At 36.9% G+C, this 238756-nt stretch overlaps 6 protein-coding genes across 11 annotated transcripts; 4 read left to right on the top strand and 2 right to left on the bottom strand.

Annotated features, from left to right (window-relative positions):
- Positions 1–26171: 26171 nt before the first annotated feature.
- LOC306849087 (Fanconi anemia group C protein-like) lies at positions 26172–60759 on the top strand (the record flags this gene model as incomplete). The annotated part of the gene is made up of 15 exons (XM_079383943.1): positions 26172–26413; positions 34804–34969; positions 39075–39162; positions 40445–40539; positions 44075–44182; positions 46713–46777; positions 46964–47128; positions 47233–47389; positions 51965–52020; positions 52370–52469; positions 52745–52832; positions 54825–54918; positions 58511–58685; positions 58803–58994; positions 60619–60759. The coding sequence occupies exons 2-15, from the start codon at positions 34814–34816 to the stop codon at positions 60757–60759; spliced, it is 1680 nt and encodes a 559-aa protein (XP_079240069.1). The 5' UTR covers positions 26172–26413; positions 34804–34813.
- Positions 60760–61936: 1177 nt separating this feature from the next.
- On the bottom strand, positions 61937–146110 carry LOC306849444 (aminopeptidase O-like). Of its 2 annotated transcripts, XM_079384470.1 has the most exons (18): positions 146034–146110; positions 145688–145784; positions 143474–144247; positions 142460–142626; positions 142211–142355; positions 141098–141364; positions 128868–129057; positions 123284–123390; positions 119065–119167; positions 118875–118982; positions 117738–117781; positions 112442–112502; positions 107532–107594; positions 106898–106981; positions 81614–81730; positions 70831–70917; positions 69628–69783; positions 61937–62448 (listed from the first exon to the last, which is right to left on the bottom strand). In XM_079384470.1, the coding sequence occupies exons 3-17, from the start codon at positions 144211–144213 to the stop codon at positions 69643–69645; spliced, it is 2424 nt and encodes an 807-aa protein (XP_079240596.1). In that variant the 5' UTR covers positions 144214–144247; positions 145688–145784; positions 146034–146110; the 3' UTR covers positions 61937–62448; positions 69628–69642. The 2 variants fall into 2 exon arrangements, with proteins under 2 accessions (XP_079240596.1, XP_079240597.1); XM_079384471.1 differs by lacking the exon at positions 146034–146110 and having other exon boundaries at positions 62255–62448; positions 143474–144373; positions 145688–145718.
- Positions 145883–194484, bottom strand: LOC306849442 (dedicator of cytokinesis protein 8-like). Of its 2 annotated transcripts, XM_079384465.1 has the most exons (48): positions 194336–194484; positions 187500–187587; positions 181719–181894; positions 181259–181330; positions 181007–181115; positions 179196–179408; positions 178973–179058; positions 178726–178792; positions 177600–177749; positions 176569–176649; positions 176009–176165; positions 175779–175903; positions 174598–174688; positions 174272–174434; positions 173282–173399; positions 171977–172047; positions 171743–171887; positions 170949–171050; positions 170681–170776; positions 169083–169317; positions 168757–168921; positions 168432–168604; positions 165776–165865; positions 165594–165689; positions 165313–165462; positions 165040–165153; positions 164025–164180; positions 163779–163915; positions 163517–163680; positions 163188–163339; positions 162359–162541; positions 162066–162192; positions 158154–158241; positions 157898–157994; positions 157677–157811; positions 155656–155808; positions 153412–153570; positions 153206–153306; positions 152731–152923; positions 152425–152568; positions 151863–151994; positions 151163–151297; positions 150886–150975; positions 150439–150675; positions 150220–150363; positions 148977–149083; positions 148032–148202; positions 145883–146895 (listed from the first exon to the last, which is right to left on the bottom strand). In XM_079384465.1, exons 1-48 carry the CDS (start codon positions 194386–194388, stop codon positions 146844–146846), a joined length of 6243 nt encoding a protein of 2080 aa, XP_079240591.1. In that variant the 5' UTR covers positions 194389–194484; the 3' UTR covers positions 145883–146843. The 2 variants fall into 2 exon arrangements, with proteins under 2 accessions (XP_079240591.1, XP_079240592.1); XM_079384466.1 differs by lacking the exons at positions 187500–187587; positions 194336–194484 and adding an exon at positions 185979–186068.
- Positions 194261–208202, top strand: LOC306849445 (zinc-regulated GTPase metalloprotein activator 1-like). Of its 3 annotated transcripts, none has more exons than XM_079384474.1 (16): positions 194261–194611; positions 195570–195697; positions 195883–195969; positions 196341–196437; positions 197267–197358; positions 198986–199045; positions 199136–199173; positions 201412–201458; positions 202237–202323; positions 203551–203595; positions 204041–204097; positions 204768–204819; positions 205965–206033; positions 206148–206213; positions 206410–206539; positions 206688–207275. In XM_079384474.1, the coding sequence occupies exons 2-16, from the start codon at positions 195598–195600 to the stop codon at positions 206759–206761; spliced, it is 1101 nt and encodes a 366-aa protein (XP_079240600.1). In that variant the 5' UTR covers positions 194261–194611; positions 195570–195597; the 3' UTR covers positions 206762–207275. The 3 variants fall into 3 exon arrangements, with proteins under 3 accessions (XP_079240600.1, XP_079240598.1, XP_079240599.1); XM_079384472.1 differs by lacking the exon at positions 194261–194611 and adding an exon at positions 195318–195410 and having other exon boundaries at positions 206688–208202; XM_079384473.1 differs by lacking the exon at positions 194261–194611 and adding an exon at positions 195320–195493 and having other exon boundaries at positions 206688–208202.
- A 986-nt stretch (positions 208203–209188) lies between these two features.
- On the top strand, positions 209189–210130 carry LOC306849086 (forkhead box protein D5-like; the record flags this gene model as incomplete). Its single annotated transcript, XM_079383942.1, has 1 exon — positions 209189–210130. The coding sequence occupies one exon, from the start codon at positions 209189–209191 to the stop codon at positions 210128–210130; it is 942 nt and encodes a 313-aa protein (XP_079240068.1).
- A 1106-nt stretch (positions 210131–211236) lies between these two features.
- LOC306849500 (phosphoglucomutase-like protein 5) lies at positions 211237–236786 on the top strand. 2 transcript variants are annotated; one of them, XM_079384580.1, is made up of 12 exons: positions 211279–211440; positions 211525–212015; positions 213925–214087; positions 215150–215296; positions 215391–215516; positions 215599–215789; positions 216842–216996; positions 225769–225884; positions 230850–230985; positions 231360–231543; positions 234360–234497; positions 235528–236786. In XM_079384580.1, the coding sequence occupies exons 2-12, from the start codon at positions 211758–211760 to the stop codon at positions 235615–235617; spliced, it is 1704 nt and encodes a 567-aa protein (XP_079240706.1). In that variant the 5' UTR covers positions 211279–211440; positions 211525–211757; the 3' UTR covers positions 235618–236786. The 2 variants fall into 2 exon arrangements, with proteins under 2 accessions (XP_079240705.1, XP_079240706.1); XM_079384579.1 differs by having other exon boundaries at positions 211237–212015.
- Positions 236787–238756: the final 1970 nt, after the last annotated feature.

Here is a 238756-nt window from a genome sequence, read left to right as displayed (position 1 = left end):
CAGATTAGAGGCATCAAGCAACACAGCTGTTTTCTTGAGCAACAAATCAGCATATTAGACTGATTTCTGAAGGATCGTGTGACACTGAAGACTGGATTATTGGTTGCTAAAAATTGAGCTTTGCCATCACAGGAAAAAATACCATTTTAAAATAGAATTATTTTAAATAATATTTCACAATATTACTGTATTTTTGCTCAAATATATGCAGCTTTAGTGAACATAAGAGACTTATTTCAAAAACTTAAACCCAAACTTAGTCCAAATAAAATCGATTGCTAATAATAACACTTTTCTATCTTATTCAGTTATGTGGATTTACTTTGTTATTATTAGTTAATTCTATTCTATTTTTAACTTCGATTAACCCTGTTTCTTCACTACTTTGTGTTAACAGTGGTTGAATGTTGAAGCTCAAACAGCCAAAGATGGGGCATCAGTCTGCCATTGTGGCAGAAACATGGTGATGCATGGCAGGGACATTTTGACCAGCGGTGACTTTTCGGTGCTTGACTCTGTTACGGTATAACCCTGGTGTATTATTGTTAGATATTTCTATAAGTATTTATGTGTACACAAATGTAAATAATGAACGAGAGTAGCTATAATTTGACCGGGGGTCGTCAGACTTGTGTGTTCCAAGTGCCCACCCATCATTTGTGTGTGTATCTGTGCCATAAGGAAACTTCATTCTTGACAAACATTTCAGCATACGGTCGTTGCTGCTTATGATATTGTTGTAATGTTTGTATAATGTTATGCAATTATTTTCTCTAATTTTATAGAACCGTGCGTGTGAGAGTTTGAAAATTTGTTGTTGTATGTGTGAATATTTTTGGTTCACGTCAGACCCCCTAGACCCCTCAGATGCATATTAACTAACAAGAACAAGCTCTAAGTGACCTAACATAATGTTAAATGCTTTTGTGGCAGTTAAATGGATTTCCATTGCACTTACGGTACACTTCTGTTCAAAACACCAGTACAAAACTGCACGGATCCTTTCACTTTCAGAGGACACATTCAGGGAAATATTTGTTCAGACATATGCTAGATATGTAAAATTCACATTAATGTCCAGTTGTTTGTCGACGAGCATCAGATGTTTAAGCGTGCGTGCGGATGTCTGTGTTTTGTGTATATTGAAGTGTTAGAGTTTATGCTTTTTAAATGTTAATTTGCTTATCACAAACCTGTGGTAGTTGAAAAAAACAAATACTGTTTAACAATGAAACACGCTATGCGTGAGAATTTAGCTGTGCAGAAATGAAGAAGGAAACGAGTGATTGTTGGATGACTGTGCCTCTGTTTTTCTGTCCTCTATACTGGGACTCTCTCTGATCTTTTGTACCTTCATACTCCAGTTATTTACTGTAAATCGGCCATTTGTGGCCACCCTGAATTTGCTCATGACTCAAACTTTGCATTACTAAAGTAATGCAATGTGATGGTAATTTCGGGTTTCTCTTGTAGCTTCGTTTTTGTTTTGTTTTGTTTTTTAACATTTATGGCATTATTTCCTGTCGTTCAATCGTGGTTTAAGCTAAAACATTGCAAGTTGCAACAGTATTCACTCTGAATCTGGTGGCGTAACTTTTTTCCTCATTGTCTTTTTGTTTTGTTTGTTAGTTTGTTTATTTTGATAAGCTAAGCTAATGAGCATTTTCAAGGTGTGCGTCGCACAATGGCCGATCACGACGATGGTTTTTGTCGATACGTTGACCTCCTCAATGACAAACCGCAACTACTGGCCCTAATTTAGCAAGAGTTGTTCTTTGCGCTGACCTCACCTCATAAAAATCCACAACATAACGCCGTGACACTAATTGGAAGTTCCCCCTCAACTGCCAAATGGTGCATGCGAGTGCTTTAAGGGTCAAGGGTCGTGGAGCCCCCACTTCTCCATGGCTCTGAAGCTGGCGTGTGTGTCTTTAAGAGTGTGTTTGTGTGTTGGCTGTGACCCCCTCATACAGATTGACTTCCTGTCAAACATATGTTTGTTCTTGACAAAGACTTTGAGAGCTGTTCTGTGTTGTTTGTTTGTTGTGTTTGTGTTCTCCTACATGTCACATTGGCAGAAATGGGAGAAAATCATGGCTGGCAACTATTATAATGTTTATATATATGTATATGTGTGTGTATATATATATGTATATGTGTGCGTGTGTGTGTGTATGTATATATATATATATATATATATATATATATATATATATATATATATATATATATATATTCTATTATTTTTTTACATTTGTTTTCAATATTTATATTTTTGTATAATAAGATGTTGTTTTGTTCAATAATGGTCATAATGCCAGTTCTTAACAATGCAGGGATTTTTACGTCTGTCGGAAAACACTATTATTACAGTTTCTTTGTTACATTAATGGATTTTGATCTGTATAAAGTGCTTACTAATGTTAAATAGGAAAAAAAGAGTATATAACATTTACCTTACAGGTTCATCATAGCTCTTAGAGGATTTTAAAAGGAAAATAATCAATGGGTTTTTTTTACAGACTGACATTTTTTTCCTTGTTTGGTGTGGATGTCGTTTTCAGTTACAAAGATAAATGTATGCCATATAATTTATTTATATGAAAATTTATTTTTGTAGTGTACATAGTAGTTGTCAAGTTATTTGACAGAAGTATATTTTTAAAGAGTTTATATGTAATGCTACCATTGTTTGTGAGAACATAACTGAGAAGACATTAAGATGCACACTTTCATTGCTAACTTGTTCACGGACAACTAAAGTTCCCCTGTTACAGTGTTACAGACAAGACTGAGTCCAATCTGAAGACTGTTTTTGGGTTTTGTGAAAAGCTAGCCATGAAAGTAGAACAAATGTACTAGCTCTCTAAATAATGTTCAAACACTGATAGAATTCTAACAAATAAAAATATTATAATTTATTTGTCTCTTTGCTATACATTTAATAAATGATTCTTCAAATTGTAGCTACCCGTGACTTTTTCTTTAGCGTAACCTTACGACCTGCATGACGTTGAACGTTAGTATTTTCATCACCTAGCACCCAGTCATTAGGAATTTCCTCACATACGGGCCTTAAACTAACTAACCTGATTGATTTAACCAAGCCGTCCAATCCGCTGTTGGTTATGCTATGCGAATTCCCTGGCCTAGCCTGTGTACGTTTCAAACAGATCCATTTGAAGCCTAATCAATTTGCCTGAACTTAACATTAAAGTCACGAAAGTCCAACAACATTATCTCGCACAGGATTTCGACTTGCTGACATCTGGCTACAAATTCAATCTCCCCCCGTTCGGGCAGCAATGCTTTACTCTGCGCTCGGCTCTCTTGTATGATTCTGATTGACAGTTTTATAGACTGCAAGGAAATTGGTTGTAGTTACAATACAGCTGGTGTGCTCTAAGTAATGAAAAGGGGCATATGGCCTTAAAAACAGTGATGGAAACTGATTCAGGCTGCCCCCTTCTAACTCTGCTGCATGGGTGGCAGCCATTTATTATTAATACTCTGGAGTTGCCAAGCTTGTTTCAATCTACTGTAACCTTTGATACACTGCAGCGACTTGCTCTCTGAATACACTGTGGTCAGTGTAATTGCTTTTAGAGCCAACGAGACCACAACCTGTATGAGCCAATCCGGACTGACGTTCTAATCATGTGATGTGATCTAGGCTCAGAAATAGCACTTTGGCGCTGGACTTAGTTGTTTATTAACATTTATTGCATTCATGAGCTTTGTGCTTTTCGGTTCATATAAATGATTCCAAAAAGACCCTTTATTGATGCTAAACTGTAATATCGGCTCATGAAATCTGTGACCTTGTGACATCATCTGACTTTTGCGAAGATGTTGTTATTGAAGGATGGGACATCACAAACTATATTGAATCTGACAGCAAACCTGCAACCTTTTAGTAACATATTCATTCCACATGCATAGAAGGACTTGGCTTTGAATCTTGAAAACCAGAGGCAAAAAAAGAATCATGACTGTTTCTGGTGTAAGAGACCTTCACTAACATTATGCATCTTTAAAAAGAATAAATAAAATGATGTTTAAAATATTTATTTAAACATCTTACATAAGTTTGTTCACACTTTATTTTAAGGTCCAATCATTGCTATTAACAAACCATTAACTACGACTTTTGCCTCAAACTCCTTATTTGCTGCTTATTAATACTGTAGTTTGTAAGGTAGTTGTTAAATTTAGGTATTGGATGGGATTAGGGATATAGAATATGGTCATGCAGAATATGTGCTTTTATAAATATTAATAAACAGCCAAAATGTTAATAATAGGCATGCTAATAAGCAGCTATTTAATAGTGAGACTGGGTCCCTATACTAAATTGTTACTAAATATTTTAACCAATTTGCTCGATCAGATTTGCTGCTTGCAATCAGTTCAAAAAGAGATAAAAAAAACAACAAGTTGGACATTTTCTGCTTCAATACTTTATCATAGATAACATGGATTAAATCTAATATTTGTCAATTACGCAGACAATTTAGACATTTTCATGAAGCGGCAGAAACACTTTTGATTATTTACTGCTAATACTGCACCTTTATGTACAAGAATGAAGTTTAGCATAAGCCTAAAGACCAGTGAAGCGGAGTCTATTTTTTTTTTTTAGGTTTAATTTTGTTGAACAGGACACACCATAACATTAATAATACAATACTTTTTATTGTTATAAAAACATAAGGTAAAGGAAAAGGTGTCAAAATAAACACAAAACACACATTATAGTTGTCAACATGAGAACTTGTGCAGCCACTCTGGAGAAACTACGCAGAAAGAAAATTTTGACATTATGGTGCCAACGGCGTCTCAAGTCCGACAAAATGTATAACCGGCATGCATTCAAGTCAGTCACCAATTGGTTGAATACCTAAAGTAAGTAGTAGTTCAGTTGGTCATGTGATTACAACATGGCTGCCCCATGAGGGGACCCTCTCCATGTGAAATAAAACATTTTATTAGGCCACTGATATGAATGGAATCATCTAATGTGACTGTGCATCATTTTAAATCATTTTGTTTTATCAAAACTCAAACATTTTTTAACATGTAAAACATTTTTTAATGAGTAAAAATGACACTGCATGTTTAAAAAGTGTTACATAAGCAAGCTGTTCCAAGCAGACCTCCATATTGGTTTTCTACTCCAGCAGAGTGTCCGTGTTTGTGTGTGAGAAGCATTTAACAGGTCTATCAGTCCCTCTCTCCAGCCTCTCAGAGCTGGAAAGCTGGGAGTCATTAATGGAGGAATTCAGAGGCCCTGAAATCACACATCTCATCACCCCTCCCACCCCAGGCTAGAAAAAAAAAAAAAAAACAGACAGTAGAAGAAGAAAACGAAAAAGGTGTTTATTTTCCAGTGTTGGAAGCCGTTGAACAACTGATCAGCAATGGCAGGCTGACATTTCAATGGTAACACCCAGAGGAGCGTTACGTTACAGTGACTGCTGCCATCAGCCCGGAGCGAAGTCAAGCCTAACACAGCTTGGAGGCTTAAGTGCAGTTATCCAGTGCCAGAGAGTGATGGAATAACACATATCCTCAAGAATCAGCTAGACTCGAAGAAAAACTGGCAGGGGTGAAGGACAAAACAGCCATTGTAATGTCTAATGATGTATGCTGCTGGCGATTAAAGCAAGTAAATGAATTCATTTGTTTCAGCAACCATATGTGGTAACCATGCCCAAAACATATGGACCATATGGTAGTGAAAGCAGTGATAACAAACTGTAGCATTTCAGCATCTCAAGACTAATGTTTGGAAACATGTCAATCCGTCCCATTTTTTTAAATTTACTAAATGATTTTGAATGTTCTAAAATACTCTAAAAGTGTTCCCTGAATTTACTATTCGGCACAAATATACACCACAAAACCTGTCCGATTCTCTTATGAGCCCTTTCTTAGTGTATCATACATGGTCTAGTACAGTTCGATTCTTGAACGAATGACTCTTATGAGCCTGGTCTTTTTAGTGAATCACAAATACACAGCATGACCAGCACTTGTCCGATTCTCAAGCTCAGATTCTTATGAATCCGTTCTTTTGTGAATCGAAAGCATACAACACTAACAGTGAAGTTTGATTTCCAAGCAAAATTACTCTTAGGTGCTAGTGAAGCCCGATTCCTCTGCAAATGACTCTGAGCCGGTTCTTTTTTAGTGAAACAATAAAATACAGCGTGAACACTGAAGTCAGATTTTTGAGAAAAGGCTCTTATGGGCAGATTCTTTTTAGTGAATCAAAACATACAAATCTGATTCCAAAGCAAATGACTCTTATAAGCCTATTCTTTTTAGTTATTTAAAAGCACACAAGCATGAGCAGTGAAGTCCGATTTTCGAACAAAATATTAGTATGGACCAGTTCTTTTTAGGGAATCAAAACCTACGTGACTATTGAAATCTGATTCCAGAGCAATTGACTCTTATAAGCAGGTTTGCTTTTTAGTGAACAATAACATTCAGCACAAACAGTGAAGTCTGATTTCTGAGCAAAATAACTCTTGTGTACTCATTCTTTTTAGTGAATCAAAGCATATGACATGACCAATTCCTGAGCAAATGACTCTCTGACTCTGAGCCGGTTCTTTTTCAGTGAAACAATAAAATACAGCGTGAACACTGAAGCCAGATTTTCGAAAAAAGGCTCTTATTGGCAGATTCTTTTTAGTGAATCAAAACATACAAATCTGATTCCAAAGCAAATGACTCTTAATTCTTTTTAGTGATTCTAAAGCATACAGCACGAGCAGGGAAGTCTGATTGCGGAGCAAAAGATCAGTATGGGCCAGTTCTTGTTAGTGAATCAAGACACGTGACTTTTGAAATCTAATTCCTGAGCGATTGGCTCTTATAAGCCGGTTTGTTTTTTAATGAACAAAAATATTTAACACAAACAGTGAAGTCTGTTTTCCGAACAAAAGACTCCTATGCGGTTTGTAGTGAATCAAAACATACAGCTTGACTAGAAATACGTTTCCCAGACAAATGGCTCCTGTTATGAGCCTGTACTTTTAGTGAATCAAAAACTATTCTGAATCAGTTGGAACAGTTTATCCATTAATTTGATTTGGGAGTTGCCTTTGTAGGCCGTATCCAGCAAAGCAACTCTCTAGCTTTAGGAACAAAGCTTATGTTTTCATTTAAATATGCTGTATACTGTAAACACCCCTCATCACTTTTGTTATAAGTAAGGCAAACTATTTTGGCAGATATAGGTATACAAAGGGCTCAGCATTTGGGCAGATGGCATGTGAATGATTACTTTGTTTACTTTGATTTAATTTCGCTTCATTTATTTCGGTATTTACATTTCTACCCCAGTGATTGTGAAGCACAAGCCAAGGCCAAGATCTCTCGTAATGCTTATACAGAACTCACTCCGCTCGACCGATTCTCTTTCTCTCTCCCTGCTTTCCAATCCCAACCACATGTTTACACTGCTGTGATGTAGATGTGTTTATTGTAAAGATGACAAACTTACGCTACATTGCCACGCAACATTTTTTCCTCTCTCTCCCAGGTTTCTATAACTCCTGCGGAGCTCTGATGTCCCCTCCCTGAAAATCTTCCCTCTTTTGTTTAACTAGTCTGTCTTTGCCAGCAAATATGCAGCAATCTATGGAAACATATACGTCATCTGAAGGGCGAGGAAGAGAGACGCGAGTGTGAAGGTTTAGGAAAAAAGTTAAATGCTTTCATGTGTATTTGAAAGTGTTGTGTGAACACAATATCCTGCTAATCCAAATAAAATTAGGGCATCTGATTTCACAAGGCTGGGATGGATGGAGGGAAAAACTTGCTTTTTCAGCTTTAGATGCAGAGGGCCCCAAGACTGAACGGGCGGGAGGAAGAGTAATGAGGAGAGGCCCTTGTTTGTAAATAATTTGGAATTCGATAATGCTCTGTCCATTCACAAATGGCAGTCAGATTTTTTCTAGCATCCTGCCGTATTGATTCTGGCACAGGGACAGAGACCTAATGAGGAACAGGTGTTGAGGAGCTCACACGGAGTCAAGGGGAGTGACTCTCCACCTCTTATTTACTCCCACTTTGTCCCCTATATGTGTCTACAGTGGCCCCAAAAAGTATTTAGACACTTCGGTTGCGCTTATAACTTTATGAATGTCGTCGCATTAGAGTTATTGTTAGCTAAAACTAAAACTATTAAAAAGTGTCTTCAGTAACTGAAATCGGAAGAAAACCGAAAGCTGCAGTTTCAAATAAAATATAAATATTAGATTAAATATATTAGATAGTTCCCAAAAATGAAAATTCTGTCATGATTACTCACCCTCATGTTGTTCCAAACTCATAAGACCTTTGTTCATCTTCGGAACACAAATTGAAGATTTTTGGATGAAATCCAAGAGCTTTCTGAGCTTTTCCTCCATAGACCGCAATGCAACTGACACGTTCAAGGCCCAGAAATGTAATAAGGGCATTGTTAAAATACTCCATGTGACATCAGTGGTTCAACCTTAATTTTATGAAGCTATGCCGATATTTTTTTTGCACAAAGAAAAAACAAAACAACTTTATTCAACAATTCTTCTCAGTCTCCACCACATCGAGTACCATGACAAAAATATCAACAAACATTCTACACTCGTGAACGTGCGTTGAATTCTGACATGAAAGAGAAGAAAAATTGAACAAAGTTGTTAGTTTTGTTTTCAAAAAGTATACTCGTAGCTTAAAATTATAGTTGAACCAATGCATGACAATAATTACAAAATTACTATATATACCAGGATAGTTCACCCACATTTATTCACCCTCATGTCATTCCAAACATTTATGACTGTGTTCAGTGGAGCGGCATTGAGACATTTTCACTGAAGAAGGAAAAACAATTCTTACAGATTTGGAATGACATGAGGCATGAGACATGAGAAACAAAATAAATGTTGACAAATACATGACAAAATTACTAAAACGTAACAGTTATAATGAAAACTGAAGGTATAAAAAAAAAGCTAATTCAATATACATTAAACAGGGATACTACACCCAAAATTGCAAATTTGTTATCATTTATTCACCCTTGTGTCATTCCAATTATTTATGACTTTCTTCGTAGTAATTCTTACAGGTTTGGAATGACATGAGGATGAGTACATAACAGAATGTGTTTATTTGTTTTTTTTTGGCATATACCCTTTAAGACAAAATTTAGGCAATTTCTGGTTGTCAGATGTTAGTGGAACATGTGTATAGTTAATGTGATGAACTCCATCTGTGGTGACGCTGCTAGAACACCTGTGTGAACCTGAGGGGAACTGACTTCATCCACTAAAAAGAACCCTGGGACCAGTTGGTTAAAAGTAATTCATTTAATACATTTTTAAGTGTGACTTTAGTGTCCAAATACACTTTGGGGCCACTGTGTATTAGAAGTATATTTAAATTGTTGAATAGTTTGAATCCATATGTTGAAGAGCATATCTTGGTTTGATTGTTCAATATAATGTGAGTAAAATGTAAAGATCATCAAAATACAACCAAATCAAACATACAGCCCCTGAAGTGTCTCAACGATCTTATGTGCTGTTCCTCTGTCGTTCAGTGGAACGATTTGGCTTGATGTGACCTTGAGTGTGCCATGGAAAGGAAACAGCAGCAAGGCCATCACGATCACATGCCAAAAGCTAACAGAGTAATTACTCAGAAATCAGCTTGAAACGCTGGACCTGAGAGACCACACCACACTGAGGCCACAGTGTTCTTCATATACGTGCTGACGTTTACCCACAGTGCACCGTGTGCCAAATATCCAGCATTAGCTTCAAATGATTCAACTTCACTGGGTGGAGGTATGTGAACAGTCTGCCATCTATGTTCTCCATCAGCGACATGGAGCTCGGTGTGGGTGTTAAACACTAGGTACTAATTGAAAACATGTTCAAGTCAAAGTCTTGGTCAGTTATTAAAGGGATGTGCACAGGCGTACAATCTAATGCACAATCTGAAGAGATAGTCATGTGCCTCCCCACACCTTGATTGTGCAGTAAGAGTGATGGTGAATTGTTACATTTATGACAGAGGAACACCAAACTTAAACATACTGTAAGTCTCATAAAGGGTGACAACTAGCGAAGAAATGTACTGTATGTAAATTCATGCAACTAACCAAGCAGCAGTTGCCATTTTCATTAAGAATGTTTAAATCTAAGAAAGAACAGAATATTAGAAAGCAAATATTTATTGTTTGATTTGTTTTTTTTGTTTTTTTTTAATTAATACTTTTGTTCAGCAAGGATCAAAACTGATCAAAAGTAACAGGTAAAGACATTTCTAATATTACAAAAGACACTGAAGACTGGGATAATGAAAATACAGTTTTTACATCACAGGAATAAATTACATTTGAAATTATATTAAAACAGCTTTTTAAAATTGTAATACTGTTTTTACTGTATTTTGATGCAAATAATGCAGCCTTAGTTAACATAGGATACTTCCTTCAAGAACATGAAAACATTTTACTGACTTTTGAACATTAGTGTATATTGTACAAAAACATAAATTGCCATGTGGAGATTTTTTTATTTACAATTTATTTATTTTTGAGTGATGACACTCAAAAATAACTAAATCAGAGTTTTAAACAGTTTAATGGTTTCAGTGAAATGGAAAGTTTATACTCAAACTAACTCCTCAAATTCACATTATGATAAATAGTCCAATATTTAAGTATTTATATTTTTATGACACTTAATCAGGACATTATAACAGAAATATATGGAAAAATGATATGGAGAGATTTGAAGAACACGTTTCTACTGACGAAGCAAATGATTCAAAGGTCCAGTCTGTTGAATTGATTCATTGATATGGACAGTTTGAATATTAATCGAAAAAAAAAAATGACAGCCAGAAACTGTCTAAATACTTTTTGTCTTAAAGGGGCAAAACTCAAAACTCAATTTTAAATCACCAGGAAATTTATTGTGAATATATAATGAATACTTTACAAATCTCTAAGCCCTAGTTATCAGTGGTGTAGTTATCAGCAATTCATGTCATTTTCATAAGCAGCTCTATTCAAAGAAGATAGCATCTCCGTGTGCCGGGTAGGGTTATATTCCCCAGCACTACTTGTCACTGAACTGTTAAGCTATTTGTTTGAAGTGTTTGGAAACTTGTATCAGATTTTGCTAATTTAGTGTGACTGCGCCATGCGAGACAGCTCTACGGAGAGAAGTGGGACCGTGATGTCAAAAGTGTAGCCATGAATCTGGATCTGGTCGTTTTACCACTGCAAGCTGTTTCTCTCCGATTGCTCTGTCAGTCCATCTGTATTTTGGCACAGACTCTCGCTCCATGCTTGTTTGTGTTAGGCCAATACGTTTACTTTAATCAAAGAGAGTGCACCCCAGCTCCGCTGATTGAATCCCCCATAATCCACCCTCATCCAACACACACACAATCAGACACGCAGACAAGTTTAGCCCAAATAGGATATAGACTGATCAGTGCAAGATGTTATAAAACAGCCTTTTTAAGTTGATTCATCTCAGACTTTAATATGAGATGTGACGGTTAACAAACCCCTAACCCTAACTAATAAGTTCTTCAAATTAATATTTAACAAATACTACTGATTTATTTGTAATTATTACATTTATTTTAATACATTATTTGACATTATGTAATTATTTATAATGTAATCTTTGGAAAAAATGTAAAAAAAATACTGTGCAATATCATTTACTTGTATAGTTTAAAAAGACGTCATTTTATTTTTTAAATTTTTTTGTAGTGTTTAATTTTTCATTTACAAAATTCTAAAGAATTGTATTATCATCCATAACATTAAAATAATGGGTAACACATAGAATTGTAATATCATTGCATGCCTAAATCCATAGACTTAAAGAACGTATCTAATGTCACATTAAAGAAATACACTTTAGCATTGTGATGGCAAATTTTGTATGGGCAAACATTGCGAAATAAAAAATTATTATTGTGTTTACTGAGTGAATCTCATTTTAAAACATGATAAACTTTGCAGGAAAGGCCTCACTGGGAATCTCTGTAAAAAACAATTCAGTTTGTAAACAAGAATATAAGCATTCTCTGTTTCAGATTGGTCACAGAGCATTCCCTTCTTCCCCAATGAATCCCTTATTTCCTCAATGAGAAATAAAGGACTACGCTGAAAAAATGCTTGGAATTGCAGTAAAGCGGTTCAGAAGGTGACCATCTCTATATGAAACCTCTCAATAACTTACAATTGGCTGCCATCAACACTGAGAGCATGGAGACTTAACAAACTGCCTCTTTAAAATTTGTAGGTCTACATAAATTCATTTATGAGGGTAGAAATTGTGGAGCTTTCACACTTTTTAACAGTTCAGAGTTTGGCGAAAGGCAAAAACATAAAATGTCAGTGTGAAGATGATTTATGCATCCCTGTGTTTTTTTTTTTTTTTTTTAAGTATTCAATATTTCCTGTTCCGTGTCAAAAAACAAACAACACAAAACATTGGCAAATCATTGCATGTGGAAAGTGAAAAAAAGAAGTGAAGGAATGTTGGCATAAACTTGAGGATGTTTGATTTTACAGGTACTTTTGTTTATTTTACAATAAATAATTTTAGATATTAATATGTGTGTAACCCATCAGCTGAGAACCCTTGAAGAAGAGAATGGAGAGAAAGGAGAAAAGGCAGAGGAATCGCTTCATACGATGCATATTAACCTAAATCTAAAGACTAATAAAGACCTCAGTGGAGATTTAAATTAAGAGCAGATGATCATTATTCATCCTGGTGTGCTAACCATTAGTCCTCAACTAGTACAATCCCCCTCTGATCATTGAGAATGGCAGAATCTTGTCAGGGAGGACAAAGAGCTATGTAAGTGCAATTAACTCCATAGCCAACAACAAAGACAGCAACCAAACCTTTTTAATTTTCACCTCAGATGATACCATTCCATGAGCATGAAAACACACACCATCTCATTTACACATGGCTTAGAGACCTCAGCTCTCATAAACCCAACAAACAGAACAAATAAGATCTAGAGGGAAATTCATTTAAAAAGTGAGCATAACTGTGCCCGGTGCACTCCAAAGAGCAGTGTACGAGAAGTGAGCTTTATGAAGAGTGCACTGCATTACTGTCTTATACAGTATGTGCATGTTTGGCCACGTGGCACTAATAATTAATTTTTTTAATTTTAATATTTCAAAAAGTTGTTACAGCACGGAAATGAATCTTTATACACTTTAAAGGGGTCATCGGATGCCCATTTTCCACAAGTTGACATGATTCTTTAGGGTCTTAATGAAAAGTCTATAACATACGTTGGTTAAAATTTCTCAATGGCAGAGTAAAAAAAAAAACACTCTTTACCCCGTCAAAATCAGCTCTGTTTGTAGCAAGCCATTCTAGTTCATGTTGCTTTAAATACTAATGAGCTGTGCTGACCCCGCCCCTCTCTTCCAGCATGGTTTACTTTAGCCGCGAAACTGGCTAACTAGCACGTTTTTAGGAAAGACAATTTGCAAAGATTCATAAAAAAAAAGTAGGAGTCAGATTTGACTGATAGGCAACAACGCAACTACCATGTCATTACTACCTTTCTGGGCCTTGAACGTCTCAGTTGCATTGCTGTCTATGCAGGGTCAGAAATCTTTTGGATTTAATAAAAAAAAAAAATCTTCATTTGTGTTCCAAAGATGAATGAAGGTTTACGGGTTTGGAACAACACAAGGTGAGTAATTAATGACCGAATTTAAATTTTTGGGTGAACTATCCCTTTAAGAAAAAAATCCGGAAAATGTCCCGGCAGACCTGGAAAATTATTATAATTTCTGTTAAATTGTTGGTGCTGATAGCCTTGTGGGCAGCGCCTGATATACAACGCCATTGCGCTACTGGCTTTCTAAGTTCGAATCCCAGCTCGTGGACCTTTCCCGATCCCATCCCTCCTCTCTCGTTCATTCCTGTCATTACACTGTCCTATCTAAATAATTGCAAAATTTCCCCAAAATATTCATCTTTAATTTATGTACATTTCCTTCAACCCTAAAACACTACAAAGTGCAATGCGTAATTCAAAATACAAGTAAAAAATCAATATAAAAAATTCCTTCATATTAACACAGTACATGCCGTATTTTCACAGAATTAACAGTGTTGCTGTTAAAAAAGCTTTGCATAAAATACAAACTCTTAGAAATAAACCAACACAAAAATCTGTGCAAATTTTCATGGATAGTTCTTGCGTGTATGAGAGATTCCCAGGTAATCATTTTATGAAGTGTCCATTATAAAACATTTTAAAACCATTATTTTTTTTAACTTTTATGCACTAAAGGTGCAAAATGTTATTATGTATACTCTTCAGTACACATCAGAACATTTTCATGTCAGTTTCTGCCTTCATAAATCCCCTTTAGTTCCTAGCTTGAAATCCATTCAATTTATTATAAAATCTAATCAAGTGATGCCCCCGGTTCAAATGTATTTTGAGGACACACCACCCACAATCACATGATTCTCGCCTTCTCGCTGTCCCTTGGTATCGCCTCTCTCCCATGGGTGGCAGATCATTCAGTGTTGTTGCCCCTAAATTATGGAACTCTCTACCAAGATCACTCTGTCTTGCCAATAGCCTGTCGGAATTCAAATCGCTGCTCAAAACTCACTTGTTTTCAGAATGTTATCTTTCTTAGTTAACTTCTGTTTATTTTGTCTTATGTTGTATATTATTTGATGTTCTTTTTTTTTTTTTTACTGTTTGATGTTTACCTCACATTTCTGATGTTTATTGTAAAGTGTCCTTGAGCTCTGGAAAGGCGCTATATAAATAAAACTTATTATTATTATTATACAATTTTTCTTGAGGGACAATGTGTAATTCACATAAGGTTTTGTGCAGGATCGTAAACATTCTTGATATCTTATTCTAGATAATACGAAATAGCTTTTCATAAAACTAGCTACCCTGTTGAAAAATCCAGCATATACTGGTTATGTATGTTTTGAAGCATGGCTGCTGGTTTGAGCTTGTTTAAGCTGGTCATGTGCTGGTTTAAGCTGGTCCTGAGCATGAGCTAGTTTCTTAGGACCAGCTTATGACTGGCTCATGACTAGCTAAGGACCAGCTTAAACCAGCTCAAACCAGCAGCCATGCTTCAAAACATACCTAAATGACCTAACCAGCATATGCTGGATTTTTCAACAGGGTAAGCTGTTAACAAGAAACAAAACAAACAAGGGGGATCACGTGACGCTTTCATGAGCCAAGTCGCACATTAGTTTTGTTGTTTGTCGTTGGTGTGGAGATGTTACACAGTCGGAAACTCGCTTATCTCTCACCATCATCCTCGCCAATTAAGAAGAAAACCAAACATAGCTGCGGCGGGCCAAGCCGACATTGAAGACAACATGGCGATCACTATAAAGCGATTTGAGGACATTTTGAAGGCTGAATTAGCAGCAATGCGCACCGAATTCGCCTCTCATATGACTACAATCCAGAATATATGCTCTAAAGTTGACTTTTTTTAATCGGGGAACAGAGAGAGCAGAAAAAAGTGAACGGCGAACACACTGTGCATCTGGATGCCCTCGAGCAGCAGGTGACTGATTTACAAGACCGCAGCAGACGCAGTAATCTCCGCCTGCTCGGACTGCCTGAAGGGGCCGAGAAGGATAACCCGATCGGCTTTCTGAAACGGTCTCTGCCGATTTGGATCCCATCACTTGCAGGCAAAGATATCGAAATCGAACGCGCGTATCGAGTTTACTCCCTAGCTTCAACGGATCTCTCCAAACCACGAGTGTTTCTCTTCAAACTGTTATGCTACAACGACAGGAATTAATGAAGCAAGACGCCGCGGTCCTGTGAAAGTGGGTGACAGTGCGATGTTGAGCTTCTTCCCCGACTTCTCTCCTGCGACGGCAAAGAAAAGGGAAAGGGGGAAGTGGTGTGTGGCCAAGTATGGTGACCCATACTCGGAATTTGTGCTCTGCATTTAACCCATCCAAGTGTACACACAGTAGTGAACACACACCTGGAGCAGCGGGCAGCCAATGCTGCAGCGCCCGGGGAGCAGTTGGGGGTTCGGTGCCTTGCTCAAGGGTCTCACCTCAGTCGTGGTATTGAGGGTGGAGAGAGTGTTGGTTATTCACTCCCCCCACCTACAATCCCTGACGGACCTGAGACTCGAACCCACAACCTTCGTGTTACAAGTCCAACTCTCTATCCATTATGGCCACGACTGCCCTAAAAGCGGAGCTCCTTCAGTGCAATATGGAAGGAATTGAAAGAGGCAGGTCTGCAGACCTTTCTTCAGTATCCAGCTACTCTGAAGATCGTCATGAAACACGGCGAGACCAAACTAATGCACTCACCGGACGAAGCGCGTCAATTCCCGTTCCTCATTCTCCTGGGATGGACGTGGCATAAGGGTTTGATAATAATACAGACTGACTCGACTTCTGATTTACTGATCTAGAAATTCATGTGTCAATCGCTTCTGGCAGTTCTTCATGTAAGCAAGGAAACTTGGTATCAATAATGTACAGTTTTCAATGTGCATGATACAATTATTTATGTTTATTTCCTCGTTATGGAAAGTATACATACTTTTTTTTTAAACCCCACTTTATCACTCGTGTGAATTCTAATAGGGCTAATGGCGGTGTTCTAAAGAATGGTACTGGCTGTCATGTTAATGTCACTGATTAATACAGGGGAGGGTGGCAGCCTGGGGTTTTTACCCCAGTCTGTAAAAGTTTTATGGGGGGGGGTTTCTTTATGTTAATGAGTTTTTAAAGGCAGACTTGAGTTAATTCATTTGCAGTGGTATAACTTTCTTTCATATGTTCAGTTCACTTATTTGTTTGATAGTAATGACTGAAATTAATATAATAAGTTGTAATATCAATGGTTTAAATGGCCTCCATAAACGGACAAGTTTTTTATAACTACTGCGATGAAAAAAGTTTGACATTGCTTTGATCCAGAAAGCTCATTTGTGGATGGATGATGTTTATAGATGCAATAATAAATATTACGAGGTGGTCTCTTTTGCTGCGACTGATAATAAAACTAAAGGTGTTTTGATAGCTGTTTGAAGAAATGTAAATATTTCCATTTTAGACAGAAATGGTGATAATGCTAACAGAATTGCATGTACATCCCTTTATGAAAAGTAATTCTCCCTGATCCTAACTGATAATTCTGTTGTTTCTGCTTCAGTTGTTTGCTCTTTTCTCCTCGTACAGTCATGCAGTCCATTGTTGTTTTTGTATTCATGTATGTTTGTTTGTTTTTGTTTCTTTTCATGTACAGTTTGCCTTTTAAATAAAATAAAAAAAATAAACATAACAAACAAAAGAAGGAAAATGTTTACTTTAAGCCTTATTAGCTTGGGTAATTTAATGTAAAGTGTAATTTAAAAGACATTAATTAATATTTGTTCATAGTTGTGATTCTCTACCATTTCTAGGCAGTGCATAGAAGAAAACCCACCTCATTCTTCAATCTCCCAGCACCATTATCATCAAGGGATACTGAGCATGGATTTTAACACAAAGCCATTTCCCATGTGATCACACTATTGAGTAATGAGGAGTGAGCCGTAGATCGCTCCCCCAGAAACAGACAGCAGATTCCTCCACACAAGATTTATGAATTCTGAGCAAGACAGGACATCTGTTTTTTCATCTCCCTGCAGAAAGATGTTCCAGTCTCTTGATACCATTTTTTATTGTCTAATTGCTTTTGCTCTCTTCGAGCTGAACTTGGATATTACTTTCTGTGTTTAAAGCCATTAAACATTTGTTTCGCTTCCAATGCTAATTTGTCATCGGATGAACATAGTAGCCTACGCAATTTGACTCCGACGCTCTTCCGACAGAACAGTGGGTTAGTGAGTCATATGTTGCTTCAGTAGCTGCTCTGACAGATTCTGTGATTTCATTCAGTGGAGTATTTGTCAGACTAATTTAAACCGGCAGCTCCTACGTTTGAGATGATTCATTTAAACGACCAAATTGTAGGAGTCATTTGTTTGTGAACCAGACTATGCAGGTCACGCTGTGTTTTGTTCTCTCGTGCAACATGTGAGGTGTGCACACTTTTGGTGCTTCATGTCTTGATTATGTAAATACAAGTTATGCCAAACTATGAACTTGATTGAACAATTTTCTATGTTTGGCATGAACACACTACCATTCTCTCTTTACGCAACCAATTATTCTGTGACACACAAGTTAAAACCATCACTTTACATGTGTGAAGGCACATTCACACCAAGATTGATAACTATAACAATAACTATATTAGCGTCCACAATAACAGTGATGTTGGCAGACAACATCACTGTTATTAAATGCTTAAGGTGGATTCTGATTGGCTACAAATGTTTTTGTCTTTCATTTTTTGAAACAGATTTTTTTAAAAACTGATTCCAGTGATATCCTTCTTCTGTTTTATTAATGTTATGATTGTGGGGTGGACTTCCTTATTCTCACAGAATTACAATGAATGTTTTTTTTTTTTTACTTAAACCCCGTTCACACTAAGAACGATAACTATATTAGTGTCCACAATAACACAATAATGTTCTGTTTATTTTGAGCATGTGTTTCTGATATGTCGTCTGCCACTTTAAATGCTTGAGGTTTTCAAGTTGGGTGGATTCTGAAACTGTGTCATTATCTTATGGTTGTGGCGTGGACTGACGTATAATTACAGAATTACAACGATTATTAAAACTTCACAGTTTTCGTTAATGTTATAGTTAGCATCATTGGCATAAATGAGCCTTAATTTCTTTAATATTAGAATGCTTTCTCATATTCCAATATTCCAATTAATATGCAAAGACAACTGTAAGTAATCCATTCAAAGGCTGGTTTGATTGAAATGTATAAAAAGCGCCATTGCTTCGACCAATGGCATCATTTTTGGGGGCGGGACTATCTGTGCACTACTGACCAATAGAAAACAAGGAGTCTATAAACTTATAAAAGGCCAATTATATTATAATTTTCTAAGAAGAAACATTCTCATTTGTTGTCATTATTCATTTCATATCATATAGCTCTATCTAAGAGCAATCAGAAGCTGCTATCAAAATGAAGGCAATGGGGAGGATAGTGGCAAGAGAAAGTTCGTTCCTAGCCAAAGCATGGTAACCCAAGGAGAGCCAGGTTGGTCTGGCCACACCTTGTCTGTGTGCTTCTGTTCTCTGTGAGTTAGGATCCAGCCTGAAGCCAGCTGGCTTGGATTCTGGTTCATGTGGGCGGCAGTAATGCAGGCAGCCAGCACATTTTCATTCAATATAAATAAAGAGATCGGAGGGAACTCTGCCGTTTTGTATGGGGAGTCATATATTCAACATGTAACTGCATCGCATGTAAAACTACAAACCCAGATTTTGGGACCTGACTTGGAAACAGACCATTCAGCGAAAAAAGTGGAAAGAACGATCATTCCAGCCCCGTCGGGCAAGAAGTGGTTAAGAGACCCGCTGCCATGTACAGAAATGAAACTGGTCTGGATCTGAACTGAACTAATTTGTCAGCACTACCATCTGTGCAGAGCTCGGTCTCTGGCTCGCAGACAGGCTTCAGCGGTTGACATCCTACCCCAGTCAAACTGCTTGGAAGATATGAGTGTTTCACATGATTTGGCCAAAGGGAAGCTCTGCACCTACCACCCACTTAGTGATCTCAGCACTGGACATGGCAGCCTTCTACCAATACCCCTCTCCATCATTTCGGTCCCCTCCGTCCTTGCTATTTTCTCACATTGGCTCCTGTTTTCCCACATTCAACAACTCTCTTATCCCCCTACCTCATGATCGACCATTTTAAGCTCAGGGAAAAACACACATGGTTTCAAGCCTAGGCATTAAACCACATTTTTCTGTTTGTTCTTTATTTCTATTTGGATGACCAAAGAAGTTCCGATCAGACCAGATGTATTTTTATGTAATGACCAAAGGAATCTGGCCCGAACTGACCCAAATTTACTTTCGGGAGAATAAACATACTGTGACTGTGTGTGTCCAGTTAAAGTGTGTATTAGAAACTACTGCCACAGTGACAGTTTTGTACCTTTTTTTTTCTAAGAGTGTACTTTGCAGTTAGACCATCTCTATCGGAGAATCAGTGGCCAGTGTGCATAATTCATAATTAATCCAAGAAAAATGCCCAGAGTAATTGTGTTATTGTTGAACATTTTATATGCATTCACACACGAATGATTAAAATGAATTATTGCAATAAATATTTGTTTGACTTGGTAGTGTGCATAGAGGTTTTTCTGTGCAGCCTTTCCATTTGGTAAGTGAGCCAGAGGCACCACCCAACTCTAAGAAAAACACACACATGCGCACACACACACACACGCACACACGCATACACACACACACACGTACACGCACACGCACGCACAGGGGAAAACCACAGGGGTGGTGAGCGCTAATCTGGAGCCACTAGCCCACTTTAAACACATTCCCCAAGTTATAGCCTCTGCCTCACCAACCTCTCCCAAGAACACATTATTTTTTCCAATATCCCGCTTTGTCCACATTGCATTACGACATACATGTAACATACGTACACATTTGGTACCATTACCTCTATTTAAACAACTGTTGTAATTCGTCTGCTCTGCATCTGCTGGGGTGGCCTTGAGGAAACCTTGTTCCCCTAAACCAGCTCCATGACTTGGAACCTCCGTGCATTTGTTTTTGGTTCCTGGGGGACAGCCGCATGCACAGACCCCTGACTTCTTTCTGCTGGTATGCGGTGGACTCCAGATCTTGCTCTCTGCTGACCTTAAACAGTCCTCCCATTGTATGAGGCTCAGTGTATTTACCTTTACTGTGACTGCCCAGTCACCTCCTAATAGAAATATGTGCATAACATCATCTAACTATCCTGAATGCCTGATAACTTTTCCATGGGTAAGTTATAGGGGAATGAAATGTGGAAGACTTCTGTGTAACAAACACGTTCAACTGTCAGAACAAGAATAATAATAAATCAGAATAAAAATAATAAATAATAATAATATTAATAAAACTACACATACAGTCGTGGTCAGAATTATTGGCACCCTTGGTAAATATGATCAAAGAAGGCTCTGAAGATAAAGCTACATTATTAATCCTTTTGATGTTTTATTTTTAAAAATCACAAAATTCTAACCTATCATTGAACAAAAACAATTGAAAATGGGGGAAAATCTTATTATCAAATAAATGTTTTTCTCAAATACACGTTGGACACAATTATTGGTACCCCTAGAAATTCTTATGAGTAAAATATCTCTGAAGTATATTCCCATTCATATTCACAATTTTGAGCATTCCAAGGTGATTATGAATATGAAATTATCTAGCCATGGCTTCCTGTTTCACAGAAATATAAATAGGAGGGAAAACAAAGTCATCCATCACAATGAAAACAACCAAAGAATATATTTCTGATGTGCAGCAAAAGTTAATTGAGCTTCACAAATTAGTGAAGTGGCTTTCAGAAAAGAGCTAGAGCAGTGAAAATTCCCATTTCCACCATCAGGGCAATAATTAAGAATTTACAATCAACATAAAATGTTACGAATCTGCCTGGAAGAGGACATGTGTCTATATCGTCCTAATGCATGGTGAGGAGGAGAATTTGAGTGGCCAAAGACTCTTCAAGGACCACAGCTGGAGAATTGTAGAGAAAGGTTGAGTTTCGGGGTCAGAAAACCTTTAAAAAAATGTCAAACAGCACCTACATCACCACACGTTGTTCGGGAGGGTTTCAAGAAAAATTCTCCTCACTCATCCAAAAACAATCTCCAGCATATTCAGTTGTCAAGACACGATTGGAACTTCAAATGGAACTAGCTTCTGTGGTCAGATGAAACTAAAAAGCTTTTTAGCAGCAAACACTCAAGATGGGTTTGGTGCACACAGGGATAAAAAGTACCCCATGTGTACAATGAAATATACTGCTGTATTTTTGATGTTGTGGGCCTATATTTCTGCTGGAGGTCCTGGACATCTTGTTTAGACACATGGCATCATGGATTCTATCAAATACCAACAGATAAAAAATCAACAAGTGACTGACTCTGTTAGAAATCTTATAATGGGCTATGTTTGGATCTTCCAACCGGACAATAATCCAAACACAAACCTCAAAAACAACACAAAAATGGGTCACTGGGCATAAAACCAAGCTTCTGCTATGGCCATTCCAGTCCTCTGACCTGAACCCTGTAGAAAATGAGTGAGTTGAACTGAAGAGAAGAAGCACCATCATGGAGCTGGGAATCTAAAGGGCCTGGAGTGATTCTGGATGAAGGAATGGTCTCTGATCTCTTGTCAGGTGTTCTCTAACCTCATCAGGCATTATAGGAGAAAATTTAGAGCTGTTAAACTGACAAATGGAGGTTTCAAAAAGTATTGAATAAAATGGGGCCGTTAATTGTGGCCAATGTGTATTAGAGAAAAACATTTATTTCATAATGATATTTCCCCCCATTTTAAATTCTTATTATCCAATGAAAGGTTAGATTTTTGTGATTTTTTTTAAATAAAAGATCAACAGGATTAACAATGTAGATTAATTTTCACAGCCTTCTTTGATCATATTTACCAAGGGTGCCAATAATTCTGACCACGACTGTATATGCACACTACTGTTCAAAGGTAAGACTTTTTAAAAGTTTTTTTGAAAAAAGTCTTATGCTCACCAAGGCTACACTGATTTAATAAAATACAGTAAAAACAGCAATGCCATGAAAAATTACTTTAATTTAAATATAAAATTTTTAAAATTAATTTAAAATAACTATTTTAATATATTTTGAAGTGTAATTTATTTCTGTCATGGAGAAGATTAATTTTCAGCAGCCATTTACTCCAGTCTTCAGTGTTACACAATCCTTCAGAAATCATTAATTTGCTGATTTGTTGCTCAATAAACATTTATTATTTTGTATCATTTGCTATCATTGTTACAGTTTTTTACAATCGCTATGACAATTTTTTCAATACTTCTCTAACAATTTCCCCAAACTCTTAATGCACCAACACACCTACAACACACAATTGACAAAACAGTTCATTTCATGCTCAGAATCACACATTGCAAACTACAAATTACAATAATACACTAACACAATACACTACATACCAAACATGCAAACATGTCTCAAAATCAAATTATTATTCCAAAACACTAACACATGTTCTCTTCCAACAGGAACATTTACTCAATCATAGCGCAATATCATAAAAACACTAACATCAAATGGAATTACAGAAACTGCATTATTTTAGGTGTCAGGTCTGACCTTAATAGACAATATATTGCATTGATCATAGATTGTGTTTTACACTATAGTTTCTTTTGAAGCCTCTCTACAATTTTGTTTTGATGGGTTTAGTAAATGCATGTACAGTATTTTGGTTACCCATCTCAGAGTAGCTTTATAGAATGAATGGTTTATGGGGGGGTAGGGGAGAGACAGAGACAGAATTGCTGCAGTAAAGGCTTTATTTGCAACAGGACATTAGAAAAACAAGAAAGAAAACAAGAATGCAAGAAAAGAAAATGCAATATAGCTGTAATTTATTATGTGAAAATACAAAATATATGAACAGGAAAAAGCCACAGAAGAATTAAAAAAAAAAAAAAATTATATTCTAATCTGCCTGACCTTCTGTGTTTGGCCACATGTTCTCATCCACATCACACCTGATATATTCTCTGGCAAGGCATCTTGGGAAGAATCTTTTGGTATGCTTTATCTACCGCTGGTATTGTTCAGCTGTGATGTATTGGCATGCTGCATCCAGGAGGGAGGGAGCCTGTGGATGATGGTCAAAAACTTTCCATCTCCAGGCTAAGAAAAACTCCTCAATGGGGTGAGGAAACTGGAGTAAGGCGCAATGAATATATGGAGTATATTTGCAAGTGGTTTACCACCTGTCCCTTTTCTACCTCTGGCACCAGTCTTTCATGCAGGTCTTCTAAAACAGGAGAAGGCAGTCGGTGTTGTAGGGGCCAATCTCACATTTATGCAGGAGTGCACTTTTCCTGACAAGATCAGCTCAAAGAGATCCTCTTTTACTGTATATCATAGGTCATGCGATTGAAAGAACCTCATCACCTGAGTGTGTTTCCTAGATGGTAATCAGCTGTAATTTCTATATTTGCATAGCTTCAATCCGCTGTTTCTCATTAGCAATGGAATAAAATACAAGGGACATATTTGTGTTTCAATTCACAATATGAACAGCTGTTCACTTTGACTTTAGCCTATAAGTTAGTTTTAGAACACAATGTTATCAGTTCTGATATACAGTGTGAAAGCTTTTGAAAAGTTCGCAGTAAAATTACATTGTTTAGGTCTTGGTTGAGATTGTATGTGAACGAAGTTCAGGCATTTTAAATTTGTAAAAATAATTTAACATAATTATAGGAGCCTGAAAGAAAATGCTCATTTTAGAAGAAAATTTCAGATGGCATATATTTGTATGCCACACACACACACACACACACACACACACACATATAAACAATGCTAATAAATATGAATTCATATTTTGCACAAACAGCATTTTTGGACCATTATTAAGAGTTTAGGTAACCTATTCTGAAATACCATTTTCATGAATTATCATAGTGCAAAAAAATAAAAAGTGGAAAAAATACAAATTAATGAAAGTAAATAAAAAAATAAAATTATATATATATATATATATATATACATACACACACACACATATATATATATATATATATATATATATATATATATAATTGGCTTTTAACCCTTAAGATCACATTTTATTTCATGTTTTGTTATAAAGTTACATTTACATATAGCCTATATGTATATTTTTTTTACTATTGTTTGATAATGATTTTTATTTTATTTTTTTGCTATTGTTTGCTCTGTAATCTGATTATAATTTCCTCATACTCAACTTCTATCCTTTTTAAGTCAGAACCTTAAAGATCAGAGATGCTAAATCAGAGTGTTACTCCAGTAAAAATTCTAAGAAGAGTACCATGATAAGGCAACGTGCTTTGAAAGTAGTGGGTTAACAGATGTCCCCATTAAATGCTCAAAATAGATACATCCACCTGCATCCACTGATTTTCCTGCATTGTCTCAAACCGCACGCATGCTCTTGGTGCAGGAGTCCAGCCTGCAGCAGATGCCTCTCAACATCATCCGTCCATCTGACAGATCAGAGAACTGCGAAGTCCTGACAACATGTTTTTCATGAATTACATAGCAAAACTGGAATGTGCTCTTGTTTGTAAAACTTTCCAAACAACAGCGTAATATGAGAATTTGGTGAATAATACATAATAGTCCGCAGGCCGATAGGATTAATCTTCCATCTAAACCACTTTACAGGAGATCTAACTAAATTTGGACAGAGCCCTGAGGTCCTGTAACAGTAGTTTCATGTACTAAGAGTTTGAAACAACTTTAAACAGTGCCACCTAACGGTGTAATGCAAAACAGCTGCAATATTCCTGCAGGAGAATGTGAAGAAGCATCAATCAATACACAGATATTTCAAAATGTGCATTTATTGACGTAATCGAAAACAATTTAAAGCAGCAGAAAGCACATTAATGGGTGGGTTCACGCGCGTATGTGCCGGGAGTCGATTTTAGACATTTGGTTCTGGACATTTTAAACAATTATTATAATAATTATTATTATTATTTGGTTACCATTGTATCACATCTTTAGCCTTAAACAATTGAAATCCATCATAGAAATATAATTTTTTTTAAAAGAAACGTTAAACTGTGGGAATATATGCATATAGTGAAACTAAAATAAACTTTTTAATACTTGTTTTATGTTTATGATGTTACTGAAGAGCAGGACGCTTTCTGTGATTTTATTCCAAAACGTATAAAATGTAATTCCCATCACATATTATCAAACAGTGATGTGGTTGAAAGATTTGGTACATTTAGTGGTTCAGGAAAATGATAATGAAAGAGTGAAAGTGTGCTTTGTGTGTGTGACTTGAAACAGTATTTTCCTGAATAATGTACGCTTCAGTCCAGTTTGCCCCGCCCCTTTTAGAGACGTGCAGCCAATAGCAGATGACAACATCCGGTTTTAGGTGTCTGAGAGGGAAGTTCAGAAAGATTTGTACAGCTTCCTATGCCGCGAAAATCTCTCATTAGATTGAATGCTGTTTATACCGTTATCTTAGATAATTAGGAAAGTATGCCAGTACATGTATGTCAGCAGTTAGCCTGAGCAAAATAAGGACGCCGTGAGAGTCAGTTGTTGTCAAACTGAACAGACTGGCCGTCCTCACCTCACTGGGTCGACACGCTCCAATCTGCGGATTTTATAGGTAATATCTGAGCTTTGTTTGTTCATTCACATGAAAAGCATTTGGCCCAACTGTGTGTAGCTTTATCTTTGACTGTCAGAAGTAGGATGAGAATTTACGAATCATGCTGTGACATTACTCATGAATATTAATTAGATTACGTGATACGCCAGGAATGTTACAATGAAACGTCTGCCAAACCTAATTAATATGCATGACTTTACTCCTTACTGTAATTTTCCTTTAGAGATGTGTATGTGCTCAGACTGAAGTGAAATGCTTATGCTATGTTGCAGCCAGAGAGCGAACAAACAAATGAAATGATGAAATTGAATGAAATTTAGTTGCAGATACCTTGCGCACAATCACAGCAGTGAGTCTGTGACCCGTAGACATCACCAGACTCTTGGTCTCATCCTTTGAAATGCTTTTCCCAGCCTTTAATGCAGCCAATTCCAATTGTTGCTTGTTTTGGGGAGTTTCTGCCTTTACTCTCTTCTTCAGCTGGTGAAATTCATTTTCAATCGGATTTAAATCTGGAGATTGACTTGGGGAATCTAAGACTTTCCATTTCTTTGCCCTTATAAATTCCTTGACTGAACTGGCAGGGTGTTTTGGGTCATTGTCCTGATGCAATATGAAGACTTCCCAATGAATCTGGTGGCATTTTCTTGAATATTGGTAGGTAATCAGAATCAGAATGAGCTTTATTGCCAGGTATGTTTGCACATACGAGGAATTTGTTTTAGTGACAGTAGCTCCACAGTGCGACAGAATGACAGCAACAGGACAGGACCCAATAAAAAATAAAATAATGTATAAATATACAAAAAGGGAAAGGGAAGTGGTGTGTGGCCAGGTATGGTGACCCATTCTCGGAATGTGCTCTGCATTTAACCCATCCAAGTGTACACACAGTAGTGAACACACACCTGGAGCAGTGGGCAGCCATTATGGACAATGTGCCAAATAGCACACACACACAATATACAAAATAGACAATTCAGTATGTACAGGTATGTTAGGTGCAAATTTGAAATGCAATAAGTATGTATGTAAAATAAAAATAAAAAGTATGATAGTGTTGTGTGTTTCATGTTTATTGTTATGAGTTCAAATGTTCATGAGATGGATTGCCTGAGGGAAGAAACTGTTCCTGTGTCTGGTCGTTCTGGTGCTCAGAGCTCTGTAGCGGTAACAGTTCAAAGAGGGAGTGTGCTGGATGTGAGGGGTCCAGAGTGATTTTACTAAGGGTGTATGAAAATATCGACACACGTGAGTATCGCGATATTTTGTTTGGCGATACTGTATCGATTCTCCAAAACGGAATATCGATATTAAAAAAAAAAATAATCATACAGGCTTCATGGCAGTTGTTTCGATTTGAGTTCATATCCCGACCGCTAGAGAGCAGTCTTCATCTCTGAACTTAAACAGTGACAGGAAATACTAGCATCAGGGCACTCCACTAATGTTAGCGTTAATATAGTTCGCTGCCAGTAATGGAGGATGAAAGAATTGTTCCAGCTCTCGTTTCGGTGTACAAAACTGAAGTGTGGCGCCATTTGCGCGTCCCGTGTTGAAGAGCCTTTGCGCGGGGTGCGGCGGGCGGTAGAGTCGCCGTGCAGCTGCAGCTTTTTCTCGTAATTCGGGGGTGTTTTGTGCAGTTGGGGCGGTGCTCGCGTCGCAGTCTCGGCGATTCCACGCGGAACATAAACACAAACTGAAAAACCTGTGAAACCCAAGTTGAAAAGTTCTGAGAAAGTTTAACATCTGTATTTATTTGATTGTTTTACAATTGTTTTGTTTTCTTTAGGAATCCTGCAAGCACTTTATTTTTCATTGATATTAAGCAGATGTCATTTTTTGTTCAGATCAAATGTTATGACATTGCATGTCACAATTGTAAACTTAAACTGTGAAACTTTAAAGCAGAGTCTATAAATATATATTTGTATGTTTTCGTAAAATGCATTTTAAAGAATCATGCAAGCACTTGGCAGTTGTTTCGTTTTGAGTTTCCCCCTTTACTCGTAGTACTGCACAAAAAGTGGTTCAATAATGTTGAATGTTATAGGGACTGATTATTGCAAATGCAGATCCCAGTGTGTTCTGCGGTGTGTTCTGGTTAAACTATTTTTATTTATTTATTTTTTGCTAAGGTTTGCATATGGTGGTGTGTTCTTAATGACAGCTTTCCTAAAAAATATACATCCTATTCCTAAAATAAGAAATATCCCAATATATCGCCTTGCTTACAGAATCGTAATATATCGTATGGCAACCCCTGTATCGTGATACGTATCGTATCGCCAGTTTCTTGCCAATACACAGCCCTAGATTTTACCAGCCCTTTTGCTCACTCTGGATAAGTACAGCTCTTGGAGAGTGGGGAGGGTTGTACCAATGATTCGCTCAGCAGTCCGGACTACTCTCCGTAGTCTTCTGAGGTCAGATTTAGTAGCTGAGCTGAACCAGACAGTTATTGAAGTGCAGAGGATGGATTCAATGATAGCAGAGTAGAACGGTTTCAGCAAGTCCTGTGACAGGTTGAACTTTCTCAGCTGGTGAAGGAAGTACAACCTCTGCTGGGCCTTTTTCACAATAGAGTATGTCCCACTTCAGGTCCTGAGAAATAGTGGTGCCCAGGAACCTGAATGACTACACTGCAGTCACAGTGCTGTTCATGATGGTGAGTGGGGGGAGAGCAGGGGGGTTTCTCCTGAAGTCCACTATCATCTCCACGGTTTTGTACCCTTCCAAATTCATTCTGCTACTGTCATCATACATTAAGTCATTGAGAGTTGAGAGGGCCTGTTCCAGAGGCAGCCATGCATGCCCATGCCATGACACCACCTCCACCATGCTTTACAGATGAGGCTGTATGCTTGGGATTATTGCAGTTCCCTTTTTTTTTTTCCTCCACATTTTTCTTTCCCATTAATTAGATAAAGGTTCATCTTTGTCTCATCGGTCCATAAACACAGTTCCAAAACTCTTCTGGCTCACTTTTGTGCTTTTTTGCAAACTCTAATCATGCTTTTCTATTTTTGGTGCTGGTCAGAGGTTTGCATCTTGCTGTGTAGCATCTGTAATTCTGTGTCAAAGTCTCCTGAGGACAGTCGATTGTCAGAGCATCACCCCAGCTTTCTGGAAGTTGTTGGTGATTTTACAGACACGTCTTTTAGGCTTCATTTTCACAGCTTTTATGATTTGTCTGTCATCAACTAGCCGATCAGGTCATTGTTGGTTGCTGGTGGTTTCCAAACTCTTGATTTCTCCATGCCGTTTGGTTTTGCTAGAGCTCTAACTGACTTCCTCTTTTCTTGTAGCATCCAAATTGCTTGCTTTTCTCTCAAAGTTAGCTCCCTCATCTTCATCCTGGTTTGTGTGTGTCATCATCAATTGTAAGATTCAAATAAAGAAGTAATGGATATAACTGATACGACACATTCCCTGCTTTTAATATCTGAAGAATTAATGCAACAGGACACAGCTGATCACTTAGAAAGACCTGTGAGGCAACTGCTCCAATACTTATGCTCACATCAGATAGAGAGATGAAACTCTAAAAGTGCTGAACTTCTTAGCTGGTAAAACATCTATGTGTTGAATCACCCAATAATAAAATGTGACATTCTGTAGTTTTGTCTCATATTCATCTTTTAATCATATTTGTAAATGTCTTGACTCCACAGACAACAGATAAATTTTGTCTTTACTGTTCCAATACTTTTGGAGGGCACTGTATATAACACATCATGAGTGTCTGCTGCTAAAAAGCTCATTTTATAGTTTCATCTGACAATAGAAGCCAGTCCCATTTGAAGTTCCAGTCGTTTCTGAGAATATGCTGGAGTTTGTTTTTGGATGAGCTAGGAGAATTTTTCTTGAAACCCTCACAAACAACGTGGTAATGTAGGTGCTGTTAGACCATTTTTTTAAAAAAGGTTTTCTGACCCCGAGAATCAACTATTTTCTGCAATTCTCCAGCTGTGGTCCTTGTAGAGTCACTCAAACTCTCCTCTTCACCGCGCATTAGGACGATATAGACACACATCCTCTTCCGGGCAGTTTCATAACATTTTCTGTTGATTGGAAATTCTTGATTATTGCCCTGATGGTGGAAATGGGAATTTTTTCTTATTCTTTTCTTAAAGCCACTTCATGAATTTGTGAAGCTCAGTTATCTTTTGCTGCACATCAGAAATATATTCTTTGTTTTTTCTCATTGTGATGGATAATTTGGTCTTTGTTTTCCCTCCTATTTATATTTCTGTGTAATAGGAAGACATGGCTGGATAATTTCATGTTCATAATCACCCTGGAGTGCTCAAAATTGTGAATATGAATGGGAATCATATTCTTTTATCATTTACCAAGGGTGCCGATATTTTTGGCCATGACTGCACATAAACCCCCTCAATCCTGTCTTCAGGTAAGACACATGAAAACACGCTTGGAATGTGCTAAAAAGCACCTGAAGGACCCTCAGACTCTGAGAAACAAGATTCTCTGGTCTGATGAACTTAAATTCCAAACATCATGTTTGAAGAAAACCAGCTCTGCTCATCACCTGCAGAGTATCATCCCAAAAGTAAAGAGTGCTGGTAGCAGCCTCATGCTGTGGGGCTGTTTTTCAGCGGCAGGGACTGAGAGACTCATCAGAGTAGAAGAAAAGCTTAATGCACCAAAATATTGAGATAGTCTTAATGAAAACCTAGTCCAGAGCATTCAGAACCTCAGACTCACCTTCCATCAGGACAATGACTCTATGCACACAGCAAGAGTCAATTATAGACAACTCTGTGAATGTCCTTGAGTGGCCCAGCCAGAGCCTGAGCTTGAACCCAATTAAATATTTCTGGAGAAACCTGAAAATGTGCATCTGCCCCCATTCAACCTGACAAAGCTTGAGAGGTGAGGTGAAGAATGGCAGATAATTGCCATATGCTGATGATGAAGCTTGTCACATCAAACAAAAAAGACTTGAGACTGTAAAGGTTCTTCAGCTAAATATTTAGTTCAGGGTATGATTACTTATGCAATGTACTTATTTCAGTTTTTTTATATTAAATATATTTACGAATCTGTGACAGTTCTGTTTTTGCTTTGTCAATATGGTGTATGGAGTGTAGATTGATGTGGAAAAAAAGTCATTTAAAGCAGTTTAACATTAGGGCTGCCACTAACAATTTTTATTTAGATTTATCTATCGACTAATTTTTCGAATTTATTTAGGTGAAAAATGTAAATGTGCAGTATTTCTGAAAAAATACTTTTTTAATATAAAATCAATTAATTGGAGATGCTTTTTATTATTAAAATTTAATGGAACAATTCAAATGGAATCCAGAAAATAATGTAAAACAGAATTTGGTACAGATAAAATTGTAAAACTCAATTAATTAGACAGGCTTTTTGATTAATAAAAAAGAAATGAATTTGGAAATAAAACGGATTTCATAGGGCCCTATAATTATAATATATTTTTTTGTGGTAATAAAAATGGATTTAAGTGAACAATAGTTTTTAAAATGACTTAAAGTACATATAATAGCAATGATGCAATAATAATTAGTTCAAATATAGTATCAAAAGCAAGAAATCATATGGTTTTATTGAACAAAACTGTTAAAATGCATAATATATTATAAACAATAGAGCTAATATAGATTACGCATTACAACAAAGACTGCAGGGGCGCCAATAGCCTGATGATTGTTTTTACACATTACTGTTTAATATTGACCAAGCACCATTTAATTCAAACGTACACTTAATCTTTAATATTTGGTCATTTGTTTAGGACAGAAATGCTACAGCCGCTGTAATTAAATGAATATGTGGTCATCTATCCGTGTAAACTCAGAGTGATGGGTTGATCTTTTATTTCGAAATCACGATGTATTCTCCTGTGTGTGAATTTATAAATTATTTGCTTTACACACCTGATGAAATGGCACGCGTTGCGTTCCCAGATGAACGTTATAATAAACACAAACTCACAACAACATGCAGAGATGAGTTTGAGACGCTCCACATGTAAATGATAACAGTTTCTGTGGAGCTACTCTGAGAAGCACGTGCTTAACTACACGCATGGAAATAATTAAAGGGCATATACTGTGTGAACTGCATCTCATATAATTATTTAATTAAATCATAGCTTTTGTGAATTCACAATTATGCTTAATTATGATTTTTAAATTGGTTTAATATATCACACAGCCTTGGAAAATAGTCTAAAAATGTGTTTTATGGATTTTCGTCCTTGAAATGCGCCACTTCCGGTATTTTGCCGGTTAGTCGACGCGAGCAAAATGAAGTCGACGATTTTTAAAAATGGACTAGTCGACTAAAATCAACGAATCACGACAACCCTAATTAACGTAATGCAGCAACATAACAAAATGTGAAAAAACAAAGGGGGTATGAATACTTTTGCAAGGGACTGTAAGTACTGCTTCAAAATGCCAAAAGTAGAAAAAGGAGCAAGAGACAAAAAATATAGAATAGGCAATTTATTGAAAACTGCATTTAAACTCAAACAGGCTGTTCATCAGCTGATCAAAAGTGTAAGACCAGTTAAAGTCTGTGCAAAAATATGGCTTTCATGTCATTGTCCTTCAGGCAGTCACACTGTCATGATGGCGAAGTCAAAACGGTTTTCTGTCTTTGAACGTGGCAGGATTGTTGAGCTGTATGCGCAACGCCTCGTGCGACTCGCCATCGCTGCCGAGGTTAGATGCAGTAAGACAGTCATTTTAAATTTCTTAAAAGATCCATAGAGTTATGGGACAAAAATGTCAAGTGGTAGACCCAAAAAAGATAAGGGAAACACGCAGGACAAAAAGCTTACTTCCGTATTGCAAAATAAGGTGGATAAAGAACTTTTTTATGCAGTGGCAAGGTTCTATCGATGCTAAAGGTTACGGAACCATGAAACAATATATGCCAATTAAAAAAAACATTACTTTTTAATAGTGTAGTGTCATTACTTAAGAATGCAGGAAAATGCAAATAGATATTTTAAGGGGGCACCAGAATGGATAGTATCAGATCTCTGAAAGAGTCACATAGAATTACTGATAAATATGTTCATCATTATCATTAAAGATGAAATGATCTGTTCTGTACAGAATTTATTGTTAGGCCTTCTCAGATGACTTGAGCTCCAGGATGATGACAGATTGTTGAGTGGAGTGTAATAATGTGTTTGCCCTCCGGCTGAGAATGTCAGAACCATTAACACCAAGGTAAATGAAGCTTCACTCAGACACCAGCTGTCTGAACAGACATTTTTGCTTTAAACCAGCCAACCGAACCAAATCAAGCAATTGAAAGGCCAACCTGTTTGACTCTGCTCTTGAATGTTGCTTGTCAAGAGCCTAATTATACATTTGTAGTCACTTCTTTACTACAGGTTTTTTCTATTTGGCATACAGTCAGGACATTAGTATGTGTTGGTACGTGTCAATGTTGACACTGTCCAGCACATAACATAGCCCAAATAATTTGACATTTGCACAGATTCAGCTAGCGCTCTTCTAGTATTCTGTGTTGGAAATTACACCCATCTTGGCCGTGGCAGTTTATTGGCCAGGCGGCTGTGTCCCCCGGAGGACTGGTGAAAGCTGTGTGGGGATGACAAGTCAACAAGGAGCATTTGTTCATAGTTTGGTTTGATGAAAAAAAGGAAAGAAAGGCTAATTATATATTTACATTGTCTCACCCAAGGGATTTTTCCAGCAGGGGTGATGGCAAGACATTAAACGACTCCACTGTTACGAGCAGATCATAAAAACACTCCCTTGTTGTGTCTTTCACAGACCTGTCATTAAGACTAAGAACAACAATTACCCACAAACTCCTGCTCCCGCGCACACAAGCTGTTTGAGCACCTTTTCGTTACGCCGTGGTCACGATGTGAGAACCTCACCTCCCAGCAGGACGCAGATGAAGATGTGTCTCCATTGATGGTTTCAGCCTTGTTCGGGTTTGTTTATTTGTCAAAAATACTTCAGTGCTGAGTTAAGAGCGTTCTGGACGTTTAAAATGAGTCCATGAAGACTTTATTGCACTACCCAGTGCCGCTTTTATCTTTTTTCAGCTTTTTCAAACTGGCCGGCTCATGAAATACAGGCTGATGACAAATTAAGAGCCCTCAATTGGGTAACACATTTTCAACTCCCCATTTCCTGATTACAACCCCTGTCATTTCAGACTCTGTACAAAGGACATCATTATTATGGTCTTAACTCTTCTACTCTTTCAGGAATGAGAAACACACTTTTGAAAAAATGATGCAGAGTGCACATGTAGATCTGCTGGCCTTGAACGGAATAGTTCACTCCCTGAAAGCCTTTTTAACTATGTTTTTTTATTTTTATTTCTGTGTGTCCTCACAGACTTGGGAAAATGGAGGCTGTATCTGAGACAGATGTGCAGTTCTGGATGGCCAAAGCCTTGAACTGGGGGGAGGCTACGTCATGTTCTGCTCTTCTGGACACAAGCAGACACCTTGGCTCTCTGAGGAGCTTTCTCCAGCAAGTTCTGCAGGGGTTGCAACAAATGGTATGAAAATGTTAACATCCTGCTTTATACTTCAAGCTGTACTTTTTGTCTGGAGTTTTGTGAAACATTTTACTAGGCCACAGTTGATCCCTATATTTTGTTAAATGTTAGCATCCAATAAACAATTGTTGATCTTGTTATGCATAACAATATTCTTAATTCTTCACCAGGAAATGTGTTCACATTATCCACAGAGCAGGTATGGACAGGATGGTCAACTAATAACCAACGAATGGTCATTTAATAACCAACTAACTGATTAGTGAGGTCAACTGTGTTAAGATTTTAAATTATATATTTTTTTTAACAGTAAGTTTTTTGCATTGCTTGTCTTTTGAACATTTTCTCTGAACCTATAATATAAATGTTATTCATTTAAATTAATAATTTTATATTTGCATTTATATAATTGCATTATGTAGTATAATATATTAATGTGATTTATATAATAATACAACCCCCCCCCCCCCCCCCCCCCCAGCTGTGAACTGTACAAGGAATGGCATAAATTCAGCTCTTGAAAATGATGGCATGCATAACAAAACCTTACTGATTGGTTTATTTATTGATTTATTTTTTTAAACTAGTAATCAAGAAGTCACTATCATATGTCAACCAAATGCTTAAGCTTGCATAAAAAAAAAAGCATAAAAATACATTTACATGATCATTGGCTCTCACACTGGCCTTGGACCAGTGGGCCATCCATATTGTTGAGCCCTGTAAAACTTTTTAACTGTGGTGCTTACGTAAATTAAGAGATGCAACTTTTTGGAGGGAGTTTTAGCATGCTGACAGCATGCTGTGGTTCAACATGCTAAAAGTCTCACAGTAACTGAGAACTCCACGTTAGTCAGTTTTGAAAATGTGTAGTTTTGCACTCTACTGCAGAGTTCATTAAATTAAGGTCATAGTGCTTTAACTAACTCTTTTAGCACCCATAACAGAAGCCGCTCTGTGCAGATGAAGGCAGGACATTGGCACAGCCATGTGATGATTTAGTGGGCTAATAGCCACCCAGGGACTGCCAGCATTAACCTAATGTATCCCTGCATCAAGTGTTGCAAATATGGACGAGGTAGCATTGGCTAGGACGAATCTGTGAAGAACCAGTGTTAAGAAAAATTCTGCCTCCCACTGACTCTCCTCACCTTGAAAGAAGGCCTCTATTCATCTAGCAGCGCCCTTTCTAACCAGCAGATCTCCCGTTGGCCCTGCAAACCATGCCGCTTGGTGCCTGGTGTGTCGGAAAAGAAAACAATATCTTGCAGGCTTTCTTATTTCAAGTTACAATGGCCCCCCCTGCCAAAATGCAATCACGTCTTCCGTTTCCATCACATTCGGCATGCGTCAGCCCCTCTAACAGCATTCAGCAACGTGAAGGGATCAGGATTTCTTAATTGGCCCTAAACCCTTATTCCCGGCAAAGCCTCGTAAAAAGGCCCGAATGAAGCAAATCTGAACAGCAGCACTTGGATGAGTTAAGGACGTGGCTCACGCCTGGGGATGAAAAAATTTCTCGTTTATATCAATTTCCTCATTTGCATTCCATCAGAACCGGTTTTCCCACTCCCTGCTTGGGACTGCTGGAAAGAGGAGGTTTCACGGTTCCGTAAACGGTTTTCTTCCTAAGCCTGGCGCAGTTGGGTGCCCACTGGCGGTGCGCCCGTGCTTAAGGGGAGGCTGAGAGATGCATGTGTGTGTGAACACATTCAGTATTTGCAGACTTGTGAATGTGTACATAAGACTTTTTGCCCTTTAACTCCCCTGAGAAGACATCTCTGGGATGGTACACGCAATGACAAGCTGTTCATACCCCTGTGCTGGAGCTGGACTTTGTCATGACATTCATGAGAGTCACATGTGAATGAACTTTTCAAACCGTTTTTCAAGAGTCCACACTAGGCCAGCATAATTAGTTGCATTAAAGTTGATATTGTGATATGGCATAGCAAAATAATTTTAAAGGCTGCAATTGAAAGTTAAATTATATTGGAAATTTTGATTTTGTTTTGTATATTTTGTGTAAGTTGTAATTCTAAAATGTAATGAGAAATTTTAATTATAAAATGTAACTTTAATTAAAAATGTTTAAACTGGTGTCTGGGGACCACAGATGGCTTCAGAAGTTTTGAAAAAGTTCAGAAGTCTGAAAGAAATTATGCAGATGATGAATTTTTATGGTTGTCAAAGCTATAAAACTGCTTTGGAGCAATTTTAGGTTTGAAAAGCATTAAATAATTTTCAGGTTTATACATCTAACATTTAAAGTGAGGATAAAAAGAATTTCAACTTTCATTATCATTTTCTAGATAATATTTTGATAATTTGTTTTGGCTTCAATAACAATATAAAAAGCGAATTATTTTGCAATCAAAATATAGTTTTTTATAATGTTTTCTCACACACTGTTTTTTTTAATGTGAAAATGTAGAGCTGCCTTTTACGTTTTAGAAATGGGGTCGTTAGAAAAGAGATTCATCCCATTTGGGGGTTCCTGGCATCAAAAACCCTGTATTAGATGTTATTATTACAAATGGGAGGTCTAGAGATGCATATAATTAGTTAAGTGTGTGCTCTGTATTCGTATCAATAATTTTTTTTTGGCTGCCACAAGGTCTTTTTCCTTTTGTGAGACTTGATGTGTTAAAGTTCCACAGGAATGGTGTCATTCACTTCATGCGTGCACTGAAATCGTTTAGCGTCCAATAATGTATGTGCGTATGGAATGTAAAAAGGCTTAGATCCTTTGTATAGCTTCCAGTTTACAGTAAATTGGCAGGGCACATCTTGAACTGATGCGAAAAGCTGTGATCCTCAACATGCCTTTGCATTAGCGCGCTGGTTTTCATTAATTACGTAACTGACTTTAAAGAAGTGATAAGTGACTCTCTCCGTCTGTCTGCGTGGGAATAGTTTTATAAAATGCCATCAAAAGGTTTTAGTTTTTTTGGCTCAAATAGTTCTTTGGGAAATGATGATTGAATTTTTTCATTTTAGATAATTGTTCATACTTGTGATGTCAGCTAACTCGGCAAGTGGCATACATTTATTTTGTTACTAAAACTGTCAGTGTTACTTAAGAAAAAAATGGACCACAGCTTATGAGCTGAGACAGGATCGGCTGTTGACAGTTCATTTTGTTGGGGAAAAATGCTAAGCAATATAGTTCTGACATGAGAACATTTGTTCCTGCTGAGTTCCTCTCAGCGACTATCAGATCTTCCTTGATGTTCCAAGAACAATCCAAACACACAGTCCTTTAAAACCGCCCTTATTGTGGCACAGTAAGTATCTATTTTAGTAGTATACTGTACATTAAATATGTGTGCAAGGGTAAATCACCCTGATGATCTTTATTAATCCAGTTCTGATGTGGGAAGGAATATTGCAGAGGAAATGAAAAGGGTCCTAGGACGTATCCTTGTGGAATGCCAGACAGTATTTAATAATAATAATAATTTGTTACATTTTATATAGCGCTTTTTTAGGCACTCAAAGCGCTTTACATGGTAATGGGGTATCTCCTCGTCCACCACCAGTGTGCAGCATCCACCTGGATGATTTCCAGTATTTCCAGTTTAATCACTGGAAAAATTCTCTTCTCTTTCTAGCTTGGCTCTCACTGTCAGGTGTGGTTCATATTCAGCCACCTGACTTTTTGTTGTTGTTGTGTGATCTACATCCATGGTGTTGCAGCATCACAGTAACAGATGAATTCTGATTCAGAAGCAAAAAGTTGCTTGAATTTACAAAATGCTAAAAATGGGTGCGTCATTAACAATCTATGAGATGAGTACTATATATTTGGAAAAGTGATGTTAAAATACAAATGAAGTCAAAAAAAATTTCAACTAAGGGTATGTCCTCCTATACATTGATCTTTAGTGCTAGTTTGAGCGAGGTAAGTTTGCAGTTTGGAGTGCTTTACAATGACAAAATAAAAAAAAAAGCCAACAAAATGTTTCATTGGATTATTCACTTGTATTATTTGGTCTGCACTGTGAAACTATAAATGTTTAGTCCAATTGCAGTTTATTTTTCATAATACAGATGCTGGTGTTTGCTATTGATATATCCGGTATGTGTGTTTTCTGTATAACAGAGCTCCACTAGTGAGGCCATGAAGACGTTTCCTTTTGTGGGCCAGTTCCTGGGAAGACTTTGTTGGAACCCATGTGTTATTGCGGATGGTAAATTTACGACTCTTTTACACTCGGGGTGTGTTTCCCATTTGAGACCAAGAAATGTGTCTGCATGGGTTGGGTATTTACACTAATTTTCCAATGAACCCTGTAGCGGCCTGCTGGGCATTTGTTCTGTTGTTTGGCTCACTTTCACTACCTCTCTTTCTCTCTGTCTGATCAAAACTTCCCTTCGCTGAAATGTCATAACAGACCTGTTCTTCACATGCAGTATTAAAAATGGTTTTAAAAACTTGATTTATTGCAATACTTAGTTATACTGCACTTTATACCCCATTATATACAGTGGGGTCCAAAAGTCTGAGACTCAGGAGAATGCTTCTGTTAGTTTACTACAATTTTTTTTTTGTTAAATGATATTATAAATGATTTAGGGTAAACGTACCTATTAAGCTCACCAAAATCTACATTGAAACATTTTTAGTGCACAAGACTAACCAATAAGACAAACCAATAAAACATTGAATTCATTGGGATGGACATAGAAACCAGCCTCATTATGAAACCTCTTTTTAAATGGATGTCAACTTATCTATAGTCTCTTCAGGCTGGAATACACTACATGATTCTTTTGGATATAATGTAATTATTTCCCACATTAGTTCCAGGTTATAAGATGCAAAAGTCTGAACATTTACAATAAGTAGTGAAACTTACCCAAAATAAAGGCTTAAACATCTAAAAACGTACATTTAAGGGGCTCCTCTTTTGGTGAAAGTTTTTTGTCAGCTTTCAAAATAGCCGCCAGACAGTGCCTACACATGGTTAGCCATTATCTCTGTGTGAAATGATCTGATTGACTTGAAATTATAGGAGGTATATAGTAACAAACACATCAATTGGTTAAGACATCAAGTAGGATAATAAATTATTTTTTATTTTTATAATCTGATCTCAAAAATGGAAGTGTGCTAAATGGGTATGTTTACCCTAATTAAAATGTAATGTATGCATATTTTTGTCAGAAATTAATTTGAGTAAAGAGTAAATTCACTGGAAGCAAGGAAATCTGCCTTTTTGTTCAAGATCACGTACTCACAAATGTGTTAATTGACATTCAAATAGTGCAGAATCTATAATATTTTATTTTTGTTTTATATCTTATGGTTTCTTTGTTTCTTTGTTCTCAGTGTAATGTCAGATTAGCCTAGCGTGTGCCTGATTATAAATGCATGCTTGTTTTAGGTTCTCTGTCACAGATGAATAATGTGGCCATTTTCACATTTTATAAATGCCATTTTGTCCTGTGGTCTTGTTTATGTGTGCTCAGAGAGGAGCCAGAGACTCCTGCTGCGGTGTTTGAGCTGTCTGTACAGCGCTGAGCCACTGAATGCTGTCGAACGAAAAGCCAACATGTGGATCAAGGTAAAGCAACAACATTTCACCTCTTTACTAACCCTCAAGTTTATTGAATAGATAAATAAATTGCCAGAGCAGTATTACAAATTGATATCCTGACAGACACAATAAAGATGTGGAATAGAATGGTTGTTTAATTCAAAGTGTGAAGAAGAAACATTAATTATTTTATTAAAGTTGTCATTAAAATGACAATGAAGAGTTTTAAAGCACATGCTTTAAATTTTCAGAGCCCTTTTGTGTTTGCAATGTGCCCAATAAACGTCATACTCTTCCAAACCCCTACTTAAAACAGTTATGAAACTGTCAAGAGGGTTCTAGAAATTCTCAGTGTACACTTTTATATTTAAGGAGATGTAATCAGGGTTAGGAGATGAAAGGTGATGAAAAAGAACTAAAATAATTGTACACTTTCAACTTTTTACAGAGTTCACACAGATGGTTTAACATAAGCAATACAGAACCCCTCGCATTTCTGCCAGATTCAAACGTGTGTGCATTCATTTGATTATTTTTTTCATCTAATAAAACATAGCGCTAATTAAAGCAGGGCTTTTAAAGTAAACTTTTAATTTGCCAGATGTTTTTTGACCTATACAAAGGGAAGTGGAGTCAGAGGGAGGTGTGGGTTCTCTATCAGGGGTTCAGTCACGGTGTTTAATCTTACGTTATTTTATTTTCTTAGCTAACAATCCCTAGTGCAGCAGCAGTGTTTGTTGGGGAAAGATATGGAACAAGAAACAGAGATTAGGAATTGATTTCTGCTATAACACTACAGATTATAGGCACGTGTGTATTTACTCGATCAATGAAACGTGGGAAGAGGAAGACAATCCAAAAGAGTCTGACCTATAGAAGGTCCATAAGCTTGCTGTTTTTGTCTTCTACTTTTGGTAGACTGGCCGGTCTCTTTCTGCTGATTTGTATGTCAGAATTACACATGACACAATGGTAATGCCATGCTTTTTTGGACTTTTGAAGTACCATTTGAATTATCATATAAAACAATTACTAAAGCATGGCACCATTCCTCAGAGTTGATCATGCTGATCTGAAAGTGTGTTCTTTGTTTAATGGCATATCACTTTCTGATTTGTTCTGTCTTGCTGTAACCTAATTACTGTCTTTGGTCTTTTTCTTGTTGTGTTTTGGCAAATTGATTTGGTTTGTGTTAATTTCCCAGGAGTCTTTCTTCTCCTCCCAGCCTGATGTCTTGCTTCTCCCAGAAAGCTGATCTCTTATTTTTCCATTCTCGTGTTTGTTGCGGTTCTAATGGACTGTGCATTTTTCCATTTATCCCATCCTTGTTTGTTTCGAGTACTGTTTACTGTCACTGTCAGCATGTGAAGTCTAACCCATCTGAGAAAGCCTTCATGATGATCAGCATGGGTTACAATGTGAGGTTCATCTGGGATGATTCCAGCTGATTCCCCAGAGCCTGAACTGCAGTGATGGCCTGTGTTCCTTTAGTTGCTCGACATGAGTAAACAAACAGTCCTGCCATTCACAAAGCCAACTTCGTTTTGGTGTTCTTGTGGGTGGTTTAGCCCAGAAGATGAGACGAAGAAGAATGACGATGCTTCTGCAGGGCCACGGAGAGACGTTTTTGTCTGTTATTAAAGGGCTGGTTGCCCATTCATCTGTGATCCTTTGCTCTGGAGCGCCAGCTTGACTCTCTCTCTCCACATCAGAAAGACCAGACCATGCTTGATGGCCCCTCTGTTCCTTCAGGGCTCCTGGGGGTCTGGAAGCAGTCCTCTGGGAGACTTGTGTGGTCTTAAGTATTAAACATTTACCTCTGCAGACGCATTTGAGAACTGCTTTAGGCTGATCAGAATGACCTTATCTTTAATATCTCTGCCACTTTATCATTTGATATTATATATATTTTCTTGAAGCCTCTAACCAGGATTAAATGGCACAAAACGTAGCCCTCATCTGACATGAATAATTCCTTAACTCTCATAATGCATTTAAAATATCATAGATTTTTGTTTTCTATACTCATTTATTAATAAAAATCAAGAAATTCCTTGAAATTTCAGATTTCAAAATAAAGAACAATATTTCTTTAAATATTCATGCATACTGTACACCATTATATGAAATTCCTAAGAACATACAATCTGACAATTACCAGTATTAACATTGAGCTCAATTGATTTAAATTACTTTGAACTGTTGAACCCCCCCCCAGCTAAAACCAGCCTAAGCTGGTTTTAGCTAGTTTAAGCTGGAAGTAACTGGTTTTAGCTGGTCTCCCAGCCTGACCAGCTAAGGAAGTGGCCAAAACGCCTCTAAAACCAGACTGCTGACCAGCTATGGCCAGGCTGGGTTACCAGCTAAAACCAGCCAACCAGCTTAGGCTGGTGTTAGCTATTTTTTCATAACTCATGACTGCTCAAAAACAGTCCAAATTTATGACACTAGCATATTCATTTTCTAATAAAACAACATCAATATTACTGTGGGATGTTTTCAAACAAAATATGTTCATTTTACTTTTATAAACTTTGGCTTTCAGTTAAAAAAGATAAATTTTTCATGCTGCAATGTTTCATCAAAAGGCAATGCATATTCATGTTTATCAACAAAATCCATCCCAAGTATGTGTGTGTGAAATGGGAGGAGGATAAAAATATTTTAAAGTATTTTGAAACAAATCTAACTCAGATAAAAAAAAGACATCCTGGTCAGAATGGATCAAAAGTTTGGTTCCCATGCTAAAAACTATTTATGTTTAAATTATGTTTCTCATTCTCAAAATGTCTCAAAATGGACCTGAATGCACTTAAATTATGTGGCATATCTGTGAGGCATGCAAATTTTTAGCATTAATAGTTTAATAATATATATAGTTTGCTTGTTTGTTTAAAGATCTTTAAGCTACAAGAGTCATGTGAGGCTTGTGATTGTTTTTTTCTTTCCTTTTTTTGTTTTAGGCATGCTGTAAGTTGTTTTGATTTAGCTTGGGCATCCATGTGGTTTAGTACGGTCTAAATTACCACTTTGAAGAACCAAAAAAAAAATCATCATGGCAGATGCCATGTCTCTCAACCTCAAGGTAGAGAAAAAACCCCCGAGAGAATCTGTGAAAAGGCTGTGTTTCATTGGCCTGCACTGTAGCTGCAGCCCAGCTTAGAGTTAAGTGTGAGCAGTGTGTTTTTGCTGTTCAGATGGTAGTAATTGAGCCTCTTTGGGTCTGTGGAGGACATCTTAGCATACTGTAAACTTAAAGAAACCACATGGCCCCTCTGCAACCAGACATGCTTTCTGTCAAGGCTTAAACCCTGTGCTTTCATAAACAGACAGGCCTTGCCACCCGTTTCCATTGTCCTTTTTCCTTTCTTTCTTATTATTTGTGTGCAACATGGAGATGTATTTATGATGTGCAAATAGTTGTCCAATCACATACAAAGCAAAATAATTCAGTTATTGATGTTTATTGGTGTGCGGTGATTAAATTTAGCCATAAACGGAGGCTGTTTTGTTTAGAAGCTGTCGTCGACATTGTTTTATGTTATGTATTTGTTCTGGACAGAATATGTTGTGTCATCTGATCTCGGAGGAGGAGGGCAGTGTAGCTCATGCTACCGTAAAACATGCTGGATTAACCCCGAAGCTATACCACACGGAGGCTCTTCAGAAGGTTAGTTAATAATGACATGGTTAGTGTGATAGAAAGGCTGGACAATATAGCTGAACGAATGATTCTTTTTCAGTCTATTTATGATTTTCGATAGCATTGATTTTCACACACTGTAAAAAAAAAAAAAAAAAGTTGACTTAACTCAGAAAAATAAGGCAACCTATCACAATCAACTTTAACTCAACTAGCAACCAACAACTTAAAAACTTTAGTTCATCTAATGAATAAAAATCAGTCTACTGAGTGTTAAAAGATCTGTTAGAGCAACCAAATTCAATCCTCTTTCTTTTAGATTTATGTTTATTTTCAAAGCCTTCTACATAATATGGGAAGCATTTGCCTCTTAAAACTAAAGGCAAACATTTATGCTAATAGACAAATGTATTAAACAAGTTTCAATGAGATGCACAGTAACTCAGCACACGATTCTCAACCATCGTGAGGATCAACAAATTTTAAATCAGTAAAAATATGTAGCCTACTCTGTCAGTTAGCGGTCATGTTGATCAGTGACAACAGCAGCAGCAACATAAATTAAGTCAGTAAAATAAACAGTGATAATATTTTATTAATAATTAACATAAAATGTTTTCAAGCTGCAATGCATGCTGGGAACTTGTGCAGTGTTGTTCAATGTAAAGTTGTTTGTTCAGATGAGTCAATTTGAAAAGTTGGGAGAACATTTGGATATGTTGTGAACAAATACTTGAGTATTTAAGTAAGGTAAACAAAACGTTTGCTAGCGACATGTTTAGAGTATTTTTGTTCAGTTCACACAAAAAAATTAAACTGACTTCTACTAAAAATTCTTTGTTCAGGCTACTTTTTTTTTAAACTTTTCAAAAGTTAGATTTTCTTCCAGTGCAGGAACTGTTGTTTGAACTAAACCGCCTCTATTGCGAAGCATATTGCAAGAAGTAAAATGTAGTGAACAGTAGAGTTTAAATAATGCATTTTTTATTCACTAAATGAACACCAGGATGTTTCACACTGAATCCTTTTATAAATAAAAAAATTGAGTGATGATGCAAACAAATTGTAAAATTGATTAATTTAAACAAATTTTTAATTCATGAATAGTCATGAAAAGGAACTATACGGAGCCCCTAAGAGCTCATGGTGGTGGAAAGATTTCGGGGTGGGTGAAAAAAATTCGGGGTGGGAGGAAATAATATTTTGCAAATCTTTTGCGTTCCTTCGCAAAACTTTGCGTTCTCTCTCAAAGATGTTTGCGTTTCCTCGCAAAACATTGCGTTCTCTCTCAAAGATGTTTGCGTTTCCTCGCAAAACATTGCGTTCTCTCTCAAAGATGTTTGCGTTCTCTTGCAAAACTTTGCGTTCTCTCTCAAAGATGTTTGCGTTCTCTTGCAAAACTTTGCGTTCTCTCTCAAAGATGTTTGCGTTCCCTCGCAAAACATTGCGTTCTCTCTCAAAGATGTTTGCGTTCTCTTGCAAAACTTTGCGTTCTCTCTCAAAGATGTTTGCGTTCCCTCGCAAAACATTGCGTTCTCTCTCAAAGATGTTTGCGTTCTCTTGCAAAACATTGCGTTCTCTCTCAAAGATGTTTGCGTTCCCTCGCAAAACATTGCGTTCTCTCTCAAAGATGTTTGCGTTCCCTCGCCAAACTTTGCATTCTCTCTCAAAGATGTTTGCGTTCCCTCGCAAAACATTGCGTTCTCTCTCAAAGATGTTTGCGTTCTCTTGCAAAACATTGCGTTCTCTCTCAAAGATGTTTGCGTTCCCTCGCAAAACATTGCGTTCTCTCTCAAAGATGTTTGCGTTCCCTCGCCAAACTTTGCATTCTCTCTCAAAGATGTTTGCGTTCCCTCGCAAAACATTGCGTTCTCTCTCAAAGATGTTTGCGTTCTCTTGCAAAACTTTGCGTTCTCTCTCAAAGATGTTTGCGTTCCCTCGCAAAACATTGCGTTCTCTCTCAAAGATGTTTGCGTTCTCTTGCAAAACTTTGCGTTCTCTCTCAAAGATGTTTGCGTTCCCTCGCAAAACATTGCGTTCTCTCTCAAAGATGTTTGCGTTCTCTTGCAAAACTTTGCGTTCTCTCTCAAAGATGTTTGCGTTCCCTCGCAAAACATTGCGTTCTCTCTCAAAGATGTTTGCGTTCCCTCGCCAAACTTTGCATTCTCTCTCAAAGATGTTTGCTTTTTTTTCACCCATCCTGAAATCTTTCTACCACCATGAGCTCTTAGGGGCTCCGTAGAACTATTTTTGCTTCTGAAGTTTGAAATTTGAGAAGGGTTTGTAAAACTAGTCTAGTGATGGACAAATAAAAAAACCTTTTTAAAAATGCTTTGCTTTGTAATTATACATCACCAACAAAAACGTGCATTGTGAATATTAGATACAGTATATTGCTCAGCCCCAAATGTATTTTTCACTCTCATTTAAATGAGAAATTGGCTGTCCATATGTGACTTCATAATCAGAGACTGAAACCATGTTAAAGTTTGAAGTGATTTTTAAACTGCGTTAAATTGATGAAATTAAAGGCAAACTGTTGTGCTGTCACTTTCAGGTTGTGTCACTGATGACAGAGGAGGTCATTAAAAGCTGTGATGGCTTGCCAAACACATCAGCCAGGTAATAAAACTTTAATATCAATCTGGACAAACATGTAAATTTGTTTGTGTCTTACACACCTGAAAAATATATTTTCTCTGACATTCAAACAGTTTGTTCAGTTAGTATTACTTAGCACTATAAAATTGTTTTGTGACAAATAATCCACTCTCACACTTCAATTATTTATTTGTTTATCCATTGTAGGTGTTCAAATGGGAATATTCATGCCATGTCAACGGCATGCGCTGCCTTGGTCACATGTCCTCAGATGTCTCCTCTCATTGGAGCTCTGTTGAAGCATTCCATGTTGTGTGGCTCTTCCTGTCTGAATCAAGAGCTCATTAAGGAAGTCAGTGAGGCCTTGATCAGGTGAGTGTCATTACAGTGCAGCATTGTCTCTTGTCCAATGTGACCAGCATTTAATGACAGAACATGGATTATGTTTGTGTTTTCTGTCTTTCTCTCCTGCACAGTAAGAGGCTTGTGTTGGAGGATGAGGCCGTAGTGAATCTGTGGTGTTGTAATCCCACCTGTCTGGAGGGGGCAGCAGTGAGCTTACTGGAATCTGTGCTGTCTGACCATGAAACAATGACACAGAGTCTGGACAAACATGTTAATGACTCATTACTGGTGAGCTTGATTTCTTCTATATTAACATTTTTCTTTTCTTGATTCCAAAAGATTGAGACCACATTAAAAGTATGATTTAAATCTTTAAAAAATTTAAACCTGAAAATAAACAAATGTTTGTTCAAATGACCTTCTTTCCTTCTTATTTTTCTTTCTTTCTTTCTTTCTTTCTTTCTTGAATACATAAAAAAAAATTCCCAGCTTTTCACTTTTTAATATGTTATTCTAATATAATATTACTTGAAAAAGAAAAACTTTTTATCATAAAAATACAAAACTGAAGTATTTTCACCAGTGATATCAGACGTTTTGATCTCACATTGCATATTATCAAAATATTAATAGCCATAACTTAAAAACCGTTAAACAAATATTTCAGCACCTTATGGCAACAAACCATCATCATGTTTATTAGCAACAGTTCACACTGTTATGTTTGATGGCAACTAGTACCACATGTCATAATATTTGCTTCGGTTGCTAATTAATTTGGTGCTGCTGTGTTGACAGTAAAACTATGGTAGTAAAGAAGGAATTTGATGGTCTGTTGTTGATACGCTGGCCTCTTTTTGAGAACAGAAACATAGCGTGATATGAAGCAGGCCTGCAGTCCATACACATCTTTATGAGGCTGCTTCATACCTACATGAAAAAAGTTCAAATAACTAAAATCAAGACCTCATTTACATGTCTGTCTAAGGACGTCAAACAGTTGTCATGTATCTTATGTTTGAGGTTCGTTATGATCTGTTTAGCGTCTCATTCTGAGCAGTACAGACAGGTAAAATGAGCCCCAAATGCAGCTGCATACAACTCTTATTTGTATGTGCTTGAGAGCAGATTGAACTCTGCGGTGTGTTTACGTTGCAGGAACAAGTTGTTTAAACTGCAATCAAAAAGGGGAAACCAGAAATTAGTTTCACATTTCTGTTTTCATCCACCTTCCTCAAAGCTAAGATCCAATAACAATAAACAGCATCTTCCAGCATTCCACTGCCAGAAAGAGGATGTTTTTGCCATGCTGTAATTGACCCTCCCTGAAGTGTTAGGAGAAGGTATGGATGAGTGTTCGGAAAGCCCATCTGTTTTCACTAGGGAAAGAAAGCTTCAGCCTTCATAAAAAGTGAATGTCCTGTTATCTCTTATTTGAGTTTTTATAAAAAAAAAAAAAAAAAGATAATTCCTTCATCCTTGTGTTGTTCCAAGCATTTACTATTTTTCTTCTGTAAACACAAAGTTATTTACACCCCCAATTCCAGAGAAGTTGGGACATTTTATAAAATGCAGTAAAATCAAGAATCTGCGATTTGGTTATTCTCTTTAACTTTTATTTAATTGACAAAGGTACAAAGAACAGATTTCCAAAGTTTTCACTGACCAACGTAAATGTATTTTTGTAAATATGAACAAATTTAGATTTTGATGGCTGCAACACACTCCAAAGTTGGGACAGAGGCATGTTTAACACTGTCATGTCAATGGTCCTTTTAATTACAATGTTTAATTGTTTAGAATTGAGGATAGTAATTGTTAATGTTCTGCAAGTAAAAGTTTTGTCCAATCTGGCTTGATACAAGATTTCAGATGCTTAGCAGTCTGTGATCATCATTGTCCAATTTGCCTTTTCATGATGAGCCATACAATTTCAATAGGAGACCGATCTGCTGGCCAGTCTAGCACATTCACTCGGTCTACGAAACCACGCTGTTGTAGCACATGCAGAATGAGAGCTGGCATTGTTTTGATCTAATAACCATGGACTTCCCATGAAAGACATCATCTTGATGGCAGTATATATCTCTGAACAATCCCAATATATGCCTCCTTGTCAATAGTACCTTTGCACACATGCAAGTCACCCACGCTGTTTGCTCTGCTGCACCCCCATACCATGACAGACGTTTGCTTTTGCTTCTGTTGCTAATGAAAGTCTGGATGGTCTTTGGGACTGAGAACTCGAAATCCATTTTTCCCGGAAACAAGTTGAAATGTGGACTCATCTGAGTACAGCACACATTTTCACATTTTCGTCTTTTTGACTTTCTGAGATGAGCTCTGGCCCAGAGAACCCGGCAGCATCGCTGCATAGAATTGATGTGTAGCTTTCTCAGAGAGTAACAGATATTCAAGTTGCATTTCTTGATGCAGCAGCAGACTATGGTAAATGACAGCGGTTTTCTGAAGTACTCCTGAGCCCATGTGGCTATATTTAACACCGCAGCATGACGGTTTCTTATGCAATGCCATCTGAGGGCTCAAAGGTCAAGCACATTCAACTGAGGTTTCCTGCCTTGCCCTACATGTACTGTGATTTCTCTGGATTCCCTGAATCTTTTCACAATATTATGTATGGTATTTGGTGAAAGACCTCAATTCTATGCAATTTTGCATTGCGAAATGTGTGTTTTGATTTGTTTGACACTTCTCTTGTGAAATTTTGCACAAAGTGATGAGCCATGATACAGCTTTGCTTACAAAGACTGAGATGCTCCTAATATACCCAAACATGATACCTTGACCTATTACTAATTCACCTGCTTACTGTGAACTGTTTCAAAACAGTTTAACGTGGATATTCTAACCTTTTCACTTTTATTTTGCCTCTGTTTCAACTTTTTTGGAATGTGTTGCAGCTGTCAAAACCTAAATGTATTAATATTTACAAAATACATTTACGTTGGTCAGTGAAAACTTTCGAAAATTTTCTTTGTACTTTTTATCAATTAAATAAAGTTAAAGAGACTGAACAAATCACAGATTCTTGATTTTATTGCATTTTACAAAATGTCCCAACTTCTCTGGAATTGGGGTTGTAATAAGAATATCATGGCCACTCATTTCCATTTAATAATAGTCAATAAGGACAGTCGGTCAAGCTAAAAAAATAAAACATAGTGTCGTAAAAATCTTAATGTTGGCAAAGTGGGCAAAACTGCTTCTACTCAAAAATAAGCTTGTGTGATAAACAAAAGAAACTAGTTTTTAGATTATATTCCTCTCCACTGTAGCTCTTCACAGCTTCAGTGCCCTTTCACTTTCAATATATGGAAAATAGCAGGCTAGAAGTTATTAAAAATATTCCTTTTTGTCCCACTAAAGAAAAAAAAGTCATACGTTTTTTTGAAACAACATGAGGGTAATCCTAAACAGGAAGGCACCTGTGAACTGGAGAGACCATGCTACCTTTCAAACGTTATTAACAGTAAAAGCAGGAATATTGTGAAACATTATTACAATTAACTGAGAAAATAACTCTCTTTCTATTTTAATGTATTTTAAAACAGAATTTGCTCCAGTGATGGCAAAGCTGAATTTTCATTACTCCAGTCTTTAGTGTCACATGATCCTTCAGAAATCATTCTGCTGATGTGGCACTTAAATGTGCACACAAATTTGATTATTATCATCATTTTGTGTTTCTTGAAACTGATTAAAAAAAAATTCAGGATTCTTTGATGAATTGAAAGGTCAAAAGGTCTTATTCAAAAATTATTTTAAATAGAAATCTTTTGTAACATTATAAATGTCTTAACAGTAAGATTTGATAAATTTAATGCGTTCTTGCTAAATAAAAGTATTAATTTCTTGAAAAACATCTTAATGACCCCAAACTTTTGAATAGTGTAGGATGATTGTGTCTGAATCGGTTATCTATGAAGATCAGACAAAGATTTCAGCTTCAGATGCATTTAAACTTTTGTGCGAAAAATTGCTTGTGATTGCAGTTACAGTCTTTTTCGTTCATTGGTTTATGATATTGGCTGTGAGTTGGTGAGCTCTGTATCCTATGATCTCTCTCTCTCTCATTTATATCGCTCTGTCTTCTGTTTCTGAGACAGGATCATACCATTTAATGTTTGTTGCTGAAATGCGTCTCTTTTTATTGGAGCAGCAAATTGGCGGCTTTTGGCAAGCGTTGAATAGCCGAGGTTACGGGAATATCTGAGATGCTTTGGGGGGCTTCGGAGGGGGGTGTGTGAGGATTGTGTGTATGTGTGCGTGCAGAGGGGAGATGAGGGTGCCTGTGGGCTGGGTGGGGCAGACGTTTTAATGGTCCCAAATGAAGGAGAGAATAATGAGGCTTCTCCCTGTGGCCTGCACGCGCACACACACACACACAAACACATGCACAAACAAAGACAAATGCTCTAAGGATCAAAGACCGCAAGGGCACATGTGGGCTTTCTGGAGCACTGATGTTTTGGGTCTGGATGAAATGTTTTTATGACATTCTTTGCCCGTATGAACTATGGGTATATTAATGAAACCTGTTCTATTAAAATATGAGCATGTAAGTTTACGTGCTGCACCAGACATGCATGTACAGCTGCTTGGATGTAATTTTTTACTCTCTTTCACATTAATTTAAAACAGATGATATTGCTGTATAATAAAGCAATGTGCATTTTGTTGGTAAACTTGGCTGTTAAACTTGCAGCATTGAATTATGGGAGAGGTCTGTAGGAGATGCCAACAGGTCCTCTTTATTATTACAGCATTGCCCCCTAGTGGTCGAGAGAGGAAACGACAAAAATGCATTGTACCTAATGCTTTGCAATGTTCTTCCCCCACCAGCCTCAAGCTTCAGCCGATCACTGTCACATCTTCCTCACAGTCAATGAAATTTTCAGGTGAATATCATATTTTTTTGTGCATTTGATTTCTCTTAGTTAGATCTATGGAGTATCTTCACCACAAAACTTCATAGAAAGTGTTTTAGACTATCTTTAAAACCATTCTTCTTAAATCAGCTCAGAAAGGTAATAAAAAAAAAACTGTGGATTCCATCTTGCCCATTTAATAATGCCAAATAATTGTTGATTTAAAAACTCTGTGTTGCTGCATCCTTAATTATTTCTCATTAGAATTTAAAATGTTAAAGTAAATAAGGCCATTTTACCTACACCACAGCAAATTCATTTCAGAAACAGTGTAAGTTTATATATATGTGTGTGTGTGTGTGTGTGTGTGTGTGTGTAGGAATGTGCTGATAGAGATTGATGAGAACCTGGCCGTGAGAGCCCTCATCCAGGTTTTCACTGTCTGCTTCCTCCAGAGACTGACTGGACAGAAACCCCAGGTACAAACTGACTTCATGAAGATGAATGTGTCATTTCTCTGACACTAGCAGCACCAAACTGAATCGCAAAAATAATGATTGTTTCCAAAAATATTGAGTCCCACAAAGGCCATAAACGAGAGAAAACAAGACTGAGAAATAATAATGCATCGACTCTGTGGAATTTCATATGATTGGCAGGTCTGTTTGGTGCCACTAGTGGCTCTCAAATGACACAAAAGCGGTGTTTCATATTTGGAGTTGTTGTGATATCTGTATGCATTTATGATTTGTAGGATCGTCTACCACTCAGAGCCTTCTTCCTACTCGGACACCAGCCACACCCCCTTATTCAAAACCATTACCTCACTCTGACTGAAATTGGCTAGAGATTCATTTGAATCCTTCATCCTAAACCTCCACCGTCTGAAGTCTCCAAAGCCTGGCCTTATCTCCCTCCCTCCATCAGAGCAGTCCCAAACAAACAGGCTCCTTCCTCCTGTACCCACCCTGCCTGCCTCAGTCCGGTCCTCTGATATCTATCTCTGGCTTGGCTCCCAAAGGACCCGGGCTCTTCAGTGCCTCCTGAACTCTAGAGGTTATCCTCACAATGCTACCTATTCTATAACCAGCACAACAGAAGAATAGCTGCAGACCTCAGGTGTCTGCTGCTCCAGGGACTCTTTTTTAGGATTATTTGTTTGCACTGTTTCAATTGTCATTGTACATGGAATGATTGACGTGAAGGGGGAACTTCGTCTCTGAAAGGAAACTCATGAATGCCGGAGCGTAGTTATTTACCTCATCAAGCTAAAGATAGGCCATGATTCTTCGACTCTGGCATTTCTTAAAGGGACAGTTCATCCAGTGAATATTTTCTCATCAGTTACTCACTTTTAGGTCATTCCAAATCCTGATTTGGCTATTTACCAGAAAGTGAATGGACAAAAACTTTAATTGATAGTTATTGATTTAGGGAAAGGGGAAAAAAAAGGGAAAGGGAAGTGGTGTGTGGCCAAAGTATGGTGACCCATACTCGGAATTTATGGTCTGCATTTAACCCATCCAAGTGTACACACAGTAGTGAACACACACCCAGAGCAGTGGGCAGCCATTTATGCTGCGGCGCCCAGGGAGCAGTTGGGGGTTCGGTCGTGGAACTGAAGGTAGAGAGAGTGTTGGTTATTCACTCCCCCCACCTACAATCCCTGCTGGACCTGAGACTCGAACCCACAACCTTCGGGTTACAAGTCCAACGCTCTATCAATTAGGCCACGACTGTCCATAATTATTAATTGTTAGAGTTAAGTTGGCTGTGTTCGATTTTTGAGAATCACTTTAAGCTGTTTTCATTTTCATTCAGAAATATTCACTATATTTTACAATTTAATTTTTCCTTTGACTCCAGTCTTTACTATCACATGGTTATTCAGAAATCATTGTAATATGCTGATTTGGTGCTCAAGAAACATTTTTTATTGTTATCAATGTTGAAAACAGTTGTGACGTGCAGTATTTTTTGGAAACATTAAACATTAGATGATTTTTGACTGTTGCTTGACTTAAGTTTGGTGGCCCAGTAGTGCACGACACAACGAAATCTCCACAACAGAACAAGCCGCAACACAACAGAATTAGTACAGCACAAGACAACAGAATCAAGCCACATCACAATGGAAACAAACCACAACACAATGAAATTAGCACAACACAATAGAAGCAAACCGCAACACAATGATATTAGCACAACACAACGGAAACAAGCCACAACGCAATGAAATTAGCACAACACAACGGAAACAAGCCGCAACACAATGGAAACAAGCCACAACACAATGAAATTACACAACAAAACGGAAATAAGTTACAACACAACTAATACTAGCCACAACACAACGAAATTAGCACAACACAATTAAATTAGTCCTATGCACTGTATTGTTTAGATTTCGTTGTGTTGTGCACTACTGGACCACCGTACTTAAGGGATATTTTATCCAAAAAAATTTATTTTGTCATGACACTTGTTCTAAACCATTTTTTTTCTTCTGCAGAACACAAAAGAACAAATTTTGTTTTTGTTTTTTGTTTTTTTCCCCATATAATGATAGTCAGTGGGGTCCATTGTTGTATTTAATGAAATTTGGGCCTAAACATAAATGTACAGTGTTAACATTTTTTTTTTTAAGAAATATGGTTATAATAATTTGAATGATAATATGGCAGATGGGAACAGCTCTTAAGGTAAGTTTGGTCAGGAACATTTTGAAGGGTCAAACTTAAGATTTGTTATCAGTTGTTAAGTTCACCTCATCCACCTGGAAATCAATTTCGAAAATGTCTCATTTCTACATTTTTCATTTCACCCCCTTTCAGAGGTTCCAAGGGAAGCCTGGCTGGATCATCTGAGCTGGATCAGAAGTTTACTTCAGAGCGTGACAGAGAATGAGGACGCGGGGGAAGATGTCAGGTGAGATGAGCTCCAAGACACCCTACACTTCATTGCTCTCTTATCGTCAGCAGTGCTGTTACTACAGAGATTTCCCACACAGTAATCCTGTATGTTTCTAGCTCGGACAGGCTTGACACAGGTGGGTATTTGGACACAGATGACCTGATATTCAGTGATAGGTTTTCACCTGAAATACATAGCTGCTTTTCACAAATGCTTGTCCAGGAAAAAGTGTCTGTCCATACCAAGTAGTAGTATCAATGTCTTAAATAACAAAATTGTACTTTATTTTACAGTACATGTACTTCCCTGGTACATACATGGTAAATATCTTGTACCTACAGGCAAATGAGTGGTAACACAAGGTACTTACCCAAAGTGTTTGTACATGGTAACTAATAATAAACACTGCTGTATTTAACAGTCGTACATGCATAGTAATTAGTTTGTACATGCAGACAAGTGTGGATAATAACAGTCACTTACAGGTAGTGCCCGTACATGGTAACTAATTAGATTCTCTACTATACTTACTAATGTATATACATGGTAAATATGTAGTACGTACGGACAAGTGGGTACAAACAGGCACATCCTTACAGTATCCGCATATGGTAACTAATAAGACACATTACTGTATATCAATGGTCGGCAACAGGTGGCCCGCAATAATATCTGGCCTGCGCCCATAGCCAGATTATTTTGATAGCGGCTGGTTATAGATCAATAGATCTGTCATGACAGCAACAGTTACTCACAATCAGAGTATGTGAGCGGAGCGCGAGTGGAGCGGTGTGAATTTGAATGGAGCGAGGAGCGGATTTTTTTTTTAAGTCAGAGCGTCGTGGTTTTCACTCGCTCCAAGAGCGCTCCATCACGAGTACAATTCATGCCAACGACCCGTAATATAACTGCATATTTAGCAAGAATTCACATGTTAAACATACACTGAACAAAAATATAAACGCAACACTTTTGTTTTTGCCCCTATTTTTCATGAGCTGAACTCAAAGATCTAAGACTTTTTCTATGTACACAAAAGGCCTATTTCTCTCAAATATTGTTCACAAATCTGTCTAAATCTGTGTTAGTGAGCACTTCTCCTTTGCCGAGATAATCCATCCACCTCACAGGTGTGGCATATAAAGATGCTGATTAGACAGCATGATTATTGCACAGGTGTGCCTTAGGCTGGCCACAATAAAAGCCCACTCTAAAATGTGCAGTTTTACTGTATTGGGGGGGTCCGAAAACCAGTCTGTATCTGGTGTGACAACCATTTGCCTCACGCAATAAACTCAAGCAATTAAACTGCAATTGCAAGTTAAAAAGTCATAATTCTGAGACATAAACTCGCAATTCTGAGAACATATCAGTCTTTTTCCCCCCTCAAAACTGGATTTTAACTCGCAATTCTTACTTTATAACTCGCAATTGCGAGTTTATATCTCACAATTCTGTGTAAAAAAAAAAAAAATGGTGCACTTTATTTTACAGTCCTGTTTCCATATACTTATTATGTACGTACTGGTGTATGTACCTAATGGTTAATGTACAGAATAAGTTATGTGGTCAAGTTGGGGGTATATACATGGACCAAGGTACTTGTTGAGTAATTGATGGTAGGTGCCATTGCAGTTTGGAACTTTGGAAGTTGGTTGAGAACACGGCAGGGAACTGTGCAGCACTGCATAGTGTTAATACATAGCAGGCACGGCCCTTTTAAATAGGGATTGGAATAGGGAGTGCAAGTGCAAATATGAGTCTGAAAATGATTAGGATTACACTTAATAACACAATTATTAGGAATGTACGTCATCAAAAATCCCTATTGGACCAATTAGTTAAGAGAATCAGTGTCGTTAAGATAAGGCAGTTAACTGCAATGGCACCTACCATCAATTACTCAATAAGTACCTTGGTTCATGTTTACACCCCCCAACTTGAGTACCGCATAACTTATTCTGTCCATTAAGTAATAGGTAAATACACCAGTATGTACATAGTAAGTATATGGAAATAGGACTGTAAAATAAAGTGCACCATTTTACATAAATATTACACAGGAATAACCAGTTCTTAACAGTCCTACACAAGCAATTGAAAAACAGTCCTCTTTTTATTAGGTAAGGTTAGGACTAACCAAGCGTACCGTATATACCAAGTACAGTATGTGTCTTGTTTATCACATAATACCACATTTTTCCTTAGGTGCTACACATTTACCATGTACAGTACATATCATTAGTATATACAGTAATGTGTTTTATTAGTTACTATATACGGATGCTGTAAGGATGTGCCTGTTTGTACCCACTTGTCCATAAGTACTACATATTTACCATGTATAAACATTAGTAAGTACAGTAAAGTATCTAATTAGTTACCATGTACGGGCACTACCTGTAAGTGACTGTTATTATCCACACTTGTCTGTATGTACAAACTAACTACCATGCACTGTTAAGTATGTATTAGCCATGTTTCTTATTTGTTACCATGTACATATACCTCAGGTAAGTACCTTGTGTTACCACTCATTTGCCAGTAGGTACAAGATATTTACCATGTATGTACCAAGGAAGTACACGTACTGTAAAATAAAGTGCTACCCAAAATTGTTGTAATTCATGAAAACTTTGTTTTACAAATCTCTTCACACTCTCTTCAAAGTCCATTTATAATATATGTGCATAAGTATAAAATATATTTTTAATTTAGACAGACATACCATGCATTTGTTTTAGTGTGAATAGACTTACTGACAGCAGTTCTTTTCAAATTTGGTCTGAATAAATCTATTGAGAAACTAATTTGGTGAATTCTTTCTTTCTTTCTTTTTCTTATTACTAGAAATACTCAGGGAAGGATCAAACACAACTTTTCCATACATAGATTAGAGAACACTTTAGAGTAGGGAACACTTATTCTCTATTAACTACGACCTTTCCCTCAATAAATTCCTAATTTGCTGCTTATTAATAGTTAGTAAGGTAGTTGTTAAGTTTAGGTATTAGGGGGTGTAGAATAAGGTCATGTAGCATAAGGCATTAATATGTGCTTAATTAGGACTAATAAATGGCTAATATTCTAGTAATATGCATGGTAAAAAGCAACTAGTTAAGAGACCCTAAAATAAAGTGTTACCGAGAACATAATTATTAATTATTAAATGGCTTTTACCAAAACATAATACTAAATAAAAATATATTGCTTTCAGTTGTAATTGTTTTTCACAGTATTTTTAACAGTTATAATAATAATTGATACATTATCGGCGCAAGCTGCATTTTACAGATTTCTCTGATTATTAACCAATTATATGGCCTGATGCACGTGTGTCGTGTATACAGTTCTAGTAAATTACATGCATTTTAAGCAATAAGAGTTTCAGCTGCAGGTGTCATCAGGATATTATCAGAGAATAAACTAGAACTTGAGAGTTCAAGAAGCTCTTTAATTTGAGCAGCTGTCAGTGCAAATCTCTCTTTCTCTGTCCAAACTCACTCAGCCTTGTTCCTCCATCTCTCTTCGTACTGTAAGCCATATGTATCAGTAAATAATTGTTAGGTTCTTTCTTTGTGTGTTTGGGTGGATGGTGATTTTCCAGGGCGTATCAGGCTGTCTTTGAGGCTTGGTTCCTGCTGGTGCAGTGTGGGTATTGGGTAGACGCAGCTGCTGAGCTGCTTGTTCTGGCAGCGCCTGAGAACGCCGAGCCGCTGCTGTGGCTCCTGATGTTCTTCCACCACCCCACCAACAGAGGGCACCAGAGATCCCAACAAACCGTAAGAGATCTAATTATGGAGCTGAAGTCAGTCAACCTTACGTCACAAGTTAAAAACAGCAAAGTGAAGCAGACTGGAAAATTACTGATGGCTTCCTCCTCTTTGTTTTAATCTCAGGCAGTGGCCAGAGAAGCATGGACTCATCTAAGGATACTGTTTCTCACTCGTCCTCCCCCTCCCAGACACCTCAGTGCTGTGAAAGAGCTCCTGTCCTCCTCCCTTTCAGCAAACCTCATTTTGCATTTGTTTTCAAACTTCACCGTCTTTTCCCACGGACCTGTTAGCATTATCACTGAAATAACTGACAAGGTGAGGGCCTCACTGATTCAGATTCAACACATTGTAAAATAACATTCACCTCCTCAAATGCCAAGGGTTTGTTCATGTGAACCCGGTGGCCTATTCAAGACGAGACGAGGGCTGTGTGCAGCCCAATTAAGTTGTCATCAGTGCCTTTATTGACCCTATGCTAGTTCTTGTGGTATGCAGAGAACAACAGAATAAAATGGGCTGCTGGCTGTTCACAACACATTTAAAATCAAAAGCGTTTCAGTCTCTCTCTCTCACTCACACACACACACACTGTACAAAAACAGGTTTACACCCAACAGCTTTAACGCTGAGAGCTGCTCCCTTATGGCAAGGTAAGGCTGAGTTTTAATAAAGTCACCTCAGCTTTGTTTACATACAGTGATAGTTTATGCAAAAAGCATAATTATTCACCCCCATGTTGTTCTAAAACCATGCGATTTTATTCTGTGGAACACAGAATAAGCTCTGACACTGACAAACAGAAACCAAAAAGCATCATAAAAAGTTAATGTGACTTGTCCAAGTCTTCTGAAATCATATGATAGATTTGTGTGAGGATTAGACTAAGATTTAAATCATTATTCACTATTGGTCATCTTTCCCCCTAAAAACTTTTAACTCAACTGAACGAGTTTGAACTGGTCCAGAAGAATGATTCATTGATTGAAAGAAAAAAGAATGATTCAGTGATCTGATCACAGTGATTCTTGCATTAACAGCTCACTGGAAGGGGATATACATTGAATAGTTTCACTGATACTAGTGAGAAAGTAAAGTAATCGTGCTTTGGTAATCGGGAGTTTAAAAAAGTCGTGATTTAAAAAAAAAAAAAAAAAAAAGTTAAGAATTTTTATCTAATTCTTTTTATCTAAATCTATATTGTGGCTTTTGCTGATATGATTCAGCTTTTCTCAATTGTTTTTTTTTTGTCACAATTTAGATTTTTTTTTTTTTTCGTAATTATGTAAAAAATGTCAAGTTGTATCATCTAATAATTTCAATTTTTTCATAAAATGTGACAATTTAAAATGTATTTATTTTGTCAAACTTTTGCCATAATTTCAACCTCCTAATTTCAATTTTTGATGTAATTCTTATGATTTATTACAGTGATTTGGCTTGCATTTCTTTCACCTTGCTTATGGCATACCAATGTTTGAGCTCATTTTTGGTCTTTGCTTGTCTTTGTCTTTTGGCCTCAGACCTTTTCTGCTTCTTCAGCCATACATGTATTAATTCTCCCTTTGTCTTTGCTGGTAAAGCACAATAATAATTGTTACATTGTCGAATTTTTGATTTTTGCACCAAACTACATATGCTTCTAGTGTACAGAGTGTGAGAATTTTCTCCGATGTTTAGTCAAACACAATGGGTCACATCATTAAAGCTTTTATGAGAATTGTAAGAAAAAGTTTTTAAATTGGCACCAAACTATTGCATCTTTTGAAAATTCTTCTCTGTGTTCCACTGGAAAAATAACAGGGTTTGCAATATGAGAGTGAATAATGAATATTACTTTACTACACATTTCATGGGCTCATCTCAATAACTTCAGTGGTCCTGTGGAAATTGTGAGGGCTGGTTACCCAAATGTATGTGTTTTTTTTTTTTATGCTGGCAGGTGCTGACTGAGGCCGTTGTGAAGCGCAGGGCACTGTGGATCCTCGCCTCAATACGCTGTAGACTAAACAGTGCTGCTACGCGGGACGACAGGGTTCATTCCAGGCTGAGGACTCTTCAGGACACCCTCCTCCAAACCTGAGAGCCTCACATAAAAAGTCCTAGCTTCGAGCACTCGCCGAAACTATTTATTAGGACAAGGAATCCTGGCGTGGCTCAGTTACGCACCGAAAAGCTGGGTGGGACGATATGGCATTTATAGAAGAGAAGCCCAGCTGCCGTTTTTAACTTTAAAAGCAGTGGGTGTTCTCCCCCTAAACCCAAGAGGGGCCTCCGCACTTGATGTATTGAGCCAAATAAAAGGAACACATGTATTTCTATCTGTGTGTTTGGATGACATCAAATGCGAATGGGAGAAAGTATATGTCCAGGGATGTGACTGCTGTCAGATCTGCGGTTGTATTTCCTGAGTGTTTGGACTCGGAGTCTTTGTTGTTTGACTGCGGAGCTCCGTCTAGCTAACACGCCGTTTGTCTTCGCTCACTGTCCTCCCACACACTCTTCTGACAGGAGAGCATGCCGGAGTCCTTCTCACCACATGAACGCTCACATCTGTGTGTGTGTGTGTATACTCCCAGCGCAGGGCCTCTTAAATAGTTTAGTCTCTGTGTACTGTACTTTCTAGACTCCATCATCACTAGTGCTTCTCCGTGGGTCTCTGTCTCCCTGTAGGGCCATTTCCTCTGAGCGTTTTCCCTATTCAGACCGCTCAAGCATGTGTTTATAACTCAAACCTGGATCATACTCAATTTACGGCCTTGCTAAACTATATACGAATGTCACTGTTGTCTTTCATTTGGATGCTGTTAAATTACATTTTAAAGGAATAGTTCACCCCAAAATTTAAATTTGTTGAATTTACTCAACTTCAGGCCTTCCAAGATTTTAATTAATAATATTTGTTGTCAATTTTGTTTTATATCACTTCCTCCAGTGAAAAAGCCCATCACATCTAAATCCACAAATCCTTTTGTTTAGAAGATTTGTGGACTGTTTTGCCATGTGAATGGTGTTTCTCTTTTCCAGTATCATGGATAGAGGACTCATATTTTAGCTAGAAGCAACAGTTGAAAGTTAAAAACATGAATTTCTCCAAATCTGAACTCTTTTCTGATCAAGAAACAAACTCATCCACTTTTTGGATGGCCTGAGGGTGAGTACATTTTCAGTGGTTTTTCATTTTTTGGTGAACTGTTCCTTTAATACTAGTATAACTGCAACTAGTTATGTCCATAGTTATTTAATATTGAGTATTTGTTGAACAAATAGCTTTTATATGGGACCATAATTATAAGAAAATGTGATGTTAACCACAGAAATGTTCCTGAATGTGTGTTGTAGAAACACTAACAGTGAGGATAAGGTGACATGTTGAGCATATACACATCAGCACATATATCTACCCCAAACATTTCTTGCTATCTGATCGAGACTCTGGAACTTGACATGGTGTGCACGGGGTGAACGAGTTCAGAAAATGCTGACGTTGACTTCAGCATGCATGAAAACAAGATGTACCTTGGTGTGGAAGTCCAGGTAACCCAGCCCTTTAAGACTTCAGAATGACACATACATTTGTGTACAGTATTTGTTTTTTATTTCTGACAATACTAAATATGACATGTTAGTCTTTATTTGATGTATTCTAGCTTAAATGTGCAATGATTTTCTTGAATAGTCCATTCATTGTTCTCTGTGAGCAGCAGACAGTCAGATCCTGCTTGATTTCCCGGAGATGAACATGTGACTGAAGACCAGACAGATCTGAAACCTGCAAAAGAGAAGAGCCACAATCAGTACAACAGGAAACCTTATGAGCTAGTGTCCTGCAGAGTTTAGATCCAACCCCAATAAGACACACCTGAACCAGCTAATCAAGCTCTTACTAGGCATACGTTTTAGATTGGGAATAATATGTCTAACTATCCACATTTATTTTTGAGGTTTAGTAGGCTAATTAAACTTCTTTCAGATAGTTAGCAAGGCGACATTTCTCATTTTCATTGGTAACACTTTATTTTAAGGACCTATTCTCGCTATTAACTAGTTGCTTATTAGCATACATACTACTAGCATATTGGCTGTTTATTAGTATTTATAAACCACATATTAATGCCTTATTCTGCATGACCATATTTTAGATCCCTTAATCATAAACTACCTAAACTTAACTATCTTATTAACTATTAATAAGCAACAAATTATGAGTTTATTAAGGGAATTGTCATAGTTAATAGTAAAATGTGTTCCCTATTCTAAAGTGTTACCTTTTCCTTTTTTTATTCTTAAAATGTATATTCTATTTCAGCTTCAGATTTTTATTGAATTAATATTTCTTTTATTTAACAATAACAAGACTGATGTATGCTTTTTGTTTCTAAGCTATGCACACTTAAAGTGTACTGAGATGCATGTATGTGTGTGTGTGAGCCTGAAGAAGCAGAGATGAGTTGAGGGGGTTTGTGGACCAGACTCCTGTTCCTGCTGAACTGAGCCAGTGTTTCTAGAGTACTGTAATCAGCTCAGTAGGCACGGGAGGCCAGGTCCATCGATCTCTCACACGCTCACATATGACTCCCGTTCAGCATGGGCCACTTGATGGAAGGATCAGATATGGGATAATATGCTTCAGCTGAAGGTGCTTAGCACTTCATTTCCCACAAAATATCTCCTAATGACATTTTAAATACAGCCGTGCAACTAATTCCATTTTTACTAGCTATGGATGGTAATGCATCTTTAAACAGCTTCTAAATATAGTCATTTATGGCCAGCTTCTCCTCAGCTTCATATTTAACTCCTACATCTGTCATGACTTAGAAGACGGCATGCTGGCTACTGGCCGTCCGCTAACTCTCCTGCAGAGGTCCTTTTAAAGTAAACTTCCTGTCTCAATTGCTGCCTTTCATATTTCACCCATCAAAGCTAAAACTCTCGGCAAGAGTTTATGCTCGTTGTAAAAGGGATCTCTCAATCAGCTCATTATGAAGGCAACCACGTCGTATCGCACTGCAACAATAATGTTTTATTTCACCCTCAAAGAAAGTTTGCACAATGATATATGAATTCTCAATCCGATCTGAAAGCACCATATGCTGGAAAAAGTTTTGATGAAGCAATTGGGAAATTAGCCAGTGAGGCAGAAAATGAGGGTATGAAAAACTCAATTCATCACCTTCAACAATACATTTTAAAAATAAAAAACTAACATTCAAAACATTAGAACTGGCATGATGTTTTTGAAGGAAGTCTTTTATGCTCACCAAGGCATTTATTTGATATAAAATACAGTAAATACATTATTATTGTGAAATACTATTACAATGTAATCTAACTCTTATATTTTAATAGATAAGTAAATCTTTTTACTTCTAAATGTATTCATGTGATGCCAAAGCTGAATTTCCAATCTCCGGCGTCAAATGATCCTTCAGAAATCATTTTTAAAATACTGATTTGCTTATTTTCAATGTTGAAAACAGTTGTGCAGCTAAATATTTTTGTGGAAACATTTCATCCAGGATGATTTGGTAAATAGAAAGTTCAAAAGATCCATATTTATTTGATTTTCTATCTTTTGTAAAAAAAAAATAAAATCTTAGCTGATATTATGGAATAATTGTTTTGTAGAGGATGAATATCCCTAGTCCTGACATAATTTTCTTGAGCGGTTAGTCAATTCACCCTTCACAGGGAGTTTGACAGGCGATCTGTCCAATCATAACGCAGAATCTGCCATTTTTGTCTGACAAACAAAACAGGAGAGTCGATTAATGTCAGTGAACTTGAACTTAAAAAATGGTGCGTATTGACATCTTTCTGTGGTTGAAAGAAGACCTTCTGATGTTCTTTCGTGTTTATTTTGTGCTATAACTAGTAAAAAGGAAGAGATGATCGGTTCATGTGCCGCTTGAACTGAGGCGCTACAACGATCTGTCACGACACATTAAAGAGCCAAAAATCTTTTTTTTTTTTACAAAATGACGACATTTTGAAAGCTGAGACTTTGGGTCAGATTTACTAAACAGGGTAAATTAGCATTAGAGCGCAATTCCATAAAAGCACCAATGAGAGGGGAAAATTTTGCAGGTCATTTACTGACAAGGTGCACATTAAAGAACACAGACGCAGCAAGATCGTTTCCATAATGACCAGCGCAATCACCAAGAGCAGCGCAAATTACCACCTGCTTTAAGACATGCATTTTTTTGGCCATTAAATAATGCGGAAATACCAGTGAATTGACGAGCACAAATCTTAGTAAATAGCGTTGCGTGATTCATTTAAATATTCTCCTCTAGTAAATTTACTCATCGTAACTCCTACAAATGCATATTCAAAAGGTGAGTTGCAACTATGTCCACGCCTTTTCAGCACTAATTTCCCACTGCGTGTCTTTAGTAAATCCTGACAGTAGTAGTTTAACGCCAAATGGGGGATTGTGCTGGCTCAAGCTGATAGTAAATCTGGCCCTTAGTTTCTTGTCTGGTGGCACGTTGTCAGTGTCCTCTATGGCACCAACCAAAAAATTGGTTGGAAAAGTTTATTACAGACGTAACTGATGAAGACGTGTGAGAAGAAAGTCTTATATTCATGTTTAACCCACAACCTAAACTATAGAGACCCTCCACTGACTTTGTCTTTCATGCCTTCATGAACTTCTTTGACATGCGGATGTACAATCATTACACTTTTAGCACTTCATATCTGTAACGAGATGAAGAAAAGCAGGAAAAAGACATTCCCTGAGGTCTCTCTCTGTCTGTCATCCTCTCGTCAGGTGCAGAACTTAGCCACTGTGAACAAAGAGTTCAATCACTGTTCACCAATCAGCTAAGCTCTGCACCTGCTCTGAGAGTCTCTCCTCGACACTCGTGCGTACGCACTCTGTCACCCACGCCGCTCGTCGGCAGGGAAGCGTTCCTCCTCTGCATTTTCTTGTCATCCTGTTGGAGGCCCACAGAGAAAAGCCATGTCTTCTTTTAGTTTTATTTTCTGGAGCTGCGTTAAGACGGTGCCTCTGGTTGCCATAGCAGCCGTCCGAGCGGCGGTTGTGTGGTAATCCCTGGCAATGTGATTTTTATCTTAAGTCACAAATCAGCACGCCAGGAACCCACACAGCCAGCAACATGAAAGGCAAAACCTGCCGATCCTCTTGCTCTCCTGCGATGGAGCACGCTTGGCTGGGCCGCGGATATGTCCCTCATTATCCCCCTCAAGACGCAATTCACAGGCCTCCAAACTTCAGCGACTCCAGCCCTCCCTTATGAGGAGACACTCGGGTTTCAGCCCTGACACATTTCTCAGGAGTTCTCTTACACTTCTGGGATATTTTTACTGTTTCTGAAGTACACCGATTGCAATCGGCATACTGAGTATTTCTGAAAGGCATGAACTGTGGCTGCTTTTAACATCTAGGGATAAAGAGAACTTTGAAAGTTTTTTATTTTGAAAACTGACTTTTTTTTGACAGCTTTCAAACTACAGTAAAGAAAGAAAAGAAGTTCCGATGATATGTAACCGTGTCTATGATAAAGAGAATGGAAAATCTATGAAAATCCAGTTTAAAATATGTACCAATGTCTTAGAAATGTGCTCTTTGTATTCATGTTGGTTGAATATGGTTTTCTGAAAAACTTTTTTTTACTATTTTGAAGAAAAATTTCAAATAAATGAAATGTGGCATAATCAATTTTTTGGAAAGATTTTGAATATTTAATTTAACTTTTTTTTTAGTTTAGTTTTTGATTTTCATTCTAGTAAGTTTTAGTTTTTTGTGTGTATATGTGGTTTTGTCATTTTTTTTTTTCCATTTAGCTTTATTTTGGAAATTCAGTTTGTTGTTTATTACTTCAACAATTTTAGGGGTATCATTATGAAATAAATGTTTTTCTCTATTACACATTGGCCACAATTAACGGCACCCTTTTATTCAATACTTTTTGAAACCTCCATTTGTCAGTTTAACAGCTCTAAATGTTCTCCTATAATGCCTGATGAAGTTAGAGAACACCTGACAAGAGAACAGAGACCATTCCTTCATCCAGAATCACTCCAGATCCTTTAGATTCCCAACTCCATGTTGGTGGTGCTTCTCTTCAGTTCACTCATTTTCTACAGGGTTCAGGTCAGAGAACTGGAATGGCCATAGCAGAAGCTTGGTTTTGTGCCCAGTGACCCATTTTTGTGTTGTTTTTGAAGTTTGTGTTTGGATTATTGTATGGTTGGAAGATCCAAACATGGCCCATTATAAGATTTCTAATAGAGTCAGTCACTTTTTTATTTTTTTTTTATGTTGGTATTTGATAGAATCCATGATGCCATGTATCTAAACAAGATGTCCAGGATGTCAGGCCTCTCTCTCTCGCCTACAGCTTGTTCAGAATTCTGCGGCTAGGCTTTTAACGGGAACCAAGAAGAGAGAGCATATTACTCCTGTGTTTATCAACTTATACTGGCTTCCTGTACGATACAGGATTCATTATAAATTATTGGTATTATATGTGGTACTTTTTATCCCTGTGTGCACCAAACCCATCTTGAGTGTTTGCAGCTAAAAAGCTAATTTTTTAGTTTCATCTGACCATAGAAGCCAGTCCCATTTGAAGTTCCAGTCGTATCTGACAACTGAATATGCTGGAGATTGTTTTTGGATGAGTGAGGAGAATTGTTCTTGAAACCCTCCCGAACAACATGTGGTGATGTAGGTGCTGTTTGACAATTTTTTTTTTAGGTTTTCTGAACTCAACCTTTCTCTACAATTCTACAGCTGTGGTCCTTGAAGATTCTTTGTCCACGCAAATTCTCCTCCTCACCATGCATTAGGACGATATAGACACACGTCCTCTTCCAGGCAGATTCATAACATTTTATGTTGATTGTAAATTCTTAATTATTGCCCTGGTGGTGGAAATGGGAATTTTCACTGCTCTAGCTCTTTTCTTAAAGCCACTTCACTAATTTGTGAAGCTCAATTATCTTTTGCTGCACATCAGAAATATATTCTTTGGTTTTTCTCATTGAGATGGATGATTAAGGGAATTTGGGCTTTGTTTTCCCTCCTATTTATATCTCTGTGAAACAGGAAGCTATGGCTGGATAATTTCATGTTCATAATCACCCTCGAGTGCACAAAATTGTAAATATGAATGGAAATATACTTCAGAGATATTTTACTCAAGAATTTCTAGGGGTACCAATAATTGTGTCCAACGTGTATTTGAGGAAAAACATTTCATAATTAGATTTTCCCCCATTTTCAATTGTTTTAGTTCAATGAAAGGTTAGATTTTTGTGATTTTTTTTTTTTTTAAAGATCAAAAGGATTAATAATGCAGGTTTATTTTCAGAGCCGCCTTTGATCATATTTACCAAGGGTGCCAATAATTCTGAACAACTGCGTATTGTGTGTGTGTGTGTATATATATATATATATATATATATATATATATATATATATATATATATAACCTTTTTCAGGTTTATTTATATCAAACTCCTAAAGATTTCCTTTTCAGTCATTAAATTTTAGTTCGATTTTAGAGCATTTTGATAGCAAGAGTTGCATCACCATGACATTTTGGAATTTATATTTCACAAATTAAATATCAAAATTAGTTTTAACAAATAAAAAATGTGATGATGACAGCAGAGGTGTATTTGAATAATCATGCGTGTAAATGTAATTTTTAATGTATTTTTGAATAATAAGACAAAAATGTGTCACATCATAGACCCCAAAATTAAAAAACCTGAAAAGCACAACACTCATTATTCAGGCCTAATAGCTTTTCCTGACACATTGTTTGGCGTACTTCAAAACAACAGGTGTAATCTGCTATCAGAATTTAGCACATTTCAGGGCATGTCTGAGTGAGGCAGACACTGAAGAATTATTGACACCGGCTAGACGCTGACCTCTGAAGACAAACAGGCTCTTTGAGAATGAAAATGCTGCATTAGCGCAGCACAAATTGCAGGATGATCATTTTGTCTGGCGTGATTCATCTAAGTCAAGTGACATAAACCACAACGTCTTAGAAAAGCCACCCGTCTCCTCCGAGTCCCCAAACAAATAAAACTGTCTTGCTGGCAGATTAAAAGCACCACAGCTTCACCAAAAACGGTGGCGCGGGACGACTAATGGATTTATCTCAGGGCCCATAAGTCGTCTCTTTCCCATAAGCTGACGAGCAGCCCGTGTCGCTCGGTTAAACAGAATAATATATTGGCGTGATGGTGAGATCGGGGGCTTCAAAGCTAGACAATTACCCTTTCTTCCGCTCATGGTTACTACCATATATCAGTCTGCCACAGCTTTTAAGGAAGCAACAAATTAGGAGTTGTTATGTGGACCCAGGGAATCCCTCCCTTGTGGAGGAAGGAATTTGATGCAGTAAGAGCCCAGAGACCCACGTCTCTCCTAAAGCCCCGTCTGAAGAAAAGGTGCTGAACGGTTTCTTTTCTGGTGCTCGGGAATTGTTTGAGGAGCACATTCCGAATTCATCGTAATACAAACAGATCGGAACAGGCTTCCTGGAAAAGTGCAGAAGAGGCAGACGGGAGCTTCTGGAAGAATGTGAATGTGGTGGTGGCCAGGACACTGGGAGTGAATCTTTAATAATGTGGAGAGTAAAAACAAAAGGGCTTTTTTATGACTTCTGCCTCTCTCGGGCTACTGAATGACTTTTTAAAAGCGGCTCTTACATAATGAGATTTTTTTAATGTCAAAATGTGTCCAAAAATAGCCAAGTAATGGGACCCGCCGTTACTCGGCCATTAAAATCTGTTGACGGTGCAGCTTGAGACGGCATGAGCTGATTGTAAAACATCTCCAAAAATCCATTTCCAAAAACCTTTTGTAGCATTTTTTTGAGAATGAGCCAATTTAAATTGTAAATCATCTTTTCTTCAAACTATATAAAGGTCAGAAGGGACGTGACACTCTTACCTGATTTGACTGAGTTCACAGAATCATTTCCTCCACAACGCTGCGTGCTGATTGGTCCATGCCATCTTTAATGATGGATAGGCAACGGCGTGCTAATGCTTGCTGCTTGGCATCTTCCTCGACCATCAGCTCACCGTACAAATACACACCCATGGCCTGCCACACACACACACTCACACACACACACACACACACTAGAATCAAAAAGTGTTCTTTATAAGAGAAAGAGAGATCTAAGCTCTGTTCCTAAACCTAGTGAGCTCCGTCATTGCCTACTACCTAGGGACCTAAGGAGCACTTCCAAAGCAGCAACCTGACTGAAATGTAACCTTATAAATGACTGATAAATTAATAAATCATTATTATATTACTATCAAATTATATTACCAACAATTTATTGGGGGATGAAAATAATCATTATTATTATTTAGTTAGTACTTATTGATAATAACCTAAACTAAAATAAAACTAAATAAATTTAAAAAAGTCTCATAAGCTCAGCAAGGCTACATTTATTTGATAAAATACAGTCTTTATGATCATGAAAATCATCAGAAACAGTAACATTGTGAAATATTAAAATTTAAAACTGTATATATATATATATATAAATATAAAACAAATATAAAATATGATGACTCATTTGGGTATTGTTAATGCATATTTTAATGCATATCTGTCTCTTTTGCAATATATATGTGTGCGTGTGTGTGTGTGTGTTATAAACATTATATATTGTATAGAATTATCTTTTTTTTTAGATGAATAGAAAGTTCAAAAGAACAGTATTTGAAATTTAAATAGTTTGTAACAAATGTTTTTACTGTCACATTTGATTAATTATAATGCATACTTGCTAAATACAATTTTATATATATATATATATATATATATATATATATATATATATATATATAAATTCATTATTGTTTCATTAATGATATAAATATAATTTATAGCAAGTAAATATGTATTATTATCATTTTCTATTTGGATTATTTTTCACCAAGCTCTGTGCACTGTATTCTGGTATTGACTTTTCTTTGAAGGATGCATGTAATGCTGTCTTTGGCAAAAGTTATATATCAAAAGACATAAATTAAAATAACTTCTGAAATGTGTCATGAACATGCCTTAAAAGGCTGCCTATAAAGGCAGCTCATAAGGTTTGGGAACAGAGCGCTGGAGAACAAACTCATGTACCTGGTCATGGATCAGAAACTGCTCAACGTCTCGGTATGCTGCTGTGTGTTTGTGCTTGACCGCAAGTTCACACCAGCGATGTTTCACCTAATAAGAAAGAGACAGATAGAAAATGATTAAACAAGATGAAAGCAGCTCAACAGCTCCCTATAACACTGAGCTGATGGGACATCACCACCTGCGGGAATCACACGCATATGGGGAAATCTGGGAAAGCACATGACTCTGTGGTTTTGTTATCAGTGTGTTTTATGTTGAGGCAAGCGCGTGTCAGTGGAGGTGTGTGCTCTGTTTATGTTCAATGTTCTCTCTCTCTCTCTCGTGTATAAATGGAGGCTGTGTTAGAGCAGCAGAGCGGAGAGATCACAGACTGGCTCTGTCTCTCCCTCGTTCTCATTCCTCTTCTTGTTCTCTGCTGTCATTCAACGATTCCTTCACAGTGACCTAACAACAACAGAGCTGAGCACGGCCCAAAACCTGACCTCATATGTGCCTGGGAGATCTCATTACACTTCTCTTTCTCTGTACCCCTGAAAAGTATTAGGAATGACAGCTGTATTTAAAGGAATATTTATTTAATTTCTCAGTACAAGCTTAATCAGCAGCATTTGTGGCATAATATTGATTATTATAAAAATAATCTCAACTGTCTTTGAAAAAAAAAAATACAGGTTACAATGAGACACAATGGTAGTGAGTAGGGGCAAGTTTTGTAGGTTTGTGTGAAGCTTACAGTTTTATAAAAGTACTTTATGTTAAAATGTGTAAAGTTGTTTAAATCACAAATCTCAATTCAAAGTCGAATTGGTGTTACTTTGTCATGCTGACAATGTAAAAAAAAAGAAAGAAAAAAAGTTAAAATTAGGGCTGTCCCGATTAATTGATCTGAGTACTTGGTTTTTACAATAATTTGAAAAGTTTTGTAGGTTTGTGTGAAGCTTACAATTTTATAAAAGTTCTTTAATTGTTATGTAAAAATGTGTAGAGTTGTTTAAATCTTAAATTCAAAGTTGTATTGGTGTTTTGTGATGCCAACAATGTAAAAAAAAGAAGCAGAATTAGGTCTCTCACAGTTAATCGATCTGAGTACTTGATTTAGAATTTAAAAAAGTTTTACCCAACAGTTTTGTGGGCTCCATGATTTATATTGAAATAGCGCACCCTCTGCAGGCTAATTTCATCCACATAATTATTTTTATAGTAAGCATTACATGTAATGATATAAAATTAATACAAATATAAAATATGATGACTCATTTGGGTATTGTTAATGCATATTTTAATGCATATCTGTCTCTTTTGCAGTATAGAATATGTGCATGCATATACTATTACATTACATATTAAAAAAGTATTATTCAATAAAATCAAGGATTACTTCATTTTAAACCAATTATTAGTTTAAAAAAAATGTCAGATCACTCGAGTAATTGTCATAATCATCCGATTAATCAATTATCAAAATAATCATTTACAAAAAGGTGTAAGTGATTTCTTTCACACTAAAATCATGTTAGTTTACATTTTACTGTTTTTAGATCGTCCCCATTCACTCCCATTGTAAATGAATCGCTAAGGCCACGTGTCCACCAATGCATTTATTCTAGTGTATTTTCATACACTAGCACAGCGTTTTTTAAAACGCCAGTAGTGTGCTAAGCACGGAGTATCTTTTTCACACTTTTATCAACTTGTTACAAAATGCAGAGCTGATCGCTGTCACTTATTAATCAGCTAACCAATCACAGCGGAGGAGGGGTGGGACTAATACCGACCAACCACCACACCCTGCTTTTACTATGACTGAACAACAATGGAGGAGAAGTTAAAATTCCTTGTCTCTGAGAACCTCTTTACCAGATGAAATTGAAGGACTACCATAATATTGTTTAAAAAAATAATGCTACATAATGAAACTTTTCATTCGCAATGCGTCTGCCATTACTTAAGCAGATATTCCGTATCAAAGCAACCACAGCGTCTCAACTGAAAAAAACGTTGTGCTGCAGAAGCGCTCTCAAGCGCTCACAGCTGGGCTTTTTCAGCAGAGCGTTTGGCGTTTTCAGCTGGCTAAAAACGCTTTGGTGAACAAGCAACCTAAGAAAATTTTAAGAAAATGAGGGACAAGTTGAAATTATTTTTTTTTGTTGCCAATTAACATTATGCCAACAATGCTGGACATGATGGTTCTGCATCATAATAAGCATATTAGTGATTTTAAGTGAAATCTGTCATTCACATTTCATCTATTTACACCTCTGTTTGGCTCCCCCACACGCAGCAGGGGTTTAATTGAAGCTGAATGGGTGGGAGCTCACAGGGCCTGAAGGTGGCAGGCAGTTTAATGATCAATGAAGAAAGATTGTGTGAGTCTGCGTATAAGTGTGTGAGAATGTTTGCTTTAAGATGAGGTGTGAAGTGACTCAGGAAAACAACAGGAAGCAGCGGCACTGCAAAGAGCCTTCCGGTCACAAATCACTGTCTATTTATGCAACACGTTCAAATGTCACTGCGCTTACGAGGAATGAAGCTTTCTCCTTCTCTCCCGCCGACACCATTAACTCCCCTCTGTCCTCACCTGCCCACATACCTTATCATTTCAGCTGATTGCTGTTGTGTTTCTTGTTGTTTTGTTCTTTCCCTTTCACATGTCAGATGTTATGTCATGCATTTTTAATCAACTGCTTTTCATGCAATAGTGTGCTCAGACATGATTTCCGTCTCCACTGTTCAGTCAGTTTCACTTCACATCTCAGTACAGGTCCAAATTTAACACCTGCCAAGTGCTAAATGCAAGAAAATTGACCATTATACCTCTATATGAGTATATGCGGGAACATATTCATAGCTGAGAAATCTATGTGGTGACATATTCCTGTTGGTAAACCAGCAAACTGAATTAATGAGGAACAATTTTTCACCAACTGACTGGCTTGACTTATACTTTACTTAATGCAGTTGTAATTAAGAAAATTCAGCTTTTAGTCAAATAAAATGAAATAGTTATTTGTAATATCTGATGCAAAATAAATATGTATGCTATGTACATACCAAATATTTTTCCCTTGACACAAAAATGTTGCTATTTATTTATAGTGGAAATGTTGGCTGGCAGGTACAAATCTGAACTACTGGCTGGTTGGGCTTTGTGAACTTGTGAAAAAACAAAACAAAATAAAAAACACACAGAATAAGAACAAAACCGTTTCCCATCAGGGTCACAGAACCGCCCGGAGCCCACAAAAGCCACAGTGACGACAGCCACATACTAGAGAAAACACACATCAGTAATTTGCAGTAGGCCAAATCCTTCAGATACACACAGAGAATAGCAGGCCTAGTGTGCGTCTGTCTAGACACAAACAGCAAGCAACCTGTGTGTATGGGAGAAAGTCTGCTCTCGCCTGGGGTGTGGTAATAGTAGAGTTAATGATAACACTGATCTAAACTCCCACAACAGGAAGACATTTTGTTCAGTCAGACAGCCTGACCTACATTAACCTAACCGGAGGACACTTGAAGAATCCAATAAACTTAATACGCACAAGGCATCAGGTAGCTCACTCATTAAAACTGATGGGAAGAGGAAGGATTTAAGAGGTACTGTAGGTGGTGAATGTGAGAGAAAATTGCGCGAATGATGATCTGATGGCTTAAAGGGATAGTTCATCCAATTACTAACATTTCAGTCTGTTTCTTGCACAAAACTTTAAACCCAGCATATGAACAGTATAGGACACTGTTTTTAAGTAATACATTTATATATTATAAAAATATTACACATATATAATACATAAGATTATATAATATATATAATGCATCCATATATAAATTTAACTTAATTTAAAATTAAGTTAACTTACATTTATATAAACACGATAATTCAAAGGTTTGGGGAAGATTTGTAGTTTTTTTTTTTTTTATAATAAATTAACACTTTTATTCAATATTAGATTGATTAAAAGAACACTAGACATTTGAAATAATATATATATATATATATATATATATATATATATACAGTGCCCTCCATAAGTATTGGAACAGTAAAGACAAAATTGCTCTGTTGTCTGTGGAGTCAATACATTTACAAATATGATTAAAAGATGAATATGAGACAAAACTACAGAATGTCACATTTTATTATTAGCCGTTTCAACACATACATGTTTCACCAAATAGAAAGAACAGCACTTTTAGAGTTCATCCCACTCATTGATGTGAGCATAAGTATTGGGACAGTTGAACATAAGGCAGATATAAAAGATTAAAAGCTATTATTTAGTTGCAGATCCCTTGTGCACAATCACAGATAGACATCTGTGACCCGTAGACATCACAAGACTCTTGGTCTCATCCTTTGAAATGCTTTTCCCAGCCTTTAATGCAGCCAATTCCAATTGTTGCTTGTTTTGGGGAGTTTCTGCCTTTACTCTCCTCTTCAGCTGGTGAAATTCATGTTCAATCGGATTTAAATCTGGAGATTGACTTGGGCAATCTAAGACTCTCCATTTCTTTGCCCTTATAAATTCCTTGACTGAACTGGCAGGGTGTTTTGGGTCATTGTCCTGATGCAATATGAAGCATTTCCCAATGAATATGGTGGCATTTTCTTGAATATTGGTATTGGCAAGATGGTTTTGTACCCTTCCAAATTCATTCTGCTACTGTCATCATACATTCAGTCATCAGTAAAGTTGAGAGGGCCTGTTCCAGAGGCAGCCATGCATGCCCATGCCACGACATCACCTCCACCATGCTTTACAGATGAGGCTGTATGCTTGGGATCATTGCAGTTCCCTTTTTTTCTCCACAATTTTGCTTTCCCATCACTTAGATAAAGGTTCATCTTTGTCTCATCGGTCCATAAACAGTTAAAAAACTCTTCTGGCTCACCTTTGTGCTTTTTTGCAAACTCTAATCTTGCCTTTCTATTTTTGGTGCTGGTCAGAGGTGTAGCATCTGTAATTCTGTGTCAAAGTCTCCTGAGGACAGTAAACTGTCAGAGCATCACCCCAGCTTTCTGGAAGTTGTTGGTAATTTTACAGACATGTCTTTTAGGCTTCATTTTCACAGCTTTTATGATTTGTCTGTCATCAACTACTGTTGTTTTCTCAGCCGATCAGGTCGTTGTTGATGTCGCTGGTGGTTTCCAAACTCTTGATTTCTCCATGCCCTTTGTTTTTGCTAGAGCTCTAACTGACTTCCTCTTTTCTTTTACCATCCAAATTGTTTGCTTTTCTCTCAGTCAGCTCCCTCGTCTTCATCCTGGTTTGTGCGTGTCATCATCGAATGCAAGATTCAGAATGTAGAAGTAATGGATATAACTGATACGACACATTCCCTGCTTTTAATATCTGAAGAATGAATGCAACAGGACACAGCTGATCACTTAGAAAGACCTGTGAGGCAACTGCTCCAATACTTATGCTCACATCAGATAGAGAGATGAAACTCTAAAAGTGCTGAACTTCTTAGCTGGTAAAACGTGTTGAATCACCCAATAATAAAATGTGACATTCTGTAGTTTTGTCTCATATTCATGTTTTAATCATATTTGTAAATGTCTTGACTCCACAGACAACAGAGCAATTTTGTCTTTACTGTTCCAATACTTTTGGAGGGCACTGTATATTCTGTTTTGCAGCTGTGCTGAATTCAGGCATCTTTCTGTTTTCACGAGTTTGAAAGACTTTGACATTTCCCACCTGTCTGCAAATAACACTTTAAAGGTAATACAAGACATGAAAATAAATAACAATAATGATAAAAGAGTAATTTTTCATGAGTGTGTTGAAAAAGTTTTGAACATTAGGTGTATATATTCAATTACAGGTATTTTTCATTAACTTCTCAAATCTGATGGCTTCTTAGAGCTTGTAGCCTGATGGGATAGCAAAATGTCCACTGGTTGCACCTTTTAAAATTTCAGCAGATGCGGTGCATCATCCAGATATTGTTTATTAACTGCTTTTTGCATGCTGTGCCAAAGGAAAGTATGTATAACCAGACATAAGAGATTATATGGAAAAGAACAGCTTGGGCATTCTGTAAAATCCTACAAATTTCAAAAGACATCAGGATAAGTAGATGATGATAAAGCAAGATCATGCCTGATCACTGTTGGCTGACCCCTGTATGCCCACAGCAGACTGAAGCAACATGCTATGAACATAAGTGATTACACTCTGCATCTGTGGGAGTGTTTCTATGTGCATGTACACGTATGCTTGCAGTAATAAATTGTGGAATGTCCCGTGTAATTACTGCGTCTCTGGAGAGAGGGAGAGAGAGAGACGCAGGCAGGCACACTGCAGCTGTCCTGCCTCAGGGGTCTCCCCAGGAATGCAACTCTGATCCCCTGTGCAGCTGCCGGGTCTATACGGGGCACAGGGGAGGGCAAAACGGCACACATGCACGTAATTTCAATTATGAAAACCCATAACCATGCATGCACAAGCTTATATCATACACAAGCTAATATCCCAATACGTGCCTTTTAAAACAAGTAGGTTAAGCCATGTTTCACACATGGTGACATGATACGCGCACATTGAGATTGATATAAAGATACACCAGTCTTACATGGACTTCCTGATACAGCAGATGGCGGGACTACAGAAGCTCCGTCCAAAGCAAATAAAAACCTCAGGTCATTTATCAACAGTGATGCAATATTTATTAATACGTCAAAAGTGCAAGCCTTAAATGTTGTAACGCTTGGCGTGGGCCACACCGCCCTGGGAACATATCATTCCAGAAGACGCTTTGAGTTTAATTACTGTACAATTAAAGTTATTTGGTTAATGTTGATTGTGGCTTTCTGGTAGTTTTCATGTAGTGAAATGGTTATTGGGTTTAATGTAGTAGTTAAAGTTACTGGGTCTCATTCATTAATAATTGTGTACAGAAAAAGTTCCCACAAAAAGTTTCCAGGTGCATATTATTCTCACACACATTACTCTCAATCCAGTGTCGAGAGAAAAGGATTTTTCTTAACAAGAGAGGATGTCCCCACAGTAATTAGCATAATACATGCCCAAATCACCATATAAGGGCTTTCTGCTCTTGTGCAGATGCAAACACATCCTCATAAGGATGAGCTCTCATCTAAGAGCAAAAGCTTTTAGTAAAAGCAAGGATGCCACTTTTAAAACCACTTTCAGAATTTCTTTTTTATATATATTTATATTATAATGCACACTACTTTGACACTATTTCCCTGTTTATTACTGTGAAGCTGCTTTGACACAATCTGCACTGTAAAAAAGTGCTATATAAATAACAGTGACTTGACTATAAAATTGCTTTTAACTTAAAAAAGATCAAAAGTGACAGTAAAGACTTTTACATTACAAAAGATTTGTGTTAACGCTGTAAAATATGTTCTTTTGAACGTTCCATTTACTCAAAGAATCCTGAAAAAAAAAGGTACGGTTCACACAAAAATGTTTAGAAATGCAAATGTTGATATCAGCATGTTTGATATCTGAATGATCATGTGACACTGACGACTGGAGTAATGGCTGCTGAAAAAGCTGCTTTATCATCACAGGAATAAATTACATTTTAAAATATATAAAAATAAAAAATAGTTATTTTAATTTAAAAAAATTTAACTTTTACTTTTTTTTACTAAATTAAAACTGAAATAAATAATAGTTTAGCTTTATTTACTTTTAAGGGTTACTTAGTTATTCGATTATTATTATTATTATTATTTTATGTCAATGTTCAAATTCCAATAAAATGCTTTTCAGCTGAAACGGGTGTCATCTGATCTCTCATCAAGCAGCCCATGTTTGGATTCATGTTATTTTGTCCTGGCTGCAGGAACACACAATGCACATCCAGATTTCTGATATGCCTTTTATCAATCGCTCTCTTCCTGGCTGGTTGTCCGTGTGAACTTTGTGACCGGGCTTTGAAAGTAGCTGTGATACAATGCGTTCTGTGTGCCTGACCAACAGATGGTACTCACACTCACACGTGCAAAACACACACGCACACACACACATTCACACGAGTCCTCACATGAAACAGCATACCACAACACTTAGCCCTCATGCTTTTGCCTGTGCTCGCACGAAATACACGGCACACATGACTCGCCAAGGAGTGAGAGGTGCTATTCTCTCCTGATTGGCATGCTTAATCTAAGCGGAATCCATCCCAAATACTGTTCAAACACCTGAAAAACTCCTACGCAGGCTTGTGAAGTACGATATTGTGTAATGGAATGAAGGCTGTACTGAAGGCGTATAAACTAAAAGCTGTGTCCTAAATTTGACCCGCTAGAATTCTTCTAAATGTACCATAGTGTTATAATTCATTTAAAGGGATGGTTCAACCAAAAATTAAAAGTCATTAATTACTCACCCTGTAACTCTAAACCCATAAGACCTTCGTTCATCTTCGGAACACAAATTAAGATATTTTTTGGTAGTGTCATGAACATGCATCGAAGACTGACATGGAAGAGAAGAAATTGTTGAATAAGGTTATTTTTGTTTTCTTTGTGCACAAAAAGTAAAAATTCTCGTAACTTAATAAAATTGCAGTTGAACCACTGATGTCATATGAACTATTTTAACAATGCCCTTACTACCTTTTTTGGGCCTTGAACATGATATTTATGTTGCTCCTTATTAAGGGTCAGAGAGCTCTCGGATTTCATCAGAAATATCTTAATTTGTGTTCCTGAAGAAGAGCTAAGGTTTTACAGATTTGGAACGACACGAGGGTGAGCAATTATTGACAGAATTTTCATTTTTGAGTTAAATATAAACAAAATATTCTCAAATGCAAACAAGTGATAGCTTCAGCTGGTTTACTTTAAATAAAGCAACTCAATTCAAATTCAACAAATGAAATCCCAATACGTGGACCATCTCTATGCAGTTGCTAAGGTGTTCTGAGCATTTTTTTTTAAAGTGTTCAGTCAAAAGATCCCATTCCCAGTTCTCAGTGATATTCTGATCTCTAGGTATGACTCAGAACCCTCAATCAAAGTAAGTCCACAGGATGTTTCCACCCATTTTACTGCATGCCAGGTGAAAATTATAAGTCTGATCGCATTACAGAAGTAAACAGCACACGTCTCTTCAACAAGTCACACACTCATAAACATAATTCATGTCTGTAGACGAGTCATGACGAGTTGCCTTTAATACTCAAGGTTAGGGGTTTGTTCAAATCCCTAACCCTTACTGTGAGCAATATTAATGGCCATGCTTGCCTTTGCAAGCACCATGAATTATGAAATATCCAGTGATTAATTTCTGATGTGAGAACAACGCCCAGTCATGACCCACACAGACTGAGTGGCGCCGACCACACCTCTCAACTTTATTGTGACCTTAAAGCAATTTTCATGCAGCGCTAATAATTATGCACAGCTAATAAGGATTCACATCTATTTTAAACCATAAAAATTATGTGTCGGCAGCAATTCACAAAAGGAAAATCAAATGCTAAATGGCGACGGTGCTTCAGGATGGTAAAAAAATGGCTAGGAGAATTTGTCTGAAAGAAAAGATGACCGTCGGAGCCTGGGAGCAGCAGCGGAGAAAAGAAGCCAGAGAGCGGGTGGGACGGAGGGAGGGGCACGTGGTAGTAATAACCTGATTTATTTTTAGAGGGCCTTTTGTTTTTCCTGGAAGGTCTTGATGAAAACCTCCCATTGGGCCTCAGTTTGAAACTAACTGTGGTAGTCTGGGACTTACTGTGGTCACCGTTTCGTATTATCTTACATCTTTCACGTTGCCAAATAGTGCTTCATTTCAAAAGAACGTTGTGGTAGGTCACTGCTGGCCTGCCAAATTTTGCTCCCAAACAGAAGCTGGCCTCCTCTGAATTGACTAAGAATCACAAAGTGGCCTAATTGGCTGCTGGGACAGTAATTGAATCAGGAGGCAAATACCACAGAGGTTAGCGTTTGGCTAGCGTGCGCTTCTCAAAGAGCGCAGCGCATGGCCTGAAACGCCTGTAAGTCTTAAGAAGAAAACTTACCACATAATCTGAGAGAAATCAGATATAGCTTCTCTCGCACTCGTTTGATACGGCCAAGCAAGAGGACGTTTCAGGGAATTCAAGTAGACGTGATATTTTCGAAACCTCTGTATCTTAAACAGGATGATGAGATTACTTACAAATAAATGCAAGCAACTTATTCAGTGGAGTAAAAGAGTAAATGTCAGTGGTATTGGTGTTACACAATACAAACTCTAGAATGAGAGCGACATAAAATGATAAGACTGATGGATTGGTGTGGTTTTTCAGCTGTGAACATAAGAGGTGTTGGTGGAGACATGACAAATTAGTTCAGCCTGCCTCTAGTCAATATTTGAAAAGGTGTGGAGAGGAAACAGCAGAAGAAATGAAGGTATTAAGAACACTTTTTCCTGTGCGACATAATGAAAAATAATGATTGTTTTTTTCAAATAGATCTAAACGCTCCGCCCCCAAACTCCTAAAAATGGTTACGCATTTCTGCATAGAATAAACCATTTCAACATTAAAAAGAAAGGGATCAGTCTTCAACAACTATGAACTGCTAAGACACTAATAGGCAATAATGTGAATGCGCTGAAGCCATAAAACAGATGTTTTTAGTTTCCTGACGGTCTCAACCAAGAATTCAATGTAACTGATGAGACCACAAAACAGTAGACAGTCTCAATAGATGGATAAGCAGTAGTGATGCTGGGAGCAGGTCTGGAGGTGAAGTAAACAATCCAGTGCAGCGGTGTGGTGTGGAAATATATGTAGGAGTATTGGTTACCTCAGCATCCTGGGCCTGTAGGTTATAAGTGGTCTGAAGGAGTCTCAGTGTGGACAGACTCAGCTTTGGTTCCTCTAGAAGAAACTCCAACAGAAGAACCAGCTGCTCTGGACTCAACTGAAACAGAAAAACAAAATGATTATGAATAATTTTATACAGTTAATAACATACACAGTGGGGCCCAAAACAGAATATACTGTATGTATATATATATATATATATATATATATATATATATATATATATATATATATATATATATATATATATATGTATATACAGTTGAAGTCAAAAGTTTACATACACCTTGCCGAATCTGCAAAATATTGATTTTTATCGGGTTTCCACAAAAATATTAAGCTGTTTTCAGATTTGATAATTAATAAGATGACTGCTGAATTCAGCTTTGAAACCACAGGAATAAATTACATTTTGAAATATATTAAAAAAGAAAACAATAATTTAAAATTGTAATAATATTGCACAATATTACTGTTTTTACTGTCTTTTTAATCAAATAAATGCAACTTCGGTAAGAATAAGTGAACTTCCTTCAAAAGTAAATATAAAAAAAAAAACATCTTCAAAAATAAGAACAATAGTTCATATAGTATATTTTATATTATATATTTTAACATTGCAAATTGCAGTACTGATAAATAATACAGTGTCAAGTTGAACCAAAAAACATACATATAGAAAGTCAAAATTTATTTGATTAGTGACCTAGAAATAGTGTATTATTTTATTTTTTTTAATTTAGCATCCCAGATTTTCAATGTGGTATTTTTTAAATTCATAATTTAATTTAAAGACTCAATCTGACATATAGACAAAAGCTCAAATAAACCATACCACAAAATTATGGCTTCAAATACCATCAAAAATGGCATCCATGAAGCATGATGGCATTTTAAGAAGGTTGAATAAGACATTAATGCTGTCTTTGAAGAAGCAGGAAAAGAGAAGCTCAAGCAATAGCTCAGAGTGGGAAGAGCATTCCAGCGAGGTAGAACGAGAGCGAGAGGAAATAACATATTGTGCATATTAAACCTCCCTCCCTTAAAAGAGCTCCTCTGATAATCTTCAGAATAAGAGGAAAATCACATTTCTCTCTTCTCCAAAAAGCAAAGTCTGCATAATGGTTTCTAGAATATAGACAGCTAATGGAGGGAAGGAATGCTTTGGGATTTGAGCAATGGAAAGATGCTTTAAAGTCTCATCTTGCAGTATGGAAATCAGGCCTAAACCAATTATTGCATGAAATGGCTATATTTACAGGGGATTATGTTTCTTTTTTAATTCTTAGCCTGCTTACTCTTGTTTTAAGCCATGTTTCAGTCACTAAAACATAACATTCAAGATGTAAGGAACCGTAAAAAGAAACAAGCCACAACAGTCTCAGACAGGTAGAAATGAAAAGCCCCATGTTCCGTACACTGCCATGAGATTATCAAAAAATTGTGCTGCCCTTTGAAAGCAACGACAGAAATTATGAATCATCCTCATAACACATGCCGACAATCGTTTATAAAGACACAACGTGAGTCACAGCGAAATAATCAAGAATATGGCTGACCTGACAGCATGCTTATATTATTTGCTGGTGTGTGTGTAAGAAGGAAGACAGAGAAGGAAATTCTGTCCTGCTTCTTTTATCTCAAGTCTAAAATCTGGTCAAAATTTATAATTAAAAAGTTTGCAGCTGTGGTTGCCAGAAATTCACTGGAAAATACAAGGACGCACATTTAATACATGGACAGAGTAACAATAGGTCACACCCCGGAGGAGAAGTGCAGTTTACAGGTATTGCACCCAGTTCACAGCAGTCCAAAACTGTTCAAATAAAAGTTCACTTCACGAATTTCTGTCAATGAATTTAAAATACGGTGTTTGACAAAACAGAGCAAATGGAAAAAAGCGTGATCTATGGCTATTAGCTCTCTATATAAAGCATATGGACAGCGAGGATGAAGTCATTATGTTGGCTACATTAACAATAATTTGGGACAAATATAGTGTGACTTTATAGAAAACTATCTGAGTGATGCTCTGTGGTGCGACAGAATTTGAAACAGCATCCTGGATCGCCACAGACAGTCTTTAACTTTCGTTATGTTGTTAATCTGAATGTACAAAGCAAACTGTTAGCTGAAATAACATCAAAATAAAAAACACTGTTTATCTGTCAATCAGATGCACATGAAAGTTTCATTACTACAGCAATAGTAGAGAGTTTTCTTTCAGAATCACACAGGGTCCAATTGGATTAATATTAAAATAAAGTTATACGTGATTAAGACACCCAGCGCTCTGATGCTGCGGTAAAGTTGTTTGTTCACAAAATCAAAATTGTGTAATTATAAAACATATCCTACAAACATGAAGAAACTTATTTTAATAAATATGAATTATATTAATTACAAAATTTATGAATTACGAAGTTGAATATGTTGGCTACCATAAATAAAGAGTTTAGATGATGGTTGGGTGTTGGGGGGTGGTCGTGCTCTACTCGTCCCCACCAATGTCACAAACAAACCTACGCCCTTGTAGGTTACTACATGGTAAAGTAATTCTGTTAACCAATGGACAGGTTTTTACAGTAGCATTTCTGCAGAGATAGCAGACTGATGTGGCTGGAGATGGAGAGAGAGAAACAGGAAAAGGGAAATGGTGGAGTGAGCGAGGGACACGTAGACAGAAAGCGAGAGAGAGCTGGCAGAAAGAGTGATGTGGTAGGAGATGGGTGGTGGCAGGCCTGCAATTATTACTCCATTATCACATCAGGATCTGTAGAGCAGTGATGCACAGTCTCCTCCCTCCTGTGCCACTTCCCTTTCTCTGTCCGGCCAAACCCGCACACACACACACACACACACCTCTGCGTAGCCTGGGACATCTCTCATTCAAAGCTCCTGCTGTATTAAATTAGTTACACCTTAATATGGTGAATGAAGTAAGCAACAATCATTATCATTAGCATTTTCAAATCACTACTCAAGGATGCAACTTTATCAATGACTTGATCTGTTGAAATATCCTTCCCTAAAATGGTTAGGAAATGTAATGCTGCACCCCGCCTAACCATATAAGAACTATATTTGTCTACATTACTGAAAGAGGGAACTATTTCACTCTTGACTGCTCTGTGGCCATTCAAGGCCTTAAAAGAACCAGAACCCGGGACAAAATAACCATGTCAAATAAAAGCAAAATTACAGTAATTTGACCGTGAGAAACCCAATAAAGTCATCCCGCTTTGAAGAATAAGTGGCAAGGGTCAACTGTTTTCCCGCTCAAATCCGCTGTGAAGAATTAATGTGGTGGAAAGCAAAGACTTCTCACTTTTGGCTGATAAGCGGGTGCATCGCCGCCTCGGCCTCCGCTCTGTCATTAAGAGCCATTCAAGGGCCCACCCAGGATCATCGGATCCGCCGCCTTTGAAAGACGAGAGGAATTTAAAGTCATAAAAGATAGAGGGGAGATGAAGGCCCTCCTCCACACTCAATTTGCCTCAGGGAATAGCAATTGTTTCGGGATGGCAATAAAAACTTTTCCACACAGGGAACAAACAGCCCCGCTGTGCCCAAGTCCACTCATCTTGTCAAAAACAGGGCAGAAAAAAAATGAGGTGATCAGCTATCCAAGGGAAACACCCTTTCACAATACATCACTCTGCAAAAAGCTAAACGGGGTTTTCCGTCACTTGGTCGGACTCAAGGAGCAAGTTGAAGACTGGATTTTGGCATCAAGAAGATTTTTGGGTCATTTTCTTGTCCTATCGATTAGATTGTTCTAAAATACATGAAAAATGCATGCATACAATGACTTGAATACAGCTTTTCTACAATGAGCATAATTTTAACTAGATTTTGAAAAACCACCCAATCAAAAGTCATGCGGTGTGACTAACATGCAGAAAAAAAGCATAAAACAGGAAATGATATCATGATATCATTTACCCTCATGACTGTGCCAGAAAGTCTTAATATATCACATAATATTTTCAGACAAAATATTGACAGTGTATTCAGAAATACGAAACAAAGCAAGTTTAGTTAAGGCTGTAACATATGTGGTGGAATGCCTCAAAATGAAATGTTTTTTTTTTATGAATTACTAAATCAGTATTATTATTTTTTTTAATAAGCCCCCCCCCCCCCCCCCGTCAGTGACTTATACGTCACTGACAGCAGAAAGTAAAGGTGAACACATCACTTCTAAAGCAATACACACAGATGGAACAGAACAAAGTGGATATTTGCTGAGATCACAAGCTAGAAACACTTGTGTGATAATGTCAACAAGGCTTTCATCACTTGCTCAAGGCCTAATTATTTTCCAATGCTGAATTCATCATTTTGTCATTTGGGCCAAATCAAACAGAAAACCCCCAAATTCATCATTCGCCATTAACACACTTGCCTCTGTGAGTCGTATGGATGTCCCGTCCACTGTAAGACTCCCTCCACGAGCACAGCTCCACACATGCAGTCACTCTGGGCTGAATGCGTGTTTGGTTTTCCGCTGCCTTTTTCATTTCTCTCCACATGAAAGACTCTTTTCACGCAGTGTCCATTAAAGCCATGGAAAAGTTAGCAGCACGCAAATAAACAGAGCAAGGAGCTTTAATGAAAAATGATGTACTTTTAAATCAGGAGAGCTTTCCTTTGACTTAATTCATCTCAATCGCCTGTTTTAGTCGTTGGTGCAGTATCCCACCACTTCTAACAGAGCAATCTTAATAAAATACTTGATCGTCTCCAAAAACCCTTTCAATGAAAGTCAAAAAGACCCAATTCAGACTCTCTCGGAGTTTGCAGAGAGGACAAACAGAATCACATCCCCGACCGTCTCCTATAAAGAGGGGGAAAAAAGAAGCGAGAGGACGATGTGGTGGGTAAAGAAGTGCAGTGACTCATAGGAGCTGAGATTATGTTTCTGTTTGTGGAAAGTGAAAGAAGGCTCACACACACAGACACACCCTGCCACCGTTGTTCTTACACCGTTGTTCCTACCAGTGCTTGCATTTACAGGGATAGTTCAGCCAAAAACTTAATTTCTGTCATTATTTACTCACCCCATTTTACTCCAAACTTGTATGACTTTCTTTTGTGGAACACAAAAGGTGGATTTTTAAAGAATATCTCTTTCAATATAATGAGAGTGAATGGAGACTTGGGCTGTCAAACTCTAAAATGACCAAAAGCACCATAAAGTATCATAATAGAAGTCCATACAACTCATGCGCCATATTTCATGTCTTCTGAAGCTATATATTAACTTCTATTGTGTCTATTGTATGTGCCTTTAGGTCCTTTTCAGTCTTGAAAGCTTCAGTACCATTCATTGTAATTGTATGGAAAAGTACAAGCGACAAGTGCAAGTGATTCAACATTTTTCAACAAATTCAACATTTCTTCTTGTTTTGTTCCACAGAGTTGTACAAGTTTGTAATAACATAAGGGTAAGTAATTAAAGACAGAGTTTTCATGTATAAGTGAACTATTTCTTTAGGTGCTTTTACAAGCACCTACAGCACCATAAAAAAGAAACCAAAAAAGGGGAAACGTACTTTATTTGTATGAAGGAATTTGGTTCAAACATGGACTGCAATATGTCAGTGTGTGTTATTCTGTACAGGGGGAAATTCCCTCCAATTAGACTAACAATGTTCTGACAAAGTTTCATTCAGACTGAGAGGCAGTTTGGAATAAAATCACATAGGAAACCAGTGACATGTTCCACAAACACAGGAAAAAGGCCAAATGTTCTTTCACCTTTTGTTCACTCAGTGCATGTCTGCGTTTCAAGCGTGTCTGGAATATGAATCTAAAATAAAATTCTAAAAATATATTCTGTAAGTCAGGTGGATTGTTCATTAGATTTTTTTTCCCTGACAAAAATTAAGCCATAAATAGCAGTTGACAAACAACATGAACTTTAGATAAAAACTTAGGGAAAGTATATTGTTTAGGTGTTTTAAAGGTCAACTTTTGGTTTCAGTTTTAAACCATTTAATTACTATCTACCTTCTTTGCAGTTTACTTGTCTTGTCTCGAGAGACAAATGGACCTTTAAAAGTACAAATATTCCATGTAGTTTCTGAAATGGCTTGCATAATATAGAGAAAATACAGTGTGAAAAAGCTTACACTGCTGTGACTGTCACTGATTGACATTTTGTTTCACAAAAATATTAGCAATTTGGCAAAATGCTTCAGAAAGTGTTATTTCCAAAGAACTTTAGAAATACTGATTTATTGACTTCTTGTACTTGACATTTCACTAGTTGCATAGCATTAGCAACTTTTTAACAACATGAAATGAGATTATTTACTTGTCTTTCCATGATGAACAGTAAAGTGTTCAAATGACTCTCCAGGTGTCACCATTTTAAGTGACATTTAAGACATTTAATTTGTTTAATAGTTAATTTGTGATACATGACCATTCAAAAGTATGCTCACCAGGGCTGCATGTATTTAATCAAAAATAAGGTAAAACTGAAATATTATAGGAGTAAAATCTGTGAAATAGTATTACAATTAAATTAACTGTTTTCCATTTCAGTGTATTCTATTCAATACAGGAATTTATTCCTGTGATGGCAAAGCTGAATTTTCAGCAGTCTTCAGTGTCGCATGATCCTTCAGAAATCAGTCTAATATGCTGATATGACGCTTAAGAAACATTTCTTATTATCAATGTTGTATCAACAGTTGTGCTGCTTAATAGACATTGTTTTTCAGGATTCTAAGAAACAGCATTTATTTGAAATCAAAAACTTCTAAAACAATGTAACAGTCTTTACTGTCACTTTTTATCAAGTCTTTGGTAAATCTTTGGCAGTGTATCTAATTGTTATCACTACAAAAGACATTATTTATGGCTCTAATATATTTTTTTAAATAAGTAATGGGATAAGAATTGTATGTTATTTGTGAAAAGTGCTCACACTCTGCTCCCCTCTGGAGCCCTGTATCCTGCCATTGTTAATGCAACAGTTGAAATATTAAATTAGGAACCTAAAACTGCAAACATTCACTACATATTGGGTGTCTTCTACCCTCCGACTTCACTCCAACATCTGGAAATGATCTTCAATTATAAGTCCCATATCTCAGACATTACTGTTAATATGCTGTGTCACTAAGTACTGAGAGGCTTCTTCACCAAGCTTAAAAGGTACTGAATGAAGCCAGAAATGTTGAAGGACGCGAGTGAATCGATGAAGGACAAAGCAAAGCAAAGCGTTTAGTATAAAAGTAGTTAAATGGATACATAAAAACCTAGAGACAGCCTAGTGCACTGATGCAGATTTCTCAAAGCAGAGTTTTGCTTTCATCTGCCGCAAAACTTTGGAAACAGAGATGTTCTCCCTCTTTGAAATCTCAAGCGTTGGGTCTCCTCGAACCTTTGCCCTGTGGAGGGTCTCGTGTAGAAGAATGCACACCATTCACTACCTGTTATTCTTGCACAAGAGTCTGTGCCTAAGTGGCATTATTAAAACACAGAGTGTGATTTCTGTGGCAGTTTTACTGCTTCTGGGCTTTTTATGCTGTCTGACCACAGCCTCGTAAAATCACACTCCGGCATTGACAGACGGCATAACACCCGGCCTGGGGTACTTGGGTTACACTTGCTTTTTTCCCTGTGTCTTTCTCTTCATTATTGTCTTTATCAGGGCTTTTTTTTTCGTCCCACCGGTAAACTTTGCCTCAAGGTAGACGTCCAAAACAGTCAAAGCTCTTTGTCTTTGAACGTGGCAGATCTCAGGGTATCTACACTGTTGCAGGATGATAAATGATGGCATATGACACATGGCGGTAAACACACATCGGCTCTGTATTTCAGGTGATATAAGCCTCTCAGTTTCAGTGGCATCGGGGTTCACTCGTCACCACGGGGAAGGCAAGACTTCTGTGAATTATAGATCATATGAGGGCGGGTCTGCCCTTTATAAAAGCAGCACTGAATGTGATTGTGTGTCAACTGCACCCAAACCCAATACACTAGAAAAAAAAAAAAACTTGTCTTAATCAGTATTTTGTCTTGTTTTCCAGTAGAAATATCAAGAACAAGATACATTTGATAAATGTTTTAATTGTTTCATTAATCTAATTACCCTAGTAAAAAAGTAATATATTTAAAATACATTTATTTCATGCCAAGTATACTTCAAATCTATTAACATATTTACTGACATAACGCTCAAGACTTACTTGTATGAAAATTCTAATTAAACTTTACTTGGAGTACTACTTGCGCACAATAAACATTCCTTAATATTAAGCCTAAAGTGTGTTTTAATGTCACTATCGATGAGGATTGTATGATCTTTGAATAATATTGGTCTTGCAAGATATTTAAAGTAAAACTACAGCATACTTGTAGTAGTTCCACTTTAGAACAAATATACTTCAGTATATCTTTAGTTGGACTTCAGCACTAATTCCGCACAATTAAAATACTTTAAGTACAAATACTTTAAGTTAAAAGTACTCCCATTATTAGTTCCAATTTAGCAGTCTTTAGGTATACCAGTTTAGTATAACAAAAGTACAATTGCAGAATGTTTTTATAAAGTATGTAAATATGTAATATGTATTTGTAGTATATTTATAATGAAATAAATATATTTCAAATACATTCTAGTATATTTATTTTTCACTGAAGTTAAATTTCTGAGTTACACTTAAAAAAAAAATACTTTTCCAAACATTTTTTATTCATACTTTTTATCTAAACACATTTAGGTTCACTATTTTTTTTTTCCTGAAAAGAGTATCTTTGCTTATAAATCAGTCTTGTTTTTGTACTGGAAAAGACAAAAATATATATATATTTATAGCAATCCAAGCTTCAGACACTGTTTTCCAGGCTTTTGTCTTTTTTATTGGTTAGATATAGTCAAAAATATAAATAAATAATATACATAAAAGAAATAAATGCAGCAATGAGATCTAAACATTGTGTGTAGAGCATGCGTGGTAACCACGTCATCACAGCTTCAACAGCAACTTCAGTGTTGATAAAGGACATTGAAAAAAAAAATCAATAAACCCCATTTTAGAAGCTAGAATCTTCCTGCCCTTGTTCAACAGGCGGCTAAAGGTGATACACTGACATGGGCTCCATCTCTAGACTCAGATTATGCTCTCTGTGAGCCGGTCCTTCATAAGACAGGAGAGTACGGACAGAACCATACCTGTGCATAATCAAGCTGACTGCACCAGACAGCAAGTCGATGAGATATCACTTAGTGAAATAGATACGTCTGTTTTCACAACATTAGCTCATGTATAGTAAAAAGATCTCGACATGAGACATGGTGGGGTTAATAGGGGAATATGTAGCAGACATGGAAATAATAGGCATACAAACGTGACGTGAAAGCCAACAAATTTCCACAGCCTCTTTGTTATATGTCAAACTAAGTTTCCTACAATGCAACATCACCTAAAGATGAAGTGTATAATTTCTATACTGACAGTGGCACCAAAGTCTGTTCGTTAAAAAAAAAAAAAAAAAAACTCACACATTAAATGTATTGACCCTTTACATATTTCACCAGCTCATAAAATCCCTCTTAGTGCCCCTTTACAGTTACCTATAGAGCTCAATGTATGCTGGTGCAGTATAATCATAAGTCCTCCTCCCTCCCTCTTGTGTCCAGCAGCTGAGAAAACAAACATGCTATAGATGTACTGCCTCTAGATACCATGCTCTTGAAAGGTCTATTATGTTTGACTACAGCTGTCCTAACAAGACAGGTTACGTTGACCTTGCCCTTTTAATACAGAGAATACCCAGCAGCTCTCTTGATGGGTAATGTGACACAATTGTCACTGGGATGTGTTAGTGATTCTGACACCCCAAACTAGTTTGAGCATTTTGCCTTCAACTTTAATTTAGTTATCAACCACACATAAGCGTTCACTAAACCCAGAGGTCTAATCAATGAAATCAATTACAGTAAGGTTCAATTGGTTACAAATAGTTAACACTTTAGGTTTTATGAACTAACAATGAACAATATTTTACAGCATTTATTTTTCTTGGCTTAGGTTATTTTTTACATCTAGTAATAAAATTTTGATATTTGAAATAAACATTAACATTAATGTATTACAAACAGTGTGTCAAAAACTACAGTAATACTATTAAATGTATTAAAACAGACACTTAATTAAAATGAAAAATAGAAATGCTGAAATTACTATAACTAAAACTGAAATAAAAATAAAACTTAAACTGAAAATATAATACTAATGGTAATTCAACATTAATAAATACTACAATCGTATATAAAGTAGTACTGTCAAACGATTAATCGTGATTAATTGCATCCAAAATAAAAGTTTTTGTTTACACAATATATGAGGATTTACTGTGTTTATTTAATATGTATATATAAGTCTATATGTAATATTTAATATATATTTAAGTCATGTATATATTTAAGAAAAATATGTCATGTTTATATATTAAATATATTTATATATAATATAAAATATAATGATATCAATTTATGAAAATATTAACATGTAAATATTTTCAAAATATATACTGTATGTGTGTGTATTTATATGTCCATAATAAATAAACACAGTACGCATACATATATTATGTAAACAAAAGCTTTTATTTTGGATGCGATTAATCGCGATTAATCATTTGACAGCACTAATATAAAGTATAAAAATAATACTAAAATAACACTGCTAACCAAAGAACGTGAATCTATAAGAAATGAACAATTTTTATAAATCAACATTAACCTAGATTAATGAATGCCATAACATTTTTTGATAGCTAATGTATTAACAACTAAAACGAATGAAACTTAGTTAACTATAAAATGTGAAACTGTTAGTTTGTTACTTTAAATACGATGTTTATAATCTCAACCAGCTTGACACAACAACATCTCAACCAATGATGTAACTTTGAGGCGGGGCAATCTATTTGTCTGACCAATGGTAGACAGAGGGAGTGTTCAAACCTGAAAACATTTTAAAACCTGGTGCTATTTCTTTCTAAAAATTACCGTACTTTTGTTGATTTAACCTAATATAATCAGATTGATTTAGTCATTATAAATAATACTTGTGACTTGAATAAGACCATTTAATTTAGATGTCACCACATTAGGCTATCTGACAAAACATTTTTTACAGTGTGGGAGGGTGAAAGACAAAGAGAAAGGAGGAAATCAGGGAAATGTCCTCAACCCACTCTGTACCACAGCCACATAAAGGACAGCTTTGACGAGGAGAACAAAAGGTCTACTTGTGTGCATAATATCTGCAAATTGGGTGACAAAAACAAACAGCTGTGGTTGAAATGCTGAGAAGAAAAGGGGGGTCACTGCGAGGAAGGGGGCACGTGTTCAAAGCCAAGAGAAACAAGCCTGTGTCATCGCAGGTGCTCGGCGAACACACAGACACAACAACGTCTTCTATACGGTGACTGATTGGTAAACAACAGGAGGTGCAACAGGGAAGATCAAAGCAAAATATCTATTGTTAATAAAAGGACCTGTTGAAAACACTTTGATGATACCTGTTTGAGAGGGCATCAAAGTGTGTCCAGACTTTTGTGCTCGTCTGCAAGCAGCTCCTGATACCACAATCCAAACCAGAAGATGGCTTTGAAAATCAACGCCTCGACTGGCATGCGTTTTGTGGTCTAGACCGAAGTAATTTCTGGATTTGTTGTCCAGATGTCATCGCCGGGTTACCTCTGAGTGACCCCTCAAAATGGCTGCACATGCCATTTGAGGATCCAGCTTTTTTTCATTTTTTTTTCACTAGCTACCATCTCATAGGCCACCTGTTGCAGACTCGCTCCACATAAGCTCATACTGAGTTACAATTTAATCAAAATGAGAAATCTGATTAGACCCCTGGAATATGCTATTATATGAGCTCGCCAAGGACTGAAAGACCATTTGGTGTGCTGACTGTATATATGCATGTTTGAGAACTATGTTTCTGTATGTTTATAACTCAGCGTAAAAGGGAACATATGATGTTTTGCCATCTGTTTTTTAGCAGGAAATGTATAGACTAAAAAAAAAACAAGAGGAAAATGGAGAATATGAGTTTTACAGACAGATGACATCACTATAACTAAATATAAACCTACAGATGGCATGCCATAATTGGTCATTTCTCCTTTTTATCAGATGATACAGTCAGTATACATTCTGTATACTGAACATACACGGGCAGACATTTCCCCTTGTCAACGGAATTTCCTCCATATGAGCCCGAGCGGATTTGCGAGATGGGAAAGAGGAAAACAAACCTCACAAATAAATGAAAATGTTAGTGAGATAGCATCGGTTCCTGCTAAAAGCCTTCTCGGGTTCATCTCCCCACATGCTGGCATAGTAGCTGCCACCTGGCGAGACTCTGGCAGGATGTGTTATGAAAATTAAATGCTAACGTGTCTGTAGGGCTAGACAGAGGTCTGGTGACTAGCTGCAGATGGAGCTGGTGCTTACAGCCCCCTGCCGACCTTCAGATTAGACCTCGGAGCTCACGGGTGTCGGCAGATAGACTGAGCCCAGATATCTTTCTCAGTATCCGATGTTCCTTTCACGCATCACTGGAGCTTTGGACCCAAACAAAACATGAAAAAAGAAAGGTTGTGTGCGGTGTCGGGGAGTAACTTCTTTAAACTAGCAATAATACTACGTTAACTCTTTCTAAATTTTCTAAACTCTTTTCTAAAACGCTTTTTAAATTTTCAGTAGCATGACAGCAGCTCAGTTGATTTCAAAACTGTAAAAACTTTTTTCAACAAATAACAGTGTAGTGTGACAAAACGTGTTTATTATGCAGTATTCTATGGATTATTGTATTAGTATTCACTGTGATTAGTGTATTCACACAGAAAATTCATACTGTAGCACTTCAAAGAGTTCAAGAGTGGGTTAAAGAAAATGAAAAAAAAATAATAAATACACAAACCACCAGTCTGTGCGCGACATTGGACGAATTTTATTCCAAAACGTTCAGCCAAATCCTGATATTTGGTGCATTTTCAACATAGTTTCTGTATTTAGTGTACCATAACTGAGCTGTCACACCCTGATACAAATGAATTCAACAATTCTAATTGTTTATTCATTCAAAAACCCTCATTGTTGTTCTGCCAGGAAAAGTTTGCTAATTAAATGATAAAATTACATAATTAAATGGTTCCATGCAAAGATATCTCCAGCTCGATCTCATGAGAATTTTCCATAATTAAATCTGTATGAAATGAGAAAACTGGAAGAAAACACACAACTCAAATTCAACCTAAATCTAACCATAAAGCTTTACCGCCTGACCCAACCCTTAAACCAAACCCTACATTTCCATAAAATCCTAGTTGAAAAGAATATCACGAATTTACCATCTTGTACAAATGATTGCTTGTCATGAAATTGTGTTGTATTGCACTCTTAAGTAGCTCCAGTGTAATTAGATTTTTTTTGTTAGTAAGCTACAGTACAACTACTTTAGCTTGACCATAGTTTAAGTATTTTAATTTGGGTAGCTTGACAGCTTTCGAAGATGCTTTCCCAACACTGATGGTGTGAATGGATGCAAACACCAGGGCACTGGGACTTATCTGTCTAGAGCACTCATGCACACAGATGCGCACATACACCAAATTATCAATGAAAAGTAAAGAGATTCTTTAAAATTGTTTACAAAATGTTTCACATGCATGAAATCTGACTACAGACAGGCCGTTTCATGCATCATCAGAGGATTGTGGCAGTGGCTCTTTAAGAAGATTAAAGACTCCTGACAAGCAGCACGGGATGAGTCATCCTTACACATGGAGACTAATACGTGGCAGAGTGTCACACCAGGCTGCTAACAGACCTGCTCTAAACATCTCCACCTGCTTTAACACTCAGATTCAGCTCAGTATTGCATCCACACACACAATACACATCAAGTAAAACAAAAGCACAGATAGGCCACGACTGATCTTTACCCATGAGACATTATTTACCCATCGTAAATTTACCAAATAAGCAAAATTGAAGGTCAAGGTCACGTGACTTATCAGCAATGACTCATATTTGCCTTTTCTTCAGAACAGTCAGAGATTTGACACTCACTAAAGTCGTTCTTGGAGCTTTCTAGAAATCTCACAATTGGAAATAGTTTTTAAAAGCAACCAAATCTCCCATTGCACTGATGTGTCGGTCTTTGCATCACCTCTTGCGAAAAGAGAGGTCAAAAACACTACTCCTACACGCTGTAGATTCTTTTACCTTTCTATTTTCTGGTCTCTATCTAGGGTTTCAGGTTATAATAGGCTGCAGGGATTAGAACAACAATGCAAAGGCAGGTGAATGTACAGTAACACACCTATGGACCAGTTAAAGCTGGTGGATTCAGTGCTCGCTAGTACAACAAGAAGCAACAAATGCCAGCCACCCACACACACAAGAAATTAATTTGGATGCAAAACTCTCTCTGAAAATCTGGGCTAGCATACGGACATCTTTTAATTTGAGTGTCATATTGCTGAACAGACCCCGACAGAGAATGAAGCAAACACAACAGAAGGATGTAGTGCGATGGTAAGTGCGTTTTAATGTGCTATCGTCATCCTCCCTTTGTGCCCAAGCAGCGATGATTACAGCGAGCCATCCAACACGCAGTCCACTGATTGTGCCAGTCAGGCAGCCAGCTATTTCTGCCCGCTATTCCTGTCTGTACCATTACTACTCGCTCTCTGGCCCCTCTCAATTCAAGACCCAAATATAGCGCCATCGAATGGATCTGATAAGGGCTCATTTTCCTGGCCCACTGCCAGCGAGCCAGAAAATCACTGAAACCACTTCACAATGGCATCAGTCCAATGGCATTTTGATTTGTTGGGGGGGTTTATTCTGTTTAATTTTTATGCTCGGAACAAACTTTTGGTGGTGTGGGAAGTCTGAGAAAAACAGATGTTTTTCTTTGCTGAGTATAGATATGAACTTCAGATCAAGATTACGAGGGGAAGCAATTTCTATATTAACTACCATTAAAAAGTTTGGGGTTAGTAAGATTTCATTTTTAATATATTTTTTAAATAATATTTAGTCCAAAAAAAGTCAAATAAAAGCAGGGTTTTTTTAACTTAATCAAAAAATGTATGTCAGTTTCCACACCTGTTTTCAACAATGATAATTAGAAACATTTCTTAAGAAACCAACAAGGATATCAGCATGATTTCTGAAGGATCGTGTCGTACTGAAGACTTAAGTATGGCTGCTGAAAATTCAGCTTTGTCATCACAAGAATAAATAAAACTCTAAAATACATGAAAATTGAAAGGTTATTTTTACATATAATTATAACATTTTGCAATATTACTGTGTTCAATGTATTTTAAATTAAATAAATGCAGTCTTGATGAGCATAAGAGAAATTTTACATTTTAAAAATCATACAACCCCAAACTAAAAATATTTTTCCTTAAAATAAACGAGAAAAAAATAAACTGCAGAACTATAAAATTATGATACAAATTCATAAAAATAGCAGGAAGACATCTATTTCTAGAAGTGTTTATTCAAAAAATTAAATATGACAATATTGTAATCACAGTTATGTGCCCACTTGTGATCAGAACCAATTTTTTCACTTGAATTGTATACTCTGCAGTGTATTTCCACAGTGCGTCATTTAATTAAGGTCATCAGGTCATTAAGAAGCAGACTTTTTTTTTTTTTTACCAAATTAAGTAGTTTAGTAGTTCATAAGTAAAACAGACTATTTGAGTGCCTTTAAACTACCTATTTGTTATAAGCTTTCAGAGAAAAATGCAGTCTGGAGAGTTACAGCCTTCATAGCCCAAAGTCCTATTACGATTTTCTCCTTTGATGGAAGCACTTTGGCTAAAACGGCCCAAATTGATCTGTACGCCTAACGACAAATAAACCCCTTTAGAAGTCTCTGTTATTGGATTCATATGTGTCTCCCTCGATAATCTCTGCGCCTGTGAGCCCAACAGCATTAAGCCCCTGCATTAAAGAGTCTGCCGTGTATGCTGTGGGCTTTACAAGTCTGCTCTGTAGACCTTCAGAGAGTGGAAGAGTGAGAAGGGAGGGGGGAACTCAATGAGGCTAATAGCCCCATAGTGGTCCGTGAGACCCGCCGTCTCCCTCGCTCATTACCGAAACGCTGCTTTTTCTCCTACCAGACAGATGTTGGAGCGTGGCGCTTACGACCAGTGAGAAATGAGATGAAGTGATGCTCGAGTCACTTCACTAAGTTTTTTATTTGTGACTGTTGATTTAATTTCCCACCAAATGAGGCCCAAGTAACATGATGCAAAACATGCATGGAGTTGTTTAACACAGGCCTCGTTTGAGCATTATACGCTACCTCTCATTTAAGAAGGCGCATTTATTTGCAAATTGGTATTTGACATAAATCCAGTTGGAGCTTGAAAGTCACGGTTGTGGAAATAGTGAGGGGCAACCATATGTAATCAGTTAAAGCGATGTGTGTCTGTGTATTTCCTAACAAATGCCTTTTCCATGTGCGCTGGAAAGACAAACACAGATGGTATTTAATGACACTGGAGATGTTGCTAGCTATTTTTCGGTGAGGAAACCACTCACGTTAAAAGCTTCAAGCCCTATTCCTCAGAGAAAAGTTCAGCTTAGGCTTTTGAGAGAAAAGTGAGTGTTTGTTGATTAAAAACGTAATGATCTGAATCACATAATACACTGATATTTGTGTCCCTTATGCTCAAGAAATTGTCGAAACAAACTTTCCATATGACTCAAAAATCACAGATCAAACAACCTCTATCACCATTCCTCCCAAGAGCTGTCACTGGGACAAAAAGAGTCTGCTAAACATGCTGAAAATGTCATTGCATACTTAGATTTTTTCCGTTCTGTAGAACACAAAAAAAGATATTTTGAAGAATGTTTTTGTACAGTCGAAGTCAATGGGGTCCAAAACAACACTGGAAAGAAAGTAAGTCATACAGACTTGGAACAACATGAATTATTGAAGACAGAATTTACATTTTTGGGTAAACTATCCCTTTAAGCTTATGCTGAACACCACATTAAAACCCAGGAGTCTCCAGACACATGTTAAAGTGCTCTATGCTTTAAGGAGAGAAAAAACCGAGAGACCGCAAGAGTTCTGCTTTCGTGCATCAGGAGCGGCAAAGCCTTTTATATACATACTGTTCATATAATGCTCTGGCTTTTACAGACCCTGGGTCTACATTACAACCCTCTATGCTGTTCTCTAGTGAGCGAGTGCACCCAATTACCGTATCAAATAAAAGCCATCAGCTATATGAGGTTTGCTGATTATGATGGGCTTGCATAGGAAGATGGACGCAAGAGCTCTTTTGAGAACATGGCTTATTGCATACTCATATAGCACAAAGCAGACTGTGGAAATTCTCAGCCATGCAATTCACAATAAAAATGCACATGTGTGCAGGCTAAAGCTAATTCACACACATATATCCAGGAATTCAATAACAGGAAAAACGTGGAGAAACTGCCAGTATGCGCCTGTATGCCAATGGTTTTCAACAGGTAGATGTCGTAAATACACCATCTTCCTCTGAAGAGCATCATTGACGGCCATTCAAACTGATTTGCAAGCTACATAGATATTGATATTTTCATTATTTTTTAGTAGACGTTCCGTAGATGTTAACTTTAAACCAAATCAATTTAAGACTAAAAATCATGTATCAAACCAGGCCACACTTCAAACACACCAGCACATGTGCAATGTTTAGGTTTTCAAAACGCTAGTCAGTCATCCAGTTGGTGATACTGGTTACAGCTTTGAGTTGATCTGCATCTGACTTTGAAGTTTAAATACATTCAAACTTAAAATAACTTTTCTGGTTAAATGATTGCATGTTGTATAAACCCCTCTGATGTGAGGAATGTGAAGTGTAGTGTGTGTGTGAGAGTGTAATAAAAAGCACATGACTTCATGGTTTATTCTCTCTAGCATTTGTTCCTCTCCACAGCCTCTGCCTTTCACTTGCTCCTCCGCAATTGGACATGGACCCTGGATCATTCCCACACATGCAGACAAGAGACACATGTGACATCTCTCTCTTCTCACCCACATCCACACACACTCCAACACGACATAAAAATCTCTGTATTTTTCTCCGGTTTTACGGTAAAATACACAAAACTGGAAAAATTTACATAAAGCAAAACTTGTTTTAAATTGTTTTCCCTACTTCACTGTGAAAATCTTGTAGAAATCATACAAAAGTTTAGACATAAAACAATAGTAAAAAAATTTAAAAATCAGATGGGTTAAAAATAATAATTAAATTAAATATATTATATTCATATATTAAATTTTATTCAAGATATAATCATTTTATGGCTCAGATAAATGAATAAATGCAATATTTCACTGAAAAAATTATTCTACTGATCAAAGTATACAGATATTAAATTACTTTAAGAATATTTAGTGTTTACAAAGAATCTGTATTTTAAAGGGTTTTTTGTTTTTTTTACACATTGGAATATTTTGTTTTCCCTGTTTATTTTGTATAAATTAACAAAAATATAACAAAAACAACAAAAATCGCTATTGTATTATCTGTTTTAAATCAATTTCATTTTTTAATAGAAAAAAAAAAAATACAAATTTACTGACTTTACACTTTTTGCCCTCATCTCATCTCACCAATCTCATCTTTTAAAGAATATTTCTTGAATAAAATGTATTTTTACACATGGGATGCACAATTTAGTAAGGTTTACACAACACCGATAAATAAATAAATAGATTAATATAAATAATTTACAAATGAGATGACATACATTTTAAGACATGTCCAAAATGAATGCATCAATTTTAGTAATATTTCAATATTTTTTTTCTTTTTTACTGGAAAACCACATATATACTGATTAAGAAAATACGATATGATGTATTTGACTGTGTCTGTATGCAAGGTACTATCCTGCCAATATCAGCAGTAACTCCTTTATATTCCTGTATTTTCTCTGACGTGCAGTTAGCTCATGTGGGGAATGAGTCAGAAGTAATGGAGGAGACCTCTGGCAAAGGAGGGGCAGCAAGTGAAAAGGTCTTATTTTGCTTTTGTTTATGGATCTTTCTGTTTGTTGTTTCTCATGGATCCCACCAAACTGAGCTCGCCTCTAATAACAGTGCAAATGAGATTCCAGCCCTGGCAGTCGCACGTAACCGTGCATTTTTGGATTGACTCGTGCACTGTCTGATGCCAAAATATTCACTAAACGCAGACATCCCTCTTTCTATCACACACACATACACACAACTTCAGACATTAGACCTACAGTCTGTCATTTTGTGCGCTCAGGTCTTTGGAGAGGATCTGGATTGAGGGGCCTACTTCCTTTACCTCTTCCCCTATATCCATAAATCAGCTTTGGGTTCAGGATGCGGCGCACGGAAAAAAATTCAGGGAAAGAGTGAGCTTGCGACTCTGACGAACATAAGGAAACAGGTCATGGCAATCAAGTGCTCTGTTGGACATCTCTGCACACGGTAGTAAAAAGGAAAATGGGTTTATGCTGTCAGAGGCCTGCGAAGATAAACCTGAGTGGCGTACATTACCGCAAAAATATCGAACGGACCACAGGAACATCCATTTGGCTACGCGGAGTAACGGTAATGTCAGCACACAACAGGAATTTGGATTAGACTCAAAAACACATCGTCCTGCAAGGAACTGCTTTCATCTACATTCCAGCGAACATTCAAAGGAGTACACGACTGTATAAAACAAATGCCGAAAAAGGAATTGCAGAAATGACCATGAAGAATATAGATTAGGAGTTCAGTGTATCTGCGTGTCACTATGGTTTCAGGCGCTGCAGTCTAAGGGAAGGATTATGTTACTCATGAATGTGACCTTAATTTCAGACAACCCAGCATTCCTTTCTTTGACACCGATCCGGTCCGTATCCAGCCCAGATGGTCACTGCAGTCACCAGATCCAGTCCGTATCTAGATCAGATGGTGGATCAGCACCCAGAGACGACCTCTACAACCCTGAACGTCAGCGGAGACCAGGACACCGAGATGAGCGCCAAAGACAGATCCCCAGTGAGGACCCTGCCACTTAGACAGCCATCGGGAAAGACCACTGGAACCAGTTGAGCCCTTACAATCTGACTTTGCTGCAGTTGGAATTTAACTGCTGGTTCGTTTGGCCAGAGGAGAACTGGCCCCCCGACTGAGCCTGGTTTCTCCCAAGGTTTTTTCTCCATTCTGTCACCGACGGAGTTTTGGTTCCTTGCCGCTGTCGCCTCTGACTTGCTTAGTTGGGGACACTTCATTTCCAGCGATTTCGTCGACCTGATCGCAAAGACACTATTTAAACTGAACTGAAAATCTTTTTTTTAATCTTTTAATTTTACATTATTGACACACTATATTCCTTTTTTGATATTGTGCAGTTGCCTTGACACAATTTACATTGTTAAAAGCGCTATATAAATAAAGGTGACTTGACTTGACTTGACACTGTATATACAAAGAAAGATTTCACAAGAGCCAAACCTCAGAGCATTGAGGAACTTCCTAAAGTGTCTAGCCGTTAGATTACCTGTTCCCTAAACCAACAATATGGTCTAAACCACCAACAATATGGCCTAATCAGCTTAGTTCATACAATGAAGGGTTGTGGTGCAGTGGTTAAATGAGAGTAATGCAACTTCGAGTCTGGCTCCATTTACCTATCGCTTCTCCAAATCTTTCTATCCTTTCTTTACTGTCCCTATAAATAAAAGCATAAAAATGGAAATAATTAAATGAAAACTAGACTGGTAACTAAAAGATCATAGTTTGAACCATGAATGGAGCGACTTTGTCACTTTTGAGAAACTTAATCTTATGAAATTAATTATTTTATTCAGCAAGAATGCATTTTGATCAAAAGCGACAGTAGAGATTTTTACAATGTTAAAGAACGTTCTATTCCTCAAAAAATACCGAGAAAAGTATAACTGTTTCTACAACAATATTAAGGAACTGCTTTCAACATTAACAACAATAAAAATGTTTCTTGAGCATTTGAGCATGTGACATCAAAGACTGGAGTAATGATACTGAAAATTCAGCTTTGTCGTCATCAGAAATAAATTATATTTTAAAATATATTAAAATAAAAAAAAGATTGTTTTAAACTGTAATAACATTTCGCAATATTACTGTTTTACTGTACTTTGATCAAATAAATGCAGCCTTGATGAGTATAAAATACTTTCTTTAAAAACGTGAAAAAAATCTTTCCGACCTCAAACTTTTGAAATGTAATTTAATAATAAAACGTATAACTTAAATTCTTATTCTACTTTTATAAATAATAAACAAATAAAATATTACAAAATATTAAAATATACCACCTACTTCACTTTTTTGGCTTTGACAAAAAATTGCAAAATGAACACTAAAATAATATAATATAATAGAAAAATATTTTAAAATTTTTTAAAGTTTGTGTTCTTTGAATTTCTTCAAGAAATATTTGTGTATTAGAATATGTAATGGTAGAGATCCTCAATTGGTTATATAAATTTGCAAGTAAGAGTTCAGGATAGGGATGCACGATACTATGTTTTTGTCGATATTCGATATGCCGATATTTTTCACCTCATTTTGGTCGATATCGATAGATGCCGATACTGATATATTTCCTTTTGTTTGGAAACAACACCAAGTCTCTCCTGTGCAGAATTTATAAGCAAAATATTTGTAATTTTGGTTAGTTTTTAACAAGAACTTATTTATTAGAATTAAATAAAAAATAATGAAGCTTTTTTTAACAGTACATTGGCGCTTTGAAAATAAGTATAAATAAACTACATCAATCGCCAATTACTGCTTTATTTAATCAGAAACACAGTCTAAATGTTATTTGTGTAGGCTATTTTACTTTTAATTTAATCAGAAGTAGGCCAACAGAGCTCCCTACAGATTAAAACTCCTTACCGAAGGAGGCTGCAGCTGCACGTGCTGTTACTGTTTACTCTATCGCACACCGAACGCGTCATTCTGTATGTGCTTTCACAGATTAAATGCAGCGATCCAAAACAGTCAATCGAATCGTCGTTCAGACAAAACTTTGCTTCAAGAATGAGCCACACTGCTGACGTGATCTAATCGCTAGCACACCCTGGCAAGACATATCGGCATAATTTTTCATATAAGGCCGATGCCGATATTTACATTTCTAGCCATTATCGTCCGATTCCGATATCAGTCCTATAATATTGTGCATCCCTAGTTCAGGGTAACACTTTATTAAAGGGACTAATCCCCACTATTAACTAGATGATTGTTAGCATGCCTATTATTAACATATTGGCTGCTTATTAGTACTTATAAAGCACATATTCTGCATGACCATATTCTACATCCCTAATCCTACCCAACCCCTAAACTCACCTACCTTACTAACTATTAATAAGCAGCAAATTAGGAGTTTTTTGAGGCAAAAGTCATAGTTAATGGTTTGTTACTGGTGAGAACTGGACCCTAAAATAAAGAGTGTTCAGAACTTAAGCATCTGCCACTGAAATAATTAAAATAAATGTACTTTTTGGATACAACCATCTGCTAAAGTAGTGACTTTCAAACAGGACACTTGGCTCAATGCCAATATTTCACCTTGTATAAAAGGTTAGTAGCTATGTGGGAGGCTAGATAATGTATAAGACCATACTAGAGGTCGGTCCCTCTGTCTCTGTGATTAGCCGGTGCAGACAGGCTCTCTCATTAGCTTGGCTTTGGATGAAAATGGAGCAAAATGAAGCTCATTATCACAAAGCGTAACTAATATAGCACAGCAACTCCCCAAACACACACACACACACACACCAACACACGCTCAAATGGGAGGCAATAAAACCCCATTCTTTTCCGGCCCAAAACTTTCATTTCACATTAAAGTGACCCTGATCTCAGTCTGGGGTTAGCGGGGGGTGTCTGGACCTGAACAGTGCCAATTACCTATGATGTAATTACCTATGAGAGAGCGTTCGATGCACTGCCTGTAGAACCACATGCTCTCCTCTCGCCCCTCCGTCGCTTTAAGGGCCCAGCCTGAGCTTGATTTATGGGTGAGCTGAGGATGGGGTGCCTGCTTTTGAAGTCCATGAATGTGCAATATAAAATACACCTGGAAAGAGCCAGGGGCTCCCACCGCCTTACACGAGCAGGGGGTGGGGTGGGGTGTGAGAGGAAGGGGGCATGACGAGAGGAGGGGTCACCAGTGTTTCCTTTCAGGTTGGCTTTTATGGCACCACTTCAAACAATCGCTGGCTCTCTCTCTTTCTCCCTCTGTCCCCACCCTGGTCATTGTACAGAGCCAACTGGACTTTAATTGGTCTTTCTTCTCTTTCATGGGCCTATCTCTCCCGATATACACCCACCATCACTGTTCTCTGAAGTTACATGTAACAAATGTGTCAATTCGCCAGGTGCCAGAAAGACTGAGCTTCTCTACTCGTTCCGAGAGGTGTGGTGTGGGAAGGTCTCACAGGTAACATCTGTAAAACAGGTTCATATTAAAAATACTCAACTAGAGCTAAATGATGACTAGAAAATTGGTATAATATGATAAATCGGAGAGTACATACTTCACTTCAGTTGAAATACTGTGCTACAAGAACATGCCAATCATTCCATACATGGTATGTAACGGGGTCCAAAAAGACCACACTGAAAAAATCTATTTTAGTTTTTTTATTCAAACCCATAAAAAGATTAGGATTTATAATCATTTTAAAGAAAAGTTATAATGTAATATAATATAATAATATAATATTCTTAATTGTATGTAATTTATATTATATTATATTTAAATCTAAAACAAGTTTTACTTAAAACGAAGAACATTATATAGATTTTTGTCATAACATTTATTAAATTATCTAAAACCCCAAAATTTCATATAAAAGAATTAAAAGAAATATTATATTAGACTATAATTTCTTATAATTTATAATAATTTAACTTAAATCAAGGGCAGGATTTTGAATAATTTAAAACAAAGAAAAGTTAAGACATAAAATGAAAATTTATATATAATATTATTTGTCATTACTTTTGTTTAAGTTTCTTTAGAAATCCTAAAATAATATAATATACTATGTTTATATTATTTTATTTTAACTAAAAAAAGCTAAATAATACTATTAGTGGTCTCAGATATTTGAACCCTAATGCATATCAAAACACCACTGAAATACCATCTGACATTAGCACTATACCTTGGCACCACCACAATACTTTCAGTAAGGGTTAACACTTCAGATGGTAGCAGCTGTAAAACATAACACTTAAGAATGTCCTTTCGCTAAGACATTTTCAGACAGAATAATCTCTCAGCTCCAGCCACTGACACACACAAATAAAAAACACACCTACCACTGAAGTGACAAAAACATGATCTCAGGGCAGACATTACATCAGTGCTGAAACTTGAAGATGACATAACTTAAATCACACAAGATGAAACACGCAATACACACGCTCAACACACACACACAGGAGTTTATGATGCTAATTCTGCCATCTGATTTGTGAACATATTTTAATAGAGGATCGACCACACTGTTTGGTGTACAGCCAGTCAGCGAGCAGATTCCACATGTGCGTGAGTTTCAGTGAGACAAACTGTTTGACAGTTTGGGTGAAGACTTACAGAGGAATCTGTATACACGTATGCATAACTTCGAAGTTTCGATAAACACAGAGAGAAAAAGAATACACAAAAACATCACGCTCATGCACACGCATAAACTCACGCAGAATGAGCAACAGGTATCTTCCCTGGCAGGAGATCAGCCATTTTGAAGCTAAACCTCAAAGGAGTGACTCACTGCCATCACATGGCATGGCACAAGCTATTTCAGACCGTGCCTTGATTTTTTTTTTTCTTCTGTTGTTGGCTGGCCAAGGGGCGGACACACGAGACGGGCGTATGTGCGAGCCCTTCTCCAGCATTCAATGCCCTGCAGTACATCATCTGCGCAATCAATCTGATAGCAGTGCTCAACTACGTGCAAACTTGAGCGAATCTTAAACAGTAACTTGAGAAGAGCAGAAGTTGGAGGACTTCATTAGGCATGATTAAGCAAAACTACGGACGTTTCCTAATCTGGAGTGACCGAGCTGAGGTGGAAATTATTAGGGAGAGATGCAGGGAAGACAAAGGGGTGGGATGAGATCTATTTAAAGCCTGCTTGGCAGGGTCTTACCTCTTTGACGTTAACCTTGGGCCCTGCTCTTTTCCGCTTGCTGCCCTTTCCACCAGAGCCACTGAAGTGAATCCATTTTGCAACCTGCGGAAGAGGAGGCAGAGGAGGGTGGGAAAGAGAGAGAGAGAGAGAAAGAGAGTGAGAAGGTGAGACAGACAGACAAAGACATCGTAAAATACCTGCCACACCACATTCGCCTCGGTAATGAAATAGTTAAACATGATGCACTCAGAACATACAAGCTCAATTCAACAGTTTCTGATCTGAAGGACATCATCCAAACATCAGAGAAACCGATACAATGACTAAAAGACACTAAATACAAAGCGTCAGGGTAAAATCCTTCACTTCTCACAAACTAAAAATACACCTTCTAACTGTGTGATTTCCTCTCTTAGCCACTGAGTGATGCTCCAGGTACAAGAAACAGCAAATACTACCCACAATTACACAATAAAAACGGTTCAAACCGCAAACATGCTCTAAAAACAGAAGATCCACGGTTGTTCTAAAAGTTATGAATGAAGCATAAGAAGTGCTACAGGTCATATAGTAAAGAACTATCAATCTGCAAAGGAAGTAAGATATAAACAGGTGCTCAATGGGAGCTTTAAGAGTTAAAAAAGTGCTTTACCTCTCCCTTGACTTCTTGCACCGCTGGAGTCCGCAACCATTCTGAGCAGGCGTCCCTCAGCCACTGAACAAGAGGAAGAGATCAGCAGAATGTTGAGTGGAAAGAAAGAGAGAGAGAGAGAGAGAGAGAGAGAGAGAATCACTTGTTCCTAGATGAGAACTAACCACTTGACACAGCAAGCTCTGCGACCAGGATAAAACAGAGGACAAAATCCCCTCATTAAGTTGAAACAGAGGAGCTCTCCTCTAAAGATCCTCGCTAGCGACTCCTGCGAGATCTTCCGCACGCTCGCGCTGCACCTTATTAAAGCTCGCACCGTCAGCGCACTGAATACCTTCCCTCACTGAGAGAGGGAGAAAAGAGAAAGGAGGGGAGCGAGTGAGAAAAGGAGGAGGCAGAGAGATGAGGTGTGCGTGTGGGGGAGCAGACGGCAGTAAAAGGTCTGGGAGCGGAGCGTCATTGTAATCAACAGCGTTCACTCCCCGTGCAACCAGAGGAGGGGCCGTTCGTCTCTTTCTCTGTCACACACACTTCTCTCGGGGCCGCTGCTTTCAGAGGGACTGTCTCTTTAAAACTGATGAGCCGTGTGTGCGTAGAGGTGTGTAAACATAAAGGCAGAAAGATCTCACAGACAGGTCGCAGGTAATAAGAAACATGTGGGAGATAACAGACCCAATGATGTCCCCTATCCATTTCAAAAACATCAAGTGATGATATCAGGTATTACTATATTCATATACCATGGTATATCAAAGTTCTTTCAAATTATAATCTGGTTTAATAATAAAACCAAAGACATTTTTACACCTCTTCTAGAGAAACTGTGAGTGTTGTGGTTGGTCACAAAGGTGTTGCTATGTGATCAATCGGTTGCTCGAGGGTTACTTACTAGTTCAGGTAAAAAAAAGCCCACATCCTCAAGGCTTGTTCAGACTGGCAGCAAAAATCTGATCTTTCTGTCTATCTGACCTAAAAACTATGATGAACCAGGGTCAGCATAGTTTTGCTCTAGTTTTATTGCTGTTTTATTCAGTTTTTCTTTAAGTCAATTTTACGGTAGTTTTATCTCCATGATGGTTAGTTTTATTTTTTATTTAATTTTGTGTGTGTGCTGTTTTTTCTTTTTACAATTTTTTTTGCTTCGTTAGTGTGATAAATTATATAATTTAAATACTGGCATTAAATATAAAATGTATTTTTATAACAAATACTAATACATATAAATTATAATAGTTTAATAATAGTATAATAGTTTTTAAGCTTTATTTCAATAAACAAAAGTAAAAAAATATATATATCCAAACTGGCCAGAAATAACTATAGTCAGTCAAATAAAAACAAAACAAAACAAAAAACAAAACAGATGCAGTTTGAATAACGGCCAAGATATTCTGACCCCAAAATATGGCTCGGGTTTCTTTTTAAATGCAGGTCTATGAATTTTTCCATCCGTTTTATTGTCTGCCAGGCGAAAATTGTAATTCAGTTTGCTTAGAGAAGTAGCACACCTCTCCTCAAGAAAGTGCTTCTTTATGTGCGTGCATGACTTTATTAGCCGCTTTAAGAGTTAAATAAATGTATTTTGTTACCCCAGGGATAAGGGAAAGAAAGTCTGCGTGTCTATGTATGTGTGTTTTTTGACTCTTTGCACTTTCGGGAAGGGAGAGTGGGCAGAGCAGAATTTGACTCTCGGGCTGCAAACTGCCATTGTTAACTTGGATACCACACATAGCAGTTTTACGGCCCAGATTGCCTGGTTCATTCCCGGCACAGCCAGGCCTTTGTGCGCCTGCAAGACACTGCAATCAGCCCCCTCTTACTGCCAAACTCGTAAAGTACACACACAAACACACTCGCAAACTCCCATCTCACACACGCTGATTGTATATACGGTAAATGTAGTATTTCTGTATTAGTACGTCTGTATAAACTACTCCTAAACACAGCTTGCTCAGAACTAAATTGGTGTTGAACAGTTAACAGTGGGATGTTGCCCTTGTGTTGGCGGCACAACAGCGACAGCTGTTTTTTACGATGACAGACGTGCTAACTGCTCTCACAGCTCTCTGTCTGAACTTGAGATAGGTTTTTATATTTTATCATTGGTTAACGATCAGGTCCTTCCTACTTTCTTAACACACATTCCTGGTCTTGTGCTTGATATGATTCATTGATGAACAAAACATATTCATCTCTGTGATCATTCCTCAAAATATACTTTCTTTTAGGCCAAGCACATGCTATAAGGCTGAAGGTCATCACCTTCTGCACAACTATAGGCTGAGCTTGTTTTCAGTTGTGTTCATGCATTCTTTATGCAACAAAGCAAACTGCTGAATGTTAATTAATTACTATACATTAAACTAGAATATTTCCATTACCGACTGAAATTATGATTCCAAATTTCTCATTTCTAGTCAAATTTCATATACAAAGCAACACAAGAACGGATTCATGACAGCAAGTCAACAAATAACACAAAGGAATGGCTTGCAGATTATCTTTTACACTGATTGGTGCAAAAAAAAAAAAAAAAAAAAAAAAAAAAAAGTTTAGACAGCATTTGGGGAGACATGGGACTTCATTAGCTGTTGCTCACTGCTACACATTTGCTAGCGAGTTTGTCACTCATAGACATTTTTTTTTCCTCAAAAATATTTGTATCTTTTTCTTAAGAAAGGAAACTGCCCAGCAATATATTTTGTGTTCTAGTTGTATTTAAGCTTACACACACACTCAAAAAGTAAAATGTGGACAAAAATGCATACTCACACACTCTCAAACCCGTCCCTCAAACACACACACTCAGTTCCTCTTTTGAGCGCTAAAATAACTGGACATAAACTTGCACCTGATCGCTAAGGTGACATTTAAGTGAATGCCACCTATGCTATGTTCCAAAACCTAGCAAGCTGCTTACAGAGGCAGTATATTAAGGCAACAGTACCAACATGCAGATGGTTACGAAGGTAGACAACTTATACAGTCTCTTAAAAGGATAGTTAACACACAGTCATTTACTCACCCTCATGTCGTACCAAACTTGTACACGTTTCTTTTGCAGAACACACAAGAAGATTAAAAAAAAATTAAAAATTCTTGTTCATTCAATGACAGTCAAGGGGGTCCAATTTTGTTTTGGAAGAAAGTCAAACATATGGAACAACGTAAGGTACCTTGTTTTAAGAAATTGTAAAACAGCACTGCATGTATCCTTCACGAAGGCGGCAAAACAAAATCTAATGTAATAAAATCCAAAATGGTGAAAAAAAATGGAAGAGATGTTGATTATACTTTTTTTTTTTTTTTATATTTCATTCAATATTCAAAAATATTATTAAAATAGATCAGTATATTAGTTATAATGTGATATAATATTGAAAGTGGAAAAATAAGAAAACGGCTCCTTTTACGTTTTCCCTTTTAAAAAAATCCCCCGAAAAACAAGAATTCAGCTTCATTTTTCATTTTTTTTGTTCTAGAGAATTAAGCTGTTAGCTTAGCAACTTGCTAACATCAAACTCTATTGAAATCAACTGCAAGTCAAGTCTTCTGAGTGGAGTACTTGTAAGCTCCTATATGCTTTCCATATCATTTTATATGTTATATAATTTCCATATCTGTCCAATGAGATCTAGGATGCTACCTTAGAAGACGCCAACCTATGTAGACAACAGGATGCCTGCTAGATTTTGGAACAGAGCTCTAGTTGTCAAAAACCATCTTAAATTTGCCTCTGAGAATCTAAATGTCTTGAACCACAGCTATTGCCATACAGCCGCACCCCAGCTAATGACCTGAAAGCTGCTTTGCTTTTCTCTACAAAAGGTACACGTCAGGATTGGGATTTGGTAGGCTGCTCTGAGCATATCCTTTCAGCATCAACCCACAGCGAGCAGAGTCAAGGGAGGTCATGAGATTCGGATTGTCCCAGCCTCAAACCCACCTCAAAATGCAGATATAGCGACTTATTATACTCGCTCAAATGTTTGCAGTCTTAAAAATAGCACAATGAAAAAGAAAGCTCCGTTCCCATCTTATCCCTCCCTTTTGTATGTGTGTGTGTCTATGTGGCTGTGATTGTTTATTGTGGGGTTCGACTATTTCCTGCCATTATTTATTTAGAGGAACGTTCGAGAAGAACACATTTTTAAAGTCAAAGCAATGGGTTCAAACAGGAGAAAAAAGATTTTATCCAAAAGTAAAACTGTTCCAGTGCTGATTTTGGCAGCCACGTGTCATTTGATTCAATGGCAGCGTCAATGAAAATGGCACTGCACGTCAGTCTAGTTGGCGAATGAGTAAATCAAGCACAAAACTGAGACAAACTCTGCTGGAAGGGAGAGACAAATGTTTGAACGCATTTTTTGAGGCTCTTGTGGTCTTCGCTGGTTATTATAAAATGCACAATTCTTAACGTAAAAAAAGATCTTCCAATCTTCATTCAGCAGATTAAATTCCACATACGCAGCCTCCACAGTATTCTCTGGAAACATGATATCTTCATAGGCGAATCACCTTTTAAAATGTAAAACGATTACTAAATCCTACAGATTAAACACAAAAAAACATTGATTTATGGTTTCATATTAGTCATCGATTGTTAAAGAGCCCAGTTTAGAAATGCTGGAGAGTTTAAAAGGATCTTAAAGCAGGAAGGAAGCTGCTTCATTCATGCCATGTGTCAGTCCGAGAAAGATATATGCATGTGCTCTATGTTCTATTGCTCAAGAGGAAATGGATTAAAAACGGTTTTACAGTCTGGGTGACAGGCATGAGAGGTAGCACCAATACATTTTTACGCATTGTGTAACAAGCCTGCTTTTAATCATTTTGCATAATCATAGAGTATTTAATCTGGCTTGAATAAGCAAACATCTCAAAATAGATCTTGGCTTTCTTCTTCTTACCTCTGGCACTTCAGGTGTATCTAACCAGTCTGAAAAGATGGTTTCAAGTGTGATGCCTCGACTGAAAGAGAAAAGTGATACATTCAGTAATTATTGAAAGAGATCAAGAAGTCTACATGCAATGTACCTGTATATGTATCTGGGTCGGGCAAAGTAAAAAATTTTGAATTTGGCACCCTTTCAATTCATGAGTTGGCACTTAATTTGATATGGCCACAGCCATATCACCCTGCAGCCCAAGACCGGTTGCTCACTGAAGCTAAGCAGGGTTGAGCCTGGTCAGTACCTGGATGGGAGACCTCCTGGGAAAACTAGGTTGCTGTTGGAAGAGGTGTTAGTGAGGCCAGCAGGAGGTGCTCACCCTGTTGTCTGTGTGGGTCCTAACGCCCCAGTATAGTGACGGGGACACTATACTGTCAAAAAGCACCGTCTTTCGGATGAGACGGTAAACCGAGGTCCTGACTCTCTGTGGTCACTAAAAATCCCATGGCACTTCTCGTAAAGAGTAGGGGTGTAACCCCGGTGTCCTGGCCAAATTCCCTCTACTGGCCTTTGTCTATCATGGCCACCTAATAATCCCCATCCACTTGATTGGCTCAATGACTCTCTCTCCTCTCCACCTGTAGCTGGTGTGTGGTGAGCGCACTGGCGCCGTTGTAGTGTGGCTGCCGTCGCATCATCCAAGTGGATGCTGCACACTGGTGGTGGTTGAGGAGAGACCCCCCACATGATTGTAAAGCGCTTTGCGTGTACAGCAATACACAATAAAAAGCGCTATATAAATGCATCATTCATTCATTCAATTAAACTGGCCACATGCCACAGGATGTTAAACTGGAAGGACAGGAAGAGGAATTACTAAATTGCAATTAAAAAATACAACATACGGTTTGAAACAAAACAAATAATTTCATGACCTTAATAAACTAAATTAAATTAATATTGATTTGTTATCTATTGATCTATTACCTTATTTTTACCAGAATGAAAAGGAATAATTAGATATGTTTCCCCAAACTTAAGTCATCAAAATACATTTTTACTTTTCTGCCAAACAATGCCAAAAAATGTCCAGATGATTGTCTAAAAAATTATATATTGACATCAACATTATAAAATGTTGATTAAATTGTAGCATTCTGGGGTGTAAAAGTAATTAAAAAAATAATATATAATAAATTACATAAAACCTGAAGGAGGTGTCATTGCTATTATTTACTTTCATTAAAACTACACCTGAAGCCGTAATATGAATTTCTTTAAATTTAATTCCATTATAATTTTACTTTTTAACCCCTTAACTATCACCCCCATTTTTAAAAATAAACGTGAAAGTGCATCCAAACTTAAATTGTTAAAATTCGTGAACGAATACATTTTATAATATGATTTTGAAGTACCATTTCCATGGTAATGCAATGTTAAAAAAATTAAAAGGTTTTAAGCTTTCAATTGATATATCATTTATAATGATTACTAAAACATGATAGGAGAAAAGGCCACGAAAAAATACTTTTTGTGACTAAGGTCAGAACTCCTGGTATGATATAGATTTTTGAGGTCCACTCTTGGCATAAATTAATCTATTACTGTTCCTAAATAATTTGTAACAAAAAAACAGAGGTTAAGAGGTTAAACTGAAATACCAATTAAAATCCTGTTTGATGCCTCATTCGAAATTCAACTGGATTTGAATCGCAATTTTCAATTCAACTCTGAATGGTGCATGATCCTTGTGACAATAGAGTACAGATTTGCTTTTCTCTTCTCCTCTTAAAGTATTTTTTTCTCAGGCTGTAATTGAAGTCATTCACCACTCACTCCAAATCAATCTTGTTAACGTGCAAGAGTGCAGACACATGCATGCACAAACACAAAGCACAAATAATCAAGTAATGGACAGTCTCAGACAGGAACAGTGTGTCTCCAACACTTGTGGCCCTTTGACAAAACAGTTGAGCACATTTAGGTGATGACAAAGGAAAGAATGGAAATTTCCATCTCAGCATCGAAGAGGGAAAAGCCCTGAGTGTCAGAGCAAATCACTAAGCTCACTGGACTGTGATTATTAAATAATAGCGCTGTCGTGTTGTTGCGGAATAAAAGCTAATCAAAAGCATAAATGCTAATCAAAAGAACCTGTAAAGACTGTAAGAATGTAAAAACTGTTTGGTTATGATTCGTCACGCTGTTATATACAGGTACATCTAAAAAAATTAGAATATCATGAAAAAAGTGAAACCCATATATTATATAGATTCATTACACAGAGTGAAATATTTCAAGCCTTTGTTTCTTGAAATTTTGATGATTATGGCTTTTCATAATTCAGTGTCTCAGAAAATTGGAATATTACATAAAATCAATAAAAAAAAAGGATATTTTAAACAGAAATGTAAGGCTTCTGAAAAGTATGTTAATTTCTATGCACTCAATACTTGGTTGGGCCTCCTTTTGTATGAATTACTGAATTAATGCGGCTATGGCACTGCTCAGGTGTAATGGTAGCCCAGGTTGCTTTGATAGTGGCCTTCAGGTCATCTGCATTGTTGGGTCTGGTGTCTCTCATCTTCCTCTTGACAATACCCCATAGATTCTCTATGTGGTTCAGGTCAGGCAAATTTGCTGGCCAATCAAGCACAGTAACACCATGGTCATTGAACCAGCTTTTGGTACCTTTGGCAGTGTGGGCAGGTGCCAAGTCCTGCTGGAAAATGATATCAGCATCTCCATAAAGCTTGTCAGCAGAAGGAAGCATGAAGTGCTCAAAAATTTCCTGGTAGATGGCTGCATTGACTGTGGACTTCAGAAAACACAGTGGACCAACACCAGCAGATGACATGGCAGCCCAAATCATCACCGACTGTGGAAACTTCACACTGGACTTCAAGCAACATGGATTCTGTGCCTCTCTTCCTCCAGACTCCAGATTTCCAAATTAAATGTAAGATTTACTTTCATCTGAAAAGAGGACTTTCTTTTTATCCACAGGCCAGGTAAGACGCTTCTGATGTTGTCTCTGGTTCAGAAGTGGCTTGGTAGCCCTTTTCCTGAAGACGTCTGAGCGTGGTGACTCTTGATGCACTGACTCCAGCTTCAGTCCACTCCTTGTGAAGCTCTCCCAAGTGTTTGAATCAGCTTTGCTTGACAGTATTCTCAAGGTTGTGGTCATCCCTGTTGCTTGTGCACCTTTTCCTACCCAAATTCTTCCTTCCAGTCAACTTTGCATTTAATATGCTTTGATACAGCACTCTGTAAACAGCCACACGTTTCAGTAATGACCCTCTGTGACTTACCCTCTTTGTGGAGGGCGTCAATGTTCGTCTTCTGGATCATTGCCAAGTCAGCAGTCTTCTCCATTATTGTGGTTTCAAAGAACAAGAGATACCCGAAATTTATACTGTAGGGATGGTCATTAATTGAAACTCAAATGTAAATATTCTAATATTTTGAGATACTGATTTTTGACTTTCATGAGCTGTAAGCTCTAATCATCAAAATTAAAACAAAAAAACTTTTGAAATTTTTTACATGTAATGAATCTAAAATATATGAAAGTTTCACTTTTTGAAATGTTACAAGAAAAAATTTACTTTTTCACGATATTCTAATTTTTACCTGTATGTCCAATTAATACCTTCTAACTCACTTTAAATGGAAGAACAGCTTTTGAAAGCATGCTGCATCAAAGCTCCATTGATTACTCAATACCTCTTTAAAAATTCACAATGGTCACCAAAGTTTCTGGCATAAAACCTTAGATGAAAATTACTATGGTAAAATGAGAATAGTTTCTCATTCCTATGGTCAGATCAATATAAAGGAAGGAAAATGATGGAAATTCTGGACTAATACTACATACACACTGCTCATGCAAACTTCTCCATTAAAGTGTTGTGGGTGGTTTCCAGCATGCTGCTATGTTTGTGTTTGGTTACTAGGGTTTTTTGGGTGGTTACTAGGTGGTTGTTTACTAGCCTGAGCCCACCCCCAAGCTTATACTATATTCTGGTCTGTAAAGTGCATGGCTCAGGTTACTCTTTAATGTAAGGTTAAGGGATTTCATTGTCTGCTTTTTAAGTCCAGAAAGAGAAAACTTTGCTAATTTCAAAAGAAATTAAAAGGAACAAGTTAAAGCACAGATATCCCAACTAAATCAGGTGCACATTAACAGAAGCTGCCATGGACTTCCTTAACTAGGAGGTGGTGTAGGAGGAACGGTTTGCTATGAAAGCATTGATTAGTCTTTGATCTGACACAAGGAGGCCCATCTGTGATTGTTTCACCACATCAATCTGCTGTTCCAGCGTTGTGCCGCCATGAATGTTTACACTTCTGAGAAGCAGACACAAATATTGAACGCCCTTACCTGTTTAACGTAATTCAATCAATCATCAGCCAGTGGCTAGGCCTTAATGAGCAAATGGAGACTACACGAAACCAAAAGAGTGACGGCAAAACAGGAGAGCCGAGATAAAAAAGGAAAAAAGAAAATAATGAATGAAGAGAGCTGATTGTTTTACAGTTTGCCATGATACTAATATTTCTGAATATTGAAATTACACAGTCGATACAACAATAAAAAACTAACATGCTGAGCAAAGCCCTATTAAATATTAATATAAAATGAAATAGCAAATAATAGTTAATATTCATATAAATAATAACTAATTAAATAAAAAAAGGAACTTACTCCAATTATTTACCAATTGTTAAATACAGCTTAAAGCAAACAGAATTGATCAAGAGCGGTGTTTTTTTTTCATTTTTCCCCAGTATTATTGACTATACTAAATATAACTTTATTGACTATATTAATAACTTACCAAGAGGTGCATTTTGTGTTTTCTGACAGAATTGCAGTTAATATGCTCAGTTCAAAATCCTGCTAAAAAGTAGCTATTGAAACTGACAGCAGTTTGGAAACCTACTCTAGGCTTCCCAATGGCCATAAAGCGCAAAAATATTATTGAGGGCAAAGAAGCCTCTTCATATTTCTTCTATATAATACATCTTTGGGCAGTTTTAATGACAACATTATGTCAACATGTAAATGATGAGAAAATAAATATTTGATAAAATGATGGGTGAGTTTGGGTAAAAGAACCAGTGGAAAAACTTTTTGAGGTAGAGCTAGAGAAGAAAGATTCCTGCAGGGTTTGGTTTAGCTAAATACCTCCAAATCTACAGTCAAAGCTCCACACACTAATAATAATAGCAGAGCAGCTGAGGAGTTCAGTGAGCTACTAAAGAGTATGTGTTTTGGATAACCAGTGTTAATTCCATTCCATCATACCTGCTCATTCCTGGAAATGTATCCAAGAGCGTCTGCAGGAAATCCTACAAGAGACAGAATACCGTTTGAATGGAAAGCAGTGTGTGAAAACCAAAGCTTCAAACAGAGCCTCAAGTGTTTAAAAAATACTGAAATATTAATGTCATACTGTATTTCTACATTAGTCTCAAAGAACTGTCAGGTTTGGGAAGTAAAAATCCCATTCATTTTCCCCATAAGGGAATTGATTATTAACAATAACTTATAACCTTTTAATGACAGACATACTGTGATACCTTCAGTTGCTCTGCACTTTCAATCTACTTTGTATATTCTTCACCTTTATATCAATAGTTTTATATTCATTCATCATTTTATTTTGATTATGTAATTTGAGGTGCTTCATGGGATTGTAGATCTTTCACTTCAAAGCTATGAAGTACCCAGTCTTGTACTTTTGTCTTTTCATCAGTTTTTTAAATACTATTTTGCTTCAAATAAGAGTATGTAGGTTCACTTGTAGGTAATTCTGTTGTTTTTTTTCATTCTTAGCAAAAAATGAATGGGAAAAATACTTCAGGAACCAGGGATGGGCACTAATGCACTCTACGGCAAGAAAAATGTTTTTACGGCAAGTTTTTTTATTATTATTTTTATTAAAATATACACTTTTTTGATAATTAGATTAGTTAGCTCATTGGCTCTCTATAAAATGGTACCTATGTCTGAAGAAGATTATATACAAACATGATTTGTGATATTTTGGTCACCTGGTCACCTAACTTGAGGAATATTCCACAGAAGTGTTGCCACATGGAGTGGTCTGATTTATTCCATGTATTATTTTGCGATTCCTAATGAAGTTACCACTAAAAGCTGTTAACTGTTTTCTATATATACCAAAAGCAATTTTAACTCTCATTTGGTGCTAGGTGAGTGTTAATTTTGCACCCTGAATGCAACTGTGTGTCAAAAAGCTCTGTCTCAAATCGAGTTAAGTATCACACCTTTAGGTGAACTGGTGCATTCTTTCACTGAAACAAGCTGATGGAATGACGGTGAGATTGAAACACTGGCCAAAATAGGCAGATGCCGTCCAACAGCAACATTTGCATTCTTGCTAAATGAATAGAGAGCTCTCGTGCAGGACAAGCTCACCTGAGACAGAATGAGCTGCCCGTGGAATTTTCCCACAAACACTTTGAAGAAGTCCAGGAACTTCTCTTCGCCAACCTGATCAGCCAGAAACTTCAAGAGGAAGTAGCCCTGAGAGAAAAGAGAGAGAGCAATTCTACACAACCTGAATATTCCAGATATGCCAGAGGACTCTTTGAGCTTTCAGACGTACCTTCAGATAGTGCACCTGCATGAAGGGTTTTCCTGGGTTGAGGGCATGTTTCACTACTGATGCACCAGACTCGCTCACTTCCCCTGTGTTCTCTTTATTAGGCCTGTGTGCAAATACACAAACATATGCAAACACACAAACACCACATGAATCAGACTGGTATTGTAAGGCAGAGTGCTGCATCTTCAGAGCTCTGCATTGGAATACACTTACATCAGCATACATAAAGACCTCCTAATAGTTTTCTAAGTGTATAAACAATTGCATTCATGAAACCATTATGTCCCTGATAGCTTCTCTGTGCACAGCACCATAGATTACAGTAATGCTCCTTTTTTATGGCTCTAAGTACAGTAAGTGCACATTGAGATTAGTGTATGATATGTTAAGTCATGAGACACAAGGTGCATTTCTTTTTACCACTACCTTGTTTGTTTTTACATAACAGTTCAAGAATAACATTGAATAATTTAAATCTCAGACATAATGTTGCCAGTTACTTTGTGTACATTTTTGCAATGAAAAATCAATGAAATGAAAATAGTTCCAAACCATGTCAAAGCAGAATTTCCGCTGCACATTTAGTTCCTGAATAAATTACTGTTTTAGAACAAATCGGTTGAATGAATGATTCAGTGACTCAACTAGGCTGCATCCTAGTTAGGCTGCAAATATGCATACTTCCCTACAAAATATAAATGCAGATTACATTCATATTACACACATTCGTACTATATAGATCATACATTTAAATGGTTGTGAAATAAGTCCTTTTTTCAAAACAAGTACCAACTCAGAGAGGAGGCGATTTTGGACACAGTCCACGTTTTGTTCCTGGATGAATCAGTGTTTTAAATAATTTGGTTGAATGAATGATTCAATGACTTCTTAATAAAGACTTATTTACTTACTTGTCGCCACCTACTCTATGTAACCTCCATAAAGAGGCACTAAATCCCCTACAGTCTGTCACAGACAAGCCAATCAAATTCAAGAACTGTTGAATAATTACCAATGAATCTTAACATGAACTGGCAAATTTAGATATTTAAATGTCTCCCGGACACTTTCGACATTTTTAAGCATCAGACAGGCTTCACTCTCACGGCTCAGACCGATGGAGTGTTTCCTTCCTATGGGCAAAGGTACTGTAGATTGCAAGAGACAAAGAGAGCTTTGAATGCTGGCTATCTCTGCGTGTGATGACGACCTCGGTTAAAAACTATTGAGCTTCTTTGGGAGATTAACTGGTTTTGCCAATAAAAGGCTCTTGTAAAGATTTGGTCGATACTCAGGCGCCGCTAACACAGACAACAGGCATATTTTTTGTAACTTTTTTCTTGCAGACAAATGGGCGTGTAGATATATGTATGCAGTGTTTTCTAGTCATCATAACCTGCTTTTATTTGTTTCTTTGTGTCACAGATTTGATGGTGATAAAGAGCGGTATGATTGATCACGCTCTAATGCCTTATCTCTGTGAGCATGTGCCCCCAGTGCAGGTCTACGCTGTCGAATTCCACAGAGAAATAAAGCAAGATCTGGGAAAAGGGACAGATGCCTTCCCATATATGGAGATCTAGTCTATGGAGACGAGAAAAATTGTTAAATTCAGAAAACTGTAATAAACTAAATCTTTACTTTTCCTTTAGGTGTTCTGAGTGTTCGAGTTGCACCTTTCAAGTCTCTATATTCATATGCATATGGCTTAGGTCATCGTCCTATAAAGTGTACAGAATTTTTTCCCCAATGTTATTGCCCACTATTTAAAAATAATTAAATTCATACAATTCATTACCTTAATTATAATTTACCAATTTTATAGTTCATCCTTTATTGATATTCCTCAGGATACGGTTACGAGTCTAGTGGAGTTAAAAAGGCTTCAGCTACCTTCTTTCTGTATTTGGGACACTCACTTGTGCTTGTACATTATTGATGCTTACATTTGGTTCCCCTCCAAAAATAAAGAGCAACGTCTTCCTCCCTTCCTCTCTCACTGTATGGGAGAGAGTGATAAGGGTGAGCTCCTTTAAAAGGCATGCATTATTCCTCCTGGTCACACAGGCTTTTGCATGTGTTTGTGGAATAGCCCACAGCAGCCCAGTGAAAAGGGTGACAGGTATTCATCAAACACAATAGGTAGCCTTCCTTTCCAGAAGGATGCATAGATGAATGAAAAAATAAACGGATATTCTCTAGTGTCAAAATCAATAAAAGTGACTAACGTCTCCCCTATGTCCACTCTTTTTGGTTGATGTCTGAGTGAGAATGTTTTGTGTCAGCACAACAACAACCTTGGTTAAAAAAAATATATATATAATTTTTTAAAGTCTAGTGAAATGTCTTCAGTCTATAAATATATTTAGTTTTTAGTCTATAAATATAAAACTTTCACTTTTAACATTAGTTTCTTGGTAATCTATGCAAGAAGGCCTGTTCACACTAAGACAGTGTCACGTCTCGTGGAGGAAGGGAGAAAGCAGGAGTAGAAACGTCAAGGTAGAATTTGACTTTTAATATAAACAAAACGTAGGGTACACACAGACCAGCAACAAAGCAGAATGGACAAAACTGAGGGTATTTGTAAAGGAGAAAACAAAGGAACTAACGAGATGATTAAGGAACTCAGGTGCATGGAATAATGAATTAACTTAACAAGAACAGGAACATAACCATATAAGGAAACTCAGGAACAAGGACAGAGGTAAAACACAGAAAAGTTCACAATCCTGACAGACAGAAGAATGTTTGGTGCAAAAATTTGCTGCAATAAACACTAATTTGAATAAACTTTGTTACTTTGTTCATACCGAAGCAAGCATTCATTTGCAAGGAATAAGATTTGCGCTTTTGGTCACACGCCCAGAGCTGCTGCTGCTGTTACATGCTGACAAATCGCAATTGAAAATTGGACCAAATTTTTGTGCCGAACATTCTTGTAAAAATAGACTTTTAGACCAAAAAACATACTTAAAGCAAGGATGACCTTGGTGTTGCAACAGTTCAATCTTTGAAAATGCTCTAGATATGAATTACATGTTTTCCTTGTCATAGTATTACTTGCTGAATAGTTTACATGACATTTCTATGTTTTATTCACAAGACAGGCATTTTTCCAGACTGTCTGAACATTTTATCCCTGAGATTATAGTGGGTGTGGGCCCCTCAAAGCGGAGGAAGGGCCAGACACATGCTGTCAGGCGGATCTTCAAAACCTGCTGGTATTGTGACAGCTGAATTCCTGACAAGCTCTATCATTCTATCACACACACACTCTCATTTTCTCACTGTTAAAGTTAAGCCGGGTTAATCTACTCCTACCTCAAACCTACATAACCTTGTGTGATTCTGTGCTCTTCATATGAGAACATTACATTACATCTCATATCAAATAATACTCTTGCATTAACATGCTCAAAATTATTCTGTGCAGAGTCAAATGTCACAACTATTTCAAGCACTTGCTTAAATCCATCTTGAGAGTGCCTGGAATTTGATTGCATGCATATATATATATATATATACACACATACAGTAAAAAACATGTGAATTTGTGAATTTATTTAAAATAACTGCCTTGTATTTTGAATATATATTTTTTAAAGAATGCATTTTAATGAATAATTTATTCCTGGGATTATCCTGAATTGTCTGCAGACATTAGTTCAGTCTTTAATTCAATGTTTATAACAGTTGTACTGCTTAATTTTTGGTGGAAACCATTATGATTATTTTAGGATTCTTTGATAAATAGAACGTTCAAAAGAACAGCATTTATTTCAAACAGAAATATTTTGTAACGTTTTAAATGTCTTTACAAACATATTTGATCAATTTAAGGCTTCCCTGAAGAATTAAAGTATTAATTTGTTTAACAAAAATCATATTTACCCCAAACGTTTGAATCGTAGTGCATACAAGAAATACAGTACAAATCAGTGAATGAAGTAACAAAAGATGTATGATTTAAATTACATCAGTAAATTAAATCTGATGTTATCAGATTGCAGATACTGACTTAAATTGTAAGACTACTTCATAGATAAGACGTGTTAGGTCCAAAACTGCTCTTAAGAGTGAACTTTAGGTTCTTTTGTGAACGGTTATGTGTGCAGATGATAGAATAATGAGGGTACAAGGACTGAGAGATTGGCAGTTAGAGGAGGAGGAAAGCAAAAAGCGAGACAGAGTGAGTGAGAGACATGGTCAATCATACCTGAGGACCTGCAGCTCTTCTTCAGAGTTCTGTAACTCGTCACTCAGTCTCCTCCAGCGCAGCAGAGCTTTTAACTGTCTCTGCTCTTCAGCCTCTCTACAACCCAACTGAGAAAGACAGAGAAAAAGAGAACAAATGAAAGCAAACAACTGTGAATTAAATGAATTTAAACACAAAGGAAGGCAATATTGTGTGGAGAAAGTTTAACTTTTAAGGTGAAGTGTGGAATTTCTGCACCATTAACGTCATCAGTTGGAATTAAGAATTATTTTAATGGAACAAGTTTCCCCAAACACAATGGGGATGACAAACAGATTGTCCCGCCCCAGAATCATGTTATTGGTTAAGCCAGTGTTGCTGCTGTGGGGCTGTTAAGGATGCTGTTAAGCAATGTTTTGATAGCGCCACAGAGTGCAGTGTTTACAGTCTTCGGGGTAATCAACCTATGAATGACCTGCTGATAGCGGCCTCTGCATATTAAACTGGGATAAGAGAAAGTAATTGAAAACATCAATAAAATTACACACATCAGCTTTAAATGCTGCTTGTTGAAAGATGTATTGGAAACATTCCATTAGCACAACAATAGTTTTCAATTCAGAGCTGGCAAACACAGATTATAAATACATTCTGAATGAACTGAAGAGCTGTGTTGATGTGAAGCACAATCACACCAGTTTGTGACTCATTATTAGCTGTCTCAGTCATTACAGGAAGTAAAGTCTTCCAGTTAATGCTGAAAATTTAATTTCAAACTCATTTTATACTCTGACCAGTCAGCATGTGCTCTAATAGGTGTATAATGAATTTCGGTAAACACACTGCATTTAAGATTTAAAGGGATAGTTCAATCAAAATGAAAAATTACGTCCTTAATTACTCTAAGAGCTCTCTTACCTTCCCATAGACAGCGAGGATCCTAACATGATCAAGGCTCAGAAACGTAGCAAGGAGATTGTTAAAATAATCCATGTCACATCAGTGGTTCAACCGTAATTTTACAAAGCTACGAGAACACTTTTTGTGCGTAAAGAAAACAAACTTGGGATGGAGTACCCCAGGGATGTGTCAGTTCTGCTATACTTTTTACTTTATATACAGACGATTGTCGAGCTGATATGACAAATCAATATATTTTAAAGTATTCTGATGACACTGTTTTAATATCTGTGTTGAATGCTGCGGACAGTCCTGTGCTACATCAACAGGGTGTGACAAAATTGGTAGAATGGTGTGAGAATAATGATCTTGATATTAATACGAGTAAAACTGAAGAAATCATATTTGGGTCCAGATTTGATGGTTAAACACTACCTGTTGTTATTCATAATGAAAAAAATCAGACAGGTTAAAATGTACAAGTATTTAGGAGTGATGGTGGATGATATGCTGTCTTGGAAGGATCATATTGATACTCTCTGTAAAAGAGTAAAGCAAAGAACTTACTTTCTTCATCATCTTACAGTAGGTTTTTCGGAGTGAGGAGGAAGATACTTTTGCTATTCTTTATGTCTGTGATTATGTGTATACTGCAATATTGTAATTCTATATGGTATAAGAGTCTATCGCTTAAGTTGAAAACAAAATGGTTTAATTACATAAAAATCTGTTCAAGGATTGTTGGTCAGCCTCTTGAGAAGCTATATGATTTAGCCTATTATAACAACTTGTTAAGGCTAGATAATAATATTGTAGCTGATTCTAATCAAGTCCTGCATAATGAGTTTGTCTTATTACCGTCAAATTGGAGGTACAGAGTCCCAAGTTTCAACAGAGTGAGGCTGAAACATTAATTTGTGCATCAGGCTATCCTTGAGTTGAATAAGATATTAAAGGTGGGGTATGCGATTTCTGGTAGCCAATGTTGACATTTGAAATCACCAAAACAAACACACCCCTACCCCAAAAGGGTCTCGCCCCTATTTTGATAGCTCTGCCCCACACATATATACGCAACCCAGGCAACGATTAGTTCTGTGAAACAAAGCAAAACCAATGTTACACCGTGTCAACACCGGACGTGAGCGGCGCGACAAAATACTACAGAAGTCATTATAATCCGTGATGTTGTCTACACTGGATGCTGCGCGGCGCGACAAATCTTGACAGAAAACTGCTGCCGCGTTCTATTTATGACGTGCTGACACAAATTTCAAATGAATCCAGGCAGACTTTAGCTGTTATGGTGCGCCGTGTCCGGTGTAGATTTAGGATTACTCACCCATCGAGAAGAAACAAAGCAACTTCGGCGTCCGATCGCAGGCCATCCGCTCCTTGAGTTCTCTCCAGTGCTGGAAAGCTGATCCGATATTTACACGGGTCCTACTTCTTGCCTCATTGTTCCGCAGACATTTTCCTCTTTTGTTTTTTTATCCGCCATCTCTATCTTTCTGTTGCTCAGCTCGGCTGTTCACTGAACGCTCTCTCCTCCACATCATGAGTAGACACGCCCCTTACTGCTGATTGGCTACAAGTTTGTTTTGGGACTCGGCCCCGACTCAGTTTTCTAAAGCGTTTTTGAAAAATTACATACCTCACCTTTAATAAGATATAATAAGATATAACTATCCTCCTTCATAAACTCTAACAGCTAACGACTTTGCCACATTCTTCATTAAAAAAAATTCAAACCATCAGTACACAATTTTCCTCACCACAATCTGTCAAGCACATCTTACCAGCAAACATACACTCTTTCACATCCTTCTCTTCACTCCCTGAGGCAGAAGTCTCCAAATTCATCCTTTCTAATCATCATCTCCTTCAAGCCATTTCTCCTGCACTTGCACTCACTCACATCATTAACACATCCCTTCACACTGGTGTTTTTCCCTCAGCATATAGACAGGCTCGTACAACCCCACTACTTACGAAACCCACCCTTAACCCAGTTCTTTTACAGAACTACAGACCAGTTTCCCTTCTGCCTTTCATTGCTAAAACACTTGAACGAGCTGTGTTCAACCAAGTCTCTGCCTTTCTCACACAGAACAACCTCCTCGGCAGCAACCAGTCTGGATTCAGAAGTGGACATTCAACCGAGACTGCCTTGCTCTCAGTTGTAGAAGCCCTAAGACTTCCAAGAGTGGACTCCAAATCTTCAATACTTATCTTGCTGGATCTGTCCACTGCTTTTGACATGGTTAACCACCAGATCCGCCTGTCAACACTATTGATAAAGGGCATCTCAGGAACCGCACTCCAGTGGTTTGAGTCTTACCTCTCAGATAGGTCCTTCAAGGTATCTTGGAGAGGTGAGGTATCTAAGTCGCAACATCTAACTACTGGGGTGCCTCAGTTCTTGGACCACTTCTCTTCTCTGTCTACATGGCATCACTAGGTTCTGTCATTCAGAAACATGGCTTTTCATATCACTGCTATTAGGGCTGTCAAATTGGCTGAAAAAGGCATAATTTCTGTAAGGGGAAAAAAGCTTTTGGCTTCTTTCCTGAGGCCACAAGAAGGCGCATCGAGCAAAATATCATAATGCACATTTCTTCAAAACAATAAAAAACAAGACTAAAAAAGTGCATAATGTTTAAAATAATGTTTATAAACCATATATAATTAATTACGTTGCTTAAACAATTAGAATCAACAAGCATCATGTAAGTATGTATAGTTTAATACCGAAAACCGATCACAAAGAGTAGCCTACTTTTTTTCATTTAAAAACATGATGCAGTGGGATGCAGAAAAACCGCCATAAAGTCTCGAGACATGTTTTTTAAAAGTTGAACTTGCATTCATTTTACATGGCTTTCTAAACATTGCATCTCAGCATGTCTAACAGACATTTCTTGCTGGATGAAGGACCATCACCTTCAACTCAACCTTGCCAAGACAGAACTGCTTGTGGTTCCAGCAAAACCATTGTTTCATCACAATTTCACCATCCAGTTAGGCTCATCAACCATAACACCTTCAAAAACAGCCAGAAACCTTGGAGTTATAATTGATGATCAGCTAAATTTCTCAGACCACAATGCCGAAACTGCCCGGTTCTGCAGATTTTCTTTATTCAACATTAAGAAGATCTCCTACAAAACCACCACTGGCTCTGAACCCCTTTACCAAAATTCATTACTTTAGACTTGTGTGCCCTCTAGAAGCTTATGTTCTGCAAGTGAACGTCGCTTTATTGTGCCATCCCAAAGAGGCACAAAATCATTTTCACAGACTTAAATAAAATTTTCCTTCCTGGTGGAATGACCTGCCCAACTCAATCCGAGCACTTTTAAGAATCGGCTAAAAACACATCTCTTCCATCTTTATTTGACCCTCTAACTCTAGCTCTCTCTATTCTAATTCTATTCTTAAAAAAAAAAAAAAAAAAAAAAACTAACACTAGCTTTTCTTATCTTTTTGTATTCTATCAATTGGTTTTCTTTTTATTTATTATACAATTAACAAAAACACTAGCTTGCTCTATTCATTTTCTATTCTATCTGTTTACTATTTATTATATAATTAAAATAAAAACCTTGCTACATGTACTGCGTTGAGCTAACTGAGACTTGTTATAGCACTTGCATATATTGCTCTTTTGTTGATTTTGATTGCTTGCATTGTCCTCATTTGTAAGTCACTTTGCATAAAAGCGTCTGCTAAATGACTAAATATAAATGTAAATGTAAATAAGACACTTTATCAAAAATCAAGAGTATAAGAGGTGAAGGTGCTGTAAAGTATATGGTGTAGTTTTAAACGTATAATATATGTAATGTAGGATGTCTTAGCCTTAAATCTATAGTATATGTAATGTAGGATGTACTGTAAGGTAATACCTAAGTGTAAGTGTAATGTATAACGCATGATGTTTTTGTACTGTGTAGATTAAATGTATTTGTTGGTGTTGAATGTTGTAAACATGGATCTTGTCATGTGAGAAAAATTTCAGACTTGTCTGACAATAAAGTATCATCATCATCATCATCAAAAAAATAACGACTTTATTCAACAATTTGTCTCCTCCGCATCACCCTATAGCGCCGTTTTGGAGAGTATCACATACGTAAACAAGGTATGCAACGTATGCATGCGCCATGCGGATATGTTGTTTACGCTCAGATCAAAGTGTAAACAACGTAAACAGCGTATACGTGTACGGTGCTGTTGACACAGGACAGCATACGTTGTTTACATATGTGATACTCTCCAAAATGGCGCTATAGTGTGACACGGAGGAGACGAATTGTTGAATAAAGTCATTATTTTAGTTTGCACATAAAAAGTATTCTCATAGCTTCAAAAAATTACAGTTGAGCCGCTGATGTCACATGGATTATTTTAAAGATCTCCTTGCTACGTTTCTGAGCCTTGATCATGTTAGGATGCTTGCTGTCTATGGGAGGGTCAGAGAGCTCTTGGAATTCATCAAAAATATCTTAATTTGTGTTCCTAAGATGAACGAATGTATTTTGGAGTAATTTATTACAGAATTTTCATTTTTGGGTGAACTATCCCTTTTAGATGCTTTTTGCTGTTTGAGAGGTGACAGGAAGAAAACAATGGATGGGAAATGATAACCCAAACTTAGATTGGCGGCACATAAGCAGTCAAAGATTCAACTTTATCGCAATACCTTCTGAACATGGTTCCAGAATACATCCTCTAAATAAGTGGCAAATCCCTCGCTGATCCATTCTTCCGTCCAGTCCCGTGCTCCGATGGCCAGCCCGAACCAAGAATGGGCAATTTCGTGGCACAATCTCGCCCCACAGAGATTCCTCTCACCCGTTAGCACGCTTTGAGACAGGAACACGATATGTGGACTAAAAAAACATGAGAAATCACAGTTTATTTTCTTATGTAAAGAAGAAACTTGAAAAACAGACTGGGATTGAACAACATGGTTGTATTTGGTCTACTAACAAATCACTGGTTATAACATTACTGTGGGTGCTGAGAACTTGGAGCTCTGACTTCAGCTCTGATCTAGTTATAACATGTTATAAAAATCAGCCACCCTGAAAGAACATCAAAGTGTGGGATTTTCTCTCCTGTAGACAGACTGTCGTTAAGGAGGTGGAGCTCTCAGCCAAAATGAGGCCTCTTTGCTGCCAGTGGATTTCAGAGTAGCCACCCGTGCCGCACCCTTCACCAAACAATCCAGGTGCGTTTGCTAATAGCGGCAAATTACAAGACGTAAAACTGTCTTCAGATGTTACTGTGATAAGTTCCACAACGAAATGTGCTGAACGACAACACTGTAAGCTGGAAAAAATGTCCACTAGAAGATAAGGCTCTTTCTTTCAACTGTGTAAGAAAAAAACATGACCTCAGGATTCAGACTGCACATAAAACCAGATGAAATATGGTATTGTTTGCCTCCTCACCCGAAATTACCTTGAGTGACCTTTTCAACCAGATAGCTTTGTGTGTTTCGTACAGCAAATGGGCTGTTATCAAGACCATGTTCCAAACAAAGTTCCTACGAGTCAGGAAAAACAAACCCGTTTCTTTTGTGTCCTAAGGCTTCAGCTCAGCCACATAATGGTTTTCAAATGTGACACATACCGCCATAGATAGCCGCAAGCACTTTTTCCCCTCGCAAAATGAACCTGATAAAATAATCTGAGAGTTTTATGAATGTCTTTTTACATTTTGAGCCAGACGTTCACCTTGCCTGGGTCTGGAAAGAGGTTTTTTTTCATCCTCACTGTTGCTTTCTTTATACAATGACCACAGCAACCAGCAGGAAATCAATAAAAAAGGTTGGCCTTGACTCTTGAGTTGAAGGTGGCAGGCATGCCTTTCATTCACACTGTTATGGCTCCCTAAAGTCATCGATATGTTATTTTAGCGGGATTCTGTGTGCCCTAAGAGTTTTCTTTAAAGTAGAGCTAAGGGACTTAGAAAAAGCCCAGTCTCTGGATACAGATGCCAGAAAATGCCCAGCGCTGTTAAGGATAAGTGTTAAACAACAGACGCTTGTTCTTTAAAAGTGTCCAAATGCCAGATGCCAAAAGGGATTTCTTCAGCAGCTACAGAGCCTCTCTTTCACACGTGGAGCACCAGAGTCTGTTTACTAACCATCTGAGGAATATTTCTCACAAAACGGAAAGTAGTTTCTCACTATAGCAAGCTCTAACCTGATTGGCTAACATGACACAACTACCAAGAGTAAGAGGAACACGTTTTTTTATCAGTCCAAAATCATGTTGACAAGGTACCAGGTTGACACAACAAATGATGAAATAATCACTAGATCTGCCTAAATTCGCCAGATGGACAGACGGACGGATAAATGGATAAATACATATTGTAGATAGATTGGAAGTGAATTAAAGTTCTTCCAAAACTGAACTATACAGGTTCTCCTTTATGGCACACACAAGCAAGCACATGTGCTGTATATCAATAAACCACTGCAACAATTCTTGAAAGATATCTTCACTGAAAGACAGAGGAATCACATCCTTTCATCCAAGAACAGGATATCAGCACCTGCCCTGTAATTACCAGAGGAAACACTGAACTCCTCTCAATGTGGAATGTCAGATTAATGGTGGAGGAAAAGTTGGTGGGAGCAAATCATTTACCATCTACATTGAACCTCATTGTTTATTTGTTACCCTGTCTAATTACATTTTCTTTTTATATACATTTTATATAGCTAAATATACAATATAACAAGATGTACATACTTGAGAAGCAAAATTGCTTAGAGAGATAGTTATGTCGATTTCATTGCACGAAAACAAACAAACAAAAAACCTTATTTTGTGTTCAACCGAATAAAGTAAGTACTCGGCTTTGCTTAAGATACTTCATATAAAAACTATATCTAACAAAAAATATATAACAAACAAATAACAGGGAAAAACATAGTTCATGATATATTTCCTAAAAAAAGCCAATTACTTTGCTTTTAGCTTTTTATTGTGTTGGTGATTTAGTCCAAGCGGAATCCATGCGATCTAAAATAAGTCTAATCTTTCCACTGACCTTATTGTGGACAAGACCAGAAGACCAAAAGTGGTCATACATGCAAATGAGATGATGTAACAAACGACTACTACATGTGCTTCAACAGCTGTACTGTTGTTTGTCTATACAGAGGCCTGTTGCACACAGCTGGTTTCGGTTTTTACCCAGGTAAGTTTGCTTTCAGTTTAAGCAAAATCTGAGTTTATATAATATATTCATAGAATTATTATACGAAACGGCAATTCAATTTTCATTTAAATTAATTTACACACACACAAGCTTTAAAAAAGCTCTTTGTGAAACTATATAAATTATTAAATTCATATATTTTCTTTCTGCTGCCTTCTCTAACACCTGCCTTGTAAATGTATATAAATTTAGTATATTTTTAATAATGACATCTCTTAATCTTCAGCAAGTGAACTGCACACACTCTCACGAGAAGTGAAACAAACTGACACTCCATGTTTCACATGATTGGCTGTTTGCTGCACGTGCCTCACTTTCAGGTGCATGCGCTCCAGAGTTAATCACAAACTCTGAATCAACCCTGAGTTGACAGAGAATGTTCACATTGATAATTGCGAGCCCGCTGAACCTGATCTAAACCAGGCTTGATTTGTTTGGTTTTGTCAACTCTAAACCTACTCTGAAACTCTGAGGGTGTATTCACACCAGGAAAGTCTGCTAGTTCACTTGCTTTGGTCCAGACCAAATACAATGCTGATTTTGTTTGGTGCGGTTCACTTTCACACTGCCCTTTTTGCAAGTGAAACCTAAACTGTAAAAAAAACACACGTGTGCTTAAGGTCATCCATTCATTGGTTCATCCATTCAACCGTACCAGAGTTCGTTTGGAACCGGACCGAGACTATCTTTTCAGCTGGATCTCAGTACGGTTGTTTGGTCCACACCCGAGTGCGATTGCTGTATTCACACCTGCCCAAAAGATCCGCACCAAGGTGGGAAACGAACTTGAGTTCGATTCAATCGAACAAAACAAGACAGGTGTGAATACACCATGAGTTTGTTCAGCTAGCTTCATTCAACGGGCCACAGTACGTTTGTACAGTACTGCTGAGGCAAGATCTCATAACTGTCCCACATCCTTCCTGTTGTGAACTGGAGGAAGACCTCCAGGAACTTTCAGCAGAAGTGGCAATGCCTGGAACATCATTTCAACCTGGACTCTTATTAGTTTTTAACAGCAAATATTGCACACTCATGAACCTAGTCATACTACGGTATTAAACAACTAGGCATATGACATTTAAGCCTTTTTTGCATGAAACTCAAGTTTGCTTGAACAGACTTCTAAACAAACTTGAAAGCACAGGTGAGTCAATAAGTGGGCTTCTATGCACTTTACAAAGTTAAATTTTAGTCAGGCTAAAGCAATAGTTTGCCTTTTTAAAATGTCATGTAAATGCTTTGCAAAAACCAGACGGCATAATTTCCGACCTAAGTGAGACTAAATGACCTAACGCAATGATGCTCATCATCGTCCTCTACAGTATGAATACACATTGATCAAATCAAAATAATTGGCTTATGAGTTGAATATGAGTTTAATACTTCAATGCATTGTGTCATGTATACATTAAGGGATAGTTCACCCAAAAATTAAAATTCTGTCATAATTTACTCACCCTCATGTCGTTCCAAACCTGAGTTCCACATTTTTGGGTGAACTTTTCATTTAAGACAGCAAAACCCACTGTAACTCGATTACAACTGTGCATGTAAACATTTACTTACTGACATGAAACTGTCATCAAACATATTAGACTCTAAAAAGCCAAAAAGGTAAGAACTCTTCTAAACTACATCATACAGTGAAATAAAAAGCACTAAAGGGCATCAACCTCCAACAAATGGGTAGTTATGCCCCTGAACCCAGATCATTAACCACTAGGCAATGACCAACCCCCAATGAGAAGTCTATGAGCTAGTGCCGTTTCAGACATTCAGAGCCATATTATCATCACCTCCTCAAAGTGGGTCTACTAATGTGCTGGCTGCGCTCATTCTTTCTCTTTGTCTCTTATTTAATTTCCCACTCTCCTCAGTCTGATTGCATGAGCTTATTATAGATGGAAAAACCTGGAAGAACCTCGCAGAATAAAACTGATCTACCACAGTCCCTTTTCTTCCTGGCTATCAGGCCTTAATGGGTGGTATTCCTGTCTAGACTGTAGATTAGGTTGTGGGGCTGCAAAATTAGGTGTGATTCTCTCTGTAGGCCCTGTGGGGCTCCCTTTACATGCCAGTCCTTTTTAGGACAGATCACATGTGTCAAACATGAAATCCTGAGAATAAATACCCACACACAGAGGCCGCTGCTGTGGCGAGACTATCAAGATTTGTAGCATGTGCTCTGTGAAGCAAACACAGCCTGCTACAGATCACCACAACAATGCAATCCATATGTAGACGTTCTACCAACCATACGAGTGGGAAATCTGGAAAATAGACCCTCGCTCGCATCGCTGACGATGTTTATCGCGGAGTGCCTCATGGCACCATTTTAACTTGATTGCTCCATATTAACGTTTCAGAGGCTTGCTGAGGAGTGTGCGTAAACAGAGCCGGAGGTGCTCATCAGCGCCAGAAAGACCATCCGGACTGAGAAGCAGCAGCAGATGTTTATGCAAAGCTTACAGTGTGCGAAGCCCCATTATCTGAGCTTCCTTCCAATGTTCAAAGCTATATTATGAATGAAGTCACTGGTCGAGAATGCAGATTTATGGCACGTGTGGAATGCAGGACACAGAAAAGACAACATGAAATCAAACTTGACCAAAACAACTTTGCTTTTCAGCTGATGTCATCAGGCTCAAATATATAAGTAGTACAATGTGCAATTTCAAAATGCTCTTTTCAGGAATAAAAAAAAAAAAAAAAAAAAATATGAGACTAAAGTAATTTGTGGCTTAATGGCAGTCAAAAAAAAACCTTGGTAAATATAGTACATACTGTAAATACATAGAGTTAGGGATATAACAATGCACCGTTGAAAACATATGTAAAAATAAATATGTAAACGATTTAAGTCGATTAAATGAATTTCGATATGAATATATCTCTCCAGAGAACAGACTGTCTACATAAATATTTATGTGGTATTTTCTTTTCATCCTGCCTCTGTATAATGCATAATATTTATAAGCGCAACACTTCGTTGTTTACAGCGGCAACCAAGGAAACGTTGTATTGCTGCTGTTCCATAAGCGCCACCTTCTGTCAGAGAGTGAATTTTGCGTTTTCGTTCAGCCTGGGTGCTGTTTTTGTTTCTTTTTCAGATATTTTTTATGTAGCATAATTTAACAAAACTAAAGTCAAACCATTCTGTTTTTGCTTCAAATTTATACAATCTTATTTAAATCAAAAACCGCTCATGCTGCATGTATGTAGCATCTTTGTTTGACTTGTGATTAAAATGCAGTTGTTGCCGCTAATTTTAAATAGAGCAAAGACAAAGCCTTAGTTTGGGATTTCTGAGAGATTCGTTTTTGATTTGGGATTTGTTTTAAAATTTCAATTCAATTTTGTTATTTGCCATATTTCAATTCCACCAAGAAATATGTAGCATTTTCTCCGAGAAATAATAAAAGGACACCTTTTCATTTATAGTTTGTCTTAAATCTCATTTTGTTAAAAAAAAGCACGAGAAAATCATATAGTGAAATCAGTATCATGAATCATATTGCATCGGGAGTTGAGTGAATTGTTACATCCCTACATAGAGCATATCTGTATTATTTAATGTAATATGTCATTGTTGCATTGAATAATGAAATAATATTTGTGAATGAAGTGTGTGCTCAAATGTGTGGAGTGCCAACAGCCTACATACAATCAAGTCTATATAACTTTAGCTGGTTAACCACAATGTCAACATTTCTTGCTTCTCAACGCTTTTGTGCATCTCTCTCTGGGGTTTATCCTGACTCCACGGGAAGGACGATTAACTTAAATCTAGCAATAACACCCTGTCCTAGTCTGCTACAGACTTCTAAAGATTCTCTGTGCTTAGATTTGTTATATTTGTGTCTGGTCGGAGGTCTGGGGGAAGAAAGGCAGCTTTCTTGGCTTGGAGAATCAGATTAAACGCAATGGCAGGCGCTATTACGGTGTCATCGAGTGATTCAGTATACACATAGCAGGGACATCTGCCCAGTCTTTGAATGGGCTCATCCATTTTGGATTTTTGTATGGTAGATGCTCCTCCAGGGATGCTGGGTAATGGCTCCCCACCTCACACTTTGCTCTAATTTACCAGCTTCTACTGCCACTCCTACTGCCTTAAATCAGCCCCAGGGCCAAATAAACTCTCTCTGTGCCATACAGATTTGATTCATTTAGACACACGTTCTGTCTCACACAGCAATATCCATTTGTTTTCCTATATGCCCAGCATTTACAGTGGAGAATATGAGTCTGGTCTGAAACCACACCAAGGAAGTTTTTTGGAATCATCCCATGAAGACGTGGCGGGTAAATAGGAGTATGACTCAGGCTGGACATCCAGAAAGGGGTTAAGTATGAGACCGATAAAGCAAGGAAGCAAGGGCCCCTGATAACAACGCAGGAATGTAGTACTAATAACAACCTGCTTGCTAAATCGGATGCTGCTTGTTTACATTTAAAGAAAAATGACGGAATTTGCAGCACACATATATCCAGACGAGGAGATCAGGAAACTGAAAGAGCACCTAATGAAGTCAAAACAGCCTAATAGAGACAACAATCGTAGAACTATGTCTGCGTTTTAAACATGCTTCCCTGTTCTCCAGGTGCAAGCATGCTCTGAATTCTTTTCCTCGCAGTGGTTTTTGTGCACATGCAGCCAAAGGAGGGACAGAAAACCCTCTCGGTGGACTCTCGGCGGAGAAAAACATCTCATCCTTGACAATTTGATTAACAGCTGTCTTTCGTGCCAAAGTCCCCCTGATCTGAAAGACGTTCTCTGTCACACACTTCTTAGGTTACTCAGCAATCAGAGAGGAGTGAAACAAGAAAGTGAAACGAGAGAGAGAGGTAGCGAGAAGAAAGAGGGAGAGAAAGGGCTATTTAAGTGGTGTTATCTCAGCCTCCCGAGCTCCCTGGCTAGTCCAGCACATTCCAAAAGCTTCACATCCGTCGTCCACATTACGCCCCGCACCCAAGGGACTTCACTTTCCTTTCCACATATGGTCATTTTAAGACTGCAGGAAGAGCACGTCAGCAAATAAATGAACTTGGGAGTTCATGCAATCCAGATATTACCTGTAAAGGCACACACAACAAAACTAAAGCACCTCGAAAATACCCTAAAAGCTTAAGTCAGAGTCTCAATAACAAACAGAAGTAATGTTGAAAAGTGGCACTACTTCATTGTTTGAGGCATTCATTTGTGGCCCAATCAGAATAACTAATCAGTCCTTCCCTCGCGGTAGGAAAAGCATATAATATTTGAATAGGCACAAACCAATTTCGACAACCAAAGGCAGAGGCAGCCTGATTATAATGAGAGCATTTCATGCGGCTGCAAACTCACTGACATTAAAATGTGAGTCTACATTTAAATAATGTTTTTGCTTTTTCATTACCCTCGGTCCACATAATGCCTGTGCTATTCAGAACTCCAAAATCCAATAATTGTTCATGCTGCTGTAATCTAACATACTCTAATGAGTCAGAACGTAAGAAGGATGATTAATTCGCCCTTAAACATTTTCGAATCCCAAATTTGCCATATGTGGGTGGTGCATATTTCTGAGGGGGAAAAATTGTATATTGTTAATCTTTAAAGAGTTTACATAATCATAACTGCACTGAATACCAAAATCACTTTAAAGCAAATTTGTCCTACTCTGCGTATAAATGTACTGAAAAGCATGTGTGAGTGCAGTAACCTCTGATTAACCTTGAATATCCCTACCTTCAGCAGCTCTTGAACAGCTAACGTAGCACCTTAGGGAAACAGACCCAAATTTCTTCTTTATTCCTTCTGTTCAATTGCTGACTACCTGTTCAGGTGATGAAGAGTATGGTCTCCACCAAGCTGAAGGTCTACAGCTCTCTGGGCAAAATGTACCACCTGCTCTTTCCTTCAGCTCGAACAAATAAAAGTCCCCAAAACAGCTCAAATCCAGATGGAGCAGATAATTCACTCATATACTGTACAGTAGAGAGACAGTTGTGACAATTCTGGTTTAAAAGTTAATAAAAGTTAAGCTGAAAGAAAGAACAGCATTTGTGGCACAATGTTGATTGCCAAAACAAATTATTTCATAACTATAGATTATTGTAGCTATAAATTTTAAACCTATTTGCTTGAATTTAAAGGGGATAGTTCACACAAAAATAAAAATTCTGTCATTAATTACTTACCCTCATGTCGTTCTAAACCCATAAGACGTTATTCGGAACACAAATTAAGATATATTTGATGAAATCCTAGAGCTTTCTGACTCTGCATAGACAGCCACGCAACTACCACGTTCAAGGCCCAGAAAGGTAGTAAGGACATCATTAAAATAGTCCATATGATATCAGTGTTTCAACAGTAATGTTATGAAGCTATGAGAGTACTTTTTGTGTGCAAAGAAAACAAAAAAAAACGACTTCATTCAACAATTTCTTCTCTTCCCTGTCAGTTTTCGATGCGCATTCAGAGTACCAAGGAGCATACGTGTGGTGCTGCTGACGCAGGATCCAGTGTCTTAGAGGGTCAGAGAGCTCTCGGAATTTTATAAAAAATATTGTAATTTATGTTCCGAAGATGAACAAAGTTCTTATGGGTTTGGAAAGACATGAGGGTGAGTAATTATTGAAAGAACTTTCATTTTTAGGTGAATTAACCCTTTAATTTTTGTGGTAATCAACTTTATAACAGCCACATGTCGTGTCGACTGAGCTGATTCTGGAAGATGCACTGATTCTGGAATAAGTTTTAAGATTTTTAAGGCATGTTCTGCATATTTCTTCCAACTCGCTCTTCAGATCACTCCGGCTCTTTGGGTGCTGGTCCAGACCGCTTCATAGTTCAGTCAGAGCTAACAGGCTATATAACAGGCATCCTCAAATCTGGTTTTAGCTCTAACCCTAATCAAACACACCTGAACATGCTAATCAGTGTCTTCAAGATCATTAGAAAATCACAGGTAGGTGAGTTTGATCAGGGTTGGAGCTAAACTCTGCAGCAGATTGGCCCTCTAGGGAAAGATTTGAGGAACCCTGCTATATAAGGTCAACTGCTAGTCTCAGCAGCAGAGTAATTGACCGAGATGAGCTATTTTTACAGTGTAAAAATACACAAAATGCACTTCAATGGGTTGGAAATTACTCATAAGAACGTCTGGATGAATAATACTGAGCAGGAATTCCTTTAACTTATATCTCTATACAAGTTATTCATGTGGACAAATTTGAATCTCTCCCAAAAGCACTACTTGTGGTATGCTTGCTTTATACCATACAGCAACAATTTAGTGATGACTTAATACAAACTTTGGCAGCTGCAGGAAAACAGTTTTGGATCCTACATCAAAAGGCATCTGTAGATAAAACTATCACCCACCTACTGTCACTGAACACCTTACATCATTGACATAGTGTGGGAAAACACAATGAAATGGGTTTTCTCTGAGATCTCGAAGCCTTCAGTCTCACCGAAAAGCAGCTGATGCCCATATTTGCACATCTGGCACATGAAGTATTCCAACTATGTCCTGCTGTGGCGAAAAAGAGGTGTTAAGGGACAGAAAGTGACCACCTTCAAAGTTGAGGAAAGTGCTGTGCCCTTCCTCTGAAGATCTGAAGATACGAGCATCTCATGTTTACGTCATTGCCTCGTAGCTGGCAAGGCGTAGAATCAACCCTACGTGATCGGTCAGCAACACACAAGATGGAAGTGTGATGATGTTCCTCGCAGAAATATTCCCTCAAGCTTCATAAAGCCTGTCATCAGATTATAAGATTTCACAAATCAGGTTCGGAGGAATCAAACCAAGAATAACGTCCCGGTGGAATTGCTGTTTTTGTGCACTGGGACAGCAGTCATTCGGGTATTTGGGAGGAAGCACAGCACACACTATCAGGCCTAGCCTTTCTTGACTTCTTAATCTTTACTTCCATCCCTCCAGAGAACCACCAGAAGCACCGCTGCTACGTCCAAATTCCCAGCTGCAAATGAACAAGCATGATATAAAAGCAGATATTGGCTTGGCCCCAAGGATTTGGGCCCACATACTTCCCAATTTTCAGATTAAACAGCTCCTGTCTCTGAAGTGGTTCCAGGAGCGAAAGGCTTTTGTTGCTGGGAATAATCCACACATCCTCTCCAACATCCTGGGGGATCGGCATCTCAAAGTGCTCCTCTCCTGGCCCCAAATGTACTTTGTTGATTACTATTTTTTTGCTCTGATTTGGGCTTCAAGAAAGGCCTGGAGGACTGTACCATTCCATAGAGAAGGGGCAACTGTCTGTCTGCTGTGACCCATACAGGGCAAAGGAGAGGGAAGAAAAGTATCCCTTTCTCTCACATACAGACAGATTTCTGTCATCCACTGGCAGTTATCACAGGGCGGCTAATAAAACCCAGCTGTAATAAACAGTGAGGCAACTAAATACTCTCAAGACCAAAAAATAAAAAATCATGCAGTCCTGTGCTTCACATTAGCTCAAGCAGAAAGGGAGTACCTAATTCAGGAAAAGAAAAACAGAGGAGTGACCACTGTTAAGATGCATGCCCAGTGCTAATTAGAATGTGACATTTTCTCTCAGTGAATGGCTGGCACCAGCCTGGGGCACCGGGTAATGACCTCATATCCTGTGGAATACTTATTCCTGGACAGGGAGATGGTGGGAAATACGGGAAGACCTGTGGTCACCCTGTGTAAGTCAGCCAAATTACTTTTCTTTTACTACTGTTTGCTTATATCCAAAGCAGTTGCTGAAATCCCATATCAAATTCTAGTCAAGCACTGATTTGAAGCAAACACAAAGTGTGGTATACTGTAAACAAACAAAACACAGTGCACACACATACTTCATTGAGCATTTCCTGAGTAGTGACCTTCCTGAGTAGTGTAAGGAAAATGAGCTTCACTGCTGCCATTTAAACAGATCCAACAGGTTCTCAACACCCCAAGCCACCCAGACTACTAAACAAACAGCATCGTTGGCCAAAAATTGCATTTAAATCAGTCAATTCATAAAAACTGCGGCATCCTGGAGGGCAATGCCCAAAGGCCAAAAGGGAATTAGTGGCAACAGCTGCCAAGCGATGGCTTGATATTCAGAGTACTTGATTTCTGAAACCTCTGTTTTGCAGACTAAATAAGACGGGTTAGTGTTTTAGTTTACTGCTGTTGATGAGAAATTAAAACATATTCTTATGCAGTATTAAGCAACATGCAACTGAGAGGGAGTGTGCAAAAACTGGCAAAAACCAATATGGATGCACGTTTAGTTTTCACTGACAAATAACAGAAAAATATGTAGTGAAAACATGTTTTAAACAAGCAATTCATCCAAAAATTATAATTTCATCCTCATTTTGTTGAACATCTGTATGACTTTCCATGAAATAAAAGGAGAATTTGAGAAAAATGTCCTGGTCGTTGTTTGCAATAATCTTAAATAATGATGAAAAGAATGCAATACTTCTCCAAAAAGCTTCAGAAAACTTGGAATAAAATGTAGGAATTTTATGGACCACCTTTATTTTACGATTTTCTTCTGCATTTTGTCCTTTTTGATGTTTAGAAAGTTCCAGTCCCTATTTATTGTTATCGCACAGAAAAAAGCATGACATTCCCTTAAGAATGCTGCATGCTACAGATTAAACAAATATTTTTATTTCAGAATCATATTTAAGAGAAATGCAGCATTTACCTGGCCATGCCCAGACTGGAGAACCCTGAGGGAACAATGAGCACATCTAGACGTGAGAATGGATGGACACCAAGAACAGAGTGGGCTGCAGTCAGACAGAGAGGCAGTAGGGGTAAAACCATGTCATTTGCCTTCTGCAGGTGGCAGGGTGGGGCAAATACCCGGTGAGGTATAACAGTCTGAGCCCTGGCAGCACTGACCATGAAGCGACAGGGATAGTCCATGTGGGAGCAAACATATTGCTGATCGTCATTGTCCAAAGAAAAACTGCAATACAGAGAAAGATGCAAATATTCAAGCAGAATACCCTATAAACAACCAACTTTTAGGCTTTGATTCAGCATACAGTAAAATAAATACTGCACTGAAAATGCCATGTCCAGTTTTCTGTCAACTGCACAAAATAAATATTACAGTGCCAATGTGTCCTATAAAGATGGCTATAAAAAGTTACATATATATGCAAGACACCAAAGACAAATCACAGTTTAGTAGGCAAACAGATGCGAGAAAGAAGACCAATAGCAATGCAATATGGAAATATTGATGACTGTTGGTTCCATTTAGAATGCATAATATTTTATCAGCATCATCACTACATATCATCATCAAGCATGTTTTGGAAAGATTTAAGCTGAACATTTCATAACACCTGTGAATTTTATAGACTTGAAAAAGAAACAATTATCTTTTAATTTTGCTGAATTCTGCATTTGTTTTATCATTGTATTTATTCAAGATTATAATGGAAGGATTTATTAACAGAAAATCTGGGTGCATGTCTTTTTGTTCATTTTCAGAAAGACATTTTGGAAGGTAAAAAACAACATGCATTTATTTATTTTACACAGAAAATATGGTACCATAGAAATGTACTCTTTGCTAACCAAATTTCTAACATTTTATAAATGACTTCAAATTATACATAAACCTTTTGGAACAAACAAAAGCAGCACTGAAAACATGTTCTGTTTTAAAAGCACTGAAATGTGCAGCATGTAACTTTTTGTCTTGTATCTTAAGTTAATGTAAAAAAAAAATTACAATGTAATAATTGGACTATGTAATACCTCTTGTTCTTCTGGACATTTGACATTGATCATAACAAGATACCTGGGTTCTTTATCGTAAGGTTTGTCCGTTTTTTCCACCTCAAAGTTGGGATGTTTTACTCCAGCCTCTAGCCATTGCCCCACCGCTATGGTAAAGGTAGAGGCTGGCATTGGCATTGTAACATAATAATCCCACAGCAGAAAACCTGAACAGAGTAAAGAAAAGACTTAAGCATTTTCCATAATAAAATTAGCGCATTAAATTACACCCCCGTGACTCTGAAGTGCTGAGTAAGGGTTTTAACTGTACCTGTCTCCGCAGGCTTCGTAAAGGCTTGATTTTCACCACTCATTAGAACAGTGTAATCACACGGAGCTCTCACACGCGCCTGCCACGTTGACATGGCAACAGGTGGCTCCTGGCACGGGAAGAGGGCTCTGTTGTTGATGGGCGAGCCCATGGTATATACACAGCATCTAAAAGATAAAGATGGCATCAGAATATCCTGGATATGGTTGTGTGTGAGTCGAACTGGGTGAAAAGGTGGACTCTTCGTCGCGATATTCATTTGAACTCTTTAATTTGAAAAATGTGGATTATTAAAATGCCACTGTCGATATTTTACTCTATTCCTGAACAGTTCAACGTCAAAATAAGTCATATATTACCCAAGCTTACATTTAGAGTTTAATGCGATAAGATAAAACGGTGGCAGTGACAGTGAAATGATAACAAGAAAACATTAGAGTGATATTCCACCCCAAATGCAAATTTAGTCATCAATCACTTACCTCCCATGTCTTTCCAAACCCGTAAAAGCTTCGTTCGTCCTCAAAACACAATTTACGATATTTTGGATGAAAACTGGGAGGCTTGTGACTGTCCCATTGACTGCAAATTAAATTACACTGTCAAGTGTAATTTTTTTTTTAAATTTACAGTCCCACAACAAAGTTATTAATATAATGCCAAGAAAATTATTTCTATTAAGTTGTCTTGCTGCCATAACATACAGCGTGATAGCAGAAATGTTGTCCGACTCATGAACAAATGACTCGTCCCAACTAATGAACCATTTGAATCATGAATCAATCAGGCTAGCGTTTGTTACTGTTAAATATTGTATGTATGTACTGTATACATACACACATGTAAATCAAGAAGGTTTTTTTTTATCTTTGTTAAAAATATTTATAACAGATTTATGTCCAAATTAATCTGAATTACATTTAGTTGAACCAAGAGCTTGTGACTCTAGGAAATGTAGGAATATAATCCAACCGTAGTTGTGGGTGCATGTAAATATCTACACATGGTTTGTACCTGCCATCCTGGTCTTTTGTCCACCTCACAGAACCACCTGTGGGCTTAGTTTCATACCATATTCTGACAGCACGTGGGAAATCATGAGAGGAACAAACCCCTTCCTTCCTGATCTGAAGACTCCACCGGTCTGTGTGGAACCATAGAGGTTGAGCATTATGAACAGTAGATGAATGGCTGCATTGGGCATATAGCTCATGCTGCAGTCTCCAGCAGACGGAAGACATAGAGACCAGCTTTTGTACCAGACTGGATGACGGATGATCTGTATTTTCATGTTGTTTGTCTACATCAAGTTTCTTTAAATCAGGTACTGTAGTTACATCCAACTCTTCCACTTTTGACACAGTCAGGTCACAGCAATCCAGCACCAAGGTGAATTCTTCACTCTCATCACCCCACAAGACACTACTGACATCATTTCCTCCACTCAAACGTGATGGTTCCTCAGGGGGTATCACCTTATTTGGCTCAGGTGTGATGGGAGAACTTGCATCATGTTTAGATGACACCCGAGATATGTTTTGCACTGGTGTGTTTGATATAGATCCTAATTCACCTTGTTTGCTGGAAACCACACCGGGCTCCAGAAACAGAACAATGCTGCCACCAATGACCTTCTTTTGGAAGTGAACAGTCAGGTCAAGAACATAGTGTCGGACGAGCATATGGTTGGTGTTAGCCCGCAGGGGCAGGTCATCTTTATTAGGATCAAGATCCAGATCGTGGTTCCTTTCCATATCTTCTGGCAATATTCTTTAGGCAGGAACAGATCTTTAAAACCAGAATGAAATATCATTAGAAGTAATGTAAACGGAATGCTATTTGGAAAATAATTCCGTCTCTCAAAAAATTCCATTCGTTATTGAGTCTGCATCTGGTCCTGAGGAACTTAATAGCCTGTAATTATAAATGTTAAAGAAAATATTGCTTCAGTGAATCTATGTAAGGTAAACACACAATCACAACATTAATCTGTGATCATAATACCTAAAATAGACCTCTTAAATAACAGATATCCTCAGGCCATCGTACATTCCATTATTCGTTGCCATCCTAAATAATTGCATGGGTAGTTGGCATGAACTTTCAAGCAGGGTGACATACTATACATTTAAAGCTATTTTGAACAAGATTTTTTTATCTTATGTAATTATAATGTATGCAGTTTTGTATAACCTGTTAACTGGAATATTAAATTGTATTGAACATTTGAACTTTAAAAATGTCTTGCCACAGGACTACTTCAAGGAGTAGTTCATCAAAAATTACAATTGCAATTTACTCGCGTTCACGTTGTTCCTTTTTTTCTTTTGTGGAACATAAAAGACATTTTGATGAATGTTGGTTACGAAAAATTTGAGTATAAATGTTTGTGTGAACTATCCTTGTAAGTTCATTGTAAATGTAAATATATGCTGTAATTTTAAACAAATTTTCCCCTATGGTTGAAAAAGTTTAAATGATCTATTCTATTCGTTAACTACCCAAATAAATATGTTTTACTAGTAACAAGAAGAATATTCATTTCTATATTTCATTGTCTTGCAAGGATAGGTTACACTGAGACCTTTGAAGTGTACACTTGTGATCTCTTCTGTGCAAAGAGGAAATTTAATGAGATGGGCTTAAAGTGACAATTTATAACCAGAAGCCCATAATCAGGTGTTAAATCACTCACACATAGACACTTCCATCAAACACCATAAATAACCCTTAAGTTAAATACTACTCTCTGGGTGATGACTAGGCAATCCACTCAAATTTATTCTGTCTTCATAGCATTAGTTCTCAATACTGGAGTAACCCAGCACTGCACAGTTAGGATATCTTCCCCAGAGCTGTTCAGTTTGTGGTCTTGAAACCTTGAAGGTTTTCGAGCCATAGGTACGGTCTGAAATTTCCTATGGATTTGTATAATGTTTGATTGATTTACGAGTAGTATATACTCTGTAGTTAACGTTACTTGAAGAGACTTTCATGTTTTCTTATATTAAAAGGATGTGTTGTGCTTAACAATTGTAGTCTGAATTGAAACTTCTTGAGTTATGAATGGCTGATACTGTTAGCCAAATGACAGCGACACCATGGTAGATGTAATATGTCCAGATAACATTCATACTCAGGGCTGTCACTAGCAGGAAGAAAGGAGATGAAAATCTAGGTCATAAAACTAAAAGTTATTTTAAATATACCGAGAGTTGTTTTACGAACCTGTGACAGACGCTGAAACGCCGTCTCATGCGATATGCGTCATCATGCAGCGACAGGAAGCTGAGCTGGATCTCATAAGGATTTACCTGTGGTCTGACTTAATGAGGAAAAATGCCACTGAAGTATAGTTTATAATGCAAGAATAGATCTAAATAAAGCTTTTTAAGTTAAAATAATATTTCTTTGCACAATATTACGGCACAACAGGTATAAGATTGTAGCTTTTATTAGGAAATGCTTTCAAGTTTCATTGACAAAAATATTCATATTTTATTTATTTTGTGCTTTTCAAACAGAAATAGTTGAAATTGCAATGACCTATACATTTAAAATAAAACCAACATACTGTTCTCATAGTTTTCAGAGCAGTAATATGTAACAGATGGATGAAGCACTGGAAACAGAAACAATGTCCAGTGCACCTGAAAATTGAAAAAAAAAATCCTGTTATTTAAGAAACAGGAGGCAAAATTAAACATTTTACGCACTCTTACTCTGCACTTTTAACTGGTGCTGTTCTTTTATCTCTGTAAACCTGATTTACTTTTATTCTGATCTGGTCACATTTTAATATTGGAATATGCATCTAAGAGCTAAATGTTGTCTATAAATAAAATAGAACTATATACAAAACTGTATCTTGTAAATCTCTGCAATTACAATATACATAGAGCAGGACAAACTGAAAAATCACGACTTATGTTATATTAGCTCTATGTAAACATACATTATACCATTAACTGTCCTTTTTGTCCATTTTTTTACACTTAACACTTTCAGTGTCTTTGAAATATGATTCTTGAAGCAGTTAGTTTAATTTTGTAGATTTCTTCCTCACATGTAACATGTCTGTAAGTTTTGTTGTATTAAGAATACAATGTTGTAACATACTAAGGAAGATTCGAACCATATCCAGAAAAAAAAAAAAAAAGTGGCTGAGGTTTTTGTTCTAAAAACAATTCTAAGTAAATAAAGTTCTACATCCCTTAAAATCTATTCCTTATATACAGTAATATAGAATACAACAATCTAAGATATTTTCAGGGGGTTACAATGCTGTGCATGAAACTCTGCTCTAGTCAGCTGACGGAGCGCTTGTTTCCTGGCACACTGCAACATCCTTCCCTTGATATCCTCTGGAGACGTTCTCTTGACATCATGAATTTTCATCTTGTGTTCGACGGAGGCTGTGCCGTTTGAAGGAATCTCTGTTACAAACACAAGAGGGAACAGGAGCTTAAGCAGTGAATGCAATGTTAGAAAGAAACAGCTCCATAGAAAGAGCTGCAATGTGAAATATGAGTGCTAAAAAAAAAAAAAAAAAAACGGCCATATTCACACAGTCAATGTTTGGTATCGTGCAACTCTCAAACTGTCCCGAATATAACGCAGCATACAGGAGCAAATAGAATAATGTCTGGATAAACATATGCAAAGGGAGTCCTTTTCAGCTCTTTTGAACCCTCTATTAAATAATCCTGAAAAAAGTTATATTTTCCTCAAAATATTAAGTAGCATGACAAATAACATGTTTCTCGAGCATCATATCAGCAAATTAAAATGATTTCTGAAGAATCATGTGACACTGCAGACTGGAGTAATTGCTGCTGAAAATTCAGCTATTACATCACATGAATAAATTACATTTTAAATGTATTAAAATAGAAAACACTTCTTTTTAAATTGTAGTAATATTTCAGTTTTCACCGTTTCATTTTCAAATAAATGTAGCCTTGGTGAGCATATGAAACGCATTTCAAAAACATCTTACCAACCTCAAACTTTTGATAAACTTTCAGTCTATAAATACACACACCTCTATTTTCTGCCATTTTTGTAACCTGGGAAAAGTTGATAGCCCTAGCATTAATGACTGACAGCAAATAATAACTCACCAAATGTCTGTCTCATGCCAGACTACTGTTGCAACAACTAGTTTACATTCAACCTTGCATTGAACCTTCTTTTAAAATTTGACATTGATAACCCTTTATTAAGAGAATATTTAGCACTCCAAACAGGACTGACAACTGTAGTCTACTGCTATGTGAACAAAGCCAGTGAGACTCACTCCAAAAAGCCACATTTAAAAAGAATAGTTCACCCAAAAATGAAAAATCTGACATTTACTCCCCCACATGTCTTTCAAAACCCATATCCAACTCCCCATAAATCTTTTCCAAACAAACTCAAAAATAAAAGCACCATGAAAATAAGTCAAAATGATAGCATCTTCAGATTTGGCTGAACTATTCCTTTAGCACTGATTATGGAAATACCACTAGAATTTACATCATTCACTGATTGCATAGTCAAAGATCAAGTGTAGCACTAGTGAGTGTACCTATTCTCGATGCGAGGTTTGATGATGGGCTTGTAGAGCTCAGGGATCTTTCTCTCCAGCATGGGCCTCAGGTTCTCTCGCAGTTTGTTGTAGTTTTTCTTCATCTCCTGCTGGTACTCCTTCTGATCAGGAGTAATGAGTTGCTTGTTCTTCTCAACGGCCTGTCCACACCTGCAGGTACGTAATCGCAACAGCATTAGCAACACAAGAAGCTCGGCAGAGCACCAGATGGTGAATAATTAGTGCAATTAGCCGCACTTAGACAAAACTAGTCAAATGAGTTTGATAAGCATAATCAACAGTTAGTTTTATTCCCCAGAAGAACTCGTTCAAAGGCAAAAAGCCACAAAGGGGACATTGAGGAACTGGATCTTTTTCCTAAATGAATTTTAAATTGTTCTAAATATGTCCTTTGAGAATTAGTAGGCTATAGCGTCTTGGCATAAATACCGGTAACTTGGCTAGAGACGAATTGTGCCAGCCTGGATGGATTATGGAGAAAAATAAACATTTTAAACTACAGTAAATATTTTTCTGCACGCTGGCAGCAATCAAGGCCCAGAATCCAACATGAACTATTCCGTCTGTAAAAAGCAATATGTAATATTTCCACACAAGTTGTATACATCCTGGGAAAAATCACTGTATTCAAAAACTTAATTTGTTTCGAGTCTTGGTTTAAACATTATGATGATTATGCAAAACAAATGCAGCTGGGTGACATTAAGACGGGTTTTCTCCGCTTGCGGAAAAGCCCCTCGGGTGTCTTACATCCACGTATTTTAGCAAACTTTCAAATACAGAACTTTAAACAAACTAATGACTATAAAATAAAGATACTTCTATATCTCCTTTGATCCTCTGATGGAAAACTTGCTTCATTCGATCACAAGTCACCGAAAAGATTACGCTGATATCTCTTTTCCACTGGAAGCGGCCACTCACCGCAGTATGAACTCTTTGAAACACAAACGCAGTTTGTTGTGATGACGGAAGAGCTTGGGGTCTGCTGGGATTTCATTCAAGAAGACCTGGGCCACCTCCAATGGACCCTGCAGAGACACACAGAGTGAGAAAAGGAAAGAAAAGCCCCCCCCCTCTCTCCCACAGTGCTAGCGGAGAAAATGAATGCTTCATCCATTGGAGGCCACAAGGTAAAGTCAACACATAAGGGAACGATCATGAATAAGTCTTTGTGTGAGTGATGTCACCGTGGAGCCAGGAGCAGAGGCATTGCCGCACTCTTTGTATGTAGTTTCTCCAAAGGGCATATATCACATAACCGCAGCCATATCCAGAGGATTTGGATATGTTTTAAACTTGATTAGTGTTGTAAACTGTCACTCTAGAGCTTCAGATTTTACTATAAATATAGAGACACTGGGAGCATCAGTATGAATCCCTACAACCCTAAGATTTACATTACTCTTCCATACTGTCCTTGTATTAACTAAAGTATTCAAAAACCACACCGGAGATGTGGAGTAGAAGAGGCATGGAGGGAGACTGGGTGGCTGGATAAGTGACGGAGCCAGTGTTTATATCAAGAGATCAAAGTTTGGTTGGTTAGCATGGGTCTGTTAGCCCCTGCTGGTAGATGTGGCCATTACAGTACATCATATGGACCCCAAATACCATCTTTCCCCATTGATGGTTATTTAAAATGAGCAAATAACTAAAGAAATAAACAATACATAAATTAAAATGAGTAAAGCAATAAAATAAATATACATTTTTCTCTTGAAAAAATAAATAAAAATCACAGTTCCCACAAAAATATTAAGCAAAATTATACACTACCATTAAACTGAATTTTCAGCAGTTATTATTCCAGTCTTCAGTGTCACATGAACCTTTAGAAATCATCTTAATATGTTGATTTGCTGCTCAATAAATATGTCTTATTATCAATGATAATGTTTTGCCGCTTAATATTTTTGTGAAATCTTTTGTAACATTATACGTCGTTGTTCACATTTGATCAATTTGCTATTTTATTATTATTTTTTTTTTAAATAAAAAAATGTATATGACTTTTTATTGTATAAAATAAAATCTTGTACAAAATATTAAATTATGTTAGATGTTAATATATCATTATTCGATATTGATATGTAAGCTGCGTTTTACATTTCACAGCTCAGAATAGTTGCTAGTGAAGGGTACGAGTGTGCATTAAGCTTCAGACCTGATTGACGGTGGCTGTGACCGATCCCTGCAGAACCATCTGAAGCATCACAGCATCTGGTTTCTCTCTGTGCGTGGCTTCAGCCAGCTCTCTAGTCTTCTTCTGCATGTCCTCAATGGCCACCTCAATGGGCGTGAGGTCAAACTGAAAACAGGTGATGAGCAAGTAGTTATTTAGACGCTTTTATCATGAGTGGGGGGGTCTCTATATTGTCATTACCTCCTCCTTCTGAATTACGTTGATCCGTGTCTTGATGTAGGGGAAGGCATGCATGGTGGTTAGGATGGTTTTCCGCTTGTACTGCTCATTGAGTTCCCCTCGGGGCCGCCCACTCTTTGTGAACGGAGTAGTGTACATGAAGCGGCGAAGGTTGAAGTTCTTCTCAAAGTTGGTGAGGCGGTCTTTCATCTCATAGTCATCAAAGTATGGCTCTACAAAGGTAATCTGTATGTATACCTGATGAGAAATATGAAAATCAACATGCTACGTTTAGGACACTGACGCTTAAAGCAAACATAAATCGCTGAGGGTAACTTTAGCTGAATGAGGCATTTGAGATTTGACTATCGAAGACCTTTCAAGCTAATGAGGGTGTCACAGGTCAAACTGAAGAAAGCTTTTGATTGTAATTGTGTTTACATTGGCACGACACTTGATGAGAAGTACCTTGTTGGGACTGAGCTTCTTTCTGTCTACTGGTGTGGAATCTTTAATCATTTCCAAAACTTCATCTCCAAAACACTGACTGTAAAAGTTCTGGAAAATTTGAAGACAAAGAGACAAATAAGTCAAGTATAATATCAAAGCAAATTTCAGACCATTATAGCGCTGTCTAAAAGCATCAAAACCTCTAACTGAAACCTTAAGAAAATCCTTTAAACTTAAAATTCATCTTCATCACAAATGCAATTCAAAACTTTACAGGGTTCCAGAGAAATTTCACCTCAAGCCGGTGGGATATCTCCGGTAAATGGGTAATTCCTGGCTCTTTATAGATAAATTCTTGCTCATCCAGGTCTCCAAATTTAGAGCCATAAAATCCCACGCGGAAGTAGGTTCCAAACATCCTCTTGTGACCCTGAAAAATAAACATTTAGTTAACAGATAGTGGTTGCTACATAATGTTGCATGACTTTAGGTTCAAATTAATATGAAAGTCACCATTTTATGTATGTTTTTAAGCATTTTTTAATGTACTGACTTCACAGAGTAAAACAATATTTTTTTGAAGTTGTAAATAAAGTTCATTAGAGTGTGTTTTTCAAGAAAAAACTTCAGTCTTTCTACTTCAAAATGTCATGTTTAACTCAGTGTTACTAGCAGTTTTCTACACCATTTCTTTCAGTACACTACCTTATTTTCTTGTGGTGTGATGAATAACTGGTTAAAATTACATAGTGTCCCAATTAATGCTCCTCAATTAGTGCTCATAAAGTGCTAATTTTAGTGTTCATAAAAAATGTATAATAGCTATTTTAAAAAAAACAGCAAAATGCAGTTTAAAATCGTTTTATATGAAGTAAAGCACGTCACAGCACATTAACTTCCCTATTTCTGTCCAGCTGCCCACATGCATATAGATCATGATCGCACTAGACAGCTTCTTCCTGCCTGGCAGAGTCATGTAGGAGGGCATGCTTTACCTTTTGAATTATGTTCTCAAAAGCCCTTTGAAGCTTGTCATGTGTGGAAGCGAGCTTCCGGAAATCTCTGTGGGCCTCCAGTATAGGCACGATTACCTTGTATACCTCATTAACTGCCTCATACAACCCACCCTGGAAGTGAACAATGGTAAGAAGCAATGAACAGTAATACATTTTCTATTTTATATATACACTGTATAGCTACGTAAATGTTCATTTTAATGCTTTAAATAGATAAAGTTAGTTATTTTTAATGATTATTATTTGTATACATATTAAATATTACATTTTTACAATTAAATTAATATATACATTTGTTTTATTTTTTAATTCTAAAATTAACAAGTAATTGTAAGTATCATTATTTTACTTTTTAATCATTCTTATTAAAAATATTCAAATATAATTAAATGCATAAGTATATATATAAATAAATAAATAAATAAATAAATAAATAATGAAGAATTAGCAGCATCATACTACAGAAAAATATGAAGTAGCATTAAAAACGATGGGCTGCTAATTTGGATGCCGTTGGCACCTTGCTCCACGGATAACTCACATTGCTGAATAGCTCAGCAGCCTGTTCCAGAAGCCCAACTAGGCCATTTTCCGTGAAGTAGCGTCCCGAGCAAACCCCATCCTCGTCTGGAGACAATATGTCGTCTGAGACTGCAGACTCCTCCAGCACGTTAGGAGAGATGTTCTGGTGGGGGGAGACAATTATTTACCACAGTCGGACAAGGATCTAATTTACACCGAACCGCTTGTGAGGGTTCGAAGAGCAGCCGAGACATAATTCACGCCTACTGTTGTTTTTCGGAAAGGGAGCCGATTCAAGCGTTTCCTAGCCATGATAATAACTCACTTGAAAGGTGACGCTGCCCACAGGCAAGTATTTGTGATCCTCCAGCATGCTGAGATATTCAGCCACCAGGGCCGCGGCATGGACCAGACACATGGCTGACTCTGTAAAGCACTTCCTGCCATTGTGCTTCTCAGCCATGTTTTGGAGCCAGGTTAGACGCAGGTCTGGAGATGTCTGGTAACCCTTTGCGATTCTGGAGCCAAAGCAAACCATAGGTTAATGCTCCAAGGAAATAAATAAAATTGTGTTTCTAATATCAAAGCATATGTGGACTGGCATATTCGCTCAAGTTATTACACATGTGAGGCACACTGCAGGGCTCAAATGTGCCACACGGTTACCATGGTAAGTCCAAAAACAGTAGACAAACAGTAGAAACCACACCGAAAATGGGAAGCAGAGAAGAAAACCACAGGCCTGGGATCCAAAATGCAGATGCAGACTCAGTTTTAGCTGCAGGAGAATATGCGTGTACCTATACATGAGGTCCATGAGCATCTCAGGATCTTTCTGGAACTCCTTCATCTTGACTGTATCTGAGAGGATACTGTTTAGATTCCTCAAGAGTTCATCCACCTGTGGAGACATCAACCAGTAGGGTAATTCATTAAAACAGATGTTTTGTATAGTTATTGATTGGACCAAATGTCTAAAAGTCTAAACTTCTGGCCAAAGTTTTACCTGTGAGGGCAGCTGTGTAGACTGCATTTCCGTGTCTTCTTCCGCATATGCTAGGATAGTTCTGAAAGAGCGGCGTAGGTACTCCTCATGGATGTCTGAAGACTTGCCGACCAGCGAGGCTAAAGACATTGTCACCTGCATCTTGACTCTGGAGAAATTCTGCAAGGACAAAAAAAAAAAAGTGTCAAGGTATGGCTTGTTTAGCTTATTCTGGTAGATACTGTAACTACATCAAAAAAAATTAAAATTCCACTGACAACCATTCAAAATGTAGAAAGATTTACTCTGGAGAATTCCAAATGTTTTTGACTAAGTTCAGAATATGTACCTGGGTCCTGTGCAAGCAAAGTGCCCACTCTTTTTGTAGTCTTGGTTCTGGAAGTATTTTTCCCATTTATTTGTCCCATGAAATCCAGACAAAAAGAAAAAAGGTACAAAACTGTGTACTTAATGGCTTTTAGAAAGGAAAGAATTATTAAAAACTAAATAAAAACCTATTGATTTAAAGATGCTCATTGTGTCTACAATAACAACAATATAAGTTTATTGTAAAATATGCATATATATAAATATTTAAGTAGTTTCAGAGAGTATGGAGGCTGACTCAATTATGCCATTTGCAGTGCTTCATGAGAATGGGCAAGCAATGAAGACGGTTTTTTTCTCTCTCTGTTGGAGATTCCCATGCAGAATTAACCATGTAACACAAAACAAATCTGTAGTTAAAGATGATTACTTAAATACATTGAAATCATGTGGAAAAAAGCCTATAACATTGATTAATAACCATGTAGTTCACAGTAGGTCTGTCTTTTATAAGCTATTGTTAAAAATCAATTCTCCTATGAAGAAAATTAATGGGAGTGTACTTCCAGAACCTGACTGTTATACTTTATTGAAATTGATAAGAAATTGAAAATGAAATTGTTCCTTAATAAGCTCTACCATAACTTTCATTCAAATTTGCATTCATGTATAAATTCAAATACGCCATGCCAAGAAACATTGCACCAGGTTCGATGTCGATGCCATGTTCTAGTATGGTTCTCATGTTTTCACACAAAACACATTACTTCAGAAGACACGAAATACAGTCAAATGGACCACTTTTACTATGTTTCTGAGATTTTTTTTTTTTTTTTTTGTCATTTTTGGATCTTAAACAAGCAGCATGAACATTGTGTTCACATGAAGGCAAGCTTTTTTTGGGTGAACTATCCCTTTAATTTTAAGCCTCGTTCCAAAGTTTGAATGCTCAAAACCTCATGACAGCAGCGATCTGATTACTGCCTGAGGTTTCCCATTTAGAAAATAGCCCTTCCCCCAGCAGTTCCTATCAACCAGAGCCATGTCATTTATCTGGGTTGGCCCTGCTGAGGTTATTGAAGGTTACATTGTCAGATACAGGTGTTAGGCTGTGAAAAGAAACGCCACACTGCCAGGCGCGGTCAGCCATTGCTGTCATAGTCTCAGATCATTGATTCCAAGGGAGACTTGAACCAGAGGCTGAAAATGCTCCATCCATCTTGCTTAGCATCAGGAAACTGCAAAATGATCCCCCATTAACCCCTGTATAATTGCCAATGGATCATTTCAATGGCACCATTATGTTAAATTGAGCGTATGTGCGAAGCATCTCTGGACGTCACCAATCTCGCATCTAGGTCAGTTTCGCCATGAAGAATGGCTCGACATCGCTGAGAAGATTAATTCTGAATTTGTGCGGAAACCTGACTTCACTGTTTTCACCGTTTAATCTAATGTGAGAAACAGCCTTAGGAAACATAAAAACAAAGCGTAGAGGGGTAAAAGACGGTCTGCCGCTAAAAGAAATCAACATGACTTATTCAAGGTTACACTAACGACAGGACCGACTGCTGGAGCCTTTTACAAACCAAACAAGCAAACAAACAGACAGACAGGGAGAGAAATCCATCCTTTGCCCATTAAAGATGAATGAGATGGCAAACAACACGGCCATCTGGTAGGGGAGGGCTGAGGGGGGTGAGAAATTGAGTAAACAGAGGAAATACTCCAGCCATCAGGCTGGTGCGCACAGAGGGACGGCCGGCGAGCAGCGACAGGCTCATGTTATCAGGCAACAGGCAGACAAAGAGAAGAATAACATTATAGAGGGCATTGTCAATGTTACATCTGCATCATGTTAATCGCAGAAAAGACATTCAAGTGTTTTCATTTGTTTAACAATAGAGGTGTTGATTGATCAGTTATTTGGCGTCTTACACTAGCGGAGCTGTAGCTGTATCTCATGATCAGATACAGTGTAGCACAAGCCTGACTCCTGTTGCCGTCCACACAGCTGCTGCAGTAATGAAGAACCTTCTGACACAGGTCAGCACACTGCTCGGCCTCCTCCTCAAACAACAGGTCGCCAAACTGAAAAAAAAAAAATCAGTCATATATTCAATATTACATGATTACAGAAAGGAGAGACTGGGGATGGTGTGTACAATTTCATTCTTTGTTAAATATCTTTAGGTGCAAGTGAAAGTTTAGGCTCTTGGGTGCTAAACAGACATTCAACAATCATATTTTGTTAATTCATAACTAAATTTATGCAGTTGTGCTAAGCAACTCCAGTATAGAAGGGAAATAACAAAAACAAAAAATTTAAAAATGGATATTTGTCAATTATTTTTACAACTAATATGATTCTGATACTATACACACTAATGTTCAAAAGTTTGGAGTTGGTAAGATTTTCTAATGCTTTTGAAAGAAGTGTCTTCAAGGCTGCATTTATAAGATAAAAATACAGTAAAACAGTATCGTGAATGAGTAAAATTGTAAATATTTAGTGATGGTAAAACTGAATTTTCAGCAGTCGTTACTCCAGTCTTCAGAGTCACATGATCCTTCAGAAATCAACCTAATGTACTGATTTTTTGCTCAAGAATCAGCTCTTATTATTAACAATGTTTAAAAAAAAGTTTAATATGGTTGTGGATTTTGTTCAGGATTCTTTGAGTAGAAAGTTCAAACGAAGAGCATTTATTTGAAATATAAATCTTTTGCAACGTTGTTAATGTCTTTACCATCACTTTTTTCAAATCAGTTTAATGTGCCCTTGCTGAATAAACTATTACTATTAAACTATTAACTTCTAAAAAAAAAAGTTAATTTTTTTTTAAAAAAATCTTACTGACCCCATACTTTTGAACTTTAGTGTATGATTAATTTTAATCACTTAAGCAGTCAGTAGGGAGACTTTTTTGTTGTTGTTTTTTTTCCTTTTTCTTTTTTTTGGTCTTTTTATTTAATAAACAACTGTATAATTATGAAGAATAATCATATAATTATTAATGTAAAACCATCATCCAAAAGACCCAAATGTAATATTTTACAAATCACCCATTTAAAAATATGAACTGGATTAGACCAATTCTATATATATATTCAGATTGGTCAACTGCTAATCTGAATATTGAGGAAGGTGTATGTCTCCCCTAAATATCTCTAGTGTACATCTTGAATGTGTGTCTCTATATTTAGAAGTACATGTTAATTATTAATCATTCTTATATTACAGTCCATGTGTCAATCATTCACACCCACACTATTTTCATAAATGATGTTAGCCAGGTGACATACTCTATAACTTTTAAAACTATAGCTATAAATAAAGGGAAAGGAACGGGAAAGGGAAGTGGTGTGTGGCCAAGTATGGTGACCCATACAAATAGAATTTGTGCTCTGCATTTAACCCATCCGAGTGTACACACAGTAGTGAACACATCCGGAGCAGTGGGCAGCCAATGCTGCGGCGCCCGGGGAGCAGTCGTGGTATTGAGGGTGGAGAGTGTGTTGGTTATTCATTCCCCCCACCGACAATCCCTGCTGGACCTGAGACTCGAGCCCACGACCTTCAGGTTACAAGTTCAACGCTCCATCCATTAGGCCACGACTGCCAAAAAACTAGTTCCCTGATTTGACCTCATATTTAAATCTCTCTTTATAACTTATTTTAGCATATTTGCTGGGGGGGTTGATTTTTGTTTTGACAGAAAATTTGACATGTTTTCCTCGCCTCGACATTAATATGTTTTTTTCTGACAGAATCCAATTATGAACAGACATTAACTATGTAGACAACCAAACCCGTTGTAGCCTAAAGCTAAAGATTTAGAATGAGTTACACTAAAATAAACCATAATAAATGCTGTTAAATGGTTATAAATAAAAACAAATTCAATTTCAGCACATTTTTGTGAAACGAATATACACAGCACACAAAAGGTCAGTACCTTAACTATGAGAGCCCGTAGGGTGCTGAAACAGTGTGACAGGAAGGTGGTGCTCTGATTACAGGTGAGAGAGTGCAGCAGAACTTTCAACACTCCGCCAACCACATTATCCTTACAGTCCGCCAGAGGAACTGCCTGGAAGTAGAACACAAAGCAAAAGCATTATTTCATACTAAAATTTGGAAATATTTTTTATTTCCACTATAAGAGTTCTCTGTTACCTGTACGATCATCTCTAGCAGGTCCAGGACTATGAGGTTGGTCTCAGTTGCCAGGTTACCACTGATTATGGCCTCCTGATCCAGCTCTGCTTTGGATCTGAGGAAACAACAAGACATTAAGCAAAACAAAACAAAAAAAACTACTTAATTTGAGCTGTAGATTAGGGCCGTGGAGAACTAGAACCAGCTATAAATGAGAAGTGCCACAGGTTAAATGGATGTGAACCGTGAAATGATGGTACTATTTTACGCTCACTTGTCCTGCCTGTCGTTTGTCTGGCGCCACTGTGTAAGGTCTTTCCTCCAGCGTAGGTTCTCTCTCTGACCCAGCGTCCGGTCGTTACCTTGCACAACACACAGCCAACACACCAAGACGGGACATATTTAGAAAATATCTAAACAAAGGAAGTCTGCGGACTGTAAACATGTAAAATTAGACAGCATTTTACGAGAAATTTAAAATAATTTTAGTGCATTGTGGAAAACAAATAATATATTATTCATTGTGCCAACAGTAACTATCCCCTCAACAGTTAAAGGAATAGATATGTCATAATTTATTCATCCGTATGTGGTTTCAAAAACCTGTATTATTTACTCCATTTTGTACTGAAAAAAAGGTAACTTGTTTTAAATATCCTGTAACATATAATGTGCCAAAATGCCACCATAATAGTATTGTCTCCCTTGCCCAGATTGGCAGTAAAAAACCAACTAAATAAATACCACCTTTCCTCACATAATGTTATCATGAGGCTTTAAAAAAAATAGAGATAAATTTAAAGATATATATACATAAATAAATAGCCAATGACAATTCATCCCTTAAAATCCCTTTAAAGCTGGTCACCTTATAAAAACTCACAAGTAAAATAACATAGAACAAATTCTCTCTCTCTCATATATCTATCTATCTATCTATCTATCTCTCTCCAAGGCTCGAATTGAGGGGGGGATGGCATCCCCTTGGTGGAAAAAAATTACAAAGCATCCCCTCTGGTTTATTCATTTTGAGTATTATGTCAAACTTATGCACCTAAAATGTTAAAATTCTCTACTTATGATCATTTACGAACTGAAAAACAGCGACTGGCCAATCAGAACTTGGTAGGCTACTGTAAGCTGAACAAGCTGCGCACAAGCAGCAGCGATTTCATCATTTTTCGCTCAAAATGGTTCAAGCGCAACTTTTGAAGTTCTTTTAAAAGAAGAAAATGAATTTTCCTTGATTAGAATTTAAAGACCTTCTCCTGACATAATGTATGTGTGACTGTGAGGGACTAGGGATGGCTCAATACCATAATTTTGGCTTCGGTCCGATAGCAGAATGTAATACCTCGGTATCGATACTAAATCGATACCATAGGTGACAAATAACCAGCCTCAAAAGATAAGTGAATTAAAACAATTTTATTAATAATAATAAAAACAGATTCATATCTTAATACCTTTGTATCAAACTAACAAAAAACCTACAGGTAACATACTGTAGGTTACATTTTGATGTTGGAGAAAGAAAAAAAAAATAGGAAGTAATAAGATGAAAATATATCCAAATCTTCTGATCTTTTCAGTGCAAGCAAAATGTCTCGATGTAACAAAAAAAACTACCGGGAACATAAGTTACATTTTGACTGAGTTTGAAGGAAAAAAAAGTAAATACAACAACTGAAGTTGCGCAATTAATGCAACAAATATTGCTTTATTGTAAAGTGTTATTCTAACAGTCAAAATAATATTAAAAATCACGTTATCATTTCTCTCTCTCTCTCATCTCGTTCGCAGATACAAACGGGGTAAATAATGTTTTATGTTTTGATTAAAAGATAGTTAACATTAAACGTCAGCGAAACCCTAAGAAGTCACAACATTTTTTTACAACATTATAACGTTATGTATAAGGCAGTGGTTATTAAAGTTCTGCATTTCTGTTTTGAGCTGCACGCGCTGAAGATGACCAGTAGAATTAAGTTTTTGATAGCAGGTGTTTAATCAGTGGGATTTAACTCATTATTTATATCATAGCCTATAGAATACACTGTTATCTATACAACATATAGATATAGACAAAATATTACGACTTATAGGCTATCTGCACAAAATACACCGAATGCACGTCATGAACGTGTTTGCGCGGCTCTGAATAAACTCCTTTACGCAACAACGTGCAGAAACACGGCAGCTAAACTCTAAAACTTCACAGCGTTTTATTATAGTACTGTTCTCATAATGTTATGTATATGACAGTCCCAGTCATAGTTATTAATATTCTCCATTCATTGTTTTTTGTCCTGATCGCGCTGCGCGAGCTGAGGACGTAATCACCATTCCTCAATAAAGCGCTTTACCGCAGGGCAACTCAACCAAATGCATCATATACGAGATAAATAATACACGATATATAAACCGGATGAAATGTTTTGAAATTGGTAAGTTGTACCCTACCTGATCGAAAAAATCCTGTCTTTTACTCTGCTTAACAAATGCTAAATTTGAGTCTTGTTAAAGATTTAAATCCCTGCCGCCAAGATGCTCCTCTGCCTGACAGGGATTATGGAAAGTGAAACTTAAATCTATAGGGGTGGTTGGATTTATTCACACGTTAAAATATTTATTTGAAGCTTCTTTCTTTTCAGATTCTTATTTACAGCATTATTTTAATAGGCAGTATATTAACTTATTGGGAGAAAACTGGTAGTTTTATGTGAAATCAAAGATTTGAGCACCCCCATATTTCCAAAATGGCATGATCATAACACCTCTGCGAATATTCGACTGTGAGATTGGGAGTCGAATCAGGCTCCTCCTACCAAAGCATGGAATCGTTGACTATTCGGGGTCAATATATATATATATATATATATATATATATATATATATATATTAGGGGTCATTGATTGGTTTTTACTGCTTAACCCACTCTCTCCAAACATTCTGCTGCTCACAAAACAAAAATACAATAAAATGTTTTGTGAGCAGCGGAACTTTTGGCAAGAGTGTAATACTAGAAATAATACCAAATAAAGAGAAATATTAAATTGTATAAACATTATAAACACTATAAACATAGCTATACGCCTACGTTAGTTCCTCTCTCTCCAGAACAAATCATTTAAATATAACAGTATTCAGAACAGAACAAGAATGAAAAATATATATATATAAAGCTAAAGAAATCAAAACAAAGCAAAACAAAGTACCAGGCGTTGGCTCAAGTAGCTCATTCAGCACAAATCTAAATGTTTCCATATTTGCAATGTATTTGAATGTTAAACTATTATTTATTATGTAGACTAGACTTTGTACTTCACGCGAGTTCGTACAACGACGAAAAAATGATCATCCTCTTCACATGAGCTATTTGGTTGACTGTATTTTATTTTGATCAGGAGCAGACTGCAATGTCAAGTTTGAATTGCTAGAATATATGGTGTGTGTGTGTGTGTGTGTGTGTGTGCACGCCCGTGGTGCCGGCGTGATCGAACAGCTGAATGCATTATTTTTTGTCATACAGATAAGAGTAATACATCATTTAAAACCGCTCAATAAAAACGGAAGATTTGTGCTTTTGTAAAATAAAGCAAACAAACGGGATGCGCATTCTTTCATCTCGGTTTCCTTTCCGTGAACTTGTTTGCGGAGCGCCACACCTCACATCTGTTTTAAATCTGTTAATTATAAGATATATACAGCATATATTTATACTTATCATATACAGACTATGATTGTATTTTATTTATGAAAACAATTTTTAATTTTTTAATGTAATTTACATATAAATTTTCCTTAAATCATCCTGGCGATTAATTTTTGACCCAAGGTTTGAAAACTTGTGCCCTAGGCTGTAGTTAGGTCTATGATGAAACTTGTGAACAATGCTCTATAGTTGTGGCATTACTGATTAGTGACGTCATTGAATGTTCCGGGAAAACTGAAGTTGTATTGTGAGTGTCGGTCATCCGGAAAGTATTCATTTACAAATTAAGCACGGTTTTAAAATAAATAAATATAAATATATATATATATCTCCATTGTATTCCATGGAAGAAAGAAAGTCTCGCAGTTTGGCACGACATGAAAGTGAGTAAATGATGAAATCATTTCTATTTTCAGGTGAACTATTCCTTTAAAGGCTAAGATAGGAAGTAAAACATGAGATGCAGCTCACCTCCCACCCTTTTCATCATTTGTCCTCTGGCTCCGATTCCTCCCAGCAGAGCCTCCTCCAGACGCGCCTTAGCCTGCTGAGACTTCTGCAGGGCCTGTGTGCTCACCTTATCCGAACTCTGCTTCCCCTACACACACACACACACACACACACACACATAATACACCGCATGAAAATGTTCTAATGACATCCAGAAGATGTCTTCCTGTCCAAATCAAAGTGCATCCTGTCACTGTGACTAAGCACTTCTTGAAGTTCACTGAGTGATGCTGCAGTGACTGATGTGTTTTTACCCTGTACTCAAAGCAGGAGATGCAGATAGCGAGGAGCTCCAACAGACGGCTCAGCTGAGATGAAGGCATGTCCACAGTCCAGCGCTGGATCAGATTCTGATCTGCGTTCTTGATAATCCACAGGAAACACATGAGCAGATTGCGACTGGTCTCTGCTGTCAACATGTTGGTTGTTTTCCCCGTCTGGACAAAAAGACATTGTCAAAGAATAGTCAAATGAGAATTACTGTTTCTTTAGAATATGTCAGATGAACAGACAAATATCCATACATATTACAAGGCTCTCTGGAATACCTGATTATGATTGGTCAATTACGGTCAAATATATTGTATGCTAAACTCTATAACCTCATATCACTCCCAGTGTTCTTGTTAACAGAAACTGAAACTATTAAATTATTAAATTACTTTCCTTAATTGAATTAAAGTGGAAATTAACCTAAAAAACCTAAAATTATTTTTTCATTCAGTAGCTAAGGTAAAATTTCTTATTTTTCTTAAAGTACTAAAACTATAACTGAAATCCAAATAATTTTAAGCTACATACAAATATAAAAAAACGAATAAAAATGACAAAAGCACCAAAAATGACCATTTAAATAGAAATTAAACTGAAAACTCATTATTTAAAATAAAATTTATATTATAATAGCATATAAACAACAATACTAAAATAACACTGACCACTCCAAAGACTTTCTTATACAGTAAAATTATTTAAATATTTAGTGTTTATTTATTTTGCATGGCAATTATGTTATTAATTATTTTACTATAATATAATATATAATGCATTTAAAAAATTATGTTATTTAAAAACTATTCATACCACAGAGGCCATAGAGACCAGTGCATTTCTTGCTAAAGTGTTGAAAGGATTTCCAGCGATTGCCATTGCAACAGATTGATTGATGGGGGTGATGCTGTCAGGGTCTTCCTCAGGCCCACCGGATTTGCCTTTACCACCACGCGAGTCAGATACTGTGAAGACAACATATACTCACTCACACATTTAATCCACAGATCTGAAAAGCACGATCCATTTCAAACTACCATCACGCACCACCAGAGAACCATAATCCAGCACTTTGGCCCACTGGCTAAAAGCAACTATCAAGTCAAACTGAAATTAACAACATGAATTGTGTAAGGCAGTACCTGTGAAGTCAAGGTAATTGATAGAGTCAATAATGATGCCCACTAGAGGGAGGTAGAGAGCAGCAATCTTAGCCTTGACCTCTGGCCTCGAGCAGCGCTGGTCCAGATCGTGAGCGCACAATAAGCTGTATGTGGCATTGATGGCCTTTTGTTGTACTCGCCCCCTGTGTACACACACATTAATTAATAACATTTGGTAAACGCACTCTTGAAAAAAAATAAAAACTAAACCCTTTAGTGGAACACATTAAATGTGACTGACCCCTCTGACTCTATGTCCAGTGCAGTGCTGAGTTCGGTCAGCAGCAGTCCGGTCAAGTAATGCCGCTGCTTAAAGTCTTGTGACAGATCAAACATGGCTGCGATCTTATGGTCCAGAAAACTGCACGAGCTGGAGGTCTGGTAACAGAGACAAAGGTTTTATCTGAATACTCATTGTTTCCAAATACTGTGAGTGTTAGGCGAGGCATAACAGACACAACACAGCAGATGATGTTTCTTCACTGACCTGTGAGGAGGTGGAGGGTGACGGGGAAGCGGGGGCAGAAGCAGGGCTGCTGAAGAACAGGCTCAGGTTGAGGTAGTGCTCATGACTGCACAGGACCCTCAAAAACTCCAACCTCATACTGATCAAAGTCGACATGTTCATACCCTTTGCTGCCATCTGAGACAGAGAGAGAGAGAGAGGATTTAATAATATATTTAGTTCTGCCTGAGCCAAGGTGCAGTCGTTTACGCACGTTCTTAATATGGCACTCATGCAGGTGGTGCAATGCAAGATTTAGTCTTATCCTGTTCACTATATATCTATTTATTATAAATGAATGAATAGAATATATCTAGTTAGTTAAATATTAATAGTAAAAATATTAATAAGTGGTGCGAGCAAGGTGATGCAGGTTTTCTTTTTTTAAATAAATTAATACTTTTATTCAGCAAGGATGTGTTAAATGAATAAAAAGTTATAGTAAAAAAGTATCACAGCTCCCAAAAAATATTAAGCAGCACAGTGTCAACACTGACAACAAATCAGCATATTGGAATGATTTCTGAAGGATCATGTGACACTGAAAACTGGAGTAATGATGCTGAAAATTCAGCACTGCGTCACAAATAAATTATATTTTAAAGTATAGCAAGTCTAGCAATGTGATCATACACCCCCCCCCCCCCCCCTCACCCCCACCAACTTTGTTTAATTGGTGTGCAGCTCTGGAGGGGACCCCAGTCATATCTCAATACAAGAATATCATAAGAGATATTCATGGTCATAGAATAATTGTTAGGCCACCTCATTTTGTGCAAATACCTATTAAATTTTCTAAAAATGAAATATATTGTTTTATTTATTAATTTATTTAATCCAAATCGATTTTCTGCATTCACACTAAAATATTACTGTGCCTTACTTCATGCCTGAAAGGTTCATGCAGGACAAGCTTGTGATGTTCACTGAACCGATTAGTTGTGAATGATTTCTTTCTATTAAGATAATCATTAGTAAATGAGAAAAGCTGCAGTACCTGGTTGCAGTAATTCTTCACCAGCTGAAACACAAAGCCTCGGTCCATCAGAGACATCAGGTCATACAGGAAGAAAGCCAGGCTGATGTTAACCTTCTCTGCCTGTTCCAGCTCCTGAAGACAAATAATCACACACATCTCGTCTCATTAGCACTGACAAATAACATTCCTCCAGAAGATCTAACCTCTTTTTTGTCTCATGTGCTCCATGTTTACAGTGTTACCAAACAGTTCTTGGATTAGATTATGATCTGTTCAGATGGATTCAGTCACCTTTTGTTGTTTTACTAAAATGTTTCCTATCTCAGCAGTCACCACGTTGACAATCGTGGTGATGTCATCTTTGAAACGATCTGAAAACCGATTCCTACGAGAGACTGTCTTCTTATCCAGCTGAGACACATGCTGGGTCATGCTCTTCACCTGGAGTGTGTACGTATGGACAATGAGAATAATAACAATAATAAAAAAAACAACAACTCAAACATCTTATATGTGAAATTTCAAGTTGGTTTTCTCAGCAACATGTTTATATTCAATCACAACCATCTTACAAGAAGTTCAAAGAAGAACCAGGCGTATTTGTAGACGTTCTCTCTGCAGACTCCAGTGCTGACCACCATCTGAAGAGCCAGCTCCTCATGGAACAACTACAAAGACAGATGGATTTGCTTATTAAGAAACACAACCTCTGCTGAAATGACAGACATCTTGGGTAATGAAGTGGCAAGTCAACCTTTCTGTTTGTGGGCCGTGTGCTTAAGCTTTGTGAAGTATTGGAGACGTTTCCAGCTGTTGAAATGCGACTGCCAGGCAGATTTAAACCCTGGTGGAAACCAAAAATTTGGGAACAATAAGAAAAATGCCAACTGAGTGTACATGTGCATGTAAAAAAAGACTTCACCATTCCAAACTGAACTAGGAATACTTTTTTAAAAATTTAATTTTAATTTAAGGAATTGTTGTTGTTAACTAAAAATCTTTAATAAATCTGTAATAAAATTAGGGGTGACCCCGAATAGTCGAGGATTCCATGCTTCGGTAGGAGGAGCCTGATTCGACTCCCAATCTCACAGTCGAATATTCACAGAGGTGTTACGATCATGCCATTTTGACTGGTGGTGACTATTATTATAGGGGCCCACGTCACGAAAGCTTATAATTTGCACGTGTTTTTAAGCCTTGCCAATTTAAACATTCAAAATAGTTTAAAGCATTTAAACACAAGACGCGGAAAAGCTGAACTGAGTACTATCGCCGTGTTCGGTGCACACGCAGAGAGCAACACCGAACCGAGCTCTCCTTCGCCACCTGCTGCACCTGAACGAATATATACAAAGTCGCAGTTTAAACATGCAAAAGAGCCCAATTCAGCACCCACGCACGGTGTTCTGTGAGCACAGGGCGCACGAAGAGAGACGCGTCTCAAAGCGCTTATAAACACCGAATTTGCCTCTTCTACAAATTTATGTCTTGAAGAGTATCCTCGAATAAACTGTCGGTTATGTCTTAAGTGAAAGTAAACAGTGGAGAGAAAAAAAATCGGATATCATTATAATGGTTGCATTGTTTCTTAAAGTGACCGCGCCTAATTTACTAGCTCCTGTCGGTGTCCATTCTATCAAAGTTATCTGACATTATCAAGATGAATTTGTTCTGACACAGTTTAACTCTGAGTTCTTGACATTTTATTACAATTTTCTAAACTATAGCAAATAAACTGATAATGTGAGAAATGTTGAAGGTGTCTGAATAAATTTTGGTTTGACTGTAGCCTATATAACATTTTTACAGTAAAGACTATGCAGTGCTATTTTACATTTGATTATTCGGTTTCTGTACCTGGACACCTACAAACTTGAAAAAACTAATACATTGTGTAAACAGCACAAATAAATAATTAGAACGAGCTTCACTTTCCATAATCCGTGACCGACAGAGGAGCATCTTGGCAGCAGGGATTTAAAACTTTAACAAGACTCGAACTGACACAGGAGTGAAAGACTGGATTTTTTTCGATCGAGTAGGGTACAAGTGATTTCAAAACATTTCAGCCGGTTTTTATATGTTGTGTATTATATATTATTTATCTCGTATAGGATGCATTTGGTAGAGTTACGCTGCAGTAAAATGCTTCATTGTAGTACTACGCTGATTATCTCTTCAGCGCGAGCAGTACAAACAACAATGCATAATATTAATAACTATAACTGAGACTGTCATATACATAACATTATTATGAGAACACTATTATAATAAAACGTTGTTGCGTGAAGAACACATCCACAAAAGGAGTTCATTCAGAACCGCGCAGACACGTTCATCGGGGCATTTTGTGCAGATAAGTCCTAATATTAACGTTATGTTGTATAAATAACGAACATTATTCTATATGAGATAAATGATGAGTTAAATCCCATTGATTAAAAACCTGCTATCAAATGCTTCACTCTACTGGTCATCTTCAGCACGTGCAGCACAAAACCGAAATGCAGAACATTAATAACCACTGTCATATACATAACGTTATAATGACGTTTTTCACTATTGTAAAAAATTACTATTTTAATCAAAACATAAAACATTATTGTTGTATCTGAAAAAGTATGATATTGCATTTGTGTATTCATTAATTCCTGAATTAAGCTGAAATAAAAAATGGAAAAACTGCAAACGGAAATAAAATAATTGTAAGATGAAGTACAAAAATTACTGTAAAAAAAACAAAAAAAAAAACATTTAGAAAAAACTAAAAATGACTAAATTAATAAATACTATAAACAAACAAAAAACTCAATTACCCTTTTATATATGCAAAATATTAAAAGATTTATGAATTATACATAGAAATTAAATACCAATTTCAGTATATTAATATAATAGCAGTAAGATGAACGTAATTCTGACTCTGCTGAATCCGAAGTACTGCCTAAACTGTCACTGCTACGCTGTAATAAAAGTTATTCTTCATCAAGATCTTCGACGTCCATCATTTTTTCTTACAAAATGAAATACCAATTTGAGTATATTAATTATAATATGATATAATTCTTAAATATTTAATAAATGAAATGGAATGATAGGAAGAGGGTGGTGATGGCTCAGTGGATAAGACGCATGCCTTTGGTGTGAGAGACCCGGGTTCGAATCCACTGTGAGACACCAATGTGTCCCTGAGCAAGACACTTAACCCCTAGTTGCTCCAGAGGCGTGCGGCCTCTGACATATATAGCAATTGTAAGTCGCTTTGGATAAAAGCGTCAGCTAAATGAATAAATGTAAATGTAGGAAGAGGAATTCAGTGAAATTTTGTTTCAACATTCTTTGGCCAATTTTAATTCCAGCTCATGAATTTTGTCCAGTATAATGATGTTGCATTTGTGTACCTGTACCTTTCCTAAAATGTTATTGACCTCTGCGTCCTCTGGGCTCTGCGGTGCTGGTATATCAGGATTGCTGCTGGAACGAATGCGTGATTGAAGCAGCATGAAGCCGACCGTGGTGGCCGTGGTGCGAGTCAGAGTGCTGTATCGGCTCTCTTGGTGAGCCATCAGACCTCCTGTGCCTGGTGAACATAAGCCTCAGCTCAGTGACAGACAACAACAGAGTAAGCCCCAAAGCCAATAAAAACTCTGTTCCACACAAAAAATGGATTGTTTTGGATTGGCGAAGAATTACATCATTGGTGGTCAAGATGATGTCACAGGCCTACTGTACCTGTGGTGTGGATTTCATGTTGTGTGTCTGGCAAGCGGAACACAAAGTACAGGTATGTTGCTAGGAGACAGTTCCTGCCCTGATGGTCCTTTGCCAACTCCTGACTGTTGTGAAGACTGTTGACAACCGACACCACTGACTCAAATGCAATCTGGGCCAGATTTGCTGCACAAAACCAGATTAAAACTCTGTAAAGCCAGCTGACAATCCTGAACATGCACACTCGCCTACACAGTATGCAAACATCAGTACAGCAAATGTTTTTTGTCTTTCCAGTGTGTGTTATAAAAAAACTAAAACTCTTCCTATCTGTCTTCCTATCCTACCAGTCTGCCCAGCGATGACCATGGGCTGCATGATGAGACGGAAGAGCTTGTCGAGGACCTGATGGAGAAACAGCACCAGCGGCTCCAGGCCGGAGGACGACAGCGAGATGATGCTGAGCTTCAGCTCGTGCTCAAACATGTTTTCAGAAATCTTCTCATCTCCCACTCGGATAGGGAATATGGTCTTGCCCTCCAGGGCGTGACAAAGAGTAAAGAAACGTTCCAGGTGACTGTCCTGTGATTGAATAAAAAGATTTGGGAACAACAGCCATTTCGTTAAATGAATGCTTCTGAAATATATGTTCACTGCATAATATTAGTAAAAATGTTTGAAATGTCACCTATAGAAACTGGTATTTAATTTACCTTATAATAGGTTTCTGATCATATAATATAATAAAAGAAGAAAAGAAAATACTATATACATGTCACATTCAAATTAAAAAGAAAGTACTATATACATATATTTCTTAATATTTATACAAATATTTTTACATTTGATTAATAATTTCAATACTTTATATGTAATAATAAATTAGTTTTTCTATTTTCAGTTTTTATTTTAATTTTAGCTTTTGACAACTTTGAGCTTTTGATAATTTTGTGCTTTTGATTAGTTTTTTTTATATTTATACCCCCGGTTTCTCAAACCTAGTCCTAGACTAAAATGCAAATCTGAGCGGTTTCAACTGAAAGAAACTTGCACTGACTGATCTTAAAACATGTCACGTGCCTTTGTTTTGTCTTCAAATGCACACCAGTAATGCTTTTTTCTAAGGCATGTTTATAAAAAATACTTAAATGTCCTAATTGAACTATGGCCTAATCCTGGTTTAGGCTAAACCCCGTCTATGAAACTGGGCCATTATAATTTAGTACTTAAGCTTCAGTAATATCTAAATAATAATATCATATAATATAAAAGGTATTAAGTAAATAATAAAAAAATAAAATACTATATCCATACACCATCTTAATTACAAAATAAAAGTACTATATACATACTTTTATTAATATTTATACAAATATTTATATTTTATTAATACTTTCAATACTTTGTATTTAATAATACATTTATTATTTTAGTTTTCTATTTCACATTCTATTTTCAGTTTTTATTTTAATTTTAGCTTTTGACAACTTTTTGAGCTTTTGATAATTTTGTGCTTTTGATTAGTTTTTTTATTTGTTTATTTATTACTTAAATTCAGTCATTTCAAAATTTCGTTTTTCCATCTAATAATTCAGTACATTCTTCTTTCTGTCATTTTCTGTGGGGTTGGTCAACTTCATTCAAATGAGCATATTTCACAAATATTAGCATATTAGTTAACACTAGTTAATATTTTAACACTTAATACTTAAAATCCTGCTGAAAAGAACAGCTTTGACTAGACTCAGTCTGGTTTTTATTGGTCTGGAGCTGGTTTAGCTTATGGCCAACCAGCATAGTCTCTCACGTGGAACTGATTGACCATGCAGTCTTGCAAGTTAACCTAGTTAAGAAGTGATGCTGGAAGCTTCAGCACACCAGCATTCAAAAAACAACAACAGCTGGTCTTTCCAGCTGGGAAGTGAGTTCTGAGAGTGTTTTACACCTGTGTTTGGACTGAGGACACAGCTTGAAGCTCAAGGTTGAACAGTCCCTTATGATTCTCCAACCACTTAACAGGAGGCACCTGAGCTGGCAGTTTCTGAAGGCATATAAAAAGACCCAAAGTTACAGAACATACACTTTTTAAACAAATGAATACACAAAGCCACATAAGAATCATTGAATGTGTGCCCAAATGAGACATCAATGCAAGGTTCTGAAATGAAATGATTGGCATCCAAAAAAGGCAGATGTGAAATGGTTGACTGTACCTCTGGGGAATGCAGGGAATAGTTCACAGGAAGTTTGTCCAGAACGATTGGCAGACACTGCTGCCCAGTCTGCAGCCTGTCATTGTTCAGCATGGGCAACCACTGCAGAGAAGGAAGTGAAGTCATGACACTCATTTCTGTGGCGACAATGTTAACATTGCTGGAACCTTGGTTCGACCTTCCACCACCGTTATAATCTGACTCCTCTCTCTCCTTCCTTCCTCACAGAGAGGCAGAAAGGCGCTATATAAACTTATTATTAATATTATTATTACTTACAGTTATGTCTCAGCTTGTTTGTGTAGACATCACTGAAACTCTCTCTAGTGGATGTACGATTTTTATTTCTCTTATGTTCACCAAGGATGCATTTATTTGATCATAAATACAGTAACAACTGTAACTGTTTTCTATTTGAATATATTTTAAAAAGTAATTCATTCCTGTGATGGCAAAGCTGAATTTTCACCAGCATTACTCCAGTCTTCAGTGTCACAAGAAATCATTCTAATATGCTGATTTGGTGCTCAAGAAACATTTCTTTTTATAATTGTTGAGAACAGTTGTGCTGCTTAATATTTTTGTGGACACTGATACATTTGATACAAGATTCAAAAGAACAGCATTTATTTGAAATATTTTGTAATATTATGAAAGTCTTAACTGTCACTTTACATCATTTTATGGCATCCTTGCTCTATGAAAGTATTAATTTCTTTAAAAAAAACTGATCCCAAACGTTCGAACTGCACTGTATACAAACACACACATACACAATCTGTACAGTCACTCACTGAATATCCAATGAGAGTCTCCAAACTTCCAGTCTGGTTCTGTTTCTGCTGGCAGCTGATATGGTAAAAGGTGAACAGTAAGTGATGTTTCTCTGTTAAACGGGCTGGAAGATGGATCTTTATCTCGTCATAGAAATCAGGAGACCTGTGGAGGAGATGGAAAGATCTCAAACCACCCTTACAATTTTGCTTGATATATTGATCACTAAAATCGTTGTAAGAGAGCATGATTACCTGTTGTGGTATGTGACTGGAGTGTAGACCTCTTGAAGAAGCTCAGGGCCGCTTGATTTTCCAAAGATTACCTTTTTTTTGGACAGTGCAGAGAGGTCAATATTTGCTTAAGGGCAAAAATAAATAAAATGAGAACATTTTTAAAACTACTCTACAGTAATTACACACACAATTTTGAAATTCTGTCTTATGATTTTGTTATACAGACAAATGTAATTTGTGATTTAATGGTGTGTCACTTAAAGTGTAAGTTTTATATACACCGTATATCTCTTTTTCGTATGTCATTTATTCACAATGAACTTGAAATCATACAATACAGTTACTATTGTTATATTAATAATAATCATAATTTCACATTATTATTATATATTATGTGACCCTGGACCACAAAACTTAAAGGGATATTTCACCCAAAAATGAAAATTCTGTCATTTACTCACCCTCAAGTAGTTCCGAATATCTTCAGAATATCTTCCTTTGTGTTCAGCAGAACAAACACATTCATACAGGTTTGGAACTACTTGAGGGTGAGTATATGATGGCATTTTCATTTTTGGGTGAGCTATCCCTATAAGCCGCTGGGGTATATTTGTAGCAATAGCCAAAAATACACTGTATGGGTCAAAATGATAGATTTATTTTATGCCAAAAATCATTAGGATATTAAGATCATGTTCCATGAAGATATTTTGTAAATTTCCTACAATAAATATATCTAAACTTAATTTTTGATTAGTAATATGCATTGCTAAGGACTTCATTCGGGCAACTTTAAAGGTTTTTTTCTTCAATATTTCGATTTTTTTTGCACCCTCAGATTCCAGATTTTCAAATAGTTGTATCTCGGCCAAATACATCAATGGAAAGCTTATTTATTCAGCTTTCAGATATATAAATTTCAATTTTGAAAAATTGACCCTTATGACTGGTTTTGTGGTGCAGGGTCACACATAGTTTGCATAAAATCGTTAAATCATAGTTTCTTTAAAGCTTTGTAAGCATACTGCACAGGGGTAGAATGACAATAATTGAAATTGAATATAAAATGTATACGTTTACAAAGATTTAAAATATTTTTCTTTTTGAACCACTTAAGTCTGCTTTTAATTTATGCTTATTTTTTGGAATCCAGCGAACATGATTTCTATGATATTTCTATTATATTATCATGTTATAAAACAATATTTATCATCATTATTATTATTGTTTTTGTTGTTGATGTTGTGGTGACTATTAGAATATAAATGTAATGGTAATACATTTGACATATACAAGTAAATATGAATATGGTTTTTCACTCACAGGCATGGCACAGCTAGGATCCTCACCACTCATGAACTGGATTTTAACCGTAATGTTTCTGGCTGAAGTCAAACGGTTAGTAAGATTCAACCTCAGAGGATACACATACAACAGGTTCCTGTAACACGAATAACAAAAGAAAATAAACTCTAAAAATGTTATTTGCAGACAAAATAATGAATCCTTTTGAAAACAACAATTGGGTGTAAAGACATTAAGGTAGTGGCCACTAGATGGCGCACACCGCTTACAATCCAACACTGACAACAAGGAAGAAACTAGTTGCATGTTTCATAAAGTCTGTCATAAATATGGGAAGTTGCTTCTGTTTTTCATGGCTTACTTCCATATAGTAGTTGTTTAAATGCAAATGTATCCTAGAATTAGTCAAATAAATTGAGCAATTCTACTTCTTCCATAATATATAACCACACTCCTATCCCTCTGATCACAAAGTGTTTTTAGGTAAAGCAAGTTTCTTATTTTAGGCTTGATTTGTGAGACCTGATTGCTTGATACCTGGCAACATTGTCCTGCACGCAGTTTTTCCATCTATTTGTGTTCATAGTAAATGAGTGAATCATATCAGCCACAGTTCTGCACTCCAAATTCTGACAAACCTTTGTACTCAGAACTCACAGATTAATCACTGCATCCCATTTCTGCTAGATCTCAGCCTGACAAATCATGCATGTGTGTGTGTGTGTGTGGTTTATGAGGATACAAATTTGTATAATGGCATGGGTATGACGTAGGTATTACAACCTGAAGGTGATTTATGAGGCTTTATTCAAAAGGCTTATAAATCATTCAGAATGAGTTTTTTTCTGATAAACTAAAAATGCACAGTTTCCTGTAAGGGGTACACGGTTTAGGTGTAGGATGATAGAAAACACCGTTTGTTCAGTATAAAAACCATTACGCCTCTGGAGAGTCCCCGAAAACCAGAAAAACCAACATGTGTGTGTGTGAGAGAAAGAGAGGGATTACCGATATATATTGTGAGGCACATAGACTTCACTGGAAGGGAACTCCAGTACTTCTTTAACCGCCCGTGGATTTTTCTCAGAAACTGGCTTCACTGGAATCAGTTCTGGGGACAGACACCCAGGAACCGTCTCTGGCACTGGAGACACTTCCAGTCTCAGAAAACCTTTCAGACAACACATACATAAATGGTGCAAGATGAGTTACATGCCAAAGTCTGATCCTTATAAATGTTTTTTTTTTATTACAAGATCACTGCTGTTAGCTCATACACATAAGAGTTTTTTTCTGTGGACAAACTGGACTGTACAGTTAGAACAACTCCTCACCAGGTATGATCTTAACACGTCGCTGACTGGACGACCTCTTGATGTCCGCCAGGAACTTGAACAGGTCCTCGTCACTCAAACGCTCTCCTTCCTGCCAGCACACACAATAAATGGTCAGCTCAATTCAAAAAAGAATTTTTCTCAAGTCAAATGTGTTTGGAAGATTTTATGGAGAACAGCAGAATAATTCTTCAGTTTAGAGGAAGAGTATTGTAAGAATGCAGTGTGATATTAGAGCAAGCTGAAGAACGCAGGCACCAGTTAATCTGGAGAATGTGAAGAATGGAATGATGTACTCAAGGTGACCAACTAAAATTCTAATCATTTATTTCTTTTTTTTTTTACAACAATTTATTTTTCACAGCGCTAATTCAATGAGTTTGGATTTTTTTGGCACAGAAAAGCACTGTTCTGAAATATAAGTTGTAAACAAAACAAAAAAATCATTCCATTGAGCTAATTTACTTTCTTAAAACATGTTCCTGGTCTTTTTGTGAAAAAATCATCTGTGCACATTATTTAAAAACAACAACAAAACACCAAATGTTTTCTCATGTAAATGACTTCCTATGCATCTGTCATGTTAGATGACATCATCAAGCCCTCTTATTTTTCAGCTCCTCCTCTTCAACCACCTGTAACCTAGAAACCATGCCCACCTACTGTACAACACAGTCCAAGTCTAGGGTCAGTAAGATTTTTTTTTTAAAGAAATTAATACTTTTATTCAGCAAGGATGTATTGATCAAAAGTAAAAACTATTTTTATAGATTTCTATTTCAAATAAATGTGCTTTTGAATTTTCTGTTAAATCAAAGAAAAATGTTTTCACAATAATATTTAGCAGCACAACTGTTTTCTACACAAAAATAAAAAAATATTTCTTGAGCATCAAATCAGCATATTATAATTATTTCTGAATGATCATGTGACATAGAAGACTGGACTTATGTCTGCTAAAAATTCAGCTTTGCCATCACAGGAATAAATATATTTAAAAATACATTACACTGAAAACATTTAAAAAGTTAAGATATTTTACAATATTACTGGTTTTACTTTAAAAAAACATTACAAAATCTTACTGACCCCAGTCCTCTGAATGAACCTCTGTACATAAACAAAAATCAAATCCCATCTGCATTTTTCTCTTGAATATTCTCTAATTCTGCAAACAATACCTGCTTGATGAATGTGCACATGGTAAGAGCTGGTTTGAAGCCAGAGAGGATATAGTTGTCCTCCATCATGCTGAATCTGTCAGAGTTACGTCTGGGCAATCCCTTCTTTTCCAGACTACTCCTGCCTGTGCCAAAATCAAGATTGTACACAATTATGGATATAACAATTTTTTTAGCGAGTGATACGTTGTATTAACTGACCAATGGTGTTCATCTATTCAGTATTTTACCATTGATACTGTCTGTGTCACTTGTGTCTCGCTCCAGGGTGGAGTTGATAGCACTCATGATGTTGACCGTTGCAAAAGCGAATGGCATCCTGTAGCGGCCCAGTCTTTGACAAAACCCCTCCGCCTGATTCTTCAGCTTCTCCAGCTTGTCTCTGTTCTGATGTACAAAGGAGATTCATAAAGTGGTTTTATTAATGACAATATTTCTCATTAGAGAAATAATGCAGAATTGAAATTCATTTGAGAAAGAATTGATTGAATTATGCACACTTTATGGCCACATGTGGACACTCATAACCAACTCATATGTGCTCGCTTGAATTCAGAATAATTAATCTACTCTTCTGGCAAAGCTTTCCACTAGACATTGGCACATAGATGCAGGGTTGAAGTTCCCCACCAGACTCTGTGAATGATTTCTTTATTGACCGTACTTTTGTTTGCAGGGGTATTGTCACAGCCCATGCCAAAATCTGATAATGAGCAGGGGGTGTCAACATACTGTTGGCCATGTTGTGTACATAAACAACTTGAGAGAAAGAGAAGCGTTTAGTGGTTACCTTAGTAGTGTCACTCTCCTTCAGTACCATGTATGGTTCAGCACAATCCCCAATCTCTCCCTGCTGAAGAACCTTCTCAATCTACACGTTCAACACAAACACACTATTAGTAACATTGTTACTCAACATTCATCATCATCATCTCCATTATAATTTCCACTATCACAAGGAATAATTACTATTAATATTAGTGTCAGAAAGATTGTTTTTTTTAATAAAGGAAATGGTTTATTGAGCACCAAAGCAACATATTAGAATGATTTCTGACAGATCATGTGGCACTGAAAACTGGAGTAATAGCCACTGAAAATTGAGCAGTCACAAATAAATCAGGGGGGGGGGGGATTAAAATAGAAAACAGTTATTTTAAATCGTAATAATATTTCACAATATTACTGTTTTACTGTAAAAAAAAAAAAAAGAAGGCAAATGGTGAGCATAAAAGATTTTTCAAAAACAAAAATTTTACTGACTTAAGTTTTAAGTTATAGTGTACATAAAATGTATAAAATTTACTCAAACTTCACTGAAAATAAAGGAGATTCAGTCACACTTTATGCAAAGGTCCAATTGTCGCTATTAACAAACCTTTAACTATGACTTTTGCCTCAGTAAACTCCTAGTTTGCTGCCTATTAATAAGGTAGTTGATAAGTTTAGGGGTTAGTTGATAAGTTTAGGGGTTGGGTAGGATTAGGGATGTAGAACATGGTCACACAGAATATGTACTTTATAAGTACTAATAAACAGCCGATATGTTAATAATAGGCATACTACTAAGCAACTAGTTAATAGTGAGAATTGGTCCCTATACTAAGGTGAAAATTATATACTAAGGTACTGAAACTTTTTATTATTAATTGACAAAGTCTCAAAATGGCCAATTACCTGTAGATTAATCAGCCTGACCTATATATTGGTTTATCAATTGTTTCTAATATACATTTAAAACCAAGAGGATAGTCATTTCAAGATAAAATTTATGTATTTTAATCATTTTTAGGTATACAGTCCCTATTAGATTAACACTACCTTAATGACCAGATAGATATCTGGAGAAGGGTAGGAGATTGAGAAAACTGCAGATCTGGCCAAAGTGGAAGGGTCAGTGTTGGGAGTGTGAGCCCGCAGGAAACCCTTTGTCTGATCCGAGTTCATGTCAAAGTGGAAGTTCTCTGAAATCTGAAGGAAAAAATACCGTGATTAGCATGGATAACATAAAACAACCAGCCTGCTAAGGGTTTTATCATATTGTTCAAGAAACAGAAGGGAAATTGTGGTGCATGAAGAACAAAAATACATGAACCAGCTGTTTGTCAGTGAACCAATCATAATGGAAAGACACCTCAAAAAGATCAACATTAGCACAGTTTCCCACTAAATTACCACTGAATCTCACTCAATCTGACAAAACCCATCTTCAAGCCTTACTTGGGCATATCAGAAATCCTACATTATGTTTTTCTCTCTTAACATTGTGAAATGGGTAATTCCTCCTATCAAAAACACTCTCTTCACCAAGAAATGGAAAAAAAACCTTGCTGCATAAAGTCCCTATTTAGCATGAATCATCTGGTCTGTCTCTTGCATTAACCTTCTTCAGTAAAAGCTAAAGCGGATTAATGTAATACTTCAGGATATTCCTCCCAAATATATCTGCTGTCTGTCCATTTAATATGGAAATACACACAGCTTGCATTAAAACTCGCTGATTCCTTAAGATCCATGACTGTCAGTCCAAGAAGTTCTTAAATTTGTGGTTAAGACAAGCTGTGGTTCATGTTTACTGGTTTTATAGACTTTGGTCTAAACCGTTCAGACTGAATTTTGTGACCCATTTCTACTTCTTTGTAATTAAATTGTTGTTTTAGAGGTCTACACACACAAATTAAAAATAGATGTTGATTTAACCTCTGACAAAACAATGTTTATGGCTGTGGATAATGAAAAGTCTCTCATTAGTCTCTCTAGCTCTGTTCAGACTGAAGTGGAGGAATGTGGGAGGACTAACAGGAAGAACACTGACAGGAAGAATATTTATTAATTATGTCGCCCCAGCTTAAGCAAATGTATTTAAGCAGAAGGGTCAAAATACAAAAATTATACCACATATTTGAGATATTTTTCATAGCTTTTAAGATAAGCATCAGAAACTGACCTTCTTCTTCTCCTTCAGGTCATAGAGGGCCATGGTTGCAAAGAGGGGCTCGATTTCAATCTCAAATCTGTAGAAGGAAGAACAATATTTCAAAACCAAATACAACTCTAAACCAACATTTTATGCCTATGCTATGAAGACCATTTCAACCTCAAAGTATAAAATGTAACAGGTCATTTAAAATAATATATCAGAACAATCATTCAGAGAGCATGACCAATAACAGTGGATGGTAAGAAAGTATTACTTGATGGTCTGGCATCGCACTAGTATCCTCTGCCCAAAGTGCTCCTTGGGACAGTCGGGAATGGGCCGAATCGCTACTGCATCCTCCTGCACGCAGTCAAGGGCATTGAAGAAAATATTTAACTTCTAACTGAATCCTTGTGTTCACAAAAATGAATCGCTAAAGGACATTCTGTAAAGAACACTGTTTAACAGTATTTAAAGTAAGTAAGGCAAGGCTGCACCTCATCAATAGGTAGGTAGAGGCCAAAGAGCTCGCCGTAGCGCTTGCTATTTCTGGCCTCCTGGTTGAAACGATCCAGCTCCTCCGGGCTGCTGAAGCGCAAGAGGCTCTCCACACGACGGTCCGGCTGCAGGGCCCGTAAGTTGAAGTCTGAGCATGTGAGGGTGGTCCGAGTTGTATCACCACATAGTGCTGGCAGGGATAGTGATTTTTCCTGAGGGATCGGAGAGAACATATTACATTACATATTACATAAATAGGACTTTTTGATACCATGGTTTTCAGACTGGAGCCTCAGTTTATAATTATATTTATAAAAATGTATAAATATATACATTTATAAAAGAAAAGAAAAAAGGTTAAATTTATAATTAATCAAAAATAAGGACTGTTCACATTTATCAAATTAAAAGGTATACCTACAAAATAAAATAAAACAGTGAAAAGAAAACATTTGATAGATGTTTTAAAAATTATTTAATACTTGTTTGTTTTGGGGGTTCACACAGTATTCGGATATATGTGGAAGTCCTTGGCTTAAAAAAAATGTGAAAAATATACCCATACACAAAGTACAAGCTAAAAGTGATGGTTCAGGTTAAATTCATTAATTCATTTTCATTAAAAGTTGCACATGAATAAACTGTTTTCCAATCTTATGTCTGTTGTGATCACTGACTGAATCTTCAAAGCCTCCTTAACTTCATTCGCTGCTCTAATTAACATGTAATCATGTGGCAGAAGAGTGAATGAAGTTAAGGAGGCATTTCCAGCTCAGTGAGCATTCACAAAAGACATTAGATTGGAAAGTAGTTCATTTCATATGCTTTTGTTTTTCATTTTACTTTCATCTTACTATGCCTTTTATGATTTGACTGAACTGGCAATGCCTGCTTAACTTCATTCACTCCTTTGCCACATAACTACATGTGAAATAGAGCAGAGGAGCTCTGTACAGTTCTGAGACTAATGCTTTTTTCCAGGAAGACCATAAGAGATGGATGAATTCTCAAAACCCTAGGAGAGATTTCTGTTAATCGCCAAATAAGAACCATATTATGCACAGGCTCTGATAGTGGGAATCATGCAGGGTTCCCATGATACATTGCGTTTAGCCTGTGGGATAGACCTTCCCGTACCATTTGTATTCTTAATCTACTTGCTTAGAGACACACATCACAGAAGAGAGCTGGCTAGCGGGAACTTTGGTACTCCTCTGGATTGCTAATAACCCCTGCAGTGAATGCGGAGGCCCTTAAAGGATCCAAAACTAAAGGAGGATCTTGGTGTTCCAGCAGACTCTCAATCTAAACTCATGAAAAATACATGGAGTGAAACAAATCTTTGTGGTTTGGATAATTAAATCTTGGCAAAGCTGCACTAGGACGGAAGTAGTCGGGACAGAATGAATATTCATGCCTCATTACGTCCCTGGACTCTGACAAACGGGTGGGATGGAGCCAAGATGGTGGTCATGGAGACAAATAGAAAAGAAAAATACCTGGGAGAAAGATTCTGCTTATTTTCTTTATTTCAAATGTTTACTTCTTATTAAGAGGAAATGAATATGTTTTGTTAGTGTCTTATGGCAGGGAATGAGCACACATAATGGAATGGGTGGTGACACACTTCATAGGCTTTAATATAATAATAATAATTACAAACAAAAAAGAGGAATATAAGTGTCCGTGGGGTTGGGTGGCGGCCTTGAGTGACACTAATATCAATGTGAACAAAAATCCCAATTTGCTGCTTTGTTGTTGTAAAATGGCATCTGTATAAAAGAGGAAAGGTTTTATAAACTGTGCTTACTACTTGCTCCTGTTTGTCAGGCTCAACGTCCGACTCAAATGTCTGTCTCTGTAAGACTCTGTTAGCATCTGTCCTCTCGGTGTACGCAATCCATCCATAACCCTGAGATCTGTAAATGAGAAACACAACAGCATTATAGTATCTGTGTGTCTGGTGTCATTTCTTTGAGTTATGTTTTTTGAATATTTAAGCTGAATATTTAAAACTCAGCCCTGAGGAGGGACAGGAAATGAATGAATTCTGGGAATTTACCTTCTGCTAACCATCAGCCAGGGCTGCGTGTAACTCTGAACACAATCCCTCACATGAGGATCCAGCTCCACTCTGGAGACACAAACACACACGTAATAAAAATAAATAAATACAATAAACCAATTAAACAAACTATCATCATTACTAATGAAACCAATCATTTATAAACACCATGCTATTGCCATTATTTTTTTGAATCTAAATGGTTGCAAACAATATAAATTGACTTTGATCAAATAAGTAAACAGGTTATGTTCTGTAGAGATACACAAATGCCACCTTTTATTGGTCGAGCCAATAATTAAAAATGCTAAATTAAAGATATAATCCAATTTCAACTCTAAATCTAGTAAACTGCCTACCTACACTGCATTACAATCACAACACAACTGCTCAAGTCAGCACAAAGATATTTTTTAGTTGACCTTCTCAACCCCAACAGGGAGCATCCAGCACTTACCCTTCCTCAGGGACAGAGGGGCGGATGGTCCTGCATTCCCTCTCCACCAGCTCGACCTCCAGGTCATCGTCTGGAAACTCCCCCAGCTCCTGCATGAGCTCGGCATCTCCACTGCGCAGCTGTGACATCAGGAACTCATCCAGGTCCACCGGCTCAACCGCTTCATATGACTGAGGCTATAAAGATGACCAGGACTTACAATCATAAAATCAGCTCTTTGATGGTATGGACACACCAGTTATTATGAAAACTCCCCGGTTACACTCTTAAAAATAATGGTTTCAAAGATGCCATAGAACATTGGTCTCAAACACAATTCCTGGAGGGCCACAGCTCTGCACAGTTTAGCTCCAACTCTAATCAAACACACCTGATCCAAATAATCAAGCTCTTCAGGATTACTAGAAACTTCCAAGCAGGTGTGATTTGGAGCTGGTTGGAGCTAAATTCCGCAGAGCTGTGGCCCTCCAGGAATTGAGTTTGAGACCACTGCCATAGAAGAACCATTTGGTGTTTCCCAGAAAACCTTTAGTGCACAGTTTTTCTTAGTGCAAAAAAAATCTAAAGAATCTTTCTCTACAATAAAGAACGTATTGTAGAATGGAAATGCTCCATGGATGTTAAAGGTCCTTCATAAAACCATAGACGCTAATAAAGAACCTTTATTTTAGGAGTAAATAGACATAAAAGTGTCTGCAAGACATGACCTGGTCCATTTAAGACATAATCCATGTCATCATAATAATATGAAACGGTAGTGTAAATTATGAGAATATACTTTATTCAACAGCCTCTATAACATCAAAACTAGTCTATATATAATGTAAGCAAAAAAGTTGCAATTAGTTCGAGCAAACAGAGGCCAGAAACCATCATAAAATACAAATATATCACTACTGTATTTTTTATCGACACTAAAGCATTCAATCCAATTCAACATTTGTTGTGTATCAAAGAAGACATGCTTTTAATCTCGCTCTATACCAACTAACGAAATGCCTAAAATAAAAACACACACAGAGAGAACTAGAATGCTCTATGACCCCCATAAAACAATGAAACAAAGAGGGAGGCTGGTAGGAAGCAATAAATCATTTTACAGCTGATGACATGTTCAGACCATAGCAGTAAAAAATGCATTGCCTACGGTTGTATTCCTCTTTTAGTAAAGTTAGTGGAACAGAGCATGTTTTGTCGTGACTTGAGGCAGACAGCTCCAGACCTGCTGAAGATAATCAACATAACTGCTGCAGTGCTTTGGGAGGCTGTGATCTCTTGAGAGGTTTCACAGAGATGCATTAATCAGAAGGCTATTGGGCATAAAAATTAAAGCATCAAACTAATGGTAGCCTGTGGAAAGAGACCAAAGCATGTCAAATAAAGGATTTAATAGTGTAACTTTATGATAACCCTAGCTGGTTATGTAACATCTTTCAAACATTTTTTTTTTTTTTTTTTTTTTCACACTTAAGGTTTAGTGAAGGCTTATCTCTTGCAAGGTGTTGTATAACAATATTACCAGTATTACTGAAACATGCCCTTATAACACAAGGACTTATACAGTGGGGCAAATAAGTATTTGATACACTGCCGATTTTTCAAGTTTTCCCACTTAAAAAGAATAGAGAGATCTGTAATTTTCATCGTAGGTACACCTCAACTGTGAGAGACAATATTTTTTAAAAATCCAGAAATCACATTGTATGATTTTTGAATAATTAATTTCCATTTTATTGCATGAAATAAGTATTTGATACAATAGAAAAATAGAACTTATTTAGTACAGAAACCTGTGTTTACAATTACAGAGGTCAGACATTTCCTGTAGTTCTTGACCAGGTGCACACACTGCAGCAGGGATTTTGGCCCACTCCTCCATACAGGTCTTCTCCAGATCTTTCAGGTTTTGGGGCTGTCGCTGGGCAACACAGAGTTTCAGCTCCCTCCATAGATTTTCTATTGGGTTCAGGTCTGGAGACTGGCTAGGCCACTCCAGGACCTTGAAATGCTTCTTACGGAGCCACTCCTTAGTTGCCCTTGCTGTGTGTTTGGGGTCATTGTCATGCTGGAAGACCCAGCCACGACCCATCTTCAATGCTCTTACTGAGGGGAAGGAGGTTGTTGCCCAAAATCTCGCGATACATGGCCCCATCCATCCTCCCCTCAATACGGTGCAGTCGTCCTGTCCCCTTTGCAGAAAAGCACCCCCAAAGCATGATGTTTCCACCCCCATGCTTCACGGTTGGGATGGTGGTCTTGGGATTGTACTCATCCTTCTTCCTCCAAACACGGCGAGTGGAGTTTATACCAAAAAGTTCTATTTTGGTCTCATCTGACCACATGACCTTCTCCCATGCTTCCTCTGGATCATCCAGATGGTCTTTGGCAAACTTCAGACGGGCCTGGACATGTGCTGGCTTGAGCAGGGGGACCTTGCGCACTGCAGGATTTTAATCCATGACGGTGTAGTGTGTTACTAATGGTAACCGTTGAGACTGTGGTCCCAGCTCTCTTCAGGTCATTGACCAGGTCCTCCCGTGTAGTTCTAGGCTGATCCCTCACCTTTCTCAGGATCATTGATACTCCACGAGGCGAGATCTTGCATGGAGCCCCAGTCCGAGGGAGATTGACAGTCATCTTGAATTTCTTCCATTTTCTAATAATTGCACCAACAGTTGTTGCCTTCTCACCAAGCTGTTTGCCTATTGTCCTGTAGCCCATCCCAGCCTTGTGCAGGTCTACAATTTTGTCCCTAGTGTCCTTAGACAGCTCTTTGGTCTTGCCCATAGTGGAGAGGTTGGAGTCTGATTGCATGACTGAGTGTGTGAACAGGTGTCTTAACGAGTTCAAACAGGTGCAATTAATACAGGTAATGAGTGGAGGATAGGAGGGCTTCTTAAAGACAAACTAACAAGTCTGTGAGAGCCAGAATTCTTGCTGGTTGGTAGGTGATCAAATACTTATTTCATGCAATAAAATGGAAATTAATTATTCAAAAATCATACAATGTGATTTTCTGGATTTTTTTTATATTCTGTCTCTCACAGTTGAGGTGTACCTACGATGAAAATTACAGATCTCTCCATTCTTTGTAAGTGGGAAAACTTGAAAAATCGGCAGTGTATCAAATACTTATTTGCCCCACTGTAACTATAACAATAAAACATTTTCAAAACAAAGTATCATATCTAAAGCACGTAAAGGTGTAGATGTTGAATCTCATCACAGCAGACATCAATAAACAATCAATCTATAAGTTTGTTATATAATGAAAATATATATAATGCCTCAGAGTAAAAAATAAACAGGGTAATTGTGAGAACAGATAAAATGAGCTTCATACTTTTTGTGAGATACAAGAAATACTGTAAAGTTGCAAACTATGAAATGATCACAAAATATGGAGGACCTCGAGGTACAGTATAAGGTCACAATTGTGATATATAAAGTGATATAGTTGCAATTGGATTAAATAAATTTGCAACTGTGAGAAATAGTCACAAGTGTGTGAAATAAAATCACAACTGCAATCACAATTGAGAGATATGAGGTTGCAATAGCATGATATAACTGCAATTATGAGAAACAGTCACAATAGTGGGAAATAAAATCTATTAGCTTTTATTTATTTACTCTAAGGTGGAAACAGGCATCCATAGATTTTTGCATAGCAAGTGCTTGCTTACATCTCTGATGTCTACCTGAGGTAGTACAGGGAACAAATTTTGGGCATAATAATAACTGTGAAAAGCCTTTGTATTTAAATATTGCAACTGTTCAAAGATTTTTTTGCTGTGTGGTTTGATTACATCAGCAGCAGCTGACAAGGGAGGAGCAGAGGGTAATTGTTGATGAATACTGATATAGTCTACGGGTGGAGGTGTTATTTCTGTAGCTCATGTAACCTCATTCACTCAAAAGCAGCGACGGGAAACAAAAAGACATTCGAGTGCAATGCATTTCTTAGAGAAAATAGGAAATAAAAATACTCTGACTTCCATTTAATTGTATTATTTAACACAAAGGTTTAAATGTAAGTTTCTCATCCTGAGGCCTAATTGTGCTTTTTGGAACATGAAAGCAACCACAAAACAGTTCCCGGTCTATATTCAACAACATCAAGCTTAATATAACCCACCCAGGCTGTGTGCATTGTGCAAATTTAGCTTAGAGTTTCATTTCTGCATCTACCAATTGAATCCAACCAACATACAGCAGACAGAGCAAGTGCATCTGAAAAGGATGAAAGAAAATACTCACCAAAAAATTATTACGAACAAACTACGAGACGACTGACAAGATGGCGTTGCCCGGAAATAAAAACGACTTGTTTCTGCACAACTCTTCCTTAATAGGTTTGAGCCGCATGAAGCAGTCTAAATTTTGTGGGTTCCAAAACCAGGATATGACATCACAACCACTTCCCTTACTAGCTATGACGAAATAGCAGGGGCACATATGCACTCATAAATAAAGTCAAAAATGTAAAGATAATTTAAAATCAAATTATGAGTCCATATTCTGCTTTCAACTTTAAGAAACGCTGAAGGAGTTATATGATCACTGTCAAGAAAGTGAGAGGTATTGTAGACTATTTTTGTATGTTTACAGTGGTGCATGAAAGGGTTACAATAAGATAGTAGTGAGATAGCTAATAAACAAGAATGCAGATGCATAATAAAATACTTTACTAACAATTAACAATTGTGCCATGCTATTGTTTAAAATGATTGTTTTAAAATGAATGCTGAATTGAAGGGTTTCTTGTACTGTAAGATACATGTATACACATCAGGGCGCTATAATACGTAAACAACTGAATTTATCAAATATGAAAGAATTATGACTACTTATCAATCATTTTAACACATTATTACTGAAGTATAATCTGTGTTTAATCCCGAGAATAGCAGTTTTTCATCTTTCAAAATCCTAACATTAACATTTGCCTTTCACTGCAATCTGTCTATGTGAAAAATGGGAAAACATCACAGGGAAGATTATGTTTCTATGAAGTCAACAGCTTCTAAAATCCATGGATATTACAGATGAGTGAGTGTGTGTGTGTGTGTGTGTGTGTGTGTGTGTGTGTGTGTGTGTAAGCACCAGCTGCAGTGGTCTGGTGGCCTGGGCTCTGACCCATTTTCAGCATAGAGGAAGCACAGACAGGTTAGAGCTTAAATATATGTGCACACACACACACATTTTGAACTTCCAATTAATTTTTAATGTTATTAACAAAAATGAAATAAAAACAATTTAATATAATTTTTTTATAAATTTAAATATTACATAATCACTTACATTTTTGTAATATTACACACACACACACACATATATATATATATATATATAATATTATATGTAAATTATTATTAATATATAAACTTATATAGATACATTTTTAAAATTACATTTTTATGATATATATTAATGTATTTATAAAATTTGATATAATTAATTAAATCAATTAATCCATTAAATTCCTATACAAAATCTTTTGACTGCTCAATCCCATGATTGACCAATCAGAGAGCAGTATTCCAGAAAGAAATATGAAAAATATAAACAAATCTTCTTACCATTCTTTTTAAATGGAATCAAATTAGACAGTGATGTGACAGACATTTACCCACACCTATTCCCACTTACAGAATAAAGTGTTTATAAACATATATCCATGTATAATTTACGAATGACCTGTTTGTATGTTCAGAATCAGTTTGAAGCTACTGAGCTGGATTCTACTGAAGTATTTATCAGTGAAAGTGCAGCACTCACTATGTTGAAGCTGTAACTGTGCCGGTGGTGAGGAAGGGAACCATGGCTTATCCCACTGAAGTGTCTCCGGATCTCCGCCGAGGAGCGTCTGAGATGAGAGAGAGGAAGATGAGGATGAAGAGGGTGAAGAGGAAACAGAAAATAAGGTACAACACAGGATTATTTTCCAGCAAGAGGTTTTGGGCAGGCACCAGGTGCTTGTTTACACACTCCTCTCAGTGTGTATGTGTGTGTGTGTGTGTGTGTGAGAGAGAGAGAGATGCAAAGTTACACACACTGAATGAACCTCCCATCAATTACCTCATTCATTACTCGTCATTAAACACACAGACCCCTCATTAAACTGAAGTTACGTGTCTCAGTAACTGTGTAGTTCATGGTCACCTCCACCCAAATATTAATAATCATACACCTAATATTTGGCCATTTCGAACGAGAGATAAAATGTGAGACATAAAGTTGCAATTTGTGAAATATAAGATTGAAATGAAGTAAAAAAGGTTGAAATTAAAAATCCAAATTGCAAGAAATAAAGTTGCAGTTGAGATATAAAGTTTAATTTCTGAGAAAACAGTTTCAATTATGATATACATCACCAAGTTGAGATACAGAAGAGTAAAAAGAAAGTTTGCGGTGGAAAAGGGATTTTCATCTAGTTTGCGAGGTTTTTTGGGGGGAATTTATTAAGTAGGCTATTGCGTAAAAAAAAAAAAAAAACTAAAATGTTTTCACTTTAGGTGTACATCTCAACATCCTTTATTAAACTGTATGTAATAACTAATACATATCAACCAGCAGCCACCTTGCTCTCTAGCTATCAGTATCACCTTAAAATATCCGTATCAGTCAACCACAGATTTGAACCCACAACATTTGCATTATCAGGTCAGTTCCTTAAGTACTCAGGCTACTATAATCCCAAAGCTTTTTGTACATTATTATATTCATTCATTTGTTGTATTAATGATATCAAATAATTCATTGTATACTTTTGGCAGCGGGTGAGTAAAACAACAAACCCTTCTGCAACATGCAGTAATCAGCTTTGAAACTCATGCTGTGAGATTCCTAAATGAACCATAAAATTATTTAGGCACTCTAATGACATGTTCCCCAAACATTGGATAGGGTGTGCTGATGAGTGTGTGCGTGTGTGTGTGTGCGCGCACCGTGGTGCACCTGTGCTTCCTAACCACTCCAGGCAAAGCAGAATAAAATCAGACTGGCTGTGTCCCATATTTCTCTGTCCCACTGCAGCATCACTGATTAAATGAAAAATCACAGTGTAAAAACGACACAGCATGAGATTTACTTTGAATTTAGAGCATACTCAAGTGAATTCAACACCTCCAATACAACCAAGTTACCACTTAAGCAGGTAGTTATGATTCTCATTTTCACACCTAAATCACTTCAGTCACATTCCCACAATGCAGCCTGTTTAACTCCTAACCTCCATTGATTTCATCAGAAGGATTCGCCTCAGAAGCAGAGAGGTATTGAGTTTGGCAGCCAGCCCTCTAGGCCACGATACAACAGAGTGCTATTGTGCACCCGCTTATCAAAAGTCCTAAAAAATGGGTCACCACTCATAACACTGTGTTGTTTCTTCCCAAACTCATTTACACAGATTGTCTGTTGTAGGATAATTGGGTTTCTGTAATCATGTGCACTTTATATTCAATGTTTCCTTTGCATCACATTAATAACTTGCATTTTAAAATACATAAAAATAGAAAACAGTTCTTTCAAATTGAATATTTTACAATATTACTGTATTTTTTTTATCAAATAAATGCAGCCTTTGTGAGTACGAGACTTCACTTTAGAAATATAAAAAAATAAAAGTCTTACAGAACCCAAACTTTTGAAATATAGTGTGTTTCCAAGATCGTTATGAACATAGCATTCACACAAAAGGCCAATAACAAAATGAACAGTAACATAATCTGTTAAATCAAAAAATGTTGTAGCTGCTGTTCTTGTTTTTCAGGACTCTGGTAACTTGTGCCAATTCAAACTATCAACTCAAAAGGCTAGTGTTTAAAAACTAGAGTAGATTTGTTGAATTATTAAATGGGATTTATTTGTCACTGCTTTCCGAGAAAATATCCACAAAATCAGCTACAGACTTCGTTAACAACTTAAAAGTCAAGTCTGGGGCAGAAGAGCATGCAAATTTTCTAAACCACAGGGCAAAGACAAACAGGAGTGAATTATAGCATGCAGCCTTTCTATATACTGAAGACAGATCACAGAATACAGCACAGAGTATTTAGTACTGCAACACATTCACGATTCGTTCATAATAGTTCACGTCATAATAGAACAAAGGTCAAACCTCATGCAAGGCGAAACACCAGCTGAATTTATAAAACAAACACATTACAAAATCACATTTCTCTATAAAAGCAAAGAAAGACATATCAGATCTTTTATAGGATAACCAGGCATTCAGTCGTAATGGTAAGAGTTCTACGACAAAAGTCACTATGAAGAAAAACCAATTAAACATAAAAGGCTGAGATGGGTGTGAGCTACATTTTACACTCCACAAAAATGTTACAGTCTTTAATATGACTAGAATGTTCATCACAACAAAACAGCTCAGCTGATGGTGTTTTTGTGTTATCATGGACTGTTCTCTGCACTGGAGGTAATGACATAGGGTGCAGAGAGATGAGTCTCAATTTGACCCTCCTTCTGTTCCATTGGCTTTCCATGAACTTTAACAGGAGCTGTAATTATTGGGAACATTTCACACAACAAACACCCACGACATGTGAGGAGCTCACACTTTATGAACAGCCATCCTGATTTTGTTACAGACTTTTTGAAGATATGATTACAAAGATCAGAACTCTTTTCTAATGCAATCTGATGACTGTAAGAATTTGGGTCATTTTGTTCACTACTTTAGAGATTACTCAACCAGGTACTAAAGAACTTCTGAAGGGTGGAAGTGGAAGGGATGGAGCAAGTTCTGTCTGTGCTACTTTTTAAATTGCTGGACTCTATACAAACGTCAGGCAGATGCCTTTGGTCATTTAGCCATGTCTTTTCTTGCAACATGAATGTTTTTAAAGGGATAGTGTCGTTGAAATATTGCAGCGATAATATCTCAGATAATTATCTAGTTTCGTGTATATTCCATATAGCTAAAGCTGTAAAGCCAACTCCTTGTTACAAATATGGTAGAACCATTACTTCTACCACAAAAGACTACTTTATAAATAATCTTCCTGACTTATCTCAATTCCTCAATTCCAAACCAACAACCTGTATTTTACACCCTGTTCAATCTAAGCTCCTAAAAGAGGTGCTTCCAGAAGTAATAGATCCTCTTCTGAATATTATTAACTCATCATTGTCATTACGATATGTCCCAGAAACCTTCAAACTGGCTGTTATTAAACCTCTCATTAAAAAACCACAACTTGACCCCAAAGAATTAATTAATTACAGACCGATCTCTAATCTCCCTTTTCTGTCAAAGATATTAGAAAAGGTAGTATCATCACAACTATGTTCCTTCTTAGAGAAAAATTATATATGCGAGTAGTGGAGTACCTCAAGGCACACTTTACATTTTACTCTTGGGAGATATCATTAGGAAACATGGTGTTAGCTTTCATTGTTATGCTGATGATACCCAGCTCTAGATTTCTTCGCAACCTATGCTCTCAATGTCAAATGCAGAAACATTTATTCATGCATTCATGACCTCGAGGTTAGATTATTGTAATGCTTTATTGGGTGGATGCTCTGCACGTTTAATAAACAAACTCCAGCTGGAGAGTTCTTACTAGAACCAGGAAGTATGAATCAACTGGTCAGATTTGTTCTTATTTTTCCCCATTGCAGATTGTGTATGATGACAAGGGACTGTAAAACATAAGTATTAAGTACAGCCATGAAAGCGGCAGCCACATTCTAAAGAGAGCGGACTATGATTGTTTGTCTTAGCCGTCACAGCCAAGTATGATTGTGGGTCAGGGTGCCTCACAGAACACTATTGTGCAAGAACACCTCTCTAGTGTGTAACTTCCCTTGAAGGTCATCAGCTGAATATAACCGAAATTAAAGAACTATTCTCGTGATCCTGTCGAGCATTTCCTTCAACTACAGCCTTTCTGCTGACCGAGGGCTGAAATATTCCTCCATGCCCCTGGAAAAATCAAAGGATTATGAAAAAGAAGATGGAATAAAGAGCAAACAAAAACCCCAGGGCATTCTTCTCTAGTACAAAACACAGCTGTGCTCAGAGGACTTTTCATGTGTGAATGCATCCTTCATGCAAATAAATGTGTGGTCACTGAAAATGAGAAGGGACACGGAGGGTGGTGCATGAGCCAGGAGAAATCTGCAGCGTATGCGCTGACGTTTTTCCCCTATCTGCACGAGACAGCATGAGTTCAGCTTGTGCAATACAGCAGCTGCAGCCACAGCAAGTATCGGCCCCCAGTGAGATGCGCTGGTCAGGCTGCACTTGCATGAATATCTGGGAATCATTCATTCTGTTAGCTGATGAGCTCTGGGCTTTGTACTGCTTGACATTGTTTTAGAGACACACTGCTTATAATCTCTCTTTACCATCAGTGAGTCCTTCTGAATTCCTTGCAACGAGGAAGTGAAACAGTGACTGTTAATTGCTTAATCATGGTTACCCAATATTGTTGTGACAATGAACATAAACCTAGAGCTCACTATAAAATAGAGATGTACTGACACAATTGACAGGCGATCTGGCCAATCATAATGCTGAATCTGCCATTTTTGTCTGACAAATAAACCAGACAGGAAAGTAGATTGTGTATTGACATCTTTATGCGGATGAAACAAGATATCTTCTGATGTTCATTCATGTTTATTTCATGCTATAACTAGTAAAGAGGAAGAAATGATCGGTTCACTTGCCGCTTGAACTGAGGCGCTACAGGGATCTGTCACGACACAATAGAGAGCCACAAAACGGTATTTGTTGTTTGAATTTCTTAAAAAAAAAAAAAGACTAAATTTGAAAGTGGAAACTTTGTTTCATACCAAAAGTAACCTGCTCTGTCTTGTCTATCGGCATGTTGTCAGTGTCCTCGTTGCTCCACAATGTATTTTTCACTGCGAGAACATAATGTGTGGCTGTGTTTTTTGTCATTTTTCGATATTGGATATTTAATTGTGCAGCTCATTACATTTAGATTACCTTTGCCATCATCTAACACTCACAACTGATCTGTAAAAACGTTAATAATCTAATAATAATGTAATCTTTACCAGCTATCAAAATGAATATCCATTTTTTATACTGTCGTACATTATAATACTGTGATGCATAAATTCACTGCACTTCATTAATTCACATCATCTTAAGTTTTTTTTTTTTCATTTTGACAAAATATCATTTAATATTAACTATTTTTACTTATTGGCCATAAATAATAATAATAATAAAAATGATAAAAACCCAATCTCACAGGAAAACATAACTATTTTACAAGCTCTCGGATTTCAACAAAAATATCTTAATTTGTGTTTCCGAAGATGAACGAAGGTCTTACGAGTTTGCAAAGACATGAGGGTGAGTAATTAATTGAAATGTTTGTGTGAACTATCCCTTTAATATCAACTAATAACTAATATAGTACCAATATCAAAGTTATCATCTCCACAACAGACTGTTCAGAAAGCTACATTACATAGGTATCTTTTCTTGTTTTTGTAATCAGTACAAGCAAGGGTATCAAATACTGATGCTGATCAAGCACAATATGCTGCTGAACATGTAAAATACTGTTTTTCAGATTTAGCAAAGCCATTAAATGCTCACTATGGGTGATGTATAGCTACTGAAGATTGATTGCTTGTCATTTAAAAAAAAAATCAAAACACGAGTACACAGACAGCAGCCTGAGATTCAGTGCAAAATTGCAACATGTCATCTTGGTATGGATCAAACCTGCAGCATCTTCATTACAAGCCAAAAGCCTTTAACTTCAACCACCATGAAGTGGTACTTTTAATTTACAAAACACAGCATATCTGAGTTCCTCAGATGAACTAGTGGTTAAACACATGTGACACTCCACTGCATGATTCCCACAATCTGCTGGAAAAAATGGAGTGTGGCATATGACAGTTATGTTATGAATGAACCTTTGTGTGCCTGTGTGACATAAACACACAAGACCTAATACCGGTCATTACACTGTATATGAGTACTTTGTTCCCTTTGTTTTATTACCAGACTCCCTTCTTCCACCATGTCCGTATATTCATTTCCTCCACACCTGTTGTGCGATAAAACAGGAACAATACAAACTTCCATCTTAACTTTACACCTAACAGAGGCCAGTGCTGACTCGTCATAACCAGAGGAAAAAAGGGGGCTTGTGGAGGAAATGATCAAATAGACAGGAGATCCATATTTAGAATTACACGGAAATTAATGAAAATTGCACTCAAATGCTTTGACATATTTTTTCAATCATTCTTCCTTTCTTATCCCTGAAGGGATACATGTGGAAAGCCTCTGGACCTCAATAACTTTTACAGCACAGATGTATTTGAATGTAGACCATCTGCATACTGAAACTGACAGGTTGCTATTAATACTTCAGTTAAAAGCTTTTTTTAAAATTAGATTTCCATAATGAAGACAAAAAAAAATTAATATACTGAAGTCTCATGGTGCCAGACTTATTCCAAACGTGTAGCTGCCTGTTCCGGAATTCACCAAAACTCCCTGTAGATTTAACACTGACTGCGGACAGACAGCTCAGCTTCCCTGGGATCTGTCAGTGCACGAGCTATGAGGTCCAGCCAAAGGAAATGAGCATTACCTGTTGATTTTGAGAGCGAATGCTCTCCGCTCTGACGCTGACAGAGAAGCCATGCGAGTCTGATCTCAGTCCACGCAGAGCCGCAGAGAGCAGGACGGAGCCGGGATGGTCGCTGATGGCATCGCAAGCCTCATCTTCGCGGTATCAGTGGCTTTGCTGGGCGGAAACTTCCGCATTTTAACTTCAACCCAAACAGAGTGGATTTACACTAGAGAGAGAGAGAGAGAGAGAGCGAGAGAGAGAGAGAGAGACTTAACGATGTTGTGAAGATTAAGGGTGGGTTTACTTAAACAAATGGGTGACGACAGATAGCAGTACATTATAAACAAAAATACCGGTTTACTTTAAGATGTGGAAAAAACAAAACAAGCTTGGATATCTTTTTATCCACAAAATATGTTTGATAAAATATGATTAAAAAAAATATATGTTTATGTTGGTCAAGTTGCTGAATGAAATGAAATCTAGTCAGAGATGTGAAATAGGACAGCAGCGACCCCTGTCGGATATGAATTGCGCTCAAACAATAATATTATTTATTATACATTACAGCATTTTGTAACGATTTATTAATATTTTGAATTCATTTCTATTTTCATTTTATGAGCTGTATTTAATTCATTTTAATATTGTGCTTTTGTCGGTTTTAATATTTTTTTTAATAATTCTGTTTAGTCAACATTTACCGAAATATAAAATGTATAAAAGTAAAGTACTTTTCTGTAAATTAACGTTATATTTTCTATATAAATATAAAAATCTTAGTTTGTTTATGTGGTAAGTGAATAGTTTGCTAACAGGTTTTCTTCTATTCTATATAAATCAGGGGCATATTTTTTTTTTAGAATTATCACCATATTTAGCTTAATGCTTTCTTTTATTTATTTATTTGTATATTATTATTAAATACAATGCTAAACACAGTAGGTTTAAACACCATTCACATCATACTTTAAGTAGGAACTGTACCTTCAGCCAAAGCGCAGCTCGGACCGTGATTACATACGCACCAGCATATCGCTCTGTGAAGTAGCGCTCTTTTATTACAAACTGGACGACAGCTCTCACTCTGCAGGTCATGTTTTAAAGTAGTACTTCAAATATAATATATGTCAGATTTATGTTCGACATCCCCTGAGCGAGATGACACTACGCTGAGTAATTTCAACACTGAAGAATGAATATCTCTTGTCATGCCATATATGTATATAAACTCCTGTGTGTGTGTTTATAGACTCTCATTAGTCCAGGAGAGCTCAGTAATGGAGGAAGAGGATGAATGTCCGGAGTTAGTTCCCATCAAGGAGAAGGAAACCGGACCTACTCTTCAGATACCGGTTACCATCATCTCTGGATACTTGGGTCAGCATAGAAAAAGAACAAACCATAAAATATTTGCTTTCATAAATATAATTCATGTAGACCACAAATCATACTTTTGAAAGCAAAATAATAATAAAAAAAGATGCTCATAATACAATGATGAAAATATGTGTTACTCTATATACCCAGTAGCTTGAATTTATTTCTCTCTTTTCCAAATACAGGTGCTGGAAAGACAACACTTTTGAACTACATATTAACAGAGCAACATAATAAACGAATAGCTGTCATTCTTAATGAATTTGGTGAAGGTAAGTTATAAAATGAGCAAACAAATAAGCAATCAGACCCCTAGATCAGTTTTTATTCCTAGATGCCTTTATGTTTCCTGACAGTTATGACCAGGAGAGGGCAGCAAAGCATTCCCTATTTGTTCTCAGTCAGTGTAATAGAGTAGAACCTTATTGCTTATGGAAGACCTGCATTTTCATTGTGATTTGGTCTCTTTAACATGGTTATCTCTTTCGATGTTTCATAATTATACCGTTAAAATTTGCCATATTTTTTGTAGTTTGGATCATATGAATATTTTGATCAAAAGTGCAGAGATTATTAATGAGCTAATTGGACATTGTAATACTGGGCTACTGAGAGGTTGAACCTGTGCTGTGTTGTTCTGCAGGCAGTGCTCTGGAGAAGTCTTTAGCTGTCAGTCAAGCAGGAGAGCTGTATGAGGAGTGGCTGGAGCTGAGGAACGGCTGCCTGTGCTGCTCTGTGAAGTACGGTTGTTCAGACTACTACTAAATACTAGGACAAAACTAGAATGTGTTGTAATTTGAAGTAGTATGAAGAATAAGCACAGTTCCATCTGGACCACAGAACTGTTTTTTGAATTTTTGTCAAATGGCTTAAATGGGAACCCACTATTTCTGCTTGCCATTACATTCCAGTGATTAATAACTGTTGTCCTTGTTTTTTTCATTTAATTGTTTCTAATTACTGATTATTTATATGGAATTATATAAAAAAAAAAAAACTACTGTTGCATGATAATTAACACGTGCACCACCGTTCAAAAAATTGGAAAGAATACTTTTATTCAGCAAGAAAACATTAAATTGATAATAATATTGAATAATAATAATCAATTTGACAAAGACTTTTTAATGTTACAAAAGATTTGTATTTCAAATAAATGTTGTTAACGTTTTTATATCAACGAATCCTGAAAAAAAAAGATAATCGTTTCCACGAATAGACTGTATTAAGCAAAACAACTATTTTTAATCTTGATAATAATAGGAAATATTTATTTAGCATTAAATCAGCAAATTAAAATGAGATCATGTGACACTGAAGACTTTCAAAATTCAGCTTCGCCATCACAGGAATAAATTGCGTTTTTAAAATATATTCATAATATTATTATATTATATATTCACTATTTTAAATTGTAACAGTGTTTCACATTGTTGTTGTTTTACTATATTTTTGATCAAATAAATGTAGCCTTGGTGAGCGTAAAAGACTTCTTACCAATCCCAAACTAGTGTACTTGCATATATTTAATTATGTCATATAATACATCATCACCCATTGCTTTTACAGAGACAATGGTTTAAAAGCTATTGAAAATCTAATGGAGAAGAAAGGAAAGTTTGACTACATCCTTCTAGAGACGACTGGATTGGCAGATCCAGGTACTGTATTTCATGTACACCAACAGATACGCCTTCGTAACCTGACAAATCTTTTATGGTAGCTAATACAACTATAGGCCATCTTTCTCAAATGTTGGGATCCGTTATTTTTTTGTATAAATGAGGTCTAAAAATATGTACATCCATGTTTATACGGAGTCTTAGATTAGGCTTTGTTAAATGGCTTAGATTGAATTGTAAAGCATTCCTTACTAGTAGCAATCCGCCTTGGTTTAGTCCTTATGTGCATTTAGCTGTTAAAGGAATAGTTCACAGAAAAAAAAAATTGAAGATTTGCAGAGCATTTACTCAACCTTTGGCCATCCAAGATGTTGAAGAGTGCAGTGAATGGGTGCCGTCAGAATAAGAGTCAAAACAGCTGATAAAAACATCACAATCCACACGATTCCTGTCCATCAATTAACATCTTGTGAAGTGAAAAGCTGTCTGTTTATAAGAGTCCTCTATCCAAAATATTGCTTTGTCCAAAAGTCTCATCTGAATCAGGAGGGAAATATGCACAGATCTCAAGCACCGTTTATGACCGAAAACATTCCAAACCAAGACATTAATTGATGAACTGGAGTCATGGGGATTAAGTCATGTAATTCTAAATTTCTCCAAATCTGTTCCACTGAAGAAACAAACTCATCTACATCTTTGATGGCCTGAGGGGGAGTAAATTTTTTGGGTGAACTTTTCTATTAATGCAACCTCAGTTCAAAAGGTTTTTGTTTTTTTTAACGTTGCAGACAGTTTAGACATCTTTGTGAAGAAGGATTTTTTTCCCCTACGTAGCAAAAAGTACTGTAAAGCAATTGAGAGTGAAACCGACATCAGTGGAAAGGCAGGAAGGGTCAGCAGCATCTCTGCAGCCATTCTTGTGTACGTGAGTGACAGGTGTCAAGGGCCAGTGCCGTGCAGGACCCTCAGAGTTCAGACACAAGCCCCTCTTCACTGTCATTGGCTGAGACAGGCCTGTCACTCCTGGGGGCCTCAGGGGGATAAGCCCCTCCCCTTCTTCAGAAGATGCTTGTGGGCTTGAATGGGTTATGTATCTGATGTCTTTCAAGAACATTGCCTTCATTACACTTCTATCAAATATTTATTATGCTTTCTTATTCTACCCTGACAGTTTGACAAAACTCCATTATGTGAACAAGATGGCCTCAAATTGTAACACGAAACTGTGAAATAACTTTTACAAGAAAAGTTGGAAAGCATGGAAACAAACAAAATGTACCTTGTATCTGAAAAATTTTAAGCCACCCATAAAATTTAGGCCTAGTTATGCATTTTAAAACGCATACCTACACCCACAACCTGTTTAAGCTGTTTTAAGGCAAAAAAGTATCCAGTAACTAGATATACACTGCAAAACCTAATAAAATGCTACAATGAAGCATATAATATAATCAAAATGAATTTTTTGCCAAACCTTCCAGTAGTGAGTGCTGTGAAACTAATTTTTTTATATTAAAAAAAATATATGTTTTTCCAATGGTAATTCAATTGTGTTTTCTCATTTGTATATTTACAGTAAATAGAGAGATAAAAAGTAAATAATTATTATTATATGTGTGTGTGTGATTTTGTACAATTGATTTATAAATGTTTTCCAAATCAGGAGCTGTTGCTTCCATGTTTTGGGTTGATGCAGAATTAGGGAGTGATGTCTATCTGGACGGTAAGAACCTAAACTAATAAATGCTGCCTCGGATGAAGTCATTGATAGTTTATCTGTCAATGTAATACAATGTCCTTATCTCCTACATAGGTATTGTCACAGTTATAGATGCTAAATATGGGATGCAGGTAAGTTGTTGTCAAACCACAGACTAATTTTTTCCCCCTTTTTAGTACAGTAATTTTTAGTAATTGATGCAACAACAAAAAAACACACACACAATGGAAATAAAAAAAGGGTAAATAATAATATATAAATCAATAAATATGAAATATATATATATTTTTAAATAAACATAAAAGTGAGATTTTTTTTAATCCAGAAAAAAATATTCAATTATAGAAAATTATTAGTAAAATAATTGTATATGAATATGAAATGTGAAATATAAAATGTATATGAAAAATATATTAACGTTCAGTAATATTAAAATAAATCAAAGATATTAGTTTGATACAAAATAAATTCAAATAATAAATGATAAAATATTAAATAGAAAAATATATTTAAAATGATTAATATTCAAATGTAATATTTAAAACTTATATTCATTTACTTGTATTTTAAATTGTATAGTTAATCATTGTTTTGGCCTTGTATTGATTAAAGAAGCATGCTTTACATAAAAACAAAACGAAGGCATTACATTTTCTTGGTTTTTACAGAAAATTATTTTATTTTATATTAGCCTTTAAGTATCATGTCCTACTGAAGTATCTCCCCCCTTGCTGTTCCTCTTCACACTTCAGGCTGGGAGCGGGACAGTGGTACTGACACCTGGATAATAGGCTGCAATTTAGTGGTGTCAGTCTTGGTAAGTCAGTATTTTTATTGCAGAGGTGGCACTGCGGCCCTCTGGGGTTCTGTGAGTGCCTGTTGAGGTGAAGACGGGAGGGCTTGATAGAAACTGTAGAAATAATGGATATCAAGGCAAATCACTCTAATAGGCCTGTCACCCTTTGTCCTGCTCTTTCATTGTCACATGATATATTCATCCATACAAGAGATACTTTGGGTGGTGGGGGGTTTGACTTGCACAGACATGCCCATCAGGTGGCCTCGTGTGCCGTGATCTCTGCCAGTTGGTTTAAAATTTGTGCAGACAGATGATGAGGCTCGTCTCGCTCCCAGAGCTCAATGTTAGTAGATATTGAACACAGACAATGAGACATGCCTCCTCCCAGTCAGCAGAGATGACTGGCGACACACACAAGAAAATAAATTGGATTGTTTTCAATGAGCAAACTGTTCAGAAGTTATATCCTAGAAATTGGATTTCTTTCAGTGAGTTTGCATCCTGTAATCGCAAAGTTGTCAGTTTGCTCATCTGCACTGATGTTAAAGATGTATTTTCTGGAAGGAAGCTGGACGGAACAGAAGTGCAGAAGTATACAGAAGCTAATGAGACATGAAATGTTCTTATCGTTCTATTAGATCTTACAAATGAAAAAATCCAGACTCTAAATTTTGGTTGCATGAGCCACATTCAAAGCTGCCAAAAAATAGCCAATATACACACCTGTTACTGAATGTCAATTGAATTCTATATCTCTGGCTTGCTGTATTGCTTTGCAACTATAAACAGCTTACTCTTAGTCTAATCAATTATTTTACCTATATTGTCTGAAGAATTATTTGTTCTGATAAATATTATACATAAAGTTATCTATTTACTGCACTTTAGCAAATTGGCCTAGCATATATTTTACATTGTAAAAGTAACCACTCAGTGCCATGATTAGAGGTCTTAAGCGTGAAAGTACATCAAGCTTGGTTGCTTTATTTGAAGACGTAACAAACCATTTGTGTTTGTACTTTTATGTTTAAGATGATAAATATAATAGTGATGTACCAATTTAGTTTTTTTTGTTGTTTTGATTAAAAATATGCCAATAAGGATACATTTATACTATTTTCTCTAAATAAATTTTAAATAAAAAGCTAAAGCCATGTTTGATAATTATTTAGTTTTGTTATTGTGATAACCAATAAATTTTTGACATTAAAATCCCACGCTATTTTAATTAATTAAAATGTTACATTTAATTAAATATAAAACACTGAAAACTAAAATCATTTTAAATGCTAGAAATAAATTTAGATATCACAACATTATAATGTACACTGTGGAAAAAAATGTATATTAATTTAAAAATTTGCTAAATACATTTAACAGTGTTTAAATCATATTTAATAACATAAAAAGAAATTAAAAAATATTATATTCATCCGAGAACCGATATGGTGCTGATATGCATCCCTGAAATATAATCAAAATAACATGTCAATCTTGTATGATTTAATAAGGTTTAATAGTTGTTTTGTATGTGTTATGTAAACATTGTCATTTCCTGTTTGTCTTTTAGCATCTTACAGAAGAGAAGCCAGAGGGTCTTATCAATGAAGCTGCAAGGTAAAATCTTATTTGAGTCATTAATAATATGGTGTTAAAAATACAAGAAAATAAGTTACAGTCTTAACCATTATCAGTATACTACAAGAATCCAAAGGTCAAATTGTCCAATCACCAAGATTTTTATGAGCACCTCTTGTGTGGTCTTTTAAAATTCTATTCATGCATGTTATCTCTATTAAACATGACAGCTGGCGCTAATGTTTGTACAAAAACGTATCCGATTCCAGCCCAGCTCCTTCCACCTCACCTTCTGCAGTCGGGGTGTTTTTGTTGGCATGTTGGAATGCTCACAAGTGTCAGAAGTCATAAAAACCGCTTCTGCTCTCTGTTTATGTTTTCCTACCATGCAAAATGGTGGCGCCTTTTGAGTATGCCATGAACCATGCCACCCACACTCGACCCGACAACAGGCGGGGGGATGGATGAAACACAACAAAGAGTGTTTACACACTTACTCACACACACACACATTTAATTTCAAAGGGAGAGTGGGACATTGAACACTGAGCAATAAAGAAAGTGACAAAAGAGAGGGAGAATGGGATGAGATGTTCTCGTACTGTATTGTTCTATTGATGTATTGTACGACTATAATCACACATACTTGCGTACAGCAACTGAAGATGCATGTAGAAGGGATTTGCTTTTTATGACGAATAATCCATATGCGACCCTCTGAGGTGTCGTCGGCCTTTGTTGCATACACATTTAGGGAAGATGGGAAGCATTTATCAGGTGAATGTGAATTGTACTGAATTCTGCTCTCTGTTTTTAGGCAGATAGCTCTTGCTGATCTGACCATCATCAATAAAACTGATCTAGTGAATGAGAGTGAGTTGGTGGAGCTCAGAGATACGGTGAGGTGAGAACCATAGACCTTTACATTCTTATGTGTTCTTATTGGGGATGGACTGATATTAAAATTCTGGCTTATAATTAAAAGCTGATAATGATTTAACCAATATATGGATATTCAAATTTTGTACTGTTTTATGAATAAATTTAAAAGTAAAATATTGAGAACCTAAATCAATCAGAAGCAATTCAGGCATCACAACATTACATTGTACTCTATAAAAATTGAAAGTTCATTTTGACATTTGCATATAAACAAAAAATGCATTTAAAAGTGTTATTAAATGGTGTGTTAAATCTATTTATTGATTTCGTAATTATTTTGTTTTATTTTGGCTCATAACCAGGGGTCAGTTGCATAAAAGGTTTAGACTAGTCTTAGAAGTAAGTCAGCGATTGTCGAAAAGTTAGAATAATCGAAAAATGTTGATTATTCTAAATTGAATCCAAAAAATAAGGCTGATTACCCTTTGGTTAGCTGCTAGTTGATCAGACTAGTTCTTCAGACAGTGGCTACGTTTATGCAACTGCCCCCATTTCTTATTAAAGTTCTAAACAATTTTGCTTAAATAGATTAGAAATAAAACACCAAAACCTAAAATTAATTGTTTCAAATGCTTCAGTGAATGTAGACATTACAACATTATAATGTATACAATGAACAATGGATATTAATTTGCTAAAAGTTACATTTAACAATGTTATTAAAGTAAATTAGTGTTAAAAATGAACTTTTAATGAATTTTTATATTGGCAAAAGTATAATACCAATATACTGGGAAACCCTAGTTGTACGTTATTCAGTGGATTCTGGTGTCCGTCTCAAACATGTCACATGTCCGACACTTAGGGTTAAGGATTTGAACCCCTAACACAAAGTATTAAACTTTGCTGTGTACTATAGCATAAGCAGATTTCTTATGGGGAAAAAAAACAAACAAAAAACCTTGCTTTTACAGAGGTACCTGAGTCATATCTAAGTACCAGAATATCATTGCAGCCAGAAACCAGAGCACCCTATTAACCACATAGCAACACATTAAAAACCATTCAGTAAACCTTGGCAACCACATAGCAATGTCCTGGCAACCAACCATCACACCCTAATATTGTACTAAAAACCTTTGCGCTTTTTACATTCACTTCAGAAAATGTAAAAGTCTAGTTATAATGATAATTGCATAGATGTCTTTGAGTGTGTTTTAAAGTATGTGCTCTGTCCTCTTCTTCATAGATCAATAAATGGGCTTGTAAAGATTTTGGAGACGCAAAAATCCAGGTGAGAAGATTTGCAGAAACCGCCAATACAAAACCTTTGTGATCTACAGTAAAACATTGTGTGCATATTGTACCATGTTTTTAAGCTCTTTCAAACTTGTTTGATGGATAGAAAGTTCAGAAGAACAATATTTATTTGAAATTTAAATCTTTTATAACATTATAAATGACTTCAGTCACTTTTGATCAATTTAATGCATCCTTGGTGAATAAAAGTAATAATGCCTGTCAAAAAAAAAAAAAACCTTACTCACCCCAAACTTTTGAACAGTAGTGTGTGTTCACTCAGTTTTACAAATTGACCTATAAAAACTTTTAACTTTTCTTTAGCAGTTTTTAGGGCCCTACCAGTTTTAAGACACTCTTTATTCTCTATCATCTATAAATAACATTAGACTAAGTATTTATATATAAATACAAATTAAGTGTATTTTCCTTCTTTATAGGGTTGACCTGTCTCAAGTATTAGATTTACATTCGTTTGATATCAACGATGGTGTAAGGTAAGTGTTTTTGAAGAATACTTGCAAGAATTACTCTACTTGCTTCTTACTGAATTATAGTAGCGATTCTGTTCACCAGTATTTTTCCAGAGGATTTTATGTATCCGATGAGGATCAAACACTCCATTAGCTCATGCTAATGTTGATGACTTACACAAAAACAAAAAAATGAATTACAGTGAGACAGAGTAAATGTGAATAGCTCAGCCCAGCTGCAGAGGATTATAGCAGTGTGTGCAGTAAAGGTACAGAAGCACTTCCACACAGACTGCCTTTCAGCCCCGACTGTGGCCCATTTGCCCCCTGAGCACAGGCTGCTTTTCTGGGATGACCCCCCTCTGGTCTGCTGTGTGGTACTCACAGTCCGACGAATAATCCACAGAGCTACGTTTGCCCTCCCCGAGGGGTCAGAGGCCGCTCACACGTTTTCTTCTTCTTTCTTTCTGTATTAAGCTCAATCTTACTGTTACTAAACCCAAAAGCTCCTGCGCATCACACCAGCACCAGGATTAGGGGCAATGTTGTCAAACCCTTTGAAAGGTTTTAGCTAAGACTATACATCTGTCTGATACATTTGGGTATGTAAGAGGATGTTGTTTATTGAAGGCGTTTGACATCAATCAGTGCGCTTGTTTCACATTTAAATGTCTTGAAATCTTGTGTTCTGCAGGTTAGCTGAAAAGCTGCAGCTGGTGAAAACAAGCCAACCACATCTAGACAAGGTGAAGATGACTCTTTTATGATATTTTTAATCAATGGATTGAATGTTTTTTACTTCTGAATTAAAAAAAAAAAAAGGTCCAGCTTCTCTCCCAGAAGGTTCCTCTCAGGGTTTGTTCAAACCACGAGGTTCAATAAATGTTGAATGTTGTCAATTTCCTTCTATCCTTGAAGCAAACTCTCCATAGGAGCTCTTATCATTAGATGGGTCACTTTCCCGCATCCACCCAGTCTGTTGCACCCTCCCCCTTCAGAGCCAAGCCTCACTGCTCTTTTCATGTAAATGAGAGCCCTGTTTTCTCTTGTTATTCCAAAGGAAAAAAGGAAGTGTGTAACTTTTAACACAGATAAACAATGGTTTAAATATCCGTTAAGGGCTCATGCAACGCTCCAGAGAAGTACTACTTTAGCAACCATTCTGCTGTACAAGTATTTAACACCAAGGGGAAATTCATTCAAGTGTTGTACTGACACCTTTAAAGATAAGTCGTGTTATTATGTTTTTGTTTACAAAATACACCGAAATTAGGGAAATACCTGCTGATGATTTAGTTTAAAATCCACTTTTTAGCATAACAAATAGCACATTTTTACTTTTAAGATTATTGTGCACGCTACCTTTTTACCCATTTTTTAAATAAATTAATACTTTTATTCAGCAAGAATGCATTAAATTGATCAAAAGTGACAGTAAAGACATTTATAATGTTACAAATTCTAATTCATGTAAATGCTGGTCTTATCTTTTTATTCATCAAAGAATACTGAAAAAAATGTTTCACAGCACAGCATTGACGATAATATTAAGAACTGTGTCTTGAGCGGCAAATCAACATATTAGAAGGATTTCTGAAGGATCATGGGATGCTGGTAAATGACTGCTAAAAATTCAGCTTTGCTTCACAGGGGAAAATTACATTTTGAAATATAATAAATTAGTTGTGTATATATAATATAAAATAATTGCAATAATATTTGACAATATTGCTTTTTTATAAAGTTTTTGAACAAATAAATGCAGCCTTGGTGAGCATAAGAGATTTCCTTTAAAAAATAAATCTTACTCTTGAAAGCTATTTGGAGACTTTTGAGATGCTCACATAATTTTGGTTCATGAAATTTCTGACAAATTTTTGTTTTGTTTCAGAGTATGCTGACTATAACATTTGAAGTTCCTGGCAGTGTGTCAGAAGACCTATTAAATATATTCATTCAGGTACAGATAAAGCAAAGCATATGGAAGCATGTAAATAAAATATTTCTAAAATAAAATAGTTACACAGAACAACATCTTTACGAAATGTCTTAAAAATGTAACATTTTTTTGTAGAATCTGCTATGGGAGAAGACATTTAAGAACAAAGCAAGATTGCCAATGGCAGTTATCCGGTTAAAGGTGAGGATACGGTCATCTATATATTCTTTCTCCATACTGTATGTTTTGTCAGCCACCGAAATGGCAAATAATTCTCGAGAATCATCACTTCTGTGAAGTTGTATTGCCTTTGTATATCAACCGTATATCCTGTACAAGCATTCTAATATTCATCAAATCTGTTCTCAGTGTAAATGATTGTTTTGTGTTGTGGCAGGGGATCCTCTCCGTCCAGCAGAAACAAAAGAAGGTGATGTTGCAGGGTGTCCATGAGCTTTATGAGCTGGATGAGACTCCAGAGATCTGGGCAGATCAGGAGCCAAGAATCAACCGACTCGTCTTCATAGGTAAGATCAAATATTCCAGATTTTAACATACAATACATATATACTCTTTGTCAAATTGGCGGTTAAAAGCTATTAAAAAAATCATTGTTTTATTACATTAAAAAATGATTTCATAAATAATTTTCCATTCACTGTCTTCTTACTTCAGGTCGAAACCTTGATGGCGAGATTCTGAAGAAAGAGTTTATTTCAGCCATGTCAACTAAAGACTGCGTGGAGTAGATGATATCTGACTGTGCCACGTATACAAACCATACAACACCCTCAATCTCATCTCAAAGACATTTGTGAAATCACTGGAAAAGACAACCCACAGTTTTAAATGAGTTTGTACCTGGGTTGCAAATCCTGCAACATCTTAATAGGTGCTTATCATGCTCCACAATGTTTTGAATAGAAAAAGTGTTCAAATCTGACACTTATTTCTCTTAAACGTTTACTAAAAATCCTTTAAGCATCTGTACGCAACATTTCAAACCAGTAAAATTTATATTAACTGAAATGTCTTAATGTAATTTATTTTAGATTTCATTTACCGTTTTCTCCAAATATGTATCTGGAAATGCATTATAGTTTGGACACAGTGAAAAACCTCTAGTCTTTATTTTAAGAGTATGTCGGTTAATTTGGGTGATCAATTACTAATAATTTTACATAGACTTTTTCACAGTGTAAAGTGTAAAATAGCAGTAACCAGTAAAATAAATGTAGTCTTGAGTTACTCTTCTAACGTGTTAAATTTGGTGTCAATTTCAATGTGAGGACCATTATTACAAGCACCCACTCAACACTTTCTGTGACAAGGTGAAAATGGCAATTTAACATACATTGCGAAAAATGGTTGGCAGAGTTTACTTTTTGTTGAGTGTCTAAATTATGATGGCTTAGAAGCAAAAGAAATCTCAAGTTACAACTGAAGTTATGTATACTGTATATATGTATACATACACACATACATGTATATATATATGTGTGTGTGTGTGTGTTTTCCATGCTTTGTATTATTAGAAACCTTAATAATCAGTACAAACACTATAAGATGAGTTTAGGTCTTTGGATTTCTTTAAATTGACATATGAATGAGCTCTGTTAGTTTACACAACTTTCAAGTGCTCTCGTAAATTTACATGCATCCACTTCCACACCATCCACAGCTGAGGATGTGAACGGACCCTTTCATTTGCAGTTGAGATGACTGTGAAGAGTTTTAACACATATCCGCGCACAAGAAGGTTTGCTTTGAGGATTGCTGCGCGCATTCATGCCCTCCAATAAAAGGCGCTCCTGGCCTGTAGGCTAAAGCTGCGCCGTTTCCTATTTGATTCTGATGTTGATAGGCTCGTTTATCGGCATTCTTCTTTCAATGCGGGGAGCCGGGCCATGGCCATTTTCATGGCCACACCACCTGCGGGTATCTTGAGGTGACAAACCAAACGAAACCCAGGGGGTATCGGGGGGGAAAATCAGTCTTTTAAACCGGTAGTTAGGCGTGGTGTGAGAATTGACCATCACACGTCCCAGCTCCCACTGCGCTAAACTGCTTCTGAATTGGAGAGGAGTTTTAAAAGACCATCTAAAATATAACGACTGTGTTTGTATTGCAAGTGAATTACGTGGCTTTTATAAGAAAAGGTTCAGTGATGTGACGGATCTAAAACACTTTAAATAAACAAATTAACCAAGAAATAAATCTGTGATTATTTATTTTTTAATTGTCTGTGGTTCAACTGTGTGATTAAAAAGCTCGAATTAGTTTGCCATTATATTTTATCATTATGTATTAAAATAAGGATTACATTTTTATTTTATATTTATGTTTTATTAACATTTTAAATAAATAAAAAAATATTTATTTTAAACATTTTTTAAAGTTTTAAAATAAAGTCAGTGAAACCAGATTCAAAAAAACATTTTGTCCTGATCCTAAGCTTAAAAACGTAGGCTACACTTCAGGTCAAATAACCTAAAGAAAACAACTAATATAGGCCTATTTTAAATGACTACATTAATAATAAAATCTATATTGCCTATATGTTTGAGAAAAAATAGTCTTTTTTACAGTCTTTATTTTTTTCTAAATATGCATGAAACTTGCACATGCGAACATTCAAAAAGTGCATTTTAAAATAAATTGTATCAGTTTAATACTGCAATAATAAAGCTAAAAAGACCTTTACTGAGGATAAAAACGTCTTGCATTGTGTTCCTTATTTAACAAACAAAAGACCGACATAAATATTTATTTGCCAGTACGTTTGTCTAAGTCTCAGTTTAATAGGTTAAAAGAGGAGAATTCATCTTTCATGTTGGCGTTTAAGCTAGTCCTAAAAAAACAGTAGCCTAATAAATATTACATTTGACTGATTGTAGTAGCTACACTTTCATTTCGCCATCTCCTTAGTTTGAGATGCTGTAATTGTGTGTTGAGGATACACGTCTCGTATGCGGACTGTTTTGTTTAAGCAGGTCAAAGTCCCCCACACCTGCCTGACTGTCCTGAATCCCTGCGGTGACACGTCCACCCCTATTGGTCTGACCAAAGACAGAATGCGTGTGGCCTCTCATAAATAGCCCTCATTTCCATGAGTCCTGCAAACCCGGCCACAAGCTTCACCAGCCACAAGTCCACCACATTTGGGGTCTCCAACCATGACCCTTTCCCAGGATTACGAAGAAGTGCAGCGTACCCCCGTCTCTTCTGAAGACGATGAAATAGACATCGTCGGAGGAGACCACAGTGATAGCGACCGAGAGTATTTCATCATGCCTTGCAGGGATCCCACGGAGGCGGACCACTCGGGGTCCGAGTCTTCGGGAGAGAGCGATAGCAGCTTCTCCACCGCGACCGCCCCAAAGCAGACCTCCGCCGTCAAACCTCCGTACTCCTACATCGCCCTCATAACCATGGCGATCCTCCAGAGCCCGATGAAGAAGCTGACCCTCAGCGGCATCTGCGACTTCATCACCAACAAGTTCCCGTACTACAAGGAGAAATTCCCCGCGTGGCAGAACTCCATCAGGCACAACTTGTCACTCAACGACTGCTTCATCAAGATCCCACGAGAGCCTGGAAACCCGGGGAAAGGCAACTACTGGTCCCTGGACCCTGCATCTGAGGACATGTTTGACAACGGCAGCTTTCTGCGCAGAAGGAAAAGATTCAAGAGGAACCAACCCGAGTTCACCAAAGACAACCTGGTGCTTTACCACCCAACGTTAAGTTATCAAGCATATGGGCGACCTTACTGCGTCTCTGGGCCGGTTCCAGCTCAGGCTAATCCTATTGGATATTTGCCAGTGCCGGATGGCATCATGCTGCCACCTCCATATTTCCAATATCAGACTCTCAACATTAAGGTCCATGAAGCTCTAGAAATCCAGCAAAGGCCCGAGCTCAAGACCCAGAAGTGTTCGTTCAGCATTGACAGCATTATGGCAAAGGCGCCTCCTCACAAAAACTCTCCACATCATCTCACACCTGACTATAGTAATGTATTTCCCAGGCCGACATCATGTGTGACTCCATGTTTGTTACCAGTGCCAGCAAGGACTGTTCCTTTCACAGAAACTCTGCGGATGGTGTACTGTTGAACTGTGTCTGGAAAACTCTCCAATTCATTTTAAATAGACTTGTAACACATGTGTCTGTCATTGCTCTTATAAGATAGTTTTAATGTAAATAAATAAATAAATGGTAATATATTTGTCTAAAATCCTGGAAAGTTGGATGTATTAAAATGTCTGTTTAATAAACCATCATCGTCAAATCTCAATTAGCCTTTGTTATGCGTTTTATAGCAATTATTAGCCTATATCGTGTATTTTTTCCATAAAGCACTAACTAAATGAAATACTGCGTTTTGTTCATTCATTTGCCAAAAAGAAAGGAAAAAAACTGGTTATTTTAAGATTCCCCATCACTGCCCGCAAGACATTTTCTATCATTATATGTCCACTAGATGGAGACTAAAGCTCGATACTTTAAGAGCTTGCTTGGTCAATTTGACTGATTTACTTGACTTCACTTTATACTGTTATATAGCCTAATAAGTTAGTTGTTAACACTTTTCACACTGTATATATTTTTAGGGTAGGTTAATTTTTGAAAGTCAATTTCTGTATGGATAGGCTACATGCCTTAAAACAATTAGCCTACTGAAACAACAATGTAAAAAAGTCACAAATAACCATCAAACCATTGGCCATCAAAAAGATGTGGACTACTTAAAAAATTAATTTTTACCTTGCCTCGACCTGACATTTATGATAAATGTCCTTGTCCTCAGAAGACACTTTTAGTTCAAAACTACCTAATTACATAGCTGACTGTTGTTTGAATTGATATCAGTGTGCTTTTATTATGATCACTTGTTTACTCAAGTGCTTACGAAATATGATACCGAATTTAGTTTAAATAACAGAATTCACAAAATTATTGTAATTTAAAAGGGTTTTGAATTAGAAGATTGAAACCAACACAAATCCACTGCTAGAGAAAACACGTGTATAATTTTGTATAATTGGCACGCATTTGTTAAACTGACTAAAACCCATAGTTACTCAGCCAGCCTCGGTCTCCCGTTTCTGTTTTGGCAGTTTGCTATTTTAGCCAATCTCATTCCTTGTTGTCGTGTTTAATGTTAATTACTTTTATGGATGTTATGGCATTTCTGTTTGTGATCCAGTGTGCGTCAGATGAGAGCTGCTGGCCACCTTTGCGCTTCATGCAGCTCCAGTGCGCCACGGACAGAGGCGATCGATTACACAGCAGCACGCTGTCACTATTCGTTCCCCCACATCATGGGCTATTTTTGGCCAGTGCGTTAGCTCATTATAAAGCGTTTTCTCCACTCCCTGCCTTTTGGCAAGCAAACGTACGCGTGACAGCTCGGGAGAAGAGTGTCAGTGAGCGTAAGACTTCATCTTGGAATATTTCTTTGCGTTTTACACCCATTTATTCTGTATTTTGTGCCCCTACTTCACAGTTTGTTCCGGTGCGATGAGAAGACAGCTGTCGTACACTAGTTTTCCAAACAAGCGTCACGGGACGCGTCTCAAATAATCCACTTGGACTGAAGCGCACTGCGCTGTGGCGCACCCTGCTCTCTGCCTCCGTGAACTTCCTCTGTTGCTTTTGACGATATTTTGAACACTGTATCACACCTCACTCAGCTATCAACAAACTATTTTTTAACATCCCGAAGCGTTCCGGCAAATCATGGAAACTAACCCTATACCCATTTTGACTATCCAAACTTCCCCCTTCGATGACCAGAGACCAGGGACGAATGGGCTGCGAAAGAAGACAGCGGTTTTCGAAAGTAAAAAGAACTATCTGCAAAATTATATCCAAAGTTTGCTGTCCTCCATCGACTTGAGGGACCGTCAGGGATGCACTATGGTGGTGGGCAGCGATGGAAGATACTTCAGCAGGGCTGCAACTGAAGTCATCGTTCAAATGGCAGCTGCCAACGGGGTAAGATGGTGTTAATATTTCAAAACCAAAACTCTCAAGCATGCCCTCTAGTTCACTAATTTATTAAGTATTCAGTTAGCCTTTTCTGAAACATTTATTAGGTTTTCTGATCTAAATCATTAAATTATTACATACCAGTAAGGTTAATGAAGGTCTTTAAATGTATTATTTATTTATTTATTACGTAATTACTAATAAATGTTTTAGATTTTCTAATCTGTATTACAAACAAAATATGCACTATTTATTTATTTATAATTTCCTAAGACATATGATAGATTTTCTGGTCTATAACCAAAAATGCATTATTTATTTATTTGTTTGTTTATTTATAATTTCTATAAAAAAAAAAATTCTATAATTTCCTAAAAAAATTGCTAGATTTTCTGATCTATGTAGGCCTAATAAAAAAATATGATAATGTTTTTATTTGCTTACCTACTTACATACCTACCTAATGATGTATTTATTCTTGTTATTTTTATTAATCTGTTTTATTATTTTCATTATTATTATCATTTCACGTGTCTTTGAAAAACACACAAGATTTTTAGCATGATTTGTCGACATGGGTAGTTTCATTATTTAAAATAACATTACTTGTGTTTACAGTATGAATGGTCATATCTGTTTTTATTCAAGAGTATCTGGGATTTGATACCCCAAATGACTGAGCCTTTTGTTGGAAAACCTGAGAAGCCACAAACTGTTCATGTGATGAGAGAAAGTTTTAGAGCTAAATCTCTGTACTGGCCTGGCCAAATGTATCCTGTCTTATCTGTAGTGCCATCCCTACCCTGCACACTCTTCCTGGAGCGCCGCTGCTTCCCTTGTTTTGACCTCTCATGTTTATGTGCTATGGGGAAACCCAGAACATATGGCCAGAAGCCAAAACTCTGTTCATCAACATTTCTAATGTGTTTTATTGTGCCTCTAATGAAGATATCATGTTTGGTTCAGTCTGAGCATGAAGCCAAGTCATTGTTTTTGATGCTCAATTTTTTTTATTATAAAGCACAGCCAAACCATCCTTAATTCTCCTACTTTGTGTCAGTGCCATTCTTCCATACAAACTCGGTAGCTCTCAGAGGCATGATGTTCTGAGGCTGTGTATTCAAAAGCAGAACCTTATATGGATAAGCTGCTCAAAGAGTGCTGGGAATACAGTTCACACTCATCAGAGATGCAAGTAAAAGCAATCGGGTAAGCAAAGCATCAGCCTGAGGTATTTAATTGGCATATTACTCACAAAAAAAAAAAACTAGGGTCAGTGCACTTGTTCATCATTTTAAATGCTTGAGTGAGAGATGCCAAATAACTCACTATTTATAGAAAGTGGCTGATCTTGTAAAGCTTAATGAGTCATAAAGTTGCTGAGATGTCTGGGCTGCTGTCTTCTGAGCTAGAAAGAAAGTATCTGTCAATAATCTGGACGCTTGATAAAAGAGGTTGCAAATTATGGCAGATGGGATTGTATGTCAAGACTCATTTCAGTACTTGTGTGTTCCTGTTTAGTTTTGTCCCTGAGTCAGCTTGTCACTCCTACAGGAATGAGCTTCCAGACAGATGTAGCTGTTGATCTGGTATGCAACAGTAGCCATGACTGGCGCCTCTGAAGGTTGCAGGTTTAAAGCCCACCATATAATGTTATGATAACCCTCGCATGACAGGTGAAGGTCTGGAGGCAAAGGGCCTGTTCGGGATCTTAAGTATAGAAGTGCACTTTTACACTTGTAATTTCAAACCTGCATGGCTTGCTTTCTTCTGTGGAGCACAAAATAAAATATTTGAAAGAAAGTTTTAAGTTTTTGTTTGTGCAGTGTAAGTCAGTGGAGTCCAAAACAACACGGGACTCCACTGACTGCGATAAATCAAACTTCACACCAATAAAACTAAAACTTGATTTCAGATTGGACGTCTGGTAATCGGACACAACGGGATCCTTTCCACCCCAGCGGTCTCCTGCATCATCAGGAAGATAAAAGCCATTGGTGGAATCATCCTCACTGCAAGCCACAGTCCAGGCGGCCCAGGTGGAGACTTTGGGATCAAATTTAATGTCGCTAATGGAGGTGAGAACATTACAAAGCATAGGACACACTGTATGCATGCACTTTCAGAATGATAAAGAAGACATTCTGATTTCAGTATGTTTTATGTAATATCAGCCTTTAAAGGAATCACTGTGTTAACATTACCTATGTCATGACAAAGTATTGACACCATGAAACCCAAGTGGAATAGTGTTGTACATCTTGAATCTCACAGTAAAAAATGGCCATATATTTATATCTATTGAACTAAATTTACCTAAAATATATTGCTTTCCTTAAATTTATTTTTGCTTTGAATTACACCATTATTATAATGGGGTTATTATTTTTTATTGCATATTAGTGTCAAACAGCACAAAACGTAGCAATGCAGTATAACATGTATGCTCACAAATACAGTGAAAACAGTAATATTGTGAAATATTATTGTCATTTAAAATAACAGTTTCCATGTTTAATATATTTTCAAAATGTCATTTATTCCTGTAATGGCAAAGCTGAATGTTCAACAGCCATTACTCCAGTCTTCAATGTCACATGATCCTTCAGAAATCATTGTAAAAGTGAACATGTAAAAGTCTTTAGTGTCACTTTTGTTAAATTTCTTGTGTACTTGCCAAATAAAAGTATTAATTTAATATATATATATATATATATATATATATATATATATATATACTGGTCTCGGTTTTTTGAATGGTAGTGTAGGTGAGCATCATGTTCAAGTGTCAGTGTCCATCTCTTTGTGAAATCACACCACATCAAGGAAGATACCACATATTCCTCTAGAGCATTAATTTAGATTATTTTTGTATCCTGGCAACACACATAGCTACAAAGTTTTTGCATTTTTTTAGACAGGACAGTATAGATATGACAGGAAGTGAGTGGGAGAGAGAGAGAGATGGGGGGTGGGAATGGGAAAGGTCCACGAGGCGGGATTTGATCTTGGGACACCCGTAGCGTAATTGCACCATATGTCAGCGCACTGCCCACGACGCTATTGGCACTGACAGTTATTGGGCTTTTTTTAATATTTCATGTGTTTTATAGAAATCTGTCACTGTTTTTTGTTTACAGGACCATCTCCAGACACAGTGATGGAGAGAATCCATCAGGTGAGTCGCACACTAGAGGAATACGCCATCTGCCCTGACCTCCACATCGACCTGTCCCGCCTTGGCCGTCATGACTTTGACTTGGAGAACAAGTTTAAGCCCTTCAGAGGTGAGGTGTATTAACTTATTCTCATATTATTGTCACAAACTTCAGTTCACACTCATGTGCTGAACTTAAAAAAAGTTATTTCTCTATTTTCCAGTTGAGATTGTGGATTCAGTCGAGATCTATCTAAACATGCTGCGGGGAATTTTTGACTTTGGTGCCATCAAGAGCTTGCTGACAGGTCCAAAACAGCTGAAGATCCGAATAGATGCCATGAATGGAGGTAAACTCCTGTAAACAGTTGCAAATACTTGTATGCAGATTTATACCTGTTTGTAGAGTCATATCTTTGTCATCTGTTTCAGTTATGGGACCATATGTCAGAAGAATCTTATGTGATGAGCTCGGGGCTCCAGCTAATTCTGCTGTTAGCTGTGTCCCTCTGGAGGACTTTGGAGGCCAACACCCCAACCCTAACCCTGCATTCGCTGCACCTCTGGTGGACTCCATGAAGGGGGGAGAGTTTGGCTTTGGGGCTGCTTTTGATGCAGATGGGGTGCTTGTCTCTTATCGTCTCATAAACATTTACAAATAACTTACAAATTACACAAACACAGAGAAAAATGGTAAAACTTCATAAGAATAATATTCAGACAGAAAGCATAAGAATCAAAGCTGTTAAACCAAATTATTGCTGAATTATTTACAGCTTCTTTGCCAGAGTCTTGTTTTGATTCCAGTTCTTTATTATTATTTATCAGTTTTATCTTTTTTTTAAATTTCTATTTCTTAATACTGCAAATAAGTGAGAAAAAGGAAACACACACTGTTAAGAAAACAACAAATACATTAACAATCAAAAGGTTAGGGTAGGTAAGATTTTTAAACGCCCCCATGGGTGGGGTAAAATGCCCCCCAGTCTGACAAAGCAGCCTTAAACATTTACAGCAAAATCAGATTACAGGCAGTTTTGGCTTAAAAAAAAAAAAAAAAAAAAAAAAAATATATATATATATATATATATATATATATATAATCAATGATTATGAATTACAAAATTGCAATAGTCTGTTTGAAAAAAAAAAGTTAGCTGATGATAACTGGCTAGCTAACTAGCTACCTGATGCTAACTTGAGGTAATTTTTAAATATAAAGTCAGAATATTTTTATTCAACCAACTAGAATACATTTGATGGAAAAACAAAGGATTTGATGTTCAGAACAGAATAACTACAGTAATTGCCCATTGCCCCCTGGGACCGTTTTACCCCACACACTATGTTTGAGAAAAAAATTGTCATTCTGACAATATAATTATATTTTTATTAAATAACACGCACTATCTATCTACAGGTCACTGTTCTCATATAATATATAACTGTGATGTTCTACAAAACAGCAAGCTTTAAAACACTTTAAAAAAATCTGTTTTCTCTCCGGTACCTCACCAGTGTAAGCTTCATGGTGAAAACTTCTACATCACTCTTGTCAACGTAGTCCATAGGGGCGTTTTCCCCACTCTACCCTATCTAAAATATGCTTGTTTAATCAGATTAAATGACAGAACTAACTGTTGTATAATCTTGGATATGTTTGTTTTATGTATAGGATCGTTACATGATTATGGGTGAGAATGGATTCTTTGTGAGCCCGTCAGATTCACTGGCCGTGATGGCTGCAAACCTCTCCTGCATCCCTTACTTCAATCAGAGAGGAATCAGAGGTTTTGCCCGCAGTATGCCAACCAGCACAGCAATTGACAGGTAAGTAAGAATTGCTAATCTAACTGTGAAAAATAAACCTATTTTTATCTAAAGAACATTCATAGAAATGTAGGTTTTATATATTTTTTTATAGGATACCTGTAATATCTGTAGGCTACTTGATGTACCTTTTAGCTTTTGTACCTTAGGGTACTGCCCCAGTGACAGCTTTGTACCTTTTTTTTCTGATATTGTCTACCATGCTCTCAGATGATAGTGCTGAAATACCATTATTCACAGACATGCTGCAGGCCTTGCTGAAATTGAACAAGTCATCACTAAAAGTTACTCAAACCACTCTGTCTGATAAAAACATACTACTAACCTCAGAATTACCATATGTTGAGCACTAACTGTTAACTTTAAATTTGGTTTGTCTGTTCTGCACAATCATATGAATTATTTATTTATTTATTTATTTAGTCATTTAGCAGACGCTTTTATCCAAAGCGACTTACAAATGAGGACATAAGAAGCAATCAAAACCAACAAAAGAGCAACAACGTGCAAGTGCTATTACAAGTCTTGGTTAGCCTAACGCAGTACAGATAATTATTATTATTATTGTTATTTTTTAATAAAAAGACATAGATAAAATACAATTAGAATAGAGAGTGCTAGAGTTAGAGGGTCAAGTAAAGATGGAACAGATGAGTTTTTAGCCGTTTCTTGAAGATGGGTAAGGATTCGGCTGCTCGGATCGAGTTGGGCAGGTCATTCCACCAGATGGGAACAGTTAATGAAAAAGTCATTGAAAGTGTTTTTCTGTGTGTTTGGGATGGTACAATAATTCGTCGTTCACTTGAAGAACGCAAGCTTCTAGAGGGCACATAAGTCTGAAGTAAAGAATTTAGGTAAAGGGGTGCAGAGCCAGTGGTGGTTCTGTAGGCAAACATTAATGCCTTGAATTTAATGCGAGCAGCTATTGGTAGCCAGTGCAAATTGATGAACAGAGGCGTGACGTGCGTTCTTTTCGGCTCATTAAAGATTAATCTTGCAGCGGCATTTTGGATTAATTGTAGAGGTTTAATAGAATTGGCTGGAAGACCTGCCAAGAGAGCATTGCAATAGTCAAGTCTGGACAGAACAAGAGCCTGAACAAGGAGTTGTGTTGCATGTTCCGAGAGAAAGGGCCTGATCTGCTTAATATTGTATAATGCAAATCTGCAGGACCGGGCACATGAATTATGCACATGAATATTAATTACAGCTTATTTGCTTGCACTTTTATTCAGTCCACTGCCAAAGACACTTGTTGGTTCTACTTAAAATGTTTTCACGTGGTGTGCAACAATTTCGTTTTTTTGACTGTCACATTGAGAGTCAGTGACATTTTCCCTTAACATACTGTAAGACTTCAGAGCAGTTTAAATAAAAGTCAGTCAGCTCTCAAAATTGATAAGCTGATGATCAGGGAGGAAATCATCCATCAGGATCTTTCCAGTCCCTCACAATTATTTTTCCCACTTCTCGTTCTGTCCGGTGCAAGACACTGAGCGGTAAAAGCATTAGTGATGGGGCCAGAGGTTACAGCATGGAGACTCACTCCCTAAGAATAACAGTGTTAGCTCAACCCTGCGCTCCTGCAAACGCCATTCACCCCACTAAAAATAACTTTCAGAGTGCATCATGCTAAAGACCTGCCTGCTTTGAGACAGGATCTTGTGCTATGAGAAATAAATAGTGATTTTGTGCAATCAGATGACATTTGTTAAATGTAAAGTGTAATTGGGGGTGGGTGGGGGGGTATTTAGCGCTGCCCAATCAGTCATTCAAAAGAGCCAGAAAGTGCTTATTGTGTCATAACACCAGAATTAACCCTGATTTCCTCCCATCAATATTGTTTTTGTTCTGTGACTCATTATTCACTTCCTAGAGGCTTTGCAAGGTTGATTCAATGTCAGAAACACAGTGTCAATGAGAATTTAACTACTGGTGTGGCTAAGATAAAGAAAGAGGAGTTAACGCTGAGTTTGGCCTGAAGTTATACATTATGAAGTATAGCCATAGCTAAGCAGAGTGTCATGTTTTCCATTCTGTAAATGATAGTTAAGTAAGTATGGGTCCTCCCAGCCTAGAAACAGTTCTAGATTGTTCTCTTTCACATTCTCCCTTATATTGAAGTCACCCTTCAAATCTGAGCTGTTGCCTTCCAGGCTAAAGGTGCGGTCACACTAGACTTCTTGTTCCATTCACTTTCATTTGTACACATGTGAAGAGCAGGATTATTTGTGGATTTGTTACTTTACTAAAATGTAAAATTTGGTGAATTTTGACCTGTAAATTTGTGTAGCAAAAAAGACTTCTGACCAATAATGGAGTGGTCACAAAGTGACATTTTGACTCAATAAAAAGTTTCAAATTTATACATCTTTATATGTAATGTAATGGATGTAGCATCATGCAAAAGCAAACATTTTCAGTTGGGATGCCATTGAAGAAACGTGATATATGATTATTAAGAATGAATAAAAAATTACAAACCAATCTGTTTTGCCATGTATGCCATCACCATATTATTCTCCAGCAAAAGTGTTTATGAATTTATTGCTTTTTGAGAGTTTCTTATAACAGTATATGAATTATTATAAATAATAAATACAGAAATATTATCTGCACAGCTGTTTATAAGGATACACTTACTTTTGAATCATTCACACCATAAATTGTAATTCCCAACACCACTAGAAAAGAGTGTCAAGTTAGAAGAGGAACTGACCCTGTTTAATTAGCTGTTGAAATCAACCGTAATCAACACATTCTTGTATTGTGAGTCTTTAAAAGTCAGATTTTATAGTTCTGGAGCTGGTGATAGAGAATCCTTAAGTGTTTCTGTTCATGAATCTGTATCATTCTGTCCTAATCTGATCTGTTTTTCTGAGGTATGAATGTCTCTTGGGGTGTGAGTTGTTGGAGCGAGGCATCTCTGCTGCTGTAAACCTTTTTAGGCGACGAGCGAGCTCTAGGCTGTGGCTATGTGTTTATGCTATGGACCTCTCAGGAGTGTGTGTTTGTTAAGTGGCAGTGGAGATAATCTACTAGAGCATGTGTGTGCTGTAGGTCTGGTGTGTGTTTGCTGAGCTGTGTTTGAGTGGAGCAGCTCTAGTGTCTTTGTACTGTATGTGTGCGTATGAGTGTTTTTAGGGATGTAAGGAAGGAAAGGAAACATCTGCCGTGCTCCCTACACGTGGGGAGGGGAAGAGAGAATGTGCACTATCAATGTGACCATGCACTGAGAATGAACTGATGAAATATGGGAAAATTATACACAGGACAATCCAGTCTTAGTGTATTTGCTGTAACAGTATTTTAAACTCTTCTATTGATTGTTTTCCTTGAAATGATATGCATCTTTATATTACATCCTGGGACTTTTCGTGCATTAGTGGTGGGATTTTAAGTAACTCTTTCTGCAGGTTACATTGTTTCACCCAGTAGGTTAGGAGCTATTTATTGAGTCATTCACTGAACTCATTCGTTCAACAACTCTTATTCATTCTGCAACGTAATAAGTGACTGTTTTTAAGTGAGTCATTGAATCATTCACTGAACTCATTTGTTCAAAAACACTGATTCATTCTGGAACCAAATAAGCGACTGTCTTTATGAGTTAGTCATTGAATCATTCATTGAACTGATTCATTTAACAACACTATTTTCTTCAGGACAAAAAGTGTCTGTCTTTATAAGTAAGTCATTGAATCATTCACTGAACCGATTTGTTCAACAACATTGAATCATTCACGGAACTGATTCATTTAACAACACTGATTTATGCACTGAACGATGCACCTGAACCAGTTGAAAACTGATACAAATATGTGATGATTCAAATTGGTTGAGATGTTAAATGCATCGCGATAGGTGGGAGTTTATATGAATGTATCTCTAAGGGGAACTGACTGTCTTTAGAAAAGTTTAGATGGTATTTTCTTTTCATCTCATCTCTGTATAATGCGTATTAAAGCAGTGTTTACATGTAACGCTGCTTTGTGTACAGCGGTATCAAGGGATGGGCAGTATTTCAAATACATGTATTTGAAATACAAAATACTATTTTGTATTTTAATACCTTTGAAAAAAAATCAAATGTATTTTGTATTTAAATACATTAAATCTTAGTATTTTTGTATTTTCAAAATACATAAAATACTTTTTGCCAATCAACCTCTTTATTAGACTGCTGGTTTCCTGTATCAACTAGTGCAGACATGCCACTTTCATGCTTTTCCTGGGAAAATGTTATTAAAATCAAAGCCGTAGATATTTAAGATATTTAATTTTGAATAAAATGTAGCATCCCATTTGTTGACAACTATATAATCATTCACAGTGCTATCTTTACAGTTAGCTTGTTGATGATTCTGGATTTTCAGTCAAACACATGCTGCTGTTTTGCTGTGTATAAACCATACAAAATGCTTGAAATGGTTATTGCACTACTATGTGCATGACTTTAACATTAAAACAAGGTGATCTTGCTTTTGTGGGAAAAAAGCATACCTGTCTCAGCAGGTAAAAAAAGAGCACTAGCAAGGGGAACATAGCATTAGCACTAGTCAGTTTTGCTGTGTTTCTTTGGTCAGATTTTGGTTTTATCAACTAGCTAGTCAAATGTGTTCATTAAACTTTAATCATTACTGCTTGCTATGGCGATATGACAATATAAATGTCGGCGGTGATATACAGTGTAGATCGATAAAACTTTTTCTATATTATTTATATATCGTCGTGGTATGCAAATATATCTGTGGAGCTTCTAGTGGGCAGGAGCTATTGACACGTCAGAGCGATAAAGAAACATGGATAAATGAGTAATAAGCAGCTTTCTGTGTGTGTGTACCCCAAAACAAAGATAACTATAATGCTAATAATAAAGTTTTTTTTTTTTATTATTGTTCTAAGGGCATACTAGCACTAGGCACAGCTGCCTTGTACTAAAGCCCAAGCGCGATTGTGTTTTTGCTAACAGATATCACAGGATTATTACAGAGGCAGCTGAGGATAATGGTGGAATTTGCAGCTTTACACGCAAATTATAATACCTGTTCATCAATAAGATGAGAACCAGACCCATTGTAAATCTAAATGTACTCGAATTAAATTAATTGAAAATTGTGATATCCAAGTAGTTATAAAGATTTTTGCTGTCATAATGATAACAATAGCGCATACAAAAATAGTACATTAAAGGTGGGGTAAGCGACTTCTGGAAGCCAATGTTGATATTTGAAATCACCAAAACAAACACGCCCCTACCCTTATAGGGTCTTGCCCCTATTTTGATAGCTCCGCCCCACACATACGTAGCCTACGCAACCCATGCAATGATTAGTTCTGTGAAACAAAGCAAAACCAATGTTACACCATAGCTGTGTCCGAAACCGCTCCCTATCCACTATATAGTGTACTATATCGGGTGTCAGCCATTTTGTAGTGCTGTCCGAATTCTGTGTGAACGACTTCATTCCCTACATTCGTTCACTACTTTTTACCCACAATGCATTCTGATTTTGAGTGTACAACCGATGTACACTCGCTGAAGCACTATTTCCCACAATCCAATGCGGAGAACCGACGAGCTGGAAGAGAGAGCGGGAGTGAGAGAGTTTGAATGAGAGATGCCGTTTAATTGACAAAGATTATGATAATTTGGTGGATATTTAAAAATGTTCATTGGTGGCGTATTCATTCTGATGTCAAATTAACGGTCGCCTGAGGGCGCTCTACGGCCATTGTCATCTTATCTGTGAGCAAAAATGCTGCTTGGGAGAGTTTCAAGATACTACAAACAGTAAATACATAAAATTACGAACGTGTTAATGTGACTATTTTTGTTGACAGTAATAGTATTTAATGATTATGGAAATATAAGCATTACAAAACAAATGAATAATATACCATCAATGAAACCACAAAGCTGATTACAATATAAAGTCATTTTAAGTGTTATTGCTATTAATATTATTTTCTAAAATATAAAAGTACATATGTGACAAAAGATGTTTTTGCAACAGTCAAGTCTCACACGCAGTGTACACATCACCGTCCGAATTCATTCACTTCATTTCGTTCACTCCTTCTGATATAGTCCACTCAACTGCCATATACTATATAGGGATTAGTGAATGAGTGAACGAGTGAGCGATTTCAGACACAGCGACAAAATACTATAGAAGTCATTATGATCAGTGATGCTGTCTACACTGGATGTTGCCCAGCCCGATAAATCCCAGACAGAAAACTCCTGCTGTGTTCTGTTTATGATGTGCTGACACAAATTTCAAATGATTTTCAACGGTCGCTTTATCGCGTCCAGGCGTATCTGGTGTAGACACGGTGTTACTCACCTATTGAGAACAAACAGAGCAACCTCGGCGTCCGATCGCAGGCCTTCCGCTCCTTTCTCTCCAGCGCTGGAAAGCTGATCCGATAGTTACACAGGTCCCACTTCTTGCCTTATCATTCCGCGAACGTTTTCTGCTTTTGTTTTTTACTCTCCATCTCTTTCTGTCACTCAGCTCGGCTGTTCACTGAACGCTCTCTCCTCCACGTCATTAGTAGACATGCTCCTTACAGCTGATTGGCTACAAGTTTGTTTTGGTACTTGCCCCCGACTCTAAAGCGTTTTCGAAAAATTACATACCCCACCTTTAACTGTTCCATGTTCCAGCGCGGTTAGCGGTCACACTACATGCATACCGCACCTGAGCCACCTCTTCAAGCGGGCCAGAGCATGGTTAAACGAACCGCACTGGACACGGTACAGAGCAGTCACACTTGTGAAATTAACTGAACTCAATCGTTCTCAAGTATGGATCAGATCCCCTAGTGTGAGTGTGAGGTAGTTGTTAAGTTTAGGTATTGGGTAGGATTAGGGATATAGAATAAGGCATTAATATGTGCTTAATTACTACTAATAAATGGCTAATATTCTAGTAATATGCATGCTGATAAGCAACTAGTTAAGAGACCCTAAAATACAGTGTTACCTAGAATTTATAAGGTAGCCAAGTCCTTAAACTATTTGTTTATATTGTAATGAATCAATTTCAAGCACTGTTGGTTTTCAAAGATTCACTTTCAAAAATATTTTATTATACCTTAGAACAAGGAATGTAAATTGAAATCATTTTAGTTTAAGAGTACCAGCTTAATGAGACTGTCTGTCAGCTCATGCTAACATTCTGCCAGTTGATAATTGGGTTTATTACCAGACTGAAGTTAGGAACATCTGCTGACTTTAAAACCCAGCTGAACACATTATTTTCCAAAAGCTTTGGAAAGACTTTTCTAGATAGAATTGTTTGTTAAAATCCAGTCACACCCACATATGCATGCAAAATATTTCAGATGCTGGATCATATATAGTGCTGCTTGTGTTGGCCACAAATATGAGAATAAATCATTGGAAACAAGTCAAGGGGTCAAAGATTCCAGTTTGTTGTCTGTATGCCAGGCTTTCCATTCTACTCCTTGTCCCTTGAGTCAATAACACTTGTTTTCCCATATTTAGTAATTCCACCCATGAGTAAACAGCTGCATCTTTACTCTTCTCATTTACATCAGTTCCCTCTCATCTTATCCCTTCATCTGATAGGATCTCAGCAACTCATTACCCATAATGCCAGACTGCAGTGTCTGAAAATAGTTATGAATCTAGCCAACTATCCAAGATCAACAAACAGAGGAGGAGACTTGTAATTGCGTTCCTCCTCTTGTTTTCTCGATCGCTTTCATTTTGACACTGAATATCTTTCATTTTCATAGCCATGAATGATTACAATTCCCGAATACAAAGCTTGCTGTCTTAACAGTAATGTTGTATGACAGTCCAGAAGTAGGCCTGTTTCTGTGACAGCTCGCAGGAGTTTTACAGTATAAGGAAGTTAAACAGGTGTAGACTACACACCAATGATTAAAGTGCTGTTTGCTCCTCCAGGCACATGGCTGAATCTCAAAATAAATGTCAGCCAAAATGTCAGCATAGTTTCTTTCTGCATTTTGCCTTATAAAGACACTGGGTTGAGAAGACAAAATATGCGGTTTAATTTATGAATCAGTCAAAAGGACAGATACTAAATGTACTACCAAAGAGTTTGTCTAGAAAGCTGAATGGTCATTTCTTTGCCTGGAGTACATTAAATGATCATTACCTCAACATCTGTCTTCTTTCACAGTATGTCATTTGTCACTGTTAACCATATAGACTTGCATTTAGATATAAACATGGATTAGTAATTTTTAGAAACTAACAGCACATCCATATGTCTGTAGTCTGTTTATGATTTCTCATTTTCCTTCAGTCCTTTTCTGACTTACAAATGAAAGATGAAAAGGGTTTGAAAATAGATTTGTGTTCACAAAACTTCTAGACAACATGCATCTTCATCTTATTATGCAGAGACATTCCCTAGACTTCTGTAGATGACATGGTCCAGAGCTCAAGTCCTGCTAATACTCATAAACACACTGAAAACATTTGGCAGCATGACTGTGCTGAAGAGAAAATACATTTTTATTGCACTATATTATATTTTATTATGTTTATCAAATATAAATTGCTACTGAAGGTACCACTAGAACATTTTTACTTTTTACCTGCAGTTTTACATTGCAGTGACATGCAGCTAGTTACACTATTTTACACATACTCAAAGGGGTGATTCTGTTAGCCAATGAGATGATGGCTTTCTTTTCAGATTTTATCTTGTCTAAATAAACTCTGAGTAGGACTGCACTGGAATACTCCTGCTTCCTGTTTGTTTACAGGGTTGCTAAGGCTATGAAGGTGGCGCTTTATGAAACTCCCACAGGCTGGAGATTCTTTGGCAACCTGATGGATTCTGGGAGGTGTTCTTTCTGTGGAGAGGAGAGTTTTGGAACAGGTGGGTGCCATCAGAGTCCTCTAAAAGCATGTAAAAGTCCTACTTGGGCGTTTACAGTTGACAAGTCATCATGAATCTTCGGTCAAAATGTACTTTATTTATAATATTTTCTGTATATTGTGCCAAACCCAAATGATGTTATGATGATGTTAGCATTCTTAAAGGGATAGATCACCCAAAAATTAAAATTCTGTCATTAATTACTCACCCTCTTGTCGTTCCAAACCTGTAAGACCTTCATATATCATTGGAACACCAATTAAGATATTTCTGATGAAATTCGAGAGCTTTCTGACCCTGCATAGACAGAAACTCAACTACCACATTCAAGGCCCAGAAAGGAAGTAAGGTCATCGTTAAATAGTCCATGTGACATCAGTGGTTCAACCCTAATTTTATGAAGCTACGAGAATATTTTGTGAGCACAGAAAACAAAAATAACAGCTTTATTCAACATTTTCTTCTCTGCCGTGTCAGAATTCGACATGCGTTCACAACAGTACCACGACACATGTGTATTCTCGTAGCTTCATAACATTACAGTTGAACCACTGATGTCACATGGACTACTGATGGACTAATGATGTCCTTACTACCTTTCTGGGCCTGGGAACATGTCAGTTGTGTTGCTGTCTATGCAGGGTCAGAAAGTTTCATCTAAAATATCTTAATTTGTGCTCCAAAGATGAACTTATGGGTTTGTAACGACATGAAATTCTGACAATTAATGACCAAATTTTCATTTTTGGGTGAACTATCCCTTTAAAGAATCATTATGACGTTTTATCTTATTGACATTTTCAGATGTAGTTCTTTACTAGTATATGCCTTCTGAGCACATCCAATTGTAGCTCTTTATCAGTGTTCTGCTATAAAAGTATAGTGAATCATCTGAAATAGTTAGAAAGTGAGAGTGGTTTCTGCTGGCAAAAGCAAACAGCTACTCCTCTGCTTTTCTCACAAAAGCACAGGGTGGGGGCACAGAAGAAGTTGAAGGAGTGAGAAGGAAAGAGATTTATTGCAAATTAGTGGTTATAGTTCTTTAGTCCTAAAAATTAGTTAAAGGGTTAGTTCACTCAAAAATTTAAATTAGCCCATGTTTTACTCACCCTCAAGTCATACACCCAGAACGGCGAGAATATGGATATTTTTCTTACAAAAACGCATTGATTCTATACAGGAGGCCTTTATTTACCCCCCTGGAGCTGTGTGAGGCACGTTTTATTATGGATGGGTGCACTTTATTTGATTACTTTTGGACTGTTGAAAAAAAAAACACCCACCCACTGCCATTATAAAGCTTGGAAGAGCAAGGACAATTTTTAATATTACTCCAATTTGATTCATCTGAAAGAAAAAAGTCATATTCACCTAGAATGCCTTGAGAATGAAAAAACATGGGCTAATTTTCATTTGTGTATGAACTAAACCTTTAAAGGGATAGTTCACCCAAAAATGAAAATTCTGTCATCAATTACTCACCCTCATGTTGTTCCAAACCTGTAAGACCTTTGTTCATCTTTGGAACACAAATTAAGACATTTTTGATGAAATCCAAGAGCTCTCTAGCCCTGCAAAGGCAGCAATGCAACTGAAATGTTCCCAGGCCCAGAAACGTTACAAGGACATCAGTAAAACAGAATTGTTGAATAAATTCGCTATTTTTGTTTTCTTTGCACCCAAAAAGTATTCTCATAGATTTGTAAAATTACAGCTGAACCATTGATGTCACATGGACTATTTTATCGATGCCCTTTCTATGTTTCTGGGGCTGGGAACATTTCAGTTGCATTGCTGCCTATGCAGGGTCAGAGAGCTCTCGAATTTCATCAAAAATATCTTAATTTGTGTTCCGAAGATGAACGAAGGTCTTACGGGTTTAGAACGACATGAGGGTGAGTAATTAACGAATAATTAATTTTCATTTTTGGGTGAACTATTCCTTTAATGCAATCAAACAATCAAAACCTTCATCTGATCAACAAGATAATCATGCAGTTAGGACTTTAATGGATGTTTCTTTAGTGACGTGCCCTTTTTATGCCTCAGGAGTTGATCTGAAACGTTTTAATGTACATTCGTAATATATATTTGTTACTTTTCAAATTACTTTTATGTATAGATTTTTTACATGTACAAAAGGTACAAAACTTGCTGGGGCAGTACCCTTTCAAAAGGTATTATCTACACTTAAGGTACTAAAATATATATTTAAAGAGCTAATATGTACCTTTAAGGTACTAATATGTACCAGTTAAGTGTAAATAAGGTACAAAGATGTACCTTATACCTTTTGTACCATAAGGTATTGCCCCAGTTACTGCTTTGTACTTTTTTTCCCTTAGAGTGTATAGTTATAGTGAAGTGAAGTGAAGTGAAGTGACATTCAGCCAAGTATGGTGACCCATACTCGGAATTCGTGCTCTGCATTTAACCCATCCATAGTGCACACACACAGCAGTGAACACACACACACACCCGGAACATACACCCGGAGATCAAGTTATAGGAACTCCCATATGTGAAGGTGAGCCCCTGCATGGTATTGAATGGTTGTGTTTTGGTTGGCAGCTGAATGTGGAATAAGCAACTGGCACTGAATGATGTTGCTGGGCAGACAGACGCTTGGCTCTGTGAGGCAGCAGGGTCGATCTGTAAAGCCTCTGGGTTTTACACCATCACTAAGACCTTGAGTGAGACACAAGGCATTGCCTGTAGAGCAGCCTGCTCATTATTCATCATGTTCTGACTTTGCTTCAGGAATACTGTGCTGTCATGGGTCACTTTTCTTCTTCCCTTCCTGTCAGTTGATTTTTTCACAAAACATTCGCGACTGCTAGACATACATGTACAATGCATTCATCATATGTTTTATCTGTTGGTATTGGTATCTGGTACAAATTGAGTGTGTTTATGGAATATTGGCATTAAGCAAGTTTCCCTTTTGGCTGTGAACCATCGCTTCTGCGTCACGCTTATTGTTTTGTAGGCTGAGGGAAAGTTAGCAGATAACAGTCTGACAAGCTGATAGATGTTAAAATCTGCTTTTGAAGTGAACTTTATTGTGTTTATTGACTTTAGGGGTCAAAACTAATTATACAACAACATTTTGTTGGCTTACGACAGTCTTTGGCTGCTGATGTGATATGCGGTAGGCCTGTGCATTTTTCAGTACTCCAGCATTAGTCATACACAGAGAGCAGCTGTCGGATACACTTTTCCTGACATATGATTACATGAAATAAACCAGATCAAAGAACAAAAGTCATAGAGAAGATGTTGAGCATAAATCAAGCAGATGAAGAGTTGACCAGGGGAGTGAGGGCTTTCATTTTATCATTATCATCTCCCGATTTAGAGCCATCTCACATGAATCATCTGGGCTTTTTAGGTTGTGTTCAAGACTTTTATTATTTAAATTGCTCATAAATATGTTCAAAAGTTTGGGGTTAGTTTCTTTTATTTTTTTAAAGCATTAATACTTTTATTCAGTGAGGATGGATTATATTGTTTAAAAGTGACAGTGAAGACATTTATAATGTTACATACGATTTTTATTTCAAATAAATGCTGTTGTTTCTACTTTCTATTCATCAAAGAATCCTAAAAAAATGTATCACATTTTCTACAAAAATATAAATCAACACAACAAATCAAATCAGCATGTTAGAATGATTTGTGAAGGATCGTGTGACACTGAAGACTGAGGGAATGGCTGCTGAAAATTCAGCTTTAGCATCAGATGAATAAATTACATTTTAAAGCTGCAGTCCGTAACTTTCCGATCCAAAATCAATATTTGAGCAAGTACATAACCAGTGTTCAAAACTATTGCCTTACTTCAGCCCGATTCACAACGTTTAGCTTATAATAATGTTTTCTAATTTGAGTGGTACGGGTAGGTTTTCGCGGGAAATTCGAGCATGGCACTGAGTCATTATGTCCCATCTGTAAACATAAAGAAGTTTTCCCGGCTACTAGGCTATCGCATGTGAGGATCCTGTAGGTGACGGAACGTTTATAGCCTTTTCTCACAGCAGCTAGAATAATTAAATGTATCATTTTGATGGTGGATTGTAATTCAGAAAGGATTTTGTGTTTATGAAACACGTGAATTAAATTAAATTATATTTCAGTTTTAAATATGCTTATTACAGATAGCCTGGGATTACACAAGATTAGTATTTTAAAGAAAACCAGTTCGAAGGGAGCATTTTGCTTTTTCGGTTAAAAGAATTTCTTAATATGAATTCGAATGGCATGACAATTAGATTAGACTGTACAGAAACTTAAATCTACAAGTTAATACACACTATACCCATAGTCACGCAATGCTGATGTTGTTAACATGAATAATTTGAGAATAAAGTAAAACAATACAATAATAATAATTTGCACGGTTTGGTGTGAAATGAGCTAACCGATCGTTAGATTTAATCACCATTGGTAGCGCGATTTATTGTAATGCGTTTTTCCTCAGTTGGTCAGAACAAACGTGGCAGACTTGTTATTATTTGTTCAGATGATAATATACGGTGAAAATTCTTATTTGGGTCATATTTTCCAAGACGTAGGCTAGTGAAGTCCAGTGAATATCCTCACCGGTGCGGTGACTGACTGCCACACATTCACCTCAAAACATTAGATTCATCCGCGCTGGAGCCATGCCGACTCGCAACCCCACGCAAGGAAGATAATTCCGCAAGTAACTGCAATTCCAGGTTTTCAAACAGAGATGGCGACAAAGAGGCAAAACTTATGGACTGCAGCTTTAAAATATATTAAAACAGAAAAGTTATTTTCAGATGTAATTATATTTCACAATTTTTCAGTATTTTTGTTCAAATAAATGCACATTTGATGAACATAAGAATCTTCATAAAAAAATCTTACCGTTCCTTAAATTTTTGTGCAGTAGTGTAAATCGAATATCAAAATATGACTCATTTTATCTCTTTCTTTTAGGTTCAGACCACATCCGAGATAAAGATGGCCTGTGGTCAGTTCTGGTATGGTTGTCCATCCTGGCAGTGCGTAAGCAGGGGGTGCAAGAAATAGTGAGAGATCACTGGGCCAAAATGGGACGTAACTACTTCTGCAGGTGAACTAAACCCAAAACAGCATCTTCCCAAGCAACAATTTCTTCCCAAGCTTCATTTTTATCATCAGGCTTCATATCTCTCTGGACATTTCAGGATATCTCTTTGTGTATACTTACAGTACACGCCCTCTCAATGACCTTTCCTATGAGACAGAGTAGAGTAGGCAGAATCTCTGGATTGTTTTTGCCTTTCCCATACATGTTTCCCATATTCACCATATTTAGCTCTACTTGTAGATGTCATGTGGGAGCTTTCCAAATTGTCACGAAACCGTGATTTATTAGTGTAGGTACTATTAGGTTATGTTTGTAATCTTTCATTGTTTTACATTGATCTAATATAGTGTTTGTTGTATTTATTTTATGTCTGACAGGTTTGACTATGAAGGGGTGGACAACAGGGCAGCGTATTACCTCATGAGAGATCTGGAAGCTGCTATCACTGATAAAGCTTTTACGACTCAGAAGTTTTCTGTGGGCAATAATATCTACAGTGTGGAGAAGGCTGATAATTTTGAGTACATTGACCCGGTGGATGGCAGTGTGTCCAGGAAACAGGTCAGTTCAACGCTTCGAGAGAACATGAGAGATGCAGTAAAAACTAATATTGTGAAATATTATTACACTTTAAAATAACTGTTTTCTGTTCTGATTTGCTGCTCAAGAAACATTTCTTATTATTATCAATGTTGAAAACAGTTGTTCTGCTTTATATTTTGGGGAAAACTGTGATATATTATTTGAAGGATTATTTGATGAATAGGAAGTTCAAAAGAGCAGCATTTTCATGGAATATAAATCTGTTGTAACATTATAAATGTCTTTACTCTCACTTTTGATACATTTAATGCATCCTTGCTAAACAAAAGTATTGCTTTCTTTGGTGGAAAAATCAACTGTTTTAGATGATACAAGTGAATTTAGGCAACTTTATTATGTGCAGTATAAAATGGATGTTCATTTTGAGATTTACATTTAACAGTGTTATTAAATTATTATATATATATATTTTAAATGAATTTTAAGTGAACGTTGGTCATCTGATGGCAAAGGTCATCTAGATGAAAAAATTATATTGTATTATGGTGACGAGAGCCAAACTGCGAACATGATCATGCTTTAAACTGCCCGAACAAAAGAAAATTAATCTTCACAACATGTGTGTTTAATTAATTTGAAATGAACCATGTAAATACTTGTGATTTGGAGATGAAAACAAATGTGTGCATTGGTCCCTAGTGCACCTTATTCATCTGAGATAATGGGGAAATGTCAGAGATTTTGCAGCTTAATTACTCGTATAAAGAGCTGCCAGGGATTTGTTGAGCATTAAGGTTTTATGCTTAGCAATTATACACTATTTAGTACGGCACGCATGCTGTTGTGCACACGGACCACCCAGTGGACATGGACTCGAGTGGGATTCCTTGTTCGGGCATCTACATTCACACTTAGCTGCTTATGTGTGTACGATATATACGGCATGGCTGAAATGAACAATATACACGTGCCGAGACTCTGTTAATATTTTCATTCAGCTGCTCTCTCTCTCTCACTCCTTTTTTGGAGGATGTGCTAAAGCACAGAGATGCACATGTGCTTGATAGTAATGGGAGAGGGATGTTTTAGTAGATGCTATATCTTTATCTGGATTTGCTGTACCAAGATGCAGAGTGTAACACACACACACACGTAAACACTTGCGCAGCCTTGTGTTTGAAGTTTACCCAGCTGACTCGCTCTGTTCTGACCTGGAATTTGTGGAAACCACCTTCTCCCTCTCCAGAGCAATCTCTCCAAAGACAAAAATGATGTAGTTATGGCATCTACCAGTAGGGGGTAACTGGATGCTAACCAGCCAAACCTTGACCTCTTGACATTAGCCTGACACTTTACCCTTTGCATTTTGACACCTCATCTACTTCTCATCTCATTTATATCTCAGAGTGGCAGTCGTTGTCATACATTAACATTCAAAAGTTGTGGGGTCAGGGTATTTAATACATTTATTCAGCAAAAACACATTAAACTGACCAAAATTGACAGGATATATTTATTTATTTGTTAAGTAATTTTATATTTTATTTGATTTCATTTCATTTTATTTTAAATAAATGCTCTCTTTTGAACTTTCCATTCATCAAAAAGTCCTGAAAATTACGGTTTACACAAAAATATGTTCAACATTGATAATACACTGGTGGTGGTTGAGGAGAGACTCCCCCCCACATGATTGTAAAGCGCTTTGGGTGTACGGCAATACACAATAAATGCGCTATATAAATGCATCATTCATTCATTCATTCATGTTTCTTGAGCAGCAAATCAGCATATTAGAATGATTTCTGAAGGATCTTGTGACAATGAAGACTGGAGTAATGACTGCTGAAGATCCGCTTTGCCATCACAGAAATAAATTACATTTTAAAATATAATAATAATAGAAAGCATTTATTTTCATTATGAATATTATTCCTCAATATTTTTGATCAAATATATGCCATATTTGTGAGGATAAGAGACATTGTACATTTCAGATTCTTTTCTTTTTTTTTATGAGCCTCATGATTTGGTGTGATTTCACACTGGTGATATGGGGTCACGGCCTGTCGCTCAGTCAGTGATCTCCCACCGACCGTGACAGTCACTTCAGTCATCCGGCTGGCGTCTCCACAGCTGAGTGTGTATTATTACAACAGACATTCCTCCCAGTGGCGGATTGTGTCAGCTGTCCTGGTCCTCCTCTCTGCGTGTCTGCATAGGCCCACCGAAGAGACACTCAGCTGTCGGAGACCATGACACACGCAGACTCACACTAACACAAATATTACACCTATAACAGTGGTTCTGGTTTTGATTTGGGACCCAGATTTTAAATTAGACCAACTCTTGGTGTCCATAACATTCAAATGAAAATGTATTAATTTTTAAAAAAGTAAATAACGTAATTATGTAGGCACAATAAATAGGCGATTTTTTTAACACAACCTAGGTATAAATAGAAAGTATCTAAATTTGATCTAATATTATCTGTCACTGTACTCCTGACCAGTTTTCTGATAGAGTTTGGTTCAGAATAGAGTTTTTCCTGACATCTAGTGGATAGTTTAATGATTTACAAGTCTAGATTTTCATCTAATTAAATTTTAACAGAGCTGCTTATGAACACGAATGTGTCATGTTGAGTGTTCAACGTTTTCATATCTTATTTGTGCTTCACATCCCAAATGTTTTTTTGAAATTATATTGTGGTATAGCGTACTAGTTAATGTTTTGGGCTGGTAACTGAAGGTTTTAGGCTCAAGGAACAACTCAATGATCAATCAGAATTGTTGGCACTAAAATGAACTGTATTTCTATTTCTGCACTTGCAGGGCCTAAGGATCATCTTCACAGACTCGTCCCGAATCATTTTCCGGCTCAGTGGTTCTGCTGCTGGATCCGGTGCCACTGTTCGCATCTACGCCGAGAGCTACGAGAGAGACCCAGAGAGACACAACAGAGAGACTCAGGTGAACACCTCACTTTAGCTATTCAAATAAATTTACCTCAAAAGTCAGATGTCGGAGCTGGTAATGACGTCATACCCAAGTGAACTGTGTTCCAGTACAGAAGTCAGAAAACCAAGATGGACGTGTCCATTGTTAGCAATACCAGTCGATTAAAAACACATAAAAAGCAGTATTTTATACAGATAATGCCATAGTATCATGTCCATAAATAGAGTTCGGATAGTACTGTGTGCATCACTGAGTTGTGAGAGACACAGACAAACAAGTGCTAATAAACAATATATGCACTGAGCAGCCATATTGGATTCTGAAGTTGGAGTTGTTGTGATTCCTGATTCCAAGTCAGAACTCCGACTTGGGAGGGTGTTCCAGTTAAAAGTCCTACTGGGAACTCAGAATTTCCAACTTCAAAGTACAAATTGAATGTGGCATAATTGTGCTTGTCAGGGATATGAATATGATACATGTCAAAGCCATGACCATTGTTGTTCTAAAGATCATGAAAAGAATAATATTTCAGGTTCAGTACTGATGAAGCTCAGTTGACAGCATTTATGGAATAAAAATACTTTGATTCATCCCTCGATTTCTAAAACAAACAGAAAAAAATAAAATTAAAATCAAGGTTACAGTGAGGCACTTACAATAGATGTGAATAGAGTCTAGTTTTGTTGGTTTTAGAAAGAGACATGTGAAACTTATACTTTCATAAAACACTTACATTAATTATTCTGTTAATAAACCATGTATTATTTCTTAGCTATAAGGCTATTTAAATACTCATTTTAATGTTCACACACACACACACACACACATATATATATATATATGATGTATGTATGTATATATATATTTATATATAATGTTGTTGTTTTTTTAAGAAGAGGCATATGTGGAAATTTATTTTTGTGGTAATCAAATGCTGTAGATTCAGAATTATTCCTTTAATGCATTGTCATTGTATTACATTTGTTTCATGATACAGTCTGTTTAATACGTATTTCCTCACTCTTTCTTTTGCCAATTGTAGGTTGTGCTGGGTCCTCTCATTGCCATTGCTCTGAAAATCTCCAACATCCATGAAAGAACTGGATGCAGAGGCCCCAACCTGATCACCTGAGACCAATCCAGCACTGCACATCAGGGGCCAAAATCACTTTCCTCACTCATCTGATCCTTTTTTTTATTTGTGCCTTTCACTCAGCATCACAAGTAATATGCCAACTATTCATTTTGCTGCCCTTTTATCATTTCTCTCATCTCCTCTCATCTCCTCTCCTCGTTATCTTGTTTTTTCTTCTTCATTTGTCTTTACAAGGGCCCCTGTATGGTTTTCTTTTCTTTTGCACATGTATAAACTCATGTAAACCACTAAAAAATCCAAAGGGAGCAAAGTGTTTTCTTCATGTTCAAGCAAACGCTCCTTTAATGTGTTTAATTCAATGAGAATGAGGTTAGAAGCAGAATATATGTAGACCACTTTGTGTTTTTGATTCAGATGCATGGGGTCTAAACCCTAAACCTTGTGAATTTGGTTACTGTGTGCTTTTGTTTACAATGTAGCTGTTACAAAGAAACGTATTCAAAACAATCAATGAAAAGTGGGAGCAATGCCGTTCAGTATTTACTTATTTCTGTGAAATTCACATTAGAAACATGATATTCTATGCAACAGCTAAAGCTGAGCTCATGTCCAAGAATGAACCACTAAAGTAATATCATAAAGATTGCCTAAAAACAGTTGTGCTATAATTCCTACATCCAGTCTTGTAATCGCTTACACTGATTTGCAATTTTCTGATCACTTTCTGAAATGTGATGCAAATGAACTTTGTGAATCAAAGTATGAAATCAGTTAAAGGAAAGTTTTCACTTTTGGCTAGCAGCATGGCTCAAGCAGTACTTTTTTATTTTATATTTTAAAATCCTGCATGAATCAGTTTGTTTAATGTCAGATGGATTATGTGCATTCCATTGTTTGATAAGAAACATGCCTCTAAGTTTATTATTATTTATATTATTATTATTATATAACACTTCTGACATTTACAATTTCTTTGAGCCAGTGTTTAAGATATTTCCAAGGATTTCTCAAAATTCTGGTGTTCTTAAAAGTCCCTTATAAACCGTGAACAAATTACAACGACTCCAAGGTGAAAAACAAATGCTCCCTTTTAAATATTGTTTTGATGGAAGAAAGAATGAAACTAAATAAATACAATGGCCTTAGCTGTATTTCAATTTGGTATCCTAAAAATTGCATAAATAAACTCTTTTGTGTGTCCTGGCTTCTTGTTATTGTCATACAATCAGAGAGATCAAAGACTCATACATGTTGGGATGTTTTTTAAATTTGAATAAAATGAAAATTAAAAGACTTTCAAATCACATGAGCCAATATTTTATTCGCAATAGAACATAGATAACATAGCAAATGTTAAAACTGAGAAATTTAAACATTTTATGCACAAAATGAGCTCATTTCAAATTTGATGCCTGCTACTGGTCTCAAATTAGTTGGGACGGGGGCATGTTTACCATGGTGTAGCATCTCCTCTTCTTTTTAAAACAGTTTGAAGACGTCTGGGCATCGAGGTTATGAGTTTCTGGAGTTTTGGTGTTGGAATTTGGTCGTATTCTTGCCAGATATAGGTTCTCAGCTGCTGAAGAGTTTGTGGTCGTCTTTGACATATTTTACGTTTAATGATGCGCCAAATGTTCTCTGTAGGTGAAAGATCTGGACTGCAGGCAGGCCAATTCAGCGCCCGGACTCTTCTACTACAAAGTCATGCTGTTGTAATAGCTGCAGTATGTGGTTTTGCATTGTCCTGTTGAAATAGACGTCGTCTGGAGGGGAGAATATGTTGCTCTAAAACCTTTATGTACCTTTCAGCATTCATAGTGCCTTCTAAAACATGCAAGCTGCCCATACTGTATGCACTTATGCACCCCCCATATCATCAGAGATGCTGGCTTTTGAACTGAACACTGATAACACGTTGGAAGGTCTCCCTCCTCTTTAGCCCGGAGGACACGGCGTCCGTTATTTCCAACAAGAATGTCAAATTTGGACTCGTCTGACCATAAAACGTTTTCATACTTTGAAACAATCTATTTTAAATGAGTCTTGGCCCACAGGACACGGCGACGCTTCTGGACCATGTTCACATATGGCTTCTTTTTGCATGATAGAGCTTTAGTTGGCATCTGCAGATGGCACGGCGGATTGTGTTTACCGACAACAGTTTCTGGAAGTATTCCTGGGCCCATTTAGTAATGTCTATGACAGAATCATGCTGATGAGTGATGCAGTGTCGTCTGAGGGCCCGAAGACCACGGCATCCAACAAAGATCTTCGGCCTTGTCCCATGGGCACAGAGATCTCTCCAGTTTCTCTGAATCTTTTGATGATGTTATGCACTGTAGATGATGACATTTGCAAAGCCTTTGCAATTTGCCATTGAGTAACGTTGTTTTTAATGTATTCCACAATCTTTTTACGCACTCTTTCACAGATTGGAGAGCCTCTACCCATCTTTACTTCTGAGAGTCTCTGCTTCTCTAAGACATCCCTTTTTATAGCTAGTCATGTTACAGACCTGATGTCAATTAAATTAATTAGTTGCTAGATGTTCTCCCAGCTGAATCTTTTCAAAATTTCTTGCTTTTTAAAAAAAACGTCCCAACATTTACAGAATTTGGGTTGTACATGTTGTACATGTCAATCTTCTGTCATTTCATTTCAGATAATTTATTAAAGAATAAATAAATTCATGAATTCAACAATATAATTACAATGACTAAAATAAAAAATAACATTGTCTATAAATAACAATAGTAAAGTTTTTGTTTTTTCTCTGCTAATCAAGGCCACGTCTACTTCATCAGTACAGTAAAAAGTGTAATATTGTAAAATATTATTCCAATTTAAAATAACTTTTTTTATTATTATTTTAATAAATTTTAAAGTGTAATTAATTCCTGTGATGGCAAAGCTTAATTTTCAGTAGCCATTGCCTCAGTCTTCAGTGTCAAAAAGGTGAAAGCTGGCATACTGTATAACATTCTGGTACTAATATGTACCTTTAAGGTACCTATATGCACTCTTTAAGGGTAAATAAGGTACAGCCCCAGTGACAACTGTACCTTTTTACCTGAGAGAGCGTGATCCTTCAGAAATCTTTCTAATATGCTGATTATTATCAGTGTTGAAAACAGTAGTGCTGCTTAATATTTTTCCGTGATCCATTTTTCAGTGT

This window comes from Barbus barbus, assembly GCF_936440315.1.
Source record: "Barbus barbus genome assembly, chromosome: 29".
NCBI classification, from domain to species: Eukaryota; Metazoa; Chordata; class Actinopteri; order Cypriniformes; family Cyprinidae; genus Barbus; species Barbus barbus.
This window is presented reverse-complemented; position numbering and strand designations above follow the sequence as displayed.

What these genes read in the sequence shown, in the direction of transcription:
- LOC306849444 (XM_079384470.1), bottom strand. Translation starts at nt 144,213, where the DNA reads ATGGAAAGGAACCACGATCTGGATCTTGATCCTAATAAAGATGACCTG. An exon ending in TGCAAGAAGTCAAGGGAGAG is followed by an intron (nt 106,982 to 107,531) that starts GTAAAGCACTTT and finishes CCTCTTCCGCAG; the next exon opens with GTTGCAAAATGGATTCACTT. An exon ending in CCAAGGTTAACGTCAAAGAG is followed by an intron (nt 81,731 to 106,897) that starts GTAAGACCCTGC and finishes TTTCTGTTTCAG; the next exon opens with TTGAGTCCAGAGCAGCTGGT.
- LOC306849445 (XM_079384472.1), top strand. Translation starts at nt 195,598, where the DNA reads ATGGAGGAAGAGGATGAATGTCCGGAGTTAGTTCCCATCAAGGAGAAG. An exon ending in TTGGAGACGCAAAAATCCAG is followed by an intron (nt 203,596 to 204,040) that starts GTGAGAAGATTT and finishes CCTTCTTTATAG; the next exon opens with GGTTGACCTGTCTCAAGTAT. An exon ending in CAACCGACTCGTCTTCATAG is followed by an intron (nt 206,540 to 206,687) that starts GTAAGATCAAAT and finishes TTCTTACTTCAG; the next exon opens with GTCGAAACCTTGATGGCGAG.
- LOC306849442 (XM_079384465.1), bottom strand. Translation starts at nt 194,388, where the DNA reads ATGGCTTCTCTGTCAGCGTCAGAGCGGAGAGCATTCGCTCTCAAAATC. An exon ending in TGTGCACATTCATCAAGCAG is followed by an intron (nt 174,689 to 175,778) that starts GTATTGTTTGCA and finishes GTGTGCTGGCAG; the next exon opens with GAAGGAGAGCGTTTGAGTGA. An exon ending in TGGTCTCTATGGCCTCTGTG is followed by an intron (nt 162,542 to 163,187) that starts GTATGAATAGTT and finishes CTTTTTGTCCAG; the next exon opens with ACGGGGAAAACAACCAACAT.
- LOC306849500 (XM_079384579.1), top strand. Translation starts at nt 211,758, where the DNA reads ATGGAAACTAACCCTATACCCATTTTGACTATCCAAACTTCCCCCTTC. An exon ending in AATAGATGCCATGAATGGAG is followed by an intron (nt 215,517 to 215,598) that starts GTAAACTCCTGT and finishes CATCTGTTTCAG; the next exon opens with TTATGGGACCATATGTCAGA. An exon ending in AGAGGAGAGTTTTGGAACAG is followed by an intron (nt 225,885 to 230,849) that starts GTGGGTGCCATC and finishes TCTTTCTTTTAG; the next exon opens with GTTCAGACCACATCCGAGAT.